The following is a 275,286-nucleotide window of genomic DNA, read 5'->3' on the forward strand; positions in this document are numbered from 1 at the left end:
GCTCAACCTTTTGATTGATTTGCTCCCGGTTCTTTGCTGAGCCACTATCATTTCTACACATTCTCCCTGGCATGCTTTTTTGCTATCGACTTATTTATTTATTCATTAAATCCCTGATGGTGTTTCATTTATCATTTAGTAGTCTGTAACTCTTGCACCACACAATCTCTCCGGTTAATATTTGCAGTTTTTGCAGTTTTTCCAGCACATCTGATTCCCCATAGACATATGCATATTATTTCGTTCCAAACTTTTCTTCAGAAATGGGACTGATTGCTAATAAGGGCATTCAGGAAGTCGAAAGAGGATACGAGCGCTAATATTGGAGCAGGTGGTGGGGGTCTTGTTGACATGGCAACAGGAGGGAGAGTTGACATGGCGATCAGTGGGTTGGGGGGGGTATCAGCAGTAGAGAAGCAGAGAGACAGACAGAGAGCAAGAGGAGGAGAGAGAGAGAGAGGAGCGGCAAGGTGGACATGCGGTATGTGGGACACACAGTGAGTTGCACTAATCGTTTAGTGTCTCAGAGTCTCTGAGGAGAGTTCTGCCTCAGTATGTGAATTAACCTCCCTGTCTCCTTTATTACACCATAAACTCTCTCTCCTTTCCTCTCTCTCTTCCTTGCTCTCTCTTTCTGTCTTTCGCTCTCACTTTTGCTGTCTTTCCTATACCCCTCCCTGCCTGTTACTCTCCCTGTGCTCCTCCGCCTCCCTCTGCACTTCCGGTTCATCCTTTCTCGATCTTTCTCTCCACTGTGTGACTCCCTCGTTTCCTTTCCTACGTCTCATGTGCTGTTAACACGACTCCCTCCCTCTCTACCACGATGCCCATCCCACTGCCTCTCCCCTCTCTTCCGTTCTCTTCATATCTCCATCCCTCTCGTGTGTTTAAGGTCCTTCCCCTGCACAACTCATCATCCATCCCCTCCTTCCCTTCTTTCCACCTTCCTACTCTCTGCTCCGTCCAGGCATCATGTCCACCCCCGTCTCCCCATCCCCTTCCCTCTCCCCGCTGACGCTGGCCTCTCCAAACTCGGCCCCCTCTCCCGGCAGCTCCCCTTTGCCCTCGCCCCTCTCACCTCCGCCCAGGGTGCCTGTGTTCCAGAGGAAGGGGGCGCTCAAACACAAGAGGATCGTTGAAGTGAAGGACCATCAGTTCACGGCCCGTTTCTTCAAACAGCCCACCTTCTGCAGCCACTGCACTGACTTCATCTGGTACCACACATGCAGACACACCAACACACACACACACACACACACTCATATACACGTAGTCAAAGATGCACATATATGCAGAAACCACTCCAGCAGTTCACAAGCCGCCTCCTCAGGCGTCCCACTACTTCAGCCCTGCTGCGACTTTCTCTGCTCTTTTTCTGTCTCACCAGCTCTGGCTTGCCTGCTAGAATATCAGCCTACACTCCGCAGCTACCACACTGACCTCAGCTGATAGCACAACCTCACCTCCACACAGCAGCCCACACCATAGAGGAGTTACTTTACTAACTTCACACGCTCACACACACAAGCACACGCATACACGTAGATATTCACATAAATCCATATGCATGAACACGAGCACACAGCAGCAAACACAGACAACAATGCAGTGAGCTTTGTCTGTGTTTCAAAGCCGTAGCAGAGTGAGTACTGTGTGTGTGTGTTTATGTGTGGGTGTGTGTTTGCATGTTTGTGTGTGCAGACATATGGTGGGGTGTATGTTGGATACAGGGTGGGGAATGTGCCAGCAGCCTCTGGGTAGCTTTCAGGACATTTCTCCAACTGGCTGCTGTCTTGGCTATGGTGCAGCACTTAGTTCAGGGTGAAAACTCTTTTTCTCCATGCAGGACGTTAGAGTAGCAGCTCGCAGCTCCCAGGGGGATTGTGAGATTAATTACAGAATGTGAAAAGATGGTTTGAATATACAAATACATATTATCATGTTTATTAATTCTGGCTGTAAAAAATGTGGCCCTCTTATTAAGGTCATGTGTATTTGTTTCTTCTGCAGCTCCATCAATAATTAATCAAGTGATATAGTCTGAAAATGATGACAATAAACTTCATTGTTTGGTGTCACCGTTCAAGCTAGTGTGTTTCCCCTGAAGAAGTTGGGCATCGGCATTCCACTTTCTTTCGAGGTCACAGGTCAAAAACATTGATGTTCACTGGATAAGACGGATCAATGCAGTGCTGGAAAAAGATTAAAGGACAGAGCCAGTTGCAAAGACAAAGCCCAGGGGTCTTTTTCCCCTCAAGAATATTTTCATGCAGTTTCGAGGATATTAAATTATTTACAGTCAAGAATATTTCCAGGTAATTTCTGTTTTTATAAGTTTAAGCGGTTGGTTCTATTTGGAAAGTTATTGTTCCACCTTTAAGTGCTAGAGGAGTGCATCTGTGCATCATTAAAATGTAACAACTCCCCGTTCTATACTGAATTCCCTATGATATCTGGCTTGCTTGTTTCCTTCCGCAGCCAGCAAGCAGCGCTGTAGTTCCTCCAAATTCATACCTGGTTCTATAATGCTCTCTGCTGGCGGATGAGCAGAACTGGCCTCAGTCCGGCTGCTAAGTGCTCTCAACACCGCAGACAGAGGCAGCCTCTGAATACAGATTGAGGATCAGATTACCCTCTGCAACCCCATCTTTGATTATTACCCAGCCAGATGGTGAACTGATTGTAGATCAGAGATTATGGTCAGTTTCCTATGAACCCCTGGGCCTCTCCAGTGTGATTGTGGAGGAGCTCTCGGCGGCGTCTTGTTCATCTGCCTTTCTAACCTCCTAATCAAAACCTGATTCATAGCAGGCAAGCCGCTGAGTGGACTCTTTAGTCAATCAATGGCTTTAATTATTCAATTAAAGCTCTAAGGAGACACTGGAAACAAGCCTACACTGCAGTTCTGGAAAAGGGAGGATTGCATGTGTGTGTGTGTGTGTGCATGCCTCAGCATGTGTATATGTGTGTGTGACAACAGCAACAACAATTGACACTGCTCTGCTTGACCTGGTCAGCAGTGTGGCTTGGAGATAATAGACATGCAAAGCTCCGACATAATTGCTTTGTTTACATTATTACAGAGAAATATGTCATGCTGCAAATCGGTAGCACAGCCGATGGTGTGTTTTTGATGACTCAAATTGTGCCTCCATGTCTCTTGGTCTTTATGCAGCAAGGAATAATGCAAACAGCAGTAATCCTGCTTTGGCAGCATTATCTGTTTTCTCTTGGCTGGGAAAACAGTAGTCTCAGATGGAAAATACTTCACCTTAAAGTGTACTGTAGAGGAATTTTTGTTTCTTAATCCTTGTGCTGTTTCTCCCTCAGGGGCATCGGGAAGCAGGGATTCCAATGTCAAGGTAGAGATAAACCTGATCTTAATGTCTTGATGCTCAGACTTTAATCCTCTCAGTGTGACCCATTCATTTCTGATGACATCTTTCTCTGCCTTTTCTGAAGTGTGCAGTTTTGTGGTCCACAAACGATGTCACGAGTTTGTGACCTTCACTTGTCCCGGCTCGGTGGCGGCTCCCAGACCAGATGTGAGTGAAAGTGCCAGTGCATCCCTCACCATCCATTTCACACACGTTTCACCGTGCTTTCCCTCTCACTTTCCATGTTTTCCTTTCTTGGTACAGATTTTTCCTTTCATCATCATATTTAAGCATCCCTCCATTTCTAGTCACACGTGTGACTCATCCCCCAATCCATACATCCCTCTCTCCAGGCAGCCCTGTCCTATTTGTGACGTCTGAGCTCATGTCAAGCCGTCCTACAAAGCCTTAGAGAGGCAGGGAGTTGGAGATAGGGAGAGGGAGAGATACAGGTGAAGGGTGGGTGGAGGGGTGGGGGGTGCTGGTGGGTTGGTGTCGGGGGGGGGGCTGATAAGCAGGAGAATTGGAGGTGGAGAGAGTAACAGACTGCTCTGTCTTCCTCTCTGTGGCATTTGGGGGATTTCAGGGAGATTTGTCTTTTTGTCACAGTTTTTTTTTCCTGCCAACTAAATAAACTGCACCAGAAATTAGGCCAAGGGGAACATGTGTATGCATGTGTGCATGTGTGTGTGTGTGTGTGTGTGTGTGAGAGAGAGAGAGAGAGAGAAAGAATGATTGAGAGAGAGAGATTCACAGAGGCAGAGAAAGAAAGAGAGAGGCTGGTGGCGTTTGCAAAGAGAGACTCAGAGAAATGAGGGAGAGAAGACGAAGACAGTTGGGGGGGTGAGGGGGGGTTGAAACTGATGAGCTGAAGAGCAGATAAAAATGATTCATTCCTCTCTGCACAACACACACACACACACACACACAAACACACAAACATGCGCACACACACAGCCTCGCCTGAATGCAGTCTCATTTATATGTGCTCTCCCAGTGTATAAATCTAATTGGTTTGTCCACGAATATCCCAGTCAACATTTCTCCAATAATCATACTGTGCATGTATGTGTGGAAATGTGTGTGTGTGTGTGTCCGCAATTGAGAGACGGAGAGAGACAGACAGAGAGAGAGAGTGTGTGTGAATGTGTGTCTGTCCTCACGTGGCATCAGCCCCCTCCTGTAATCAGTGTCTGTAATCTGTGCAAGTCGTCCAGCTCCATGCAGGTTTCTGTTGTTTTTCAGGACCTGAAGAGTCAACACTCGTTTAAGCTGCATACCTACTCCAGTCCAACCTTTTGCGACCACTGTGGCTCGCTACTCTATGGGCTCATACACCAGGGCATGAAATGCAGCTGTGAGTCACTAGGAAGTGTGTGTGTGTGTGTGTGTGTGTGTGTGTGTGTGTGTGCATGTTCGAGCTTTTCTCAGGTTTATCATGAGGGGGTGGCTCCTTGATTGTATTGTATATCTATATTTTGTATATTGATTTTTTTCTGTCATAAATGCCTGTTTAACTGCGTCTTAACCATCGTAACAAATCATTTAGTCTCTGTTTAAATGTTTGCCTAAAAATAAGTGAACTAAATCTGGATTGAGAGAATCCTGCCTGTTTCCAGTGGTAAACTGCCTTGTTTCAACACATGAATACTTGTTCCGAGATTCATGAAAAGTCCTGAAACAGGTGAAACTGCGCACAATATTTGAGATTAAATGATTCGTTACGATGGAGATTATTTGACAGTGTTGGGCATTTATTTGCATGATATTCCAGATTTGCATTATAATGTACAGTAGCAATGCATACTCTATGCACATGCATGCTCATGCACTGCCATGTGTATGTGTACTGGTGTGTTGTGAGGTTGCGACATGAATGTCCATCGGCGGTGTGAGACCAGCGTTCCCAGCCTCTGTGGCCAGGATCATACAGAGAAGAGAGGGAGGATCCACCTGACCGTCAGAGGAGAGAAAGAGGATATCTTTGTCACAGGTCAGAGAGTGGGAGACTATAGGGAGTCTAGTTTGAAAACAAAAGTGATGAGAGTTTGCTCTCTCTCGCTCCCTTTCTCTCACTTTTTTTCTGTTTCTTTCTCTCCAGTGCGGGAGGCTCGTAACCTGATGCCTATGGATCCTAATGGCCTGTCAGACCCTTATGTCAAACTGAAATTGATTCCAGACCCCAAGAGCCACAGCAAACAGAAGACCAAGACCATCCGCTCCACACTCAATCCTGTCTGGAATGAGAGTTTCACCTTGTGAGTCCATGTGTACTTTCATTCAGTCCCTAAACCTCCTCAGCTCTGCCAATCCCATTGGTTGGTTCATAATTACAAATGCATGCTGTGTAGCCGAGCTTTGCTCAAACCCACAGAGCTTTATTGTAAATTCTAGTATAAATCCCAAGTTTTCCAAAGGTACTAAATATGTCCTGCTGAATGACAGAAATGTGCATAAAATCATTCAGAAGACATCTAGATATTAGGGTTTGAATAATGTATTTCATTCAGTATACGCATGATGTGTCATTGTTATACAAAATGAAAATAAATGTGTTTTTTTTTCTTTCTCTCTTTCTTTTTTTAAAATTTGGAGCTACTTATGGGGAAATTCAAGGAAATTCACGTTTAAGGATGCCCTTCAAATGTGATTTACAGGGTGCAACATGACCTTGAAAGACCAAGAACAGAAGACAGAAGTTTGCTAGTCGACTAATATGTATAGCTTATCGTAATGCATATCAACAAATTTTCACACTCATCTCAATGTTTGTGTTTCGTCTGATAATCGCTAGAGCCAAGATGTCTGAAAGTTGCCCTGGAAATCTGGAAAACTTCTCTAAAAGTAGCTCATGAGGACAACGAATAGGAAAACAACAATTTCCCCATTTTTCATTAGTGTGGTCTTGTGTGTGTGTGTGGTGGTTTTGTTGTTTAGACAGCCAGCTACCTCTCCCAAATGACTGCTAAAAAAAGATTAAGTTGCAAGCTCAGTGGACTAAAGCAGCTTGTCGTCTCTCCAGCTCAGTGCGCGGCCACCAGTGGGACAGGCGTCTGTCTGTGGAGGTGTGGGACTGGGACCGCACATCTAGGAATGACTTCATGGGAGCGTTGTCATTCGGAGTGAGTGAGATCTTCAGACGCTCTGTCAGCGGCTGGTTCAAACTGCTGGCCCAAGATGAAGGAGAGTACTACAACATCCCTGTACCCGACCCAGACCTGCAGGTAGGAGCCACACCGGAGAACTGGCCTGCTAAAATATGTGCAATGATGCCTGAAGTGCCTGTATGGTACCGCTGGATAAAAAAAAAAATAGCAGAAGAAGGGAGTATTTCTACAAAGATTCATTGTTGGAGTGGGAGAGCCTTTTCATTTTTTATTATGCTAATGACCATTTATCTTTAGACCTCACCACAACCTTTATCACCTCATGATTTCCTACATCTACAGTAATAAACAACAGATGACGACACTCATACTGGGTCAAGATCTTGAACTGTCCCCTTGCTCACAATTTTAGTGGAAAGGGAAAAAAAAAACATTGAAGATTTATGCCTGGTACTGTAGCTAAATAATTAGATAATAAATTATACCGTGGCCCTTCCCTTGTCAGTTGCACTATTTCTCCACCAGGGTGCAGAAGCGGTCTGCCAGACTGTAATATAAAAAGCCGGGGTGGAAGGTGTATTGGTTTGTTTGGCATACATGTGTGGCGGCCGTGTGTGTCTCTTATGTGTGTATGTGTGTGTGTGCTGGACTGAATCCAACCATTACTTCCTTAATCCTCCTACCACTTTTCTCCAGGAGCCGCAGCCAGATGCCCCTTCGCCCTCTCTGCCGATGGTAGCACCTGGCTCGGTGTCTGAGCCATTCCCGATGCCCATCTCCCCCACACCCGCTCCCTCTTGTCCACCTGTCCACACCCCAGGCCCTGGCAAGGTCAAGGTGTCCATTCACGACTTCAATTTCCTCATGGTGCTGGGCAAAGGCAGCTTTGGCAAGGTACACACAGCAGACAGACCTCAACAAAATGTCACAGTTTCCACACACAATCAACCCCACAGATGCAGCAAGTGAGTGTTGCAAGTGATGTCTAAACAGATGAACACAACAGAAATTGTTTCAGGCTTTAAATCATTTCTACTATCGGCGGACTTGACCTTCAAGTGGCATTTCTCTTAGCGGCTGCTGTGAGGATACAACAATCAGAATTTCTTTCAGAGCTCTCCACCTTCACTAACATGGTCATTGTCTCTACTTCCACTCCCACATGACTCATCTGACACTTTGCTCCTTGGTCTTGTTAGTGGCTTTGAGCCCAGGACGGCTGGTACCCTACATGCCACACAGACAGACAGTCCTCCTGGAGCTGCTCATTTCAAGGGAGCCTCTGCTCTCCATTTTCTCTTTAATTCCCCAGTAGACGTGCCATAATGAAGAGAGTGGAGTTTTGAGTCCTTCCTCCTCCTCTGAAATCCCTCCGTACTGTTTCATAACCGTCAGAGGAGAGTCTACGGAGGACAGGAGAAATAGACTCTGCTTACGTAAGAAGAGAGAGACGACCCAAGAACGGAGAGAGAGACCCCGGGGCTGCTGGTGGAGGGAGAGCGAGAGAGAGACAGAAGGGAGAGGGAGGAGAGAGGGATTAGTGTACTGCAGCTAGTGATAAAATGACCAAAAGGAAATGGAAAAGGGGAAAGAGGAAAAAGGGCATGTGACTGTGATCTTGAGTTTTGTAAACGGTGAATGGTGATGACTCTCATTTATATCTGAAAGAGACAGAGAGAAGGTGAAAGAGAGAGAGAGAGAGAGAGAGCAATCACACAGAAGACAGCAGGATTTCACACCATGAGTGACAGTTCATCAATGGCACCTGCTGACAACATACACACACACACACACACACATGCACCTCTTTCTTCGTGAGCAACTCTCTGTAGTCAGATTGATTTTTGAAAGATGAAACCATCCATTATTCCTTACTGTACGCCAGCATTTAAAAGTCAAATGAGATCCTTTGTTCCCACTGGCCGGTGACCGTTACGGCATCACGCTGTAGGCAGTGGGCTAGATTATTTTAAACATTGTTGTTGTCAGCACTTTCCAGCACACTTGACCATACAGCTTTCTCTTGCAACACTGAAACCTGGGCCATGTGGTTCTCATTGTAGAAAATTATGGCATCATTAGCTTCCACAGCAAGCCGGTAGCAATTTTGCAGGAGTGTGATGTTACCGCTGCTGAGAAATAGCTGCTGAATGTGCTTTTAAAGGGCCATACCCAGTTTTTGGGACATGTTTTAGCCCATTTACTCAAATTAGAGGTGTCATGCTATACCGGTATTGATGATAAATAATTTCTGGGGTTTTTCTTGTTCTCATTTTGTCTCCCTCCCTAGACACACATCTGACACAGACTCTCTCTCCACCTCCAGACTGAACAAAACACACAATAAACAAATTTAAGGCTGATTTTTTTATTTATTTCATATTCATATTTTCTATAGATATTGCGATAATATTGTTATTGTGAATTCTTTTGGCCACAGTAATCTTGTAGTGAAAATCTGGTATTGTGACAGCCCTGGTTCAAATCGTGTATGCCGATTCGAAAACTGTGTCTACAAATTTGCTGGTGCATTCGGGTGCTGGTGGGAAGCTCCACCGTCTGCCAAGCAACACTCCATTCATGCGCTATTTGATCAGAAAATCAAACCCAGATGACAAACAGTAAGCAAACAGGGGCATCATGAAAAGGATGATGTGGATTTTGTGTTTTCTTACTTTAAAAAATCCAGTCTGGCCAACTACCAGGTAGGGACACTCGTTTGTCAATTTATTGATAGCTCATGAATACACCATTCCTCCCTCTCCGCTCTCAGAAAGCCATTCAACAGAATTTATGTCTCCAACAAAAAAACAGTCCTTGAAGAAAAGAGTGATTTAAGAACTAAATTCTTACATCCACAACTTCTAAAGTCAGGCAGAAATATTATCCAGAGCAGCAGAGGATTTTAAGGATGGTTTATTACCTGAACCTTTGAATTTTAAAAATTAGGGTGATCAGGTAAACGTCCCGACATCTCAAAAAGTATGGAATGCTTTGAAAGTTGGTATATGGTAATGTACACTGCGCTAAAACATGCAAAACACCAGTGGAGGGCTTTAATGTCTGATATAAACTTCTGATGAAAACATCTCCATCAGCCATTTCACTTTAAAATTAACATGTATCACAGCAGGCAAGTGTCTAGTGGCTTAAATGAAATGCCTTTTAATTACTTCAAAGTTTTATTCATTTTAATGTGTTACTCGGTCATGTCTTTGAAAAAGGTCCTCATTAGCAATTGTGCACAGCCATCTGTCCAAATAATGAGTTTTTCTCTCTCTTAATCTTTCTCTCTTCATGCCAGACAGTTGGTCTAGAGCTGTATGAGTAAATAAACATTTTATTAGCTAGTTTAAAGAAACAGCTCAGTTAATTACCGGGAGTGATGTCTCTCTCCTTGTTAATGCTCTCTCTCTCTTTCTCCTATCTCTCTGTTTCTCTCTTTCCCTTTCTGTTGGGACAGGTCCTGCTGGCAGAGGAGCGGGGAAGCGAGCGCCTGTTTGCAGTGAAGGTGCTGAAGAAAGATGTGCTCTTCCAGGACGAGGACACCGAGAGCGCCATGGTGGAGAGGCGGGTTCTAGGTCTCGCCGCTCGCCCTCACTTCCTCACATCACTCTACTGCGCCTTCCAGACTGAGGTGTGTGTGCGTGTGGGTGGGTGTGTCAGGAGATATGGGCTCCCAAATGAACCACATCAGTTTCATTAAATTGTCCATAAACCCACCTGACATTTTGACTACATGGTTCTCCCAGGAGTTGTATAGGTGTAGGCTCACCAAGGATTTCGATTAATAAACGAAATAATTAGCTTTGCTTTCCTTAACAAGGTTCTTGGCCCTGGAGGAGAAATTTGGATAGTTTGGGTAGTGTGTGTGTCCTATAAGTGTGTGTGTGTGCGTTGTTTCTACAGGACCGTCTGTATTATGTGATGGAATATGTCAATGGAGGAGACCTGATGTTTCATATCCAGATAGTTGGCAAATTCAAAGAGCCTCACGCGGCGTACGTATTCAGCAAGCCCTTTTATTTTACCTTTTATCTCAGTCACACTCATACTCTTCATCGACTCATTTCCTCATTTTCCTCCCTTTCTCCTCTTCTCTCCCTCCATCTATTTACTGTGTTCATTCCACTAGGTGACTTAAAAAAAAAAAAATCATCATCAACTCAAGTACCAGCCCTCTTCCTTTTCCTTCCTCTGTCTCATCTCACTTCCCTCATCTCTTCATCTGTAATTTCCCTCCCCCTGGCTGTTCATCTAATCAATAATCTTTGATCAATCATCTAAAACTAATTCTTTCTTTGTTCCTCATTTCCAGCTCTCTGTCTTCATCTTGCCGCCTTTCATCTGTTTGGTTACTCTCCCTTTCATCACCCTCTCAAGCACCATTCCTTTTTGCCTCTTTTCTTGTCATCATCCCCCTTTGAATTAGCCGAAAACCCCGGCCAATTTTCTCAAAGATAAAGCAACCAGTAGTGACTGCCCCTCTCCATCTCTTCCCCCGCCCCCTCTTCCTCTCCCTCCCTTCCTCTCCCTCCCTCCACGTCTCTCTCCAGGTTTTATGCAGCAGAGATTGCAGTCGGCCTCTTCTTCCTCCACAACAAAGGCATCATCTACAGGTAAAGAAACGGCCTTTAATGTTGGCTCGGTCTGACACTGTCGCTGCACACACACACACAATATATTCTTGGCTACCACTTTACAATAAAAGTACCTAAGTGTTAATGGGTGGTTTATAATTATGTTATTACTTAGGTTGTAAACACACACTCATCTATAAACAATTACAAACCAGTTATAACACAGTTTTCACTCACTGTTTGGCAAGATAAGGATGCTGCTGCACTGCATCTAAATCAGATTTTGCTTCTTGGCCAGTGTACTTTGTTTTGTCCCTTTATCAGTCAGACATCTACACTGATGTATGAAAACTGTGTCATAACTATTGCTAATTGTTTATCAATGATTTGTGTTTACAATCTAATCAATAAACTCTTATTGTGAAGTGGTACCTGTATTTGTCATGTCTTCTGGAGCTATAATGGCTGTTGTGAAAGATGTTATCTATCAAAATGATTCATAGCTTTGTGATCTCTCTCTCTCTCTCTCTCTCCCTTTGACTGTGTCAGGGATCTGAAGCTGGATAATGTGCTGCTTGACAGCGAAGGCCACATCAAGATAGCAGACTTTGGGATGTGCAGAGAGGGCATGTTTGAGGGCGACACCACGCGCACCTTCTGTGGCACCCCTGACTACATTGCCCCTGAGGTACGCTGGCTCCCGCCCCCACGCCATGATCCTCCTGGCTGTCTCACCTAAACATCCCTCACCGCTCCTTACATTATTCGTTTTCTCCTCGTTTCACCTCCATCTTACGCTGTTCATTTGGTTGACCTGTTTTTCAGTACTGTGTGACAGTGAGCCGTTTCACTGCAGTTCCTCTCGTCTCATTTCTCCTCTGTGACCTTGTCAGCATATTTGAATAATTAACTTCACATGATTCAATTAGCAGTGGTGTGTGCGCCTGCCTGTGTATATGCGGACGTTGCATAGCAAGCATCATCGTCCTGCAGAGACCTTGCATCCCCAGTTTTACCTTTTTGTCCCCTATGATCGAAGATATAGGAGTAAACCATGGATTAGACTCTGCTGGTCTGTCACACACGATTTCTGAGCTTCTGCTGCCCAGTTTTGGATAAAACTTGCATTTTGAATAGAAACCCAACTGGGCCACTACAGTGCCACCACCAGGCACGACCCTAAGCTTCATGCTCAACATCTTGGACACTGCTGGCTTATATTTGATGAACCTTTGGGGACTGATGTGTTTTTACATTTGTGTTTTTACACCAACAGTCCAACACTTCACAAAAAGCCCCAGTTACACCTGGGGCCAGATTGTCCTTTACACTGAGCGTCTTATTCATATGAAGAGGATAATTTGTTAGCCTGTGAGAGAGCCAAACCTGTGAACAGATATAACAAAATATGAAAAAGATGCCATGAAAGTCAATAGAAAAATCGGCCAGTTCATCCAGTTCCCTGAAAGCAGTCTGAAGATGGTTTTGCACAAGGCCCTTATGATATGCAAATGTTCACTATTGTACGCCATGTCATGTCTACTGTACGAGTCGTTTGAAATGTGTGTGTGTGTTTGTGTGCGTGTGCATATGTGTGATGAGTTGGCAAACAGATTCATTCAGTGAAGGATTTATCCATGTGTGCTTGAACTTGTTTGGTTTGTATGAGGACTTGTATCAGACAGACACAGAGAGAGAGAGAGAGAGAGAGAGGGAGAGAGAGGATTTGAGTGTTGTGTGTATCACAGTCTGATACAGATATTGTAAACCTTGCTATGGAACCCCTGGGTATTGACTCTCTTATGTAAATATCCATTGATTCCCCTGCATCTGCCATTTTGGAAGAGATACAATATTTTTCCCCCAGGGGCAGGGAATTGTTCCCTTGCGCTTTCCTCTGTACAGACGCAGTAAACACATACACACACACACTGAAATAGACAATCATGTGCTCATTATCTCTGAGCTCATTCACACATTTACCCTGCCTAATGCTATACATTCCCCTCGCCGCTCTCTCCTCTTTCAACTCCTGCTGTCTGTCTGATCGCTGCATATCATCGCTGCGGAGAAGCAGTCGACTGGTGGCTCCACGCTCTCTCTCTCTCTCTCTCACTCTCTGCCTTTGTCCTCCTTCCTTCCCTATCTCTGCTCTGCCCCTTTCTTCCTCTCTCTTTTCTTTCTCTCTGTCCTTCTCAGATTGTGGCATATCAGCCGTATAGTAAAGCGGTGGACTGGTGGTCTTATGGAGTGCTGCTGTATGAAATGCTGGCAGGACAGGTAACATGCAGCGCACTTGTAATCACACACCAGTGTGAGCGGACAGGTCAGCCTCTGCTCCCCTGTCCTTAGAAATCACAAAAGACTTTCAGAAGAAGTTAATTTTTTAATATGTTCAATTTCGGTTTGCCTGAAAATCTTTATGCTGGCTTGTTCCTCTCTCTCTCTCTCTCTCTCTCTCTCTCTCTCTCTCTCTCTCTCTCTCTCTCTCTCTCTCTCTCTCTCATTCTTTCACTCTCTCACTCTCTCTCTCTGCTTGTCTATCCTCCAGCCACCATTTGACGGTATGGATGAGGAGGAATTGTTCCAGTCCATCATGGAGCAGTGTGTTACCTACCCGAAAAGTCTCTCTCGTGAGGCTGTTGCAATCTGCAAGGGGGTAAGTCATCATTCCTTTTCTTATTTCTCATATTCTAAAGCACGTGAAAAGAAAAGAAAAGAAAAGAAAAGAAACACCTTACCAAGAAAACTGCTGGTTGAATGTACAAAAACATAAATCATACAGCTTGACTGCTGTGATCAATATTTTTTCTTCTCCTCTGCTTTACTCTTTTCTTCCTTTCTCTGTTTTCTGTCCAGCTCCTGACGAAGAACCCGGTCAAGCGTTTGGGTGGAAGCGAGGAGGCGGAGAGGGAGATCAGGGAGCATCCTTTCTTCCGCTGGATCGACTGGGACCGTCTGGAGAGACTGGAGATCCAGCCTCCTTTCAAACCCAGAACTGTCAGTAAAACGGATGGATCAGAGACCTTTTTTTTCTTTTCCTTCTTTCCTTCCTTCTTTCTTTCTTTCTTTCTCTTTCTTTCTTTCTTTCTTTCTCACCTTTTACACATTTCAGCTCTGTCCTCTCCTCTCCTCTTTCAGCTCTGTCTCTGTCTCTTCCTCTCTGCATTCCTGTCTCTCTCTCTCTCTCCCGGGACCCTTTTGGGTTATTGGAGCTGTCAGTTTCTCCCATCTTGCTGCGTTCCCTCTCATTCTCACACCTTTTCCCTCGTTTCCACGTGTGCTCGCTCTCTCAGTCATTCCGTCTCTAAATTGTTGGCCATTTCAGTGTTTCATTCACTTAGTCCTCTGTTTAATTCCATTTCCCTCCCTCTGTCCTTCATTTCTGTGCCAGCTGCCTCTCTTTGCTCCCTTTCCCTCTTTCTGTCCTCTCTTTCTCTATCTGGGTTGATTCCTGGAGAGGGGATTTGAGAGCTCTCCAACAGACAGACCGGTCATAACAGACAGGACCTCATGACCTCAAGGTCCTGCCTTCTCCTCCCATATGCAAATGTGTGTCATCATTAGCCTGTCACACGGCGGTCTGCGGCCACGCCGGCCAATAGTGAGGTGTGCCTGGAGTGGACTGAATATGCTCAGGGGTTAGAGGCCAGGCCCATTAGCCAAATGAGATTCAGATCAGCCAACAGAGCAGCTGTCACACGCCGTTAAGGAGCAGGGAAGAGACGTGACTGGTGTTATACTTACAGTAGGTATAGCAGGGAGCTGTAAGAAGATGGGAGGATGAGTGCTGTGATGCTTTTTCTTTCTCTAGGAGAAACACAGGGGCGGTTTTTATCTCTATACAATCAGTGTTACCCACACATTACTGAAGGTAGAAAATAAATCCATCTTAACAAGCTATTTCATCTCATTTTCAAAGTTTTTTTTTTTTTTGCTTAAAAAAGTGAGAATTCCCGTGCAATAAGATAACCCCACTTATCTCTAATACACTCTCACTTATTTCAGGAATTTTTAAGGGAAGAAGTACAAATATTTTGAAAGAAGGCACAATAAGCCTATTTATCCCACTAGTGACACAAAAATGACCCTTGATTCAAGAAAATTGTGGAAACAATTTGACTTGCATTGGAACCAAGACTGATTATCTCATCCCACTAATAGGTTTTTCACTTGTTGAAGAAAAAATCTGAAAATTTGGGATGCTGTATTTTACTGCACAACTATTTTCTCCATTATTTTTCCAAATTCAAGTCAGTATTTTGTCACACAGCAGTGGTAGGCAGTGCCGCTAATAATTCATCTTGTGTAGAGGTTTGCAACTAGTAAAACAAATTTACGATTATTCAAGTGCTCCAGTGTCCTCCTTCTGCTCAGTATAAGGACAGTTTTCATATTTATACAGTCACTGTTACCCACGCAAATGCAAATATATATCTGAACATGCTCACTGTGTGTGTGTGTGTGTGTGTGTGTGTGTGTGTGTGTGTGTGTGTGTGTGTGTGTGCGTTCTCTTTGTCTTTGTCAGGGTGGGAGAAAAGGCGAGAACTTTGACAAGTTCTTCACAGCGGCTCCTTCAGCGATCACTCCCTCCGACCCGGACGTTCTAGCGGCCATCGACCAGGACGACTTCCAGGGCTTCTCCTACATCAACCCAGACTTCGCCCCCTCGCCCCTCACCGCTGTTTGAAGATGGCTGCACCCCACCCCAAACCCCGCCAAACATACCCAGAATCCCCCTGTCATCCCCCTCCTCTAGTAGTTTTATAACAGAGAATTTTAACATTTGAGAACTTACATAACAGTGAGTATTAAAGAAAGCTCTCATAACCAAATGCTGACGTTTACATGAAAAAACCAAGACACCTTTATATCCATACATTCACTTTAATGTAATGTAACTTGATAATCATGGGATTCAGCCATTTAAAACAATACAAACGATATGTAGTCATGATAGATTGCCATCGTAGACCTTTTTATAAGACCTCTCTAAACTTGATTTAATGATATGTGATATTGCCAGACTATTAAAATGAGCGCCCTGCAGACTCAACCGACTAAAAAGTGGAGTAAGCACATGATTTACCAGTGAGTTGGTGACAGCCATATTGAGAGCCATGAAGACTCAGCCATCAAATTACATGTTTTTGTTAGTTAAGTGTGAACAGTCCTCACTTTAATCAACATTTGGCATTTTTGCATGGTGTACCTTTAAAACAAGAATACTCCCATATGAACCTGATAAAATTAATATACTCTTAAAATCTCCATGCATGCAATATTTGTGTAGAGGAAATTGCTTGCACAGACTAGTTTTATCACATTATCCCATACAGATACACCTAGAGCTGTGTGTGTAAATTTCCAAGCCACTTATTTACAACCTTTCTCATCACTTTAGATAGTATTACCTTGTGTTGTGGGATGCCATGTATTACCAAGCAATTACAGCACCGCTGTTTTCTCCGCCAGTTTTCCCAAATTCAGATCAATATTTTCTCACACAGCAAGTGGTAGGCAGAATAAATCCATCACTTATGTATTCATCCTGCCGTTCTCAGCCATGACTAGCAATGTTTCTTAACAGGCATGATCCAGTTAAAAGTTTAACAGTTTGTTTATATACAGTACAGTAATGTAGCATCAAAGGCAATATGATTTATCTTTCTAATGTCTATCTGATTCTGTTTTTGTGTGTGAGGCCGTTTGTGGCTGTATGACATTTTGACCGTGACGCAGACTGATCGGCCAGCCTGTTTGTTTCAGACTGGCATCAAGTGGAAGCGCTCAGTCAGGTTCGTCTGGCCTGGCTTGACCTCTCGTCGGTTTAATGTCACACCCGTAACCTCAGACCACCCGCGGCGACACTGAAACCACCAGGAACAATGTGACAGCCAACATGCAGCACTAACCTCCAGCTAGAGTTGTTCACATAGTATTGCTGCAAAGTGCCATCACAATTTGGGATGCATTATTTTTTTATGCACATATTGTTATTATATTTTGTCCTAATATAATCCTCATGCAGGTTTAGTGTTGCCCATAATGCAATAAAATTACATTTATGTGCACATCCCCAAATTTTCCGTCTTAGAATATATTCTGTTTTAATTTTGTTTTATTTGTTTATTTTTGTCAACTGTACATCCGGCCTTTTTGCAGGTATAATAATTACTTGTCAGCCATATACAGGAATATTTTGCCGTATAATGACGTTGATGCAACATTGATTAGCTGTAATTAGTTGTGTGACCCACTGGGCCTGTTCAATACATGGAAAGATAATAACAATGCTGTCATTAAATACTATCTGAGCAGGGCACACATACAGTTAAATAATCCCGATCACCACTCTCATCTCACACACCAGTTGGACACACACAGCAATCTGTTTGATTTACTGTATTGGATCCTCATAAAATTAAGACATACTTTTTACATTCTGCCCTAGTGCAATCATAATGATATCCATTTCTCATTCAGAGGAGATTAATTATACAGTTTTTTTTTTTTTTTTTTTTTTTAAATACTATTAGGCCGCCTGCTGAGGAGCTCAGCCTGTGGTGGGATGTGTGTCGGCCTCATAAACTGGGGTCAACTGTAAAAGGTCAACGTAATCAATAGCTTTGCCTCAGATCGGTCTGAGCTGAGGTTAAATGTCAAAAACACATCATAGATAGCTAGATGATAGAGACAGAGAGAGATGGGGGATATGATATGCATCTATTATTACTGTACTGTATAGTTGTAGTCATAAATATTTACTAAGAGCAAACATAGAAGTAACTTATGCATTCATGTACTTGTTAGTTGAGTTACCTCCTGTTTTTATGTGTTGGAAATAGAAAATTCAAATAAACTGATTCAAAAATTATGAAAAAAACGACATTGCAAGTGTTTCTTTCTGTGTTTTTTTCTGGTACCAGATATGCAGCAGTGCCCCGCTCTTTGTCTTCTCAATGCCCCCCTTTTTCTGTGGCGCTCACTCCCTCTCCTTCAATTACACAAACATACACACACACACACACTCACACACGTGCACACACACTCAAGATGCTGACCCCTCTATTTACCGTGGTAGTTGTTGAACCAGCAAAACCACCTCCCAGGCATCTCACTTTCACTCCCTTGCGCTCTCCTCCTCTCTTCTGGAGCAGTCGTCCTCCCACCCTCCCTGCACCCCCACCCACCTCCCCACCCTGCAGCACCATGATGGGACTAATATTCCCGTAGAGATCTGAGTTATAACAAGTTGACCTTCACATTAAAATCTCATCAACTTCCCATCTCCCTCTGTAGCTCCCTCTTCTCACTCCCTCGTTCCCTCTGTCTCTGCCCTTCATCTTCCTCCCTGATCTCTCTCTCTCTCTCTCTCTCTCTCTCTTTGTCTTTATTCGTCTCCATTTTCAGTGTCAGTGCTGCACTGTAAATGGTTTACTACATTGTTTCATGTCATTCTCTATAAATCACATTGTCAACATTCATTATTGAGGCTGTTATCTCTTTGAAATTCCCCTCACTGTTGTTTATTGTCTTGGCCTTGCCTCTACATCAATATTATAACGTATTTTATGTTTATAGTTTCTACTCTCCATTACTGCTGTTAAGACAGTGTAGGATGAGAGAGGGGTGTACAGGAGGATCAACCCACCTTGACTCAGTTTACCTTTGTGTAGCCACTTTATAACTTGGGAAATTTGATATAAATTAGGTTTTTCAATCCAGTATATCCCCATTTTGGAGGAAAAAAATGTATGTGATGTTTATTGTTCACTATCTTAAACAACACAATTAATTACATCCTGTAAAATACTAATTATAAAGTTAGTTTCACTGTCATTCCAATAATAATAACAGATTTGGAATGATTTTAAAAATAGTAGAATGCTGCATGAAATTGTGGCATTTTAAAGACAATAAAACATAGAAACCATACTATTCTGAAAATTCTGTGTCGTTTGATGGCTTGTATGGTGTGTAAACCTCGTGTTTACCGCTGACTGCAGCTTGGAGTTTGCCTCGTTTTTACTTCACCACTACACAGCTGGTCTAAACTCCTTACTCTACCCTTCAGTGCAACCTTGGCTATGTCTGTCTCCGTGTAACTGTACCTCCAACACTCACTGGTTGGAGTGGAGTTTGTTGGTGCAGTCCATCATTCACTGTCAGTGTGACACGACATTATCCCTCTTTTTCACTGCTGCCTTCTCTTTTGCTCTCTCTTCTCTTACTTACTCTATCTTGCCTCAATCTCTCTCTCTCTCTCTCTCTCTCTCTCTCTCTCTCATGCCCTGAGGTCAGAGTGTGCAGAAGACTATTGATATCGTTACTAAAAATATAGGTTTCCTCCACCAGCCATCTAAAAATAGACAAAGGGACATGGACCACAGGAGGGAAAGGAGGTGGGGGCAAGAGGAAGTGGAGGGGAGCGATGGATAGAGAAAGAGAGAGAAAGAGAGAGAGGTAAAGAGTGAAGGTTACAGTAGGCTGCACCATTTGACTGGTACACAGCTGCACTCATCTGTACTGGGGAGTTAAATGAAAATGAGAGGCTGCCATTTGATCAGCCATATTTGACTTACTCATTTCTTTTTCCATCTGAGTGGATAAACTACACCCAGTTCAGGGCAGAAAGTCAGCTATAATCAACTCTGCTCAGTTTCCATCCATTTCCATTACATAAATGCTCATGTTACTGTACATCTGTGTGATATTTGCATTAGGTTTGCAGTCTGCATCCTGTCTCCACTGAAACCAACCCCAATGCCCCAACTCTCTCTCTCTCTCTCTCTCTCTCTCTCTCTCTCTCTCTCTCTCTCTCTCTCTCTCTCACACACACACACACACACACACTTCTCCCTCCAGCTCCTACTATCCCCACTGTAGCCAAAGTAGCTTGCTTGAACCGATCCACCGCAGTGCCTAGGACAGATTGAGTGAAAGAGAGAGTGAGGGATTTAGAGGATGGGTAAGGGGGCTTAAGGGGAAACACACACACAGCTGAGAGAGAGAGAGAGAGAGAGAGAGAGAGAGAGAGAGAGAGAGAGACCGCAAAATCCACCAAGCCTCCCTGGTGTGAGGTTTCTCTGACGGTGTGCGCACGACTTGGAGTTTCTCCCGTGGCAGGGTGAGTATTTTGGCTTTTAAAATAATTAGAATTACGCCACTTAGCCTACAACATTTTCAGCATGCCTCATCAACCTTGCCTGCTCCTTTCTAATGTGCAGTGACGGGTGTGCAGGACCAGCGTTCACAGTCAACATATTCTGATGTCGTGCCAGCGTAAAGACAACCGCTCATCTTTATTTAAGAGCGCACAAAAATCACAGATCATGATGCTGCCGTGCGGCCAGCTCGTTCACCAGCTCTCGCCAGCCACACATATGGGCATTTGTGTTTTTCCATGTCTGTCAGAGTCTCACACATGTTCCCTGGTCTGTTTATCATCTCCCAACTCCGCGTGTGAGTGCGTGTGACAGTTGGGGGGTTTCTAAACAAGCCTTTACGCATATCACTGCCTGATTCAGAGCTCTGCTCCGGTACAGTTTTTATTGACACATCGTGCATAATAGATACTGGGTAAATGTTTAACTGCCGCGGAAATGGTGCGAGTTTTGTCAGTGTGGGCTACGCAGCCCAAATGCCTTTAAAAATTATGAGCAAACCCACCCATTGAGTCATGATATCTACGTCTAGTTGTTATGAAGGCATTTATTTTCTACTGAGTGATTTCATCGTCCTCTCAGGCAGCCTCTCCTCTCGTGATGCTGGGTAGTCAAGGTTGGTAGCCAGTGGTTAGTTTAGCACAGGTGTAGGCGCATTCATGCCGTGCGCGTCCATGTTGGTACTCCTTGCATTTTTGGGCCAAGGTCTTTCCCTATGTTAACCTATATCTGTCTCATACACACTCGCTGTTCCCATCTTATAGACTGGCCCAAGGTGAACTGTACTACACTCTCTCCAAACCTATTTTTCATCCTCCTCTCTGCCACTTTGCTTAAATGTTTTCAGCAGCACATCTGCCTATCCATACCCCCCATCATTTCCCATGCATCCATCACTCTCCCTTTCTCTTGCTTGTCTCTCTTTCCTGAGAGGCTTAGAGGTGATGTGAGTCTGTAGATTGTGACAGATTAGAGAGAATTAAACCTTTTGTCCCCCTGTGGCTCCTATCTCCCCATTTCAATTGGCTCATTACTTTCTGGGTGAGGGAGCGGAGGCGCCAGTCTCAGAGCACTAAAATGGGATTGTTATCACAAATCTAACATGGAACCAGAATCACTTCCTCAATCTCAAGCCCAACTCTCCAATACCCATTTCTCCAAAGGCAGCACCAGCTCTTTGGAGGATTTGTGTGGGATGGGATGATGGTGAATTGTTTAACCTAAAAATTTTCCCAATCTAATCCCAACCCCCTATGTCCCAATGTTGTAAAGCAGAGGGATGCATTTAATTTCTGCCAAAGTGGGGGACGTTGCATTCTCCTTAGCATAGCTATTGTTGGACTGGCAGTCTTACATGAGAAATAGTGATGAGGGTGCTGTCCATGGTGCTGAACTAGTCTGAAAGAGTCTGTCAGGCATGTCCACTCATTCCTGCAGTGCTGCATCTGCGATTGATTCATTCTCACTCCTGACTACTTTGGCTCTTCCTTCAACTTACGAAAAGTGTGACTGGTAGCAAGCACCTTTGCCTTTCCATTCCACCACCCCCTAGTCCAACTCCTGGCCTTGGTTATCTTGCATCCCCTTGCTGTGTGCCTCCAGTTATATTTCATTTCTGTGAGCTGTCTTCGACTTAACCGCTTTCTTCACTTTCTGATGACTCCTTTTGGCCCTCTTTTATTTCCCTTGGCTCCAACTCCTTCACCAGTGGGATGTGCGCCTCCCCACTGCGCCTCCCTGCCCAACTGCTGGCCTCCATTTGCCTCCCCCACTGTCTTTCCCTTGGATTCCCCCAGCCCAATGTGTCAGCAGCACAGCAGTGGCTAGTACAGGGCCTGCTATATGAGTCACAACCACTGATGAAAGAGAAAATTTCTAGATGGCAAAAAAGAAAGACAGGGTAGCTGGGAACTGAATTGAAACTCTCGTCAAATATAAAAATCCTTCAATCTTGCTCTTGTGTCTGAAATTATGGCAGCATATACTGTATAGTGAGATGTGAAAACCTTGGAACTGTTTTTTGGAGTTATATGGTCTTCACATATTTTTACTCTGTTCTGTCCTCAGCTGTACTTCTCCCAGCCTGCGTTTCATTGTAGTTTTTCTTACTTTTTTTTTCTACTGCATGTGTCTTTCTCACTCCTGGCTCTCCATTTTCCATCTGCTTATTTCAGTCTTACACGTCTATAGCCTCTTGTCATTTTTGTCAGTTCCCTTAAGTCTTTTACCACTAGTGAGCATCACTCTTCCCCATCCTTCTCATTCCTCGCTCACAAGAGAAGCTCCATTCATCGCTGCTGCTTCATTGATTTTGAAATATCTTCTTCCATAGCAGCCACATCTGCCACAGTGTTTAGCCAGGGAGGATAAGGGCGAGCTCATCTCAAGGAGTCATGATGTCCCATTGTCACACCATTAACAGACAGTTGTCAAGAAATACTATACTTTATGTCTGTGCTTTTAAAAGACTGGTTTGGTATAGAAAATAGAACCAATAGAAGACTAACGTCAAACAATTTTATGTTGTAAAAGCCACCCAAAATCCAGAAAGATAGGCTAAATGAATCACTGTAGGTGAGCATGAGGTGTTCACTATACAGTCAGTAATCACTCTATTACACATTTCCCTATTTACACAAACAGCTCACTCCACCAGTGAGTTGCATGACTGTGACTTTATACGTAAAGCATGCAGACAGAATAAGGATTCTCATTCTGTTTGACTAAGCGTTAAAAAGGGCAAGATGCGTGAGAAGTGACTTCAAATGTTTGGCCGCCTGTGATTTTTTTTTTTTTTTTTTTGCATATCACAATGTCTAGTTTACTGAGAATGATGACATAAACAAAAAAATTGGTCAGCAGTCCTATGGGCAAAAATACATCATCAGTGACAGAGGTTATGTGAGAATGGCAAGATTCACTTAAACGAACACAAAGGCTACAATTAAGTAATAGCTAAATGAAAAGGTGATGTACAGAGGGCAATATCAGAACAAACCTCTTGTCAAACCTTTAAGCAGATGGGCAACAGAAGAAAATCTCTTCAATCTTGTTTAAATTGCTGGCACATATTAGGCCTTTTGGTACCTCAGCACTGCTTGAAGTGTACCAAAACAATGTTGATGACAGGGTGCACCACTTCATGGCCACAGTTTAACCTTGAAATGATACTTTGAGCAGAATAATGTGCCACATCATGTAGTATGCAACATTTCAAGATGAATCAAGGCACATGACAATGCTGTTACTCCAAAGGTCTGCATAGTCCTTAGATCTCAAGCCAGTAGCGATCTTTGGCATAAGGTGGAAGGGGATATTCACAATGTGAATGTGCCGCTGAAAAATCTGCAGGAAATGTGTGATGCTATTGAGTCATCATGGACTTGTGGAATGTTTCCAGTATATTCCTGAATCCCTGCCCTACAGAATTCACACTGTTCTGCTGGCAAAAGAAGTCTTCAAATTAGTGAGGTGTGCTTAATTAAGTGGCCACTGAGTGTATAAGCATGAATCTCGCTAAATCAGTATTTAAAACAGCATGTGGAAAAACTAGTGTCCATTCATGGATAAAAACTGTAAATCACCACTGTGTGCTTCCTAGCCAGCAGCACATTTGTGGAGAAGAAACCATTGGTCCAAGAAGAGGTCAATATAAAGTCCATCATACTAAGGTACAAATACAAACTCTCAAAATTATTAAAGAAAAAAGGCTAACTCAAAATGGAGAATATGAGATGAAACAAGTCCTGCTGGTGTTAAAATATTATTAAGAGCACAACAGAATGATTAACAGTTCCACCCAAACTCCGCATTTAGATCTCTACTCTCACTACTGGTCATGTTGATAACACTGAATAGTGGTCCTGGTAGCAACTGAATGATCACTCACACGTGCGCGCACACACACACACACACACACACACACACACACACACATTCAGATAGTGTGCTCAGAGGAAATACAGGATTTGCAGTGCAGCCCTTGCCAGTCAACCAGCACTAAGGCACAGAAAGACCATGCCTGACTCACAACGAATCTATCTATCTATCTATCTATCTATCTATCTATTTCTAAATGTCTATCAACATGATTTTTGTGCACTTAACTGATGATTTGATGATTTACAGAACCATGTTGCGTTAACTCCCTGCTGACCTTTAACAGGATTGGTTGCCAGTGGATGTGTCACTAACTCATCTATAGCCAGAACAGGGCAAGACAGTAAGATAGCCAGCTGCTGTGTGCATAGGTCTCCATGTTCCCCCCTCCCTTATAACTTTTTTCCACAACCCTTTCAATGCTCCTCCTTTCCTCAGTGTTCCTTCTCTTGCACCCGTTCCTCCCTCTCTCTGGCCTCCAGATGAGTTCGTGCAGCAGTCGTGCCTTGACCATCCTGTCCACGGTGTTCGGCGCCTGTGGGCTACTGCTGGTGGGGGTGGCCGTGTCCACTGACTACTGGCTGATCATGGTGGAGGGCATTATCCTGCAGCAGAACCAGAGCATGGAGGTCAAGATGGCGCTACACTCAGGCCTCTGGAGGGTCTGCTTCGTGGCTGGTAGGAAGATCTGCAATGTAGGCATGTACTAAGCAGTATACCAGAATAATGGTGTGTGCATGTGCACACACAAACACATTGGAATATTCATGAGAGCAAATGAATTTAGACTGTGGCATGTGCGAACAATGCTAAGAGAGATGCTGACATAAGTAAACATCTTCACCTAGACACACACAAATACAGAGGGAAGGAGAGAGAGAGCAAGAAGGGAAGAGCAGGGTGGAACAGAGCGTGTAGCCTCTAGGATCATTGCTGTCACAAAATATGAATGTTACCTGTGTACAGGACAGCAGAGACCCACACACTATTTTTTTTTCTTTTACACATCACTGACTTTGATCCTAAAAGCAATGTTCAACATCTTCCATTTTCTGTCTTCCCTCTCAGGATCAGAAAACGGCAGGTGTGTAGCATCGGAGTATTTCACTGAGCCTGATATTGAGATCACCACTGAAAACACAGCAAACATTCTCAGTGAGTATAACACAGCCCACTGAAATAACACATGGTCATATTGGGTTATGAATAACTGGCGAGTCCCCCTGCTGATTGATTGTAGGTACTGAAACATGAAGGCATGATTAGATGCTCATATGTTCACTGAACATATGAGCATTACATAGCTATGCCTTTGGGCTTATGTGTTCCTTGCCTGAGGAACTCATCATGCACAACATACACTTTACCAGTTGTTTACTAAAATAGATCTAAGTCTATGTGAAGGATTTTATTCCTAAACACTACGTACCCATTTTCAAGGAGGGGGAATGCTGCGTGTAATTCCCCCATCAGTATTTCAAAGATTATATTATCCTCAAAAGAAAAAAAAACGGACTCTTAATTTTAATAGCATTGTGCCATACTTTCATGGCAGAAATAAATTTATCAGACTGGCCATATTTTTTTCAAGTGGTGGATAACTCATTTTCTAATAAAACTCATTATATAAAATGCAAGATTATGGGCGCATCAGAGTTTTCCCTGTGAGGCTATTCAAGCAGCAGTGAATATTCAATGTGCTAGGGACCCAGCCGTGCAGCCATCGCAAATGCTACAAAATGAGATGTACAGACAGTGTTATGCTGGCAGCATAATACTGTGCTGAAAGTCAGTGTGTTTTTCCTGTAATCTAACCAATGTACAAATACTTTGCACGATGTTGTTGTTGTTTATTAGTAACATTTTGGAGTATAATATCCTGTCTCCATGGTAATAAAACAGAAAGTAAACAATTCACCAAGTAAATCCAGTTGAGATCTTGCCACACTTTGAGACAAACACACCATTGCAGGAGGGGAATACAGTTCCTCATCTCCCCGTTTGGTGCAGTGGTAGTAATTTCAAGGCTATAATTCATAATTGGGCACATATTGCATATTTCATTGTCTAATAGGCCTGCACTTTGAAAGTATTTTTAAGGAACAGGCCAAAATTCTTGGACCTTTTTTTTTAACAGTTTAGAGAACTATGCTATCAGGTTTGTCCAACTCTGTACCCTCTTCCTCTGTAGAGATGGTGCGTACAGCCACACCCTTCCCGATGGTGTCACTGCTCTTTGTCTTCACGGCCTTCGTCATCAGTAACATCGGACACATCCAGCCCCAGCGCACCATCCTCGCCTTTGTCTCGGGCATCTTCTTCATCCTCTCAGGTGGGAGCCATTACTCATGTCCTGCTGTCATTGTTCCTTCATTCTGTGATTGATTACCGCCGCCTGCTGTGTCCTGTGTCACACCAAGAGACACTCCATCAGTGCTCTATTTTTAGTGCATGATGCAAGTGCGTAGAGTGTCACCAGAAAAGATGACTTGATTGGTTATAAAGACTCCTGCAGGGAGATCTTTGCACTTAGCAGTGATTTGGAGTAAAACCATCTCCATATTTAGAATCAGCCTCTCCTCAGATTGACATGGGTAAAAACTGAGCTGGGGAGTATAATTAGGATTTATGACAAACCTCAACTTGTGCGTGCAGTAGTTTCCGTGCCTCATAAAGGAGCTCTTCAGCAGCATTTTCTGCATCAGTGTAGTTGACCTCCTTGAACAGCAGGTGGCTCTAATGGACTCATTTATTGCACTCAGCGAGGGCTAAGGACTGTTTACGGCAAATTAGAGCTCATGTTCACTGAAGTCTGTTTCACTTTACATGTTTGTGAAGGAAGTGGCAGCAGTACAATGCCCAGAGAGGCATCAAACAGAGTCTGCTGTGACAACACCAACACCCTAGCAGGGGTTTTGCTGATAAAGGGCTTCAAAATAATGGTGGTTATGTAATGGGGAGTTATGTAATGTTTATAGCCTGTGCTAGAAGTGTCGCAGTGTTTCACTTTATGAGGTATTTTGATAATAGGGTGATAAATGGGGCAAGTGTATCGAATTGCTGTTCAGCGGTTAAATATTCTGCTGCACTAAGCCTCCCTCTCTCTGAAACCTCCCTCCCACCCTCTCCATCCTTCTCCTTCCTCCTCACCTCTCCCTCCGTTCATCCTCCTGCCTCCCTCTGCTCTTGTTCATGCAGCATCTCTATTGTCTTCACTGTTTCTGTTTCTCCCTCTTCTCAGTCACTCTCTCCCCCTCCCCATTCCTACTCCCACCTTCATTCAGAGTATTTTCTTTCACTATTCTGAGTCATTGTGGCTGCAGTACTGTGTGTTGACTATTGAGTGATCTGAGCCTCCTCCGCTACCATCACTGACATGGTGGGTTGGTAAATATTGTAGTCAGGGTCAGGGACGGAGTTAAAGACAGAGATGAGTTGATGGAAAAAAACACTCAGTCACTCAATTTTACAGCATGCAGCCACAGATGTTCCAGCTCAGCTATAGGCTGCTCTCTTTCTCACCTTGTCTGTTTTGACTTTGTGACTTTGTGACTTGCACACCCACGCTGACACACACATACAAAGGCGTAGAAACATACACAGGCATCTGGGACACACATGTAAAAGCACAAACACGCTCTGCTTCTTTGCTAATAGAACAGACACTTTAGTATATGGAACACTTGGTGAATTGAATTTTTTTTCAATGGAGCATTCCCTTTATAATGGAACACTCCCTTTGTTGAGGAAATACTCATTTTGATTGATGGGACATTCTATTTGGCTTGCTTTATTGATGGAACTCTGTCTTTATTGGATGAATGGAACTCTCCCTTTATTGATTGAATATGCTGCCTTTGTTGTTTGTATACATTTAATTCATGGAATGCTCTTTATGTTGAAGAGACGCTTCCTTTGCTGATCGACTACTGCCTGGTGTTAAGGTCAAGTTCATTACCTCCACCAGCAGAGTTCGATGAGGTTGATATTTTCACACCATTCCATTTTTGTTTGTTTGTTTGTTTGCTAAACAGGATATCTGTAAAAGTAAAATATCTGTAAAAGATTTGCATGAAACTTTGTGGAAAGGTTGGTCATGTGGCAAGAAGAACTGATTAGCTTTTCACACCGATCGGCTGAACGGGTGTGTGGCAGCGGGTGCGATTAACTTCTGGTGCACATCCAACATGTTGAACTGGCATATCTTGAACATTGCATAGTGTCGGCAGAGGTATGCACTCCACTGAGTGCTTTCTAGTTAAGATAAAGATGTACTCTCACCGCATGACTGACAGCAGCATGGTTTCCACATTTTCAGTGCTTCTAAATCTTACATCGACAACAGCTTCTCCGACCCGACGTTTATATGTAAAGGGGATAACAGTTTCACAGCTTGGAGTGTGTTTTAATTTTACAGTGCATGAAGCTAGAAATACACTGATTTAAGTGCACCTTGGTTTCATATTCATACAGAGTGCAGCTTTCTTTGAATACTGATTCCACGTCGACCATATGTTGTGTCTCATGCATTTCTTATTTTCTCAGCCAGGATAGCAGGCATGTGGGCATTTGCTGGAAAGAGATGGGTTTTAATGTTGTATGTGTGGCATCTCTCTGAGGAGGTCGTCCTCTGTTTTGAAAGCCAAGTCTTGTTTTCCATAGGGGCGTCCTACTGAGTACTTACTGCAGACCTTCAACGCAACAGATTTTTCACAGCATGCTGCATTTTGCTCGCACAAAATGACCTTAAAAACGGTGCAAGACACTTTAACAACACTCCTCCTTTTCACTGTCTATACCCCTTGCTCAAGATATCTTACTTTTTCAATCTGTGCCTGTAAGCCCCCACCACCACCACTCACCCAGCCACACACACACACACACACACACACACGGCCCTCTGATCTTTCTCCAGTCTCCCTTCATCATTGTTATGGAGGCTGAGTGTCCAGCGTGGTCACTCAGTGTCTCATCTCCTCTGGAGTCAATGTCAACCCCTCTCTCTCTCTCCCTCTCGCTCTCTCTCATCCTCCGCCTCATTGGTGCAGTTGTTAGGATTGTTGTAATGATCTCCGTGCTCACTCTTGTCTCAGTTACTCTTTATATCTGACTCTTTCTTTCTCTGTCTGCCTGTCTCTGTGTCTTTCTCTCTCTCTCTCTCTCTTTCCCTCTCTGTCTCGCTAATGTCACTGCTAATGTGTTATGTGCAGGCCTTAGTCTGGTGGTGGGCCTGGTGCTCTACATCTCCAGTATTAATGATGAGGTGATGAACCGGCCCAGGGAGCCCGAGCAGTTCTTCCACTACCACTATGGCTGGTCCTTCGCCTTCGCTGCCTCTTCCTTCTTACTCAAAGAGGTCAGTCTGGGGTGTTTTATACGGGTATGTATGTGGTAGAGAGGGAGACAGAGAGGGTAAGAGAAAGAGGGGGGCCTTGGGGAGCAGTATATTTTATTCCCAAAGAGCAGAGAGAGCGAGAGCTTTTGTGCCTGCGGAGTGATGTGTATATGCATGGATGTTTTTGTGCACATGCTACACATAGAAAATGCATTTCCATTTCTGTAGAGTGAGTGGTTTTGCCCTGGAGAATCTACCGCATGCGGAATGCAGATACAAGTAATACCAATCTAAACTAAACCACTAAACCACATTTTATTTATAAAACAATAATTAAACACAACTTCACAATTTCTAAATCTATAAAACTGATCATATTTCAGCAGAGTAACAATGTACTGTATTTATGCAAATTGCAAATTATAGAACAACCCTCTACAGCTATGTAGTTCCCTTGTAACACAGTACAGAATAGACTCTATATAATATCTTAATAAAACAGTCTAGATACTCTATATTCATACAAATGACCTGACTTTACACTCTTGGAATTAATGTAGCAACATCAGGTAGAAAACAAACCACCAAATGAATAAATAAGTATTCTTGGGATGAAGCGAGGTGCTAATTGATAGGTTCAGTTGCTGCAGCACTGCAGGGCTTGTTTATGTGTGAATGTGTGCGCCAGTGTGCGCATCCTCGCATGTGTGTAGTGATGTAGCTCCATGTGAATTTCTTCACCCATGTTCCCACCTCCCCTCCCCCTCCTCCTTCTGCCTTTCTCCCATCATCAGCAGTGCTGCTGTAATGTGGTGCAGTGGACAGTTCAGTGTGCGCTAACCTCCTCCTCCTCCTCCTCCCCCTCTCCTCCTCCTCCTCTATCCTCTCCTGCCCTCTACTCTTCACTCCACTTTCCAGCCTCCTCTTGTCTTTATATGTCATTTAGCCATTTTAAAACAAGCTTAAAGAAAGGAGATCCTCCCAGCCGACCCCCATCTCATATAATTCCCAGCAATGCATGGCACGTGTAGATTCTGTCCAACTTCACACCTCTTCCCTATCTTTCACCTCTAATCTTGTTTCCCCATTTCTTCACTTCTCTCTGATGTCTCTCTGCTCTCGCTCTCTCTCTCTTTCTCTCTCTGCTTCAGGGGGCTGGGGTAATGTCAGTCTATCTGTTCATGAAGCGTTACGCAGAGGAGGAGATGTACCGCCCCCACCCTGCCCTCTACCGCCCCCGCCTGTCAGAGAGCAGCGACTACAGTGGTCAGTTTCTCCACCCAGAGTCCTCCTGGCCTCCCCCAAATAGAGGCCGCAGCGCCTCCGAAGCCTCCAGCGACATCTCCATCCAGCTCAACCAGACGCCCCCGGCACCTCCCAAAAGCAACCTCCAGGCGGGCGGCCAGGCCGGGAGCATGGGAGGCCCACCCTCCGGCTCCTCTTCTGGAGCGAGCTACCAAATGCCCCCACAGTCGGCTGCCTACCCCTCCACACACACCCTGCCCAGGTCACACTCCTCACACCCCCCAGCACAGCCCCTTCCCATGGCCATGCCCCCCTCCCCTGTGCCCCCACCACACTATCATACACACATGCACATGAGCGCCTCCCCCTGTTAGGAAGAGGGAGCAGCGGGGAGGGAGGGAGAGACATTGACTCCCCATAGTCATGTATACATTTAGGTGAGGCTATGAGAATATCAGTGGCTAAATTGGGGGGCAAATGGGAGGGGGAGTGGGGAGGTCAAAAAGAAAAATGTAGCTTTTAACAGAGGAAGGAGGAGGTCTGGAAATTGCGAGAGGTAACATTTTGCAGGAACAGTGATGGAGAGAAAGGAGAGAAAGAGGAAGAGAGGAACAAAATGTGAAATTCAGTTTGACACAGTGGAAGGAGAGAAAAAGTATTTCCTAGAAACTTTCGAGGTTAGGTTGAGTGACAGAGGAGATACAAGGGAGAGCAAGCAAGACAGGGAGAGTGAGGGGCTGCGGTACAACACAAAGATACTGCAGTGCTGCAGGAAATTTGTATGCACTTGGAAATGTACAATGCAAAATGCTGATCACAAAGACTGAGGATGCACATAGTTTTATACATAGATAATACATGAAAATACATGGATTATAAACCTTATTACCAATGGTAATGTGGTAAAATATTATATTACTGTCTTCTCTGAATTTCTTGCATCATCATCCTAATTTCATAAACAATGTCATATTATTATTGATAGGAATAACAAATTATGAATTAACAATAGAGTAATTAAAAAAATAAGAATATTGTATGTGAATGTTGTTATCCTTTATAAAAAAAATAGCAGAAAGAAATGGATGATGGTATGAAATATCATGAGGAGAAATCAATTTTATGTCTTACATATTTGTTTAACATATGAATTTCTATCTTGTTGTACATAAAAATATGCATTTGAGGTCTTCTATAATACTGTTGTAAATTATGAATGAAGCTTTGGCTCCATGTGACCAAGTCAGATCAAGGAAACATCTGACTCACTCTGCTTTGGATTAAGACACTGCAAAAGGGAAAATACAACCAACACCACATTCTCTGGATGCAGTGGAAGCTGTAGCCTGTTTTGAATGCAGAACTGCCCAACATGCAGATGGGAGTCTGATGCCCTCTACTGGCCATTGTCCCGTACTGACCCTGGACCTCAGCCTTGGGCCTAGTGCAATACCTTTCCATGTATCCTTCCTTCCTTCCTTCCTTCCTTACTCACCTGCATTCTGCCTCAGTTGTTGGTGCAAAACAAATGAGATGACATTAGTGATGTTAAGGTGATTTTAAGGAAGGAACAGGAACATGGAGGAATGTTATTTTGAAGTATACAAAACAGGATGAAGGTGAATGCTTTAAATACTAGTTAATTGTATTTTTAAAGCATCTTAGCTGTTTTTTTTTTATCTCTAGTAAGCTCATGTGATTATTACATTTGCACTTACTGCTTAAAAGACAATACTAGTTCTTTTGACATGTGGGTCCTTAGTCAGTCTTGACACAGTACGTATTTTTGTCATGAAAGTTGAAGAAAATGCCATGCTATCCTCTAAGGTGTTGCTGTGATTTAGTGTAGCAGGTGAGGCTCCTCCTCCCAAGCTGTGTTATGAGCTGATGTAGGAACTTTTGAGTGATGCCATGTTTATGTGTGCTCTTGGGGTATATGCATATTTACAGATAAGCCTGAAACTTAAATGTTGTGATGAACTTGCTGAAAATTGTTTTGACGGGCTGCAGTATGGGCCAGCGTAAGACCTTCGGAGTCACATTTGGCATGGTTTAATCGCATTTTCTCCAACGCTTGTGTGTTTTGGTGGTGTATAAGGTATATTTTCAGATACTCTGGAAGTTTCTTGCTGTAATCAATTGGCAGAAAGGTCGTCCAAAATGTATCAGCGACGCAGTACAGTAAAAGGAAGTATTAACTATTTTCAAGACAAGAATGACAAAGGACCTGCATGTCAAAAAACATAGTAATATAGTTTTGTTTGTTTTCTAAAGGCACATCTTGCTTGGAGATATGCCAACATGATAGATTTGCACTGAGGGTAAAAGCACAGTGTTATTATGTCATGGCTGGTTTTCATGAACACTGTGATGCCGGGAAGAGGGAGAAACACTGATGACCTGCAGAGGATGAGGGGGTGGAAATGACAACGATTTACATGTGAGGGCATAAAATGAGACCTTGGAGACATTGTTTTTAGCCTTTATGCAGGGAAGGGTTTTGCATGTGGATTTTCAACACTGCCCTGATTTTTACTCATACAGTTACACACATTCACACCGAGGAGCTGCTTGTGCAACCGCAGCGCTCTATTGTTGACTGCTACTGTTACAGTTAGAGGTTAAGTGCCTTGCTGAATGGCATCTTGGCAGAAACTGTTGAAGGAGGCTGAAGTATTTCCATTACTAGATTTTCTTGGCCAGTAAAGAGCTGCAAATGTTTCAGCCAGAAGACCTCATCTCTAATATCAAGACTACTGCAAGCCTCATTTTGACTGATTGGGATTCCTTCTGTTTTCTTTTTTCCCTCCACCCACCATTTCTCATTTTTAATAGCTTGACCCATTTGATTATTCAGGAGACTGCGATCAGAGCTGTTGCCTCTTCTTGTGGCAGTTCTACCTTTTTCATCTCTGTACATCTTTGTTTTTCCCTCTGTACCCCCAGCCTACTTTTTTTGTCTCTCTGTGATTACATAAAACGGTGTACCTGAGCTTATTTCTGCATACAACCAAGTCTTCTCACACATGACCATCTTTGTAAAAAAAAAAAAAAGAAAGAAAAATCATGTGTGAAAAAACAAAAGCACATATGCTTCTCAGTGCTTCAATGGAATTTATGCCGTATAATCTTGAGTTACATAATTCAGTACCAGTTGTGATAAGATCACTGTTCTTGGGAGTGTCAACATCTGTCATTCACTTTCCTCTGCTATATGATAATAAAACTTTTAAAATGGGTTAATTTCACCCTGCGTCCCCCATGGTTCGCTGTCTTGCTTCTCCATGTTGGCATCTGCGTATAAATTTTGTGGCTATAAGTTTCACAGTTGGTCAGTTCATTTAAAACTCATTCAATTCAACAAGCAGATTTGGATTAACATTCCCTTTACTAATGATTGCCAGTCAATAATCAATAATTTCATTTGAACTGTAGTTATAATGCATTCTTTGAAGTGACTAAAATTAAGGTAAACTGACAACAGTGCTGGTGTCTGTGACATGTCCGATGGGCACTGAACTTAATATGACAAACACGCTGTACTTGTCTGCTGCAAAACACCAGACTTAGAGCTTTCAATTGCACACACACTGCAGTGCAGTGAACCACTGGGTTTTAACTAGGCTCCCTCCTCAGTCACGGCAAGCCACCACAGCCCAAGGGCAACAATTGATCAGTATGTGTGTACATGCATGTGCCTATCTGTGTTTGTCTGTGTAAGGGTTAATAATAATCATAAACAACCTAAAACTGAAACACAGCATGAAAAACATGAACAGTAAGACCTTTTTTAAAAAAAAAAATAAAGCAATGAGAGTGGAGCCATGATCTTTTTGTCCAAAATGTAGGCTGTGTAAGATAAAGAAGTTTCAGTCTTGTGATCAAGGTCAAAATGAGAGTTGAATGAAGGGGAAATGAACACACACAGTTAGTGTAAGTCATTCTGAGCGGCCTACTTCTTTAACTGTGCAAACCTAAGCATTTCTGATTGACATCTAAAATGTCTATTTTGTGCACAAGATTGGCAAAATTCAGTAAAGCAAACAAATGACTGAATGAATAAATAAAATTAATTGAGATACTAAATACAAAGTGAAATTAAACTTATTTGTTGCACTAATCAAAAACTACCAACCCCATCTGAAAACTAACCTAATTTGGAATTAAATACAGGATAAAAGGTAAAATGAAGGTAAAATAACAACTGCAAATGAAATGCGAGGGGGGTGCATGGAGGAGAGAGAGAGAGAGAGGGAGTGAGGGAGAGAGAGAGAGAGAGAGAGAGAGAGAGAGAGAGAGAGAGAGAGAGATGTCAAATTATGGACCCAAACATCCACAGGTCAATAAAATTAGAAAGCATGTGCGCTCTGCTGTCTGTGTGCGGCTCCCCTGATAAATGAAGCATGGCCGCTGCTGTAGACAATTGAGATTAGATTGTGACTTGTGGTTGTACGGCCACTTTTCTGTAATAATGTGCATTTCAGTGTGTTGTGCAGACCTGTGTGTGTGTGTAATTGCTTCTCTCTCTCTCTCTCTCTCTCTCTCTCTCTCTCTCTCTCTCTCTCTCTCTCTCTCTCTCTCTATCGAGTTTGTATGTGTGTCTGCACGCGCTTAAGTGTGCACGTGTGTGTATCTGCCTGTGTGTGTGTGTGTGTGTGTGTGTGTGTGTGTGTGTGTGTGTGTGTGTGTGTGTGTGTGTGTGTGCGTGTGCATGCGTGCGTGGGTGTGTTTGTGTGTGCGTGTGTATCTGTGCGCGCGCGTGTGTGTAGCAGCATGGGCTGAGTGGATCTCTCTTTTCACCATCACCATTACTGCATGAAAGACCTGTCACTCTGTATTAGCTCTCTTCAGCTCTCCCGCTCCCTTTTCTCTCCCTCTGTGTGTGTGTGTGTGTGTGTGAGAGAGAGAGAGATCGAGAGAGAGAGAGAGAGAGAGAGAGAGAGAGAGAGAGAGAGAGAGAGGAAGAGATAGAGAGAGAAGGGGGTGAATGGGGCAGCAAAGCCATTTTAAAGCTATTGAAGGTCATTGTCCACTCACTTTTGTGCAACCTAACTGTGTGTGCATGCGACCAGTAACTCAGCCACTGGCTATGTATTTTTATAGATTACAGAATGTCATAATTAGATCTAATGACAGGCATAAATAATAAGATCCCTCAACTTTGAATTTATTTGACGGAATAATCAAAAATAAGATATCTATACCCAGTTATTCAACTCTGCAAAACTGTGCGCGGCATCTGTCTTCTATTGACCTGTGGATATTTGGCTCTATGATTTAATTGATTTAATACACTCTCTCCCTTTCTCCGCACCCCCCACCCCCACCCCTCTGCGGGGCTGCGCTCTTACCGCTCCACACAAACCCTGCATTTCCCAGAACAGCCAGCGTGGCCCTCATCACCACAGAGGGAAATGAGCCGCTCTCCAGTGAAAAAAAATATATATATCTACATCAATACCACACATAACCTGGTCATGGCTAATAGGCTACTTACAGACCGCACACTCGTATGCGCATGGCACATGCTCCAATAAGCACAACCAGACAAATTCCCTCAATGAGAGAAAGGGAGCGAGGGAGGGGTGGGGGGTTAAACCTCTGCAGGGGAGCCGTGTTAAAGCGCAACATACACAGTTCAGCCTATTTTGATTGTGATATTATCCATCAGTCCCATCGCTGAGGAGTTTGGTGGGATGCGACAAGTTGCTTGCGTCGGGCTCAGTAGTGTGGGAGAAAAGGATCGAGGAGCAGACAGAGCAAACGAGCGCTCGCCCAACCGGATGGGAGGGGGAGACGCATTCTCACCGAGTACACACACAAGCATCGGCCACATCCACTGTAGACAAATCCGTGTTCAGTGACGTGTTTTGTATTAGCCCTTTTTTCATATCTGTTAAGCCTTTTCATCACGGGGCTGAACTACATTTAACGAAGATTTACAAAATTCCAGCCTGATGCACGTTTCTTATTTTTGCCATTTCTAATCACTCCCGCCTATTTCTTGTTTCTTTTTTTTTTCTCTCGATAGACCCGTTATTTAGCCTATCTACCGTCCACCCCCTCTCTCTTTTCCTCCTCATCTTTTCTTCTTGGGAGTGCGACGCGCTACGAATCTGAAATAATAAGCCTGCAGGTAAGAGCTCTTTACAAGATTTGTCTAATGCCTTGTGTTACACTGTGTCACAGTTGTTTTGGACACTGGATAGTGGATTACGATTTCTTCAGTGTAATTTACTCGCCACATTGATTTGTTTCACGTTGTCCGCAACTTAGCCCACTGACACTGACTGTGTTGACTACGGAATTTTGGAAGAAGAAGAAGAAATAAATAAATAAATGATGCTCGTACACTTCTTAGCTCGTTAATTAAACGTTGAATGTCAATTTTCCCACCTATTTGTGCGGGCCTATAATTAGCGACGGTAATGTCCATTATGCAAATGAAATCCCTTATAATAGCTCGTTTGAGCCCCTGCCTGCATCAGCACCGCAGGTGTGGGACTAAAATATCTATCGTAGTTGGTGAGATAGCCAGCTAGTTATCAGAGAACCGGGAGTTATTTCATCATGTGTCTTAATGTGTGTTTTTTTTGTCCCAGTCCACTGAGTTTCTCGCATGCCCTGAGCCGGTCGCTTGATGCTAGGCGTCCATTTTCCGCCGTGTAGCCTATGCAGGCAGGGTGATGTGTGTAGCCTACTCTATTAATGAATGCACTGCAGTCCGCATCGCTATATTTCAGCTTTGCACGCTCTCAGCCCTGTCGAAATCCCATGTAGCATTGAGTTCGCATGTGTCTAGTCACCAGTGTGCAGAGCATCAGCTGCCTTCTCGTGGCATGCCTTACAGTGCAGGGCCAGCATCTTAGCTTCATGTTGGACTTGGACCACATCATGTTACCTGATTGTTTTTGTGAGAGACCCATTTGCTCTCAGCCCCTCTGTCTCCTCTTCCCTGGCCAACCTGTGCTCTGTGTTCTCACAGATCTAGAGGCAACATCACCAAACATCTGGCACCCTTTCAATCATTCATTTTTCACCACAGCTTGGATCACATCTGGGCTAAGAGATGGAATACAGTGCTGGAAAGGAATTGCTATATGAGTGTGCACTGCACCATCCACGACTTATTGTATGATTATTAGATGTGACATAACCTAATATGTCAGTCCTCGCCATAAGTGATCACTTGCTGGTCTGGTGGACAGTAGCACATGCCTCTCCCGGCTGAGCTGAGCTCTTGATTTAGGGGCTGTGTCTCTTGGGTTAGAGCATTAGCTTTTTTTTCTACAAAGCCAACACAAGCAGCCATCAGTGCCCTGTTTTGGTCCTCAGGTTTTAAGACAGATCAGACTTGATACTGCCTTGATGTGGGCAATATCATGCAGACAAAGCTGAGTCTTTTGACTAAAGAGCACTGAAAATAACTACTCACTTATTAGAAAAGCGCTTTTGTCACAGCTTATGCAGTGGGTGTTGATAGCTACATAAATAGTCATTTTGTGTATATCTGAAAGCAATTATGTGTAATTATTGGTAATTAAAAATTATGGATGGAATCTTAGTTGCACAAGGCAGGGACTCTATAATAATTAAGCAGATGCATCTAGCTACATGTGCAGTTCATAGAAATCAATGATGTGTCTCCATAGTTTAGTGTAAGATTATGACCAATGACAGGATGAATTTCTACAGTGACAATACAAATTATAAGCTACATGCTTCCACATGACCTTAAATGGCACTATAGATGACTGTGTTCAGCAATACATTTCCCAGATGAGGAAGAGAAAGTGTAATTGTTCCTGACATAGGTTAATAAGAGACCCTGCTGCCATCATATCTCTATCACCCATCAGTGATCAGTGAATCCCTTGCCGAGGTGTGGTGGGCCTCACCGTCTGTTTGGCACGCCCCCTCAGTCCTTCTGCCTCCCATGTGGTAACATGTCTGTGTGTGCTGTGTGTGTGTGTGTGTGGCCTTGATTGTTTTCTCTGTGGATTTTGGATTACTTTCAAAATGCCTCAGCCAACTCTAAGATCTGCTGTTTACACTGTAAGGTGATTCATTGCAGTCAATACTGGTGTGTGTAGCCCACACAGACTCTAGTTGTTGTCTAGCTGTGGCCAAACCATAATCAGCTAATGCACGAATGACCCAGAACAATCGCAAGGAATATCTGTGACTTTTGAACATTTCCGCTTGTTTTACATTTTGATTCCATTCCTTTTGTCTTGTTATTTCACTCTAATTTCAGTGTTGGTTGGGTGGTCAGGTACGTCACTCTCTCACTCACTCTCTTCCTCTCTCTCTTTCTCTTTCTTGCTCCCTGTGAGGAGAATCAGTTCTGCAATGATCATCACATCTGTCATGTAGCAATTGTTCAGTGGATCAATGCCTTTGTTGCATTGTTGTCTCTTGTGATGGTCCAAAGCCTCGCAATCTTCCTTTCTCTCTGAAGACGGGCTCAGGAGGAAACCCAGCACTGCGTGAGAGCCACAGCGAATTCCTTGCATGTTAAAAATAAGAGCTGGAATTATCACAGGGTCCCATCACAAATTTAAAGGACCAAACAGTTGTGACCAAAATACCACCGTTCATTTGCATAGCTGTTAATCTCCGTCCTCTGAATACATCTCTGCCGCCCCGTTGCCCCTCAAAAACTGCCTGTACATTTTCTCTACATGATAGTTAAAATGATTCTGATCCTGGTGCCTAAATATCAAATGCAGCCAATAAATATAGGAATTAAAAAATGCTGATTGTGCTGATTCAGTGTAGAGCATTATTTATCTCAAAACTTTTATCCAAAGCTTTCTAGTTGACTCCTATCTTGATTGCCTTGACCCGTGCATCAATTAACCTGCAGCTTTGGTGTTTTGAGTGCTTTGCGTCAGTCAGCTGAGCCTTTGTTGGGGGCAGGGTTAAGTGCCTGGGTTTAAACCATATTGTGTTCATGATATATGCCAACCTGTCTGTGTAGAGGCGTGGAGCGTAAACACACAACAGACACAGCATCAGCAACAGTCTGAGAGGCAAGCATGTTCACTGGGCTGGAGGCGCACAACAAGAGGCCTGTGAACAAAGGCCACTGATCACAAAAGGGAGTGTATATGCTCTCTCTCTCTCTCTCTCTCTCTCTCTCTCTCTCTCTCTCTCTCTCTCTCTCTCTCTCTCTCTCTCTCCCTCTCTCTGTGTGTGTCTAGGTGTGGGTGTGTTTTTGTGTGTAGGCCTCGGCCGTGTATATTAAAACAGTAAAGTTACCAGACAGAACTTCAGCAGTGTGTTTTATCCTTTTTCCTTGGATCTCTGTGAACAAGTCCATCAGCACAGCTCCATCCTGAGCTCTGCGGCTCAAATTGGAGTAAGTTGCATCTGGTCCAGCAAACTGCCTCTTACAACATACACCAAATGAGCTGGGCGTATTGGTTTAAAAAAGTTAACCTATGAGTGAACGATGACGAGAATCATGGCGATGAGATAGACCAATACTATGTGTTTCTCCAGAATTAAGACTGAACTTCTACAATAACTGCATTTTCTTAGATTTGCAAGGTTAAACTCTGGACTGGGCGGAAGCAAAAGTGCATTCAAGGTAAAGTAGGCTTTCATCAGTCATACATCAGGATAAATTCCTGACATTGGGCATATTTCTGCATTAAAAACATTAATTCTATAAAAAAAAAATATATAGTTTATTTTTCCCTTAATCTTACATTAGCACTACGGTCAGAGACTACCTTTCTCTGTGAGCTTGTGTGTGCATGTGCACGCATTCACATGTGCATGCTTGCATGTGTGCGTGTGTTTGAGCATATGTTCATGGTTCATAGGCGTCAGGTCATCCAGAGACACTTTATTTTGGGAGCCTCTTAGACCAAGGTGTTACTGTCACTAGCTCCCCGGGCCGTTCTGCTCAGACTGGCATGGGCTCGGTCACATGGACTCTGGGGATCTTGGTGGACTGTTTGTGTTGGGTAAACGTGGATTGGCGCTTCGCTGTGAAGTGTCTTGATGACCTATTTTATGATTTTATTCTGTCATCATTTTGACAACTGTGGGGATTTGCGTTTGCATATGCACTTGCACGCCAGGGGTTTGTTTTGCATGTCGATGTCTTTGTGTGCACCTGTGTGTGTATTTGTTTGTGCTTGCATGCTTGCATGGGAGTTTGTGAGAGAGAGAGTGTAAGCATTTGTGCATATGAGTGTGTGTGTGTATGTGTGTGTGTGTATGTGTGTGGCAGCTGTGTAAACTCAGCATTGTGCTCAGGTGTGTAGCTTTATCTCTCATAATTAAGACGAGAAATTACCTCAGCTATGTAATGTTTCTGCACTGAACATTCAGGTATGTCGTCTATTGTTGGTTGCTGACATGAAATACCCCGAATTGAAAATAGTGCTTTTATTTTTAGAACTGTCATCATAAGCAGGCCCACTGATCAAGCAATAAGTAGTAGCGCATGTCATTTTCACTCACTACAATCCTGACGTTTGTTTATTTGGAGGCCAGACATGTTCCCTCTCACGGACATGCAAGAAAAACATCAGTGTATGCAAAAATCTGTTGTTGCTCTCGGATGGATTCATGTATGGTGTATTTATGCTGAAAATACTCCCATATGCCCACACAGGGCTATTGCTTTTCACGTGTGTGGAAAAAGTTATTAAAGATGTCATCATTTATTCAGCAAGCAGTTTGGTAGTTGATTTATGCAATGAATAGCTAATGGAGCAGCTGCTACGAAATCCAAATCTCCTGTGTGATTTATGGCTGCATCATTGGAGCAGCAAATCATTGGCTGCGTTTATGTTGCATATGAGCTAAGGTATTCTGTAGTGACGGAAATGAGTCATGCTGCTAGGTCTGGATGCATCTGAAGCCATCTGACATGTGAGGGCCTGGTCCCACAACAGGCGCTGTAGCTTACACAGCCAGTTCATCCTACAGAAGCTAATTGGCCTCTGGCTAGCCCAGAGTCCTCCTGAGCGTCGCAAACATAAAAGCGTCACTATAAGGATAAGTTACCTTCGGGACGCTCAGCATTACGGGCTTTTCTCTGACAGGCAAACTTCTAATTACATTGTTCAAATCCATCTGCATTTCAAATCAGAAATGACCTCAAAATCTCTCACCCAGTCATGCCAAAACTGTTGCCATTAATCAAATTCATTTAGTTAAGTTCTCGCAGTTTCTTTTTTTTTCTTCTCACCCTCTTGTTCTTTCACGCTCTCCTGCTCACATTCCCCTCTTTCTTAATTATTGGAGGAAAATAGAAATTATAGATAATTAAATGACAATTATGATCCCACACACAGGGGAGTTTGAGCTGAGGGGAATAACTCAGTAGGTTATTGTTAAGGTCATTCATTAAATACTGGAGTCAAAGAGCCAGCATACACACACACACATGCACACACACATACACACGCATGCACACTCGTTAGATATGGAGTTTTTTGGCTGTGGAAATAGCATAATCCTTTCCAGAGATGTAACTTCCTCTAGGGAAGGCAGTATGTTGATAGGGTGGGAAGGTCATACTATACACACATAGACACACACACACACACAGACACACATACACGCATGCACAGGCGCATTCACATGCTTGCTTGCACAAATGTACCCATAACGTATACATAAACCACATTGCGGTGTTGTCATTTGACAGTTTACATAATAAAGAGCCTGAATGCAGAGATATGAGGCTAACTGTCTAACTGAGGAGAGCTGAGGGGAACATTACTGGGATTCAATAAGATTGGACTAGACCCATCCTCAGATGCATTGGAGAGGAAATCTGCACACACATAGAAACATGGACACACACAAAAACACACTCACTCTCTCTCTTTCTCTCTCTCTCTTTTTCTCTCTCTCTCTCTCCCTCTCTTCATCCTCCATCTCTCCCTCTAAGGCAGCTCTGTTTTGGGTCTCACAATGCAAACAGGATGTAACCTATTTTGATCACGGTGCCATATTGCATCATCAAATATTAACAGACCTAGACCGCATTGCATTATGTCTGCTAAATTATGTTTGTAAAATGATGTGTTTTACTTTACCAATCCTCTCTCTGTGTCATCTATTGAGTGAGAAACACTGGCACAGAGGTTACTTCTCAATCTCTCCTCTGATGGTGTGTCATCCCTATTCATGTGTATTTGCGATCGTCTCTGTGTGTGTGTGTGTGTGTGTGTGTGTGTGTGTGTTTGTGTCTCTGGGAGCATCTGTGTCGCAGTGGTCACACACATATCTATTGATAGAGCATTAGCGCACTGGTCTGTCGCTCTGTGTCTTTCAGAGTCAACATTGACGGCAGTGACTTGAAATATTCCCCCTTTTTCTGTCCCTTTTCCTATCTCTGTTAGCTGCTCTCTCTCTCTCCCTCTCTCTCTCTCTCTCTCTCTCTCTCTCTCTCCCTCTCTCTCCCTCTATCTCTCTCGCCTGCCCCTCTCTCTTTCCCCCCTCGCTCTATGCTGATCCAGACTTTGGAATTCAATGTTGCTATGGTAACAATGCCGGGTTGGTCCTCGCTGCCTCCCCCTCTTGCTCCTCTTATTCAGACTAGATGCAGTGCAACTCGCTCTGGAGTCATTCTGTTTTTAGTCTTTAATTCTGTCACTACTATAATTACTCTACTCTGTTTTAGCGCTGTAGTCGTGTGTTGCTGCAAGGTTAAAATGCAGCACCTGCAACATACAGTGTTCGACGGAGATTAAACTTTTAATTACACTGTTTGATCTCTTCGGGATGAGCCATTTTGAATATATGGCTTTGATATTTTACCGTGTTCACACATACCGTCTGCAAATGTGTGGTCTGACCTACTGATTTCTAAACCAAAGCATTGCCGTTCAAAAATACATGCACGGAAATTGAGTGAAGTACTAATTGTCCCCGTCTTTCTTTTACTCTGTTGTAGCGACCATGTCCTCTCGGGTGCAGGCTCTCTGCTAACACAGGACGGAGAGAGAGGCCGCCGTCCAAACCACAACCTCCACCACCACAGCTTTCCAGTGAGAGACAGAGAGAGTGAGAGAGAAAGAGACAGAGGCAAAAAAAAAAAGTGAGGACGAGTGCAAGAAGGAGAGGGGGGAGAGAGTGAAAACAGTCGATGGATGCTGTCCGGATTGAGGGGACAGCACATTCTTCACTAACGAGGAAAAGAAAGATTTCAAAATTGAGTCGAAGGATAGAAACTCGCCGTCAGGTAAGTCTGAACTGAAGCATGAGCATCACACCTTGCGCTGGCTGTGCTGTGGAAACGGGGAGAGCTCTGCTGCTGCATCTTCTGTCAGTGTCAGCGGTGTCAGTGTGAAGGGGAAACCTCGTGTTGAAAGCGGGAGGGAACATGAAGTTTACTGTGGCATCTGTATTCTGCTGAAGAAACTTTGTAGTAACGCAAACGCAAATGGGTAGATGTGATGAGCTGCGACTGAGTGTGTGTGTGTGTGTGCCTCTTTGTGTGCATGTTGGTGCATCTGTGTTAAAAGTTACTTTTCAGCTATGGATGGGTGATATGTCTATAATAACTATTTTGTGATAGGACACTAGATCTCATCTTGGATTTTTGATATTGCAATAAGCTTTCCTGGTTTTAAAGGCTGTATTACGGTACATGGATGTATTTTTCAAAACGTATTAGACTGTTGTAGCTGTGTTATTCCACATTCCACATTATTTTCTCATTACTAATGTTTATCAAAAATCTCTTTTGTGTAAATACCTTAAGAAAGCACAATATCGATGTTTGATTTTGTTCATATCGCCCAGCCCTCCATGTGGCTGCCCATTATCCTCCTAATAAGGATATAACAGGTGCAAGGTGATCTTATGTTAAATTTGTTATTAAAGACTACCTTTCCTGTGTGTGTGCGTGTGTATGTGCGTAAGTGTGGTCAGGGTGTATTTGTGCATTCAGCTCCAGCCCTACTGTTTCTGAGGGGGAGAAAGGTGTCAGGGTCATGAATATGGAGTAGAATGAGATTGGGAGGGTGTGTGATCTGTTGTGTTCCACATCAGTTCAGTCTTGTTAAGCGAAGTCAGCAGAGTCATGCAACTCTCCTCCAAGGACACATCGTAGATCCTCGTATGCACCTCCTCCATCACCTGCCCTCTCCTCCTCCTCCTCAGTCTCATCTTTCTCTCTGTCCCTATTCATCTGTACTTTCATCCCTTCTTGCCCCTCATCATCTTTCCCACATTTGGCTTGTCGCTTTTTCAATATTGCACTTATCTGTGCCCATGAATTCACCTCTTCGCCTCTATCTCTCGCTTGTTCTCCCCAAACTCCACAATGAACGCTTGTTTCCCTTCCCTTTTCTCTTTCTCTATACTTTCCTTTGTCTCTGCTTCCTCTCTCCTTTGCACTTTTTGTCCTCACCTTTTTTGCTCTCCTTCCCCTGTTACTTCTCCCTCCTTCCCCTGCTCCTACTCCTCTTCCACCTATCTTTATTTCTTCAGGCATGGTGTGTGAGAAGGGGATCCAGATCCTCCTCACCACCGTGGGGGCATTCGCTGCCTTCGGCCTGATGACGGTGGCGATAGGGACGGACTACTGGCTGTACTCCCGTGCCCTCATCTGCAACAGCACAGCCAACGTCTCCCAAGACGACCCCCATAACAAGGACAAGAAGGACCCTGGGGCGCTCACCCACTCTGGCCTCTGGAGGATATGCTGTTTGGAAGGTAGGGAAGCAATCTTGGGAGACATTTTGGGTCTATGGGTGGGGATTTAGAGGCACTGGGACGCATGCAGGAGCACAGTTGCATTGGTTTAGGGGGCTGTAACTTAAATGAACTGGGAATGTTGATATAGGCCAGTATGGTTACGGTTTTCTTTCTAACTGTAGCTCCAGTTTAGCTCCAGCAAATCTAGTCAGACTAGATTATGCTTGGGATTTGAGGTTGAGCGAGAGGAATGAACCGGAGTGAACCGGAGCTTCTTTGTGCCTGAATGACCCCAACAGTTAGAAGTGTTTTTTTCTGTAGTCATGTTTGTCATGTGTGAAGTAGGAGAGAATGGATGGTAGTTGTTTCCATTTCGCCCTGTGGAATAATTCAGATGGAGCTGCGAGGGTTTTGGGTTAGTGTGACTTGAAGTGTTGCTCAGAGTGGGGTGAGGGGAAGTCGGAAACAGCTGGGCCCTTTGTCTGCTGCTGTGTGCAGAGCAGATGGATTTAGTGATGTACTGTCCACAGCTCATCAGAAACCAGAGGTGGGCACTGTCATCATTTTCTGCACACTGTGATACAGAGATTACAGAGTTTTCACTTTGTTGTCACTGCCGCTCCTTGGCTGGCTGCCTTCTCCATACTAATAAGACCGTACCAGTGATTTTGCATGTTAAGTCTAGTGTATTCAAAGTGTATATTCATCATGTTTCCGGTGATTTTTTCCCAAAGCAAGCAGTGGTATTTAAGAACTCTGATATTATTTTTCGTAGCTTTTATCCAGCCACAAGTTTCAGTATTCCATTGCCGTAAAAAAAAGTCGTTCACATTAGTTCTCCTAAAAGCAGCAGCATTGTTGTGTTTTGATGACTTAAAATTGGGCGGAGTGAAACGGTCTCTCTACTGAAACATAATCGCCAGGGATGTATTTACTTTACACAGCCAATTATCAATTCTGTGGTTGATGAATGGTTGTGATAGAGTTAACCACAGAAGCAAAAGATTACAAGGTGGGTGTTTTGATTATATGTTGTGATTTGCAAAATGGTTTGTTGCAGTGTACGATGTGGGTAAATTGTAGTAAATGGGTCAAACATTCAGAATCACTGGCGTTGTCCTTTATGATGGATGCAACATAATTTTCACATATCACTTGGATTGAAAACATTTGGACTCTCTGTATCTCAAAGCTTTTAAGAATATTTCCTCAATCAACATTCTTTTTTTTAAATTAAATTGTGCTGAGTGGATCGTAATAATAACTCTACTATAATAGCTAGAACCCCACTACTGAAGTTAAGTAGCATTTGCCAAACAGCCTTTCACTTGACATTTGGTCATGATGTAGCTTCTTTTATAAAGATGCAGCAATGCTTGTAATAATAACAATCATTATTAACATCAATGCATCCACATTCCATTCATATTTGTTCAGTGGTTTTACGGTGACAAGCAAACGGTTTTGCATAATTGCAATATAATTACATGATACTCATGCATAACCCTCAGTCAAAATAATCCATTAATCACTGTCTTCGATTCAGACTGCAGTAATTTGATTCAAGTGCTGAAACAAAGGCCTGTGTTCACCCCGCCATCCCTCGACTTCGAATTCTACGTGGCAGAGGCCACGGAAACTGACAGTAGTCATCTCTCAATCTTCAGTTTGTCACTGCGACACAAGCCACTAATTCATTATACATTACACTGCCTGGCTGACACTCAACACTAAGGGCTGGAATCAGCTGAACAGGGAAGCAGCTTTGGCCAAGTGGGTGGTGTGAGCTAGCTATCTCTGCCTCTGGTCACATACAAACTGAGGTAGAGTTTTTCCTGTCGAGGTCGTGTGGTCAGAAAAACCTCCTGGCTCTCCTTATGAAGAATCCACAGCCAATCCTTGGCTTGGTCATTGTACAAAGCTAATTTGTCCTCATCTCTAAGCTTCCTAATAACAAAGCAGCCAATTAGAGATAAGCCCTAGCCCTTGCAGCACTGCTGCAGTACCCACCGCCCCCACCCCATCCACAGCCTCACATCCCCATCTTTCAGTTTCTCGACTCACTACCCCCTCGGTTTTACTCCTCCCAACATTATATTTCATCTTTCACTCTTTTCTCTCCTTCTCGTCCTCCATGTAGGGCCCTCCCTCTCACTCCGTCTTTGTGGTGCAGCAAAGCCGACAGTGTCTTGGCATGGCTTAGAGGTCAAGTATCCTTGATGTCTGTGGAGTATTCAGCCAAGACAGATGCTCAGTAGTCGTGCAGTGATGCAGTGAGGTGTAGGTGGAGTGGAAATGCAGGACATGTTAGCTCTAAAAGATTTATGCCTGCGGGTGGGTGGCACATATTGCTGTGGATAGAGTTTTCTCCTCCTCTATCTGTTCTGCAGGCAAAAGGTGGGGTCACAGTGAATTACCTGTCAGATGGCTATTTGGTTGCTTTTTGTTCATACTTAAAACAAATTTGTGGGCTTGGCACCGAGCAAAGCAGCTAATGGGACCAATTAGCAGAGTTCTACGTTTTGCAATGGGCTTCCTGATAGAACTGCAGTGGATTAGATGCAGCTTGGCATAATGTCTGTTAAGTCATCCAGAGAATAAATGATCAGTCCTCCAGCGAGCTTGTGCTCTTGGAAGTTGGAGGAAATCTTCCTAAAGCACAGGTTCCAGTGGAGTCATGTTTTAGGTCTCAATAAAATGTCTTCAGGAAATATGAGCATCCTGGGTTCTCTCACCTGAAACATGCACACAGTCTGAATTTAAGATGATCACGGTGGCCTCAGTGTTGCTCGGCTGATGAACCCTCCCCTTTGTACCTCCATCTCTTTCTTTACAGACCAACCTGTGGAAATATAAGAGCTGTGAGAAAGAGACCAGCTCACCCCACATCTGTCCGTCTCTCCCTCCGTCTGTGTGTCATCATTCCATCACTCCATCTTTCTCACAATCCATCCATCAGCACCAGTGGTGTGCTGTCATCATCGTGCGTGCGTCCCTCCGTTCCTCTGTCTGTCTGCAATAGAGATGCAAGACCCCGACGGGTAGTTATTTGTCTGCCTGTGTGCTGTGTGTCCACAAACTTACTTATTTACGTGTGTGTGTGTGCGTGTGTGTCTTCTCATGCATGTAACTAACTTGTGTTTCCCAGTAGTGCTGTAAATAACCTTTGTTAGCCTTTCCATTGTCATTGCCAGTAGCTGAAATTGATTTCAGGTCATTATTATAGCAGTTAAGGAGCAACATACACATATAACGTTAATGTAAAAAATGAATCATACACACTTTGGACTCAAAGAAAGATTTTTTTCTAACACGGATATGGCTGTGTTCCAGTGTCAGTCAGTTTGTCCCTGGGAGGATATTTGCAGTTTTTTTCTTCTTAAGGTTTCAAATATGACTGTTTGTCTTTTGTTTCTGTCTGTTTCTTCTCTTCTCCATCTCAGGGGTGAAGAGAGGAGTGTGTTCGCAGATCAACCACTTCCCAGAGGATGCAGACTTTGACCATGATGGGGCAGAGTATGTCCTACGTAAGTCAGTGCCAGCATTATCAAGCGTGTCTGGTGGGAGCGAGGGAAGCGCACACAGGGACGAAGAGAACAGAAGAGAATGGACTTGTGGAGCTGCTGTCCATTATTTTTTAGGCCTGATGTCTTTATTGCTCATTCCTCAAAAGATTGTCTGTGCGTGAATTAAACATGTGACTATGTGAATAGAAAGTCAGGGGAGATGGGTTGCCCTAGTTCACACTCAGTGCCCTGCAGTGATATCTTTCTGTCCTATGATATGGTACATGTGTGCCTGTGCATACATAAAGAAAAGCTGGTGTTCTGTTTACAATGTTGCTGAGGCATTTTGCTGGCATTTAGGTGGCATTTTCCCTCCCGTGGCCTAGTTGTCCTAGATGAGAGAGGAGTGAGTTGTGTGTGTGTGTATGTATGTGTGTGTGTGTGTGCGTGCATGTGCGTGCATGTGTGTGTATCTGTGTCTGTGTCTGTGCGTGCATGGTTGGCAGGCCTCCTGAAAGTATTGAAGGCCACACGGGAAGGGTTTGATTCAATCATGCGCCTGGCACTGAGTAATTAATTTCCTCACCAAGTGTTTGGTGTTTATTTTAATACCCCATCATCCTTTTCTTTGCGTCCATTATTTTGCTCTGTCCTCGTTGCACTGTCCAAACCTTGGTTAAGTAGCATTCTAAATAACTGTTAATGTTTATTTTAATCTGCTTGGAGTGCTGCACCAAATGGGATGGGTTTACTATACTATACTATACTATACTATACTATACTATGAGTGCCTGTGGCATTCGTAGTATTGTTCTGTGCAGTATACCCCACCCACTTGGTACTCCAAGTTGGCTAAAACAAATACCAACAATTATTCACTGATAAATTTTCACCCACTTCGACTCATTTTCTTGCATACTCCTTCTTTTCCCTAATGCTTGTTGTTTAACATTACTGTCTCCTCTGTGTGTGTGTAGGGGTAGTCAGGGCTTCCAACATCTTCCCTATCCTCAGTGCCATCCTGCTGCTGATGGGAGGAATGTGCATTGCTGCTAGTCGTTTCTATAAGAGCAAGAGGAACATCATCCTGGGGGCAGGAATTCTCTTTGTGGCTGCAGGTAACCAGCGAAATCCGCTATGTCTGTGTGTGCGTGTGTGTGTGTGTGTGTGTGTTTACAAGTAGTGGTCTGGACAGCATTAAGTGTTATAGCCTTGTAGCGTGAGTGGACAGTTTTTACTCATTGTTTGTCAGTCTTTGTGTTTACACTAAGCTCTCAGTGTTGGGTGGGCTGGTCCAATTTGTAAGCCTTTTATCACCTTGTTATCTCATGAAGAGTTCTCCTTATTAGGAACCTGTTATGTAACAGGTTACATGAATTTAGACAATCTAACAAGAAAATGTCAGATGACTAGTGCAGCACTGCTTTGATGGTTCCAGGGTAATCAGTCTTGTCTTAACATAATGAAAAGTTGGTTAATGTACAGCTAGCGAATGGTCAGTTAGGTAACTTCTGGAGGGATGACGAGCCGCTATGACAAGCAAGTTACATTAGCATATAGTATGACTAAAAAAAAAAAAAAAAATCAAAATTTCAGGCTGTGAAGGGAAAACTGGACTCTACCAACATAACTCAGTACCCTTCTGATTAATTTAAATAAAAACAGAAAATTTCAGGTCTCCCGTATTTACATTTAATAAACTTTCATTCCAAACAAACCTTTAAGCTGCCATTAAAATAACTGTAAGGTTTCTTGGCTTGCCACACAGTCTCAGGATATCCTACACAGCAAAGAAACCACTTGATGATTCCTTAAAAAATTTCACAAATTGAGAAACTTGCCTGGTATGTGTCCTATGCTTCCTTCTCTAATGAGACAATCCGAGGCACAATATTTCTTAAAATTGTTACCTAACTAAAAAGTTGCCTTACAAATGAGACAGACCCTAACTCCTTTACCTTCATCCCTTTGCCTGTTTTCTTTATTGAGTGTCCTATAAATTGTCATGTAAATCTCACCAATGTGTAATTTGCGTAGACAACTGTATATACTGTATGTCTGTGTTCTCTCAGGTCTGAGTAACATCATTGGTGTGATTGTGTACATCTCGGCTGCACTGGGGGACATCTCTCCTAAGAAGGACGAGGATAAGAAGTGGCAGTACTCCTACGGCTGGTCCTTTTACTTTGGAGGCCTGTCCTTCATCATGGCCGAGATGGTGGGGGTTCTGGCTGTCAACATCTACATCGAGAAGAACAAGGAGCTGCGCTGCCGCTCACGCACCGACATTTTCAAGAGCACCACGCACGCCATGCTCCGCCTGCCCAGCTACCGCTTCCGCCGCCGGTCCCGCTCCTCATCCCGCTCCACCGACCCCTCCCGCTCCCGAGACCCCTCGCCTGTAGGGGGTGGTGGGGGCAAGAACTTCGGCCTGCCCCCCTCAGCGCTCCTCTCCCAGGGCCCCATCTCAGTGTCCACGCTGCCTAACCCACACTCTCGCTCCCACACAGCCCTGGCTGGAGGCGACATCTCCCTCTACACTCTGTCCCGCGACCCCAAACTGGGGGGTTTGCCGCCCATGTACGGAACGGTGGACCGGGCCACACTCTACCAACTCCACAACTGCTTCCCCAAAGATGGGGGCGGAGGGGGAGGGGGAGTGATGATGAGCGGTACACTGCCCTCGCTCAAGTCCCACAACCCTTCAAATTCTTCCAACTCCAACGCGCCGATGCCCAACTCGGTGGGCTCTGGCCCTCCGCCCTTCTCCTCCTCCACAGTAGACAGGGAGCGAGGGATGGGGACTCTGGACAGGCTGAAGGGAGATAGAGAGAGCAACTCTAATACCCTCAATAGGAAGACAACGCCTGTGTAGAGAGAGGGGATGAGAGAGGGAGATGAGGAGGAAGGGAGAGAGAGGGGATGGGTAGCAGCACGAGAGGGAGAACAGGGTGGAGAGAGGAGCACCGAGGTTTATGGTGCATCAGGGTCAGGACAGGATAGAAAGACAGACAGACAGTCGAAATGCTATATCTCTCCCTTCATGTTCACTGTTATAAATAGTCTACTCAATCTCACTGAGAACAAAAAGAAGATGAGTAATAACAGAGTGATAATAACAACAACAATGAACTTTCACAATAAAACTATTTTGATATTTTAATGCGCTAGAAATGATTTATTTTGTTAATGATCAAACGCAATTAACCTTGGGCTATTATGAAAATGTTCCACGTATTTTTTGTGCAATATTACTGCTAATTTAACCAGATAATCATTAATGTAAATTGTTGTTGTGATTATTCTTAGCGTTATTACAAGCTAGCTCTGTTTGCAACACTATAGTTTGGAATGAAAATTTAATTTTCATGATTTTTCACTCTGATTTTAGATCTTGACGACTTTTACTGTGAATCTCTTCCATGCAGAGCCGCTGGAACTGCCAGTGAGCTGTGTAACTGTGTCAAAGTGTCAAGCATGAGTGTGCACAAAATGTGGGAGAATGAGAGGCTGTATATTATTATATTTTTGTCTCCCTAATGAATAATTTAACATTTGATTTTTTAACCGTTTATAACATGAAGTCAGATGTGAATACTGTACATTGTCTTCCAATATTGGTACAGAATGAAATGCAACAATAATGTGAGTGGCTGAGACAACTGACCAACTTCATTGTTACTATGAGTCTGAATTTTCTATGGGCCTCTGTTAGTCTTATTTCCATTCTAATCAGTGTTAACAGTAGTCCTAGTAGCTGTAGTTGTGTTGAAGATGTTTGTTCTTGGGCATTAACAGAAACCTCTGTCTGGAGGATGCAGAGAAAAGAGACATAGAAATACATTTGTACAGAATCAGGTAAAGATTGCTGCCTGAGCAGAAAAACAAACAAACAAACAAAAAAAAAAACTTTCTCATCTTTTCTATGGAGAGTCCCAAAGTGAGTTCTTCAGACATGCAACTCATCATTTTCACAGGCATTGGCAAAAAAAAAAAAAAAAAAAAAAAAAAAAAAAATACACAATATATATAAGTGGGGTAAGAGGGTTTGAAAAAAAAAAAAGGATACATGTACATTGTAATTTACACATACCTATATTTGTAAAGCCTATAGATACTTAATTCGGGACCACTGTTCAAACTGGGTATGCATTTTGGGCAAGGAGGGTTTGGCTGAAGTCTTTTTTTTTTTCTTCTGTTTGGTACAGACTGCCCCTCTCCGACTCCTGTGGGATGGTTCCTCAACCCATCCCGCCTGTCCCCACTCGGGCCCACCTCTGCCTATATTTGGTCACATGATTAGCGTTCCCCCTACTTTGTCATACGATCAATAACAGAATCACCACAGAGATGACTCCTAACCTCCCCAAAGATTCTTCTCACTGTGCTTCCCCTGTGGCCGCTGACTCTTTGAATTTGAACTTTAACCTGTTAAGCTTATGTTGATGAGAATGTACACACAAGTAGACACTCCGCCCCTCTCCTGCACTGATCCAAGTGACTGCAGATCCGGGTCAAACCATGGACACCCTACGACGTTATATGATGAAGAAACAAAACAACCAGACGCTTCCAGATTCTATACATTTTCATTTATTTGATTTCATTTGAGAAAAAGAATAATGTGATAAAACTGCGCACAGATAGCATTTATGTGGGCAATATGAATAGTATGTAGTTGAGAATAGATATATCTAGACAAATGATTATGGTTTATCTAAATGTGTGATAAACTCAAACACTGTATTGCACGAAGTTTATAAAAAAAAAAAAACAATAACAGACATATTCACAGACTGCTGTCTTTTGTTTCTTTTTTGCTGAAAAGCCGCCTGGGTCTCTTTTGAGGTACACAAACACTGGGCATATATATTTTTTTAAGGGATGTGATAGCGCTGCTTGTGATGTCAATATCAGTGTGTCTTGCCAACTACTCACATACACATGGTTCTCCATCAGTGAGAAAACATTGCTCTAGTGGTCACTCAAGGTCTATTGCATCATCTCTGGCATGCCTTGATCGTGGCGCCTGATCTTCACTATCTGACCTGCTTCCAATAATACTTGCAAATATATGGGTGGTGCCAGATGGGTGGTGTTTGCCAAACAGGGACCAAATCACACGGGAAGTATTTGAAAGTCAATGTAGTATACTTTTCTGTTACTGATAACTCATCCAACACCATTAGCATTCTCCTGATGCGCCCATCTGGTACCTCCTGCAGGTTTCTGCAACAAAAACTTTCAGATATTGTTTGACCGCGGTCTGGTCTTTGTTCCCTCAGCCCATTAGGCAGAACTGCCTCCTGACCTCAGGCAGGGGGCAAGAGAGGCCGCAGATGGATGGTCACTGGCAGGATAGTGTGAAAGGAGGAGTCATTTCAGGCCATGTGCCCACCAAGCTGGGTAAATTTTGAAAAGGCTTTTTTGGTGTTCCAGCCACACTACACCACACTTTGCTTTTCAGAGGTATTTTCCCAGAGCCTGCCATCCACTCTGAAACACCCAAAATGCTTTAGCCTGTGCAGTCCCATGACTTTTGCATACTACACTATGGCCTTGATCACATGATAGTCCTGCATCAGTGTTTTCAAAAATTTCTGTTTTCCCCCTCTACACTACAACACCTGACTAGTGTTTTCAAATTCAAACACTTGGGAGACAGTTTACGAAAAACCTCATTCTTGCAGGTCGATGGAAGGCCATAACATTTAAAAAAAAAAATATATGGGTTTTTAGTTGAACAAGCCTTGGTATGGACATGGCATCAGAGTGAGCCCAGTAAGAGGGGGCCATTCAGAGAAAAGAGGTGACACTGCAGATGCATTGGGGGTCGGGTAACCAGAGTCACATCTTGCAGAGCCCCTGTTAGTAAGAGATCAAGTCTTAGAATGACATTCCCTGCCATTATCATCACTACTAATCTCAACATAGTGTCAGGGATACAGCAGTGAGAGGCACGAAGATCCCGCTGAGGAGCTGCCAAGCAAACTCCTACTGTACTGCACATGCATCGCTCTGTATCTTACCTTGGAATAATACACATCACGATATATAGTGTGACAACTTTTGTCCAGTGGCAGCCCATTCAAATTTTGAAAATATATAAATAACAATGGGAGTTGAATGCAGTTTGTCCTTTGTGCGGCTCCATTTATTGTGGACAGTCTTCACGTCTTCTATGAAGAGCTGGCCAGACTGCAGACAAATGCAACTAGTGCTCATATACCACTTGTCACGCAGGCTCCTAAGAACTATGAAACAGCTATATATACAACCAGGATAGGGTGTCATGTGGATTAGGTTTCGAGCCACTGTGAGCCAAAGAACACGTATGTTAGTGTGTATGTGTGTGGGTGTGTGTGTCACTGTGCTGAGACAGCCTGCTGGGCTGGGATTGAGACTAGGTTTTGAGGCGCCATTTACATGATCAATGGATTGGCTGTGGGACCAGTGGTTGGGTTGGTGGGTGGGGGTGAGGCCCTGGTGTGTTTGGGTTGTGAGGGAGTCAGTGGGTAACTGGCTTCCCTAGAGACAGCAGGGAAAGTGACGCAGTGAGGTGAGGGTAGGGAAGAAGAGAGGACACGAGGTATGAGGCTGGGGGGTACATAGTTGAAATTCAAGGATAAGGTTTCCCAACCTCTGCAGTGAAATGCATTGCGATGAGCTATGTCCTAATTATAGAAGAGGGGGTTGTGGGGGAGGGGGAGGGTTGGTAGAGAGGTTAGGAGCAACAGCATGTAGGGGTGAAAAAAGGTGAATGTCAAGTTTGAGTGCGGACAGGGTGTCAGGCCAGCAACAACAGAGAGGCAACAATTTTATGTCAAATCACTTTATTAATAAGCTGGTGCCACATAATTCTATATATAAATGAAGAAAGCATATATTTTAAATAGCATTTGCTGATAGATAAGGTGAGAATCCTATGATGTAAACAAAAGGTATTTACTGTATGCATACTGTAAATATACTGCATAGTGGAAACAGTACTACAAAACAGTGAACAGGTAAGTAAAATATAAACACATTTATATACAGAGTTGTGCTTATAAAGTGAATCTTTACATTACACTGTGACATACAAATTAGTCTTCTCATATTCTTCTCACAGTTTATGTCACTCAAACACACATTCCTCTCATATACTGGTAGCAGCATTCACCCAACAGTTTGAAAACACATTTAGATCATATTTAGTGAAATAAATATTCATTAGAATAGTGAAGGATTTTTTTTTCTATCAAGTATCAAGTGTGAAAAATCTCAGTTCATAGTACTTGATGATAGCATATTAACGATATGTATCTACCCTGCTCATATGGCAAGGCAGGTGTTGCAAATATGACAACAGTCTCTCCTTATAAAATAGCACCTCCGTTCTGATAGTTGTTAAAAATGTAGTCCTTTTGTTGCCAAGTACCTACATTCCTATGGTGCTTTAGGCTTTCTAAAGAAACTATGAAATTCATTTTAAAATCGAAAGTTAGCTGAGCATTCAAAACATTTTATTCACTACCCTGTGACAGTACAGACATCAGATTTATGTATGGCTGCACAGCATATGTTGGTTACTGAGCATATTTTTAGCTCTGGGTTAAGTAAACACAATGTAGAGCTACCAGTCAAACAGTCAGTCAACCAGTCAGTCAGTCAGTAGTAGATCTGTCAATCACTCCATTTAGTTTTCCACTAACAAACAGTAAAAAAGTTTTGCTAACTCAAATCCTAGAGGGCTGCGTTGTCCCTTATGTGCTGTTAACTGCTTTTCAAAAGTTTAATTAAGACCTAGTATGGGCTCTGTGATCAATTAAATGCCAAGAGCAAGCGCAAAACTCTGCTGATCAATGCAGCCCTCAGGAAATGGACTTCACACTTGTTCTCACACACAACATCAAGGCATATTTCAGCATTTAAGTGCTAGGTGGCGCTATCCCTGTGTGGCAGGCATCTCTGCCAGATACTGAATGGAAGTGAGAGGATGAGGAAGAGAATACCTCCAATGATTAGAATGGCTCCCGCTGAGCCCACACAGGCCACAGACCAAGACAGCTCATGGTGTAAAGGTATGGAGTGGTCACTGGACAGCAAGGCCAGCACTGACTGGTGGAAGACCAGGATGGAGAGGAGGACCAGTATACCTGGGAGGAGATGAGGCATTTAGTGCATTTGAGGTCAGTGTTGTCAACTTTGCTTTCAACCTCTGATAACCTTAGAAATGAGCAAAGCCAGTTCAGGCAAGGACACACTTCAGGTGCTGTAAGCTGATAGGCCTTCTGACTGACACACTTTTTCAGAGTTATCCAATCACCATCTCACTTCCCAAATTCAAAAACAACCTCTACACATTGTTTCTCTAGCTGATTCACCTCTGCTTTTCTGTGCTGATGCTATTATTTCTTTAACACACCTCCTCCCCTGCTCCACCTGCACAGATCTGTTTTTATGTTCTCCTGGGGGATTGCACATATCTCTATGGAATCTACGTGTATGCAGCAGTGATTTATGATATTAAATGTGTGCAGCAGGACTGAATAGTTAATCAAAATATTATCTAAATTGCAATATGGCCACATGCAATATGACAAAATCCCGTTATAAATGAGGCTCAGTGGTACCACAGAGATGCCCTGGGCTACAAATTATTCTCTGCGGACGTAACAAAACATGTTTGTTTGGTACAGACGTAAGAAAAAAAATCACATACATTTTTTTTTCTTTGAAAATGAAAATTATGATGCAAATATTTATCAGTAGCAGGAAGGTGAAATATGCAAAAGCACAGTCTTGCTGGTAAATATATAGGTTGTAGTATTATAGTACTAACAGGACTGAAATGGCATACGAGAATTTCTCCCCATTCTATTTCGATGCTGTGAAAATGTGCAGATATAGACTGGCTGCAGCCCAAGTTGACCACAATAAGCAGTGACATCCTTCCTTTCTCTCTCTCTCTCTCTCTCTCTCTCTCTCTCTGTCTCTCTCTCTCTGTGTCTCTCTCTCTCTCTTTCTCTCTCTCTTTCTCTCTCTCTCTCTCTCTCTCTCTCTCTCTCTCTCTCTCTCCCTCCCTCTCTCTCTCTCTCCCTCTCTCTCTCTCTCTCTGTCCCTCCGTTCTGTACACTGTTGTTGGCAACGTTCGGCACACCCTTAGGCCACCCCTAAGGTGTGGCACGATATGGTAGCAGCAGTGCTTTTACCTAATTGAGTCCACGATTCATCTTGTAATTTTTAGCATTATAATGGGGTTCAAGGATCAAGTGAAAACTATGAGAAATCCCTTTGGAAATTATATCTAAAAAAGAGAAAATCCATCAAGGGAGCATTCAAGACTAATGTTCCTTTTACACTGTACAAGATGGTTTGGTGACCTATATCTAATAATTCATGATGCTGACCAAATAATAACATCTTAGTCATCGTTCTCTGCTCCACTTTCAGTTAATATAAGTGTTTCTGAAGTTTTGGTGCCAAATTATATTAGATTATATTATCAAAGGGACTTTGCCTTAAACAAGGGCATAGGTCAATTTTGAAATTGTTACAAAAAAGTATTGTGAAAATGTATGTGTTTTTAAATTTATTTTTATGATAACATGATAATACGAATATGATATAATGATTATTATGCTTTAATCTAACCACTTTGAATTTATTTGTTAGATTTGTTCAGGTTTAATATGTAAATACTCAGAATCAGAATCAACTTTACTGGCTAAGTGTGCTTATGCATCCATGGTTTACAGTAGTTTCTAGTACGTACATGGTGTATATCACTCAAAAATTAAAAAGATAGAAAACAACAACAAATAAAGAAAATAAATAAAAGTGATAATAAATTAATAAATAGAGGTGAGTATGTATACACAACACGTATGCCACAGGTATACAGAGTGTTGTTATGGCTTAATAATTTATGACCATTTTACAGCAGTTGTGTATGGACAGTTGATGAACTAATTATCTTTGTATTGCACGGCTGAGATATTTAACATGGCTATCTTTAATAGGGAATAGAGTGCAAACATACAAGTGTACATTATATTGTACATCTCGGGTATGCAAGTGATAGATAGCGTGTGTGTGTGTGTGGCAGGGGGTATCTGGTATCTGTAATAATAGGACATAAGGAAGAGGGGGCTTGTGGATCAAAAACATGAGAAAAAGTGAGAAAATTTCTGATTTAAAGAGCCGATGCCCCTGATTCCACTTTGTACTGCTGCTGTCTCACCTGACAGGATGAAGCAGAAAGAGGCTGGCTTTAGGAAGAAGGGCACTCCTTTGCTGAGCGACATGGTAATACAGATGGAGCCCATCACCATCATGGTCAAACTCATCAGGGCCAAGATAGCTGCCGCTAGGTTCAGATCTGAGGAAGGGAGGGAAGGGAAATGAAAAACAGAGGAGAGGGGAACGTGTAGACAGAATGAATCTTGTTTACGGCAGAGAAGAGCCAGAGAGGAAGTGAATGATGAGAAAAGTGATATTCAGTGCTTGAATGAACATCACTACAGCTAGCTGCAGCAGTGTAACTATTTGTTAGTGTGTATCCACGTGTCTATATGAAAGAGGAGTGGGAGTGAAAAGAGACAGATGAGAAGGTTGCGGAGGTATGATAGCTCACTCTTATTGGTCGTCTTCCTGAATATGACTGCATTCTCCCCAGAGGTGAAGAATTTGAAGTAAGTGCAGTTGGATTCTGTGAGTAAAGGGAAAAGATCAGAGAGGGAGATCAGACATGCACACGCTCTCTCTCTCACACACCCACCCACACACACACACACACACACACACACACACACGCATATACACACACATTCCTATGGATGGTTGCTGGTCCTCTGTGACGTGCCTCCTATGCATCCATGCGCTCTGTCCTCCCAGGCATCATTCCTATTTATATCCAAGTGTCGGGCGGTTGCTGGAATACCCAGAGAGACACACACTGCTCCACACACACTCCCCAGCACCGCACATATGGTGCCGCCAGAGAGAGTGAGAGACAGCAAAACACACAGTGGGTGAATAGAAGAGGGGAAGAAGGAGAGGTAGACGGAGAGAAAGGGGCAGATGGAGGGGGAGGAGAGAAATGGAGAGGCATGGCTACAGAAGGAGAAAGAGTAGAGGGGAAGTGGAAATGTGTGGCGGGTGAAAAAACGAGGAAACAGGCAGAGGGAAGGATGCAAGTAAGAAATAGAGGGTCAGAGGAAGAGATTGCAGGGGAAGGGAAGAGTGGAGGAGGGCAGATGGAGGGGTGGTGAGAGAAGGGGAAGACAGAGAGAGCCACAGATGGAGAAGAAGGTGAAAGGAGCAGGAGATGTCAAGAGTAAGAGGGGGAGGAACATAGAGGGGTTGGTTAATACTGCATCAGACACACTCTCTCCCTCAGTCCCTGTCTCTCCTTCTTCCTTCCTCGTTGCCCCCTCTCTATATTTAGACAAAAACTGTGAAGTGGTCAGATTCCGCTTGGCTTGACAAGCACAGAGTGATTACTTTCACCCTCGACGTGGTCAAAGATGACCACATGCTCAAAGACATGCACGTGGACATAAATATGCATGCATACACACACTGACATGCATGCTTTTACACACATGCAAACATGCTTTTTGTTGCAAGACACAAGTCATTTATCAGTCTGATCTAATGCTATCATGGAGATCTGCTTTCTCTGCCCCTGCTGAGGCTATAATCATTGAGCCATCATGTTCCTCTCCGGCAGGCAGTGGAGATGGATAGCTGGTCTTGAGATGACAGGCAGGGCATCAGTGAGCCGTTCTGTGCTAGGGACGGGAGCCAGGGGCATATAAACAGGAATGTGAAACAGAGACGCCGCGATGGCAAAACAGTTGTTTTCCTCCAAACATGACAAACCCACAGCCATCTGTGATAGGCAGTGTGGGCCAACAGTGTTTGGACGTGCAAGGAAGACTGTCAGAAAGCATCCTGGCTCTACTCAGGCGCCAGCAGACCATCGCTGAGCTATAGATATTCATCAAATAGCTAGATACACTCACTCAGAGAGGCAGCTGTAGACACAGAACACGGAGACAGGGAAGATGAATTAGCCCTTGCAAACTGAATAGAAAAAAGAAAGCGATCTTGTGAAACATCACTCAGGTTTTGTATGTGAGAAGTATATATTCATATGCTGCATATATATCTGTATGAGGAAAGAGTTATTTCTGCTGTCGTACAGTTTCTTCAGTTCTGGCTGTGTCTCAGCAGATTCCCCGAGATAGGCAGTGATTACAGGAGCAGTCCCTCCTAAGCCCGACTTGCCTATCTCTATCTGTGTTCTTCCAATACCTGCCTCAGTCCATCTCTGGACGAGCTTTTCAGACAGAAATAGGTCATTGTGCAGATAATCGACGCACACTGGAGAACCTAACAGCGGTCGAGTGGAATAAATGGCTCATGAGTGAATCTAGAAAGTGCTGTCACAACATTAAATGTGGATGCTCATCAGCACAATAAACCTGTGTTCTGCCCCTCTGTCACATGTATACTGTGTGTACAATCGGGAGTGTTTTGGCATTCAGTTAAGGGAAGGGACCTTGGAATTTACAATATTTCATCACTCTGCCACCGTCCTGCGTTACAACATTATATATTATGCTACCTGTATCTACATACTGATTCTGGCTGTTATGATAGAAGAAGATCGTCTCAGTGTGGCTCTACTATAAGCCTGTCACATTGTTTCATTCCATTGGATCACTCTCAGAGCATCGTATTTCTTTAATGACTCAATTTGCACATTATCTGTAGGATGACCTAGATACATATGTATGCAGGCAGCCTCACATACACAATTATCTTCTCCGTGCCTTTGCAAGGTTACAGTGGCTATACATATAAATACAGGGCAAAAAAAAAATCTCAAAATATTTATAAATTACAAAATTACAAAATATTGCTCATTAATCTGTTGACTGTATCATAGGATACTGTTCTTTTAATCAAAACAAACTGGGGTGCCATAGCTTTCCCCATTGCTAAAGAAGAATTTTAAAAACCTACAGATGTATGCATATTCCCAGTGGGCATACATCATATTAGTTATGCCTGCTCCCTCTGTTTTCAGATCAGTGGTGATGGCAAAGAAGAATCATGAAGACGATGTGGACACTATTTCTCGTCAATGACATCAACAACTTGCAGCCTATTCAAAAACCTCTCCTGACCCTTTTCCCTATTAATTCCCTTTCATTAGTAATGGTTAAGCAGATAAAATAGCATGGAGGCAGCCTAAAGGTACGCTTGCATGGCCAGGCAATTCAGTTGCAGGAAAGCAGACATGAACAGACAGGGAAACAAATACAGACATATTCCCTCCAGAAACCTCACCTGCTCACCTCCTGGATTTAGACAGCTAGAAAAACAGACAGACAGATGAACACAAAATCACAAACATGCATGTCAGCCTGGGGTCTCACCTCCAGGTAGTTCAGCAGGGCCACAGCTTGTTCTCTCTGGGTCTATGTCAGCTACCCACAGGGTGCGGATGCAGCCCTTCCACAGGCCATAATGGGCTGTCTGGCAGGTCTGGTTGCTGCTGAAGTTCTTTGGTTGGGCCAGCTCCACCCAAAACTCTGTCCCCACACCTAGCACCGTCAGGGTCACACCAACGATAGACACGAAGAAGGCCAGCTTGATCTTCCCCTCCTGGCTGTCGCTCATTTTGTGAGTCCGTCTCTGACCCCGCCCACCTTTCATTCCTGAAAACCCCCCCAACCCCCCACCTGGGCCTGACCCTGCCACCCCGATGCGACCTTCCTCATCCTGTTGTACAAAGAAGTTGGACCACATGCTCATCTCAACTGGCCAGCGGAAAGATCAGGGCACCAAGGCCAAAAATGTGAGAAACAGATTATACATGAAAAGATGGAAGAAAAGAAAAGATGGGCTGAGAAAAAAGAAAGTCAGACAATAAAGAGAGGTTAATGGAGGATATTGCAAGTTATAAAAACAGTGAGAGGTATGTCTGGAAGGATAGCGGACAGAGCAAAGAGCGGATCAAGGGGAGGAAGGGTTTGAGGAAATTTTACAGAAAAAAATATGGATAGAGCTGCACTGAAACTGTGGGCAGATGAAGTAAGGTAATGATAAAATGGGGAGAGATGGAGGGAGAGACCAGGAGGATCGGTGTCTGATTTTCGTCCAATACTCTGAAAAAGAGAAATGAGAGAAAGATGAAAGAGCAGCCAACATATGTTTCACAAGAGTGAAATCCTTTCATCACCATTATAATTTTTAATTTCCAACAGCTTTATCAGCATCTATTCCCTGGTAAAAGCCATATGACATGCTCTAAGCCAACAATGGATAAGCCATATGGCGTTTCCCTGAAAGGCAGATTCCGGCTCAGATGAGGAAACAATAGGGCTGGATGATGTCCTGCTGCGAGGCATTCGAGCTGGATGGTGCCGGGGTCAAGGTGAGTGAAAACACCACCGTGCCAGACTGGACCTCCCATATTCTATTTTCCCAGAGGAGCTGACAACAGAGCTCTTCCCCAAGCAGGTATCTCTGGCTTAGACACAGATCCCCTTTGATCTGAGGGGATAATGGGTTGCCACAAATACCTCCCCTCCTGCATTACATGTACCGGCAAACACTGTGAATCTTTTGCCTCGTGTGCCTTTTTGAATGTGCATGTGAGTTTGTGTGCCCCATGTACGTTTCTGAGTGTGTGTGTGTGTGTGTGTGTGTTACTGGCACATGGACTCTAGGTGGGACCTGGCCCATAGAGTTGTTTCTGTTATTCCAAACACAGAGTGAGAGGTCTTTGGAGCAGCTTAAACAGTGTGAGTGACGGGGCACAACGGTGCGGCCACCCTGCGCGGTGTGTATGAGAGGTGATAATTCAAGCCTGAACCCTCTGACAGAGTGGGGGCTGCAGTAATTAACTCTGCAGTGCAGTCCAACAGGTCACATAGTGGAGGCACCAAGCCTGGCCAGGACTGAGACAGCAGGCCGCATACTCACTTAATTCAGAGGTCAGTGCTAACAAAATCATATGCTGGGATTTGAGGTTTTGAATAGGCAATGCACAGCTTGAACCCATTAACCCATTAATGTATGCCTGTGGCAACAGAATATTGAGTTCTCTATCAAATCTAATCTATGCAATGTAACGAACAATGCTGACAGCAAACCACCATACACTCAAACAAACAAAACACAACACAACAAAAAACATGGTTTCAGGCAGCAGACACATTAAAAGCATTTAATTCCCCGACATGAAGGGAATCACAGACCTGGAAAACCAAAAGAAAATAGCACAGACAGCAAATGCAAATACCTAATGGACCATAGCTGTAACACTGCACCCATTCACTATAATACTCATCCAACATTGAACGTAATAAAGACTATCCAGACAGCAGCTGGTGACAGCCAAATTAGTAGTCATAGAATTACAAACCTCTATCACAGTACATCCATATCAACCACAGGCTGATCAGATGGATCAGAGCATGCCAGGCTCAGCATGAGCAATAACTCAGACAACTGACCTCTTATTTAATAAAGGTTTATCAGATCTGTGCAAACATGTGTTTTTGTGCAAATCCCATACTGTTTGATAATGCAGCAATAGCCTTGGTACACTGGCTTTAGGTGAACAGTGGGATAAGCTTGTACACATTCACAGTTGGCACATTTTATGAGGCAAACATCTGCGGCTGTGAAAATAAGGAATTTTCTCTGGTTTCAGAAAGAGCAGCCACCGCCACCTGTGTGACATGTGGGCATAAGAAAGCAAGAACTAGCTAATGCACTTGAGTGAAAAGAAGAATAAGTCTGACCTGTTTGGTGTATGCTGTTCAGTTCGGAGGAAGAGGCGCTTGAAACTTAATAGAGGGGGCGAGTGGTGGTGGGAGACTTGGTGCGAGAGAGAGGGAAAGGGGCTGGGACGGAGGTACGTAAGAGTTATGGAAAGAGGGTGCAAGAGGGGAGGGGGTTGTTGCCTGATGGGATAGTACTGTTGATAATTAAATGTGTGTCCACTGGCATTTGCCCCTCACACAGTGCCTGTAGCTTGTGTTAAACCTCAACACATCCCAATAGAGACTTTGCAGCACATTTAAAAAATCTTAAATCATAGCCAAAGGTGCTGCAGGGTGGTCCCCTTGCATGACGACAGCCCCTGCCAGCGTGATTAAAAACATGCTTGGATCTGTCAGCATTGGCATGTGTGTTTGCATATGTGTGTGTATGTGAGAGAGAGAGAGAGAGAGAGAGAGAGAGAGAGAGAGAGAGAGACAGTGTTTGTGTGCCTATTTTAGACAGCCACCTGTTAATGACATTAAGTGAGGGTGAAGGAGGAGTCTGTGTTTACATGAGAGTGTCCAGGACAGCATTTTACAGCAACACATAATACGCTGTTGATATGAAAGTGAGAATTTGACACAGAGACAGAGAAAGACAAACAGGGATGGAAAGCTAGAAAAAAAGAGAGAAAGACTGGGGGAAAAACCCAGAGAGTGTTCCTGACAGGGGCAGTTTGAGTAAGGGGACACAGTGTGCCGACATCAGAGGTAAACTCTGTTCTGGGCTGCGCTGGCTAAAAGTGAGGCAGTTTGTTTTGAGAGAAAATGAAAGTGCGCAACCGTATCCTATTCCTCATGGAGCGAGGTCCAGGGGGGATTTCGGGGAGAACTCTACTACAAGTCACTCTTCCACAGGCAGGCAGAAAACACTCAGCCTGGTGTCTTGGAAAGCTTTTTTGCTGGCCCAGCCCTGCTTGGTTGTTCCACAGTTTAGGTTACATACGTGGCACAGTGAGAGAGAGGCCAACCCCAGTGGCCAGCCACATGCAGGGAAGGAGGTGGGGAGAGGAGAGAGAGAGAGAGAGAGAGAGAGAGAGAGAGAGAAAGTGGTAAAAATGACAGAAAAAGTGCGAGCTTGGGAAAGGACTGTGATGCAAACTGAGAGTGAGCAGGGGACGGCGAGACAGAGAGGGAGTGAAATGAGAGCAACGGGACTCAGCAAATGAGGTTGAAGGCTGCTAACAAAACAGGCTGTAGGCTGTAACAAAAACACCTACAAGGTCCAAAATAGTCAAGCCCTGTTCCTATTTCTTTGCGCTTGCACTACAGCCACAGTGTTGCATCTGATCCAGTTGGCAGATAGGTTCTCTGGATTCATTTGGAGGGCAGCTCTCTCCCTTGGTTGTGCTCATGTGCATGCGTGTACTCATTCTTTTACCCTTAAAATGACTTTCCTTCTAACTGTATGTCCCTAGCCCTTTCTCACATGAGACTGATAGAAAGTCTACACAGGCAATCTCAGGTCATCAATAATCTATAGTATACTGATGTGAACAACCTTGGGCTCTTCTACGCACATCACTCAAAATCCCACTGTCAGCAGCACACTGATTTATGCTTACACACTGTAATTCTCACATGTACACTTTCTCATATACTCATGCATGCACGCCCGCCCCATACACACTTACACATCACAGCTGCACCCATCTCTCATTTTAATGTTTATAGTCTTATCCTAATAAATATCTGATATCATCAAACACAAGCACGCACACCCACACACACACACAAACACAGTCATATACATGCCCATGCATCCATGTAAATACACACACATTACTGCATCCATCCTTGAGTTCAGTGTCTCCCAGTGCTGCAGTGTTCTATCTTTCTGAATGAAGATCAATGGGGAGGCGCTGCCCAGAATGACAATGACCAAGAGTTTTACATTCACCACTAGAGGGAGATAATGCATTTACAACCTACACTGCAGCACTGAGGCCTGGGAAGGGCTGCTAATATCACTTTCATTAGGTCTCACATGGGGAACTCTGGCAGTCTGAATTTGCTAATCTCTGTGCCAGTGTGTCTCACAGGTAAAGACATTAGTTAATCTTTCCCCCTGTTGATTTGGCTCCTATAGTGGGAGGGAAGCCGAGTCTTCATCTGTGCCCACAGGGAACAGGGTAGACAGTGTTGCATCAGTGGCACTGCCACTGGGTATTGTGCAGTGGGGTGCAGCGATGCAGACAGAGATGTGCTGTATAGAGCTGACACAGGACATTATTTCATGTCAGAGAATGATCGCCTTTCCTCTTAACTGTTTTATAGGAATTCCCTGCCGGGTAAGTCCCAGGTGGGCACGGCCCTCATGGCACTTTCTGCTATTGACTTCGTACTTTCCCTGTCTGACTGCAAGGAAAAGGGAAGGTCCACTCCAAACAAGCACCATTTCCCTTAAATTTGCTTAATTTTTTTTTTTATTTTTGGATGGACTTACATACTACATACAATAGATGCTGCTACATTCCATAAGAAATACAAAAGATATCGTTTCTAAATAACTCAGCGGTGTAAATTTGCCTGCCAAGAAGTGAGAACTTAAGGGAAAGTGACATGAAAAAAAAAGATGCCATATTAATGTGGACGTACTGATATACTTTTGTGATTGTGAAATGGCTCCATCATTAGATCACAAATAACTTACAAGGCTCTTTATATCATGCGACCAATAACTCCATCCTTATAGTTTGCTGTGAATGCCAACAACCACTGGCTTTAGAAAACGGGTGCAGTCTGGACAAGAGAAGCAAAAATAAATACATATCATGTAAATTCAGTTTTTAATCAACTTTTGAAAACAAATTGGACAAATGAAAGATTGTTTCAGCTAATATAAACTAGATGTGGTTTTAGCTTTTAATTCGTTTAAGAAATCACATTTTTTCAGAGGAAAAAAAGAAATTAAATGACACAGTGACATTGAAAAAGCGAATTTCATAAAGGAGTAACATTTCAAAAGTATTATCATTGACACAGTCATTTTCTCTTCAGCTCTGTTGTAAGCAAACCAAAGTATCAAATGAAAGCATAGTTGTCAAGCCCGGACAGCAAGACCTGGTGGTCCTCAGAGAAACAAGGGCAGAAGATGAAGGAGATGAGAGGAACGCAGGTTTAGTGGGAAGTACATGTAGGCAAACAGTTTTTAGCATGGACACTCCAACTCTCTTTCTTAGAATTAGTGAACTTTCTCATCCTATTGCTAAATTCAATAACAGCATGGGAGACTAACAGTAATAAAAATACAAAAATTATTTGAATGCACATGACCTTCACATTAGATTGCGACTGCATGATGGGAATTCTTTTATTTAACCTTTATGGTGTCCAAATGAGCCTATCTCAGTGCCAGGTTGTCAGGTTTTAGGGATAAACCATCAATCATAATTATAATCATAATCAATTTAAAGTCTGGCCGGGAGTGAAAGAGAATAGTGAAAAGTTGTGACGTTTTGGTTCCCCTCTGTAGTATACTGCTCTTCAGCAGTCAGCAGTACAACATGAGTCGTTGGTATTAGTCATGTGTTTATTTGGTCTTGTGAAAAGAGGTGAGATGTTGTACAGAAAAACAACTGGGTCCAACACATTTTTATATTACATCCCAAATTTGTTGGGAAATACGGAAAAATTAAAAGTGTAAATGCAATGCTATCAGGTAAAGACAGTGACATGTATGAACATCAAAGACTGGTAGAGGGGTAAGCCTAATTTGTTTTCTTTACTAACTGACTCAGACACCAAAAAAATAACATTAAGGCTTTTTGGTAAGGAACAGATAAATCCCTATTAAATATCAATCTGTTTGCCTCCTAAGATTCACACCTGCAAACTTCAAAAGGACTCACCTACTCTTCTATAATTTATTTCCTCTGAAATTATTCAGGACTAAACTGCTGAGAGAAAATTATCTCACCTGCTAAAAGTGGTACACAGAAGATGGACGTGAAGATTTTAACACCAAAAAAAAAAAAAAAAGTAAAAATATTTCAACCAAACACAAATTGGCATAACTGAAAATGTACTTTTTGTAGTTCATCCTGTGATTCTGCTGCCTGAATACAAGGGTGATATTACAGCTCAAATCAGTGAAGCTACACACAGTATTAGAACAACAACTGCTGACATTCAAATTAAGTCCAATATGAAAACAGTTTCTCTAACAATCATCCTGAGGGGGGCAGTAGTCTGACAAAAATGAAGGGACTTGAGAAAATGATCAAGTTCACACATGGAAAAAGCAATCTTAACTCACAAAACGAGGCTGTCTCCTCTCCTCTTCCTACTGAAGATGGCAAAACCGAAGTGGACGATACAGCTATATCTACATTAGATGGTCAAATGAAATGCCCTCATCTTCCTCTCCATCTCCCCCACATCTCCCTATGACAAATGAACGCTCCTGTTTTTTCCATCATTCTTCAAGAACAGAATAGTCCAGTTAGTTCCCTACCGCAAGTCCTTCCTAATGTACTTAAAACAGGCTACCTCCGTTTAAATACAAACCATTTAAGTGTGGCACCCCCCTCCCACCCACAATGACATCCCTTTCTCACAAAGTATAAAAATCGTTGACCCCCACCCCACCCCGCCCGTTACTACACACACTTCTGAAAAATCTTCAACCCACACCCCACCCACACCACCCAAACCAGCCCTCTTTGTTTTTGACAGAATACAAACCCTCGCCATCTTTCTCCCTCTCTCAATCTGTTTTAACTGCTAGTCATTTCATATAGATCTCAAATCATAAACGGATACAACCAAAGCCACTCTCCGAATTGTAAATACTCCCAGATCTATATGAAATGCTTGCGCTGCCATGTGACCAAGGACGTTGGTTTGGAAATGGGCAGTGCATGTCTCCCTCCCACCCTCCCTCCCCCCCATTCTCCTCTTCTCTTCAGGTCTCTTCTACCAGAAGTCCCGGCGGTGATATGCATCTGGATCGCAGTATTTGGTCACCACCACTCTGTTGGCAAACTTCCTTCCTGTCAGCCCCTGCATGGCCTTCTGGGAGTCGAACACCGACATGAACTCCACAAAGATCTACAGAAGGGCAAAAGACAGAAGAAACGCATTAAAAGGATGATGACTGAATGTTTATCCTACCTCAAAGCAATACCTCGAAGCAACATGTGGCTATTTAAACTTTCAAATATATCTAATTTTTACCTTGCCAGTCCCTGGCACCTCCAGGCCATCCACAGGTCGAGGTATTTCAATACTCTTGACCTGGCCATACTTGCTGCACTCGTCCCTGACATCCTCCACAATCTCCTCATATTCTTCATCATCCAGCAGCTCCTCAGGGGCCACCATGTTCATCAAACACAGCACCTCAGTGGGCAGGCCACCCATCTGGGTAACTGAGCTGTTCATTAGACCTGGCACCTGCAGCGTCACAGGTGTCTGGTTTATACTTGTCTGAAACAATAGGGAGAAAAATCAGAACAATGTTAATGAGGTGTTTTACACAAAAGTTTGCTGTGACTAAGTAGCAGCATACTATTTCACATGCAATGTTATTCAATACAGAACCAGAAATGGCCAAATTGTGGTCATCATATTCCATGTACATGGTCTAAGGAATACATTTTTAATTTAACCATCATGCGACATTTTGGAAGCAATTAATTAACTTCTAATTACTGCAGCCTAGATGATAATGTAGCGAAGGATTGAGGGAATGATTAATGACGCTGTAACTTGAAAGCCTAAAGGGGCATTCAAATCCAAAGTTCCTGTGCTGTGGTTGATCTGCTGAAAAGCACAATGTTGTATATCCTCCAGCACATTAGGTTGGGCTAATTGAAAATCAATGGAGAACTTGATTCTGCCTATAGTTTCCCTGCAACTACCTTCTGAGTATATCTCAAGACAGTAACTGAATAATACAAGTTAGATGTGGGAATCTTTGGGAATCTCCTGATTCGATTAGATTACAGTTTATATCCTATCAACTCCACAACATTAACACCAACTGTGCTTGTGTGACAGTATCCACCCTCCCACAACACTGTCTGTCCTCTGTCCAGCCCCTGGATATTTACCAGAGTGGCGTTCTTGGATCCCACGCTGGCCCTCTGCACCAGGAGCTTCTTGTCTCCCAGCTGCATGCCGTTCAACCCTGCGATAGCCTGCAATGACAATTTCCATCTAGGTTAAGAGACTCCACATTACAAGATGCTGAATAGTTTCTGTCAAGTTATAGATGCTTCTGGGACTCATGAAACTGTATCGCCATCCACAAACTATGTCACTGGTGATTATTTCTTCCTAGTCTGTGTAAAAGCCAAGAAACCCTTCATTTTTGTTGCTATGGTTACCTGGTCATTAAGGTTAACATCCACATATTCACAGAAAGCATATCCTTTGGAGAGTCCTGTGGCGCTGTCTTTGACCAGGTTAAAGGCTTTCAGAGGGCCAAATGACGTCAGCAGCTCCTTCACCTGAGAGACACGAGACAACAAGGACACATAAAGAGGATTTAGTTTACATGTTTTCAAAATGTCCCAGTTGACTGCAGACACACCAACGGTGTAAGAAGAAGAGTGCTCATTAATGTGCTGTTTTGCCACTGATGATAAAGCTATGGCAATATTGCAATGGATATTTGGGTGATTCCACTTGCGTAGTTTTGTGTATCATGAGGTCAGATGGTTTTGTTTAAGGCCCATCTTAACCTTATCTCACCTGTTCAACGTACTAATTTTCAACTCTCATACCTGTGTTATGGTATCACTGCCCTAAGTACTTACCCATCATGTTATAATCATAAAAAGTTGGTGGAGAATAGGTTTTTACTTTCTTAACTGGTCCATCTTTTAAAAAAGCAATGCTACAATGTTTACAAGCATTTTAAATGTAAAACATTCCACTGCCATTTTCTCTTAAATCTCAGTCCAGCCACAAAATCTAGAGACTTGTTTTTCAACACAGTGAATCAATATGTAAATAAAACCGATGTGGGCAGGCTGCCCTTCCACATGCCTGTCACGTTAGCTGTGACTCAGTTTTGAGGCAAAGCTGCAGCACTGACCTGGTCATCGTTCAGGTAGTTGGGTAATCCACCAATGAAGAGCTTGTGTGCCGAATCAGGCACCACTGTGGACACCACACCTACATGCAGAACAGTGGAAACATGGTGAGACACATTATTAGAGAAGCACAGAGGACAGATAGCAAACCTCTGTAAGGCATAAATCCCTCACCAGACATCAACAGCTTGGTTTCATCTTGATAGGGTCGACAAACAGATCCTAAATCAGATACAAGCAGGGCTGTCCAATATGTTCCAAATCAAATATCATATTTTTGACTAAATACCTTGATACTGATAGTGTTGTACGAATGACATATGGCAATTTTTGATAAACATTCATTAATAAAGTGGTTATGACCACCAAACAGGTAAAGACAAATAAAAGAACAGCTAGAGCAGTCTAACAAGGTCATCCCTTTACTGTAAATGCAGCCTTTTAAGCCAGGAAGTAAACACTTATCCCATATCAAAATATTAAATAACCACAATACCAAATGATATCTAGTCTTATATCACAATATTGATAAAATATTAATATGATGCCAAGTCCTAGATACAAGTACAAGCAGTAGTTTGCCAGGAGGTCTGTACCAGGCACGTATACACTGGGATTTTCACTCATGCCGGGGAGAGGCTGGTAGTCGTGGGGCCGTCGGATCTTGAGACTCTGTCCCTGGAAGATGATGCCATCAAAAGCCATGGCCTGGGTTGTTTCATCCACTGAGCGGAACTACAAAGAGACAAAATCGGAGCTAGTTGAATTTCAAAGAGTTCCTTCAAACAGAGATCACGTGTACATCTACGGACACAAAATAGCATGGTAATGAGGGCATTATCTGACCTCAAGGAAGGCAAAGTTCTTATCCTGGTTGATCTGCACTGCAAGGACAGGGTTCCCAGGGGCCTGAGTAAGACCACCCAAACGCATCTGGGCATTGAAGAAGTCCATCATGGATTCCTACACAGAGGGGTAAACATAAAGATATTAAGTTGTTATAATTATTGTGGAAATTCTTAACTTATACAAGGCAGAAAGTTAGGTACCATTTACTTCAAAAGATTGACCCTCGAACTTGGAAGGGAAGTTTTATCCTGCTCCTTACCTCTGTGATACCAAAGGGGATGTTGCCCACATAGAGTCGGCGGGCCTGCCTGGTCATCTGGCTGCCCACTACGGGCACAGGGGTGGGGGTAACAGCCAGGCCATCTGGGGTCATGGTTGGCAGGAGGGCCGTGGCTGGGATCTGGCCTGCAGCTGGAGGCAAAAACCAAAGACAGGATCCATTCAATGGTCTACTTTTTTTTGTTTTTTTGTCAACCACAGCTTGATGTTGACAGTTTAGATATTGTGCAGTAAGACATGGTTGGGCATAGTAATGTAAAACAACATGATAGTTCGATAACATAAAAACGGCCATTTTTTCAGTTGGGAGGCCGGGAAAAATAAAAAATAAAGAAAAAATTGAAGAAGAAAGAGGAGGACAATTAAAAATGGGTTACCTTGCATGGCTTTGTACTGCATGGGAGTGATGTGTTCGAACCCAGGGGGAGGGACATCCCAGTACTTCTTCACCTTGTTCTTTTTCTTTTCACGGTGAGGGGAACGGCTGTTGTAAGGAACAAAAAATGAAATAAAAGTATTTAAGTTGCAGCAGAAAATAAGTGAAATAAATATAAATACAAATATATCCCTCAAGACATTTAACCCAGAGCAGGACCATATTTTACTGTTCAACAGTGACTTTACTGTTGAACAGTAAAATATGGTCCCACAAAACACAATGCTGCATTGTGTCTTCAAAGGATAGAAAAAGTAACATGTCAGAGAAAATACATCCATCAAAAAGCACTGTAAACTAATTTTAAACATGATAGACTGAAGTGAAAGATAAAAACCATTCAAAATAGGCATCGACACACCAAGACAACACAGTGAGAGGCGGATCTCTCCAGTTGATTGGCAACCAATCAAGAATTGGACAGTTTTCATTCTAAATTAGCTGATTGTAAGAGCCAATCTTCTGACATCAAGGCTGACAGATTAAACATGGAAAAAGCAAACTGATGTCAGGTTTATATCTTGTGAGATTCTAGGTTTTTGGTATAGAGTATTTTGACACAAGGCCTGAGGCTGCATGCTAGTTAGCTAGTTCCCTGTTTTCACAATGACCATTCCACTGGCAAATGCAGTTCAGGCTCAGGAAGGAATGCAAGAGTAAGAAACCTTTTTCTTGGACAAAGAGCACACTGAATATGCAGAGACACTGAAGTCTGCAATATGGCTGCAGCAGAATTATGGTGGGTGTAAAAATCCACAGTAAGAGATACCAGGTACAGTTTAATTAATTAACACCTATTTAATGACACTGCATGTATTTTTTTTTTTTACTCAAAGATGGCTTTAAAATTGTTTATAAGACAACTGGGCTTGACTCCAGGCCAGCAGCCCAACTATTATAGCCACAGGCCCCCAGGACTGTAACAGTCAGCTACTGATGTGCATGCACTCAAAGGAACAGCTGTGATGTGTCATCACACAATAAGGACTATAGCAACAAACCAATTTGGGGATAGCTTCAATAGCATCCAAGCACTTTTCAGGGAACCTCAATAATAAAAAAGGTAACTTGGCTCACCACCTTGACTAATGTGATGTAATGCTTTTACTTTATATTATGCCAAAACTTTTTTGAAATGTTACTGTTGGTGTCTGATTAAAACTTGATATGGCTTTAGCATGCTAACTTAAACAGATGTCTCAAAATGCTCACTTTCTTTTTGGATGTCATCACTTATAAGGTGTATTACAATAAGTGCTGGACCCTGAACACCACACTGCCCAGGCCACTTCACTGAACATTTAGCAGTAATACGGTGGTGCGTCGTTTCTAGGAAATAATTTCAGATTATGTGTCATGTTGGTTTAGGACTTTCTAATCTGCCAGCCCAACCAGGCTAGTTACAAGGCTAATCTACTGGCCGAGGGATCAAGAAACAAGCCACTGGGCTATATTAAGCTCTGCTATGTGTATAATTCAGCCTTATACATCTATGTCAGTGTTTTAAATAATCAAGAATGAGGGATTGATTGCAGCAGCTGTTATTTTGTGTGAACAAAATCCTGTTTCATAAGCTTTAAAGGCATGTCTATGCAACTGAAAAGTGTTTGTATTAACCCCAATAAACACAAATTGGACTATAAAGACTGATTTATGGTTCAGTGTCAAAGTGCCATCACAGCTATGCTGTAGCCTGCAGAGGCTGCCACAGTAGCTTTCATGCACCTCTTTAAAGGTGTTAATAGATGACATAAGATGACGCAAGACCGCAAGGACTGCGGGTGGTCGACCTTGGGTGCTTTGAATTTCTTCCCAAATTTTTCATTAGATCTCCATCAATAGTGAAGACTGCATGAAGCCGGTTGGAAGACAGAAAGCAAAGGATGTGCATAAATATGTTCATTTTAGAAACATTTCATCCGCAAATAAAAAATGATTGCCAAATACCACTAAATTTATGGCAATAAATATCTCAAAACATCAATTTTGGCACCACTGAATGTGCCAAGTTAGTTTAATTTTTTTAAACTAACTTCAGTCCAGAGCTCTGCCAAAACTAGTGCTTTTTGCATCATTTTCCATCATTCCATACATTTTGCTTGTCTTCACGGTCATCACAGGTGACAGATTAAGATGCCAGGCGTGAACTGAGGTTGTCATGAAGACATGGGTTTTACCATGTCTTTGTATGTGTGTGCACGCTCTGGAGCAGATGCTGAATTGTCTATTAAATTGTCAAACAGCAGCTGAACCAGAAAACTGCTTCATCACCTTACTAGGTGAAAAAATGGTTGGACACATTCCATTTACAGAAGCATTTTTTGAATGAGAGCTATGTGAACAGACTTGATTCTATAACATAGACTATTTCACACCTGTACGCCAAGTTGTGGCCTCACACAATTACCAACCTGCGTCTCTGTCTGCGCTCCTTACTGTCCCCACGGCGGTCCCTGCTGCGTCTGTCCCTGTCTCTGCTCCTCCTCTTCCTCTCTCTGCTACGGCTGCGAGAGGGTGAGCGTCGGTGGTGGCGATTCTCCTTGTCCCGTTCCGCTGCAGGGATGTGAAGAGTTATTGACAGACTGATGAAGAGAAACAGACACAGCTAGCCAGAAGGATGACAAACACCACCTCAGACAGACGTATTTAATAAATACAAGTGCAAAGTGTCAGAGAGACTTCACTGTGAAACAAAGACTGGCAGGGAAATCTCTCTCAGCTGTGTGTTACAAAGGCACCAGAAAACAATTAACATGAAATTCATGTGTCCATCACTTCTAAAAAAAAAAGGTATTGCTAAGCTTGTATATAGAGGACCTGGCCAAGCAATAAGAGCTTTTCTACAACCACACCACACCTTACAAAGCACACAGAGTTCATAGTGGTACCAGTCAGTGAAATGAGGCCACACATTTGAACAGAAATACAACAAAACAGAAATAGTTATCAAGTGTCATGACTGGGATGGCCAGATAAATAGAAAAACATGGTATACCATCAGTTTCATACGATGACTAATGTGTCTACCTATGTGCACTATGGTGGGAATATGTGCAGACATATTTTAACTTTCTGTTACAGCTTCATGTGGGAGGAGGGCAGAGCAAAACGTAGCCAGCCTGCAAGCAAGGTGTCAGAATGAAATCAAACGCATGGACAAAAGGCATTTTACAAAGCAAATGTTAACTTGGTGCATCAGCTACAGTGAATGGATGTTACCTTTCCAATTAGCCGTGCGACTGCATTTATAAATACCGCTATCCCCGGTAGCTACCAATGTGTAAGCTATTAATACCTTTCGGCTAATACACAACCCAGTACTGGCTTTAGTCAGTAAGCCGGTATTAGCTGACGAGTAACAATACAACCAGATGATAACTGAAAGGGTCCATGGATGCACCGCTAGGCTAATAACTTGCAGTGGTCCAGCAAATAGACCTATCCATTCAATGGGCACTAGCAGCTAGCTGGCTAATACAGTGTCGACAGTGTCACAGCCAGTCCGCAAAACCTCCCCAACTTGACTGTATGCACTTTGTTGTGTTTACCTTGTTTGTTCTCAGACAGCTGTCTCTCAAATTCGTCGAAGTCCGACATCTCTGTGACTTGCAGACTAGCGCGCTTGGTGCGACTGTGCTGTTGAGGTGGCTAGCTAGCTAGCAAGCTAGCGACAAAGTGGGCAACACTTTTCAAACTAAGTGTTTCTGGTAACGTAGTTTTAACAATTAGCTGGCTGGTTACTGACACAAAATCAACAAATACTCGCGACCAAAACGCGCACTTAGCAGTGACCTTGATAGAGCCCCGACGTGGTGTTTTATTTATAATGCAACATACAACAACACTGATAAAGAAAACGTGTCCGCGTGAGCTAGCCTGCTAATGTTGGCTAACTAGCTTGTAGCACAGTCCGGAAGAATGGGCCTGCTCGAGACAGCCGTGTGGAAGCCCGTGCGCTGGCTAGCTAGCGGAGTAAGCCAAATGAATGGGACTTGTTTCCGAGTCAAATCCAAATCCAGAGGGTCACTGGGCGGTAATATGCAGCCGTACGCCTTTATATGCCAAATATAAAGGGTTTCCGATGGTGGAAGGCGAGTTAAAAAACCAGTGGCTGGAAATTCGGTATGCCCGCTTTTTGCTCCGTCTCCCAGGTACCCCGTGACACCGGAAGTTGATGATTCGCTAATGTCCGGCGGAGTGGAGAGCGTCTCGTCGCCTCTGACTAAAGATCAATTATTTTGTCGTTGCAAGTTTGATAATTTTATCAAATGAATCCCTAACTGTAATGTCTAATGTTTAGCACAAAGCATATGCACTGTTGCGCACTATCCCCTATTGTTAATGGGGTGTCTATGTTGGACAAACTGCACTAATGTTAAGAAATCATCTGAGGCATACAGTCATGGCTCATAATGTCACCTGTTCCATTCTTTCAGATAATGCACCACTTCTCCCAGATATTTATTTATTTATTTATTTAGTAAATAAATACTTTAATATTCACATGTTAATTTCCTTTGTTTGCATTGGACCAACATAAATAAGTAGAGGGAAAAAAGGCCAAATCTGTTGTCATTCCAAACAGAACTCCAAAAATGGCCGGACAAAATTATTGGTATCCTCAACTTAATATGTGGTAGCAGACCATTTGGAAAATATAACTGAACTCAATCGCTTCCTGTAAACATGAATGAGTTTATCACTCCTCTCTTGTGGAAATTGGACCGCTCTTCTTCTTCCACCGGCTCCAGGTCTCTCGCATTTGAGTGGTGTCTTCTCCCGACAGCTGTTTGAGATTTCTCCATAGGAGTTTCATACTATTTACATGTGGACTCATTGCTCACTCCCCAGAGCTTTGTCTTAAACCATCTCTGGGTGCTTTTTGAAGCATGCTTTGGGTCATTGTTGATGTTCTCCTCTCTGAAGGCCTTGCATTGTTTTTCTTTACCAACAAGCTCTGTTTTGGTCTCATCTGTCCACAGGACATTCTACAGGTTTTTTTTCTCCATTCTGTCTTTTTATGTCTCTGTATCAGCAGAGGAGTCCTCCTGGATCTCCTACCACAGCATCCCGTTTCATTCAGATGATGACAGACAGTGTGAGCTGACACTGTTGAACCGTGTCTGTCTGCAGGTCAGCTTGAATTTGTTTGGAAATTGATCGAGGTTCTTTATCCACCATTTGAACAATCCTTCGTTGCAATCTTGAATCAGTTTCTGTCTTCCGTCCACATCCAGGGAAGTTAGCTACAGTACCACAGGCTGTAAACTTCTTGATGATGTTGCACTCAGTGGACACAGGAGCATGAATATCTCAGGAAATGGACTCGTAACCCTGAGATTGTCCATGCTTGTCCACAATTTGGGCTCTCAAATTCTCAGACAATTCTTTGGTCTTCTTTCTTTTCTCCAAGCTCATTGTGGTACACACAGACTCACAGCACAGGTTGAGTCACTTTTTTCCATCTAAACTGGCTGCAAGTGTGATTTCTACATTGCCAGCACCTGTTACCTTCCACAGGTGAGTTTAAATACTAATGAAAGCAGGGTCACTATTGAATGTACCTTTGTAAATTGTTTTCACAGTACTTCTTTTTGATTTCTTTTACAGACTAATTTCTCAAAAAAAAAAAAAAAAAAAAAAAAAACAGACAAAGATTTCATACTAACAAAGACTGATAATTACTTATGTTTAGCAATCCCAATTTTTTCGGCTGATGACGCTTATACAATTTATTTGATTATTTATACTCTTTACATTTTTAGGGTTTAAAACATACAGTACAGGCCAAAAGTTTGGACACACCTTCTCATTCAATGCGTTTTCTTTATTTTCATGACTATTTACATTGTAGATTCTCACTGAAGGAATCAAAACTATGAATGAACACATGTGGAGTTATGTACTTAACAAAAAAAGGTGAATTAACTGAAAACATGTTTTATATTCAGTTTCTTCAAAATAGCCACCCTTTGCTCTGATTACTGCTTTGCACACTCTTGGCATTCTCTCGATGAGCTTCAACAGGTAGTCACCTGAAATGGTTTTCCAACAGTCTTGAAGGAGTTCCCAGAGGTGTTTAGCACTTGTTGGCCCCTTTGCCTTCACTCTGCGGTCCAGCTCACCCCAAACCATCTGGATTGGGTTCAGGTCCGGTGACTGTGGAGGCCAGGTCATCTGCCGCAGCACTCCATCACTCTCCTTCTTGGTCAAATAGCCCTTACACAGCCTGGAGGTGTGTTTGGGGTCATTGTCCTGTTGAAAAATAAATGATGGTCCAACTAAACACAAACCGGATGGGATGGCATGTCGCTGCAGGATGCTGTGGTAGCCATGCTGGTTCAGTGTGCCTTCAATTTTGAATAAATCCCCAACAGTGACACCAGCAAAACACCCCCACACCATCACACCTCCTCCTCCATGCTTCACAGTGGGAACCAGGCATGTGGAATCCATCCGTTCACCTTTTCTGCGTCTCACAAAGACACGGCGGTTGGAACCAAAGATCTCAAATTTGGACTCATCAGACCAAAGCACAGATTTCCACTGGTCTAATGTCCATTCCTTGTGTTTCTTGGCCCAAACAAATCTCTTCTGCTTGTTGCTTCTCCTTAGCAGTGGTTTCCTAGCAGCTATTTGACCATGAAGGCCTGATTGGCGCAGTCTCCTCTTAACAGTTGTTCTAGAGATGGGTCTGCTGCTAGAACTCTGTGTGGCATTTATCTGGTCTCTGATCTGAGCTGCTGTTAACTTGCGATTTCTGAGGCTGGTGACGCGGATGAACTTGTCCTCAGAAGCAGAGGTGACTCTTGGTCTTCCTTTCCTGGGTCGGTCCTCATGTGTGCCAGTTTCGTTGTAGCGCTTGATGGTTTTTTCGACTCCACTTGGGGACACATTTAAAGTTTTTGCAATTTTCCGGCCTGACTGACCTTCATTTCTTAAAATAATGATGGCCACTCGTTTTTCTTTAGTTAGCTGATTGGTTCTTGCCATAATATGAATTTTAACAGTTGTCCAATAGGGCTGTCGGCTGTGCAGTAACCTGACTTCTGCACAACACAACTGATGGTCCCAACCCCATTGATAAAGCAAGAAGTTCCACTAATTAACCCTGATAAGGCACACCTGTGAAGTGAAGACCATTTCAGGTGACTACCTCTTGAAGCTCATCGAGAGAATGCCAAGAGTGTGCAAAGCAGTAATCAGAGCAAAGGGTGGCTATTTTGAAGAAACTAGAATATAAAACATGTTTTCAGTTATTTCACCTTTTTTTGTTAAGTACACGTGTTCATTCATAGTTTTGATTCCTTCAGTGAGAATCTACAATGTAAACAGTCATGAAAATAAAGAAAACACATTGAATGAGAAGGTGTGTCCAAACTTTTGGCCTGTACTGTATTTGACTACAACTGGAAATTTAAAATTCAGAAATCACAAACTGGCAAAAACTGTTACTTAGACATTTCAGATTTACTCCAATTAGTTAGCAGACTCTGAAGGGTTTTTGTTTGTTTCTTTTCCCCATGATGTTATTTTTTTAATTTTTTTATATTCTTTTTATACTTTATTATATTTGCAGAATCTTTTCTAATGAAAAATCTATGTAACATGTATACTTCAACTTGACTTGAATTTAATAAAATAAACTAGATAAAAAGAAATTATTTTCTAAATGCGATCTGATGTTGTGTTTTAAACGTGTCATCGTCCTTGGTCATAAACAAACGGCCATTCACCACGGCCTGGCCACAGTCTTCTCATGCACAGTGAAAGTATTCAGTATGAATGAATGATGACGTTGGATGGAGAATAGAATAAGACCTTTATAACCTATTTTGTAGGGAATCAAATGCTTTAATGGCATTTCTGTCTTAACAGTACAATTGGTGTATGATGGAGATACAACGTTCTCACTCAAGTAGTTTGTCTTTTTTAATGAAAAATAAAAGCTGAGAGGAATAGATTGGTTTTTTTTTTTGTTGTTTGTTTTTTAAACACTGCTTTGCGGTATGATCCAAGTAGTGCTTCACCAGTGTCACAAAAGTTGGACTGCACCTCACATTGGTTGCATATTAGTTGACGTAAAATGAATGATCTGTCACCCGTATCAAACATGGTGAAAATGACGTGAGTTCCACAGATCTGTGTACCTCTCCCTGTTTATTTTTATGGACATAAGTTAATGAGATATGTACGAAATTAAAAGCAAGAGTTACCTTGTTCCACTCTAACCTAATCAGTTTTAATAAAGGGATCTTAACCAATTCACTGTACCAGTATACAGTAAGCACTACACATCATCATACACTGTAATCAACACTCCTGCTGCTTTGAAAATGATGAATTTCAACAAGACCTCTATAAACTACAGACCACCAACAAGCTTATTTCACATGCATTTGTAGTGGGGTATTGAGAAGCGATAGATCCTCCATGTGCACAAGCCATTGTCATCAGTTGCATTTGATAAAATTGTATAGCTCATTGGAAATTTGTTTTGTGTGTGACTAATCAATATTTTTCACACAGAAGCGAAAGTAACACAATGTTACAAAACAGACAGTATAATTACATTTAGAATAGTGTAAATGTCCTGTACTGTATTTTACAAATACGTTGTCACAAAGCTTTACACGTGCCTCAAAACCAGAACATAGTCGGTGCACTGAAATTACAAAAAGTTTTGGTACAACACTCAGGGGTACAACAAATTAGGTGCAGTAGCATTGTAAAAATAAAAAAAGGGCCCAATGTAATTCCAAAACACAGAGCAACAGGGTGCTCGATTATTCTGAGGCAGAGATCTTTAATATCACCATTTCTGCAGCTGTCTTTAACCTCCAACCATCAGAAGTACATTACTGTGAAAAAATGACTTGTGGATGCATCTGAACAACATAATCAGGGTCTACTCTTCACTATGTTCAGTTCATGGCTGCATGTGTTTCCTTGTCTTTAAGAGAATCCTGCCCTCCTTTAAACCTTGAAGGACGAGAGGGAGAGAGAGAGAGAGAGAATGCAAAACGACTCCCAGATTCAGAGTGTGAAAGTGACCGTTCACTGTCACTTCTCTCACATGAGGCAATCACAAAAATGTTAAGGTATTACTGAAATGCAACCACACCATCGACTTCCTTATTACTGACAACAAACAAATTCAACATTTTAATAGTATTTTATATGTGTGATGTATCACAATATGATTATCACACAAGCGAACAAAAACAATGCAAGCAACAAAGCAAAAATGGTTGAGAATGTAATGAAAGTGCCAGAAATAAAGTACATCAAAATAACAGTACAAACATAAAGGAATGATATAATTTTTCTGCAACTTAAGATTTTTTTTTTTTTAAATATGGCATTGCTCTATAAAATCTGTGGAGTGCAGTATAATTTTAACATATATAGATTGTGATTGAAAAACTACCATATTTGTAGCTTTGTGTCAAAATTGCACAGAAATAATGTTTTACAAACTGCTACGTTTATAAATCATTTAGGGTACCAGGAATTGAACTGACCCAGAAAATCAATTATTGACCTCTGGGCCACAAGCTTCTCCAGATGTTCAAGAAAGAAAAGGAAAGAAAACAAAGGGGCTCTGTTGGTTACACTAATTTACAAATACTGAGGAACAATCTCCTCTCCGTGATCTTAATAAAGAATCATATACCTGTCCAGAGATCTCCATCTTAAGATTGTGAGTCACACAGATATGCCACTTTGCCCCTTAAGGAGGAAAAAAACAATCTTTTTTTTTTTTTTGTCCCTTTCCAGCTACAGCAGGCACCCCCACATCCAGGATATTAAGGGAGTGGTGATGAGGATTTCTGGCAGTAATTAAAGTCATACTGATAATAAAAGTGAGGTGTGAAAAGTGTCTTTATCTAAAAAGTGAGGATCTGAGCCACAGTTTACATGGCCACATCCAGGGCACTGAGATAGCAAAAGGTTTCCACATGCCCCTGGACATCAGTGAGGTGAGCTAGCCTGCTGCAGCAAAACTCAAGTGCCTCTCCCACCCCTTTGTCTTCTGCAGAGAGTCCCCGCTCCCCCGTCTCCCCCCTCAGTGTCTGAACCTGTACGAGATGGGCAGGAGCAGGTTATTCTTCTTTAGGGCCTGCACCCTGCTGAGTGTCTCCTCATCCAGGGCAATGTAGCAGCGCCGGGCATAATCCAGCAGCTTCTCCTTAGACGGGTCAAACTCGCCCACCTCTGCCACCTTCTCTGGGGCCACCAGTAGCAGCTCAGCAATGGGTGTGGTGGAGGCCACTGTGTTGCGGTCCACACCATGTATCTGGAAGGCTTTGGACATGTTCTTCAGACGCTGGTAGGTAAGCAGGATCTTCTTGTAGCGAAACAGCACTCCAGCAGCATCTTTCACTGAAAGGCAACAATGAGAGTGACAGACAGTCGTCTTCGGTCAAAAATGAGACGGAAACGGAATTCGGAGTAAACTGCAAGTTAAAAATCATTGCAGTCAATAATAAAATCATGCCAGCTAAGTTTTGTTCGAGGATGTGTGTCCTTCCCTCACCTCTCTGCCGTTCTCTGGGGACTTGGAAGACCCGCCTTCTCTTCAGTGGGTGTCTGTTGCTGTTAATAGTCTCTGGCATTACATCCTCCCCTGATATCATTTCGTCCTCATCGAGGTAGCTGTCTTGCTCCAGATACTCCTCAGAATCTCCCAGAAGTGAAAGTGAATCTAAGGAGACAAGACATAAATATCTTGTGATCAAAGCTACAAGTAACAATCTTTAATTTTCCCATGCCTTTTCTCCCAAGTATCAAACATTATTCGCTTTAGGTCAAAACAAGTGATGCAAAGCTTCAAGCCATGTGAGTAGTATTACCTGGCCCTACGTTACCATGTCCACCCATTTCACTTATAGTTGACCTGGTATTGCTGTTGTTGCTGCCGCTGCTGCCACTGGCTGTGGAGCTGGTAGTGCTGTGGCCTGGCAGGAGGGCCTGGGATGGCGCAGAGTTGAACAAAGCATTCATAGAGGCAAGCTGATTAGCTATTGGGCTGGAGACATGATTTTTGGAAGGCACCATCGTTGGAGGACCAGGCCTTCGCTGGATAAACTGCCGTGAGGGGAAATGCTGTGAGTCTGACTTCTGCTGCTCTGTAAGAAGGAAGGGGACACAATTAGTGAGAACAATGAAATACAAAGCCTAAAACAATAAAGGAAAGCAGATCTTAACTACAAACCAGTAATAAGTACACACTTAAAGAACACAAGTATTTGTTTTTACCAGTAGGACGATCTTCCTCTCTTCTTGCCCTCCAGTTGAATCGTCTGGACTCATAGCCTGTAAGGAGAGAGATGCCAAAACTATATGATTTGCTTTCCCATCCTGACTTCTTGTTGTATTGGTTATCACCTCACATTAATTGCCTTCCCTCACCATTACTGTACTGGCTCTGGCTCTGTCCCTGTCCTTGGCTCTTTGTGGAAAAGATGAAGCGGTCCAGCTGGCAGCGGAGGAAGTCCCTCTCCTCCTCCAGATCCTCAATCCGTTTCTGAAGCCACGAGTTTTTCTCGAGAGAAATCTGCAGCTGGGTCCGCAAGTTGGTGATCAGCATGTATGAGTTGCTGGCTGGGGATGGGCCAGCAGAGGGGGGGGACTCTGAGCGGGACAGGTACATTAAAAAGTTAGGATGCTCTTTATCACCAATGTGCATGGGAAGGATGCAATAATAATGCCAATGAAAGTGCATCATAAAGTTGTTCACCATCAAAATTCTGATCATTCTGGTTGAAAAATCCTTGCTGCTCAAAGTTGTTCTCCTCGTAGGGGATTGCAATTTCATAGGTGTCCTCATTTTTTGGAGCTGAGGAGGAGGAGAAAATTACACACAATGATGACCTGTAATGTCTCACGCAAAGGCAGTGCCATCATATTTATTTGGGGACTTTTTAACATCTCACTTTGCAAGTGAAGTGAGCTTGCGTGGCTCTTGGATGTGGAAGCAGCATCACTTCTGTTTCCGTCCTCCATCTCGTACCCAAGACAAAGTGTGTGAGAAAAAAAAAAATCATGTGGATTAATTTATGGTTTACAAAATAAATGTCAGTCATATTGAGAAGCTGGCGCAAGATTGGACAATTAACGCGTATCCACAGGACAGTATACGACTTAGTGGCACAAATGTAGTGTTTCTGCCTCTGTATGGTTAAAAAAATATATATAGCTACAGCTTTCACCGGTGAGCTTCCATAACGTGGGCAATAACATTCAAGTGCAGTTCAAGTGCAGGCAACCGCAAACCAAAGCTACTTTTATTATGTGACTACCACAAAAGAGAAGGACTGCAACACACGATGTCATGCACGAACAGAAACAGAAAACAGAAACAGCTGGACTGAATCACCAATCAAACATTTGTTAGTAGCTGCCTGGTAATCATGTGTTCACAGTGGCGGAGGCTTGCTATCCGGCGCTACCTCGGACTCATGTTAGCTCTGGCGTAACGTTAGCAAGAATTTAGCTGCGATTATAAAATTACAATCCAAACCTTGCTCTACATTTCACTGTTTACTTCCGACATTCAGAAACAGACTCCCCATGCCAGAATCATGCAGAGTACAAATGCTGGTACATACCACTCTACTGTTGTAATAACTTAATCGCGCACATGTAATAAAACGTTATTACTCTGTCATAGCTCCATTTCACGCATCCATCTGCTAGCTAACAAGCTAACAATAACAATTATCGCCCTTTTATTTTTTTCCAAGATTCTTTCACGTCATTTCCGGGTGTAATAAAATTGATAAGGTAGCTGGTGACAGAAAATGAGCATGTTGCAGAAGAGGGTTTGTGAAGTAATGGTTATAAGGAAAACATTCAAATCAGTGGCTGTTGTTACTATAATAAAAGTATACTTTTCAATCCGAGGCAATTTTCTCCTACATATTACATGATATAATAGCTGACAACTATAATTAAAAAAAAAAAAATGTTTACAGTGTAATAACAGTCTGTAGGTAGATGTTGCACTGTAGTTCCTGCTATTTCCACCTCCAGCTTTGACATACCGATTGTCTTCTGTGTTGAGTGAAAACAGCAGGACAGGTAAGGCAGGTAGGGAGGTGTCAGGTGTCATTGTTGACTCGAGGCTTGGCGGAGTCGATCCGGAAAGATTCAAATGGCACTATTTTTCTGTTAACCTATATTTTAACATAGGCTACTTCAAATATTCAGCAAAAGTGGGGGAAAACAGAGCGGTGAGTGTTTTCGGGTATATTCCTCATACATTTTCTTGGCTGTAAGTGTGATTTTGCGGCAGTGTGTTTTGTCTGAGCTGAAAAGTGCCCTCATGTTGCGTATGAGTGGCACCTGTTTTGACTGTAAATTTAAGACGTCGTTATAAAACAACTCTGCAAATACAACATAAGTTAGTACTAGTAATAGCCTAAGTTTTACAATGGCCACAAGTACTTTCCTTCATGCAATACATTTTACTTTTGAAAGTTTGAAAAGGTGTCACATATGACCCTTTTTGTCACTTTATTAAGAATATGTAAGGGGGGAAAAAACTTTTAAGCCCTCTCCATTATTTTCCTATGCAGCCATGGCTCCCAAGTATGAAGGCTTGTCCCACTGTAAGCTGGCCCTGGTGTTTGCTGTGCTGATGGATCTGCTGGGTGTGACATCCCTGCTGCTGGGGGTCTTTGCTCCACTGGAGATCAGGGGGCAGGATTTTGGAGACCTGCTGGTGTACTCAGGAGCCCTGCTGGTGCTGCTGTCCCTGGGAGGCTGGGTCATGTGGTACAGTGGAAACATCGAGGGTCTGACTTCTAGAAAGGAGTTGGGAGGAACTGTAGGTGGAGCTGTGGACCGCCTTGCCCGCTCCCTGAGCCGCAGGATACGGATCCCCAGGAGTCACAGCAGCCCATCATAGGGACTCAAGACCAAAGAAGCAAGATAAGGCTGCCTTTACAGGAGTGGCTGTCATTTACCACTGGAGCACGCAAAACTGCCTGGGGCAAAGGAGTGTCAGCCCTGACATTCACTCTCTTCATAACAGCACCACTATTGTGGAGCTGCTTGTTCACATGAGAACACTGTCAGTGCCATTCAACGTGTTTTCACAGTCAGACACAAGATATTTTGTATTTGACTTGGGACACAAATGTTGTTCAAATTTGGCAGTATAACAAGCACATTATGTATAACATATGAGGATTAAAGAGGTTTATCTGCGTTATAATATTGTGTTGGGAGATTTTAAGATTTATTCAGTTAACTGCTGTTAATGTGTGTTTGTAGTGCTGTCACACCAGGCTGGTGCAGTGCCGCTCAATTAAATTCACTACACTGACCATTCAATCAATTTTTAATGAAAATAATCATATTTACACATGGTCGAGTCATTACTGAGTTTGTCTTAAATTGATTGTCTGTGCAAGAAATTTGGGATGCTGAAGTGATAACTTGTTCATAAATACTGCATAGGTCACTTCAAAACTGTTATATAATCTCTCTCCCTTATTATACATGATACAGTAACAAACTTAAAACAACATAAAACAAATTAAGACGCCCAAAGTATTTCATGTAGTCAAAAGAATGGAAAAAACAAAGAAGCTGAATAAATAATTTCTAAGGAAAAACATTGCAATGAAGGAAGAGAGTTCATAAACATCCAAAATGTGCAACACACACACAATGAAAATATTGCATAGAAATGGCAGTAACGTGCAATGACACCACATCCAATGTGGGAGGGTTGGATTTGAGTTGCACAAACCACACATATATAATCAAATGGACCAGTCAAATATGTAAATGCAACATGAGATAAGAGTCTGTCGTAATGCTGAGAGAAAGCCACTACCTGTTCCAGTTCACAGTTACCGACAGCATGCTTATACAGCACCTTCAAGTCCAGTCATACTATTAAGGTAAACATTTGATCAAAAAGTATATGAGAGGAAACCTGAAGCCAAACTGATGGAATGGAGGTATGAATGAGCCCTTGTGTATCTGATCTTAGGAGAGCAGCAGAAACAAGAGTCTCGCAAAAAAGGTATGAGTTGTGTGACTGAATCTAAAAAGTGCTGTTAGTGTGATATGTATGACAATAATCTTAACAATAAGGAAGGGCAAAGGACAAACAAAATAACAGCTAGATTACTGACCAATTCTACAGCAATGCTGTAAGATCAAGAGCTGTCAGATTAAGGCACATAGTAAGACAGCATCATCCACTGGGGTATTTTACTCAAAGGATGGATTTTCACAATGAATAAGATAAAGGGGTATGAACCAGAGATTAGACTACATATTTCTACAGCTGTTGGAGTTTCCTTTCATACTTGCTACAATGAACACTGGGGTGATGTAATTATCAGAGAATCAGAGAACCATTTCCAGTGTTAATCCGTGTATGCTGATGTCCGCTCCACCTTTATCACAATTCAAACCGAGATCCATAGGCTGAATCACGTCAGAGGGCGGGGCTGGGCACCAAGAGGGTGGGACTCTGCCAGATGATCATATGACTGCGTTCAGACCGCTGAGGTGTTGATTGTGGTAACTCTCCTGATACGTCAGTTGCGTCATCCCCTGAAAGAGTATATGGATCAAGTTGGCATGTGATAAACTCAGCACCAACAAAAAAGACTAACCAGTCAGCGCATCTTGCCCCAGTTTGTAGTGGAAACCACAATAACGCCACACAGATGCCTCTGATCAAAAGGCTTTAAAAACTTGACATCCCATCAGGATTTGTTCGGTCTTTGAACTCACCGATTCGGAAGTTGATGTAGCCCTCACCTCCACTGAGGATGAGCTGAGAGGTAGTAACAGTGCTGCTGCCAGACGAAGTGTTCAAACAGTCTGTGGGCCAGAGAGCATGACAGTCACTACAATACAAACACAGCCTTCAAGTGCAGCCTACAGGATCTCTCTGAGCTAATAAGCTGTTTTAAAGTGTGTTCATGTTATGTCTGTCAGATTCTTACCAGGTGCAGCAATGATGAATCTGACAGATTGCCTGTGTCCATGGTAACACAGCTGGGCTGATGCAATTGAGCAGTATGGGATGGAAACCGCCTCCGATGCTGTGGAGGGTCAATTATATTGTGATGACTCACACAGTGCATTTCTGACAGTACAGATCTGAGGCCCTCTCAGGTCATGCTAACTGGTATGCAATACTCACTTATAGACAAAGGGATGGAGAAGATGGCACCGCTTCCTGTGCCCACCCACAGACGCCCAGAGATGATTGTGAGAGAGGAGATCTGAAGAGTCGAAAGTGTGAGGAAGGCTGGGCCTAAAGAGAGAGAGAGCGATGCTTAGTCTAGGAATGAGTAGAAACTCAGTCACAAAACAAACCAAAATGTATTTACATTTGAAAGAACAGGGTATGAATAGGGTCACTGCTAAATCGAACGCTCTGACAGCCCACTGGCCATCCTTTTATTTCCCTAACTCTGATAATGATTTCTCTCTCTCCCTCATTTTATTGGGGGGAGGAGGGTGAACACAGTCAATCTACCTTCCTGAACCTTTTGTCAATTTGATTACTTTAATGAAGGTCTGCGGCCAAATGCATTAAAAGTGCTGTAATTTTGTTGATGCTCTAGTTCTGTATCAGCCAGAAGGAAATTGATGGCGAATTCAATAATGGCTCAAAGTGCAATTGTGTAAGTGCTGCCCAAAAGGCAAAGGGGAACACAGAAAGAATGAGGCACAAAAAAATAGAATTAAGAAAAAAAAAAAAAAATTCTTTATGTATACAGCAAGTACAAGTAGCCAACAAAGGATTAGTTAAATCAGATTGCCCAGCTTGTCACAAACATTTGAGAGAAGCAGCAGTGTTATGGGCCTGAAATATGTGCATAATCTGAGAAAAGGAAACTTACTATACTATGCTGAAGCAGTATGTTACTGCTAAAAATACTGTCAATTCCAGAGATGCTAAAAAGGCACAGAGTATGTGTACAACTATAAAGTATGGTGTTTTTACTTTAAATTTCTTCCTAACAAAAAATAATAATAATAATAAAAAAAATCTCATTCTTTGTACCTACCTAATGTTTTAGTGACCAGAGTGGTAAAATCAACTTCCTGTAGTGGTCGTCCTGTGGCCCAGTCAAATAACCTGAGGACTGGGTCAAGCCTGCAGGACGTCCAAACACCACTTCCACCAGCACACAGGAAACGCACCTGCTGCTCACTGCGCTCCGATACTGAGAATGTTTGCTGCAAGGTGAGAGGATGAGTAATGATGGTGAAATCCCAAACAGTCTGACAGCAGGACACAACACATGTAGACAGCACGTTCTGGATTCTTACCTCAACTTTCTGGCTTTCTTGGTTGACCACGTGGACCCGGTTCCAGTATCCCACCCACAAGCGGCCACTTTTTGCAAGGCAACAGCGAATGGGCTGCAAAGGCGTTGATCCAAGGGCCACTACTTTGTGTGATTGTAGATCCCAGCCACCTGTGAGTCATAGCACTCATTAATCATCATCACTCAGGATAAATTTTGGATATTCAAATGTGTCAGAATGTGGAGACAGAGTGACTAAGGCCACAGTAAAATGTTAAAATAAAGACAGGAAACAGCCATTACCTGAGTTGTGTGAGAAAAATGCTAATGTCCCGTCTGCTAAGCCAGCTATAACTTGACTCTGGGAATACCTATGAGATTCAATGAACAGTTTCTCATTTTCAAACCTGCACATTTTCTGAGAAAAGTCTGGTAATAAGTCCATGTTAGATAATATTAAACATAATTTATCCTGCTACTTTATGTACACCCACAGATCAAACAGAGAAAGAGCAGAACTCACGTGAGTGAATAAATACCCTCTGTTAGGGAAACAGACTGCAGACAGCGCCTCCTGCCTGCGGAGGCTGAGTGTACCAGCACACTAAGAAAGTGAAGGCGCAACATAGAAAAGAAGAGTGAGAAAAAAAGACAATGAGAGATAGTTTTGCAAGCAAGTCTATTAGTCCAAGTGTCATGTAATAAAGTGAGTTGCTTATTCAGCAGAAGGTACCTTCCTTCCTGAGTTCCAATCCACACTGTTCCTGACGTGTCACCTGATATAACAAGACCAAAAACAATGTATCACAGGAAGGTCTTCGCAAGCAGTTTTAACTTGCCTGCACGGCCAGTAAACTCTGACTTCTAGATGGTATTTGGGCATAATAAATGCAGAGAATATATCATGCAAGTTTCCAGCAGGCAGCTGCTGCTTGTGGCATTGATGTTTGTAGCACTGACCCATGGGAGGCACGGCACAGATGCAGAGAGCAGGAGAGGTGGGGGGGAGGCTGAACTGATCCAGTACTGTATTGGACCGTGCTGGATCAATCACTGTGATGTCACTGCTGGAGGCAGGGCCAGAAACTACCCACACAGAGCACTGGCAGAGAAAGAGGGATATGGAGATTGGAAAGATGATTGGCATGACCCAACTTGTCTCAGGGCGGTGTTAGTTGTGGCTGGATGGCACTGTAGATGGTGGTTAGAGTGTGACTGCAAATATCATTCAGGCAGGATAATGACAGACTTACCGTGGCCTCTCCTGAGATCTCAGGTGTGACTGCAACAGCACAGTGCAGCTGCAGACAAAACACAAGTTAGGAACCACATCTGATTATAATAATAATAGGATCTAAGGTAAAGGCCAGTAGGTTCCTCATATGCAAAAACATTGGTTGCCTTACTAAAATCACCCAAATGGTCCTGTGGTAAGAACTACCTTAGCTGTGGAGTCTCGCTGATCCAGCAGTCTGAGCTGCATTAGGACAGGCACATCTTTGGGCTCAGGGGCAAGTTCCTGGGATTCCTGCAATGACAACATTCATCCAGCAGGATATTGTTAGGATTGCAGCAAGGCTAAAAGAGTCTAACAAACCCTCCACCGGTCTGCATAGGAGACAAATATGGTTGTACGGGCAAGCTGAGCAAATAAATGAGCTAATGACAATCCCATCATATCTGGGAGCCCATGTTGTGGGTAATGGGCTAAATACTAAGTGTGTAGCAGAGGGGGAGATGTTCACACCAGAGTTAATTCTTCCCAGAACAACTAAATTATGCATAATACCATGCTTGCCTTTCTTTACAGTGAACATGTGATATTATATAAAGAGGGTAGATCAGCTGTACTAGAGTGCAACTTAATTCTGCAACACTTTAATGTCGCGATCTTGTTCACTTTTTTCTGCTTGGGCTGATTGCCTACACACAATTCTGGGCGCTGAAGCTTTGCAGCAAGTTAAATGTGTAGTGAATATGTTCTATAAAGTACTTGCAGGCTTGGCAGTGAAAAACAAAAGTTGCTCTCCAAACTGCATAGGAAAGCCTAGAGTAAATTGCGTTTTTGCAGAGGTGTGTTAAGGTTTAACCACTTGTATGTACAGTATTACAATAGTTTCTCTACCACACTTTTACTAAGAGTGAACCTATGACTGATGAGTCACTGTTATACTACCGATTAAACACTGTTTGCTGTAGAATTTCTTCTTATTTCTTTTTCTCATGATCTAGGGAGCACATTCTCAGTAGAAGTCATGCTGCATAGTACAGGCTTGGAATAACCTCCCAGATGATATTAGACAAAACAAAATTCTACATTTTAATCTAAAATTTTATTTTGTAAAGCACCTTTAATTGCCTCTCTATGAAATGTGCTACAAACAAAGCTGCCTTGCCTATAGAAATACTATAAGGATACTATAGGTGGCTGTGGCACTGTGACTGTTTGTGACTTGTCATTTTCATCATTAGGGTGCATCTTGGTAGAAATAGGCTACATTTAATTTTATACACCTTACCATGGTGGGCTGCCATAGTAAAGAAACACTGACAAAACTACCGTTATAAAGACTTCCCCCTGCTAAAAGTGAGATCTAACAGTCAACCAGCTGAAAGTGAAACCTAACTGCAAGCCCCAGATCATATGACCTAAAGGGTGATCAGACTGACCAAAGCTTCTGTGTGTAGCACCCCACTGCTATCAATAGTGGGGCTAAAAATGTATGTGAATGTGGCTGGTAATGTTCAAGCCTATGTCCTTGTGAATTTCATTCAGTCTTAATAGAGGAATAGAAGGAAGGCAAATTGTTTTCCCTTGCCCCCGCTTGGCCTCCCACCTGTGTGCCGACTGATGTGTTTCTATACCTGTGTGTGTGACAGTGGCATGCTCCAGCCGTGCATCTGTCGTTTTCCCAGTGTTCTCCAAATGTGAGAGCGAATTTCTCTGTAGAGCTCCCTCCTCCTGACGCGTGGTGAAAGAGCAGCAGGAGAAGCAGAACTAAAGAAGAAGATCCATATTAATTCATTTGATTACACATTCATAACCTTGCAATCAAGTTGCAAATAATGCTGTGCAACAAAGAAGTGTATGCAGGTGTGACAGAGACAGAAACACTAGCTTACTCAGCCTGAGTCTGACCGACAGCCCGTAGTTGTGGAGACCCCAGAGGAGAGCGACTGAGTGCTGGGGATGTTGGCAGGGCAAATGCTGCAGCAGGCGGCGGGATCAAGGGCTCCTTTGATATGCCAAACAAGCGGTTGAACCTTTAACACAGAGACAGTTAATACTCAACAAGTGACTAAAGAATATTACTATATATTGCCTGTTATTGGCCCCTTAATGTTACTGACCTCAATAAATGTCTGAGGATGCATAAGAAACTGGTGCTAAGCACAATCTAAGTAATAATGATTGTACTAAGCACAATCATTATTTTATTACCCTCTCTCTGATTCTTTTGATTGTTGTAAAAATAGATTCAACCCTCTAAGACATGTGTGGCTAAATTTTTTTGCAACTGAAAAGATGCATTTTCACATTAGAAGTTTTTTTTTTTTTCTTTACCAAAATATAGCATATTGTGTCGTGGACATTTAAGACAGGAAAATATCTGAGATCATTGGAAGGTTTATGGCAGTTTAATCATGTGCTTGGACTTCAGACCATGTATTGGACATTGTAGCCAAACAGTAACAGTGCCCTGCGGACCTTGTTGTGTGCAGAAAGAATCAGAAAAATGTGCCTGGTTGAGAAGTAACATTCTCTGCACCTCTGTCAAAACTTAAGCTAAATTTGAAACTTACTTTCTCCAAACACTTGACCTTCTCTCCTCCGTCATCCGCTCTTCTTTTGTTGCACTGCAAATGAAGAGAGAAAAAGATTTCAGGCTTTACATGAGGCTTTACTTTCTCATGTCATTGGTTTGAGCATAATCTTGAACTAGAGAGATATAGAGGGGAATCAATATCAACTGTTTTGATTCAGTAGCAATGTTACCGAAGAGCCTGACTACGTCTAAATGCCTCCTGCAGCTCAAAAAGACGCTCCTTGTATTGGTTCTTCTCCATGACCACACGAGCCATTTCAGAACGAGAGAAGCGGCGCAAGGATGTGGGTAGAGAGGCCTGAGAGGAAAGATTTGGGTTACCGAATGGAGTAAACACATATCAGTTACAATCATTAACACTAAGCAGTCATTCAATTCAATCACATGGTTTTGCCACTGCAACATGGCTGTAGCACTACATTGTGGTGATAAAAACAGATCATAATTAAAAATAAAAAATCTTTTCTTACATCAGGATCTTGAGATTGAAATACTTCCAGCTCTTTCCGAAGTCTATGGAAACAGTGAAGACACACAATTTGTGTTACTATATTTTATAAACAAAGACATTTGTTTTAACAGAAAATGACAACACTGTTCTGCACCTCTTAGTTTCCTCCTCCATCTCCTTCATCCTGCTTTCTAATCGGGAGACTGTTTCTTGGAGAGTAGTCACTTCCATTTGAAGAGCTGAACGGTCATTGGTCAGCTCCTCCACCCGAGATATCAGAGCTTTACGGGCTGCATCCACTAACTCGCTGAAGGAGGGTCAGAACGAAAGAGCAAAAATGTAAGGCTGTGAAACAAGATACCAACTTATAAGCTGCTATCTACTCAAGGGTGAAATCAGAAGCATGGAAAAACCCACATATCCTAAAATAGTAACAATGAACTAGTCACAGCAAGGTCAGAATAACTAATTACAAGACTCACTGGGTGTGTTTCAGTTCCTCGTACTTTGAAACAATCTCCTCAAACTGGTCGCCACTTCCTAGATAAAAAAAAAGACAGATAGATAGCTGTCTCTATCAAAAATGTTTCTCAACCTTATTAACTTGTAGTCCATAAACAGATGTGTAAGCCGTAAAGGTTTCCCTCTTAAATACCTTTTTTTTCCAGCACAAAATTACTGGCAGTTAATACTGTTCTGTAAGAGGAAGGGCATTTACCAAAATAACAATAAACAATAAGCAGGACTCCCTGTGCACAGCCACTGACGTGCCGTCACTTGCATCCTCAGGTTCGCTCAGGGCTGAGCATACCAGCGGACTCAACAAGCTTAACATTTGTACACTCCTGATAAACTACAGTCATTTCAGTGGGTGGTCATTTATTTAGATGTTTCTAACAATAAAATCATCTAGCCCCTGGCAGATGACTACTGGTATAAAACAGGAAGCAAGAGGTTTATGAAAGAAGAGGGCATTAAATGTGGTGACTTTATATTTATTACCTCTGACACTGGCTCCACGGTCTACACTCTCCACATAATCTCGACTCAGCTCTGACAGTTCAGAAAACACAGAGTCAGTGTTGCGTAATTCCCACTCCATGCTATCATCTTCCTCCAACACTTCCTCCTCCTCGTCTCTCTCTTGCTTTTCTCCTTCCTGCCCTTCTTCTTTCTTCTGTTCCTCCTCCTTGTCTGTCACTTCCCTCATCTCCTCCTCCAAGCTGGTTGTGGATTCGTCTCTTGACGCCTCATCACTTTTCACTGTAATTGGGCTGCTGACGATGACAGGAAACAAAAAGTATGACAGGTGAGCAAATTTGGGAATGGGTGGCGTACTTGGATGTCAGTAAATGCTTGGGCAACAAATGAGTTTTATTCACAAAATTTTCATTCAAATCTCCGACACGCATGGATGGTTTCCTTCATGTGTATAAATCATTACCTAGTGTGCAGATTGCCATGGAAGCGTGTCAGTTCTGGGGTGGAGCTGATGATGTCATCGATAAAAGATGAATCTGTAGCAGATTTTGGTGCAATGTCAATCACCTTTCCTTCTTTGGCTGCTGGATCTTCCACAGGGGAGTGCGAGTCTGGTCTTGGAGCAGTCTGCCAAAAACAGAGAGTGAGAGAACAGCAACGCCTCTGCCAGAATCTTGAATTGAATATGTTTAAAATACAGATATGAAGACAGTGAATCAATTTACCTTATCATGGACATTGGAATCCAAAAGGCCTTGGTTGGCTGATAATTCAGAGCTCTTGAGACGCACATGATTCCTAAAGATCATATTGTGACATATTAAAGAAAAATCAGTCCTTATCCTGAATAAATAAGGATCTATAGGTGTATGTCGCTCCTGTCTTTCATTTTACATTCTTTTAACCTAAAAATTATTGTGGAAACTTGGGTTTCCACAATAATTTATAATAAAAGTATAGCTTCCTGGTTAACTAGTTTGCATGCAGCTGCCAGGCTTTTAAGCAGAACAAAATGAAAGGAGTAGATAATCCAAACTTGAATTCATTGTACTGGTTCCAAGAACATTTTGAAATAGACCTTGGGATCTTAATCATTATTTTTAAAGCTTTGCATGGATCGGCACCAGTTTATGCTGCAGATCTCAGTTCTTAGCTCATTTTGAGCTGTGCATACATTCTACAGACAAAGTTTTATCATGCATTCCTAAATCTGCATTAAAAACCAATGGTAACTGCATAACTGCCTTTGCAATCAAAGCTCCTACATTTTGGAATAAGACTAGACTAGCAGACTACATCACTTCTTTTTAAAAAAAAAAAAAAAAAAAAAAAAAAAAAAAAAAAAACTGTATTTAAAAACTTAAATTTGTTAGGTACTGATGTACATCTAAGCTCTATTCTCCATCACTGCATAAGCTCTTACTACACATACATGGTTATACACCATACTACCGAAAACATACACACATTTATTTACTATCTACCAGTTCACCTGATCTGCATGTCTTTGGATTGTGGAAGGAAACCGGATCACGCAGAGGAAACCCACACAAACACTGTGAGAACACAACGCCACACAAAGAGGACCAGGGCCGAGATTCAAACTCACAACTTTTTTTTCTATGAGGTGACAGCGCTAACCACCAAGTTACCATACTGTGTGTGTGTGTGTGTGTGCCAATGACAAATTTTTGCTAATTTCCTTGCACTTTTACAGCATTTTGTAACATAGATCTAAAAATTACTGTACATTATTTGTATTTCCATGGTTAGCATGAAATAGGCTCAACTGATTGAAAAGCTGAACTTTAATATACATTTGTAAAATAACTGCTTGTTTCGCTTTTACGTACAGCATGTACTAAGCAAATAATTTGCTAATATAAAACACACATTAGATAAGGTAGAAGAAAAGCTGAACAACCTTAATGGAGAATCTCTTTCAGAATCCTTTTTCTTGTCTAACAGTTCTCGATACATGTGAGTCAACTGTGGGAGAGAGTTACAAGGATATGTAAGAAAAAGAGTAATGAGAAATACAGCTAAATATTCCATTAAAGGCTGTGGAGAAATGACAGTGTATTGACACAGTGGCCAACAAGTATTTAGACCACAGTGGTGTCTGACCTTGTTGTGAGTGTGCCTCAGTGTGCTCAGTTCTCTACCCAGATTAGCCCTCTGCTCCTCCAAGGCCACCACTGCAAGACAGAAAACAAAGCTTGAGTTATTAGTAACACTCCCTAGTGGCAAAAAAGTACACAGTGTTCGCATCAAACGTAATAACACTGACAACTCGATAGACTGTAGCTCTGATTCAGCAAAGAGGAAGGCAAGATGACTGAGAGTGGAATAAGAGAAAAGTGAAAAGAAAGAGGATTTAACGAGAGAGATACTTAGGGTAATATACTATTAATTCCAGTTGCAGTTAAATACTCACACTGATCTGCTTGTTCTCTCGCTTTCTTCTCTAGCTCTCTCTCTCGCCGCTCTCTCTCCTTTTCCCTTCCCTTTGCGGCCCTCCTTTCCTGCTCAATTTGGTCATCCAATTCTAGATACCTCTGAAGAAAATGAGCATTTGTAACACCACTGAACACAGGCAACACCAATTTTCACAATATGAAAAACATTCAACTTGAATAATGCGATTCCAAACAACATAAACGCTCCACCACTTCCAACCTCTTGACTTTCTCTCCTCAGTGCTTTCTCTGCTTGGTATCTCTCCAGCAGCTCCTCGCGCTCCACTTTCTCCTTCTCCGCCTCCTCCTCCCTCTCTCTCAGCTGGGCTCTGCAGCTGGCCAGTCCCTCCAGGACCCACACCAGGATTGGGACCAGCGACTCCACGACATCTGCACCGTGGGTCTCAATAACTGTCTGGGTAGAGGGCAAAGCAGAGCGCCAGTTAGATCTGCCTGGTCTGAGTCGAGAGTCTAGCAAGGTCACACTGATAAACAGCATGCTAAAATATCTTTAATCCACTGAATTTGTATCCCTGGAAGTTCAACACATTTATGGAGAAGTACAGAAATGAGATATAGAGAGGACAGAAATAAAAGTTTCCTTTACCTGCAGTTCTGAATACAGTTTTCCTGCCTCCTCACTCACAGTGTTGGGGTCCAGCTCTTGCTCTCCTGCCCCACACAGGATACTCTCACCACACTCCATCACTAATTTGTTATTTCTTGTTTTGTTCTAAAGTAATACCAAAGCTAAATGATCTATGAGTTGTCTGCTGGCCAAAAAACTTCTTCCTGCTTATCTAAGAATACCTAACAAGCTAATATAACTAGTTTTTCCTGCTTTCAAATACAACTGCTTACATCTTTGCCCCACATTTTACAACACCATGTTCCATTTGTGCCTATAGTGTATAGGCTAGTCTCTCCATAGTGTGTAATCAGCGATCCATGTCTGTGGTGTATGTTTTAGCTGATGTCAGGGGGAGTTTTAGAGTCCATTCTGAAAGAGAAAGGAAAAAACATGGTTGATATTGGTCATCAATAAATTCTTCCTACACTTTAAATGATTTGGACTGCAAACTCAGTGCACTGTTTTTGCAATACTGAAATTTAGAGACTTTTATGATGCACTGTTGACGGTCATGGTTGGCTGGACAGTAGGTGGAACATAAATTTGCATGGTTTGCATTTCTGACATTTTAAACTCCAGTGAACACACTGAATAATGTAAGCAAAAACAAGCAAGCACAAACAATGAATCTTTATGGTAAATGAAAATGTTTCACTTCAAATGGGCTTTAAGTCTTTGTATACACCATAAAGCCATACACTGGAGATCAGTCATCTGCAATGCTCACCACAGACGGAGATAAATGCACACACACCTCCAGCGTTCAGGTCTGACATCTACATGTAGCACAATATTCAAGTTAATTCTTGCATTGTGCATGTGTGTGTTGCCTGTACTCAATCCCCACCAGAATGACACAGTTTTGTGGAAGTGTAATGACATAATTTGTGGTTTTTACAGTAGACATCTTCACTGTGTCTATGGATTTTGCGAATGCACTTCAAAAGCATTTGGTATATAACCTATGAACAGGTAATATGTGTGTATCTCTCCGGGATTATGCAATGTACACCATGGAGAAGTAAACTTGGGCCGCACGCACGCACAATACAAAATTAGCATACAGCACAACAAATAAACATATAGGATTGCAAACACGCGCGCACAGGCTTGTCGATTTAATGACAGCAACCTGATATAATTCGCTGTTTTTCAGCTTCTAATTAATTTTTACAGGCTTCGAGATCAATAAACCTTCGACAATGCAACACTTGAATGGCGTTTGAGATATAAATAAGTAACGTGACTGACAGTGGACACCTTTGGGAGATCTTTGGCAGCAAGTTGACAAAGTTGTAACTTGGCCAACGCGAGCCGAGTCTTTCGCGCTGTCCGAGTGTAATTTTACAAACTCACCTTGGCGACTCAGTCCCTCTGGAGCAGTTTCATTTTGCCGCAGAGTTACTCAAACTTCATTCCTTTTACTTTGGACCAGCTATCAATTACACATAAACGAGTCTAAAGGAGGGGGCGTTGTTTAATTCAGACATGGCTGGACGAGTACAAGGTCTGGCCAATCACAGCTCAGTGCCCGTCCACTGGAGCCAATAGGCGTGATCCTGGGGCGGGACTTGGGTAGTTCTGTTTTCAGAAGAAGAAAAAAAGTTTCCTGAAACTTGAATAATGACACGTGACTAAGAAGACTGAGGGCTGTCAGGTGATCTGACCCACGCAAATCCAATACCTGCCTACATACCTCACGTACATGCCGACTGGATTTCTTTTACTACGTCGCTTCAGGAGAAAAAAAAACTTGCTGAGGAACTCACATTTTACAAACACGCATAAACAGATGGGGCAGCCAAGTCTTATGTTTTATATAAAACTACAGGAGAGACAGAACTTTTGATGCAGAGCCGACTTCCTTCATAACATCATAACTGTGCTCTGAATTGTCAAAATGAACAGTGATTTCATAAAATGTGGTCGGGTCTGGAGTTGCATTGGCAAACCAAATGAAGGAGCAGAAATATGTTATTTCTTTATTTATTTTTTATATATACCAAAAAAAAAAAAAAAAAAAAAAAAAAAAGAACACAATTTCCATCACCTTGGTGAAGAACATCATGACTTGGTACAGTTTTGTCTTTCTTCCAGCAGATGGAGGCACCAACACTCTCTCTCACTCTCTCTCTCTCTCTCTCACACACACAAACACACACACACACACACACACACACACACACACAGGCGCTCTTACTGTACATATCACAGCCATTGTCAACACTTAAAATAACAATCATATAAGAAAGAAAGAAATTATGTGTATCTTGTAATTAACATCAGGGATGAAATATGGAATATGTGTATTGTCCCAGAATATACATATTAGTTTTGTGTTGAAATCCTATATGATGTAGAATGAAATATAAAGATGAAAGATGAAGATATATTAAAAAAGAGACTGAGAAGCAATAAAGTAATACTTTACAAGGCAAGAGCACAACAGGAGTGAAATCACCACTCAAACACGTCATAATTGCAGATATGTGACAGAAACAGAACACAGTTTAATGTGTCCTGCACAGATTTGTCAGTCGATTTCACTTTTATTATATGTCACATATTTTTAACCATTAATTACATCTTACACAGTAACTGTCTTGATGACCCTCACGCTCTCCTCCACAAGAACTTCCTTTCCATCTTCCCTCCCTCTTCGTGTCGTCTCTCTTCTCCTCTTCGTCAGGAGGTAAAATCCTGCCACACTGCCCACCACCCCAAGGCTGATGGCTAGAATCACCCACCCCAACCCCAGCAACTGTGAGGTTCTTCCCTCAGAGCGATTTGACTGGTCCCACAGTCCTACAGCCACCAAACTGAGGCCAACAAGAGTTCCCCAGATACCAAAGGCCATCATGCAGGACCCACAGGAGAGCTCAGCGCCCCCGGTCATCACGGTGATGCCCGCCACCGAGACGACCCCTCCTGGTAAGGTCACAATCTCAGTCTTGGGGTTGTAGGTCACAGCAGAAGTGGATGATGGCAAAGCAGAAGGATCCAGTGTTTCCATCTTACTTGTCATTTTTATTCCTTGTCAGATGGTTGATAGATCTCATACAGCGTGGCTTCTCTTTTCTTCTCAGTTTTTGACACGTCGGCCCTTTTCCCTGTGCTACAGTAAAACATTGAGTTCTTATTTAAGAAGCATAGCCTAATAATGAGATTTTCACAATGATGATTTAAAGGAGAAATAGCCCAAATGGCTCTGTAGGTCATGTGATTTTATATAAAAGCTGAATGATGTTTACATTTTATCCTTGATTAATGAGTACAAAGACAGATGTTATCTCTTTTACAGAAAGAGACTACATGATATCTGTAATTTCTTATTCATTCAACAACAAAACATATGATCTTTAGGCTCATTTTTCCAATTAGTGGGCCAGAACGCAATATAAAAAAGTAAGAAACTTAATTACACCTACCAATACAATGGATGGGAAAGAAATTTCCAAAATCAAAACATTATTCAAATAACTCTTAAAGTGGTAACTTAAAAGCGATTATAAAAATGCTGCATTTTATGACGTGAAAACCAAATAAAATCACTTACCTCAGTGTTGGTTTAGGGGTCAGTGGAGACTGGAGTTTGATGAAAATTCATAGAAGTGATTAATTCCAGATAAACGTCTATACAGCAGAGCAATGCAAGAGGTTTCAGTGAAAGCCTGAAAATGCCACAGACCCTGTCTATGGTGAGACAGTGAGCGTTGAAATGGAGAAAGGGACTCATTGCCTGTTACCGTTATCCAATGCGTCACAACCTGAGGCCTCACAACATGGTGGACGTGATTGTTCAGATTGTTGTCAACATTTGTTTGTTCCTCTCTTTCCTTGTGTTCACTAGGAAAGCCTCGTCTGTCATTAAGCGTCATTATGACCCATTAACTGGTATTTATCTAGGAACAACTCCCTTCCTCTTTTCCTCACTCTTTGGCTCTTAAGATTAGGGTCGTGTCCCACATTATTTGGGTTACATGTGGGTTTTGCCTTTTTCAAAACATTTCTTTTCACACTTAACCATTTTTTCATTTCAGTGCTAGATGATAGAGATTTTTTTTCAGTGGTTTTAACTCCAAAACTCTGGGACCAAGGATTAACCCTGTAATAATTCTGAACTGTGATTGTACAATCTATTGTTGAGAAAAAAAAAAAAACGGAAAAAAAAAAACCTATGTTTGTCTGTTTCATCCACTGTTGTGAAGAAAATTATGAATATCCACATATTTACTGAATCAGTCATTACTAAAATATAAGAAATGTAAAATGATGAGTTATTGTACAAACAAATTCCATGTTTAGGGGATCCTTTATCACACATTGAGGCACATTTGAATGGATGTGACCTACTTCAGATGTCAAGCACATGATGACACTGAGTGAGGCAGATTATATATGTCAGAGCTGAGGTTGAGCCATCAGCAACACTTGATACATTACTTAATAGGCTATGACTCTTTACCAGCCAACTGGCTAGTCGCCAAGTCACTGACACTGTTAGTTAATTTACACTGCTTTTGAGCTTTCACCTGTTACTCTGCTTATTTTAATTGTGATATATCCAGAGATATTCAAAGCATTTAGGTATTTAGAGTGTGACACTGCATGTTTCATTTTGGAAATGAAAACATAACTAGGTAGTCCTATGAATAAATTGTATAGATGCTTTGATACACATTGACTGGGAAATGTCAGCACAGATAGAGGCAGGCTGCCCTCCATAAGTCCACTTTCTCAACTAGGACGAAAACATTTCAGAACTAAGCACAAATCCACTTACTTCAGCTCTGGACTGGGGTTAAGGTCAGATGTCAGGGATTGTTTTGTGAAAGGGAGGGGATAATCCCACTGGGCATGGCTACCACAAGATAATAATGATGGTAATTGGCTAAGGGTTGACTATCAGGTGGGACAGGGCAGTGCACAAGTAATCCAATAGATGGACTCACTGAGAGTATTTATAGAGCCAAGAAAATGTCACAGTGAAAGAGAGATATTGACAATAACTGTAAAGTCTAATAGGCAGAAGAGGATATTAAGTAATGGTTGCTTTTTTCTATATGTCCAGGGTGATGCAAATACTGTGCAATGCAAGGCCGTGCAGTCCCTAGGGCAGGTTAGGCAAATGCTATAGGCACCATCATGCCAGAAGGTTCCAGGGAGTGAGTTTTGTTTGTTTGTTTGTTTGTTTGTTTGTTTTTTTGCCAATTCTATTAAAAAAATAAAAAATAAATAGACAAAAATGTGCATGAATGTTGCCTAGGGCGCCAAATTGGTCGAGTACGGTACAAGCTCTGCCATTCACCTCCATGCTGGGTTAGATAGTTTGAAACAATGTTTGAGATTAAACATCCAGTCTAAGAAGAGGAGACACAAAGCAAACAGACTAATGATGTAAATGCCTTAAGTGTCATGAAATGAGTCTGAAGTGATGCGCCGTTTAAAAAGATTTGACTATGGCCTCACAAGACCCTTCCTAATGTGGGATGGAGACCATGAATAGACCAGTGCCTCGAGGATAATGGGGATGGACTTAAAGGGAGCTTTAAAGAGAAGTCCCTCAGAAAAAAAAATAGACAAAGTCGCAAATTTGTCTGTGCCTGTGTTTGTGTTTGTGTGTGTGTGCCTATCAGTTTTTGTCAAACAAAGAGAGAGAGACTGAAGGAGAGATAAGACTTTTATATGTCAGACAAAACTTTGTAGAGGGAAAAAGAGAAAGAATGTCTTAATGATTGATCAGAAGAGTATGGAAAGAGGATGACCCCTTCCAACCCTTAGCTCAGCAAAACAAAGCCATGGTGACAGACAAGTCAATGAAAAGGAGTGCAGCATTGTCACTCAGATATAACAGGAAGGGAGCACAGACAGAGAGGAGGGCTGGCGGAGACAATGATGTGAGAGACCTCAAGGAGCACAGGAGTGTGGGGCATGGTGGTGGGCGTGTGTGCGGGGGTGTACGTGTGCGAGCTAAACTCCCTGGACAGATGGCAGTCTAGAATTAGTAGTCAGTGGTCACCTAAACCCATTGAAAGGCCATCACTAAAGAAGACAGACCTCCAGAGAGCCTGTAGCTTGAATTGTAAACCTACTTAGTGTTGTGTTGAGGCCAGTAATGTGTGTATTGTAGTACTGGAGACCAGTAATGTTTGTATTGTTATGTAACCTAACTCAGTCATTCCGGGTCAACATTCAAAATCTTGAGTTTCAAATTGAGTTTCTTCTCAGTTTTAGGAATAGGGGTCTCAACCCCAACCCCAACATGGCAAAATAACTACGTTTTCTGTTAATTAAGTCATTTCCAGTAACTTTATTTATAGGTTGTTGTTATGTGAGATTAGTTTGTAAAAAAAAATGTACATGTTCATGGAATAATACCAGATACCTGCATCCCAGGCACTGATGAATATCTAGATAAATAATTTAATATGGGAGTGGACTCAATATTCAAGACCTTTGGTAACTTCCAGCAGAGAGGACACATACAGCCAACAGGGAATATGGAGACCAGGGGGCTCACTTGGGTCAAAAGCTCAGCCACCTTAAATCCTGCTTTAACAGAATTAACCTAGTTATTCATGGTAGGAGCCTATTTCCCCCTAAGTTATCCCTCACTGTCCCACTGTTCAGACAGACTGTCCATTTTACATCTGTCTTCTGTTTACTCATCACTCAGGTCTCTTGGCTCCTGCTACATTTTTTGATCATACTGATTGTGTGGTTTTTAAGTAATAAGTAGTAGTAATAAGTAGTAATAGTAATAGTAAGATTTCAGAAGTATCTAATTTTAACATCTCTCATAATTACTTGCAGGATTTTTTGTGGCCTCTAAAATCAGCAGGCCAGGCGTGTGAGGAGAATTTGGACGGCAGAGGAAACCTGAGGAGCTGCTGCAAAGGAAAATCCCTTAAGACCTCAAGTGTCAAGTCATTGCCGAGGCATTTGACAGAGTTGGCACGTAACTCAGTGTGGAAACACTGAAATCCAGTACCATGGGAAATACCACAAGCAGCGCTCTATCAAAGGAGATCCTGGAGGACCTGAAGCTCAGCACCAAGTTCACTGAGACCGAGATTTGCCAGTGGTACGAGAACTTCCAGAAGCAGTGCCCAAATGGACGCATCAGTCCAGAGGAATTTGAGCAGATCTATAGCCGCTTCTTCCCAGACAGTGATGCCAAGAGCTACGCACAGCATGTGTTTCGCTCCTTTGACACCAATGACGATGGGACATTGGACTTCAAGGAGTACATCATTGCGCTGCACATGACCTCCACAGGGAAGACAACGAGGAAGCTGGAGTGGGCCTTCTCGCTGTTTGATGTGGACAAGAATGGATACATAACTAAGGCAGAAGTGACAGAGATCTGCCAGGTGAGAGAGATCTGTGATGAACTGTGATGTAGATGATACTGATTGAATAATGATGAAGACCAAAGTGGTGAGACTTTTGATGGCTCTTGTTAGGAGGATCAGAATGGCATATGGTAGCTTATGTCTGGGATGTCATAATCATCAAAATGATGGACTTAAATCATGGGTTGATCATTTCACAAGAAAATAACCTGCATATTTCTGCAATGCTATGACATATGCTATAGACCTTTTTCACAGCAGCCCTTTTGACATGAAAAAGCAGGGTAAATGCCGGCATTTCAAATGATATTAATTAAGGTTCTGTTCTGTTCCATTTAAGTATCCCAGAGCCTTTCCAATGGCCCAAGTTCTAAATGGCACAGAACCTTAATTAGTAACACCTATATTAGCAGTTATTTCATGTCAAAGAAGCAGCTGTGAAAAGGTTCTCTTCAAAATGTTTTGCTTCTCAACATAGAGAGGCATTTCCAGTGAACTGAGAGGGCCAAAAAAAAAAAAAAAAAAATCATTGTTTCCCTCTGGCATTTCTTTCTACATCATCAAAACTTGGTCAGGTATTTCAGAAGCATTGCCATTTTCTTGGAAAGTGGCCATCCTTCTCATTGTGTGCCACTCCCAGTTCTAATTGGCAGCCCAATTAGCCAGCCTGGTTGAGCCTCACAATCCTGATTATCTGTATGATTACAGGTTTAGCCCTCAGACAGTGTAGGCGATTCCACTCTTAAGCAATGCTACTCTGGTCCTCATACTGCTATGGTCATGGGGGGACTCCTCATGATCCCACTGTCTAATCCACTTCAGTAATTTGGGTCAATGCATTTTACATGCCAAATATAGTCATTGCCAGTCATTATTATCACATAATCAAAGTTTAGTCTGATGGGAAAAGTAAAGTTTTTTTTTCTGTTTTAAAATAAGTGATACAGAATTGTAAGAGATTTAGACAGATCAGCGAGTCACCCAGCTGCCATTGCAATGAGATTGAACTCCTGCCCCGCTGGACTGAGTCCATATGCACACGCTTTATAACCAAAAGAGCTCAATTCTGAGCCTCTGCCAAAAGTTAAAACCTACAACACAATGTGATCTTTCCTAGTCTTGTACACCCCGTGGAGAACTATATTGTAATATCATAGGCAAACAGATTTGCTCTGTGCACAGAAATATGTATCATTTTTACAGAATAATATTTCTAATGATCTAACCTGCTGGATCTCTGTTCAAGGTTGGAAACAGGGGCAGGGAAGGTAAAGCTGGTCCATAAGAAAAACTGGAATGAGGTCAAGTGCATCTTTGACTTGTAATGTTTGTCTGGCTCTACACCAAGGACATATTTGTATGCATCTACGTGACACTGGTCTATGTTCTGTTTTTTAAAGTTGAGCAGTGTTTACTGGCCATCTTCAACCTCCCAGACAGAACATGACATTGAGAGGGCAAGATGGAGCAAGAGTGGGGACAGAAAAAAAAAAAACATAGCATCTTAGTGTTTGGCCTGTGGTCTGAGCCTTGGCGCTAATCCATGTTAATCTAGGTGTCTTAAATGTGGGAGATGAGTGCTTCCTCTCGAACTGGGACACACTTAAAGACCTGACCCTAAAGTGCACAGTTAGTCATTTACAATCTGCTTGATTCTTAAGTGGCCCCGTGCAAAATAACTCCTTGAAAAATGACACAAAAACCTAGAGTGTTATCGCTGCAGACTGGAGGATTTAATTTCAAGAATCAGATTTTCATGTATACTTTTTGATTACCAGGCCCACCATGTAGGCACATTGTATGTAATAGCACACCGGAAGTGCAGGCTACATTGTGAGATGTGAGATTCCCTTTCACTTGATCAGGTTTTATTCGTCCAGTTTACACAGTAAGGCCTCATGACAACTTGCCAACAGAGCTCTCATTAGGAAAAGATACTTACTCCTCAACTCTCTCTAGTGGTCAACAAGGTTAACTTTAACTACTGCTTAGTAAACCTCAAAGTGACCCAGAGGACACTAATTAAATTACAAAGGTTGTTAGCCTCTTCCCTATCTAAAGAATCTTGTTTTACAGGCTAGTTCTGTCTGTTTGTATACATCTGAAGCATGTACTGCACTGACGTTTTATTCTTTATTTGTGTAAGAGAGATGTTGCAGCGTTACACATCTTAAACCTAACCCTCTCTCTTAGGCTATATTTAAGCTGATCCCCAAGGAGGAGCAGAACAGGCTACCAGAGGATGAGAATACACCCGAGAAGAGAGCCAACAAGCTGTGGTCTTTCTTTGAAAAGAAAGACAATGGTAAGGGAAAATCACACATAATCTCAACACACATGCACACTCATGCATACAGACATCGTGCCCCCGCAGTGCATGACAGGTCATGTTACCATGTGCTTATGCAGAGGAGAGATGAAAAGAAGGGGTAAGCCCTTACTACCTTGTCCCCGGTAGCTGATCCTGCCACATCCTGCAAGGCAGCTTCCACAGATTACACTTTACATGTGGTCTAGTGAGGCCTCTGCTGTTTGGCTTAACCACATACAAACAGTAAATCCAACCGCGGGCCATGTCCTTTGTTACAGCACGGCTTGTGTCATGCAAGGTTTATTATGTATATACCACCATACATTATGAAACCTTGAGTGACTGAACTGTGTTGCGTGATAATGTCTTTAATGCCCACACACACACACACACACACACACACACACACACAGACACAGACACAAACACACCAGTACACATAAACAAGATCAGACTAAGAGACACAGACTCAGTCATTCTTTAACATCATTGCTCTCCTAGTACTTGCAAAATATGTGTGTGTGTGTGTTACATACATACGTACATACATACATATATAGATAGAGTAGATAGAGTAGATAGAGTATATGATCCCACCATAACAAGTCTTGCTCTTTCTCTCCTTTCCTTTTAGAGCGATTGGCTGAAGGAGAGTTCATTCAAGGGGTAATTGAAAATGAAAATGCTATGCGTCTTATCCACTATGGACCTATCAATACCAAACAATGAAGTCATACCCTTTGATCCCCTCGTCTCTTTTCTACCTTTAGATTCTTCCCATGCTCTCTACTTTTCTTGTCTCTCTCTCCCTCTCAGCCTCATATGTTTTCTCCTCCCTCTGTGTAAATACTCTTTTTGTTGCAGTGACTTTGTTATAACTGTACCTTTTAAGTAAGTTTTCTTTATGTTACATAATCTTACTAATGTTTGTTAATACATTCATGTTAAATCGAGGCATATGTATTAAACATTTGTACAGCCAGGAAGCAGATAGTAACAAGATTGTATTGGTCACTAGGAAAGTGCATTTTCTGAAGAAAATGTGTGTGATTGTGTGCATGAAATTATTGCTTGTTAACAATTAAAAGTATAAATGCTAGAAGGAGTTAGGCAACAAGTTGTGTTAACCATCTGTGTAATCACAGACTTAGCACTCACACAGCTGGTCGGATGGTGGGGAATGTAAAAATGTAAAATCTATATAATCTCTGAATATGTTATTTTTTAACTGTGCTTCTGTTGGAGAGCTTTTCACAACCTAAATGTGATGCTGACACTGGAGAGAAGATATAAGTATTATTCCCCATTGGCAGCTGGTTGTAGCTTCAGATTTTTGACAGTTCTGAGATTAACTTGTTGGTTTTAGCTAAAGTAATGTACCCTACGGGCTGTACAATAAATTAAAGGTTTTCTCATCCTAAATCTGTGCTTTGCAAATCATTTCATTATATGCAGACCTGAATAAATTCCTCTTTGACCTAGAAACATACTGTAGGCTATAATTCTGTAGGATAAGAAAAATCCAATTGATAAAATGTCACATCAGGTCTTATGTTTTCGATTGTATTTATCCCAGACGGAAAATCCAGGATTATTTTCTATGATGGCCAAAATTTATAACCTTTGATGGCATTTGATGGAATTAGGCCACCAACAGGTGATTTGTAATCTTTTTTATAATTTTATTTTATTTATGTTTGCCTATATGTTTGTGAAAAAGAGAGAGAATTTTTTTAAAAATTTATTATCCAAATCAGAATGACTCCTGGTACATGTGCTGCTTTTATTGTGGAGAATGCTTGTGTCCTCATGAGCATGTGCACATGTGGTTTGTGTTTGTGCGTGCCTGCATTTCTTTCCAACTCATTCTGTGACCCCCCACAACCCCCCCATCCCCTCTCCATCCCTTCATATGGCTTCCGCCTCTCCTCATTCTATTTCTCCTTCTTTCCATCCAACTTGGGATTACTGTCATAATCTTCTGTTAAACATCGGAGTGCAGACTTTTTAAAATCTCTGTAATCTTTCTATCTCTATGTGCCTCTATCTTATGGGTCTGTCTGTGCATCTGCACAGAGATTCTATGTGTTCTCTAACGTGATATATGTTGCATCAAAATGCTGCATCTGCCAAGAGTGTGGCAAAAGAACTCGGATATTGAAGCATCTGTGCTCAAACTTATGAATTGCCTTCTCAGAAACAAAGATTGATGCAGAATCAATACAGAAACTGTCTGCTCCTCTCTGCTTATCTGACAGGACAGAAGGGAGGTGGTCTGAAATTGAAAATGAAAATGGCTTGAATGTCTCTCTCAGATAAATGAAGATATATTGTACATTCACCCTTAGGGCCAAGCAGTTCTTTTGGGAATTAGCTGAAAAACAGAACCCAATAAGTCCAAGCAGTGAAATGACTGTCCAGTACATTACAACCTCAGCTGAAGATATAATGAAATAATATGAGCATTATACATATTACATAAAGAGACATAAATATACCTTACCATTAGGCACTAAGAAACAGTTGAGAAACATGCAAGTCCTGCATGGCAGTGTTTCCTATACAGTACATACATTCTAAACTATACATTTTGATATGTTTTGATTTCACTGGCCCTCTAGCCTCTATGGTATGACCCAAGTTCACGGAAAGTCAAGAACAAGAGGGCCTAAAATGTTTTGGCCTCAATCTTCTTGTATTGGTCCTCATTCGGCACCAAGACAATATCCTTCTCAGTTTTTCAGCACTTAGATGGGTGCATTTGATCCACTAACAGGGTGAATCAACGCGGTCCATGGCCTCCTCCATCTCATCCATCTCTCTCTCACAGTCCTCACACCCCTCCGGCCCACAGCCCCCTACTAGAACCAGCGTTGGTACATCCCCATTTCCCACTCCAACCACACTTCGATCCGCGGCCCATGCTACATCAATCATGCCGTCTGGACACTGCAGCAAGCCGCTGACAGAGTAAAGCCCACCCCCTGGGACAACCTCATCATAGGAAGGAGCGTGAGTGGCGGCTCGAGCCTCCTCCAAACGGAGCCTCTGTTTACGACGGAGCTCGATGATGGTCTTTGTGTAGGAGTTGAGGGTGACCACTGCAGCCCCCATGCAGCAGCTGAAGGACACCCAGGCAAGACTAAGAGGAGAGGAGATTTAGAGAAGTTAAGTACAGTAAGGGAGACGTATCCACGTGGTATGTAAAATATTTTATGCAGATGTTTGGATAGTATAGCCATGCAGTTAAAAGATTGTCTTTTATCTCCGGTAACCTACGCAAATGACCAGCCATAGTCCCAAGTCTGAGGCCTCCAGTCTTTGGGCCCCACAATAACTGTCATCTGGAAAACAGTGGTGTACATCATATGGGCTACCATCCCAAGAAGACCTACATGTGAGACAGTAAAAGCGCAAAATAGACATGAATAGTGATAAAACAGTTTAAGCCTAGAAAAAGGGGAATGGTCGAGGAAATAAAGGAGAACTATTTTAACAAGGGAGATATTAAAGATGATAAGAGGTGATTATAAAGTTAGTGAAACTGTATTATAGTGCAAAACTGAAGGATGCACTAGCTCTCACCTGATAGCACAGTACAGATAGCTGCATAGGCATTGATTTTTAGTGCATGCATCTCCTTATGGGCGCACAACACTTCCAGCCACATCAATAAGAAACCCATCCCCAGCAGACCAATGTATGTAAACTCTGAAATGACTGATAGCCAGAGCACACCTGCGACACAAGAAAACCCACATACATGCCCACACACACACACACACACACACACACACACACACACACATATAAACAGTGTATAGATTACGTGCACAGAAGTATTCATCTAATTACAATTTATGTCATAGGCACATGAGAGAAATGTTCAGACTGAGGCAGCAGACTCAGTCTTAAGTGCAGCACAACTCACCTTGTGTTTCTCCAGGGGTTAACTCTATAAAGCTGCGACACTTTTCACCTGCCAACAAAATTCAGAGATGTCAACATAATAAAATGGGAAAGCCTTAATCTTCCATAAGACATAAATGTGACTTGTGTGCCTGAAATGGAAAAAAAAAAAAAAAAAAAAATTGAAAAAATTGAAAAAATCACATCCCTGACAGCTGAAACAATTTTTGTTAGCGAATGCAAGACCTACTTGAGTGAGTTTGGGATTGTGTGTGCGTGATTGTGTGTGCATGCATGCACCCAGGTAGACATAGGTTGTAGTCTCACCATCGCTGTGTTTCTCACAGCTTTCCCAGAAGCCGGTGTGGAAGTATCTGAAAGCATATTTGTCTTCCCCCGTCTCCCAGATGTAGTGAACAGCGTTGGCCAGCTGCCTTTGTCTGATCCTGGCCAGCTCCTCCCTCCTGGCTGGAGACAGGGTGCGGTTGAAGGGGTTCTGAGTGGGACTCTCTGTAGAGAAACACAGGAAGATGGCATTGAGGAAAGCATTCATTTTTTTGCATCTACTTATTCCTTTTCAGGGTCACAGAGGGGGCTGGAGTACAGTCTAGCATGCACCGGGCACAGGGCAGGAAAACACCCTGGACAGACTGCCAGTGCATCACACGGCTTTACAGATAGACAGTCACAGTCACATTTACGGGATGTGAGAGGAAACTGAAGCACCCAGAGGACACTCATGCAAACAGGGGTAGAACACACAGAAAGGTCCGGGGCTGAGATTCAGAAAAGCAGAAACATAAATGCATGCATGTGAAGGAATGCAGACACACACACACAAATGTTTATTTGATTCTTGAACATTTTTCCATTGCCGAAAACTCTGTGTTCTAAGGAGTGATTTAATGGAGCATTAAATCATCTGCACATGCCTACAGCCTACACTATGCATGTAGGAGTGTGTGGTTTTGGGGAATTCTACGGGGAGGTCCAATAGGAAAAGTGAAAACTGCAGAGTGAGTGCTTCAGAGACATAAAAACATGCAAGACAGGTGTATGCATCAGAAGAGAAAGGCCACGCCTCAGAGTCACCTGTAGCCACGTCACGCTGTCATTCCACATGGTAAATAGGCTCTGCGGCATAAGGGATAGTTCTACCCACTACTGTGTTTTGATAATGGTAGGTTTCCTTTGTGCAGAAGTACAGATGTACATGCAATGATCAAAGTTTATTTCTTTATGGTGTAACAGAGCTGTTAATCTCAGAGTGGATTAAGCACATCTGTTGAGGAAGTACAGACCCAGTGCTAACCTCTTCACCAAAGACCATAAACCTCTGGACCCATCCTCACACCCCACAGATTAATACTACACCATAATTAAGTTCACTGCAGGCCTAAGGTATGGACAAAAAGAGATTAAAAAATCAAAACCAAGGCCAATAGGTTTCTGACAGGTCAGAAACATTCATCCAACTAGATTAGTTCTAGGTATTGGCTTTAAAGCAGGAACACCGTGGAAAGGTCATAAAGTGCAACACTTTGTGTAATAAGTCAAGTTAAATAGTCAAGGCCAAGTCATTGGTAAAGTCAAAGTCAGGCACCTGCTTTTTGGTCCTCTGACAAATTTTGGAAGGAATATGAGAAGAGGAAATTGGCTCTTGACTTAGGTCAAAGTTTAGAGAGTTCTAGGGTTGGTAATTAATTATCTGCGATTACTGGCCAGGTGAACACACACACACACACACACACACACACACACAGACACACAGACACACACACACACAATCTCAGGAGACTGTCTAACACCATATGCCAGACATGAACAGTTCTACAGAGCAGATCAATAGATACATACAAACACTGTACATACATGTTAAGGGAACCAGATTTTTGGAGCAAAGCATTTATGGCTCAGTTGGAATTTTTACCTCAATATAATCGAAAAATCACTAACACTGTCCCGAAAACATTAGTATGTCTGTTCGTATAGTTTTTACTGGAGCGATTCATTGATTTAAATCTGACTGGCAATTTGAGATCATTACAGAGCATGAACCCCTACAGAGGTAATAGCTACCAAGTAAATAATGTATCCTGTTTTTCAGTCCCTCTTCCGTCAGTTCTACTACCATCCAAATAAATGTATGTCATTCATAAATTATAAGTGCTTTCTTAATACAGTTCAAGTACACTGGAATCTGACCGAAATTTTACACCTCCTCAGTAATTTGTTGGAATAATAAAGTTATATGTGTATGCAGTCCCAATTGTTCCTTCAAGCCACCAACATGCAATGCACTAAATAATAGTATATTACAAATGCTGTATTGCAATAAGTCTGTGTGAACAGAGGCCATTCTGGAGAAGGAAAAATTCCCCTGGTCCTGAAGTAAAAATGACTGATCACCAGACCTCCTGTAATAACACTGCTGCTGTCCAGAGAGGGGGACAAAACACCAAATCCAGGAAGAACCCCTGAGAAAGCTTGAGTCCTTTAGCTCATGGATTGAACAAGGTGCTGAAAACTTGGTCCCTGATGACCCAATAGCTTCACACGGCTCTCATGGCAGCACAAAAGGAGCTTAATATGGACCAAGAAAACAAGACAGCACCGGCTGCACTGTCGACATCAGGCAGGACGGGCCCATGCAGCAAATAAATCCTCACCTGGCCGTCAACGTGACAAGAGAAACCACAAAACCAGTCACATTTTTCATCAACTATCCTGTTTTTGTGATCACATACTCATGGCTGATTCATCCTCATGTTGTTGATTTTTTTTTTTTTTTTTCGTATTCCTGCTTAATTCAGTAGTCATAGTAGAGAGAGACAAGAAAGGCAGGGGAGAGAGATAGGTCACATGCAGCAAAGGGCTCGACTCAGAATCAAACCCAGGCCCCTGCGGTGAGGACTGAGCCTTAATATGTGGTGTGCACTCGATTAGGTGAGCCACTGAAGGGCCCCCCATCCCCTTGTTCTTATGGCTGACAGGAGTGGAATGGTTGTGCTGAGCTGTTATTTGCATACCTGTGGTCTGTTAGCCAGAAAAAGGTTTTGACATTCTCTGATTTCTCTCATCTACAGGGAACTCTCAGTCACAAAAGGAGGGCTGGATCTACATTTTGCACCATTCTTGTTTAACTATAATGCACTATAATGCACAAAAATACATGCAGGTTGGACGTTTATGAGATGCAACGAATCCATGTGTCCTGTGCTAATGGTCATATTCTGCTCAAAGGGGCTTAAAATCATGTCTAAAGGTTATTTATGCAGTCACTGAACATCTTCACTGTGTCTGCATTATTTGCAATTATGATTTAATTACACACAACTTGTCACAAGCAAGAGTGAGCTGCTCTCGTAAATGGAGAGGTGTCCCTGATTACATGGATACTGATACATGTAGAGAAATTGTAGAATATTAGGAAACCCAGCACAGTGGATACAAAACATGTCGTTTGGTGTGGCGAAGTGAAGGACAGTGCATGACGTGGACATACCTGTGGTGTAAGGCTCGCTGTTGTTCTGACCACAGTTCTTCATTTTGACAGGCGAGAGGCAGAGAGGCTTGACCACCTTGTGGGTGCCCTCACACCAGTAGGACGTGCAGAGAGCCAGGATGGAGAGGGCCAGAGCCAGAGTGGTCAGGGTCAGGGAGAGCATGGAGCGAGAGCGACGGGACATACCCTCCAGCATGGCCACACAGGGTAGGGAGGAGGCAGGAGGGGGAACGGGGGACAGAAGGAGAGGTATTGCACGTGGAGATAAGACAAATAAGACAGTGAGTACACCAAAGTCACAGATGGTACGGAGAGGGCAGGACAGATGTTTTGGGATGGTATCAGGAAGGGGTGAGCTGCCAGGTTACAGAATAAATAGAAGCTGAAGATAAATGTGATGTAACAGTAGCGAAGATGACAAAACCAGGGGACAAAGTGACGCTGTAAAGTCAGCGAGATTAAAACAGAGGAGGATAAAGGGAACGAGAGGGGAAAGAGCAAGATAAGATCCTTTGAAGTTGATACATGCCGGAAAGGACAGATGGAACAAAGAAATGAACAAAAGGGGATTTAGATGGACGGTGAATCACACTAGGAAAAAACAATAGGATGTAAAGACTTATGCTGTCCAGGCATCTTTGCTATGTTATCCTGTTATGGATCCCTGGGGTAACTGATTTGGCCATATATGCCCTGACGTCAACCCCTCTGACCTTAACACTAGCAGATTACCAGAATGAATTACATTAATGAGACTGGTGAGAAAAACATTTGGTCACTTAAAAATGCCATGAGAGCTCATCCCAAATAGTACATCTAAAGTGGACAGACAGAACATCCTCAGTACCAGCTGACTGATGAGCAAGATAGAAAAACAAGAAGCCAAGGTGTCCATATGGCAACATCAAGCTTCACTGCGTTTTTTTCTGGTCACTACGTGTCATTATACTGGCTGAAGTCACGTAACTCCTCAAGCTGTGCTCAGAACGAGGACTTAAGGGAAAATGTGTAATGCATACTGCCCTGCCCCCCTGGTTAATATCGACACTCTGACCTGCCCCTGCCCCTCATTACACACTCCTCTGCCAGACACAACGTAGAGGACAAGACGGAGGGGTCAAAACAAGAGATTACTTTTTTTTTGGATGGAATTATTGACAGGATGCCAATCTAAATGAAATTTTGCCTGTAATCCATTTTAGAGCTGCTGTAATCTGTTTGTGTTAGGTGCATTTTCGTGTGAAACCCATCCTGACCCTTCCAGCTGCCTCTCGCTCTCTCGTGGCGTCTCCTTGTCAGCCCACAGACTCTGCAATGCAACATAAGTTTAATCAGTTTAATTAAACACTCAAGCAAGAAAACCCTTGGTCTGTCAATCCCATTAATGTTTGTTTGTTTTTAGGTGAATAACTTGCACCGAAATACACCAATATGACAACGCTGTTCACAATCACGTCCAAATCTGAGAGAAGTTCTGTATTAAATCTTTGTGGCAATTAAGACATTATAACAATTGACTTGTAAAAACTGTTAACTTGAACTCAAACATTTTAATTTCCAACATTACAATGACCAATGGCAGGAGCATTCTTGATATTAGCAATGTTGTTTGGTTTCTCCAAACCATAAATGTTGTTAATCTCTTGACATTAATACTATCATTTCTGTCGACTCAAATTTAAAATCAAGTTTGTGTTTCTCCCTTGCAGAGAACCTGAGTTAAACCTGGGTTTTGCCAGGAACAGGAACTATATGATGTCCAAAGTTACAGCAAGCTGAACCGTGAACAAGTTTGATTCAAGATGATTGAATAAAAATTGTTCAATTTTAAAGATACTATATAAAGTTCAGTTTTGGTCTAACTGTGGATACAGGTTTGTTTTTTTGTTTTTTTTTGCATTACAGATCAGCCAACTTGAACTTCCTGTCTTTTATATTGACAGTTCAGGCTCAGCTCACTTGGATTTATTGTCACTGGCATCACATCACAAAGCTTTATTGAAGACATTATATATAAAAACAATAATAGTCATGATATTGTAACAGAAATAAGGAATACACTAACCATTAACATTTATTCTTTTCACTGACAGAGCACCTACCCATCACTTCTCTTGTGCCTTGCAGCCTGACTGGTCAACAAAACAGTATTTGAATTTGTCACTCTGCCTACTGCACTAAACATCTAAATATTCCTGATACATCTTTACCTTGTAAAGAGCCTTTCATTTAAAAAGATCACCAAGAAAAGACATTCAATCTTCAACAGACACAACTTTCCTGTCTTCTCCTGCCTCCTGGCCAGTAATTTTCCTCTGCATTTGTGGCTGGTATTCCACCTTCAGGATGAGCATCCGTGACCCTTACCTCTCCGGCTGTACTCCCTTTATCCTGCGGGCTGATAGTCCGATGGAAATGCGAGACTATGATTGAGGGTCTGCCTCCACGCGGCTCTACTCCCTGTTCTGTCTTTCTTGGGAATTTATGTCACAAACCCATCCTGAATCATGTAATCCCTCTAAGTCCATCTGTTACAGCGGTTCCCCCTCCCTCTCTCCTTTCATCTGCAGCTCATTCTCACCCTCACTAACGTTCACCCCCCGGTCTAACTCATCCATCTTATCCATTTATTTATTACTTAATATCATTTTTCTATGGGGGAAACAAAATGGGAAGTGCTGTCCAAAAACAAAACAAAGATTTTCCACTTTCCATAGTCAATAATTTATTTACAATGTGTATGTACATAAAAAAATGACAAAGATGCAAAATCAGCAATATACATATATGTTTGCATGAGAGTTTAAGAGAGGGGCAGCAGGAAGAGTTTAAGAGAGCTGTTAACCCCAGGCTTGGGATTTACAATAATGTAGAACCAGCTTGCCATCACTGCCAAAACACTGTAAAGAAAAGAAAAAGAAAAGACAAAGAGAGAGATGAGTTTTGTGAGTAATACTGTGTTGGTATTAACACAGTAAAAATCACTTGTCTGTGTAACACATTCAAGTGTGAACTGTCCTGATTAGTTTAATCTACGGCCCACTCTGTGCTCTGGACTTTGCTGTTTCTTGTAAAGAAGAAAATCAATAGCCTTGGATTTTGGTGTGTTTTACATGGCGCTACACAGGTATTGCTCCCTCTGCTGGTCAATTCTCCACATGAACCCATAATATCATTCTTAAATGTACCTTAAAGCAAAGAAATCTCTTGGATCAATAAATTGAAGACCCTAATGGTACACGTGCATTCATATTTTCTTTATGCTTCAATAACCAATAAGTTGCTTTATATTTGTTCTAATCTCTAAATGAAAAAGAAGCCGCACAAGTAACGGCTTTACATTCACGTTTACCCCCCACAATGGAAAGATATTTGTTTTTTACATGCAAAGAGAACAGAGGAAATACTGTCTGGTTTAATCTAAACCAAAATGAAGGAAATGTGTTCTGTATTTGGGAGTACTTACTTCAAAGAGGACGCCTACTTCTTGATCAGGTGAGGGGGCAAAAGACTGGTTCACATATATAAACTGAAAGAAAGAGAGGAAGGAAGACATCAGTGCAATGATGCAGAGATTTTACAGAGCTAAAGTATATTTTATAAGCATCTTTCCCAGCCAAGATTTGGGACATGGGTAAGGAAGTACATAAACTTATCCCTCACCAGTTGCTCACTCGCATCAAGCTTCAAGAAGCGAGCGATGAACTGAGCGAGGGACTGCACGGTCCTCCCTCTCTCCACGGCCCATTTCTTGGTCTTCATGATCGGAGTGTCTCCCACCGCCTTCAGCAGCACATCAACTGTGGACACACAAAGTAAGACAACAGCTAGACACCAAACTTCAACCTGAAAGAAAGCTGCTCAGCGGAGGTTCTTGAGGGCAAAAACAATCAAATGAAGTATTATTCAACTGTTTATTCAACTGTTTAACAATAATTTTATACCTGTAGGACTTTACAACACTTTCAACAGAGCAATATCCCCTTGTATATATGGTGTATATCAGTGTACTTCTTACATAAGCTCAGTTTCTTAATTCTGTATTTATTGTTGCAATAATTTGTAGGGTTAAAGCACATATTAAGACATAATGCAGATACTTTCCCCCAAAAATTTCTAAGGCACATGTATTTCTTATAACCCATTTCCCCTCAGGAATCAATCAAAAATTTCAGATTCCAGGAAAAATGGGTCTCTGACAACATGTTAAGTATTAAAAATAAAGACACATTCAAGACCAGTAAATTATGAGTAAGCTGATGTCAAGGAAGCCCCACACATGACAGGCTAATGACAAGCTAGCCTGCCTCTGGTATCGTATAGTTTATAATTATAAGCAGAATGTGTAGTGAAATTGCTCATGCCCTGTTCTAAAAGAAATATTAAAACTGCGTTGGGTTCAAAATAACTTGTGAGGGCAGGCTGACGAAAACTTTGCCTTCATAAATTTTAGCGTGCTAGTTTTGACAGATAATAGCCAAACGTTAGCCACTCCACAACCAAGTACCCGCCTACCTGAGAGCTCATTGGCTGCCCGTCAAATTTCTCCAATTCAATTGGCCGAATTTAACGTCAACACATTACCACGTCACGTACGCGGAACTGTAGTTACGAGGCATTAGCAATAGCCCTCGTAAACAGATGGAATATCCTGTCAATAGTTGTCAGTTATCGTGATATATTTCCACTTCTTACTTTTCTTCTTCTCTTCGTTTGTCGTCGAGTCATCTTGTGGCGGTTGCGATGCCGTAGATTCGTCTTTTTGTGTTTCTGTTGGGGACTCTGCATTGTCAGACATTTTCAGGTGACCACCTAGCAAGTGTTAATAGAAGTCCCGCCCCTCTTCCCCCCGCGCTACCAAATCGATTCGTTGCAAATAGTGAATACCATTGGCTCAAATAAACATCAATCTTCAAGATGCGTCATCTGATTGGTCAATGGCCACGATGAAGGCGGTATCTAAGCGGAGGGACGTTTTGCTTGTGGTGGTGGTGAGGTGAGTTCACAACACTCTAGGTTAAACTGCTCAGGTAACCGTAACTCTTTAACTTATTGATGTTTGAAAACAGTTAACATTACCGATTGTTCATTGTGCGTCCATTTTATTTTATATCATTGCCGACGTTTTTGCGTTGTTGAATAACTGAATGCATGTAGTAAGTAACCCTTTCTCTTTCATGAGAGCGAATATGCTAAGTTTTCAATTTTATAGGGGGCGTCACATGGCCAAGGATTTTTACACTTTCACCTAAAAGCTGAACTCTCACCTACTCCTCAAACCGGACCATTCAGGCAAGAACAGTAAGTCTGCTTTTTGATCTCTGTTTTAAATGGAAAAGTGACTGTAGTTAATGTGTATTTACGCTGTGTGCATTTTTGGACTCGTGGATAATCAATGAAGGAAATATTGAGCACCTGCTATGCAAAGAAAGACAGGCTCTCTCAGCCTTAAATTTAGACAAAACAACACATGGGTAACATGGTCAGAGTTGACAGGCGCAGATTTGAGTCCACTTGGCTCTGCGTTTGTGTGCACATGAGTCATTGTGTGTAGAGAAACATGAAATGTCATTTATCTGAGTAATTTCTTTTGTATGTTTCTTTTTTTTTTTTCTCAGTGGCAGGCATCGGCAGGCTCTCCACTAAAGGCGCAGTGCTCCTGCTGTGTGACATGCAGGAGAAGTTCAGACCCAACATCTTCCAGTTCACCAACATCGTCAGCAACGCGGCCAGATTGCTCCAGGTTGGACACACATGAACAAACAAACAAGTATCTCGCAATCAGACCGAGTGTTTCATACCAGTTACCAATCTTACACGGCCACACCATGAACTGGAAAACACAGATATTGTTATGTTGGGCAGAAAGTCTAATTTAAGATAAAATTTCACCTGCTCTCTCTTTGTCCTTGCAGGCCAGTCGTGCCCTGGGCATCCCCCCCATTTTGACAGAGCAGTACCCTAAAGGCTTGGGTCCCACAGTGCCAGAGCTGGGAGCAGGGGACCTGAAAGCCCACACTAAGACCAGGTTCAGCATGCTGACAGATGGGGTGTTGAACGAGCTGCAGGCCCTGGGGAACCCCAAGCAGGCTATCCTGTGTGGGATAGAGGCGCAGGCCTGCATCGCGGTGAGACCACTGGGCTGTTTGATGCACTTAGGCTGTGAAATGACTTGACACTCTCTTTTGCAACACAGGTTTTGAGAGGTTTAAATAATACAATAGTTATATCTGAGAATTTAATCTCCTTAATGTATGGATCCATTTGTTTTGTTGGGTAAATAGCTTTAAAATTCACTATAGTCAGTATTCAACAGGTAATCCAACTGTATTCTGACAATCCACTTGAATTATTGACAAATGCACTAAAAGAAAGTTTAGGTACTGATAAGACCATCCACACACTTGTGCTCCTATGTAAATGCTGCAGAAACAGTTTACTTTTCATATCAGTGACAGCTCTTCCCCTATTGTGTTTAAATATTAAAGCATTATTCTTTTTTGTTTTTTCACTGGTCAAATTTTTTAAGGGTTGCGTAGGGAGCCTCTGGTTGGCTTTTTGAATATGAGGGAGTTTGTGCGTTTGGTTTATTTTTTACGTGTCTGTAAAAATGAGATGGAGGTGATGACATGACAGTCAAACACCACATTATTATCGAATGTCATACAGTACTTTTTAAGTCTTCCAGTTTCTGTTCATGAATGATTTTTGGTGTTAAAATATCCTCTGCGCCGTTTCTCTTTTCCTCAGTGCACAACCTTTGACCTGATCGAAAAGGGAATAGAGGTCCACATTGTGGCCGACGCCGTCTCATCTAGAAGGTAGCCCACAATTCCTATAATATTCTCTCTGTTGTATAGCATTGTTATAGCTTGTTTTAAATACATAATAACTGTGTCTCTGATAGACTGTAGATGCATTCGGTGCTCCACTGTATAGACCTTTGTGCTTGCCTCTGCAGCCAGACCGACCGGCTGTTTGCTTTGTCCCGGCTGAAGCAGAGTGGAGCTTTCCTCACCACCACAGAGGCTGTTCTGCTGCAGCTCGTCCAAGACGCCAAACACCCCAACTTTAAGGAGGTGCTTAGTAGAACTACTCTCTCGTGCAAACAGTTGCCTTTGTGTGTACATTAACTAAATAACAATATATGTATATATTTTTTCTTTCTTCTTTCTTTCTGCAGATCCAGAAGCTTTTGGCCCACCCGTCCCCTGACACTGGCCTCCTTGCCTTCTTCAGCTCCCTGTAGGGGGCTCATCACTCATCATTGTGTTCCATAAATACCGCACAGAATTTCACCACTTCCAACACAAATCTGTTAATTGCAATAAACTAATGCTGCTATTTTAACTTTGTACTGCTGTGTTTTGTGTGTGAACTGCTCAATTATGTCTTGTGTGATGGCCTCAGCGGGCACAAAACTTTGATGTCAGTGAGAGGAATGTGCATATAAATAGCTTTTGATGTAAACTATGAATTCTTTCTTCATATCGGTATGCTGGTAGGCACAGAAAGCTGTTTCATGCTTTCAGCTCCCGCAGCACCAGATGAGTGCTGTGAGTTGAGTAAACTTTTACTTCAAGCTGAGTTAGGCTGTAGAGGTGTGCCCAGCCCACAGAGGCGGGTGCAGAGCTTGTGATGTCACCAGGGGGAGGAGCGGGTGACGTTACTCTGGGACAGAAAGGGAGGGGAAGGAGAGGGAGGGAGAGAAAAAGGAAGCAGTCTGCGATAAGTTTTTTTTTTTGTTTGTTTATTTCTACAAAATTTGATAAAGCAAAACTATGGTAAGAGGCCTGGTGGGGATTAACAGAATGAGGAGAGAGGTCTGAAGGGGAGGAAGGACACCCAGTTTGACAACAATCGTGCACAACTGATGACAACATCAAATATTAACAGTGTTTGAGGCCTTGGGCCTTGAGTAACCACATATAAAGAGGTAAGCAAGTAACTTTCCGTCCTCAGAAACTTTGATGTTATGGTGGAATTGGCACATTTGTGTATACAGTCACATTCATGCTACTTTTCCTGTGAATGGAATGTTTCAAGTGCAGCACAAAGTGTCCTGTGTCTTAGCTTGCTGGCTTGTAAAAGACGCTGGCTCCTGCAGGAGCAGAACGGTTGACAGTATTACATTACAGGCAGAGGGGAATCCTACTATGGCATTTCTGCACAGCTTCTCTGCAATGTCCACAGTAAATGGACCTAATGATGTTGTGCTGCCTCCTTTGATCTTTTAGACACTCTGACAGAAAGAGAGACAATGTCATCCGATCTTGACTCCAGTCTGACCAGCATTGACTGGCTACCCCAGCTGGGAATCAGCAGCCTGCGGTCAGGGAAAGAGAGAGGAGGAGGGGACAAGAGGAAAGACAGAGGGAGGGAAAGAGGAGACTTCATACCCTCCGCTCCAGCCCCCTCTCCTTCTAACTCCAAAGGGAAGCCCCCTCATAGTTATGCAACTCTGATTGCCATGGCGATAGCGTCTGCACCTGAGAGGAAGTTGAGTTTGAATGACATCTACACCTGGATAAGTGACACCTTTCCTTATTACAGCCGAGCCGGCCGTGGATGGAAGGTACCATACAATGCAGACTCACGTATAAGCGTACCACAATAGTATTACCTATTTAAAGTATCAACATATTAAAAGTGATTGGTGTGAGAACTATTTTTCATTCTTTTTGCATCACCAAGTATTGGGTTTGCAAATTAACTTAATTGTCGCTGCGGTTTGAGTTATATATTACCCATCTTTGCCTGTCCCTTACAGAACTCCATTCGGCATAACCTGTCCCTCAATAAATGCTTTAGGAAAGTTCCTCGACCCCAGAGTGACCCTGGCAAGGTGATATCATTTTTTTTCCCACAGTCATACAATATGATATGCAATATCATGAACTTTTGTGTGTATCATATGGGTTAAAGGATGACTGGTTAAAAGACTGCAAAGCTAATGACTGTGTGTGTCTAGGGTTCCTACTGGACAATGGATGGACCTTCAGAGGTTAATCAAGTGAGGCCACCTAAACGGCCCTATCCAGAGGAGGAGGAGCAGCAGAATGTATGTCTTTTAGTCTCGATCATTCACTCGCTCATTCACTCATCCATTCACTCACTCAGTCACTAATCTGTTCTGCGACAGGTTCCTCAAGTACCAGTGACACAAGCAGGCCGAGGCACCTCACCCCTACAGCTACAGCCAGCCCCCCAGACAGACCACCAGCTTCTTAAAGCAGAGCCTGTCCAGCAGTCGCCCCAGCATGCCTCCTTCTCTGCTCCCCCATGCAAGGTAGCATCACCTCCCTCAGTGTTCATCACAGCCAGAAAGTCTGCTAGTGTGTTTTCAACTAAAGAGCATCCCAGTGTAATATCCTCTCTTTTCTTGCTTTTTACAGCAACGGTCACCCTACATGCCCTGCCCTGTCTCTAGTCTCTCTGTCCCTCATCCATCAGTCTCTCCTACAGCTGTTCCCCCATCTGCTGACCCCCTGTCCTCCATCAATTGTCTCCCTCCTCCCCATCCAACAGGCACCACTCTTTCCCTTCCCGCTGCCTCTGCTCCATCTCTCTCTATTGCGAATATGTCTTCTCCAGCTGCCCCCTCTCTTTCTGTTGCCACCCTGTCTGTTCCTACTAATTCATTGCCGGTATCTGTTCCCACTTGCTCTGTTACGCTTAACTCAATGCCCATGCCTGTTTCCACTTTACCGGGCCCCATTCACTCTGTGCCTTCTATATCTGTTGCCCCTCCCTCTGATCCCCCCTCATCTGTTGCTCCTCTTGCTGTCTCCTCACACTCCTCCACCGACCCCCCACTTCGTTTCACCTTCGATGAGCTGAACTTACCAGATTTGTATGCATCCTTCAAGTCTCTCTGCAAGACTATGCGGGAGAGAGGGGGCTCGCAATGTAAGTACCCTCTTTATAAGTGTGTAGGTGTGTTTTGTGTACATACACTCTATCATGCGCATTTTCTGCTGGTATGTGAATACTCTCTGCTTTCCAGCCGATGTGCCTCCCCAGGCTGTGTTGACCAATGAGACTACCCCACTTCACACTCCGACTGTGCTCCCAATGTCTCCTCAACCTGTACCTGTCCCAGCTGCACCTCTTGCTGAGACAGAGCGCCTTTCGCAATACAGTGGGTCTCATGTTGCATAACGTTATGAAACCTGCATCATTTGAAATGTATGAAAAAAAGCCGCACTGCCAAGATGAATGTTTTTCATTTCACGCTCCTCCCTCCCTCTGTAGCGGTGCCAGCTGACTGGTTCAGTAACACAGATTCTCTGAAAGAGAGCTTCCGCATTGCCAGTAACCTAAACTGGGCTAACATAGACCTCTCAAGTCACCCAGGTCTGTGCTGTTTACTTCAGTCACTGTTTGACATATGTGCCTGTTAAAATAAAAAATGTGCCAGAAATAGTAAACTTAGCAGTGGCCACTGGAATAATGTTGATGTGATCAGCTATTTTAGTGTAGACTGCACATAGCCAACTTTTTGTGCCTCTATATGTGCCAATTTTATGTTATTTCAGCAAATTACATATTGCAATTTTGCATTAATTTTTGTATTCAAGTGATCTTCCATCTCTCCTTTGAAGATTTTTGAAGAACTATGCTTACTAAACTGATTTTGTTTTGGTTATGTCCCTTTATAATGGCCATAGATCATTTTGGAGCCTTACTTTAAACAGTTTTGTTATTTTGTGTTCCCAGACCTCCTGGAGAGCATGCGCCAGGCCGAGCTTTGTGACTGGGCACTGGACCCGGCGCTCTTCACTTCACTCTGTGACTCTCTGAACCGCTTCTTCACTCAGAGAGGCATGATTGGCTCCTCTTCTGGGAATAACTCTCCACTGGCCCTTGGTGTACATCCCTCCCCCCATGTCCCACCGTTCTCCTCCAATCCACCTCCTACCCTGGCCAGCCTCACCCAACCTTCACCCCTTCCCTACCCTCCTGTGCTTGTCCCTTCCAATGGCACACAGCCTCCCCGGAGGGCTGTGCACCCCCAGGGACACGGTCCCCAGAGGCCTCAGCTGACACAGCCTGCTAACACAACTGGTACGACCCTGAGATCATTTTCAAAGAAAGTTGTTCCCTTCCTAAATTTTACTGCAAGTAAACGCAGTCCAGTAAATGCATGGCTGTTCTTGTGGTTGGCTGGAAAGTTCCTCAAAGTTGATTCCAAAATGGTGCATGGAGATTGTTATAAAGGAGAAGTGATTTGATTGTATTTTAGCATTGTGACTCACTTCCTCAAACCTATGTGTAAGTCTCCCTTTGCATGCCTCTCTTCCTGTCTCAGCCGGGATTCCACCTCAGCCCATGGCGCCCAGGCCACGTCCTCCACTCAAGAGTCTCCACAGCAATAGTGAGGAGATCCAGGATGATTTTGACTGGGACTCCCTGATCGTTTGACCCTCACCATCTGTGTGGAAAATGCCCAACAGAACGTTTCACAGAGAAATGTGACTCAATTCACAAGGCTGACAGCCGGACTCACTAAACTCTATGCAGCAGCTGCCTCACTGTTGTGCATTTTGAAGCTTCTCTGAGGGAGGAGTGTGATGTCAAGTATATAACACAGATGACTGAATGCTGTATTTTGAGGTTGACTGTTCCTTTTTTTTTTTTTACTTTCATTTAAGAATTGTTGTAGTATCTTTTGTCTTTACTTATCTTCTGCAGCCAAATCTATAATTCTGTCAAATTATAGATTTATATTGTCATGTTCACCAAAGAAAATAAACTGTAAATTTATTCTCATCACATTACTGTGTAACTCAGAGGTACAATGAGTATCTGTTCTCAAGGATTCTAGTGTGAATAAGAAATTGTAGATTAAATGAATGACATAGAGCTAAAAAATGCTGATATAGGATTTAGCAAACATAAGCATACCAGGCAAGCATTGAACAAGCCAAACACAGAACCTTTGTGTTTTTTTTATTTCATAAATTTCTTGATTTTTTTTTCCATTTTACTTTTCAAATGTGAATGTTCACAGTTAACACCACACAAAATTTAACCTTACCCGATAAAAGAGATATTTTCTTTTTGTTGATATAAAATAACAATAAATTCATCAAACTAAATTAAAAGAACAGCATGGAGCATGTCATCAAGTCCCTGTTTTTTTTTTCTTTTCACTGAAATAATTGTCTCTTTTAAAGAAGCATCTGTAGCTCTCCCTCCCTGCAGGAAAGAGGGATGAAATGCAAGGACAGTGGTGCTCTGGGAGACCTGTACACCAGGGCTCCCATACAAAAGTGTGAGGGTCAAAAACAAAACAAAAAACAAACAAAAAAAAAACTAATGCTTCTGATTAATACAAAAAGTAGAGTGAAGTAAGATTGGCAGAGAAATGTGTGACCCTTATAATACCTCATTTGAAATCCCATCATTACATAGCATTGATACAAGTGACGATCTTTAAAAACAAACAAAAACAAAAAAGGATTTAATATCTTTCTTTCCGAGTCACTGAAATGAGACACAGGAAAATGGACAGATATTGATACATATACACAAAAACAGGCATTTGCGCTATTGCATACTTGCACACACACAAAGAGCATTCATATTCTCATTCATCACCCACTGATGCACACACATTCAATACACATTCCATCTTTTCCCCGTCAGACCAAAGATGTCGGTGCTCTCTCTAGTTTCTACAATAATCAGGAAGAGAAAAAAAAGAAAAAAGGGTTTGATTTAAATGGCATCATTGTGTTTGATTTTCCTTGTTTATTTGTTCCCCAAAAGTGGAAAAAATAAATTACATTTAACATTAAATTAAATTAAAAGTGAAATAGTTGAACAATTTGACCATATTGTGACTGAAATGTTAATACAAGTTTATTTCAGTCCATATCTCAGTCAGGAGTTTATTATAAAATCATCCTTCATGCACTCGTTTCATTTCAGTGTTTGTCTTCATTCTAGAGGGACACAAGAGGAAGAGGCAGGTACAAGAGTTCAGTTTGTTCAGTTTGTTAGTGGCTATGTCCCCTCTCCCTCCAGTTCTCTCTCAGTGCAGTAATATTAGAATATAGTAGAGTCACACTACTGACGAAGCCTCCTGCTCAAACGGACTCACCTTCATCTCAGACAGGACTGGAAAAACCATAACATGAAGAACAATACAGAACAGAATAGAATTAAAACAAAATAAATAGATCTCTATTTCCCACCCACAACACCCCAATCTGAAATGAAAGGAATTAAATGTGGAAAATTCTTCTGAAATGAAAACTTAAAATGTAATGCTTTCTGTGGAAAGAACATAAATTTTGAATTTTGTTTTTTTTTTTTCTTTAAATATAGAGATGTACACATACTTCTTTTTGGACACATAAGTTGTGTTAAAGGAGGATGAATGGAGGGGGCAAGACAGGAGAGGGAAGTAGTGGTGAGACTTCCTCAAAGAAGAAAAGGATTGGTGCTTGCTCCTGTTGTTCCTCCGCTTCCCACTGATCCACCTGCTCCCATCACTCCTCCTGTTCCAGAGGGCCCCCCCAAAATCAGCTGAGGAGGCGCTCCCCCTGTGGGCCCCATTAGAAGAGCCGAGCCTGGGGGAGCCATAGGTGAAAGCCCGCTGTAGGGCATGCCCATTGGACTGGTCTGCATCATGCCCAGGCTCATTCCTGGAGCTCCCATGCCCACACCCATCGGACCCATTCCCATTCCTGGTTGCACCATGCCCAGCATGGGATTGGGAGGCACAGGACTGGTGCGGAGGCCACTCAGGCCCAGAGATGAGGGCTGAGGTGAGATAGAGGTCATGGGTGCAGCCACACCAAAAGGGTTGGAAGAAGCAGGTGTTGGAGAAACCCCCCTGCTGGAAATGGTGCTGCCTGGAGTCACTGCCATTCCAGGGGCAGGAGATGAGCCTGGGGGCCAGATGTGGAAGTTAGGCAAAATGGCAAAAATAGCATATCGCAACAACTTCCTTATTTTTGATGGTCAACTATTTGATTTTTCACATACAAATAGCATGATAAAACATCTTCTACTGCCAGGTATAATTTTGATGATTAGCTGTATTTAAAACTAAATATAATGGATATTGTTGAGAATGGTTTTGCAGACTATACTTTGTGAACTTTGTGTGAATTCATATGGGTCTGTTTTAAAATAGGCATACACTGGTACCACTTTTCAGTACCAAGACTGATACCAAGTATCATTAAGTATCAATACACAGCACTGATCCAATCCATTACTTCAATTCAACTTGTAGTCTTGGCTTAGTTTGTCATTACTGGACAAAATAACTGATTTTAAAGCCTTCTTTTCTCCACCATTTGAGAAATAATGGTTTCCATGCTACAAAAATGGGACAAAACAAAGACTCTTTACTTTTATTTCTGACATATTATGCATGGCCTTTAGTATAAAATTTAATTTTTTGGTAAAACCTCCATTGTGAATAATCCATTTTAGTCCAGTATGCACATCCATGTTTCCAAACGCTGAATACTTCCCAGTTTTCATCTACAATGTACAACAGCTGTGAAGAAACTGTAGGCCTGTGGCATTTTTAAAAGGAACAGAGAGGTTCCAAAAAAAAAAATCCATTTTCGGCTCATGCAAATTCTACTGAAAGACTCACCCTGTGTTTAGAAATACTATCCTGAGTTTATTTCACAACTCTTTTGCATGTTGCACATTGCTAACGCATCATGGCAGGTAGACAAAGCTGTAACTAACCTGTGTTTTGAAGGAAGGGGTTGTGTGCTGAAGAGGAGGAGATGGAAGGAGGAGGAGGCTGTTTGGGCTTGGGTTTAGACGACACCAGGGAATCAAGATCCACAAGCGCTGCATTGGGACCCAGAAAGGATTCAGGAGTCTTTCGAACAGGAAGTGAAGAACCAAGAGACGAAAGGTCAAAGGGCACCGGAGAGCCTGTACTGTCACCGCCAGTTGCTGAGGACCCTCGTCGCTCTTGATCTACTAAGAGAGGGAAATTTTAAGTGAGAAAAGAGTGAATACAAAACTTACTTATTAACCACAATATAAACAGAATTATCACACATTTGGTGGGAGGATGAAATGTAGGACAAGACAACTGTTCTTAGTGTTCATGCTGTGAAAAACCTGCAGCTTTATGTTTTGTCTGTGAGAATCCCTGTAAAAACTGCATTTGTACCTTAGTGTTTGAGAGAGTCCATGTAGCTTTAAGTGTGAATGTACCTGTGCCATTAGTGTGTTTGGCGGTGCCACTCCAGATGTCAGAGGTGATAGGGTCAGAGGCAGGGATAGCCCCCTCCCCTGCCCAAGGATCTACTGGCCCCCCCGAAGAGGAAGTGCTGGGGGGCACTGGGGGGCCCCAGGGGTCGGCACTGGGGGGGGTCACAGCTACAGGGGAGGGGAGGAGACGCAGGGGAGGGGAGGGTTAACACAACAACACAACACCTTACAGGTACCATCCACAATACAGAGGGAGCAGGAAGCTGGGCTGGGTTCCAACAGTGGCATTCTCTCCTTGACCTCTCCAATGCCACTGACTTAGCAGGTGCAGACAGGTGAAAGCAGACTTTCAGTGGTTGTCAACCATTTTACTTTCATCTCCTCAATGTCTGCAGGTCAGTGGGGGTAAAGGAGAGATAATGAGCAGAGGCTACTTCATACAGTAAAGAAGCACACAAGGGCAAGAGAAGAGAGAGCTCTGGTTGAGACACAGCCTCAGTCAGTCCTGAGTAGAAACAAGAGGATATAAAATCCTTGGTTTAGACACAGAGGGAGAATGGATTAAGCATGCTTGCTTTCCTTATGACAAACTGAAAGCAACAGAGTGGATGAGCAGATATGACAGCATGATGACAGGACATAAAATACAATGGGGCCATTTTGTAGAAAGGATAGCAACATTATGGAACAGTGAACAGGAGTAAACGCTGCGAGGCCCTCACATCCTTTCTCTTCACCCATAGAGCAGGATGTGGTTGTCTTCTGATACTCTGCTCAGTCACTTGGTGGTTCATTCCCAGAAAAATGACAGGGAATACCTGACCACTATTGGAGTCACTCACCTGAAGATCCCCAGGGGTCGACATTGTTAACTCTATTGGAAGTGTCTCCCCAGGGGTCTGGAGGAGGGGCTATCGTGGGTGGGGCCGCCCCGCCCCAGGGGTCCGCGCTTGGAGGAGATGTGGGTGATGCTGCCCCCCATGGGTCTGTAGGGGCTGCGCCCCATGGGCCTGAGGCAGAGGGGGCAGAGACTGTAGGTGGAGGAGAGGGGCCTGCAGACCCCACCGAAGCAGCAGAGGCAGGGGCCCCCCAGGGGTCCACAGCACTCAGCTCCATGAGAGCACTCTGGACAGGACAGGATTATAAAATTATAACACACAGCCACATTCAGGAACAAATCTGAACACACACGCCACCGCACACACTCATTAGTCAATGACATTTAAAGAGGAAATGAAGAAACAGACTGCAACACAGGCAGGAACAGAGACAGTCACACACACCATCAAACAAGCAGAAACATACACTCATCAATCAGCAAAAAGTTAGAGAAAAAAAATGAACAGATTCTCTTGTGTGTTGTAACTGAGGCTGATAAATCTAACATAACACTACTTATCTGAATTCACTCCTTCCTTTAAACTGGACGCGCACACACACACACACAGGTGAGAGACACAGCTAGAGCAGGTAACGCCAGGAGAGCGAGAGAGGAAAAGGAGAGTGCTCTGTCTTAAGAGTGTGTCCACTGTGGCATACAGACACATTCCACACACACACACCTCCTCTGGTTTAGTCTTCTCCCTCTTGCTCTCCTCAATGGCCATCTGCAGTCTCAGGTCATCACCTCTGCGCAGTCTCTCCTCCTGCCAATCACACACACAAACACACAGCTGTGATGTCTGCCTCAGACACACAACGTCAAAGACCTCATCAGAGGCACCAACTTAGGATCCCAAAATTTAAGTCTGAATGGGTATCTGTGGAAACTGATTTTCAGCCAGCATCTACAGACAAAACTCCATGTACATTATATGCTCATGACGCTCTAATTGATCATGCCTAAAAAAAAAAAGTCCAACTTGGTTCAAGTTACTTATCCAAAGTAAGCTGAAGAAGAGCTTTTCCTCCCTCACCTTTATTTCCCATAGGACCCATATCAGGCCTAACCAACAAAGCTGTTTTGTTTTTTTTTCACCCAAATGAATTAACAAACTATAGACTACATATATCTAAAAGGACATTAAACAAAGTTGAGACACTGTTCAGGTACCATATGCTATTTCCATTCCATTCTCAATGTGTGGCCTAGCTGCACTGTTCTACGTTACATCAACTCCTATATTAGTTGATACATTAAACATGTTAAGCTGTAAAAGTTGGTGCTTGGCTTGAACCACCACTTGCACACAACAAGCACACAACTTTTCCACTTTCTTTCGTTCTTCCACAACCTTCAACTAAACTCTCCATTCCACAATGACAAGTGCCCTGAACAGTGCAAGAAAGTCACAACGACAGATGAGTGCAGGTAAGAAAATCAGAGTGTTTCAAGCCAAGTTTGAGGCATGCTGTCAGAGAGGGTTATACACAGGAAGGAGGAAATCACATACAAACTATTTAGTGTTAAATTCAGTCAATTATGATACGATCTTTTCCATGCATAATTGAACAATTAATGATTAATCTCAGTAATTTGGATGCTTGCTTTGATGTCGCTTTTAATACATTAGAACAAGAATTTGACAAACACATTTCATGCTCTATAAATACTTTATAAGAGGACGAGGCAATGTGCAACAAACTAAATTACCTTAGGGGAACATTACATTGTTATTACTGTCAAATACAAAGCGTTTTTTGAGGAGAGGGAAACATGAGACATAGGAGCATAAACTCATTGTTTTGATTGGGTGATACTTGATGTGCGTTTGAGAGGACTCTATTTGACAGAGAGACAGATAGTTGATGACTGGTTAGCCAGTCGGTCGGCCACGCCCTATGCCCCCTGACCTTTTGGTGCATCTCCTTGCTGAGTGTGAGTGCATAGCGGAGCTCTGCGTCCTCCAGAGGGGCCATGCTAGTCTGGGGGAGGTCAGGGGTCAAATGATGAGAGCTGAGTGGGTAATGTAGTGAATAATATTTGACATAACCCTCTGTGTACACAGGTGCTGCAATGGATACAAAACTAGAAACAACTTAGCTTTAAGTACGATACTGTAGTTTCTTATCACTAAGCTTCAATCCTTAGCTAAGTGAGCAATACCTTGGCTCTGCCTGCCTCCAATAGGTTGCTTTGTATTACCTGCTCTGCCTCTTCTTTACTCATGGCCAGTGCAAGCTGGAGCTGCAAGTCCTCCTCTCCAGAGCTCTGTGGCCAGGCCTGCTCAGGGTCTGCCCCTCCAGAGTGGGAGCCCAATGACAGGCTGCCCCCCAGGCCTGGAGCTGAGGGAGCTGAGGAGGCTGGGAGAAAAACAAATACACAAAATTGAATTCTAAAAATGCACATATTACCATATGGCCATATGATTTCACCTGGGGGGAAATATGTACTCTTAGCTCATAGAACAGTCTTTCTTTGACTATCATCTACAAACAGCCCATTATGTTGTAGTGAGTCCACCCACACTTCACAGCTAGTTCAGAGGTAAACACTGGTTAATGTAATTATCTCACCACTGGAGGTCTGTGCCATCTTCTCTTTGGTTTTGAGGGCGTGAATCCTCTCCTCTCTTAGTCTCTCCTCATCTTTAAGGAGTGTTACCAGCTGTTTCGCTTTCTCTCGCACATTGACCCCCTGGAAAAATACATATATAAGCAGCATGTACAGTACAGGCCAAAAGTTTGGACACACCTTCTCATTCAATGCGTTTTCTTTATTTTCATGACTATTTACATTGTTGATTCTAACTGAAGGAATCAAAACTATGAATGAACACATGTGGAGTTATGTACTTAACAAAAAAAGGTGAAATAACTGAAAACATGTTTTATATTCTAGTTTCTTCAAAATAGCCACCCTTTGCTCTGATTACTGCTTTGCACACTCTTGGCATTCGCTCGATGAGCTTCAAGAGGTAGTCACCTGAAATGGTTTTCACTTCACAGGTGTGCCTTATCAGGGTTAATTAGTGGAATTTCTTGCTTTATCAATGAGGTTGGGACCATCAGTTGTGTTGTGCAGAAGTCAGGTTACTACACAGCCGACAGCCCTATTGGACAACTGTTAAAATTCATATTATGGCAAGAACCAATCAGCTAACTAAAGAAAAACGAGTGGCCATCATTACTTTAAGAAATGAAGGTCAGTCAGACTGGAAAATTGCAAAAACTTTAAATGTGTCCCCAAGTGGATTCGCAAAAACCATCAAGTGCTAGATATAGATATAGATATAGATATATATAGATATAGATATATATATATGTGTGTGTGTGTGTGTGTGTGTGTGTGTGTGTATATATATATATATATATATATATATATATATATATACACATATATACACACACACACACACACACACACACACACACACAAGCAGTGGACCATGTACTGTACAGTTTTCTATTAAGCACATGCAGCACTATTGTGTTATGTGCTTTACATTTGGTAGTTTAATAGCTTGCAATCTTACCATAATTTCAGTTATAACCAGCCCATAAAAATGCTGTGGCTTTCTTTTCACAGTACGTGTGTTTGCACAAGAGGTCAGAAAGTAAAATGTCCTTGAATGAGCCATGAGTGCCATGTTTGACAATGCGCACCTGCATTCCACAAAGGTGTTCCTGACTAAATCATTGCTTAAGCTTTGGTTTGTATATGGTTTTGTGAGGAAAGGGAGTGTTTGTGTACCTGGTCCTTGCCATCTCTGTCTATATACTGGAAATCCTTGAGGGTCTGTACTGCGTATATGTTCTCTCGGCACTGTTGGGCAACGCGTTCTGAACCTGTCTTGATCAGGTACTCCATGAGAGTCATAGCCTGGTGCAGACACAAATCACAACCAGTGACCATGAGCACAGAAGGTCTGTATGCAGGGGTAATACAAGTGAAGGTCCTTCCAAAATTAACAAACTGGTATTAATCTCTTCACCACCACCCACAACCATTCACACACATGTACACACATCCATACAGGGACACACACCTTGTACACGTGTCTCCAGTTCTTGCCGTGGTCATTGAGGCGTTTCCACACCATGCTCATAATTTCAGAGAAGGCCACAACATTGTAGGTCAGATCTGCTATCTCTGACATCAGAGAGCTGCTGGGACCCCATGGGTCATTGGACGTTGCCTCTCTGACCTGGACAACAACACAGCAGCAAGGCACAACCTTGAGCTATCCTCAATTCAAATAATCCTTTATAAAAATAACTCTGCCATTAGCTTGAGTAAATTTGTCAGTCTACCCTGTTCTGCATTCTGGGGATAAGTAATATAAAGTACCAATCAGAACACAAGCTGGAAAGAGGCACAATCATAATGAATGGATAATGTGATTACATTCACTGAGATAAAAAGAGGAGAAAAAACAAGGAGGCTTCAGGGAATTATCAGTGTATGCAGCCACAGGGTGTCAGATCTGCAAGCTAGACTTAAAACATGGTTGCAAGAGGGAAGTGGGTGTACAAATGAGGGGAGGAGAGGACAGGCCAGACAGGCAGATGAGTACAACCTTGATTTCAGCCTCTGAATAGTTGTGGACGATGTTCTTTACTTGTCGCCGTAGCGATGAGGTCGACATGGCAACCGTCTGGCCGTCGAGTTCTGCTGCAACCTAAACAGCAGATGGGACGAGGCCAGGGTTGTAAAATACAGTTAATACAATACAAAACAAACAGCCACAGGGCAAAGAACACTGTTAATACCTGCAGAGAAACATTAATGGAAGTACAGCCGACAAACTATCGTTCAAAGGCTGTGACAGGCTCTGATTTGAAACTAGACAATCTAAGGAACCTATTGGTGTCGAGAATGTCATGCTAGATTATTGGCAAGGAGATTAAATATTGCTCCAAATTTAGGCTAAACTTTGGCGAGGGAAAAACTGGCATGGCCATTTTCAAAGGGGTCCCGTGACCTCTGACCTCAAGATATTTGAATGAAAATGGGTTCTATTGGTAACCACAGGTGTCCCCTTTGCAAATGTGCCCACCTTATGCTAACCACATGCAGTTTGGGGAAAAACCATGCAGTTTTCTCCATGCAGTACAAATGTAATATTTTCACCTATTCTTAAATGGTGTATTTGTGCATACTGAGGCCTAAATTCAGCAATTTCCAGAACAGAATGCTCGCCATCCAATTGCCGAAAAAATGCAATTCTTACAGAAATCTTCAAATGTCAAAAGTTTTTGAGAGCAATTCACAGCATGAGTTTTTCTATGGTGTTCCTCTAAGACCTGATGTCTCTTGGTCATATTCTGGGGGATTTTTGACAATAGCTATGTTTACATGAGCAAAATTTCTCCAATCCGATCTAAACCTTGGTAGATCGGAAATTCCAAATCCACTGTTTACATGTACACTAAATAAAATGATCCGATCATGACGTGCGTATACATACACCAAGCGTTTAATCAGAATAAATCATTTGGGCATGCGCGGAGTTGTCTAATTTTCTGGAAATAGTAGTAGAAGAAGAAGCTGTACTTCCGCCTGTGTTGTAAACAAACGCCGCGTTGTCTGCACGTACCTCAGCTCGTTCACTCTTTGTGCCTCTCACATTTTATTTTCCTCCCCTCTGGCACAGTGTCTGTTTATGTAGTGTTTTTTTTTTTTTTTTAAATATGGACCTTTTGGACCGTTTGTTGCTTGCCGAAAAACGACCGGCTGCCGCAAAGGCGGAAACACATCACGCTGACGTAACACACATACGCAGTGGAGATAGTTTTACCCCAACCAGGAAGACAGGATCCGAATGGATGTGTACATGGACGCCGTTCGGAATAATGATCGGCATAAACCACCTCTCTCTTTCGGAATGAAATTTGTTTCCGAATGGACCGTATCGGATCACAATCTTCCGATTGACGTGTTTACATGAAGCATTTTTAACCTGATTTGGCCTTTGTTCCGATTATTTGTGTCCATGTAAACATAGCTAATGTTTATCAGTTCTCGAATGATAAAAAAAATGGCTAAATTTTGCCTAAAACGTGTTTAACAAAGGTATCAACCCAAAAATTGCTGCATAAACTTATGACACGTAGTTAAGCATAGTAATTGCGATCCTATACTTCATTCATAATGTTCTAACCCTTATAGGCTGAGATAACTTTTGTTATGATTTGACACTATACAAATAAAACTGAATTGAAATTTAACTGAATACACTCTGAATAAATAAATAAATAAATAAATGGGTGTCTAAAACACCATGTTTATTACAGATTTATGACTACAATAACTTAACACATTGCTGAACTGCATCTCAAATTAATCTTCAGGTACCAGTGAATACCACTTCTACTTGGCATCTACTGTTTACATTTTATCCTTCTCAGAAGATAATATCACAAAAAGATGAGGGTATGGAGGGAAAAGAGCGAAAAAGCAACCAGACTGAGTGAGGAAAGTGAGACCTTGAGAAAAAAAAAATCAGAGTGTGAAAAGACGGGGTCAACTCCAACTCCATAGTCATGTGATTTCTATTCTAAACAATAGGAGAGAGACAGTGTCATGCACACCTGTTACACAATAATGATGCAGGGTAAGAGTCTCTCTTCTTGGTATCTTTGGGTTTCTCTATCCCCAGCACCACTCGCTCACGAAGTGCTCTGTCTCAACTTGTCCGTTTCTCCCCGCGGCGGCATTGGGTCCCAAAACCACAGGCTTAAGAAGATAAAAACTGCTGAGCAAGACAGAGATGGGAACTGAGAAACTGAGAAAACATGCATAGCCACTGATAGATTACCCATACACAAATGCATAAGAGTAAGTTAAAATTTAAAGGGGCTAACTTCACTCGGACCATGAGGACAGACAAAGAAGAAACTGAGCAACAAGAATCACATGAACTTAGGCTGATACACTCATGGTTGATACTCTGAAACATCATGTTGACCAGATTTTCTGACTTTAGTTGTCAGTGTCAAGACCCTGACACCCTTAAAATAAAAGCCATTAATGACTTTCTCTTAACGCTGATCAAAGTTTAGCAACAGGCTAATTTAGGAAGCAGGCCTAATTTAAGAACCGGGGGGGAAATTATTTTGCTCCTCAATTATGAGGAGCAAGGTAAGAGGACTCCTTGTCCCAAATATCTATTGAGGAGGATCGAAAATAACATCCTAAGCTGTGGCAGCAGGTTTCATATCAGTGTTGTCAGGGAATCAAAATTTTCATGAATGGAACACATGCCAATCAGGTTCACGTGTTACATTTCAAACCTCTCAATTACAAGACAGTCAATGTTTAGCTATGTCACAGAAGTAACAAAAAGAGACATTTCTATTAAAGTAATTACAAACAGAAGACATAGGCAACAGTGGGGGTCCCAAAACAGCACTAGGGACCACTCCACATAGATAACGTCACTGATGACGACATAAAACTGTGCAAGCCAACAGAGAACTACAGAGACTAATGATATAGCATTTCGCTTGTGGACTCAGTGGCCTCTTGTTTAGCATATAACACACAGGTTAGAGTGGTTAAGCTACAATAAAACTTTGGGCTGGGTGATATAGCCAAAAACGTTACCATGAAAAATTGCATTATTTCAGTTGATAATAATAATTATTTTGATATACATAAAGTAATTATTATCTCACATTTAAAGACTACTTTTTGCTTCTGTGTGAAAACTGAACAAACCAGAGTCCTAACAGTTAGTATTACACTAATCTCTTCTAGCCACCAAAACAACCCAATGTGCAGTTCCTCTGCGGTGTGTGTGTGTGTGTGTGTGTGTGTGTGTCTCCTCACTCATGACCGGGCATGCAACCAGGCCTTTCTCTATTCTCACCACATGATTTGTGTTCTAAATTGATTTAATATTATTTACCATTATTTACCACACACACACACACACACACACACACACCCCTAATCAAACCTTCTAGCAATTGGGCTAGTAGACCATGATGGCTTCCACTGCTGTCAACTAGAACAACAAGATGAGGCTACAAAGGCCACGTTATCAGTGAAACTGGAAGTGAAACCTGTTGTCCAACAAACTATAGCTGCTGCTGTGACATGGTGATGGCAGGGGCATATTTGGCATAAAAAGCATAGACCCATTCTGTCTTCCTGTACATCCTGGTATATATCTGTGTAAGAAGTAAAAGGTAAGACTAACATCAGACCAAGTTGCATAACCAAGCAATAATCACTCCAAAAGCCAGTTCAAAAATTCCTGCAGCATGGTATCAAAGTTCAGACATGCCATCTCATCATTTGGTGATAAGGGACTGCTTAATCCCCATGTCTTTTGTGCCTCAGAGGACTCCTTGTCCCAAATATCTATCCTATTAACCACAATCCTGGGACTTTCAAAAGACTTCATTGACCATGTTAAACCACAGCTGATCTTAAACATCTGAGGAAAAAAACTTAGGGCATACCATTTACTGCTTAGCTTTCCCCTTGATCAAGCACTACAACTACTGACATAAAGTTACCTTGTTTATCAGAAGTTGGTGAAGTGAAAAAGTTAAATCAGGAATTTGCGTGGTTAAAATTGCCTCACCAATTACTGTAACACCGCTTTTAATAGCTGCACTGCCCGGTATGCAAAGTTATTTACCTACAAGTGGAAATCCTTCAGCTGGTGTCAAAGTTAACCTGCTATCTGATCATACTTGATAAGAGGGACAAACGCAGCACTGAACGATCAGCACGCAGCTAAGGTCATGCGTACGACTAGGGGTTAGTTTAATGAATCATTTCAGCTGAGCACAAAGAATACACAAACAGTAATTTATCGGGTGTGTATGCTCGATTAGGCAAGTAGATGAACAGCATAGGTAAGAAAGGATATCTTATTGCCCCATGTCACTGTAAGGTAGTTACACAATCCCGTGCATAAGGACCTCCACCCTGTTAACATTAATATCAGCACACAGAAAAAAAAAAAAAAGCTTTCCCTGTCACAACTGCAAAGTTAGCCATCGCTAGCAAACTGGTCAACTGACTCTGTTAGCTGTTTGCAACTGAAGAAAAAACACACACATCATAAACTGAGAATCTCTGCACACACACACACACAGTTAATCGGTGACTGTACTACAATATTAACCAACCCAGCGAACAATGAGAGCACTAACTTTTGACAGAAAAGTCTTGTGTGAGGAGCCCGGAGCTCGGCTACCGTTGTGTTAGCTGTCATCTGGACACGCTAGCTTGCGTTAGCTCCCCTGTCCTCACCTAGTCGTGATCTAACGTGCAGCATTTTACCTCCAGGGTTTGGGAAAGCTCTGCACAAAGTATAAATAAGAGTGTACTGTTTGATTTCGTGTAAGTATGAGCGGACAAAGTCGTGTCAAACTAGTGCTGAGGTTACTGCCACGACACTGAATCATGCCATAGACGGACCTACCTAGGTTACCTTCCAGTTTGAACGATACAATCAATCACTTGCTGCTCTGTTGGTGCTGCTACCACTGGAGAGATTAGCTAGCAGGCTAACTGTTAGCCAGTTAGCTAGCTTCTGCTATTTCGCAAGTGGCAACACAAGACGAGGGCTAGACTGTACACGCTGCCACGGGGACACATGCTACTTCGGGACAATGCTGAATTCCCACTTTCATAGTACGAGCCACAATGTCTTCAAAGTGTTGGCAGCCTAACATAATAAATGTCTGAATTAAGTGTGTACTGACCCTGTTGTAGCTTGAGTGTACGAGGAGATGGCCGAATTTCCGCTTCCGCTCTCGACTACAGGAAAGACCGCACCCCCTTTCACGCTCCCTTGTGTGGAAGAGGTAACTTTTCCCCCCATCTGTGGTTTATTATTATTACTGGAATTTGCGTATGTGTTGAATATGGTGTAGGTTTACATGGACACACTGTGTTTTCGCGATATTGAACCGGACTCTTGCATTAACATAGTTTGGTGTCATTCCTGTTATTTTTATTTTTTGGACTTCTATAACAGGACAGCAATAATAAGAATGACAGACAATGACATGTAATGAAACAGTGTGATCTTAGTTCAGTTTATTTATTTAATTTTATAACAGTCTGTAGACAACACATTTTATGTGTCTGTGAGTATTGCATCAGTGGTATCATAATAGTACAGGCCAAACAGGGACATATTGGGTGCAATAGCTGTAGTAAATAATTGTCCTCTTTAATATAGAGTTGTTTGGTATGCAGCCCATTACCCTCCTCATTATGTAGGCTGCAGAGCTGCTGATTTCATTCAAGTTTTTGCCATTCATGCCAGCTTACAAATAGGATTTTGTCAGTGTGAATGGTAGACACATTCTTCAGATGTATTTATGTATTTATTTGTTTATCCAAACTGACTCTGAAGTGACTACTCATCAGCATAAGGCTTCTTGTTGAGGGTTTGGTGTGGACTCATAACAAGACTCATAATCTTTTACCCTAAAACATTTTCAAACTGTAATATTCAATGCTATATTAAATGCTGTTGCTTCCAAAGTAAGTTAAGTTGCCGCTAAGAAACAATGGATTTGTCTATTAAACTGAAACCAACACAACCTTCATAACTTCAGTAATCCTAACCCACAACCCGGATTCATAAAGTTAAACTTCATCTGTGAGTCATGTAATGCGCTGCATATGACTGTCTGTGTGCTGCTCTAGCAGAAATCCTCCACAGAGAGGCAACCTCGAACCAGCTCTCGCACCAAGTGAAAACAGAGCAGCCTCACTCAGAGTCACTTGTCTCTGGAACCATAAATAATACACGGTAAGCTCCGTAGATCAGGGCGACATAGTAACAGCTGGCATGCATGTGTGTTACAAGTCCCTGCTTTATCCTGCATCTATTTATCCTTTTATCTTTGTCCTCTCCCCAGGGAGGAGGAGAGGCATTGTAGCATTACCCAGGCAAACTCTTTTACCGTTATACAGTCTATTACATCACTTAGCTTTGGAAACATTATTCTCATGAAGATAAACAAAAAGTGCAGAAGACTAAGCCAGAGCAGAATCTATTTTTACAGGTGTTCAACAGTTCTGTCACCAACAAACAAAAATATTTACCCCCACTGCCTGCGTCCACTCTGTTCAAAGAGTGGATTGAAACACCTTGACTCTGTTGTGAGACCGAGGACAGAACTAACACTAACCTCAGATGTGGCCTTTGCAGAGGGAACACAAGTTTAAAATCATTTTAAAACACTCGCAAACAAGTTCAAATCAAGAAAAAGTCAAAATCAGACAAGTTCACATTTGGAAATCAAGGATTGTAGTCCATAAGTACACAAGGGCAATGTGAAATCAAATGTCTAAATCTGAAGACAAGTTAATGTCCATCGTTAGAGCAGTTTATATGATCGTTTTGCAGAATTCAGTGAGTGATATGAAATCACACAAGGACAAATATATGCTTTCACAAAAGGCAATAAGGCGCCGCCGTAAACCAGTCTAGTTGATGAGAACACAAGCTTGAGACACTGTCCTGATCTAACACTCAAATGAGACTCAAGCAATGCTGTTAAATCTCATTCCTCGCTTGTATTCCAATTTCACTGGATCATCTGGAAACTAAGCCAAAACTCACCACCAAACACTCCGTCTGCTTTCTCTTATCTGGAACTGTGTTTCTTTGGATTAGTCATGTAAAATGATCGGCCACCTTGCGCCTTGTTGGAGAAACTGAGAATGACATGTTTGTGGAAGGAAGCCAGTTATGCCATTGCTTTACACTGTACATCACACAAGTTATAGTTTGTAGAAGACTTATCAGGCTCATCCCACACAATGGTCGTTTGGAGCTTCAGATATATACAGTATATATGAAGCTGACATTAATTAACTTAGATCAGAGATTTGAATGTCCGACAAGTGTTACATAACATTCAAGCTGTTGGAGTTGTGAAATATTTCTGAATCTTTTGAAACCTCCAGAAGTTCCTCAATATAGCATCACAGGACTCCCAGCGAGGGGCTTGGGACACGTGATCTGAAAAAATATCCCTTAGCTGATGACAGCTCAGTTAATGTGACTCTTGGGGTTTGAAACAGTATGAAAGTCTGAATGGAAAATTTTATTTATAATTTTTTTTAAAGAAGAAAAGAAAAAGAAAAAGCCATCATTATTCTTTCAATGATACAATGTCTGTTGGTCCACAAAAGGTTAGTGGCCAATAAACATCACACAATCACAAGAATAGTGTGTGATTATTTATTTAAAAACTTTAGAAGTAGTCATCAACTCGCTGGGTGTGACTTTTTTTTTTTTTTTAATACTTTTCAGCTGTTTCATATCTGAATGACAAAATACAGATGAGAAGAGTCTTTCGTAAAAGTAATAATGTCCCCATAAAAAAATGTGGAAGTGTTATTGGATAGCAGAGAAATACATTCTGTAACTTCCCTGTAATTTCCCCTTTAGAAATCTTGGCCTCATGTTTGCTGGTGTGTGTGCATGTACTATGTGTGTATGTGCGTGAGAGAGTGTGTATGCATCGGTACATGGATTTGTGTTTGTGTGTGCACTGTAAGTGTGTGTGCCTGTGTGCATGAGTGGATGTGTGCATGCATCTGTGTGCCTCTGTAGTCTATATGTGTGCTTGTATGTGTGTGGGCTTTTCCTTTGTGTGTGTGTGTTGTTTCATGGTTGTGAATGAAAGTAGCGCTCTCTTGGCATCAACTCAGTAAAAGTGACGGTAGCTGTGTGTTGGTGCTACAATGGAAGCACAGGTTGCCACAGCAGGGGCCGAGGGGCACTACGAGGGCCTGCACAAACATGGAAGTACATAGTGGTCACGACCCGCCGCAACACTGGCAGCAGCAGTAACCTGAGTGTTGCTGGTCGTTGTGATAGCAGCCTGTGTTTGTGTTACATAACGCACAGCTAGAAAGCCAGTGGCAATAATAGGTCTGTAGTATGTGGTACCAAGGGAAATCTATATGAGTAGACAGAAAGAGGAGGAGAGGAAAGCTACGGGAGACAGAGAAGAGGCCTGAGCTGCAGCTGGCGTTAAGTAGGAAACAGAGTTGGCATGTAGACAGCCCACCACCAGAATGAAGCTGTTTTGTAAGGCAAGGTTTCAGCTGTTGGCTATGTCACTCTGTGTTGACAGGCTAAAATGTGCTCTAAGTTGGAAAGAAATATGTAGAGTATCACTTGATGGAAGTGCATTGGGATTTGGAGATGAGAGCAGATTTTTAGAAGTCGTTAAAAGTAGTTGTTTGACAATGGTGATAAAAAAACAACTGACAAAACCTAAAAGACCCACTGTGGAGGAAGAGAAAAAACAGGAGGGTAAAAAGGCTTTGATAAATTGAATGCTCTGCTACTTTGCCTCCAGCAGCGATAGATAGGAGGGAAATGTGATAAAAGAAAAAAGGACAGTGATCTTAGAAAGTAGAAGTGTTGACAAGTGGCATGCTTCACTGTACCCTCTTATCTTAATAAGAAGCAGGGATAATGAACACAGCTTGTTGGCTTATTAAAATCGTTCCAGCATTCCTGTTGATTAGATGAGGAATCCCACACTGTGGAGGGATTCACAGACAAAAGCTGAAAGAGGGGGCAAGTGTGAGATGGAGAGGAATGGAAAGGGAGTGCGGAGAAGAGGCTGGGGAGAAGTGTGTGTGTGTGTGTGTGTGTGTGTGTGTGTGTGTGCATTTGGAGAGATTAGAGAGCACATAAAATGAGTGACAGCTGTGGAGAGTGGAGACGGGAAAGAGGTGGGAAAGGACAGGTTAATGTGGTCAGCCCGATTGACAGATTGGGCTCATTGGGACATTAACATTGCCGTAGTGGGAGAGAGGGGCAACACGGGAGTGGGAGGGAGAGGTTTGAAATACCTTACAGCTGGTTCACGCGTAGTTGCCGGCAAAACAAGCGACAGAGAGAGAGAGATACTTGGCACATGAGTAGGAAAACAGGAGGTGAGAGTGAGAGAGTGCAGTGTGGGTCTCCTGGGGAGAAGCTCATAGTCACTGTCAGGGTCTCTAAGGAAGGTAAACATTATCAGTCTCCGATATAAAGCTGCTGCACCACTGCATGGGAACGCAGAGCAAAGGCAAAAGCTGCAGATTTTATTTCAATTTAGCAGTCAGTCTAGCCAAGGGAATATTATCAGTGTCGAACAGTGGTGAGCTACAGTGATAACAGGTTGCCTGGAGTTTCTCAAAATTTTTCTTTTGATGCTGACAAGCCAAGACAAAGTGAATAAAGACTGACCGATTTAGCAGAGAAGCCTCTAAAATGACAGTAAGTAAACAACTTTATTCTTGTCAGCTATGTATGGAAATCCATAATGCATGGAATAACAGTTGAATGACCTTCTGATATCTTCTTTGACATTCATGTTTTTTGATCATTTGGTATTGCAAATAATTCATAAAATAAAATAAAATAAAATAAAAAAATGTTGCAAAACCATAATATCTTTATTCTCCTGTTGACAGCACACGGTTGGCATATTATATGACAACCACCAACTTTTTGCAAGTTGATGACATTTTAACAAAGACATGATAACAATGTCTTCATGTCTTTTCATGCACAATTCTGCTGAGGCTGCAAAGCATTGATAGAGCATATGGAGAAGATTTTCAGCTTGAAGTATTTGCCACTTTTACTTATCATCAAATTTGTTAATAGGGTTAGTTCCTGCAGAGCTCTTAATAAAATCATAGTGACCACAGCTACAACAAGGTCCAAACACTAATTGAGGATCAATTAATAATCACCTCGGGTTACAAGGACAAAGCAAATGTCCTGATACGGCTGCTGCTGCAGCAAATGTTTTAAATACATTCACTGGTCTCCGACTTATGCCACAGAGCCACTAAAGCACTGAATTATATTGTTAACTGGAGAAATGGCAGCTGCAAGCAATTCTCAGAATGTAAGAAATTGCGTTCATTTAGTGTCGGTATGAGCAAAATGAAGAGCAGCCTAAGAGCTTAATAACTTAATATCCATAACACATGTCGACATCTCTAGTGAATAAAACCCAACAGAATATCAGTTTCAAATATGTAATATTCTGGCTGCTTTGAGATCTGGTCTCTGCAGTGGCATATAAGAGTATGCATAGAGTGCACTGCTCTATTTTCCTGTGTTGCCATCCAGCTGTACGCATATCCCCCAATAAATGTAATGCAATGTTTCTATTTAGTTGGAGTTGTAGCTTCTGCAAATACATCATATCTTTCTGATTTTACTTAACCCTGCAGTTGACAACAGACATTGTTTCAGGGATGCACAAAATGTTTCTTTAACCTGTATTTGTTTGTTTCTTGTCTAATAATCTTAAATGCTCGACAACATATAATACGTTTGAGTACATTTATGAAGACTGGATGCATTGTATAAAACTCCGCACCACATCCAGAACAGTTTCCATCAGCAAATTCTGACTGACTGAAACCTGTAGTCTAACTCTTGTTTGCAGATCAGATCCAATGCTTTGTCAAGAGGCAAGGCATTGCTAATTTAAATAATCCAACGACTGTCTGATAACTTATCACCACCATGTATTTACTGACAGATTGCTGCAACCATAATGTGGTCTTTTATGTTAAATCAAACCAGATAAATTGTTTGATGTCAATAAACTACCCATTGCAGATGTTACATTTTACTGCAGTGACCTAACAAGTTAAACTGACTCAAAAGTAAAATGCAGTGTTTAATACGCTCTCTTACATAAGTGTACATGAAAGGTCAAAGGTAAAAATACACTATATCCTGTTATGATTGCTTTTGTGTTAAGCTGTGCGTCGTTCATGCCCTCTCTAATTTGCCGGGGTATGTGGTAGGGGATCTAGTTCAAAGACAGTCATCATGGATACGGGTTCATGAAACAGAGAATGCAACAGCATATATGACGGTGGAAACTGACTGACAGCACCAAGTGTTCTGATCACCCAGATAACACATCATGCTATATCGTCATGTTCCGTCACACCATGGAGATGAACAGTCATGACAGATTAATAGAAAGAGTTAGTTCAGTCGGACTAGTGGTCATAATAATGTGTTCATGTTTCCATACCTTCTGCACAGTGCATGCTGGGATAATCTCCAGTCCCATTAACCCTGAACAGGAACAAGCAAGCAAAGACAAGGAATGACTGATGAAGGAATCTATAATGATCTTCCATCTTGCAGGAAATTTCCTTGCACCTAATGAGAATTGTAATTTAACATATTACACTTTATTGCACTTATCATTTGATTCAGAGTTAAGAAATCCCCATTATGCAACGCCCCAAGTCTCAATAACACGTCAGCATGTGGAGCCACTGATTCTGACTTCATTCTGTGGAGCCATCCATCATCAGCATCAACACATGCCAGTCAAATATGAGCTGACCTCTCTTCTCTTTGGTCGCCAAACTGACCATCATATGTTTGTGTATGTGCCCGACCCACAGACTGTAGCAGCTCAGGAACTTGATGAGTTATGTTTCCTGTCGGCTCAGTCCATGTCCAGCCTGAAGACATCTGAACACTTCCAGGTGGTCAAGCTGCTGGGAGAGGGCTCCTATGGCAAGGTCATGCTGGCTGTGCACAAGAAGAGAGGTTGGTGCATGAGCAAAGGTTAAAGGTCATGATTATTTGGACTGGTTTAATATCAATTCACTCTGCTTATAGATGACCATAAGACTGTATGAAATTCCCACTGCATTTTCCAAAGCTATCATTTTTAATTAAGTGTTTTGTTCAGGCATTTGAACTCCCACTGCCACCCCAAACTGACTGGGATGGAAACAGCATCTGTTTGCTGCAGTGCATTTATAAGTCTTGGGTTTCTCTCATTAAGAAACTACACATGTTCTGTTGGTCAGTGATGCAGTCATGGCACAGAGGAACTGTCTTCTGATGCACTTCACTTAACCTCTCGCACTAGTGTTGCTGTTATGAAGTGCTTTGCCACATTCTCTGGTATAGTGTTTCTTCAATTGGTGTGAAGCCTGTACCTTAGGCACAACTTATGTAACAGAGCCGCCCCAAGGGGAAGTTATATTTGTTAGCAGTGTCAATAACAGATAGCGTTCACGTTCCATCAGTGATGACAATTTTTTCTCTAAATCTGTTTAAATCTTTTTGCCCATAATACATGCATGTTGTCTCTCTTGTTGTTTCCGTCAGGCACTCCAATGGCTCTGAAGTTCTTCCCACGTCAGTCTACCACTCTGATCTCTTTCTTGCGTGAATACAACCTCTCGCTTTCTTTCTGCACCCATCCCTCTCTGACACGGGCTCTTGGCATCTTCTTTTGCACACCGACCTACTATGTCTTTGCCCAGCAGGCGGGTCTGTATGGTGACCTCTACAGTGCAATAGTGTCAGAGGTCAGTTTGGCTCCTGTTTGACATTAAAAACACAGATCTTTAGAGTACTCACACAACATAGTGGTGCGCTGTTAAAGCCTTGCTTATTAATGTGTCTGGCCTCAAGTACCATTGCTTGTAAAATGCAGTGTAGAGAGATTTATAATGCAGTTTTATCAAAATAGTATCTTGACCCTATTTATTTGGAGTAGAGCATTACCTCAAGTCAAACACTGAACTGTAACTCTCCGTGAGAAATGTTTAGTATGTCTGCACCAGCCCTTTGTCTCAGCAAATTTACTGGAAAATGTGATGCCTCTAATTACTGGCCTTGTGCTGTTGTGCTCTCATTTCTGTCAACGAGATCTTGAAACTTGCATGATAAAAGCTTCCAGCCCGCCCTCACATGTGTTTGTGTCACTGCCAGTAACCTTACAACGGCTGATAAGAAGGGCACCCTGTTCTCACTGTCTGAGGGTAGAGTACGTGATGTACAGCAGGGAAAAGAGCCAGCAACCACATCAACTCAATACATAGAACTGAACAGAATAGAATAGATGGATAGATGCAGATACTCACATACTGATTGTCTTAGCACTAGTGATATAGACTGCTATGTTTCTTCTCTAGCTGTTTTGTAGCAGTGCTGGCAATAGATGATTTTTGGTGATTGCTCCATGTCCACCTCTATCACTCTTAGCTTTGGTTCTAGTTCATTCTGTGGCACTGCAAGTTTGTAAAAATCTTTAGACACTCAGTTCTATTTAAAGAACTAATTTTAAACCTATGCCTATGCTTGTTTGTGCTTGTTGAGGCAAATTGAGGTAGATTATTTCCTGTTTAACAAAGCTGTGATGATAATGTTCTTACTGTGGTGGTGCCAGGCCAAGTGAATGTAAAGGAAATACAGTTGTCCCTCGCTATAACGCGGTTCACCTTTCGCGGCCTCGCAGTTTCTCCGATTTTTTTAGTGCAATTTTGCATGTTTTTTTTTTTTTTTTACTTGACTTATTTTTCTACGAAGGTTTGAACTTTGAGAGTGTTTAAACAAGAGAGAAAAGTGAGAAAATTTTAATGCCTGTCTGAGAAAAGTGTATAAAGTGTGTAGTGAGGGGTTTTACAGCCTTAAAGCATCTATAATAATTGTAAAAAATAAAGCTGACTACTTTGCGGATTTCGCCTATTGCGGGTTATTTTTAGAACGTAACTCCCGCGATTAACGAGGGACCACTGTACTGCAGATTGTGTACCACCTCTCACTCTTGTGTTTCAGTCATACATGTTTGTGATACACAGTATATGTTGCTGATGGAGAGGCAGCACTGACATTATCTGTTTCTCCATTCCAGGAAGGGATGGAGGAGGAGGGTGTCCAGAGGGTGATGTCCCAGCTGAGCGGTGCCGTTTCACACCTCCACTCGCTGGGCTTCGTCCACCGTGACATCAAACCTGAGAACATCTTTCTTTGTGACCGGTCATGTCGCTGGGTCAAACTGGGCGACTTTGGCCTTGCGCGCCCCATTGGCACCAAAGCCCGTGCTGTCTGGTATGACTCGCCTTTCTGCACTCCTGAGGTGGAGCCAGCCAAGAAGATCGAGAAGGAGAGGGAAAAGAGATACAACAATGGGGATGAGGAGCCAGTGGAGGATATGTGGATATCCCTGGAGTCCACCATTGACAGCTGGGCCCTTGGGGTGCTCATCTACTGCCTACTGACTGGCTGCTTCCCCTGGGCAGAGACTACCCACGATGACTGTGACTACCGCAGATACAAGGCGTGGTTTGACTGTGAGGCAAAAAAAGACGAGATCAAGGTTGGCGAGTGGAGGAGTGAAGAGGAAACGGATAATATCACAATCAAGGAGGAGAACCAGAGGGCCAACCCTCCTCCCTCACAGTTTCAGGGCATCAGCCCACTGGCGATGACTCTTCTCAAGGAGCTGCTCCACCCTGAGCCCAAACACCGTGGAGGCCCTGAGGAGATCCTCTGCTACCTGGGAGGGCCATGGCTGATGGAGACCGAGAGAGAGGAGAAAAGGAAAGCAGAGGAGGCAGAGAAAGAGGCCAGGAAAGTCAGGGAGGGAGGAGGGGTAGAAGAGGAGCTGGTGAGGGAGGGGAGGAGGGAGAGATGAGTATCTTTTCAAAACAGTGTTTCCATGAATGTAATGAGTTTGACATTATGAAAAATATTGCTGCAATTTATTATTGAGTATATATAGTACTGAAACTAATCTGTATATACCATATGGTGCTGTATTTTGCTCCCCTTGTAAATAGCTGCACTATAATTAGTACTTCCATTGCTGTATAAATGCAGTGTATATGTGTCTAATGTGTATGTACCTATGTATATATATATATACAGTATATGTGTGTCAGCCTGTCTTGAAGAAATGAGTGTAGATAATGCAAATATACAGCTTGATGTTTGAACCCACAATCTGTACTGTACTGTTTGTAAAGTCTGTTATGGCACTGATAAATGAATAAAATAAACCCATTTATATTTACCTTCCTCCCAAGAGTTGCTTTGAAATGCAGACACAGAGTGTCCAGTTACATAAAATGCAGTTATGACAAATGGCATTTCAGATTGACGTCTTTACATGAGATGGCTTGTTCCATCATTCCTCATAGTGCAAATCAATAAATCTTCGAGGCAGGATAGGGATGGACCAGTGAAAGCATTAAAGCACCGTACTGCAGCCCCCCACAAACCACCATATTGATATTGATGGGCCTGCTTTTAAAGCTTACATGAAAAGGCTTTCAATTAGAATACCACCTATGCATTTTTTTCCTTTTGCTGATTTGGATCATTTAAATAGCCTTTACTCATGTATTTAACTCAATAATGGTATGTATGCAACATATAAAAAGGTATGGTCCATTTACTACATGGTCCATTTTCTTTCATTTAAGGAATATTGCAAAGGTACAGCAGTTCCTATCCCAACAAGATGCCAGAAAACTAGTTCATGCATTTTTCTCCACCAGACTGGACTACTGCAATGCTCTCTTCACTGGTCTTCCAAAACAGACCAATGATAAACTCCAGTTAATTCACAGCTCTGTTGCCAGACTTTTAACTGCACCTAAAAAGAGAGAGCATATCAGCCCAGTTTTAGCTAACCTGCATTGGCTGCATGTGTCTCTGGGATTGATTTTGAAGTTCTTTACTTGTTTATTGACTCTCAATGGGTTAGGACTAGCCTACATCACTAATTCTTTGTCATTTTATGATCCTTCATGACCTCTTAGATCTTCTGCGTCTGGTCTTTTAGATACAAACTATCACGTAAATAAGAAAATCAGCAGCTCAGCCTTTATAAATTAAGCACCAAAATTATGGAATTCCCTGCCAAAGGCTATCAGATGTGCAGGCTTTGTGAACATTTTTAAACACCAATTGAAAACGTATTTATTGAACATCACTTTTAACTAACTGTCACTTTTCTTTTGTCTTATTCTTTTATTTTGTTCCTTTACATATTTTACTATTTTTATGTCTCCTTGTCTTACATTCTTATGTCTTCCTTTGTTTCTATATATGTTACAGTTTTTAAATCTTAATTTGTTTTATCCCCATCTTCTATGTGTTCTACTTTTTGTTTTTCAGTTGTTTTATTGTGCAGCAGTTGCATTTGTTTTTAATTGCCTGTTTTATACTCTTGTTTTTTTCACCTTATTGTAAAGCACTTTGAGCTACACCCCCTCTATGAAAGGTGCTATACACATAAAAATTATTATGATTAGGATTAGGATTGTGATTATGATTGTGATTATGATTGTGATTACTTTTTACATGGAAATACCTGGAGGAAATTTTTTGCAGCCATATTATCAACCACATTTTTACTTAGCCCTAGCAAAATAAAAGCTTGCACTAGTGGACAAGTGATGATACTTTTTGTCAAGGCGCAGCAACAGGTGCTGTAGAATGGAAGAGGCTCATCTAAAATTGGACTGAACAATACCACCTGATAGCAGCTCCAGCACTTCAGGATCTTCTTCCAAACTCTGTTGCCAGCCCCGGTGTGCTATCTGCAGAAGAAGCAGAAGCACGGCACACATTTGCTCTTTCTGTATCCGCTCTTTTAAAGCTAAAATGACCTTTGCTTTGTTTGACTTCACGGTTGGTGCACATGTTGACAGCAAAACAACCCCATGTGAAATCTTCACACACGACAGGTTGACCCCCATGCTATTAGTGGGGACAACTGTCCTATATCTGTCACACAGAACAATGCACAATTTGAAAAATCACTTTTGCACGAGTCATTTCAGACACAAACTATGCTCCCAAAAGAATGCAGTGCTATTGCTAATGGCCATGAGTGTAGACTGCACACATTATTCACCACTACTAAACTATCCTATCATATTAACAAGTGTGTGCCAATGTAGAGGCAGAGAACTTGGCATCACACTGCTTGTAAAATGGAATACAGTAAGATCTAAAACCCCAGCCAAGCTGCACACCAGATAAAGCTTTGCTCCATTTTAATCAGCAGATACAAGCAAAGGTTACACTCCTGCACATCTGCACAATAACTCTTCATTTATGCAAAGTTTCAGTGCATTGACATTCCTCAGGCATCAGTGCACCGAAACGTTGTATAAATAAATTGTTATGCAGACGGTGTGCATGGGTGCAACGTTTATTTGCACATTTGAGCCATTCTCCCAGCACCGGACATTCAGTTGTGCATAAACTTTTGCTTCATAATCAACAAATACAAAAGACAAAAACAAAAACATCATTAAAAAAAAGCACTTTTTCAGTGTTAACTTTTCCACTGAGTATGCACAGTACCACACTGGAGCAGAGCCCTGTTGGTAGCAAGCCGCTAATGGGACATGTGCATGTGTGTATGTCAGTGGGGGCTGTGCTAGCCCCCGCTAAGGGCCACTCCAGATGGATTTATAAATAGACCCCGGGCCCATCTATTTACACACCATGCACATCATCACCTCCTGTGGACTATCTGTACTCCACAGCCCTCCAAAACCTAAAAGTCAGGCTCCCTTGGCGCCCATAGGCCTGCTGCAGCACAATCTGATGGAACACTCTGACCCAGCTCGCTCATTAACCCCCTCATCTCTTTCTATCCCTGTGCTTCCTGCCTCTTCCTCCTCTCTCCCGATTCTCCTCCCACGTCACTTGGGCTTTATTTTTCCTTTCATCTCTCCCGCCTCCTCAGTCACGTCTGCTTTGTGCACCTCTCACCCCTCACGTCTCCCTCCCTCTCTCTCTCTCCCTCTGTAGACTTCACTCTTCTCAGGTCAATGCTTACGCGAGTCAAGAACAGCTGACCCTCTCTTGTGGTGTGTGTCCGTGTGGCCGTACCCCCATGGTATGTGCGTTAAAACACTTCAACTTAACACCTCTTACCCCTTTTGGAGAGGGTCGTGCTTGATATCTCCTTTACTTGTGGCTGTTTGGGAAGTGCTTTTTTTCCGGGAAACCAAGGGACAAGGCTCATGTGACAGTTGGGTGGGGAGTTAATGAAGGACCACAGTCTGACAAATGGAAACACATGTTGTGGTGCAGAGAGACAATGGATTGCCAACACAAAGATGCTGATCGAGGTGCAAATCTGTTGGAGGTTTATGAGGACAGATAGCAGGGATGATGAAAACGGGAGAAATAAGGACAGCTAGACCGCAAGAAAGGTAGACCGCTGTCCATATTGAAACACAAATGCGTTGTCAGGGAAACGCCAATCATTTCACAAACTAAATAATTGCTATGATCGCAGATGACAGCTCAGTGACTGTTTGTGAGGACAAACAACACACTCCCTATAGAAACCAAAGGCCATAGACTGACTTAGATTTGCCATGCCATCAAGATGAACATCAAGACAAGTTGTTTTGCAGAGAGCAAATCCGAGAAGATTGCGAAGGTTACTGGCAGACCACCGAGGATTTTCTGAGGTTAAGGGTATTTCATTTCAAATTCAGATTTAATGATACCCCTACGGAATAAACAAACACAAAGCGGGTCTGTCTCTGATGCATTGTTCACGAGGCATCTTCAGATTTTAAATCTTGATGACATCTCCGCTTCACGACTCTTATTTATGGATTTAGAAGACTTCATGTTCATTAACCACTTGAACTTTTTCCCTTAAATTTCCCCAGTAAATAGCAATCAGTAAAACATTTCCCTTATCTTCCATTGTGGGGAAAAACATTTCACATATTTATGTCACAAACATATTATGTAGTGTATCTGGTTGCAACACTTCATGGAAGCTACGCCACACCTATACTGAGTGAAATATTCAAACTCTTGTTTTATGGCTGCACCGATACAACATATAGAAAATATCTTGATGTTTTGTGCATCATTTCAAACACAGTTCCTGTAATTGAGCAGGACATATTTGATATCTTTGGAAACCTTGGGATCCCCTACCAGAATTTAAAATACAGTCCTTAAAGTTTGAACAAAGCTTGGGTGTGCATGTATTTGGGGTGGAAGAGTTGAAGTGTTTAATATTTATTGGTTTATCTATTTCTTGGACCATAGGCTGTTGGAGAACTGTACACAAATTTCCTATTTGAGTGATCTCTCTCTTTAAATGCAGACTGACACCTGCCAGAAAGTTGACTAATATGGAGACAGTCAGCTGATGTTATATGTAATGGATATAAAGACACACTGTATATTTGGTAAAGGAGATAGACAGATGACACAGTTTCTGATGCTGAAAAAGTAGATAGGCCTACTGATACGAGAGACAGATTTATGACCACAGTGAAGCAAATAAAGAGTTCAAACAGCCAAATGCTTGAAATGTATCCCCCACAGAGCTAAGTAAACCTCTTGGGTCATCATGCGTGGCCTGATACTTCGCCCCCGCTCGCTCTCTCACTCCCCTGGCTGCAATCACCCGTGTTAAGGTTTGGCTACTTCAATTGCTTTAACAGGATTAAAAGTCATCACACAGATTCACTGGTAGAGCCTCAAATTATCTCTTTTACACAGTGAGCAGCACTGGTCTGCTGAATGTCATTTGATCTAATTTAAAATACACTATATTACCAAAAGTATTCGCTCACCTGCCTTTACTCATACTATGAACTGAAGTGCCATCCCATTCCTAACCCATAGAGTTCAATATGATGTCGGTCCACCTTTTGCAGCTATTACAGCTTCAACTCTTCTGGGAAGACTGTCCACAAGGTTGAGGAGAGTGTTTATAGGAATTTTTGACCATTCTTCCAAAAGCGCATTGGTGAGGTCACACACTGATGTTGGTCGAGAAGGCCTGGCTCTCAGTCTCCGCTCTAATTCATCCCAAAGGTGTTCTATCGGGTTCAGGTCAGGACTCTGTGCAGGCCAGTCAAGTTCATCCACACCAGACTCTGTCATCCATGTCTTTATGGACCTTGCTTTGTGCACTGGTGCAGAGTCATGTTGGAAGAGGAAGGGGCCCGCTCCAAACTGTTCCCACAAGGTTGGGAGCATGGAATTGTCCAAAATGTTTTGGTATCCTGAAGCATTCAAAGTTCCTTTCACTGGAACTAAGGGGCCAAGCCCAGCTCCTGAAAAACAACCCCACACCATAATTCCTCCTCCACCAAATTTCACAGTCGGCACAATGCAGTCTGAAATGTACCGTTCTCCTGGCAACCTCCAAACCCAGACTCGTCCATCAGATTGCCAGATGGAAAAGCGTGATTCATCACTCCAGAGAATGCGTCTCCACTGCTCTAGAGGCCAGTGGCGGCGTGCTTTACACCATTGCATCCGACGCTTTGCATTGCACTTGGTGATGTGTGGCTTGGCTGCAGCTGCTCGGCCATGGAAACCCATTCCATGAAGCTCTCTGCGTACTGTACTTGGGCTAATCTGAAGGTCACATGAAGTTTGTAGCTCTGTAGCAATTGACTGTGCAGAAAGTCGGCGACCTCTTTGCACTATGCGCTTCAGCATCCGCTGACCCCTCTCCGTCACTTTACATGGCCTACCACTTCGTGGCTGAGTTGCTGTTGTTCCCAAACGCTTCCATTTTGTTATAATAGAGCTGACAGTTGACTGTGGAATATTTAGAAGCGAGAAAATTTCACGACTGGATTTGTTGCACAGGTGGCATCCTATGACAGTTCCACGCTGGAATTCACTGAGCTCCTGAGAGCGGCCCATTCTTTCACAAATGTCTTGTTTCACAGTCTGCATGCCTGAGTGCTTGATTTTATACACCTGTGGCCAGGCCAAGTGATTAGGACACCTGATTCTGATCATTTGAATGGGTGAGCGAATACTTTTGGTAATATAGTGTATGTGTGTTAATTACCGAGTGAGTGTGTACTGAGTGAGAGAGACATGCTCTAATGGAGGAGCACAGCTGCAGCTATGGGTAAGTGTGTTCTGTGCATGACAAAGCATGCAAAAATCTTTTGGTCGTTTGAAATACAGGAACACAGAGAGTAAAGCTGAAGAGGAGGCTGTAGTCAGAATGTGTGTCAGAGCTGGGCTGCCATGCAGACAGGCAGCAGAGCAATGCCTTCCTACCAATAAACAACCTGAGAGATTATCATGTGTTTACTATCTGGTATGTTTCTGTTATCCAGTCTCTCTTGCTTTCTGGCTTGCTCACCACCTGACTCTCTAACTCCTCTCTTCTCTCGCTTTGCCTTATTCATCTCTGCCCTCCACTGCTCCTCTTTCTTTACCTCCTTCCCCTCGTGCCAAAGCAGAGTGAACAGAAAGGCAGGTTGATGTATTCCTGGGATTGATCCCCCTCTCTTGGTTCCTCCCCTCCTCTCTTTTGCTTACTCTACCTCCATCTGTCAAGCTGTCATCGGACTCGCCCAGTCGACCTTGTTAGGGCAGCCCCGCAGGCACTCACCCCAGAGTCCATGTAGCCCCGATATGTCAAGGGGATGATGAGTGTCTCCCTCTTGAACTGACTAGGCCTAACATAGTGTGAGAGCCAGTGAGAGTTTTGTTGTGTGTGACTTCAGAGGTATGTGTGGCAAAATTTATATTAGTCAAGTCCATGGAAGCCTGTGCAGAATCGAGTTTCCTTCCCCATGCAGCCACAATGAGCAGCCTGTATGAAAACCAACTTTTCAAAAAGACAGATTGTAGAAGTGATTCTGTTCCAGATTACAATGCATAACTGTGTATACATGCAACCTTGTAGACTGCACAAAAATATCCTGTTGGTAAAATTTCCTATTGTTTCTTGTTTATTCATCCTTTTCTTTGCAAAAGTCTTATATCCAGACTAAACTGAAGTCAGTTTATATAGGATATAAGACACTGTCAGGTATGCCACGGTACACTCACTAATTAAACTTGACATTTTGTATACAGTTTTGTCAGACATTAACCACACAGTTTTATATGAAACTGCATGCATTTTATATGTTTTCCAGTCATTTTGAAGACCAAGACAAAATAATTTAAACACTTCATTATTTGCCTTCAGTCAAATAATTTATTACAGGACTCCAACACTTAGCTTGTGGATCACATGTAGTTTTAAAAATGTCACACTGTATGCAGTGTGTTCATATTTACACAATATTTATTCCTAACCTGATGACCTGGATGGGATTGCCTGTTGAAGCCAGAGAGTATACTTCCCATGTGCACTGCTCCACCTGCTGGTGTCTGTGCTGTATTGCAAATTTGAGGATCCTGATGCCATTAGGCATTTGTGGTTAGCACATCCACTGCACATCTGCTTTTCTTCATTAATGTGAAAACAGATTCAAGTGTAGCCCAGGAGAAAGTAATTTGGTTGCGGTTTACAAAAAGATATGCTCTCCTCTCTTTGCATTTTTCTGAGAGAGGAGTGACAGCTAGAAGAGTAGTAAATCTGGTCAGACAACAGCTGCATCTCTGATGTTACATACAGAAATTATTGTCATCTTTTGCCAGGTGTTGTTTACACAGATAAGTATTTGCAGGACCAAATCCTTTATGAGTTGTTGGGCTTAGTGATTATTCATGAAAAACTCCCCGGCTTTGATTATATGATGATAACACAGCTGCTTTATCTTGCGGTGATGAGACACTGAGACACTACAACTATATATCTGTCTAGTAAAATGGTCTCTCAAGAATTTGTGTTCTGCATGACTGTAAACAAGGCGTGTGGGAACCCAAGAGAAACACTCTTCACATGAAAGAAAACGGCTTGTAGCTGCACCCTAAATTTTTACCAGATTGGGGAAGGAAAAAAGTGAAGAGCAAGAAAATTATGATAGGAAGGAGGATAGGGGGAGGGGGAGGAGGAGGAGGGGGAGGGAGAAGGAGAAGGAGAGGAAAGGAGGGGAAAGAAGAGAAGACAAAAGATTCATAAAACTAAGAAGTTTCGGACGACAGCAAAAGTTGTGAGTATGGGATAATTACACTTCTTTTACACTCTAATAATTGTGGGCATTTACTGGTGAGCATGCTGTTGATAGAGGACAAGCCACATACAACAGACAGATGAGTATCTTTTACAGATGAGAACTCGAGATGTAAGAGTGAGTGCATGGCTAATTATATTAATTTCAGAATTCCTTTTGTATGTAAGGTATGTGATCACATGCAATGGGCAGTGAGTAAAAGCAGAAAAAAAAAAATCTCACAGACAACTCAATACAGACATGCACCAAGCCAAACAAGGACAATATAGACTTTTAAATGCCGTAATTGCAAATGCATGACTTGTGGTACTATGATGTGGACATGTCACAACTACTGATAAAACTGTCATGCTCTCAACGGCCAGTGACAGTTGTACAGTTGGAGAGCAGGAATATGTTCTATGAAAAGAAAGGCTGGAAAAGAATGTGCGACTGTAAGAAAGGAGGGGTGGCGGGGCGCTCAAATAGGGCACAAAAAACACATTCTTTTGAGAGAACTCATGTCTTGGACTCCAAAGTTACATTGACACATCACGAGAGGAATGATGCAGGGAGGGAGGGAGGGAGGGAAGAGGAGAAGGGAGAAAAAGAGAAAGAGAAAGGGGGAGAGAGACAGAGCAAATAGAAGAAACTGAATTCTCAGACAAGAGGGAAGTTTTTATACAGTCTGTTCAATATAATTATATGTATTCTTTTACTTCATTTGCTCCGTTGCTATTTGTGTGAGAGAAATATTACAGCACAGAACAGGAAACTATTCCACTACAATTATGACAACTTGTGTGTTGTACAAAACACAGCACTACCTTGCACATCTATTCTACTAGCAGGCCAACACTTTACAGTGGGAAGGGGAAAACATTACAGTGGCCTGGAATGTTGGGAACATTCATATGCAAGGAACGAGGGGATTAAAGGAAACATAAATAGGATAAAAACCTGGAGTGAGGATATTGAACAGTTCCACTCTGTGAAATCACCCCAACTCTTTTCCTCTACGGTTTCCTCCAGCTCGTAAAACTTACCTCTTACAAGTTGGAGGAATGGGCAGCCTTCCAATGGTCCTGCTCCTCTGCAGTTTCCACGGTAACTCTGCCAAACAGAACACACAAATCATCCTGTTTAATTATGGTTGAGTCGCCGTGTGTTTGTTTTTATGCTGTGAAACACTCCCCTCATGTGGTTTCTGTTCCACAGCGCTCACAGCTGTAACCCAAGCACAGCCGGCTGGTAATAGTGTTTCTCCTCATAAGTCACACTTTAGATCAAAACATGTTATACTGCATGGCATCTGTCAGTCTGTGAGTCACTGCAGTGGGTCGCAGCAAAGATGTTTTCCTGCGTTGATCGTGTTTTGCTTCTTTGTCTCTAGAGAGTCCCGAGGCACCTGTCACCAGCTTGCCACCCAGTGAGTGACCGCAGAGATAAGGGACGTCTGAACTGCCTGTCAAGAGTCTCCATGTGCTTTTTTAAAATACTGAACGTTTTGGAAATTATTATGTGCTGCATCTTGTCATTGTGTGTGACACTATTCAAGCATGCTCTGTATTCCCTGTCTCTGCAGACTGCAGGGAGGAGATGTACCCCTGCACTAGGATGTACTCGGTTCACCAGCCCATGAAGAGATGTATTGGCGGCCTCTGCTTCTACAGGTGACCTGCAGTCTTAAAACACTTCCACTCCTTTTGACATGTATAATTCAACCATTTACACTCACATCCAGAGTGAGTGTCATGATGTTTATGAGCGAGCAAGTGAGTTTCAGAGTCTTACTCAGCTACATTTTAGGGGGATACTGGACTTAATGTTGGAAAAACACTGAGCGTTGCAGGGATTTAACCTTTAATATTTTGCTTAGGAAACTTTCTGCTTGATCACTCTGTCACACTGAGTCACTCTACTTGTTGTGCACTCCAGTTAGGCCTCTTTTTATGTTCATATTTTTTATTCTCTTCTTGTCCCAGCCTTCCTCGTGTCTATGTGATCAACAAAGAGATCTGTATGAGGACAGTGTGCCAGCAGGATGAGTATCTGAAAGGTAAAACACTCTGCATTAATAACACTGTAAGGACCATGCACACACACACACACACACACACACACACACACACACGTCGACCTAGTACGTGAACATACATTTACACAGAGAAATATTTCTCTTGCTCTTGTATCCGTTACAGCGGAACTGTGCAGAGAGCTGTCTGGATGGCCGAAGCGCCTTCAGCGGTCAACGAATAAGAAACGCTGCCGCAATCGCCGTAGCAACCCCAAAACCTGGGCAAACAAGGCCTGATGGGCCCAAGATGGCGGTGTGGCTGCCTATATGGATGGAGTCCCTTTGAGACACGATCCAGGGGTGCCGTCATGCAAACAGCCCATAACACCATAAATCCACCGGTCAGCACCTGGTGGTCTCTCTTCTGTCTTTATCTCCCTCACACACTCCACACTTCATACACACATACACACACACACACACACATATGTTGACACATATCTTTATTCTTGTATACTGTAAGTCTTTTCTCCTCTTTAATTATCTGTGAATATTGACGGTGCGCTCATGTCATCTGTGTGTTGTTGGACACAGATCATGTCTTCTATGGTTTACGATCCATTAAGTGTACTGTAGTAATAGGCCTATAGCAGCACTGATGAATCATTTCATTGTAAAGAGAAAAACCCCACTCTGTTGTGGTCTATAAGGCACTCATTGACAATACAATATTATGTGTATTATATCCAATAAAATCTAATTAATTGTTCATGTGTTGATTGGTTATTTGATTTATTTTCATCATTGTCATCATTGTGCAATAAAAAATAAAGAAACAAACATATCAAAGTTAGGGTCATTAGGTGATATCTTTGTATTTTTCATTGCATTTCCATATACATTTCCATACACATGTACAATTAATAACAAGTAACATCTGGGAAAAATGCATATTATCTGAACAGTAAACAAACACTGACCAACATTGTTAGGGCGTACATACACTCACACAGTTTCAGTGTGATCCAATCAACAAACATCCATCATCACACTGGTCACGACACATCTTTCACAATACATGTGCATGTGTGATATCACTGTAATCCGGTTAATTTCTCCTCACATTAAGAAAATAACAACAAAACACTGCACCTAACAAAGACGAGCTTGGTCTCACACTGCATGGAGTGAGACTAACATTAAATCTCAACATAGATTTCAAGTTCACAGTTAAAATCTGTTTGTGCAGCACATGTTGTGTGTTAAGTCTAGGACCTGTTCACCTTCTCATAATGCATTAGGGAGATGAATTTGTCCCCAGAATGGCGGGACGGTGCAGAACACAGGGCCATTCATTGAGCAGGAGAGAGGTCATGACCTGAATGACTCACCCAGACACAGCTACAACAGCTCTGTTGAGTAGAGATGACATAACATGGACTAAACCTTCTGTTTCCCCTACAGGCAAAGATAAAAGCATACTCACTTTATTCCCCTCATTCATTTCCCATCACTCTCTAACATCCAACATTTGCACATGTCTGTCTCCTTGTGCTGATTTACAATATCCTCCAGTTGAAACAACGCGCTCCGTGCCCAGAACACACATCTGCAGTGAAATATATGTTCAACAGCTGCAGCTCCAGTTAAAAACTCCTCACTCAATGCCACAGTGAGGTTGCAGAGCTACAAAAGCCCACTAGAGGGTACCAGACAGCCAAATACTATGTAGGATGGCTACAGCCTGACACGTTTCTTCCATAGGGAATCATGAAATGGTAAGCCTCACTACGTGTAATATTAAAATAATCCTTGCATTAAAATGCAGACTTCACCCATTTCCAACTCGATAGACGGACCAGCCTGTCAGTCAGTGCATATAATTAGGCCCCAGCTGGGGATTTGGAGAAAGCTACACACAAGTAACGACGTCAGTGACAATAATTACAAACTACTGACAATATCTATATATATATATATGTATATATACATTTACAATAAATATTCTCTGTACATAAAATTCATTCATTATTATATTTCATTATATTTTACCATCAGACTATTTCTATGGATATCTCTCCCTTGATAATATCTTTGATAAATACTCTGTGATAGTAGTTAAGAAATTAGATATGACAAATGAAAGGGCGAAGGGCAAAAACAAAATGGAAATAGGAGTATGGGGCATTGGGAAATAGAGAGAGGGAGGTAAACAAAAAAAGACTGAAAAATGTGTAGAGGAGAGTGATAGGGAGTCTGCTGAGGTGGAGGAGATGACCTAAAATCCTAAATCCTACTGGCTGGGACAGTGGGGTCTGCTTCTAGCTCAAAGATAAGCTTTATGGAACTGAACTGAAATGAGCTCTTACAGGGGTTTCCCCTGCTTGGCAGGGAGAGATACAAGACCCCATGATGGGAAAAAATAATAAGTTCTGCATTAATTTACAGAAAAGTAACCAGGAGAGAAAAAGACAGAGATTCTCCCTTCACTTTGGGGAAACAGAGTCAAAGTCTCCCCAGAGGTCAGAGCTGGCTGTGGTGTTGGGGTTTGATGGAGCTGCTAAGTTGGAGTTACTGGAGTCCAGGTCTAGCAAACAACCTGACAATAAAAAAGGAAAAAAAGAAGACAGAAAATTAAAAAGGAACAGAATTCAAGTATGAACTGGCAATAGCATAATTATGATGGATTAGTTTCAAGTGATTCCTAATCATTCTAGCAATTCAGGAACTGAGGAAAACATTTTGTAAATTCCACCAGTAGATAGATAGATCTGCAGTGTTATAATTACCCACCGGTGTTGCTTCCTCCTGTAGGTGCTTGTGTATTATGATTGGTTGATCTAGATGAAGGGGGTGGGGCGAGCTTGCCTCCAGGAGGAGGTGGGAGGAGTCCAAGTCCACCTGAACTCTGCGGACGAGACTTATCCTTCTTTTTTGATTGCTGAAATATGTATAGAGAGGAGAAAAAAAAAAGAATTGGATAAGAGTCTGTGTATGTGTACATTCACAGAGATGCATGTCCAGTACAAATACTTAGACACCGCATCAAATCAAATAATTAGATTGATTAAAAAAATGGAGTAACATTGAATGATTTGTCAAATTTACCCCAATATTGAGAGTTATGGTTTGCCCCTCTTTGAAGCCCAGGTCGAGTTTAGGAGTGGTGTCTGGAGTCTGCGACTGTTTGATGATTTCATTGTCCTGTTTCACCCACCTGGGAAAGATGAGGGTGGTGAATATTAATTGAATTTTAACAAACTAGAGTCAGTTCATTAACTACTGAATTGGTTATTTTTCATGACATAATATGTAGCATCTACATACTTGAAGTGGTCCTGCAGTGCAACATTGAAGTCAAAGGAGTCGCCCCTGTCTCCGAACCCAATACCTATGAATGCACTGCGCCCTAAAACAAACAAGGACACAAGCTTAGAAAGCAGTTTGCATACATACTAAATCCCAATTTACAGATTACACAAAAAAATCCATATGTATTTGTCTAGGTATGTCATAAAAAAGTATGGTTCTTAATAGTATCAATGAACCGGAGAATCCTCAACTTATTATCCTCTCTGTAACGAGCACATATATGTAAGATAACACTGGTTCATGCCAGTTTCCTCACCACCGTCGTCCTGGATTCGGAGCACAAAGTAGCGGCTCGAGTCGCTGACAGTTTCCACAGCGATGCCAGGGTACTCCTCCACCGGTGCCTGGGCGAACAGCTCCCCTGTAGAGCAGAACAACAACATCAGCTGACCGGTATAATTTATCAAAGGGATTGTCTGAGTCACAGTTTATACTATGATGAGAGACAAGACATGCACATCCTGAGGCAGAAATTGGGCATCCGGTTGAGGAAGTGGGCCAGAATTAAATGTTCTTCAGTTTGAGACCAAATTAGGCAAGGTAAGTCCAGCTTCCGATAATCAAAGCACATCAAAACAAGGGCAATATTGGCAATCATTTCAGGGAAAACAACCACGTGGTCAAACCCCTGCAGTGCATGGATAGTGACTGAAAGAAGACTATCGGTATACTCTCTTTAAAATCAACTTATAAGAATGTGACCTTGGAGTAGAAAGAAGGAGAGAGGGATGGTGAAGAGGGGACTACAGAGAGATGGTTTATAACAGCAGCAGCGCCAGTAAACAAGACCCCTGTCCTGTCTGTGCTTCCCTTACCAGAGATCTTGTCTTCCAGTTTCACGTAGGCCACCTTGCCCCGGGCTGTCACACGCATGCGTCCTGTCCAGTCAGGAGCATCCAGCTTCCAGTCAGCCGCCCTGCAAGACACGCACAGCCAGTTAGAGACAAAGGAGTGTGATGGAGGTCAGCAATTTAAAGATACTAATGATGGGACCAAGTGAAAAATCAAGGAAGAAAGACAAGACACAGGGATTTGTATGCATGTGTGTGTGTGTGTGTGTGTGCGCATGTCTGTCCGCCTGTTTATACATTGCTGTTATGATTTGTCCTACAGTCAGGCGCTACTAATGCTGTAGCTTTAAAGCTGGTCATTTCATATGTGAGAGAAGCGTGACTCAGGCATCAGAAGGGCATTTCAGTCTGACCCAGGGCTGAAATATTACATCATCACTCTTACTCAGTATATCACAAAGCAGACTTGGCACCGTGTGGTTACTGGTTAACCAATCACATGTCTCATGAGACCTGGGCCTATGCCACTGTTTGGACTACTGTCCATATGGATACAGCTGCGGCCGGTCAGGCCAAAGCACCAGCCAATGAAAAAGAGCCAAAAAAATCCAATGTCAACCATTTCCACTGTGTCACTCAACTGATCATGTGTCAGCAAATGCAATCTCCTCCAGTTGCATAAAACCCATGTAACTTAATTATAATGCCTTTGCAGAAGCTATAATCTTAAAATAGGTTGACGGTTAGTGAGGCCCATGTTCAGTCAAGCCCCATGACAGTAAGCAAGCATCCACCCTGCTGAAGTGTCCTTGAGCAAGACACTGAATCCCTTACTATGCAAAGCCAGAATTTCCTTACCCACTAATAATTAACTATTCCATTATTATTCGCAGAACAATAATTTATTTGGTCATTTGCCCCTTTTGAGTCATTCTGACGTCTACGCTATGCAGGCATTCCTTCTCCTTTAACACTGACATTTATTTACAAATAGAGCTGGTGCTGACGGGTGGCCTATGCAGCGAGTCCCGCATAGGCCCGTTACATATTAACCTTCCTTCACCGGACAGGTAAAGCCCAGGTAAGACAAATGACCAATAAGGAATTGCAATCTATTATCCGTGACCTTACAGGCGCGGCCACGCACCACAAACACGATCAGCGCACGGACGGCCGCTACATGCAGCCCTGCGTGACAGTGCGTTACGGGCACGAGCTCGGTGCTGTAGGTCGAGGTGAGGTGTTGCGGTTCCTCGCGCACCCGCATCACTGGATGCTGGGACAAAACGGTGAAGTGATGCTGCCGGGCTGGGACTCACCTGACGCCCCGGTTGGATGCTCGCGGGGGGATTCGGTAAACGTTGACATCAGGTTTGACACAGAGGACCGACTCGTACTCACCCTCGGTCGCCATCTTGATTTCAAGTCACTCGTTGTCGGTCGGTGACGGTGAGTGGCGTCCGTGTGGCGTTCACGGCTGCGTGACCGTAATAGACGGTGTATCTGCGCGCAACTCGTCCACCATCCCCGGTCTTCCTCCATGTAATTGCAGTTTATGCATTCAGCTGTCTCCCTGCGGGTCAGGGAGCAGGTACTGTGTGGGTGTGCACATCCAAATTAGTTAACCTTCCTATTATCTTTGGGGTCAGTTTGTCCATATTTGCTTCGTATTTAATGATGTTTCTTAATTCAACATGATGATGCTGGCGGGTGATGTTTTATTTAAAGGGCTATTTAGATAGTCAACAAGACGCACAAACGTGGATAACAGTTTTTATTATAACTGACTGGAGGTTTAATTCGCTGGGGTCAAAGTGACCCCAACTCATAAAAAAATGTTAGTTACGTTAAAGGAGGGTTAAATAATTTTTCAATAAATACGAAGTTATGGTTAAATACAGCCGTATTTTTGAGAGAGGCTATGCAAGCGACAAAACGAAAGTGCCCCAGTACAAATATTAGTCATAATCTATAATATTTCCACGGCAGTTCAAAGATTATTATCATGATACCACAGGAGATTACCACAGGAAACCAGGTTAGCAATTGTCTCCTTGCTGAATAGTCAGAGCAGCAGGCAAAGCTACTACAGTTAAAGAGGCTCCAGATAACACAAGAACATGTAACATGATATAATATTTTATTTCACATGAACATCATAATATTGTTAAACAACTCAACAGCAACAAGATGCAATGACAAATGGCACCACAAGTAAGGTAAACATTTCTTTTTCTTTTCTTTTCCTCTCTTTTCTTTTCAAGTCTCAGTTCAGTTCAGTAGTTGTAGTGATGGACTAACATCAACATGTTACTTTTCACTGTATTGGCAGCACCAGAGGAGGACATAGGAGACTGCTTCACAATCCAAGAAGCTTGAATGCATCTCTTAAATCTTCTGTCTCACAGGCCTGTGAAAGGAAGAAAGAAAGACAGGAAGGAAGAAAAGAAAGAAAGAAAAAAATGATGGAAAATATCATATCCTATCATTATTGGGTCAGATTTGGTCTGCTTAGCTGAAGGAAAAGATGGAAACATGTACTTAATGACATTTCCGGCTATTGAGTGAGCTCTTGGGTTTATTTATCCACTGCTTTTACCTGGAGGATGCGGTTGAGTTTCCTGGCCAGGCGAACATAGTTTTGGTGCAGCCCATCCCAAGCCTTGAAGCTGCTCATTCTATGTGCCACAAATGTCTGCCAGCAATAGAAGTAATCTGAGGAGAAAAGGATGATGAGGAGATGTTATCAGTAATCCTGTGAGCAAAAAAAACATCCAAAACATATTTAGAGAAGCATTGCATTAAGAGTATAGCACTCTTCCTCATTGCTTGATGCAGTTTTGTACAGCCTTTTTTGCAGATTAAAAGGTGAGTAACTTGACTTGACATCCCTGACTGTAGCATCACACTCAGGTAAGCTTTCCATCTCCCTCTCTCTCTCTCAAACACACACAAACGCACAGATCTCCTCTACCTTTGTAGCTCATGACAGTGATTTGCACGCCGGCTTTTTTCAGCATCCTCAGGCCCTCCCTCTCACGGCTGTCCTCCAGGTCGCAGAAATAGAGGCGAGAGACAAAGATCCTGAGGCGGAGGTTGGGCGTCCGGTTGAGGAACTGGGACAGTCTGAAGGAGCAGTCGGCGCAGGGAGACCAGGAGCAGAACCAGGTGATGGAGTAACTGAGCTTCTTCTCAGTGCTGCCTCCACACCCCCACAGTCCAGGGCAAAGCGCTCCCAGGTAGCGCAGGAACAGCAGCTACAAGAGGAGAGGCAGAGGAGAGAAGGGAGTTTAAATCAAAGCAAGATGATCATCCCATGTTTTCAAATGTTATGTTTTGCCTCTGCTCGGAAACAGGTTGTCACCTGTTCTGGTCTCCCTCCATCCCTGCACGCCTTACTCACCTCTACATGGCAGCCAGCACGATTGCGGAGATGTCCAAAGTCAAAGGACATGGAGTCTGGCCCCACTCGTCTCTTCACTACAAAGCACAGGTATGTCTCATGCCGACCTTTAGCCCAGCGTATGTTCTTATAATGGTAAATGAACTTTTTCTTGGCCAAAAGCATGCTAAGGGAAAGGGAAAAAAACTTGTTTAATTTGCTCATATTTTAGGCACTGACATGTAGTGCATGTGCTACTTAAAATAACTGAACACAATACAGCTAATATAAAGTCTATTAGAAGGGTTTTGTTTCACAACACTATGGGTTCGTAAAGAAAAACTTCCTTTCAGTGCTGCATAAATGATGATGTCATTTTCAAAAGTGTTACTATTTGTGATGCCAGGTCATAGATTTGCTAACAATCTCAGTGGCATTCTGAAAGTAGCTCTAATTTTAGTATGCCAGTTATCTTTTCTCTTCAAAGGGTCAAAGTGTAAGAGAAACTCTTAAGATGCTGCTGCAATCAAAGCAAAGCAAAGCAAAATTGATCAATTCAGCATGTCTGAGCTTTATGCCATTCTAATGCCTTGCAAGTTAATTAAAATTAAGCAAGTTCATTTAAGCAACTTGCACTATAAACTCATGTAAAACCTGTGGTTAAACAAAAGTGAGTGATGGACGGTCAGGAGACTGCCAACTCATTCACCTCTTTTCTCTCACTCTCAGTTTCATAGCTTTCACACTGAAACTAGGACACTTTTCATCATTACATTATTACTGAAACCTATTGATAGTATTCAGAACTGGCCTAGTATCATGACTATTGCAATATAATTGCACTGAACAGTATCTAATAGTGGTCTCACATCACTTCTAAAATCACCATAATACTTTGCCATTAAGCTGTATGCATGAAAAATTTGCATGCTATGGTGCTAAATAGAAAGATGCACATAGATAGAATGTATCCATTTTGCTCACCTGTCTAGCTTTGTAATCATTTCGAAAGATGGGTTTTGCTCATAGTCAATCAGCGGACGTGGGTGATAAATGGAGGTAAATGAGAGACAGAGAGAGAAAGTGTGTGTAAGTTCGCGCGCGCGTGTGTGCATTCGTGTGTGCACGTGTGGTTGGGGGGTAGTGGGAGGGAACAAAGACCATATACATATAAACATAAACAGCCTATATACAACAGAGGCGGTCTCTGGTTGGATGGAGAGATTTTTAAAAAATATTTTGGGGGTGGAGGTGATAAAAATGAAACGGCTGTATTAAAGTTAGTTTGAATGATCATTCTGCAAAACAGTTAAAACTCTAAATGAATCATTCATTTGCAAAGTGCTTTTGACTTTCAGTTAGGCATGGTTTTTATGTGTGCTGGAAAATAAACTTAATTGCACATAATGATTGAAATGAAACCACTCTGTGGTATAATAGAAGGCAATAAAGAACTTTTATTGGGGAGACATTACACAATGCAGATTTTACAAAATAATCTGAACGACCACACATGAACCCAGGAGTGTTTGACGTGATTTGTAACCTTTGGAGTTTTTCACACACGTCAATAAACTCAGCCAACTGGCTGGAACTTTCCAAACACTTGAGGCTCACCCAGTCACAGGCCCCTCCACTTTGGTTTTCCCAGACTGTTAAATAAAAACTTCCAGATACCTTCTCACCTTTATCCAAGTCGGGATAACCACCCAATCCCTCCTAGTACTCAGCCTTTCCACCTAGCAAGTCTTCCCCCTCAGGGCCTCAAATCTGGGGGAACCATGGGCGTTCCCAGGGCTCGGAGGCCCTGACACCTACCTAGGCCTCCGATTTGGGTTTTCCCAAACTGTGTCAAGCTGCGAGCAGAACTGTAATCAACCTCCCTCACCCGACGTCTGCTAGACTGGCCAACCAGCTGACCGACCACAGCGTGTGGATAAATCTCACTCACCAGCCTTTGAACAGTCAGATGCTGTCATGTATCTTTGCCAAATCAGGATGTGTTTTATTTTGCTCTTGTCTTTTCTTTGCTCCGGCTGTTTTAACTCTGGCCCTGTCCACTCAGCCAATGGCACTGCATGCAGGCATCCTGCTTTCCCATGACTCCCCTCACCCTCTCATGCACTCTGTGGTTTGGGGAATTCACCGTTTCCCAGGGTGGCTGTTTTTGGAGCTCATCTGTGTGTGTGTGTGTGTGTGTGTGTGTGTGTGTGTGTGTGTGTGTGCGTGTGCGTGTGCGTGCGTGCGTGCGTGTGTGTGTGTGTGCGTGTGTGTCTTAACCATCTGTGTGAGCGTGTCATTAACACACTCTATATGTTACACATCATCTGGAACGAATTTATCTAATTGATCCTGATTGTGTGGTGCCGCAAAATTTAAAATGATCCGTGTGTATGTGTGTCTGCATGAGAGAATAACTGAGTGTCAACTGTGAGCAGCCTCACATCATATTGCACTACTCTGACAGCGCACTACAGTCTCTGCACGTCTGAGCATGTGTGCATGTGTCTTTTTGACTTCAAGAGGATGACTGAATGCCAAACTATATGTAACCACTTCCCACCCAGCTCTGGCTTTGACCACAGTTGACCAAGGTCATCTCATAGTCATACATGAACGCTTGTGCACTACCACTCCTCTCAAGCACAGTGTGTGTGGTGGAATACTACAGCATAAGGAGACATGGCTGAGCATTTAACCCATAGTCAGGGGCTGAAACCGGCTGCAGGAAATGCCAAGTCATACTTTCCGAAACCCACCCGCCCACACCCTTCACACACAGACACGCGCACGCAGCTACCCGCGCACACATAGCCATACCGTGCAGACGCACATGACCACAGTCACAAACAGGCTTTCTTTCCAGTGGCGTGAACTCACATCTGTTTCCTGACAACAATAATAGCTACAGATCAGTCAGTTAGAGGCCCAGCTAACAGGTGTCTGCTCTTGGTCAGTCATCCAGCAAGAAGAAAGAAAGAAATCTGACAATGACCAGGAAGTGTCAGAAAGAAAAAGTTTTCACAACATGAAAGTCACCTGCGCACCCACAAACACATTGCATGCACTGTTACTGCTTTTTAATCAATGATAGTACAAACTGTTTTTCCACTCCACAGTTGGAGTGCATGATCAATACAGTTGCACTAAAATAGAACTTCCTTTTCACTCTCAATAGGTGAGATATGTCTTCATACCACATACCTTCACAAACATCCTGTGGGGTTGAGGTGCACATTAATATGACACTGACATTGTCTGAGGTTAGCAGCACTATGGTGCACTCGAAATACGAGAGCGAGAGCTGCTAACCATATTCAGGTTACCCTCTGACAGGAGACACTGAGTTTCCCCATTTAGTCACATAAACTGCCACTCACCTGCAAACCACACAACAGCTTAAGTCAGACTACATCTGCATAATGATGTGCTGTGCTGAAATGTACTTTTCAAGTCACTGCTATGAACAGTGTGTTGAGGCAGATTTAAGTCAGTTCTTTAAAAACATATCATAACAAGTTATGTAGTTAATTACTAATAATACAGTTGTCCCTCGCTATAACGCGGTTCACCTTTCGCGCCCTCGCAGTTTCGCGGATTTTTTCTAGTGCAATTTTGCATGCTTTTTTTTTTTTTTTTTTTTTTTTTTACAGCGCATTGTGTTTTGCGTCCTGATTGGCTAAGGGACTGTAGACCATTGTCAATCAATCTCCTCCGTGCAGTGTCTCCTGTACAGTACAGAATGTGTTCATTCTATAATACTGGACTTTTTTTTCTACGAAGGTTTGAACTTTGAGAGTGTTTAAACAAGAGAGAAAAGTGAGAAAATGTTAATGCTTGTCTGAGAAAAGTGTATAAAGTGTGTAGTGAGGGGTTTTACAGCCTTAAAACATCTATAATAATTGTAAAAAAATAAAGCTGACTACTTCGCGGATTTCGCCTATTGCGGGTTATTTTTTAGAACGTAACTCTCGCGATAAACAAGGGACCACTGTACTATTAAAGACCTTGATAAATGCAGAATTTATATTTGCATATTTGCATCTGATCTCCCCGCCAACTTATCATACAAAATAAGGAGAACGGGGATGAGATAATGAGTAAGTGCAAGACAGGAGATGGAGTGGATTTTCGCAGACTCACAGGTTCTCATACTGTAAGTGAAGGTGAGAAGCAGTAAAACTGCAGGAAGATAAAAGCAGATGAATTCTGCAGATTCACACAAACCACATATACTTCCTATACTGTAACTGTACTGTATATTCTCCTACACATTTGTATGGTTGGGCACACACATTCTCATACTCACACCCACACACACACACACACACACACACACACACACACACACACAAACAGCTGCACACCCATGCATCACTTGCTGTGTTAAAATTCAAGAGAAAAGATGCACACAAACATTACTTTTAGAAACACACATTTACATAAAATATTTTAATTCATTAGAAACAACAGTGATCTTGACGGAACAGCATGACCGAGGCATCTTGATGTAATTCTTAAATTATTAACGATAAATTTGCTGTCGCTTTATCAAAACTGTAAGATGTTTTTGCTTCAGTAGACAGCATGATAAAAAATACTTAACATTCATACAGCAAATAAATACCTTAATAAATAACACAAAGTTTCAAATAAATTATCAACATAAACAATATCGTAACATGCTGCTGCTATGACATTATGATCTTCAGTGGAGATACAATTTATTCTTCAGTTATCTCTCCTTTACCTTTAATCACTCCTGGGTTTGCTTCTGCTTTTCCTCATTCACTCAGAGAGTCCACTGGCTCTCCGTTACACGTCTTTGTAAAACACTTTGGTGAGGGGGAAGCCAAGAAAGCCTCTCTCTGGAGTCTCAAGCTTCTCCTCTTCCTCCTCTCTTTCAGTCCCCTCACCCAGCTGCTGGTAGCCCAGCTTCCTGAAGAAGGCCTCCCCCACCTTGGAGGGATAGGGCACGTGGGCATAGACTCTGTGTGCCCCAGCCTCCCTCTCTTTCTGTTCAAGACTTTGGACCAGCAGCCGGCCCAGGCCCTCCCTGCGGTACCAGCAGCCAACCACCACCCTGCAGATCTTCCTGATGCCAGCTCGCTTCTCCATCTCCCGGCACACGCAGCCCACGATCTCCCCATCGCAGTCTGCTACCCAAACCTGGCCCGCTGCCTGTTCCCTCTCAGGGTCAATCTTCTCTGGTGGCATCTCCTTCTCCTTCTCCTTGGGCCTGATTCTGCGCCTTTGCTGAATAACAGAAATAAGAAAAAATAAAAAATAATCAGAATTTCTTTTCAGAGATTTGAAAATTAGGTGGAATGAAAGCTCACCAAAGAACTGACTAACTTGAACAAACCAGTGGGCTAACCTTCTTTATCACCGGTGTCTTGCCACTGATCCTGGTGTATGGATTTGGTAGTGTCTCTTCCTGAGTGCCCCTATAGCTGCTGCCCACATAGTCCCAGTAGGGGCGGCTAGTACCCAGCACCCCGGTGCTCCGCGGCATGGTGATTTTCAGGAAGACAATTAGCAGGAAGACAGGAATAGCAAGAGCCAGGATGAAGGAGTGAACGATGCAGCGGAGGATTGAGGAGAGAATGGCGAGGATGAAGAGGCTAAGTGGGCGAGTGAGGACATGAAGGATGAGACGGTTTTCAGTACCCTCACAGCCCTCCTAAAAAGAGAGAGATTGGTTGGAAAAAACTATTCTTGCAACTTCAGCCGCCAACATGGTTTATTGACTGAATAGGTAACACTGCAAATGAGGAAATAACAGCACAACCTCTAATAAAAGCCACCTGCCAAAATGCACTGGTTTTACTGATAAATCTGGAATAGTGGAGTTACCGCAACAACACCAGCAGTTCTACCAAAGCGTACATCTTCTGTGTGTTGTACAAACCTTGATCAGGGCTTTCACAATCTCTATATCGTCTTCCCTCATCCTCCTCATCACCACCTGATCCAGCTCCAGCTTCACCATGTCTTGGCCGTATGTTCATACAGCAGGCTTGCTGCAACACCTTTTCTACACACAGTCAGATACTAACGCAGGCATCCACACAGTGGGCACTGATATCCTAGAAAAAAGGCATTACATAACGTTATACTGAGAGAAGATTAAGTTAGATTTAGTTAGTTAATTTTAAGGTAAAACTGACAGTTATGCAGACAAAATCATGCAGATAATGGACACTGATGCAATCTAGCAAGGCATGATGGTGCAGTTTAATGTGATGACACAAACGAAAAATGTTCTCTTTACAATATAATAACCTCTGGGGAAAACAGTGCGCTTTGATAATAATGCGAGTGCTTTGCAGTATTGGTTTGATCTACAGTGAGCCAACAGAAACAGAGTATGACACCCACGCTGTTGCAACAACAAAGGGAGACAGGGGATTATAAAGCGGATTTGCAGCATGCATCACCAGTACATATAAAGCAATGCAAACCATCATCCGAGCTTTCAACTGCATGTTTGATCATGGTGTATCAGTGATCATCAAAGGTACAATCGAAAGCGAAGGACCTTGTTCAAATCCTTATATGGTTATTAAGCGCTACAGTGAAAACTGAGCGCCCCGACGTCGAAATAAACATCCTGCTCCAGTTCAAACCTTGGCTCCGCTTACCTTCTGCAGCACCGTGCTCAAATAATAATGTTGGACAGTGACAATTTCTCGCAGTTTCTTATGTTGTCCGGGCTGCCTCTGCACGTTTGACTGAATTAGTAAAGTCTGTAAGTGGGATTCTGAACACAAACTTACTCCCTTTGTCCTCGCTCATGCACGCCGGACGTTTCGAGCTACGCCATTTTCGTACGTAAAATCCGCACTGCGCAAAGGGTACGTGAATGCAACTGGGACGTAAGCAAGCGTTTCCTCTGGTGACCCCCTTAGAAAAAAAAAAAAATAAATAAAGCCAGACCCCACAGAGTAAAGAAAGCAGGGAAAGAAAGGAACCAATTCAAGGTATCAACAGCTTTATTAATAATTACTATTTACTAATATCATTTCTGGTGAAAGTTGAGCCATATACAACATTTATTCACAAAAAAATTACTTTAACAAACTGCCAATGACAGTATCATTTTAACTAATATATTATTAAGGAATTTAAGTAAGGTCCATAAACAGCCTATTTGAATGTTTAACATTTCTAGTGTAGTTTGTGGCACCATGGCATTACAACACAGTCGCCAATCTGCATGTCCTCTCTCTGCTCCAAGGAAACCTCAAACAGATGAAAGTGCTAATACACTCCTCTCCCCGACACCCACCCACCCACTCACACTCACACACACACACACACGCGCGCACACACACACACACACACCTTCTCACGCACGCTCTCAGTTCAATCAATTTGAGAAGTGCATTTCTTGAGAGTTAGGTATAGGTCCATTTCTTAGTGTGTCCTCGGTCGATGTCGTCTGTCCTTCAGTGTTGACTGTAAAGCTGTGTTCCTTCTCAGATGTCTCCTTATCCTCTGCTGTAACACCCCCGTCTTTCACCTCACTCATCTCTGACATCTCCCCGTCCCCTTGTCTGTCCATTCCTCCTTCTCTTAGGCTACTAGTGCTGACCTCAATAATGACAATTCCCTCTCCTCCCTCCAATTGAAAGATGCCCTCCATGGCTCCCCCACCTTCACTGACAGCTCCACTTGTAGCATTGCAACCTGCCCCTTCTTTTGTTTCTCCCTCACCCTCAATCAGGGCTATCATCTGCATACCCTCCCCGGTTTCCTGCTCAATCTTGGTCTCACCCCCCAGTTCAAACACCACCTCCTGCCCATCAAGAGGCACCAAATCCTGAGCAGGTGTGCAGGAGAGTTCCAGGCTGTTGTCCCTGCCTTGGCTGTAGTCACCGGGCATGCCTCTTTCCTGCGCCTCGGTGTGAAACTGAAGGACAAACGACTCTCCCTGCTCACCCTCCTCTCCAGTCTGTCTCTCTCCTTGCTTTTCTCCTCCCCACTCCTGCAGAAGTGATACCACCCCTTCTCCCTTATCCTCCCCCTTTGCTCCCTCACTCTGTCCATTTGCCTTAAACTGCAGCACAAACGACTTTCCCTCTCCACTCATTCCCCCATCCGCTGCCTCCTCTGATGCATCTCCCTCAAACTGCAACACGTACGACTCGCCACCTTCCTCAATATTCATTCCTGCCTTCCTCCCTCCTTCATTATCAAAACATAACACAAACCGTTTCCCTGTCATGGTCTCCCCTGTACTCACTTCCTCCAAGGTGGTTTGGGGTTTGTCCTCCAGAGCTGAAGAGACAGAAGTGGGAACTGATGCTGGAGTGACTGTAGTAGTTTGTGTAACTGTGGTAACAGCTGATGGGGGTCCTGAGGTATTTGTTGTGGGGGTTAAAGTGGTGGAGGATGAAAGCGTTGGCACAGTAGTGCAGGATGATGACAGTGGACAGGGGGTCGCTGTGGTTATAGATGATGGTGATAGTGATTCTGTGGTTGTCTTAGCAGCAGGTGATGTGACACTTGTCACATTACAGTTTGTCACTGTCACAGCTCCAGTCTGGCTGACAGGAGCTGCTGTAGATTTCTGAAGGGCAGCTTTGGGTTTGCGTCCCCGTCTGCCCCTTGCTGTCCGTGTGCTTTTGCCCAGTATGGGTTTGGTCAGCAGGGAGTTGGCTGAGAGAATTTGTGTTGGCATGGCAACAGGAGTGTTTGCATTGTTTTGGTTGTTGGTGATAATGATCCTAGTCTGCTGTTGTTGCTGGGTTACAGCTGGGAAGTGGGGGATCTGGGCTTGGGCAGGGTTCAGAACAGGCTGGAGTCCTGGGATAGTCTGAAGCAACGGGACAGTCTGAGCCTCTTGGGCTGGTGGGGGGTTGCTTGCTGTTGGGACAAGAATCAAACTCGGCTGGCTGCCATTAGTGGAGGGGCACTGCAGAAGAAGGAAGTTCTGGGGCTGAGGGGGAGGTGGTGGTGGAGGAGGAGGTGGAGGAGCAGGTGTAGGAGCCGACAGTGGGATGAGCTGCAAGCCATTGGCCGTCTGGATCATGAAGTAGTTCTGGGATGTGTTGGGAGGGATATCCAATGCTGGCTGGGACACAATCAGGCTGCCATTGTTTCCTGAAGCCTCCAGGGTGATAGGGTTGAGCAGGGTTGTAGTGGTCGTTACTCCGCCAACGCTGGCTTTCACAGCCACGCCGTCCTTAACCCCGCTACCAGGACCCAGCAGAGTAGCCCCACTGCCATGGGTTCGGATGTGTCTCTGCAGGTAGGAGTGCATGACGAACTCTTTAAAGCAGTAGGGGCACTTGAAGTCCTTGCGTGAGGAGTGTGTTCGAAGGTGCAGTTGGAGGTTGGAGGAGTGTGTAAAGCTTTTATTGCAGTGGGTACACTGGAAGGGTCTCTCACCAGAATGGGTGCGTTCATGCTGTTCAGAGAGAGAGAGAGAGAGAGAGAGAGAAGAAAGTGTAAAACAGACAGAGGGAGTGAAATACAGAAGAGAAGCTGAGGCAAAATAACCCAGATCTATTCAATTCAATGAGGTCAGAATGTAATTGAGTTCACAGTGGTAAGTGTTAGTTTTCTCCAGGCTGCACTGACCTGTTTGAGGTTTGAGGTCTGGGAAAAAGACTTGGAGCAAACAGAGCATACATGAGGCCGTAGTCCGGAGTGCATCTGACTGTGCCTTCGCAGGCAGCTGGTGTTCTTGAAAGACTTGCCACACTCCTTGCACACATACGGCCTCTCACCTGTGTGCTGTCGCAAGTGGTACTGGTAGTGGGAACTCCATTTGAAAGTGAGTGGGCAGTGAGGGCACTGGAATGCCCGAACACCTGTGTGTACCTGTGTAAGATGTAAAAAAAATATATAGAATCAGCAGACAATTTGTGAAGATTACTTCCTTCAGAGAGAAATGGGTCAGTTGTACTTAAGAATTATTAGCTTCACGATGCCACACTGCTAAGGTTTGAGTCCCACTTTGGAAAAAAGTGCCCCTGCAACAGAAGAAAGAGCCTTACCCTCTGATGGATGGACAGCAGTGAGGACCTCTTGAAGCTCTTGCCGCACTCAGTACAACGGTATGGTCTTTCCCCAGTGTGGTCCCTCATGTGGTATTTCAACCCTGACGAGCCCTTGAAGGCTTTTCCACACTCTGAGCAGCGGTATGGCCTCTCTGCATGCCACAGTGTGCAAAATTTGAGAAGATAATAAATTATGTTTTAATGTGGCAATAAAAATAGGATTTTGGCTGAGCCTCACAATTGTGACAACCTGTCATACCACTTAGCAAAGAAAGGAGTGATCTATTTCTATTTGGGGAATAATTATTATCAACTCATGTACACTGACTACAGTTTGCTCCCTAGTAGTTTTAATTACTAAGAATGAAAAACAGGGAAACACAAGAAACATCACTAACGTGTTCATTAGTGAACACATGGCAACAAGTCTGACTTTTCATATGTGTGGATGGTGGCTAGTTATACATTAAATGAACTATCACAGTTGGTTGCCTGGCTGAAACAACCCATTGTATAATCATATTTTAAATACAATTTTCCACTACATTTCAAGGAGATGTTGTGTGTCTGGTCTGGTCTGCTTTGGAAACACCTTTACCTCCAGCAGGAGTGGTCTTGCTGGCCCCAGCCTTTTTCGGTGCCTTGGCTGGTTTGGCTGGCTGTTCCTCTTGTTCCTCACTGATGGCAATGATATCGACGTGAATCTCTCTCTGGCCCTCCTGCTGCTTGTCAGCCTGGCTAGGGGAGGACGGCAGGGGAAGAGACAGAGACAGGGAAGGGGGGCACACAATCTCAGCCTCTGCCTCAGCCAGGAGACGCTGCTCAGGGGTGTGAGAGTGCTGGTGGGTGAGCAGCGAGGAGAGAAGGGGGAAGGAGCGGTCGCATGCAGAGCAGCTGAACTGGGAACGAGACTGCGATGACAGAGAGTGCATCTGGACAAACAAAAACAAGGACACAAAGGGAAAATTTGTTTAAAAAATATTGCAGAGGCAACATAGATATTCCAGATATCTAATTTCTTGCCATGTTTCATCAAAATGCAACATCTTCGAATTACATCAAAATGCAAAATCTTGCTCTTGGTGGTGTTGTTTGTATTGCAGTGTTTTGGAGAAATCATAACAGTCCTTCTCACCAGTGAGACATGTCTGTTGAGGCCTCCGCTGGTCTTGAAGGTCTTATTGCAGTAGCCACACTGCAGCCCTGCCCCTGTGGTTCTGGCCTCTGGCTGAACAGTCTCCGAGCTCTGAGTCACCTCTGTGAAGCTGTGCAGCAGGTCAAACTGGGCATGGGTGGTGCCCACATTCTGAGGGCAAACCAAAGGAAATAATATATATCAAAAAAGTTTTATCTTGAGATTTAACTCCTGCAGTCCGTAGACTCTAGGATTATTTGGAATATTTAACATTAGACTGACTTGATCTACAGAAGGAAATAGTTTACTTTGTAAATTTAAATAAGAGGCTTTTGTTTTCTTGCATCTCGTTTTCCCTGTTAATCCCAACACTTACAGCATTATCTCCATCTGCTCCTTCTGTCAATCCAAGTAGTACTTCAGCTGTGTGTCCATTTTCAGCCACTGTGGTGGTCTCCACAACCTCCTCAAAGTCAGCCAGTAGATGACCCGCTCCAACCAGCCCCACCCCAACCTCCATCCCTGCCTCTGTCCCAGGCCCAGCCTCTCCACTAGTCCCATGTTCCTCTGGAGCCATGTGGATGGCCTGGTGCTCTTCCAGCTCAGTCCGTGTGCCAAAGGTCTGGTTGCAGCTGCCACAGCTGTACAGCAACACACTGGCTCCTGTGTGAGTGCTCAGGTGAACCTCTGTCCCAATGGCCCTAGATGCACACTCATCTTCCCCAGAAGGGGTGAGGGTGAGCTGAGGCAGAAGGCTCTGATTCTGGGTGGATGGTGTGGTGGACAGGAACACTTCCTCCACTCCTACTCCCACCCTGACTGTGCCCTCCTGGCTCACATATCCTACCATATCTGTCAACATGGACGATGTCACTTCCTCTGTCCCCACCACCACTTCCACTACTTGATTTTCCTTCCCCGGTTCCTCTCTTGTCTTTCCCTCCTTTGCTCCTGCACTGATGTTGGAATGGGAGTTCTTGTGCAGGGCCAGGTTTGATGAGTGTGTGAAGCTGCGTCCACACTCACTGCAGATGTAGGGCCTCTCTCCTGTATGTATCCTCATGTGCTGTCTCAGGTTGGTAGACTGGGTGAAAGACTTGTTACACACTGAGCAGGTGTAAGGTTTGAGACCAAGATGGACATTCTTGTGTCGCCGCAGACTGCTTGAGTTCTTGAAGGCCTTGGGACAGCTGTCGCAGGGGTACGGGCACTCTCCGGTGTGCTGGCGCAGGTGATACTGGTAGTGAGAACTCCACTTGAAGGTCAGGGGGCAGTAGGGGCACAGGAAGGTACGCAAACCCGTGTGGACACTCTGATGGACCTGGGATGGACAGACAGAGAAAGAGACAGAGATTGTGATAGTTCCTTTTATACAGCACTTTTTCCCCCAACAAAGGTCTTGTTTACAAAATGACTTAGTATGAAATCTCACCTGGAGCAGAGAGGAACGTTTGAAGGCTTTGCCACAGTCCTGACATTTGTAAGGCTTCTCCCCTGAGTGAGACCTGAACAAGGAAAAAAATCAAAAAGGTTTGCTGACACAATGGATTGTATATAATTATATCTTGCAATTATGGCAGGGTGATATATATCGATATTATATCAATATTGTGATATAAGACTACAGATCTTCTAGGATTTTGGATATCGTAATAAGCAGAGGCTTCATTGCAGTGAAGAGATGCACATTTCTGAACTTATTAGACTGTTTAGCTGCTCTATTTTTTGTTTTCTATCTGCTTGGTCATCATATCCACATTACTAATGATTATCAAAAATCTGGTGTAAATATTTTAGGAAAGCACCGACAGTCATCCCTACATCTTCACAATATCAATATTGAGTTATTAAGGCAAATATAATGTGATATTAATTTTGTCCATATCAAACAGGCTTACTTTGGAAATTAGGAAATACAGAATGTTTAAATTAGGAAAATTATGAAATTTAGAATGCTGTCATAATGGCAAGACTGAAACCAATCATCTGACTTAAATGGCTGCTTTGGTTTAAAATTGTCACATTGTTGATATGTGATCAAACAGACTATTAATTAAGAGGAATAATTGAGATTACAACATCCAAACAAATCCTCAGGGTTTGCATTTTTGTGCAGCCACAAATTCCAAGACCTGCAGGCACCATGAGTGTATTGATTTATCCATTGATCCACCACATGGCTGAGGGCATACACTTCAGTTGCCTTATGAACTATATATTATGCATTCAACTGAGCGCATTGCCACCCACCCCTCCCCTTGTGAACCCAGATCTGTACATCACAATAACAACTATGGTATAGTTTTATAATAGTGTTGGCAGGGGACACAGGAATAGTAAAGAGCTTATTTTGGATCACTCTGATACTAGGCTGCAGTGCCCTCTGCCCATCTCTGCATGGAGTACCGTTGGTGATAGAGCAGAGCAGAGGAGCCCTTGAAGGCCTTGGGACAGAGGTTACAGCGGTAGGGCCTCTCGTTGTTGTGGCTGCGCTGGTGGTGGGTCAGCCTGGACGACCAGCGGAAGCTCTTGCCACAGTCCAGACACTGGAAGGGATGGTCTGTCTGCTCGTGCTGCTGAGCAGGGCCTGACACCGACGACGTCACCATCTCCAGAACGACCTCCTCTCCGCCTTCCACTACCCCCTTTTCCTCTTCCACCAGCTCCCCCCTGTCCCCGTCATCCTCACCATCCTCCCCTGAGCCCAGAAGAGATGGGAAAGGAGAGAGGGAGGTGGTGGACTGAGGGGGCAAGAGTTCAGTTTGAACCACCAGCGTGGCTACTGAGTTAGCCATGACCAGAGGAGCCCGGAGAGGGGAAGCAGATGAGGGTATTCCTTGGACGCAGGTGAGGATCAATTTCGGTGCAGTATCATCGTTTCTCTCCCGCCTTCACCCATCGTCCCGTGTGACTTTGCGATAATTCTTCTGCTGCTCAGCCACTGGAAACACCGGCCGTCTTTCCAGGGGACTCAGAACAATCCTGAAATAAAGTGGTAAAGATAACAGTATTATAACTTGATAACTACTCTTAGTAAAGCCGTCCCCTTTAATTCCCCCCTCCCCTCTTTCTGCCTCCCTGTAGGCTCCCTCCCTCCCTCCTGTCCAGCCAGACTCCCCCTCCCTGCTGTCTTTCTCTTGGCCATCATTCTGTTTCTGTCCCCGCAGTGCGGTGCATACTAGTAACACACACACACACACACATACAGAATATAGCTAGGTTACATATTATGGTTTTTCACAAGTGTGTCCTTATTTGGCCCGTTTGCTTAAAAAACCGGCAGACAACATACACTGAAAATGACAGCTTGCACTATCAAAACAAAAACTGTTAACTGGCCTACAAATATAACCAAGCCCTCGTCAGTGCGGAATTGCTAAGTTACGTTAAAAAATGCTCGACAAAGATGTGCATAAATACAAGTCGGGTCCAAACTCACCGTGCAGCATTAACTCATCTTAATGCTATATTTGTTGATATTATGAAAAAGAATTGGGTTCCGCAGTGCTAATCCACACAACCTTAACAATAAAATCTAGCACAAACTAACTAGCAGTTCTCCACCCGATGCCGCCTTCTAAGAACAGCGACGCTGATTGGCTGTTTTAGACAATAAACGAGCGACTACCATTGGCTGAGAGCTTCAACACTCAAAATATTGGTGTTGAAATTATTTTCAAACCATTTCTACCCTCGGTTTTGTCAGAGGGCACTCACAAATAACCAGTCTACTGTCAAAGACAACGTGGAAATATAAACAATGTTAAATTTTGATCAGATGTTTATCTTGTGTAGCCTGGCCGTGGCGCACAGCTTTCTGGGTAATGTAGTATTTGAACGTGTCTGCGCCACTTTCCGCTCCGGTATAGACTGAGCGCAACCCTTGCCGGGCCACGAAAAGTTGTTGCAATCAAATTAAATAAATGAAGATATACTCGATCGTGTTGTGCACATTCTTTATTACTTAATTTCACCAAGGCACATATTTCACATTGAGGCCAATCAGTGTGTGGAAGAGGCATCTTGATGGTACAACAATAATTTAAACATAATGATAGAATAGTAAATAAGAATAACAGTATAAAAGTACAAAAAGATAGGAGACTTGCTCCTCTGCAGCACAAAATAAATAGTTCCACCAAAGTAACTTAAATAAATAGTCAATACTGTAACAATACTAGAATAGAATAATATTAAAATGACCAAAAATTATAGTGATAGAATTGGTAAGGTATTCTACTTTATATCGTAGAAAACCACATAATACACAATCGCATTGTATACAACAATTTACATTCTTGTACATTTATGTACACCTGTACAGAACTATAGTATCACAATACATAGTATTTTAAGGCTTGGGGTGTTTAAGTCAAGAAAAAAAAAAATCATTTTCTACCCCAAGGCACAGGTTCAGCATCAGCCATCTCATTCATCCCAAATGGCTAATCCTAACAAGTTTGTGCAAAGAATCTAATCAGGTCCATCAGTGCTCAGCAACAGGGCACATTCATAAAATTTTACCACAACATTAGATATGCCTCCTCATGCAGAACAGGAGAAACAGGCACTGTACAAACTCAGCCTGTGGCACAAAAGAAACTATTCATGCTCTTGTGTTTGGAAACCATCCTGACATGTACGGATAAATGCAATTTATTTCATAGGACGTTGTTTGAAATGTTACTAGGTGGCACATTTGACATAATTGGAAGATCCCATTACCAAAATCTATTGAAATTTATTCTGAAAGAGCATTGTAAAAGAGAGAGAGATAGAAAACCTTGGCTGACCCAAATGTATGCTACATCTACTGGAAGAATTATTGGCTGAAGAAAAACATAAAAACTAGATTGAATTAAGTTAGTTTAAAACTAAATCAGCACAACAGCTACAGAATCAGGAAGTGCTACTGTGTGTACTTTTTTTTCATTTGTTTTCTTGAGAATCAGTTGCAGAAAAGAGAAGAAAGAGTACAAAGATACAGAAAACTAAATTCACTTTGAGAAAGAAATAAAGGAGAGAGTGACACATTACAAACTTAAATAAATAACATTAAATAAATTATTAATAGTCAATAAATAAATAAATACATAAATAACATGATCATGAACAAGGCCTTTGAGAGATAGGTTTGGGGATCATGACATGTTCATCATAGTTAAATTGGCAATTTGCCGCAAGGTGAATCTTGACGACCGTAAATGGCTGCAGTATAGCGCATCCTCATTGGCTCTGATGGAAACACATTCCTCAACACACATATCCTTGGTTGAAGTTTGGGCTTCTTAGAGATGCTATTGACTACAGTGCACACTTTTGTGGTCCTGATTCCCCCTTGGCTGAGGTGGGACTCCATGCATCCTTACTGGCGCTGCAGCCAGTATATACTGCAGGTTATGGATCATCGTTGTACTGCAGAAATTTTGGGCTTGAGGCAAATGAATGCTCGATACGCCCAGTCACAGAAGAGTTTGAATTGCTGCAGAAGCTCATGGGAGGACTGAAGGACATCAAACTGATAGGGGAGGTGAGGTGGGAGTGAGGGGGGCGCTGGAGTCAACCTTGGTGCTTCAACTCTCTGCATCTGTGGATGAGAAGACAGGCAGATAGCGACAGAGAGATTAGATCCTCAATAAAGCCATCACAGATAAAATTGGGCAATAATCATTCTCTTAGATAACAGAGAATCAGGCAAGGTAAGTTGGCCCATTACCTGACGGTGTAGAAGGGAGATGAGCGATTTCATTTCTCTGATCATCTCTCCCAGTTTGGGCAGTGCGGGGTGGTGGTGCTTTTTCGACACCTTGTTCAGCCACTCAAAGTGGTGCTCGAACAGCTTCAGGTCAGCATGCAGCTGTGAGAGTGTGGGTTTCAGCTGGAAAGGAAACAGACATACTTAGAGAGGTAGAATGGGTGGGGCAAGAATGTGCATGGGATTTTGTCAAAACTGTGAGGATAGAAACAGATCCCCCTCCACCCCCTCCACACACAAACAGAGTATCAGACGGTTACCTCAAGGTTGTTGAGGTCATTGGCTGCTCTGTTGCCCATTGCTGGCAGAGACCCGAACCTGTGGGGCTCTATGTCTGAGTCAAACGCGTGCTCTCTCTGAAAGAGAAAACAAGACACAGAGCCACTCGTCAGCGATGTGCATCCTCACAATTTTACACATCCTGAAAAGTCACAGCAACATGAGGGAAACATTAGTGCAGCACCTAGATTGTGTTACTGTTTTCTGCCCTTAGAGATGGTAGCTTTCACTGAGAGGAGTGTGATGGGTCAGTGTGAGTTCACCCACATTCAGCCTCCCCAAATGTCAACAATAAGAGTAAATGACCTGAACCCACAGGATGTTTTCTACAGGGAGAGAGGAGAACAACATAGGCAGTGACTAAGAGAGCTTCGAGTGGGACAGACAACACAGGGCTGTAGGGAAACTCCAGGGTCGCAGCTATAAAAAGATGGAATGACGCAGTGCCACTGCCCAGCTGTAGTTTTGCTGTAAACTTTGTGTCCAGACAGCAGATGTGTTGCTTCCCATGGCCACCAGAGGGGGATAAACAACCTGATTGCTTTTTTTAAATTTCTACTGTTCACAGGCTGCTGTACTCAGCCAGAGTACATTTAGTATTGATGATGTGCCACTGGTTCAGTAATGAATGTGAGTAAATAGCAGTTACTGATGTGACATGCGTCATTTCCAATCAGTAGAGGAACACAACAACATTATGGTGATGAGTGCGGAGAAAGGTTTTGTGTAAACAGGCTGTTTACACGGCATAATGCTTCCTCAGTCTGTTATGCAGTCTTTTCCCTTTTGTGCTCCTTGCTTCCACTTGTTTGTGTTGATGTTTTTAGTGTTGAATGTGCTGCATTGTCTCTCATGTCTCTCCATCAGTGTTTCATAAGAGCTCACTTATGTTTGAGGTCCAATGTTTTGTCTCCATTGCTTTTATCCTTCTCTCTCTCTCTGTCTCTCTCTCTCTCTCTCTTGCTCCCTCCCTCTCTCTCTCTCTCTCTCTCTCTCTCTCTCTCTCTCTCTCTCTCACCCCCCCTCGCTCTCGTACCAGGTGCGCAGGCACAGGCAACACCACGTGCACATATGCATGCACACACATACACTTGTGGCTTCTCATCCACTTCTCTCTCTGATCTCTTTATCTCCTGCGGTTTTTCCTCCGTCTCTCAGCCTTTAATTCTCCTTCTTCTCCTCCTTTTCTTGCTCTCTCCATCGTAGATCATGACCTCACCCAACAGAGCTTAACATCCAACCCCTTTCTTCCTGAATGCAAATACTGGAATGTGATAAATCTTTTTGATTTTTATCAGGTCACTTTGCTGTGGCGACCAAAAACCAAACACTAAACACCGCACCTACACAACCACAACTATTTACAGAACCCTCAATGCACACACATGCGCGCACCCATACAAGTGCATTATACACACAATTGCATGCACACATATGCACATATTTATGTGCATACAGAATGCATACAAACACACACATGTACCCACAAACATATGTTGACCTATGTGTACACACACAGTTAAACACACTTTTTTCTTTCTCAAGCACACATCAGACATATTGTTTTCTTTTGGGGACTTTCCATGGATTTCCATTTCTATTTTTCTTTCCTACCCTTGACCCTTGTTCAATAGTGCTCCACCTAAGAAGAAATAAATGTTTCATGATACAGAGGAACTAACACATTTTTTTTTCAAAGGGCTATATCAAAATTGCTGTTGAAAATGCTTCTTTTTTTTCTCTGTCTGGCCCCCATATTAGACCACCTCTGCACTGATGGGTTCTGATACAAAGGTACTGAGGGCCTGTAACATTGTCTTACACTAGTACTCACACACACACACACACACACACACACACACTGGGCAAGACTAGAGAGAGTATGAGGCTATTTTTGATTTCATCCCCTGAACAAAAGAGTTTAAGATTTGCATAATGCAAAAATAGAACCTGGATCAGTCATGTGTAACCAAAGATCCAGAGATATGATCCCGCTTTCTTTTCACCTGTTAAAACATAGTGTGATATACGATCACCAGCTGGGGCCAAACCTTGGCCAAAGGTGTCAAATCTGATTTCCCTACCCCCTTGACTGTCAACAACATAAGATTTCTGTTAGGAAATAGAAGTATGTGCAAGTGATTGACATTTCATATTAAAAAAAAAATCCCTCCAAACATCCTCAGTCTAGCCACTGAGGGTAAACATGTTTGTATATCAACAGGCATATAATATACTTTGCTGTCATTCCGCAGGCATGCTTGGCAGCTCTTACTTGGATAGAGGCACGGCCTTGGTGTGTAGCTCTGAAATCATCTTGACAGAGGATACTTAACCGCCTCCTTCAAGAAGTCTTTAGCTAGACCAACACTGTAAATAGGTGGATACTTCTACTGATACCAGTTTAATTACATAAAAACTAAATAGATTAGAATAACCGAGATATTTTGGGTGAACTTTCACTAAGTATTTGTTGGGCCACCAATCAGGTGACCAGACCAGGAGGTTGCTGAGTCAGACCGCCCTCCTTTCTGTGTCCAATGCGGATTAAATGTGAGATCACTCCGTCAAATCTCCCCTGAGACCTCAGCATGCAGATGGACTCTAGCCATTCTGTCATCAATGAAAGCAGCTTAACTCAGACTGACGTTCTGAGCAAACCTCGTTTAACCAAGTGTGTTTCACAACAGTGCTTGACGCAAAAGGTAGTGTGTGTGTTTGTGGGGTCAGCTTGCCTCAACAGAGAGGTAACATTAATACCCAGATTCAATTAAAACAAGGCCAATCAAAGTGGATCTGGTGCAAGGACCAGCATCTTCCTCCGCCCTCACACTTCCAATTCAATTAGCATCGGACAAGGGCCTCATTAGCCCATCCCTCAGTCAGTGGCTAAGACTGGTAATCACCATGACATCGGCTTCACTTACCAGCAGATCTTGGGTGAGCTTCAGTAGATTTTTTGTCTGATTAGACAATCTATCCAGGTCGTGGAGCCGCCGCTGAGGGACTGGAGAGGCAGACGTAAACACTGGCAGCTGAGCCAATAGCAGCGAGAAAAGGAGGGATGAGGAGGAGTCGACCAGCACTGCAGGGGTAGGATAAAACGGAAGCAATTAGTGGAAAGACGCTGTCATCCTGCCATAATGATAATGACCCCGGGCCACGGCTGTCAACTCTCGGGGAAGATGTTGCACCATAATATAAACAATAGTTCCAGACTTGGCAGAGGAATCCTGTGCAGCTTCAGTGTCAGAGTCATGTTTTCACAAGCTGGAAGCAAATCATTAAATCATTAAGAGGTGCACTATGACACAGAATATCACCATTCCTTTACCATAAGCAACGCAATGAATGCTGCTGATTGTCACACCTGCAATTGGATAGGTACTTGAGTTGGTGGTATAAATTATATAGACCAAGCCAAGTCAACTCTGTAACAGTAAGCTCATTCATTCTTTTCCTTTCAAGTTCAAATACAAGGTAGACTAAGTATTAAAAGGGAACCACAAGTGGTGTTGAAATGATGAATGCTTGATAATTACAGGTGAACCACAAGAATCAGAGCCAAGAAACACTGCAGGAAGCATCTGAGTTTTCAGTCCTTGGCTTAACTTTAAGCAACAGTAAAAGTATCACCACTGAATAAAGCAGTTACCTATATCTACTATAGTTTGCAATACTAGTGGTTCCCAAAGGTTTAAACTATAACCCACATGTAAATGACATATTCAGCCTATATAGTTAATAAAATATCAAATGCTGTCAGCAGTACCAGAAACGCACATAGTTACAGACCTATAACACCCAAATATTAGACTAGCATATAAAATGAAATAAAAGAAAATTGAAAAAAGACATCATAATTAAGAAATCAAACACTTAGCAAACAAAACAAACTCATACAAACACTTACATCTCATATTGGTTCGGGTCCAAGAGATAGAGCAGCAAACAAACGCAGATAAATAAATAAATACAGAAAAATTAATAAATAAATTGAACTCCGGAAATTGTCACGTGCTCCAGTTTCTTCTTCGCACTCCTCAGTCAGAGTGAAGAGGCAAGTTATCAGGACTAGAGGACAGAATGAATGAATGAGAAAGGAGAGGGATGACTGAGAGAGAGAGGGAGAGAGAGAGAGAGGAAAAAGAAGGCAAATCAATATCTTCAAACTTTCTGTTGTAGTAAAGTTTGAGATCAGTCCCTGTAGTCTTTGTGAAGTGCTAAAGACAGACAGACACTCAGACAGTTTGGGTAGAGAGAGGTACAGAAGTGCAGAGAGAGGGATGCGAGTGTGGTAAGTCCAATTTTTGCGCGCAGTGAAGTGTTTAGGCTTGTTTAAAACTTCCTTTATAAAGACGTCGGGCCTATGACACATCGGCGCAGTGACTCACTTCATTCATAAAAACACACACACACACACACAGACACACGCTCTCTCTCCCTCTCCCTCTCTCTCTCTCTCCCTCTCTCTCTCTCTCTCTCTTTCCTCCTCCCCTCCCTGCTGCCTGTCTCTCTTTGCGAAACTTAAAAAAAATGTTCCGTTGTTTTTTCATTTTTTTCCCCCTCTATCACTTTCTCCCGTTCTGTCCTGTCCCTATCTCCTGTGGGCTACTTCCTCCGTCGCATCCCGCTACCTGCGCCAATCTGTCCATCTACCTCTTTTTATCTATCCATCTCCAAATCTCTTCCCCCCTCTCTCTCTATCACTGCAGACGTTTTAAAAAGCCCATTGTTTCATTTCTATCAGCATATCTCCATAACCATGTATCTTTTATAGCCTTAGTTTACCCTGTCCTGTCTTTCAGGTGCTCAGTGGTTTATTGTATTTACAGGTGAAATGTCACAAAAGCGAATTATTCAATTTATGACCGGGCTCTGTTGGGCTACACATGCCACATTCCCTGTATAATAGTTAATACCCAGGGCAAACACCTCTCTCGTTCTCTCTCTATCCTTCTTTTTCTCACCCCTTGCTCTTTTTTTTTTTTTTTTTTTTTTTTTTTTTCAGACAGAGCCCCTCCTGAGACAGCGGCCTGTTATTTCCACTGCCCCCCCACCCCCTTCTTCTTCTTCTTTTTTTTTTTTTCGCTCCCTCTCTCCCTCTCCAGGGTGAAGGAAAGAGTGAGGAGTGAGAGACGGATAGGAGCAGGGGAGAGGTGTTGTCCAGACCAGAAGGGGCCTCTAAGTGTTGCATAGAAACAGTGACTGGACCGGTCCATACATACACACACACACACACAAACACACACAGACACACACACACACACACACACCACAGTACATTAACACAGACATACATACACCCCAGGAGGGGAGCAGTGATGGGGTTAAAACAGACAGACACACACAAACACACCTACATGCATGTGCATATGTACACAGACACTCACGCACCGTGAAAAAAAAAAAAAAAGTCTCTCTAATAACCTGATATGTTCAGATGAACTCAGATTAACTTTCTTTGACACATGCAGACATATAATACTTAATCTGCTTTGCACATACCGACACAGTTTCTCACATTATCTGTATCTGTGTCGCTCTTTCTTTGTCTCTCCCTCTCTCTCTCTCCCTCTCTCTCTCTCTCTCTCTCCCACACACACACACAAATACACACAAACAGAGCAGGGCAGCCTGGAAACACTCAGTCAGGTGCAGTAAAGCGTGGCCTACTGTTGCAAAGGGCAGAGTTTCCAGTCATCAAGGCATAGAGGGACAGCAAAATGCAACATACACGTACTGTAAACCCCTGGGACGTGACACACACGCACGCACGCATACACATACACACACACACATAGAGAGAGAGAGAGTGAAGGAGGGGAAGAAAGCCTTTTTGAGTCTGGGTGTGAGATTAGGGGACCCTCATTCACAGACATACACTCATGGTGTGGTTAGAAAATAATTAAGCCTTGTATGTGCGCGGCCGCACATACAGACACACACACACACACACACACACACACACACACAGTGAGTTGCCGGTCCAGTAGTGGGCCTACACACACAAACAAACACCCTTCAAATGATGAGGGCCTGGTGGCAGAGAGTGGGTGGTGGAGTTGTTGTGGCGAAAAGGGTAATGCTGTCCTTTCTTGGGTCAACAGTGGAGAAGAAAGGAAGGGAAAGGAGGAAAACCGGAGAGAGGGAGAGGAAATGGATGAGTGTGGTTGGACGGAGGGAGATATTGACACACTCGCTCTTTTTAATTTCCCACATCAAAGGACTGTTTGAAGACACAGCTGGGGAGAGAAGAAAAGAAAGAGTGAAGTTAGTCACTCTCCCTCATTCCCTCTCTCTCGGCTGCCTACCATGATGGGGGTCTCCTGGGTGGCTCAGTCTGTTAGACCATCCGCCAGCACCGATCACTCACTCTATGACACCGAGTGTGTGCGCGCTAGTGTGTCTTTGTGTGCGTACGTGTGCATACACTCGTGCACATAATAAAAAGGGATATGTCTCTTTGTTTAGACTTTTGTTTTTGTGTGTGTGTGTGAGAGAGAACTCACATTGGCGCATGCTTGTTGGAAAAGGGGGAATCCAGGGTTTGTGTAAATGGGTGTGCATACAGTACATGTGTGTAATTATGGGTATGTGGTGGTATAAGTGCGGTGTCTGTATAACGTGTATGAGCATCAGTGTTTGTGTATGTGTGTGTCTGTGTGAGAGTGTGTGTGTGTGTGTGTGTGTGTGGCCTTCATATGCTACCCATTACATCACCAATCTGTGTAAACCACCATAGGAGGAGAAACAGAGTGAGACACTCAGACTACGACCTCAAAGACATCAGAGAGGAGGAAGGGGAACCTGTGACAGGGCCTGCCAGGCCTCTCTGCCAGACAAACTTTACTCACACAAGCTTCACTCAATTTGGCCGTGCTTTACACTGGGTTTCCTGTGCGCCATCGCATGTATTCACACATGGCTACGCAGACTTCAAATCACTCGAATGCCTCACACTCCTTGCTCACCTTTTGCCACGGAATTAATACACACGGTTGTACGATTCATGCGACCACATGCCCCACTCACTTTCCTTAAAGGGATGGTAAATTAAAATATATAATTTTTACTTAAAATGTTTTTATTATCATCGTTGGGCGTAGAAAAAAATGTGAAACTGTGTGAATAAGAAGTCTATGTAGAGAGAGGCTTTGATTTCTCCTCAGTCAAACGATCGGTTTTCCTGGGAATTCAAAAGTGTATTTCACAGATAAGAGTTCAGATTTTATTCCTCCTGCCTCGGTTGTTCGACTCCTCAGTTGCACCTGTTATCCTTTGTTAGTTTCAAGAAATGATAGCGAGTAACTCTTAGCTTGTTAGCAGAGCACCTTTTTTATGGGCAGTTCCTGCATATAAATCCAGTATTTTACCAAGGATTATTTCACCTATCCATCGTTACATTAGAAGAGGCAAAGGAAAGCAAAGCACAAGCAATGGCATCAGTAATGGACTTTACCACATGATCTGTACAGCTAAGTTTTTATCAAGTGCGCTCTTCAGCAATGTTGGATAATTGGTCAGTCTTACTAGAGTCAAAAGGGGAACTGAAGCCCACTCACCCTTGGTAGACTGTATTACTGTAGGAAATGCAGCTCCTAAATATCCATTTTATTACAGTTATTGACCTTTAAGAACTTACAGATCTTGGTGGATGATGAAAAAACTACTCAGCAATAACACCAAATAAGAAAATCCCCGTTGTTAACCCCCGTAAAGTCCAGCATTTGTAACTGAGTCAAGAGGTGAATATATTATATGTAACTGACAAGGAAGAGCTTGAGCAGTAATTGATTTTTTCCTTGTACGGGGCTTTCTTTGTTCATTATTTACCTGTACACTTTACTGTAACAGTGTGATTAGATTGTACAGTAAGGACAAATACCAAACCAGTCCTCTCTAATATAGCTGGTTTTCCCCTTAATGTTTATTGCCACTGGTTAATTTCCATGTCCAGGTGGACCATAAAAGTAGCCTTGGGGATTTTAGGGTTAAGTCTCTTGTTCTGCTTGCCTCACTGTGTCGTATGTAAACAAAGAAAATGTTGGACATGACGCAGCATTGCTCCGATGGTAAATGGGATTATGGGAGAGCGATTAGTAATAAATTCATCTTTTTTATTTTGTAACCCCCACATTTCCTCCTGGGAATTCTTGCAGGACCTGAGCAAACAAACCCAGAGATTACGCTCAAAGGAAAACCAAGGGGCCGACCTATTACTGTTAATATTTGCTCTCCTATAACAGGATACTTTCAAGTTTCCTCGTGGCCTCCCCCCTCCGCCCCCCCAACCCCCCCCCCCTACTCCGTCATCCTGTCCCCTGGCCATTCATTCTTCCCAGCCCTCTTCATGACTCCTGTGGGGCATCATATCTGGGCAATCGTCATGGTAACCTTACGCTAACTTACTACCCACCACTATTATCACCCCCCTCCACTTGACCCCCGTATGCAGCAACCTACGTCAGAGAGCAAGTGAGTGTGTTAATAGTTTAGGGGGGGAAAGAGAGAAATAGTGACACACAGGAGGGGGGCTGTGGTCATTGGGCAATAAAATGACGTCTCTCACTCTATTTCACTGTCACTGATTACTGTTAATGTGTTGTTGGCCTCTGTCAGATTTATCACAACAGACCAAGACCCCCCTTTTTTCTCACTGGCAAGTCTTGAATTGGGAGACCTCCCCATGGATGTGATTTACAAATTATGCGTGTCAATTGCTCTCTTCCTTTTCCCTTTGCGGGGTCTACTTGAAACAGATAAGGCTGTTGTGCATCTGTTGCTTTGCCTTTTTATTAGATCATTAAAGGAGGACATTAACCAGCATCATTATTACAGGTTTCCTCTATTGGCTCAGCTCACAGAGCTGTGCAAAGGGCAGGATGCAGGGATGAAAGGGAGAGCATGAGGCAAACTTCTCTCCTGGCAGAAACCGGGAGAGCAAAATGTTTAAATCAGCTCTCTATTAAACACACATTTACGAGTCTCATTTTGTTTGGAAACCAAACTCTATGGTATGTGACCAAACACAGTGTGCATGTGTGTGTCTGCGTGCATGTGTGTGCATGTGTAACAGTGAGATTCAGCCGAAACCCACTCCTGCTCTGACTTTACATTGCTCACCTGCTCACGTTCCCTCTCTCTCTCTCTCTCCCTCTCACACTCCCTCTCTCTCTCTCTCTCTCTCTCTCTCTCTCTCCCTCACTCCTTCCAAGTTGCCTTGCGTCTGCAAGTGAGGAAATCTCTGAATGAACTAGTTGAAGCAATAGGTCACAGACAGAGTGTGAGAAGGAGAAGAGGAAGGGGAGGAGAAGGGGGGGGTTACAGCGGGAAGCAGGCAACCCACGCAAAAGGAACTTTTTACTGTGCAAACACTCTTTCCATCTACCCTGCTCGCTCCCTCCATCTCAGACTGGTGTTAACACACTGGAGAGCCCAGGCCTGTCTCAGAGCTCCCGCTCTCTCCTCTGTCTCCCCTCCGGCTGCCTCCTGTTCCTCTCACCGCCATTCTCAGTCGCCCTAAACATTCTTTCCTCCCCTGTCATTGTGTGTCCTGTCTGCATCCCTCTCTCTCCCCATCTCTTCCTCCTTTCAAAGTGACTCTTTCCTCATCTCCTCATCTTACTTTCTCTTTCATACTCCTCTTTCCTTCCAGTTGTGAACCCTTCCTCTCTATTTCCTTTATGTTTTCTCTCCATCACTCTTTCTCTCATTGCTGCTAGACTGGCAAGCAGGAGGATCAATGAAATGTAGACAACCAAATGTAAACTGTGAACACCCAAAACAACACACACATAATCAATAACAGGCTGGAGAGCTTGGAGGGCATATAAACTGTCAATCGCCTTTATCGACTGACTGCAACATCAGTGTCCCGGTGACCCCATACAGGACTTTACAACAAGAGAAAGACAGGAGAGGAGAGAGAAAGTGAAGCTCCTATTTTTAGTGCATTCCTTCGCGTGCAGAGAAGTTGCCCAGGAGACATTACTTGTGCATTCTCTGTCTCTTTGTCAGACTGCTTACACCATTTCTGTGGTGTGTGTGTGTGTCTGTGTGCATCTGTGAGTGTGTGTGATGTATACTGTATCAGAGCTGACCACCACTTGCAGGCGCCCCGTGCTTCTGCGTCAGCCACACACTGAGTCTGTTGTCGTGTTATTCTACGGAAGCTGAGAGCTGCTGACAAACACTCAGGGGGGAAATGGGGAGGTGTGTTTGTGTGTGTGTGTGTGTGTGTGTGTGTGTGTGTGTGTAAGGGAGGGAGGGGGCTTCGACAGAGGAGGGGAAGGAATGAGGGGGGAGCAGGAAGACAAAAGGAGAAAGAATTGTGTGACGTCGCAGTTTGCCCTACGAAGTAACTTTGTTAACGTGACATGACCCCAGTCACATGGGGGGTGGGAAGATGCCCTTTTGTGGACAAATGGACACACACACACACACACACATACACATAGATATGCTTACGTCCGCTACAGTGCCATTACAGTTCGCCTCAGCATTTAAAACAATTTATAACCCGCTACCTCCTTTAACTTGACGTGGCCTGGCTGTTTCATTGAATGCTGACGCACTTCAGGCCCCTTCATCACTGGCCGTTCATTACATTAACACTCATTACACACTGACTATCATAAATCAACCTCCCACAACAATGATAATAGATAACACAACTTATAACTGAGCATGTGGCAGCTGTATTGATTCTAAGATGGTTCCACCATAATTATCCATTTCCTGTGCGTCAGTCATGTAGAGTGTGTACGTTTCATCATAACTCAGGGCAAACATAGGAAAGGAAATTTCATATCCGTGTGTTATCAGTGTTTATGTTTTGAAGTAGTATGGGGTTGGGCCGGGGAGCTGAACACAGCAGCCTGGCTGGCTGACTGCATTTGAAATGTTGGGAAATCCAAACGACTTCTCTCCACTCAGTCGGCTGTGCTTTGACCGCTCAGGGGAGGGAGGCGGACTTCAAGTTCACTGAAATGTCAGCTTTGGTTTGAAGTGACTTTGACTTAAAAGGGTGCAAAAATGGCATAGAAGATACCACGTCTTTTTTTTTTTTTTTTTTTTTTTTTTGGATAGAATTTCTGCCTCATTGCTTCCTTGTGTTCCTTGCTTCCTTGACAGTAAAAAAAAAAAAAAAAAAAAAAAAAAAAACATTTACTGTCAGTGTTTATGTAAACTGTGAACTATCTGTCCCCCATGCTTCTACCTTATCTCCGGAATAGTGCGAGCAAGATATGGAAGTAATGTGTTTGCGTGCATTTTTCTTAACCGCCATTTTTGCTATCTCCCACTGACAGGTAGTGTGACAGCCATCTTTTAGTTGTGCAGCTGGATGACCTGTCACAACCTCAACTTCTCTCCAGTTTTATTGTCTTGGTGTTAACCTTAGTTTGTGGTTGCAAATCACCAGAGCTGTTTTTAGTGTGCAGTTAGTGAACCACCTTTATCATTTGAGGCTGGTGACTAAGAGGTATGACATGAAAGTTATTCTAATCTCTCTATTCGAGTTCCCAATGTTGATGTGCACTTTGACCCCCGACTGTTCCCAATTAGCCATAAACTGCTCTGCTGGGAGAGCCTCAAATGCTTTAGTTGTCTCCTTTTATCAATAACAGTCTGTGAGTCAGGGACTTAGAAATGAAAGCTATCCAGAATTTTCTATTTTTGGCCCAGAGTTCACAAACATTACCATTACGCCCCCACCGCCACTGTCTTTTTATGTCTCTCCCTCCCTTTTTTCCCTGTCTCCTCATCCTCTTTCTCTTCATCCATCACTCTGTCTATCCCCATCAGAAGGTCACTGCTGGTGTATGAATGGTGTTCAGTGGCCTCAGAGTCTGCCTTGTATTACCGACGCCTCCGCATCTGGCTGGACCCCCGGCAGTGCCAGGAAGAATGCCAGGAATGCAAAGAATGGTCCAGTGAGCGATAAGAAGGAAATTCCCCGCAACAGTGTGGATCGAGAGCCCAGAGACAACACTGACAGTCACTGGGGAGAAAAGAAAAGGATGACGACAAAGAGTGGGATTGGGAGGGATGGAACAGGATGCCTGGATGGATATAGGTCTTAGTTAGACACAAAAACAATAAACAGAGTGACTAGAAAGATGAGAGGGACGATGGAGACAGGATGATCATTTAGATTAAAGGAGAAAAGAAACGCCATGTGAACGGAAGGGGTGGGACAACTGGATTGAGATAGGTGAGGAGGACACCGTGATTAACACTATGGAGAAAAGAGCTCATGGCCGGTGATAGAGACGTGGAGGGGATGGAGTGCGCAAAATGAGACAAAGTGAGGCTATGGAATAGAATGACCAAACAAAAATAGAGATGGTAATGGCACAAATCACACAATCACCCCAAAAGGTGAGAGGTACAACACAGGGATGGGACAGGAAGAGAGAGTCGAGACGTAGGGAAGGGGGGAAAAATGAATTCAGTGCCTGATTGGGTGAGTCCCATAGTGACCAAGAACAGGAATAGGCACACCTCACAGGATGATTTCTGGTCAGTGAGTCCCCTGGATTTGACTGGCAGCACCCCTTTATGACTCACTGGGTCCAGCTTCTCTTCCGTCCCCGTCACTGTGCCATCTGCAGAGGATTGGGTTTCAAACCCCACGTCAATCAAAGCACATTTTAATACCAATTTACTATGGTCAGTGCGGTGGGTGCAACATTGCCAGACACAGTGCCAGATCTCCCCCCCCCCTCGCCGCCTTTAGTATCCTTACTAAATCTGACTTTAAATCAGTGTCTACTTACAAGTCCAGTCTACATCCTTTCTGTCTGGCTACTGGAGCTGATTTGGGATCAGTGGTAGGTAATTGTTTTGAGCTGCTAAACTGCACCAGGACGGATTGGATTACCTACCACCAGGGTAGTTTCCCCCCCGCCACTCCTGTTTCTCCTGGATTACATCAGAGCTTAGGCTCCTTCATCAGTGAGCAAGCACATAACTCCCAGTCACAGGGGCGGTCAGGATCATGTCTAATGTGTTAGAAGAGAAAGACGGATGGTGGGAGATATGGAGGAGGGCAGGAACCTTAAACTGGCGCCCCAAATATGGTTTCTGCCATGTGGAATTGAGGAGATAGGAGGGGTAGCGGATGATTGATCTGGTTTCAGTGCGTGCATGTGTGTGCATGTGTGTTTGGGGTGAGTGTTTGTGCTTGCCTGATGCTTACAACTGGCCTAAACCCAGCGTTTCCTGTATGCTGAACATAAATAATAAAGAAGCTACAAGGAGATGAATGATCACCCATATAAAACTTACCCAGTGTGTCTTATCATGTATGAGGATGATTCATTCTTTGAGTATCATGATCACACCGTAGGCCTGAGCCAAATTGTAATCATAAAGTAAAGATGGATGAACAACATTCTGGCCACAATCTGGTTGCTTCTCTGTTAAGCCATATACTAATTACCCTTCAAAGTCAAATGAATTCTTGCATGACAAAGCAAGTTCTTTGAGTCACTGCACTAGGTCAGAATAACATTGTGAAACTCAACGGAGATGCAATGTGTGCAAAACAAGCTGATGAGTGGCGGACACAAAGCTTTATTTGTACTTTATGCTGTGGTTTTACACAGAGAGTTTGGAGTAGAATCTGATGCAGTGAATGTGGACAGTTCTGTCTCTCTCTCCTCTACTTTTGGGTCAAAACCTCACATAATGACTTAGTGTGGTTCCCTGGCTTTTTGACCCATCCGAAACAGCTGACGCAAGGCAGATAGGTGGGTGTGTGAGTTTTCAGACTCTGAGTTGAGGCTGTATAAGGCACAGGGAGATAAGAAGGAGGTTACTCTGTTTTTTTTTTTTTTTTTTTTCTTTGCGAGTCCATTAAAAAGCACCCCTGGGAAGGTTGGAATACTGACATAGCTGAGGTGGAGCCCGGGGCAGCCAGGCGGGAGGGAGGGTGTTTTTGTGTGTTTATGTGTGTGTTTTCCTTCACTACTGGGCCTTTATATATGACCGCAGGGCTGTCTCTCAGGCCCTCAGCTGAGTTTGATGGTGCAGCTCAGTGTCAGGGGTGCAGGGACAGGCCCCGGGGACAACCTTCAGAACCCCCCTCTTACCCTCTGGGGAGAGATGCTATTGAGGTGCGGTCCCCCACCACCCTTCACCTCCACTGTGCCGAATCAGTGGAAGGCAGAAACCCAGAGAGTATCCCTGACACTAATATGGAAAAAAGCCTGTTTGGAGCGAATATAAGGGCAAATATTATTCTTCCTGAGCGTAACCACGGCGAGCACCTCTGACCTGGCAATGAAAGTGCTGAAACAAAAAGCCCAAAGACTTTTTCTGCTCCATCAAAGGAGAGCTACATAAAATAAACATGGCCATCAGATTACCGCGCTGAACACGGGGCCGCGTTAGCCCGCGCTGGCCGCCCTGCCGCCCAACCCCATAGCTCTATGGGAGTTAAGTGTGGGGTCCGCTCAGTCAACACCATGACGCAAAATGGAACAAGCCTCTGACAGAAGCCCCAGGCTGATGGAATAAGGCCCCTACCCACAGGCCCACAGGCCCCCCGGCCCGAGAGAAACACTCTGAGAGAACGACAGAGAGAGAGAGAGAGAGACAGGAAAACAGGAGGAAAGGAGAGGAAAGGAGGGAAAAGGTGGATGCCGACATTTTGAAAAAGAGGAAAAGACTGCTGGGCCAAAATTGGTGGCATTAGCCCCCTCCCATGTAGACACACATACAAACACACTGCTACTCCTGAGAGGCTACAGCAGGCCAGGACAGACAGCCGCCAGTGGAGGTAAGGCCAGAGCAGGGCAGGGCAGTGTAGGGCAGAGCAAGGCAGGGTGTAGTGGTTGGTGGTGGTGGTTGTAGCTGCCAGTGAGACTGTGAGGCTTAGCTGGCTAGCCCACTAACAGTGGACAGCCTCAGCCCAGTGGATCTGACCTCACAGGGCTTCTTTATATCCCTGCATGTGCCTGTGTGCATTTGTGTGTGGGGGCATGCATGTGTGCGCAAAAACAGAAAAAAAAAAGTTTGTGTTTTTATGTGTGCATTTCACGTTTGGGTGACGTAACCAGGAGAAAACAGATCTGTCCCTTGAGGGGCACCAAGGCTTTTCTCCTGGCCTTTTGGTCACCTCACTGAGACTCTGCTGTCCATTCCATCCACCAGTCTCCCCATTCCTCAGCCCATCTCCAACCTCACCCACAGTCCCTCGTCTGTCTGTGTTTGACCGATTTCCCCTTTGACTGATTTCCCGCCCAGCGCCCCTGACCCTCTCTCCGCCCGTCTCAAACCTCACACAGATTCCTACACCCCCAGTCTGTCTTTCTGTCTGCCTGTGAACTAATAGAGATTCCCCTTCTCCCTTGTTTCCTTCCTGGCCTTAAGTAAAGACTTAGCCTGGAGCTTTATGCACACTATTCCACCCTTTCACTTTGTTTCAGTCTGCCTCTCTGCCTCCCTGGTAACTTTGTCTCTGAAGCCACATTCTTAAATATTTCCAGTCTGGGACCCAAATGAGAAATTTTAGTCTTCCCCGGAGCCAAACTCATAAAAAGCATATTGCTACTCTTGTCATGTGGGGACCAGGAGAAAAATAAAACAATTTGGGTCTCGACCCTTATTATAAGAAACCATGCTCCACAATATTTGGTAATGATGACTACTTTGAACTTAAACCATCACCCATGTCCTGTGTGATTTCTTGATAGAACGCGTCTCAGAGCCTCCATCACTGGCTCTAGTCATCTTGTTCTGACCTTTCCCCTGACGCACCTCTTGAAAAACCTCCTTATACTGGAGCCTTCAGGATGACGCAGGGCTCAGGTAAAGTGTTACCAGATACCAGAAGCAGACACAGGGCCGGGCCAAACTGTAGCCATTAGTGTAAGTGTGAGAGCCATTGGTTCTTTCTGGTTCCTGAAAATGACTCCTGTGTGCGTAACAATGAATACAATCAGTGTGGTCCACTGGGCCTCACACCAACAGCATTGCATTACCGTGCCTGCCTCCCTACTGTTCACTCTTTTTTCTTTTTCTTTTCATCCCTCTTTCTTTTCTCCTCTGACTCAGCTGTTTTGTAGGAAACTCCGTTCCTTTGAAGAAGGGAAGAATCTTTCATTACTCGACAACAGGGAGAGCGAAGGAAGGAGGGAGATGATAGGGAGAGAATAACTGGCCCATTGTCTTCAGCCCCCATCCCGCCCCCTCCCTCCATCCACCAATGATAATTGTCTTGAGCTAATTACAGAGAGCCGCTCCAACAGGTGTGGGACTCTGCACCTGGGTAAAGGAGCCTCCCTACTGTGCGTGCGTCTGTGTGTGTGTGTGTACACATGAGAGGGAGGATTATGTGTGTTGTCGGTGTATGACTGAGCAATTCTGGGAGAAAGTGTGTATGACATTTTGTCTGTGTCACTGTTTGAGGTTACAGACAACTGTGTGTGTCACATGCTTACTAAACCTTACATGTCACTTAATCCTATTCAGACATGGGTCACTGTACTGTATCCTAAACTATGAGACACAATATCACACAATCAGCATGGGCCTGTACCAGTCTACAGCCCATCTGTGTTTAATTAAAGGCTACAGGCTACATCTGTATTGTATTACTGGAAAGTTGAAATTAGCACACAAGCACAGTCTCACTCTCACTCATACGCCGCATTGAATTTCAAATGAGAGTGATTACAGTAACTTAATTGATAAACTTAACCACAGGGGGCCCCTTCAGATGATTCATAATCTATAACCGGCCTTTGTCAATAGCATGTCTTTTCATGTGAGCCTAGTAAGAAAGTGGGGAGACAGAACCGGAGGCAGCGCTGATGATGTGCATAAGGGTCTCTCACGGGACTTATGCTTTTGTGCTTTTTACCGTAAAGGAATTCATCTGAGAGGCTGACCGGAAGAAAGGAAGAGATTTGGCAGGAAGCCAGAGCCTCAAAGGAGGAGTTTGATAACTTGGGACTCTGATGAAATTCTACGTCAGAGTGTTTCGCTCTCAAAACAATGTAGTTGTGAGAAAGTGGTTAACTGTTTTCTTAAGACATCTGGCTGGCTAGACAATGAACTTGACTGGATATTACCCAAGCAGTGACAGTAACATGTTCAAGGTCATGCACACAAACAGCTGTTACTCACTCCACTTGATGACATCAGCTGTCTGCTGCCTATCCACGAAAACCACTCACTAATTTATGTTTAATTACCTAGCCTACTGGGCAATCTTTATAGGGCCAGGGGATATGCCACATTAATGAAACAGGAAAACCTACTGATCAGGCCACTTGAGTGTGTCACATCAACCAAAGGGAAATGTAAATCTACCCTGCACTTAAGTCACCAGCCTTGACCTTTTAAACAGCTCACCTTGGTAAAGGTGGCCTTTACCAAGTGGTAGTGTGGTCGTCACAATCTCGTTTGCTTGCTTGAATCATTATTTGTTGTAAAATGCTACCATTATTACAGGAAATGAGAACGTGCCTTTGGATCAGATGATAATATAGTTGTATGATCTCCCCCTTAGTCAAACAAGCCTACCTGCACACTCATCATTTAACGTCAAAGGGGAATGAGTCCTGCGTCGCCACCTTGTGGAATGTTCCTTTGGTCTGGAGGCTGAGGCGGGTGCCAAGCCCTAGGGGCCCTACTGTGGGTAACAAGCTTGTCAAAGATCTTACGGAAACTTTAGGGCTTTTAGGCTAGAATTCAATGTTTTATTAAAATAACAAGTAATCTAAAAACATACACAGAAGCCAAGTAAAGCAGTCAAGTAAAGCCCACATGGCCCAACAGACATGAGCTTTTACTTCCTGCTTTAAAATACATTTTATGAAGACATATATATATATATATATATATATATATATATATATATATGTATGTATATGCCACATTAATATATATATATTTATATATATATATATATATCTCAATGGCGATACATTACAAACTTCATGTCACTTTCATGATTTTATTAACAAAGAAAAAAAAGGGGAGGGGGTATTTAGGAAATGGATGGCCTTTAAAACATGTAGCAAACATGTCCAGTCTGCGGTTTCATAGGTGTGGAGTTTGATGTATCAGAAATATCCTGTTAACTTCTACGTGACATCCATAATGAGACACATTTCTGGCTTTTTCAAAGCCTAGTCCTCTGATTGGCTGGGAGCTCATCCTGGTCGAGTCCCCACAAGAACGTGCGGAGGCGTGTCATTTCCTTCTGGAGGTCAGGGCTTGGGATTGGCTGGGAGAGGTCCAGCCGTGGAGTCTCATTAGGCAAGATAAGAGGAGGATGGTCCAGGAAGCTCTCAAAGATGTCTGCAAGATCAAGAAATTAAGAATAGAGGTTAATGGTTTGACAGATCATTTCATTACTACCACTATTATAATTATTATTATTATTATTCATGGTTTTATGGAGTGCTAAACCACTAGTATCCAGCTGTGTCTCAAAACTGAGACTGAGAGGGAGAAGGATCATAGTAATTTTTTTTCTCTTCAACCTCCATTCAGCTCTGTGCCTGGAGGAGGAGCCCAGGAGGCAGGTGGGGCCCTCGCTGGTCCCAGTTTATAGTGGGTGAGAAGGTGGTGCAACTGGGCCGGGCTTAACAAGGCATGTTCCTCCAGTAGACTGGACCAGGATGACTGGAAAATGAGAGGAAAAGAGTGAGATAAAAATGGCCGTTAATATTCTAGAAAAGGGCTGAATATGCACACAGCACACGTAACGATCTTACCTGGATTAGTCGGGTCTTGGGCACACACAGGAAGTTGACGGTGACTGACAGTTTCTTCAGGAACTCAGAGGCAATGTCTCCTAATCCTGCTCCCTGCAGCCAATCCAGAACCAGGTCCAGGTTTGTACGGATCTGGACTGCTCTGGACCACGAGAATAGCCCATCTTAAAAAGAGGAAAAAGATGGAGGTGTCAGTTTCTGGAAATTATGGTTTACATGGGAGTAAGAGCTAAGATCAGTCACCTTTGCCCTCTTATAACACCCAAAACATTGCCTCTAAGACATCATTCTGGGAAGGCTGCCCCCTCACCTCTCTCCAGCAGAGTATTGAGCAGGGAGGTGTTGGTGAAGAAGAAGAGGTAGCCAAAGGTTTGGGAGGTGAGGGGCGGGGACAGGCATGCCTCCCGTGACAGCATCAAGGAGCAGCGATACACATCTACCAGCCCTGCTACTGTGGGGGGCAAGGAGGACACATCATCCACTTCTCCTTCCTCTCCACCTCTTTCTTCTCCCTCTGCATCCCGTGATCCGTCTTTTTCCTTCTCTTTTTCCTCATTGGAGAATGGGTTGGTGTCCAGGAGGGCTGGCAGGAGCGAGTACAGGGTCTTTGTGGGCACATAGGAACACAAAAGCTCAAGTTAAGGCGTTTTTGCTGACCGTGCATTGCATGGACAGTAGATGAATGGATAGATTGAGATTTTTTGTTACCTTGGTGAGGTGATACACACACTGCTGGAAGGTGTGCATGATGACATCATCCAGCTGTGCCAGGGCCTCTGAGCAGGTGTCCATATCGGCTGTCAAAACTGGATCCCCAGGGGCTTCAAGAAACGATCATTAAGATAAATTAAAGAGCATGTGCCAAATTCAGTGTCCAGTGCCCTGTAATATTCCTGCATTTGGCATAGCCTTCAAAGGTTATTGTCCCCACACAGCCACAAGAAATGTCATGAAATGTCAAGAAATGTGTAAATGTCAAGCCGCAGTCCTTCTGGTTTAACTCAGCAGCTTTTTCTTTACTTGAATCAATGATTGGCATTGTTTTCAAATCACCCTCACCTTCAAACTCCCACTCCTTTTCCATGGCCTCAACTTTGACCTGAAAGAAGTTAAGGAGCTCCGTGGCATTTGACATCCAGAACATCAGGGGTCGGAGGTCAGATGAAAGCTTCTGGACATTGGGTGTGCTGATCTCACTGTCTTGCTCTGTGGAACTGGACGCGACATTTTATATACAACACCTGGGTCACTTTCACAGGGCGCTACACTGAGAATCTGTTACTCAACTTGCAATTTTTCAGCACCACAGTATTAGAATGTTTTCAGCATACCACAAAAATGTGCCTCAGACATAACAGCACCGGCACAAATAATGTAATATGAATCGCCCAGCAGTAGAGGAAGTGATCTCTAAACAGAGGAAACATGACATAGGACAAAAATGTTCTTACTTTTGCGTGGGATGCTTATCCCCAAATTCCTTAATGTTATCCTGTGAAGAGAATTGGAGACAGAAGAGAGGAGAAGCATCTCGGCTTAGTGTGGGGGTGGAGGAGGGGGAACGCAGTCTAGCCCTGGAGCCAGGACAATTACAGCACATTTTCCAGGAGCAGGGAAGTGACATCAGCTCATCCTCGTTCCTGTCTAAAACCTACCAGGCCACAATGAAGGGCATATGTCTGTCTGCCTGTTTTTCTGTGTGAGCGACTGTGCCGCTGTCTTCGTCTGTCTACCTGATGAATTCCTGCCAAGCTCGCCTGAATGCTGTCATCTCATTATCACCGAGTACACCAGGTGCTATTAATGGTGCCACTAATCTCTCATTTATTAACCTATGGGATGGGATCCAAAATTGTTGGTGCATCTGTTGATACGTCCTCCTATTAGTGTGGTTACCGCTAATGTGGATCTCATTTCAGGCTCAACACCAGACTATTTTATTACATGTTTGATTTGTTGCCATTATCACATACCCAGACGATTCCTTTGATTAGATTGGCTGCCTTGAGTAATATCTGCGGTGTGAGAGCAGGATCAAGGTGCTTGGAGGCATGATCGATCATGACTGACAGGAGGTAGGCAGGAGCTAAAGGTCCTCCTCCAGAGTCTGGTGATGAATTCTTGGAGATAACCTCCTGAAGAAAAAGTGAGGAACAAAGACAATATTGGTTTTCTGTGTCACACGTCTGTGATACTTGATAACTGGGCATTTATTACAAGGTAGAGTTTCTCTGCTGTCCTTTCTCACCTGTAACAGGGCATCCGCATGTCGGGGATGAAACTTCAGAAGTGCCTCGGTCGATCCCAGGTACTGTCTTAATGCTTCCTGTCTGTCCACCAGCCCCGACGGGCAGCAGGTGGAGGGGGCATCGGCCTGCCATGGCAGGGCCAGTGCCAGTGGCGGAGCTGGGGTCACACGGGGGTCACGGTACAGGAAGAGGAAGTGGCTCCCCAGTCCAATCACATCCCCAGGCTTCAGAACTGTCTCCCTGTAGACGGTCACCCCGTTGTGTGTGACTGCCCCTCCTCTGAAGGGTCGCATCAGAGCTGGGGACAGGAGCAGATAATTAATGATGAACTTAACAAATGGGATTAAGATAGATGGATAGATAGAAAGATAGATAATCCAATCTTAATAAGTCATTTAGTTATGTGTTCAGCGTTGAAATTTTGTTTTTCTTATAACAGTAGAAAGTGCCATGATGTGGCATGAGATAACCACACTTGTTTGCAAACAGTTTCACTTGTTTCATGTTTTTTTTTCTTGGAAAAGAGAAAAAATGCTGAGACCAGGCAGAACAGGGTAGATCAGCCCACGAGTATCAAGAAAGTTCAACTTGATTTAAAAAAATTCTGGAAACAGTTTGATAATCATTGGAAACAAGTGTGATTATCTTATCCTACTGGGAGTTTTTTTCACTTGCTTTAGGAAAACAAGGCTTTAATACTGAGATGACTTCTTATAGTGGATTTTCTCCGTGGGACATGAGTTGGAGTGGTGTGTACCTTGTCCAGACGGTGTCTCGGGAACAACCGAGTCTCTTCTGATCAACAGGTGTCTGGCCAAGAGATCAGGGGCAGAGAGGAACGTGTCCACCTTCAGCGGCCTCTTCCCCTTCCTTTCTCTTTCTCTGTCCTTCTCTCTCTCCCTCATTGTGGGCTTTCTCCCAAACACATGCGTATGCCCCGTCATAATGTACAAAACAAAATCCTAAACAAAACACACATAGTGAAGAATGAAGAGAGTGAGAGGCTGGGAGGTCTCTTATCTCCTAAGTGCTATGGTTATAATAATCTTCATCTTGGAGATGCTAAGTTGAGCTGCAATAGATAAGGTATGAAGTGTGTCACAGTTTGCTACAATGGGGACCTGTGTGAGGTCATTGTGTGGGATGGAGTGATGTACACAGAGGGGTTTTGTGCTGTCTCTGGATAAATTGTGGAGGTATTGTGCTGCTCTGAGGCTGTTTTGTACTGGATGTTGAATGGGAGAGGCTTGTAGAGGGATGGAAACACTGATGGTATGTGGCGATTAGAGACATGCAGGTATGATGTCATGTTCAGGGTGTGTACACGTGTGTGCCTCTGCACACATCTGCATGCCTTCATAAGAATGTTTGTTAGTTTGGAAATGTAGGTGCACATTTATGCGTACTCACTGTGCTACACAGTACACCGAGGTGCATATGTGTCAATGTCTATTCATGCGCGTCTGTGTTTATGTATGTATGTGTGTGTGTGTGTGTGTGTGTGTGTGTGTGTGTGTATGTGTGTGTGTGTGTGATATCATCTGTTGGTGCAAGCCTTGCCTTGCTCTGATCATAACCCTGCAGCAACAGGAAGTAGGGCCGGTCTGTGGGTGGAAGGATCAAGCTCTGTGACATCACTTCCAGGTCACAGCTGGAGTAGTCCTTCTCGTCTTCCTTTGGCTGGTTTGTCCATCCCACCTTACCTTCAGTCTTTGACGCTCTGATCTACAATAACGGGTTACGACATTATAGTTAGGACACCAGATGCATATTGATTTGTTTTTACTTGTCTCTTGCTCTAACATCGCTCTCTCCTCCTCACCTCTCCTGGCTGTGGCGTGATCATGCTCACAATGTTCTTCCGGTCCTGCAACCCTCCACTGTTGTTTGGGACTTTGCCAGAGCCACGAGGGTCATTAGTGACATGGTTGCCTTGGCGACGCCGCAGGCTGAGGTTCATGTCGCTGATGCTCCTCCTGAGCTCTGTGTTCCTCCCACGGTGACCTCGCTCGCCCTCCTCTGCTCCGCCCCCTGACGACATTCTGCTCCGCCTCCAGCGAACACCTGTTGCCCGGACAACCAGAGGACAAATCAGTCGGACCATCCATAAAGCCCTGTGTGAGGGGACAGATTTGGGTCTTATGTGTACCTTGATAGTGTTCTCCCTCCCTCTCTCGCTCCTTTTCTCGCTCCCGCTCCTCTCTCTCATAGTCTTCCTTTCTCTGGATTTCAAAGCGGCGCTCAAATCCCTCCTTAGGCCGCCACATGTCCACTAACAACAAGGGACATTCCCATGGGGCCACGCTTCTCCGACATTCCGTCTCCCATTGGATGGCTCCATCTGGCTGCTGGATGGGCTTTCCAATGACATCACACAACAGGAAGTCCTCAGGGCTGTGTTTCTGGAGAACTGGAAGGTAATGGAGGAAGGGAGGGGGATAATTATTTTTCCATAACACTACTGTTTTTGTTTATATTAAGTCATTCCCAATTGCTTACACTTTTTGAACAAACTATCCCCAGTGATGGATCACAGCAAGAGGTCCAAATGAGAGAAAGTTTCCTTCTCTCTTACCTGCGTCATCTGTCTCCTCCCTCTCTCTCTCAGTGTAGCGGGTGATGACCTGAGCGATGAGCTGTTTGGCTGTGGAGTGGACGCTGGCCAGGAGGGAGCGATAGTTGGCCCCACTGGAGAGAGCATCCCCGTAGATCTTGATCAATCCTGGGGCTGAGGAGGAGGCTGGAGGCAGGTAGTGGTGGGACGAAGGTGCAGCAGAATGAGCCCAAACCTCTCTCTCCTTCTCCCCCACCGCCCGGTCCCGGTCACTGTTAGAGCGCCCTCGCAGGAAGAGATGGGAAAGGCGCTTGGTGCGAGACTGGGGCCCTGCAGGCCGCGGCCTGAGGAAGGCTGGGGAAGGAGATGGGGATGGGGCAGGGGAAGCCAGGGAGGGGGTGGAGGCAGATAGGGAAGAGGAAGGGGCAGAGGGGGCCTCGTGGAGGGAGGCTGCGTCAGAGCTGGTGGTCGACCTGGGAACAACAGAGGAGGGGAAGACAGATGGAGGAGAGAGGAAGGAGAAAGGAAGGGACCAGTCAGCTGTGAATTATGACTGACTAAACACGGACAATCAACATGGACGAAAATAACACAGAGGAAGGTTGAAGGGTTCAAAGGATTGTAGAGAAGACTTAAGGAAGATGTCATCATGCTTATCTGACCGACAATTTTTATCAGGCACCGGATGAAATCTAACTGAGAGGCAGTTGGCATGAAAGTCCCATAACTTGATACAAAACCTGAAAAGAATATGACAAACAAAACAGAGGCAACATTGGGTATCAAAAAAATAAATTCAACAGTTTTTCAAACTGACTTGACAGAGGCGGCGCTGGGCCAGCGACCTCCTAGCTTGGCAAAGTGTTTCCTGGGGGAATTGATCCACAGACCCACAGGGAAATGGAGTTTTCTGAAGCGAGGACTGCCAGAACCCTCCATCTGGCAGAGAGATGGACAGAAAGATATAAAGGAAAAATATGATTTTTCAACTTCCTTATCCAAAGTATGTCAAGATAACTGCCAGATTTCCCATAATCCATCCCTACATTGTACTGAGGAATATGTGTCAGCAGTGTCAGGACAGAACAATGCAACAATAGGATGATCTCATTTTCAGAAAATACCAACAGGATACCTCCAGTAGGTTGTCAACATGGTGAATGCACACAGAGAAATCAACCCCGAATCTCAAGCAGTACATCTCCTGCAAACTATAGTGTGTGTTTCCCCTATTCTCAAACAGGAAGCATCTTTTGTGGGACTCAGGTCCAGCTGTCGTGGTGAAAGGGAAATACCCACTCTAAAGGTCACTGCCTGTCCGTGCCTCAGAGTGACTGCTACATAAATTACCATCAAAATTTAGGATTAAATAAAATACAACATGTTTGCAAATCAAATGTCAAACCCTGACATGTGTGTCCATAATTTAATCCTTTCTCTCTTTGTCATTATCCTACAGCTTACAAGAAAAACAGGCACATTTATTAATAGGTTTTCTGTCCCAGATTGTGCACGGTAACACTTTATATAAAATATCACAATCAAATCAAAAATCTAATCAAATAAAAAAATCAAAGTTCTCCAACAAAGACATGCAGATGGGTTTATGCATAGATTCTGAAAACTCTTACCCACAATCACCTCTGATCCCTCAATATGTTTGATGATTGTCCTTCGCCAGGGATGTTGTTCTCAACCTAAATGCAAATGCACAACTCAAAGCGACCTAAAAACCTCGTACGTCTCTTTCTCCGCGTGGCAAAAATCCCATTTTCCAAAGGGTCTCAGTCTGTCACATAGCTAGACGGCCATGCTATTTCTCGCCCTCCGTTAGTTCTCTCTTTTTCAGCTGGAATTCTCTTTTCCGTTCTTTTTCTCGCTCGGTGGACAAGAGCTGCTCCCTGTCGCTCTCTGGCTCTGGGTCTTTCTGGGTCTATAGATAGAGAAACAGGCCCATTGTTCTAAGTGACAGAATTTCCTTCCTTTGCAGTGGACAACACCTATATCCTGAGTGAGAGAGTGAGGGAGCAAGTGAGTGTGTGAGAGAGAGAGAGAGAGAGAGAGGGAGAGATTGGTAGAAAGCAGGAGAAAGGGTGAATTTGCACACACATGTGGGTCTTTGAGGCCTTGCTGGTATTCTGTATACGCTGTACATAAGTACTACGAAGAGATAAAGAATTGAAAAGGCAAGAAGGAGGGGTTACACCTACCTAAGCACACAGCCGATCCCCTTCTTACCAACTGAGCACGACCTCCACATAGACATACAGTAGATACAGGGCATTCTGGGATGGGGACGACCACTTTTTATAACTATGAGTAATTATCTATCTATCTATCTGTGTCTGTCTGTCTGTCTAAAATGGATGAATCAGAGGTGGAAGGCAATGAAACTTGTTTACGGAGGCAAAATACTTGGAAGATAACTATTCTTTGAGGAACAAGGCCATAGAAATGCAATACAGCAAGTTTTGCTGGAAAGAGGATGAAGGAAACAGACAGGAAGTTAGAAGGACAGAGAGAGAGAGGGAGAGAGAGAGACACCTGTGACTTTCGACCTTGTCCACAACAGGAAGACCGTGGTCGCAAAAGAAAAGGCTTTCCTTAAGAGGGAGAAAGGAGAGATGACACAAGAGGAGAAACCGTTTAAAATTAGCATCTCCATAACCGAGACACATAAGCCTCAGCATCGTCTGCATGCGTAAATTGGATTCATACTTTAGTCAGAGCATCCATTGTGCATGATTTATTACTGTGAACTGCAGTGTACGTGCACATAATGTAGTGAACAAGACACATACGTCTTCATGTCTCATTTCAGCAGGATAAACTGGTTGCCAAACATCTAATGCAGCTCCACGGAGAGAGGATTTTGCTTCTTGTTTGCTTTTGACAGGCGGATGAAAACCAAATCCATCTATTCCAGTCCATCTTGGCTATACGGGGAGATTTGGGTCAGTGGAGCAAAAGATGTAAACGTCTTCTACTGAAACTTTTCTGTTTTGCCTTTATTGCAATAGACCTGACATCACCCTCCGTTCAGTGTGGCCGACACTTCAGTTTAAATCACAACACAGAGGGTGTGTATCGCCTCCGAATCTCTTATGCTGAATAGGAAATGCACACGTGCACTTGGTGAGGTAATGGTCCATCCTGTTTTTTTAGGGTATGTGGTCGTATTGTGACGGCTTAGCTGCTGCAACAACAAAAACAAGCATGGAAATGACAACATGTACAGAAATAAAACAGCGGTCAGTGTTTAGTCACTATTGTTGTTTTCTTGATTAAACTCTAACCTCACCTGAGCTTTATGACTTTACCTAATTTATTTTGGGTGTGTGTACTTTTATATAAATATACTCAATTTACCCTACAGGTTTTTGTAATTCTGTTATTTAACTTCTTTCTCTTTCTTCACTGTACTTTTGTCTGATTCTAAGTTATTGACATCTACTTTATTTTTGTGTATGCTTGTATTTTCTGTATTCTGACTCTAATCAAGTGCTGTATAAATAAAAGTTTTTACCTCAGGGATTTTATGAGAACATATAAGATAAGAAAATAAATAGTGTGTAAAATGTGAGTGTGGGTCTGGATAATTTCAGTGCGATGGCATGCCCAGCTTCGCATCCCAGCATCCTGTGCGCGCAGACCAGGAAGGACATCATCCACGAAGAGGACACATCGAAACAACTCAAGGTTGGCCACTGTCGACTTAAAAACGGCTATAATTAAAAACACTTAGGCGGTGTGGTTTCTTAACGTGCTCTGGGTTTTTACTGGGACAATGCGGGTGGATTAAAAGACCATTCCTTACTGTTTTTTACGATCAAATCCCGCTAAAGTTAAATTAGCATGCTAACAGCTAATGTCATCGAGCGAGCAGCCTGCCAAGCTAAGCTATGCAAACTATGCTAGCTACTTGTGAAGCCACGTTAGCTCGTTACACTGGGATGTGGGTCAGTACATTTATTTCTATCAGATATGTGTTAGAGTTGAATAACAGGTTGAATAACCAACAGGCATGTGTAATAAGAGAGCCCATAAAACCATTTTGATATAGCATTAACGTTAAGCTCCATCTAACTTAACGTAAGCGAGTTATTGCTAGCAGGCTGACGCGAAGAGTTTGTGTTTTGTTCGTTTGATTTGTTATAAAATCCCGTTTCTTTCCGACAACAGTGGATTGATTTGGCTTTTCTCTGTGTGTCAGTGTTGGTCAGACTTGTGAAGATGGCTGAGGCTGTTGAGGAAAAGATCAAGAACTACAGGACTGCTCCGTTTGACGCCCGGTTCCCCAACACCAACCAGACCCGCAACTGTTTCCAGAACTACCTGGGTGAGCGCCTGCATGTGCTGTGGACACACTCTCATAATGCAGTATCCCCTCATTTCATCACATTACACTCACACTGATGCTGCAGTTGTAAATACATTGCACCAACTCTCCTGTTACCCACAAACTTACCTTTTTTTTTTTTTTTTATCACTTGGGGTCAGTTTAACCCAGTAATTAAAACCCCCACAACATTATTTTAATAAGAACTGTTACCCAAGTTTGTATCAGGCACTTACAATTTCTTGTTGACCCCCTAAATACCCTTTTAAATAAAACTTGGCTCCCCTGTACGTCACAGTTCTTGTGGGAATTATGTTCTTCTCTTCAAAATGTCACATTAAACATCCGTGGTTCTTGCACTGCGACAGGTGTGGTTATGTTTGGTGAGGGCCGTAAAACAGAGGGAACAAAAACAACTATGACAACACAGCTAGTGTAGCCTGGTGTCAAATAGACCCCAAAGAAACACCGATGCATACAAAATCTATATAGGACCCAGTTATCCCCGCTAAATTAAGTATTAAATATAAACATTAAATATTAACCATGCATGTACGGGATGTCAAACATTGAATGGCGTGAGCACGACCCCAAAGATAATATGAGTGATAGGTTTGTCGTGGGAGCGGTAAATAAAGACGTGCATAAAGTTCAAGTCAGGTGTTGGGCCAATGAGACACTGCAGTAGAGGTAACAGAGGTCTGCACACTGTAGCAGTTTATTCAGACATCCGCCAAGTGACGTTTCACGCCTCCTCTTACACGCCAGCCTTAGGAACAACTTCCGTACAGTGGTGTGGTACGTGGGTCGACTTTGAAACTTGACACTATGTTGGCCGGCCCATAGATATTCACTATGGACTTCATATCTATTTAGGGTGCAGGGTTGGCATCCAAGACTCAGTTTGTGTAGCATGCTGGCTCTGTCAGTGGTTGTCACTTTAATGCTTTGTACTGTTTGTTCTGAGACTTTACTGGCTTTTTCTCATGGCATTTTTATTTTCTGTGGCAGACTTCCACAGGTGCAACAAGGCCTTGTCAGATAAAGGCCAGGATGTGACTCCCTGTGGGTGGTACCAGAGGGTGTACAAGACCCTCTGCCCTATGAGCTGGGTACGTACTGCCTCAGAGCTCATCAGTCTGCTCCAAGCTTGATGCACTGATTTTTTTTTTTTTTTTTCTTTACTCCTGATCTCTTTCATTTCATATGGCAGTTATTTGTAGTCTGATGATGGACATGAAACAGATGTTGTGCTGTGTCAGGACGATTTGTCTCATGTCTCCTGCAGGTCTCCAAGTGGGACGATCAAATAGAGGCTGGCAGTTTCCCTGGGAAGATCTGAAAAGGCCAACTGGCTGACACTGTGGACCCAGACAGCCCTCTTCAGGATACTGTTACTTGCACATGTACCTCTGTAGTGTGCCTATAAGGACATTTTTACACCAGATAACCATGCCTACATTGATGTTTCTATGTGTTAACACTTAACTGTAAACACGCACAAGTTTTTACCAAGCATAACAGGTCTGAAGTTTGTATCCCGACTCCATTCTCAACTTCTGTTTGACAGTTTAATAACTTTGATAAAAGTTCAATAAAAGTTATGGCATCCATTTTTTTTTTTCAATGAATAAATTTAAATGAACAACTTTCATGTTTATTGTATTGAATTGACATAGGGGCTATTCACAAAGGCAGACTTAATGAAGTTAGATCTGAAATTCAGACAATTATGATGAAGCAACATACTGCATTAGTTCTGTTTTTATCCATGGCAGCATTAATATTGACTACAGTTTGTAGTTGTACAGTGTTGAGTGATTAGTGTTTGCTTTGTGGAGGAATTCTATCACACTTCACTTGATAGGCTTGATAAAACAACAGCCGTCCATTATCTTGGTTTTTGAAGCTGTGTGCTATAAATCAAAAACCGTTATCCCAGACCACAGTAAAGGTATTTTCAACAGTTTATACACAAAACCAAGTGAGGCTTTTTGAGAAGTACCCCTCAGATATATCATTGTTTTGTTGAGCCGCCAAGTTAAATGTGACAATAGGAAACGTTTCAGAGGAAGGCAGTGAAAAATCAACTGGTTGACAAGCATGCTGTAGTTCCACCTTTATGACACGAGCTGGCGCCATTGGACCAGGAACCGCACAAACACAACTAGCTGTTCTTATCCGATGTGCTTGGATGAAGATCAACTAAAGTGTCAGGACCAGGCTTTGTTGGAGACACATTTGGATTAATCCATGTATTTGTTTCAAATTAATTTAATAAACTTTGAGTTGATTCAAATATGAAAATGGGCGTGCAGAAGTTGTCCATTCCCACTTTTCTTTTTTCAAGGGCAAAGTGACAGAAAAGTCACATTTGACAGTGTAAAAGCTATTGTGGCCTTTACAAGTGGCTTGAAAATTTCAAAAACTTCCTGAATCAGGATCTAGTTGGGAACAATTTGGCATACCGTGCCTTTTTGCTTCCATAGCTATAATTAATAAAGTAGCCGATATTTCTCTCTTGCTTTCAACTACGGGTACTGTATTTGGATATATTCAGTTTGTGCAGGCCCTATCTTTTGCAAGACCTCATGCACATGTAATGCAATTGTGTACTTCTTCAGAATTTACCAGTAAGAGCAGTAAGCTATTTTTGTCCCTGAGGAAGTAAACGTTGTCTGCACTGCATGCAGCTGTCAAAAGTCAATGAGCTGCATTTGTTTATGCCTTGGTCTTGCATTGATAGTTTCACCAAAACAGGGTGATGACTGGTCTTCCATTGTGTCAGTCTGTCGTGTGGTGACAGGCCAGCGTGGGTGTGCCCCTGTTTCTCTATGTTTTCATAGACTAAATAAATTCCTCTGCACACTTTGCCAGTGAGTGAGCTTTATGTTTACTGTTAAACACGTCCTGCAATGCTCCTGGCCACACCGGTGAGCTTAACTTGCAGAAACATGAAGAACAATCTGCCCGAGGTGTAGCGCTTCCACTGTCGCCGATGACCACACGGTGGCGCTGTTGCATTTGTTTTAGCTCAACTGCCGCCACAGGCTTAACGGCGAAGTAAATTCACAGAATAAGCACCAGCGCGTCCAGTTTGAAAGTTTTGATGCAATGTGTGGAATTTAACTTTCACAAACTGATAGGGGGAAAAAGTATTAGATAGAGTAGAAGTAGGAATAGAGAATGAAAACAGTTTACAAGATGGAATTCAAGATAACTCCTGAAACTGACCACGCGTGTTTTTGTGTAGTGTTTTTATGAGGAACATAAATTATCTTACCGGACCACATAGAGGAATCACTACTGAAAAGCTGCAGGATGTGGTTCATTTACATCTCTCGCTCTCTCTCGGTGTGTGCGTGTGTGTGTGAGTGTCTAAATGTGTGCGTGCGTGTGTGAGCTCACGTAGCGCTCCTCACGCCCTTTCTAAGTTCAGCTTAAATGGGCTTTTTTTGGTGTAAAATACAAACGCACTTACCGATGCAACTTAATAGTCTCTCTCTCTCTCTCTCTCTCTCTCTCTCTCTCTCTCTCTCTCTCTCTCTCCATGTTTTGATTTTTGCAGATGGCTCGTAATTACATTTTCATTTACATTTTCCGTGGCGGAGGGGATGCTCTAAGACTGGTTTCCTTGGCAACTGCGTCAAGACACAAATGGGATGCTGTGAAATGAGGGTGTAGTTTGTATGAGAAAGTCTGAGGAGAGGAGCAGCTCACGTCTCTGATCAGTTACTTCCGTTTCCGACAGCCTCAAAATTTCATATTTATGTAATATTACGCACATTACGCAGAGAAGAAAAGTCCCTTGAAACCACCAGGGAGCTGACGTTTTCCATGAAATCAGTGGCTGCGAAAATATAGTCAGTATACTCTCATTTGATAATTAAATACTCAGTTACAGTTATAATGTATTATGTAAATTTAGTAAACACACACGCTACACACATCCACACATAAACAGGAACTCTAAGATGGTATTCATATTATCAATCATGTAGACTAGAATAGTTGCATCATGACTAATATTCCAAAGACTGGTAATAAATAAAATAAAATAAACAATTACAGGAAGCTGCCGAGTTTACTGTGTATTCAGTGAGTCAAGGTTTTGGGAGAGCTGATCTGTATTCTCAGAGCTCTGGGTATCTCCTATACACACTTGCTAATCCTTTCCTGTTCACATCATAGTGACTCTTTTCCTGTTACAGAATAGGATGTTGCCTAATTTGTGATACAGGGTGGTAGGATAGTTTTATGTCAGTGTGCCATGTAAGGAAAGTTCAAACTGAGGCCAATCCTTATACTTTCTCTGCCATTCAAGAGGTTTGCCACTTTGGTTTTTATGTTTTCACACTGGAATTTAAAGATGTTCCTTTCAGTGAAACTTGATTTATAAAAATACATACATGCTATCCATTTCTGATGTCATCATTACTTTGAGATGTGTCTGTGTGTGAATGTGCTCTAATGCTGCCTTGCCTTGCCCAGTCTCTGCTCTGTAAAGCACCTTGAGCTGCACATACTGTATAAAGATGCCTCATAAATAAAGTGTATTATCGTTGTTTTTGCTTAATGATTAAATGTTGAATTAATCTAGAGAGCAATTCCTTGTGTTTTGGGAGGAGCTTGGGGTCAAACTGTGTTCTAAGAAAAAAAGGAGAGCGAGAGAAAGAGAGAGAAAATAAACAAGATTACATCAATGAATACCAAGAAAGTTAATCATCAAGGCTGAGGTCAGGGTCAGATTTTTAACAAGACTGTTAAAATCAGCAGTGAGGTGATGCTATGCAACACAGACACAGACCATACATGCGGGAGTCAATTGTTATTTTTGCATAATACAATATAGTGCATTCTCCAGACGAATATGTAATTATGTCTAATTGCATCTAGAAACATTAATCCTTTTCGCAAGTCTTTAAATAGGGCTAACCTTAACAAAAGCATTAAGTCCTACAGAAACTTGCATCAGTGTTGGGATGGATTAGGTTGATTCAGGTCATCAAAAACAAGACAAATACCAGGACATGTTCGGTCAGAGTCCTTGACAAGAAGGCGGCAAACTCTTGACTTGACAATGAGTCTGAGGTGAAGTGCCCACAGCGCCAGTTGAGGCTGGCATGCGGACCAAACAGCGTGGAGGAAAAGTACAAACAAAAAGAAGCGCCCACTCCGCTCAACAGGTGGATTTAGAAATGGTCGGGGGCCTTGCATTTTTGTGGAAATTTTGCCAAATTCTAGACGGGGATTTAGGTGGGCTATGAAGATTAGACATAGCTGATGAAGAATTAAGAGGGCTCCCCCATTTGTTTGCCACCCACTGAGCCGGTCTCATGATTTCTGCATGACCAGGCTTTGCATCAGAGCTCCGTGCACATAGCCTTTTGTTCTCGTGCCCCCGGTGGGTAGCGCGGCGGGCCAGCAGCGCCGCACAGAGACTCCTTTCAGCGGGGCCGTTTGTTCTCCTGCCCCGCTCAGTACAGTACGCACCCGCGATCACGTCCCCCCTCTTCAGCTGAGCGGAAATAGCTCTGCGCTTCTGCCACAGACATTACGACTGGCACAATCTCATCCCCACTGACTCGCTTCAGTGGAAAACCTCGCATGCGCCTTCCCGCACAGCAGCGCATCCGTGCACACTATGAGTAAGAGGCGTGGGGTGTTGTCAAAGCAAGGCAACGTGCTGCCGGACTGGTACCGTAGTGTATATAAACCGGCAGAGAGAAGAGGCTGCTCAGCACTGGTCAAAGCAGAAAGACCCGAGCAAGATTGGTTAATTGAACACACAGAGTGGCACGACTGCACAAATCCTGAATAACGGTAAACAAACATTTATTGTATTTACAATACAGATGTAGGCTAATTCACTGTCAAAATTTTACTTGTAGATTTGAGCCGCAGAATTCCATTTTTTGTTACATATTCACGTATTAAAAATGTGTAATAAGTTATTTTAAGACAAAATACAGCCTTATCCTGTACTGCAGTGTCAGTGGGACACCATCACCTGTAGCGCACTGGCACCATGTCTGATCTCTCGGCCGTGGTGTCTGTAGACATTCCTATTCAGATATTAGTTTATACATTGATAACAAAAGGTGGAGTTACAGTAACAAAGTCTGTGGAGTTTTGAGGCATTTGATTTCTTCGCTTGATTTCCTGAGAACAGAAGAAGAGGGAGGAACAGGGAGGGGTTTACTATCGTTTTGAGCACTGCAAAACTCCTGTTAAATTCAGTCATGTGCAGAGCAGAGTGCTGTGCAGTATATTAGTCTATTGCATGTGTTCATAGGCCTTACTGGTAAAATACAGGTATTACCTTTAAACTTCATTATAATTGGTCCATCATTTTGATGTCCAAGATGTTCAGTTTCAACCAAAATGTTGGGATTTGCCAAATTATGTATAATGAATTATTGTCGTCTTATGTTTGTTCATTATCAGGTCTGTCTGCTGACTGTTTGCACAGAGTTTTGTGAACATTGTAAACAAGAGCTATCTTCTGTGCTCTGCGAGGTCGGTGAGGTACTCTAGTGAACATCATCTGCTAACACAGGAGCAAAGATGGAGAAGCTGGAGGATGGCAAGGTAATGATAAGCATTACTTTTACTTTATTACTTAAAATAATGCATGGGTGTTTGGATTTGTCATCATTCTAATAACGTACTGTCAGCTTTGAGTGCTGTGCATCTGAAGCAGCTGTACAGTACCTGCACATTATTGTATCAACCCTCTTCATATTATTGCATAGCTATTTGTCCCTAAGGTTGTCTCACTTAATTGCCACTGTTTCCTGAGGAAGAGTGGCAGCCTGTTTTTTTTTTTTTTTTTTTTTTTTTTCTGCCATTGTTTGTTTCTGCTGGGGCTGTTTTTTTGTCTCAGCAGCTCCTAATGAATAAGAGAGTTTTTTTACGAGTCACAGGCTGGCAATTCTGTACTTTTCCTCTCTGGCATGGAGAGGAGCTGTGGATGAGTGTAGAGCATATAAAGACATGAGTAAGAGAGGAAAAAAACACAGTGGGAGAAGGGACTTGTAGATGGCATGTTTGAACTTGTGTGTTTTATCTTCATAGTTTTATTTGCATGTTGGATAGCAAGCAAAAATGAGGGAGGACTGCTATGGAAGAAAAGAGAATCCAGAGTGGGATAAACCAGTTTTAACACCACTGATACCAAGAAGTGTAGGGTATGTTACATGGAATGTGCTGGACTTAGTTCTCAATATGTGTTTCATGCAATGTATTTTTTAAAAGTAACATGCAAAACCTCTGATCATTCCTCCACTATTCCTCTAAGCCGTTATATAGTTAAGCCGCAATAAGTCACTTTGTGGTTTATCTTTTGAAACCAGTTGCATGTTCTGTTAGTTACCACATTTTCATGGCTGTTAGGCAATTAGGCTTTCCTGGCAGCTGTTTTTGTAAAACCAGTGTTTGCCTATTAGCATACACCGGGAAAGGATCTCTGCACAAAATTAGCATTGTTGTGTAAGGAACTGTCCAAACAAATTCTTTCTGAGGAGGTATACATAATTTCAGAGGCTAATGCACGACTGCAGCTGAAGAGAAAACAGAGTGATCAGTGCAATGCAGAAGAAGTTGTAGAAGCAAAAAAAAAAAGAAAATGGTAACTATTAAACAGGAGGAAGAGGTAGAGATGCTGGATAATGGGGAAAAGAGAAAAGCCAGCGGATGCAAATGTCAGAGTGGGGTGTTGAAGAAAAGAGCAGGGTCAGTGTGGAGGGTACAGGCGCAGTATTGGGATGATATGTAACAGGGTTATATAATAGGAACTAATAATATCATTCCCATATTTTCCCATAAAACATGTCTGAAGTAAAGAAAGCCATTTAGATTGTGAGATGAGAGACATGAACATAATTTTACATCTACATAGAAAGATAAATAGACTGATGGATGGATGTAGTGTATTGATCTCAAACTGGGAAATTCTTGTGTCACAGCAGCAGATTATCCAGGCATCACACAGGGAAAGTAATATGCAAAATATGCCTATCAACACAAGTAGAGAGAAATATCTCTAGAAAAATAATCACAACAAATAAAATAGCTCAACACAATGAATATAAGGAGGGAAAAAAACTTATAAAACCTATAAACCTCTGCATACACTATAAGTAAAATGTAAATCTTGCCTAAATCTTGCTCAACATGAACATGTCTGTGCAGATCCTTCCGCATCAGATGGTCTTTATCTCTCTCTCTCTCTCTCTCTCTCTCTCTCTCTCTCTCTCTCTCTCTCTCTCTCTCTCTCACTCTCTCTCATGCTCACACATGCACGTATGTGCACAGACACAATTACACACCCACACACACAAATACAGTCTCTCTTGTTCAGTCCCCTCTAACAGCTGTCAGGACTTGTTGAATTATGCTATACCTCAGAGGAACTTGCAATCCTCTGTGTCCCATTGTTTTAGTCCTTACTGTGTTGCAAGGCCATGGTGTCCTTCTGAGTAACATACTGTGTGTCTGATTACAAGCACAGTTATCTGACAGCACTACAACATCCTCTGTTATCAGTGCAGCATCATTACTTACCCCATTTCAGTGCTTTCTCATGGGTGGTTCATTCAAACATAATGTGGACTGACTGTGACAGATGTGCCTGGTCTTTCTCTCAGGACCAAGACGGTTCAGGGTAATGAGGTCTGCACCTGATACGGGCAGCTCCCAGTATTCAGTTTTAATTGCACATTTTTGTGGTTTTTGTTGCCACTCCGGTACCTGGTGTACTGTACACTGAAAAAAGTCTGATTTGGCAGAGCATATGGGAACAAACAGAGTTCAGCTCAGGACAGGGAGACACGGATTGCCCTATCTTTTCAGAAACTAGTGTTCACACACAGAGGATATTTGTCTCTTTACATGCTGATCCTGGTGTTCTTAGCACAGTCGGTATAAGTTTTATGAATGACGATGTTCATGATGCTTGAAAAATTTGTTCTGTTATCTACGTAGATAGTGATATGACTGATGATTTAGGCAGAGTGTATTACATGGTGACGATACAGCTGGAAGAAGATCTTAGAGCTCATATCTGCAAGTGTTTGTTACTAGAAATGTTTGTAATCATTGAAAATGTGAAGTTTAACATGAGGAGAAGTGAGAATATTGGGAAATTCTTGTGTTACAGCAGCAGGTTATCCATGCATTACAAAGAGAAAGTAATACACATCACATACCCACTGGCACTAGAAGAGAGAGATATATCTCTATAAAAATAATAATAATAATAATAATAATAATAATAATAATAAACACAACAAACAAAATAGCTCAATGCAAAGAATGTAAGAAAAAACCTTTGCATAGCCTGTAAGTGTTATAAAATATAAAATATAAATATAGTAAAATATGCCCGTAGAATATCTATAACCTTATAAACCTCTGCAGACATTTTAAGTAGAATAAATATGTCTGAAGAATAGAATATTTAGAGAGAATATTTATGTATATAAAATCAAAAAAGTAAAAGTAGGAAAAAATAACAGCATATAAGTATAGTACATTTTGTTAGTGAGAAGTCAGCATTTGCTTTACTGGTTGCTGTTTTAAACAGGTAATCTGTAATCTGCAATGCTAACACCTTCAATGTTTATTCTGTGAAGGCTTTCTTTGACCAGAATGTTACTTCGGAGGTTTAGTTAGTTTAATCTGATGCAGATGGAGATATTAACAAAGCTACATAATGTGCTCATGTGATAGGTAATTTTTCTAACACAAAAATCTGAAGACATGCCCATAAGACCTCTGAGCAACCAGTGTCATAATCTCAACATGTAGTGATCCATTCTCACTTGGCACTCCCTAACTCAGAAATCTTATGACTTTTGGGGGCTGATTTAAGCCTGCATATCTATAAATCTGCTCTTAATCTTGCTCAGTATGAACATGTCTCTGCAGATCTAGTTGTTCCCTTTGCATTAAGTGCTCTCTCTCTCTCTCTCTCTCTCTCTCTCTCTCTCTCTCATGCATGCTCATACATGCACGTATGTGCACAGACACAATTACACCCACACACACAAATACAGTTTCTGTCGTTCAGTCCCCTCTAACAGCTGTCAGGACTTGCTGAATAATGCTATACCTCAGAGGAACCTGTGATCCTCTGCGTCCTGTTGTTTTCTTAGCTGATGGCCTGGCAGTGTGGTTAGCAAGGCCAATCCCTAAGAAGAACAAAATTTGTTTCAGTGTTACTTGAGGGTGATAAGAAAAACTAGCAACATTTCTGTGGTATTACTAGCCTGTTGTATTCCCAGTTGTCTTTGACTTTACATACATGCAGCATTTCCCAGAACAGACCAAAATGCTCTCAAAATTCTAGTTTTCATGATTGTAACACCAATACACTCATTTTGTTTTAGTCCTTACTGTGTTGCACGGCCATGGTGTCCTTCTGAGTAACATGCTGTGTGTCTGATTACAAGCACAGTTATAAGCTGTTATCTGTTATCAGTGCAGCATCATTACTTACCCCATTTCAGTGCTTTCTCATGTGTGGTTCAGTCAAACATAATGTGGACTGACTGTGACAGATGTGCCTGGTCTTTCTCTCAGGACCAAGATGGTTCAGGGTAATGAGGTTTGCACCTGATATGGGCAGCTCCAAATATTCAATTTTAATGCACATTTTTGTGGTTTTTGTTACCACTCCAGTACCTGGTGTACTGTACACTGAAAAAAGTCTGATTTGGCAGAGCATGGGAACGAACAGAGTTCAGCTCAGGACAGGGAGACACGGACTCAGAAACTAGTGTTCATACACAGAGGATATTTGTCTCTTTACATGCTGATCCTGGTGTTCTTAGCACAGTCAGTCTAAGTTTTATGAATGACGATGTTCATGATGCTTGAAAAATTTGTTCTGTTATCTATGTAGATAGTGATATGACTGATGATTTAGGCAGAGTGTATTACATGGTGACGATACAGCTGGAAGAAGATCTTAGAGCTCATATCTGCAAGTGTTTGTTACTAGAAATGTTTTGTTTTCGACTTCCCCTCATTTACCAGTTGTGCTATAGAATGTATTCATTTGTTGGAAGAGATTGTAAATGTGTAATTGGTGATGGGAAGATTGACTAAAATTAATAGTTAACACAGATTTCCTGTCATAAGTCTATTAGGGTATTACAACTTGATTATCAGACTCTAGATGCTTTGTTAAAACCTTCTGGGAAGGTGATGCAGAAGTGTGCAAAAGACATGTGGTTCTGAAGTCAAAGTGAAACTTTTGCAGGGGTTTTCCATTTTTGTCCTTGTGCCACCAATAAAGCCTTGTTCAATTTAAACGAGTTACTTTGTTCAGTCCTGCTTGGTTGGATACATTTTATCGTAAATGTCACTCCCCACAAATTCCTGCCGTGCAAGGAATTAATGTTAGGTGTATTAGCTAGTTATTAGGAGCTAAGTCTTCTGTAATTCCAAAACCTGCAAGAAGAAAACATTATAATAGGATATAGTCTTGATTCTCACAGTCTGTCTACTTAGCTACTTTGCTGAGAAAACTCAGAATTGCAAAACATTGTGCCTTTGCAGTGTCGTAACACTTTGCTGTGGCGGCAGTGCAGTGAGCCTGCATTGCTAACACAGTAAGCTGACAAAAGGGAGGGAGAGCAGATGTAGAAAGGCTTATTGTGTGTAATTAACAATGTCACTATAAACAACAAGATCTTTGTAGACTCAGGAACAGGCCATGTCAACTGTTCAGACTGAGGAAGTGATTGTATATGACAGCGGGTCTCAATCAGGGGCTCGGGGCCCCCTCAGGGGGTCACAAGATAATTTGGAGGGGGAGGTTGCAAATGATTAAGACTTAGGGGAAAGAAAAAAACATTTGTAATAACACAAAATTATCACAATTTGTTTTTCTGTTTTCTTGTGAAATACTGAGTAGTTTTAAAATGCAAGGCCTGCTCTGACAACTAAGGAAACGGAAGAGCCTGAGCAGGTGGTCGTCCTTCATGTGGACTGTTCCCCGCTCTGCATGTGCAGCCTGTGACCGGGGTCACGGGCAGGCACTGGCTCGTTTTAAAGGGTCACAAGCCAAAAGGATTGTGAGTCACTGCTATATGAGTTGTTGTTTGTTTTTTTTTTTTGTTTTTTTAACACTTTTTTTTTCAAACCGGCATCCCTCTCTCTCTTTCTCTCTCTCTCCCAACAGCCAAAGAAGAAGATAACCTGTTACCTCCTCTACTGTATTTCTACAGCCGTCATTGGTTCACTTCAGTTTGGCTACAACACCGGGGTCATCAATGCACCCGAGCAGGTTTGTGTGCTTTTTTTATGTATGTGCATGGAGGTGTGTGTGTATGTGTGTGTGTGTATGTGTGTGTGTGGACTTCTGGCACTATTACATGAAACAAGCTCAAAAACAGTTATGATCAATACCACACTGATCAATACACACGAATGGGTTATACAAACTATAGTTTTGCCATGTTTGCAAAGCACCAACCATACAGTTAAATTAATATCTGTAATGAATGATTGGTGGTCCATGTTTTATGACAGCAGAGACAGAATACAACCATTATTAATGGAAGCAATACCACATCATCCCTTATTTTCTGATGTTATGTTAATAAAAGTCAGAATTGATTCTCTTTAGTAGTACAGTTGGCACTTTTTGGGTGTTGATGTCTAGTGAGTGTAGCTGTGGTTTTGCATGTCTGTCTGTATTTTTGATCTAGGTTAGTGGTATTGAGCTAGACAAACGTTACCACGTAATGTGTCTGAGTCTCTCATTTGTGGGCACATGATGACATTCAGGCAATACAAGAAACTCTGCTGCCCCCATGTGGATGTGTCAAAAACTAAAATACAATCATGTGCTCCATGTCACATCTGGTTTTCTGAATAATTTTGCTGTGAAACCACATAAGACAAATGTCTCCTTAAAAGGCACCACTACTAATCCCACCGCTTCCTCTGTGGGTCACAGAAACTGCGTAGGTTCTTCCACAATGTGTCTTTGGACCGGTATGGAGAGCCTTTCAGCCCAGGAGCCAACACCATGGTGTGGAGTGTGGCTGTGGCCATCTTCAGCGTGGGAGGCATGATAGGATCCTTCTCTGTGGGAGCCTTGGTAAACAAATTTGGCAGGTGAGCCCATTAGAAGACCATAATGTGCTGTAGTAAATTATGATAACGGCAGAAAGCTGACAAAAGCTGACAGCTTCATTGTTCTTTGCTTTTATTAAACCTGACTAACTGCTTTTTTTTGGCACTCCTTCTCCATTTACCCATTTCTTCCCTTCCTCCTTGTCTCTGTGTGTCTCACCAGACGTAAGTCCATGCTGTTGTCTAATGTCCTGGCCCTGCTGGGTGCTGGTCTGATGGGACTGTCCACCGTGAGTCGTTCTTTTGAGATGGTCATCATTGGCCGGTTGATTATCGGCTGTTTCTGTGGTCTGTGCACGGGTCTGACACCCATGTACGTAGGAGAGATCTCTCCCACTGCTCTCCGAGGCGCCTTTGGCACCCTGCACCAGCTGGGCGTAGTTATTGGCATCCTGGTGGCACAGGTATATTGGATTTGACAAAGTCATGATCTTTTTTTTTGCTTGATTCAAAACATCCGATTAAATTTAATACTGCTTATATTAACAGTATTCTCAACAACATAATTGGGCCTTTGCTCAAAGACAACGGAAATAAATTTGTTCATTCGGCTAGAAGTTTGTGCACATCTAAGTCTATTGCTGATCACTTATTCCTTGCTGTCTGCATGTTTTAGATCTTTGGTCTCGAGTTTCTTCTGGGCTCAGATACCTTGTGGCCTCTGCTGCTGGCTTTGACTGCCTTCCCTGCCATAGTGCAGAGCATCATGCTGCCCTTCTGTCCCGAGAGCCCTCGTTACCTCCTCATCGTCCTCAATCAGGAGGAAGAGGCGCAAAAAGGTCCGACCCCTGTCTACTTGCTGTGCTGCTGCCAGATGGCAACATCGGGTTTTAATGTTGCATGAGTGATGCATACTTAATGATCTCTAGATTAAAACATGTACTGTAGATGAGGTTTGATTGTAATTTATTGATATTTTACCATGTAACCTGATGTTTCAAGCCCCTTTTAGTTCTTCAAATTTACATTAACAGTGCAACGGAAAATATTCACTTCCTCTCCTTCTCCCTCTAGCTCTGGTGCGTCTACGTGGCTGTGAAGATGTGAGCGATGACATCCAAGAGATGAAGGAGGAAGGGATGAGGATGGCCATGGAAAAGAAAGTGACCATCCCTGAACTCTTCCGCTACCCAGCGTACCGTCAGCCCATCATCATCGCCATCGTCCTTCAGCTCTCCCAGCAGCTGTCTGGCATCAACGCCGTGAGTAGACATCATATCCCATGAGAGGACAATTTCAAACTGACCTCAAATATAATCCCAGGTGGAATATTCACAAGAGACACAGAAATTAAATATAGGTTACCTTTTTCTCACAGGCACATGACAGAAGATGCTGTAAGGGTGGTGTTAGAGCCCAGTTAGTGGTGCTTTGCTATTCAGAGCCTGAAAAACAAATGTTAGATTGACTGGAATGAATTGAATCTACTAAGGTCAATAGAACAAGATAAGCCACAGTGGTATTTACTGTCTATTGTGTTAATAAGGTCACTTCACCAGACTGACTAACCGTGTTAGTGGAAGCTGTGTCTGGTCTGGCAATCACTGTAAATCTAGCGTGGCCCCGGGGCTACAGGCTGGGAATGAAGCATCGATTGAACTCTGACAGACACATTCACACTCTTCATCCCTATCACTTGCTAATGGAACAACACCAGCATAAGATTTGTGCATGATATAACCCATATGTCTCTTGAAAATATACAGTGTGTGCCAAATTATTTCTAAAGCTGGAATGCAGTGCCTACTCATAGTGTGAAGAATCGTGTTATTTTGAGACCCTGTTGATTTTATTCAGTTAATAGTAGTGAAAATGCTACATTAGTAACCAACTCATTTTCTTCTTCCTTTCGCAGGTCTTTTACTACTCCACAGGCATATTTGCCACTGCTGGTGTAACCCAGCCGATCTATGCTACCATCGGAGCTGGAGTGGTCAACACCGTTTTCACTGTGGTCTCTGTAAGTGTCTCAACATGATTTTTGTTTTCAGTACATCAAATTACAATGCACATTTCATGTTTCTTGAATATTTCATTAACTACATCCTTGTTTGGACACCAGCTCTTCCTAGTTGAACGGGCGGGACGAAGGACCTTGCATCTGATTGGATTGGCTGGAATGGCTGTCTGCGCCCTGCTCATGACGATCTCCCTCTCGTTGGTGGTGAGTTGACGTTGCTGTCTTCATATCCTGTGGCTCATTTCTTGCTAAATTAAAATACCTGTTTTGGGCGCCCCCAATAGCTCACCTGATTGAGTCCTTACCAGCCCTTACCTGGGCTCAGATTCGACCCCAGGCCATTTGCTGCATATCATCCCCCCTCTCTCCTCTGCCTTTCCTGTTTTTCTCGACTGTGACTATCAAATAAAGTATAAGTGCCCCCCAAAAAATCCTAAAAAATGTCTTTTTCTCTGTCTGTTTAATTTTTCTTGGTTCGAGCAGAAGGTCAACAAGTCCTTGAGCTACATGGCCATAGTGGCAGTATTTGGCTTTGTTGCGAGTTTCGAGATGGGTCCAGGTCCCATCCCCTGGTTCATCGTGGCTGAGCTCTTCTCTCAGGGCCCCCGGCCTGCTGCCATTGCTGTCTCTGGTTTCAGCAACTGGACCGCCAACTTCCTGGTTGGCCTAGGTTTCCCTAAACTGGAGGTATGGATTAATTTATGGCACATAAAGTTTTAAATGTACAGGTACAGGTTAAGAGTTTAACTTAATGTGTGTTTGAAAATGTTGACTACCAAGAGCACAGATAAAGTACTTGAATTTTTAAAATTACTTTTAACTTTGTAGCATTGATTACCCAAAGTACAAAAAAGGAGATATTTTTGCACTTAGGCTTTGTGCAGTCTATCATCCAGGTAGATCTGGCAAGGTTTCCAGTCTTCCTTGTCTCCCAGCAACTGAATACAGTGGGTCTGGATTTGTCTCATGGAGCTCAAGCACAGATAGGGGACAGATGGCACAGTTTACAATGTTCTTCAGCAAATAGTCCCTAATGAAACTCTTAAAGCTCTGGTTTGAGCTCCACAGATGAACAGCCGTCCAACCTCATTGCGTTGTGGTGTCAGGAGACAGGGAAGATCCCAGCAAACTGTAGACATCACATCTCTTTGTATTTACATTGAACTGTCTGTTTAAGGACAAGTATCTGACTTTCCTGCCTGTTCCAGCACTAAAATCTGTTCTACATCCTGATATCTCTCTCAACACCTCTCAGGAACTGTGTGGTCCTTACGTGTTCATCATCTTCATGATTCTCCTCATCATCTTCTTCATCTTCACCTTCCTGCGTGTGCCTGAGACCAAAGGAAGGACCTTCGATGACATCGCCCAGGCATTTGCTGCCAGCGCGAGCAGCCCGTCCCACTCCTCGGTTCCTGAGGGGGTGCCAGTGCCAGAGAGCAAAGGAGCCCCGCCCACCTCCCCCACAGAAAAGGTCCCTATGGTGGATCTTCCCCCAGAGAAGTCAGGACCACTAAGTCCTTAGAGACGGGAGGGAAAACTTAGGACACCAGACAGAAAACAGGGTTCAAGCACATAAATACTGCAAGTTAAATATTCATCAGTTAACTGTTCGTTTACAGACGATACTTCAACAACAGGGTTTGTATTAGACAGTGTTGCAGGCAGAGACAATGAAAGAGTATATGCTAGACAAAGTCCGCCCATATGAGGATTGAAGTGTTAATACAGAAACTTTTTTTTTTTTTTTTTTTTTTTTTAGATTTTTTTAATCTCCTCTTGTTTATTGTTAATACTCCTTATAATGTTTAACGACTGTTTTTAGCCATTATAGATGCCAAAATGATTTATATAATTCAGTGTAAGGCTGCTTTAAACATGAGCTTAAATGAGTGACTACTACTTAATCTTTGTGGACATTCCAAGTGCCAGCCCCCAGCGTATTGCCATATAAGAGGATCATTATCTGTTCAGTGTTAAGCCCCAGGTCCTGATGTGCCCCTGGTGATAAAGAGTGTAGGATTTAGGGGTCGTATGTATTGAGGTCAAGCTAATATAGCCGGTTTTGGAGCCCACTAGTTTGACCCAAAAAGGTTTTCGCTTGCGATTCTGTCTTTGTGCATGGTTCGTCTTTGTCCAAGGCGTGGGGAACCTAGACAGACTAAACGTGGAGGACATAGCAGGCCTTTTCCTCTTCAGGCATGCCAAAACGTTGCACTGACTACAGACTTTAACTAAATACATCAAGGCATGTACACTCAGTGGCCACTTTATTAGCTCCACCTGTACAATCTAATGCCGTTCACTGCAACAGCTCTGCCATAAATTTTACCTTTTAAGAAAGTTTATAATGTTCAGTTTTTGCTGACATTGTCAAGAATGAGTAAATTTAATTATAGGTTTATTATCGAGCTTGTAGCTTGCAGAGGTGTTTGAGAGGTGTTTCTAACTTTCTTGTCCACTTTATTTCTATACATGAGTGGGACAGAATATTAGAAACACCTCTCAGTAAAATGCAGTCCAGTATAACAGCACCACTAACTATGAGCTCAATTGCGCACATAGAATTGAATGAACACCTCTATTATTGTGACAAAAAGAAAACCGGAGCATTATAGGCATCATAAATGTAAATTTATGGCACAACAGTTGGATTGGTTTGGATTAGATTGTACAGGTGGACCTAATAAAGTGGCCAATGAGAGTAGAGGATACTGGGTTAAAGAATGAAGGTTAATGTCGATTCTGCCTGCCCTCTCTGCCGTCCTGAGAGTAGGTGTGTGTCCTTGTGTGTTTTTAGTGTTACGTTTAATTAATGTAAAGAAGACATAACATGGGGACAGTTCTGTATATTTGTATAGTGTGGATCAAATTACTTATTTGTCTGGGAACGGATTGTAGACTAGCACTGCCAAGCCTTAACAAGGTTTCCCTTCAGGCTCACTTCTCTTTAAACCAAAACCTAACCTCTTGTGTCTTATTGCTGTCAAATCAATGCCAGGCCAGTATAAGAGAAGACTTTCTATTGTTGTAGTGCAGTGCTTTTACCATGTTGGACATGAAAGAGTGTGAACTCAGGTGGCATTGTGTTATGTACTCTAGGGCTCAGGATTTGAGCTGTTGTGGCATAGAAGATGCATTTATCCATCACTGTACTTGAAACTCCTTTGACATCATCAACTGCTTCACTACTGTATCACAGGTCATAAAATTAAATACCTTACAATCTTAAAGAGAAAAAAGTCAAATCTTAAGTCAGTCTGTCATGGTGTCAGTTAATCAGTATTTGATCATTTAAGGATGAGTAGAAATACATGGATTCAAAGTTATTTTTTCTGCTAAAATTTTTTAGGTAATTCAGTAACATATTTTGGTTTAAATGGGATGTTTCACCATTAACATTAGGGGGAGGTTGTGTATAATAGAAACACTAAATGAACTGTATTTATTGCATGGTTGATACAACTGTCTTATCATGTGTCATTTCATGAAATCAAATGTGTTTACTGTGGAATCTAGTAATCGTCATGATTGTTTACTCTAACATGGCATACATGGTGGCTAAAGATGTCTTGTCTATGTTTGCACAGTGTGTGCAGTTAATATTCAGCCGGTATCTGTTTGCATCTTTATCTGGACGTACACACACTGATAGCTGAGCACTTTTCAACATTTGCGCTTCATCTAGCATTTGCACTTTCGCAGTCGGATTACTTTTTAACGATTTTTAATACTGTGTGTGGCTCTCTGGTGTAAATATACTGCATCTCTGACGATGTGTAGGGTTCTGATGGTGTTATTTGTTATGCATAATTTGTGTTACATTCAGAAATTCCTTTCACTTCCTGGAAATACTGTTACTATGAATGTTACTGTGTTGCTTTGCCATTCTTCACCATAGATCTTTTTCACAGCAGCCGTTTAGACATGAAATAGCAGGTAAACACAGGTTTTACTAATGACATTAATGAAGTTTCTGTTCCCTTTAGGTGAACCAGAGCCATTCCAGTGAGCCAGCATGAACAACCCCAGGGCTCCAGCTCGGTTACACCTAAATGGAACTGAACCTAAATCAATGTTATCACTACTGAGTTTATCCTACTAGTTCATATCAAAATGGCTGCTGTGAAAAAACGTCTATGTTGTCTATGTATAAATGTTTCACAGCATTTTTTTAATGTGTATATTTTGCAGTTTTGTTGACTTTTTCTTTTTTCTTTTTTTTTTTTGGAGAAAAATGAATTTAGAAATGGAGAGGGAGCACTGTGTATGAGAGTTGACTTATAATGTATTGCTATTATCGTAGCCTCTTTCTCTCCTGTTGTAATAATATGAGTCACACTTGCTTTGAGTAACTAAAATGAAATAAAATTGTCCATATTTTAAGGGAATGTGTGACTTGAATTCTGAACATAAGCACAACATTATTATTATTTTTAATTAATAATGTGATTAGTAAAGGCAAGTTTGTTGTTATGAATGTTTTATGTAACTGCGGTTGGTGTTCTCTTCCTGCTGTGTGTAAGCATGAGAGGTGTGTCTGGTATTTTGTTTGGTACCCACTTCTGCACTGTGGCAACTACATTTCCTTTTCTGCATTACAGCAAAACCTCAAAAACTCTGAGCAGTTACTTTATGCTGTGCAGCTAACCAACACTCTGAAACACTGAAATAAAGCCATGAGTTACCACACTGAAAACCAGAGAGTTCAGTTTTTCTGTGGCTGTGGTTTACGTTTCAGTTATAATCTCAGTTGTGTCGACATTCTCAGGGTTGTGCACAAGAAGAGGAGTGCGATGTTATTTTAAGACTCCGTTGATTTTTTTTTTTTCCTTAGATCAAATATCCTCAAAAACCAGTCCAGAGCACATGTCAAGATATAAGAGCGTGGCCTATTTACTGTAAAGAGAAATTCCTCCAAAATGGACTTTAATTTTACTCTGCAAAGCAGGCATTACCCTAAAAATTGCATTTGCATTGCATTTTTGATTCTGTTCTATGAGTTTTTCATGATGGGTTCTCTCAAAAAAAAAACCCAAAGCCTACAATGTCAGTGAATTGCATTGCCTTAGGTAGTGGAAAGATTTTTTTTTTTTAAGTAGGAGCCTGTGCAATGCAGTTGCCTTAAGTATTTTTATCTATTTAGACAGTTGGGAAGTAGAGTGGCAGACATTAGAGAAATGGGATTCAGTTCTGGGCAAGCAGGAGTGCACACGTAGCTCCAGAGGAAGGACACTTAACCATTTGACATTTTTAAGTAATTCCTTCATATCTTAAAAAATATGCCTTTTTTAAAATGTAGTCGGCTTTCTTTTATGAGTGGGTCAGGGTTCTGAAGAAAAATCTTGAACAAAATGTATCAAAATGTATCAACTATGTAATGTATAAAAATGTGAGAATGAACCTAAATATGGATTTATATGGAATTCCTTTACCTTCTGTAATTCACCCCCTCAGAGTTGCAGTGCCCAGGGAAAAGGGTCCCCGGCTGGCTGGGAATGGGGGCATCTAACTGTGTCAAGCCAGTGGGCAGCATCTCCCTGGAAGAGTCGACCGAACTCTTATTCATTGCAGTGAACTGGGGCATGAAAGCCAATCAACAAGCTGTAGTACAGTGGTCTGACCAGCGAGAGGCATACATGGACTAGGGCGATGAGGCGATGGCCAGAGTTGCGTGTGTGTCTGTGTGTATAAGTATGTGTGTGTGCGTGTCAAGATACTGTCTGGATGAGCAATCCTGTGAGTGTGTCTGGGAGACAGAGTGTGTGTGGAGGGATGTGGGGTGTGGGGGGTGTGTGTGTGTGTGTGTGTGTGTGTGTGTGTGTATGTGGGAAGGAGGGGGGGTGTTATGGAAAGGCGCAGAAAGCTACATTGAGGATGGAGAGCATCCAAAAATGTGTCCAAATTATGTTTATCTTCCAAAAAAAGGTATAACTGAGAGACCAAGAGAGAGAGAAAAAAAGGAAAACAACTTGGGCGCTCTCACATGCCACAGCTTGAAAAAATGCAAGTTTGTTCAAAATTCGGATATGTGAGGGATGCCACAACTCAATACTCGCACAGCGCCGAGCTGAGACTGTCAGTCTGCCAGGCAGCCTTGCAATAACTTGTGGGTGAGGTATTGAAGGAGAGCTGGAAAGGACATTGTCTGGCATGTCTAGACAGTTGTTGTAGAGACTAGCCAAACTCGTTTATTAATTTTTCCAGCTTTTTCTCTTTCTCTCTCTCTCTTTCTCTCTCTCCTCTCTCTCAGTGTCTCTGTGACAACAAGGGGCTGTTTACTTGCTCACTTGGCATAGTACTTATTGTATGTGCTGCTGTCTGGGTTTTGCTCTGTAAATATTTTTTCTCCTTCCCTCATCCATCCATCTCTCTCTCCCAGATAAAGAGAGCAAACAGACTCCGCCTCCTACCCCCCCCCCCCCCTTGCTCTATCACACACACTCATTCCATCTCCCTCTCTTTCCCTCTCTCTTTCATGCTCTCTCCCTCCCTCTCTCTCTGTTAGTGTCATTCTGTAGTGGAGATGTGGAGTGTGTTTCTGTCTCTCTGTCTGTTTCTCCAGCCTAATTCAGCTGAGGAAGGTAAGAACTAACTCATACTAACTATGTTAAATTGTGTGTGTGTGTGTGTGTGTGTGTGTGTGTGTGTGTGGTTTGTTTGTTGGTAATGGAGAGTTTACCCACCACACATCCTGTGTGCTTTGTGTTCCCAACTGAAGGATGGATACCTACATTGCGTGCCTCTGTGATTTGTCTCTAAGTGCGTGCAGCGGCTGTGCTGGGAATTCCTGGCATCTTGACAAGGTGTGAAACTCAGACGTGAAAAGGCCAAAGGTCCCCGCTAAAGTTGGATGCATCCAGACTTTTGGGGCTCCTCCTCCAGCTCGGGACCCCCTGAATAATTACCACCTTTTCCGTTTATCACACAGCCCTTTGAGAGTGTTATTTCTGCATGTATTTGAGTGGCACTGTGCAGTATGTGAGTATGTCTGTTTGTTTGTGTGTGTGTGTGTGTGTGTGTGTGTGTGTGTGTGTGTGCGTGCGTGCATGTGTGTGTGTGTGTGTGTGTGTGTGTGTGTGTGTATGCTCACATCTGTGTGTCACTGTGGCAGCACATCAGATAGGACTTTGTTGGCATGGAAGCGCCAGGTGCACCACGGGGCCTGTCAAGCTCTCACAACAAAGAATATGAAAATAGGGCAGGGGCCAAATGAATAATAAGTTGCATAACCTCTTTCTCTTTGCCCATGTACCCAGTGACCCCCCTCCCCCCCCCCCCCCCCCCCCCCCCCCCCCCCCCCCCCCACGCGCCACTCATGATCTCATGGATGTGACAGCCACAGACCCCCCCCACCCTGTACTGTTATCAGTCCCCTTTCTCAGTCTCCTCACTAGATGTGCCTCCTCGTCTCTCGCCCTCTTGACTCTCCAAGTTTTATCTATATAAATGGAAATACTATATGTCTTAAAAAGAGTGAGAGTGAGAGAGACATAGAAAGAGCGTGTGAGAGAGACGGAATGAGAGAGAGAGAGAGAGAGAGAGAGAGAGAGAGAATGACAGACTGTGACTGGAGGATAGGTAGTTAAACGAAACTACATGCATGAAGTGATCTGTCAGATTGGAGTGGGTTGATTTGAGAAACCTGAGTAATCATTTGATGACTCAAGCTGTCATTATGTGCTTGTGTGTGTGTGTGTGTGTGTGCATGCATGAACGCACATCTGTGTATGAGCACGCGTGCATGTGTGTGCATCCTTGTACATGCATGAATACTGTTTTTGTGTGCGTGTGTGTCTGCCTATACATGGATCCTGCGCTCCTACATCCTCTTCCCATCACTTGAGAGGGCCTTAGCCATCAATTACTTTCAAAAGGGACATGGCTGCACGGCTGCACTGGAAAGTGCTGTAAATGTGCAAGCGTTCACTCCTTGTGGCTTCATAAATGTTCACTGGTTTGCTGTTAGCTGGGTTTGTGTGTCAGTAATAGTCCGTAACAGAGGGAACTTATATGCTGGCTTGATGCCACAGATTTGAGCTGCGTCCGTAACAGATGGCCTGAACTAAGATGAGAGACACAGAGAGAGCGAGAGAGAGAGACAGACAGACAGTCAGCAAGAGAGTTAGAGCGAGACAAGAGGAAGCACGGCGTTACTGGCCTACTGACTCTGTGTGATTGAAAGAGAGCTGTCCGTAATACAGTATTAACCTAATAGCATGGAGGTAGATGTAAAAACCACATGCAGTGAGGCATATAGTTGGGACTTGGATGCAGGATTTGGCGGCTGCTGTGGCTTTGATCTTAGAGAATGACACGTCTGTCTGGACTGACTGTCTGTGTGTGTCTGTGAACTGACAGATCTACTGTTTACTGTCTACTCCTTTGTGAACCTAATTCGTTTGTGTTATTATTATCAACTCCCATAATATCCTTGGAGTAGGTGTGTGTATTCATATAGACTAAGTATGTTTATCCTTCATGTTTGGAGAACTGCAACTATGAGAGTGACAGCTGGCCATGTCTACACACACAGAGAGAAAAGCTAGAGAGCATGTGAGTGACAGAGCTTTTGATTTAACACTTTCACATGCTGCCTGTGTAAGTGTTGATGTGCACGCCCACATGCATTGTAGATGTGAGGTGTTGGTGTGAGTGAAGCTACATGGCTGGCCTCTGATTCATTAGATCTGTATTGGGGATTGCATATTCCTGTTGGATTAGCACAGCAGACTGCTGTGAATGCCTGCACAGGAGGCACACCTGATGCCCCCTCCAGCGCTTTCTGTGATGGCTGCGTGGAGCTGCAGTGATGCTCAGTGAGACATGTAAATGTGCTGTATATCCTTAAGTTAACCCAGTATCATGTATGAAACCTATGTCATAACCCACAAGGTCATCTCCTGTAAGATTTTTGGTGATCTTTTCGCATATGGTGGAAAGAAAATAGTCTTTCGTTGGCATTTCAAGTAGAGCAGAAAATGCTAATTTGACTCTTTTAACAATATTAATTACAATATCAATACCTTCTTTCTGTATAAAAATTCAAACAATTCATGAAGTTACATTTGTGTTTCTATGACTAAGCCAACATTGGCTGCCACCCTCTGGAAAGGCGGTATAGACTTTCAGCCATGTTGATGCTCTCACTCTAAAGTCATGTTCACCATCTTTCCTGCTTTCAGTGGTTCTGGCATTAATTGGCTATTAATAAGGCAGATTACCAGCTTTATCCTGGGTGTGATAAGCCGTCTTTTCAGGACCTGATAAACTGGAGAAAGTGTGATAAAAGATATGACACGCTTCAGCAATTAAAAGGCGCCTGTCTCTTTCACTCTGGCATCTCCACCTCGACCGCTGACACTGGGACCCCTAGGTGTGGCCAGGCTTCGATTCCAGCAGCTCAGCCACGTTTTTGCATCTCATTATTACAAGCAAAAGGACTTTCTGTGGTCGCGTGCTTGAGCTGGGAATGTGGTGGTGGCAGGAGGCCACTTTTCCACAAATGAGTCACACATCTGCCATTTTGTGATATGAGAGGGTGAGCCTTTACGGGTGACTGGGAGCCAAGTCTCTCTGCCCAGACTCAGTGCAATAGCAGATAAAGCTGTAGATACGTCTGGAGAGGCAATGAATCAGAGCCAAAATAAAACTGAAAAGTGTGTGTGTGGTATGGACTATTTTGAGAATAATGGGATAAGAACGTCTGAACTTTTGCATTAAAAGTGTACGAGGCAATTCAAATGCTGGCAAGCTCAAATAAAGCTTACTGTTGAATTGTGGAATTATCAAGAAATCCTATAATGGGGTACCAGTAAACTGTGCTACTTTGACCTACATTTTTCCAGCAGAGATGCAGAGTTTTGTATTTCATTCTTCTTGTGTGCAGAGGCGACTTCCTCCCAGAAGTCATACTGAACACCAAAATTTAATTTGGGCAAACTAGTTGAATCTACAGTTTCATTTAGAGGCGATGGGACACCCTTCACTTTTGTTGCCCCACTCTGTGATTTAGGCTGACAAGACAGGAGTATTTTACCACAAAAATTTTGCCTACTGCAGCTCTAATTATGTTTCAGTGAATTCCGTCATGATTGGTACTTGCTGCTCACACGTAGGCTCTCCTTAACCCAAAATTAAAGCATAGCCAGATTGTGTCTAATCTGGTTTAGAGCTGAATGTGCGTTGTTTGCCAAGAGCCCTCCCCTCCAGGTACAGTAATAAGAGGTTTGAGAAAAGAGGGAGGAAATACTGAAGAATAGGTTTATATCAAATGGGTTAGTTATCAGAGTCCAAACCCCAGAATGGGTAACCACATCACAAACCCTTTTGTAAACGTCTTTTCACCAAGGAGGGCTTATGTTTTTTTTCCCAGATAAGTAATGTCCTCATACCTTGCGTTGTCACTGCATGTTCTGTCATTTCATCATTGCAGGCTTTGCTCTGTCATCTATCATGCATTAAGTATTGTTTGTTGAAGCAGTACTTTCATTCAGCACAACCACGGGAGAAGTTTCGATAACTCCCTTTGACATGTGCATGCTTATTTCTGGAATCACGTTAATCCCCCCCTCCTTCCTCATTCTTCCACCCGCATCTTGCCCTCCTTCATCTCTCTCTGCCTGCGTATCTCTCTATCCCTGTGGTTGTTTGTAATGATGGTTTGGGGAAGGCCAAGTCCTTGGCTGACTGTCTGTGGGTGGGAGCATCTGGAGCATATTAAAAAAGGGTGGAGATGGGCGGATGAGTGGACACAAGACAAAACACAACCTGACTGTTGCTTAAAGTGCTCGCACGCTTGCACTGTGGGAATTTTTGTGAATCTGTGTGCATGAGTCTGCATGTGTTACCCTACACCTGTAATGTGTTTGGTGTGTAAGGCATGGGTGGCTGAGCTCCAATGTGTGAGTCTCTGAATTCTTTGCAGGTACATTTAGTTTGTTTTCGAAGAAGGTGTTAAGGTGGCATTCACACAGACGCGCATCTCTAGCCTACATCAATATTAAAACAGATTTTTTTTTTTTTTGCTCTTGAGCATCAAGGGGCTCTATTGCCTGGAAAGCGTGCCAAAGTAGCTTACATCTGGCGTCAAAAGAGGTGTGACGTGAAAGACAGCGCTACACTTAGAACTGGAGAGTGTCAGCACATGCATGACCACACAGAGGGGAAAGTGTTGGGTGGAGAGAGCAGAGAGGGTCACTCAGCTGAAGTGAGCACTCCAGTGGCACAGGGGACCGTCACAAACTAATGCAGGTCACCTGGGCGCTGCTGAGAAGAGCTTTCACACCAACACAACAGAGAGAGAAGGAGAAGGAAAAGAGTAAAAGAAACATATGCACATGCACAATCTGTCTCCACCCCCATCTCTCTTTCCTGTTACATAACCCTGCCCTTTCCTCTTTGTTTTACTCCTATCTCTCTCTTTATGTCTTTTTTTCTCTTTCTGGTGTCACAGCCCTTCCCAAACAAACAGTGGATCCAGCAGTGGCTGGCATCAATAATGGAGCAGTGTGTATCTCCTTATTTAAGGTACGGAGATGCCTACCCTGCTGTCACTTTGTAGATGAATAATACACACAAGGAGAGAGAGGGGGAAGGATGAGGGGGACAGGGGACCGATGGAGGTAGAAGAGAAGAAAGGTATTGACTCTTAGTGGCGGAGAAAGGAAAAGAATGGGAGTGGGGAAGGCGGATAAGATGGGCGAGCACCATGCATTAACACAGCACTCAGGTCCAGATTGCAGATTCAGCACTTCTCAGATCTGTCGGGGACAAACTTTGAGTGTCCTGCCTCTCAGATGGACCAATAACAGTGATGCTGCAGCGCCCTGCATTCGTAGAGGGGCTGCCAGGGAGTTAAGTGAAAGGGCTTTTACTGCCACACGCAAGGGGACTTTGGTTCAACTATGTCACACACACACGCACACACACACAGAGAAGACACACCTAAGTATTTTACTTAAAAGTTTTCTGCAACAACTCACTGATTTAGATCCTATTGCAGTGAATCAGACCCAGTCATGACACCTCAGATGAAATTAATGCTTCAAAGGTGTGTGTGTGTTACGTGGCACTCAGATCTCTCATTCTGGTATGTTCTAATGAATTATTCAACGTGTTAATGTCACGCAATGAGACATGCATGAAGTTCCTTGAACATTCCTCATATACGTCTCATGTACACGTTTGTCCCGCACAGAGCAGAGGCAATGTGAGGACCTTTGGTCCCCAGGCTTCACAACATGAAGCTAAATTGTGCAGACATAAATATTAATGTCAGAAAGGTTTTCTGCATATCATTTATGCATGACTATGCCCCAAAGCAGAGGGTTAATTGAATTTAAAATAACACATTTGCAGTATTTAGATGTGTTTCTTTCTGATATAAATAGGATGGTGCTCAATGAGGTCAGAATATGTGATATTTGAGTGTGTGTGCTTTCCATATTGCATATATAAATGGCCTAACAAAATGATCATTTGTTATTAGAGAATAAGTGAGAGCCACGAGGAAATATAATCAGATGATTGTTAATAAGTGACAAAGAGCTTTGAAAGCTATTCAGTAGCTTGGGGCAGGACTGCAGCAGACGTTGTGATAGAAAGTGTACAGCATGTAACCCACTTCATTCAATTCATAAAACATGGCAGGAAAGGTGAGTCACTAATGAAAATCGTCATTCTTCTGGAGGGCTTCAGTTGTTCTGTCCGGGTGGATTTAGTCTCTTCTCTGTAGCTGATTTTCATCCTGATCGGCTCTGTGATTGTAGCCTAGCTGCCAAGCTGTCCAGACATACGCCACAATAGGCTTTTCTCAAACTATTCATTCTGATGCCTGTGGCTGGATATAATCCTTAGCCGTTATAGTCCATTGGTATTCTTTTCTTGAGACTAATACAGTTCATGCCTCTGAAAATGCTGGATGACTTCCAGAGAACGTGGGCGATTTTAAAAGAATAAGAGAGAGATAGAAATAAAGGTACCATGGGGGGCATTTATGATAATAATGAAAAAAAAAACAGAAGGGAAATGAAGGATTGGTGGACAGATTTGCAGGGTCTCCATCTGTGAGCATAATCCTGAAGAAATCTGTTTACAGCACAGTCAGAGGACAGAGGAGTGGGGGCATGAGTGGATAGCTGATTTGATGTCATGAACTACAGATTATATCAGTCATTATATCATATCACTATACCAGTTTCTTGTTTGTTTGTTTTATCTACGTGAAGAGAGGTAGTGGGAGGCAAGTCTGTAAGCATGTGTGTTTGAGAGACAGAGCAACAGAGAGAGAGAGAGAGAGAGAGAGAGAGAGAGAGAGAGAGAGAGAGAGAGAGAGAAATGGAGCCATTTCTACTGGTCACTGTTTTTGTGAGCTGGGGCTCAACCTTTTCAAAAAACCCATTCTGTTCCTGCGCTGATTATTACATTTTCTCTCACTCTGTTTGTCAGGATGAGGGACATGATCATTTTCTCTTTTCAACCATTGTCTGTCATTAAATGGAAATGAAAACATGAAATTTGCATGGCAAAAATGAAAAAAAAAATATATATATATAGAGACAGTTAGCTCCTGAATCACTGTGATATGTCCTCTAGCACTTCATCATGGCGTGTGTGCATGTGTGTGTGTGTATATATATAAGTGTGTCTTTATTTGTGTGTTTCCGCATTTCTGTGTGTGTGTTTGCATGCAAACTCCGGCAGCTGATTACCATTGTGCCTGATGAAACCAGACAGTGTCTGCTTTTCTACATTATCTTTGCCTGTGCCAGCGTCAAAATCTGAAGTCTGATGTGTGTGTGTGTGTGTGTGTGTGTGTGTGTGTGTGTGTGTGTGTGTGTGCGTGTGTGTGTGTGATCTCTGTATGCACTTGAGACATGGCAAACCTTAGCTTGTGTTCAATCACTGGCGTCTCAACAGCACTCAGAGCAGACTGTGCCAGACTGAAGGAATGACAGCCGCCGCTGTATCAGAATACTAATGGAGAATTCAAGAGCTTCAGTTTTGTGTGGGAAGCTGCCATGTGTCAGTACACAACACTGAGTATTAGAGGCACTTCTTTTTGTCTGTGATTTTTTTTTTTGCCAGCATACTCTCTTAAAGCACTCAAAGCCCACACTTCAAAATATGATTTGTCACAAATTAAAAGGATAATACACCCCAAAACCCAATTAATGTATGCCATTCTCATGCTCTTTTGAATGCTCGCTCTAGAATAGTGCAAGTGAACAAGTGTCTCTTGAAACTTGAAACAAAAGAGAAGACAAGGCAACACCAAGTCTACTGTCTCCAACAAATGATGCAGACACCTCCTGAGCCAAAAAGTATCAAGGTGCATCATGCATCATTTTACGCATTTCATAAAAGCATGACATTTCCCAAAGCAAGCAGTCGTATTTGAGAGCTCTGATATCATCTTTCCTATCTTTAATTCAGCCACTGGTTTCCATTCATCCACTACGATATGAAAATCAACTTTCAGAGACTTCAAGTTTTCTTCAAGCAAGTGTTACATCACCGTCTTCCACATTAGTTTTCCTAGCAGCAGCTCTGTTGTGTTTTGATAACTTGAAGTTGGGAACTGAATGAAACCATCTCGCTGCCAGGAAAAATAGTCCCTGGGGAAATGTTTGCTTCGCACGTTAATTATCAGCTCTGTGGTTTATGAATGGTGATGACTTTGTTAGCCACAGAGGCAGCGTATTACAAAGTGGGTGTTTCAACCAAAAATTCTAATTTGAAAATTGGGGGATTTTGATTATTTGTTGTGAAATTATTAGTATGCTAACATGATTTACAAAGTGGTTTGTTGTAATGTAAAATGTGGGTAAATTGTTGTAAAGGGCCAAACATTCAAAATCACAGGTATAATCCTTTAACTCTCTGGTTTCAAGTTTTGAGTGCATTAAGTACACAAATATCTGAATTCAGTTCTTTGTTTGTTTATTTTTTACATCAAAAAACTGTCACGCACTGCAACAAATACATATTCGTTGAAAATGCAGAGGGTAACACAATAAACTTAAAGGAAAACTTATTTCCACTGTGATTTTTTTCTTTCCATCACTCAATGAAACGGTTCTGCTTCCTCTTCTCTCAGTGATGCTGCTGGACACAACAGAGTCTACCTCAGAGCTGGGCTGGACCACCTATCCAGACACAGGGGTGAGTAGTGTTTATGTGTGTGTGTGTGTGTGTGTGTGTGTGTGTGTGTGTGTGTGTGTGTGTGTGTGTGTGTGTGTGAGATAGTTGAACAAAAGTCATTCCAGACGATCTATGCCAACTATCAGCAGGTTTTATTCCTAGGATGGCTCATTCTGATCCAAATCAGCCCAGTAATCCCCGTCTATGTAGCAGCTTTTACAGAAAGAGAACATGAATAATGCTGGATGATTATTCGGTAATTTCAAAAATTGTGTCGTCTTTTAACAATAGCTTATACAATAATCGTTTTCCTTTTTGGGATTGTGGATGAACCACAGTGGGTCAGTGGGGCCAATCAGCCTCCTACTGGCAGCTACGGGCCGTGTTTATGTGTGACAGGGAGAAGCTCACCTAGTCTTTTATGTGCAAATTTTCTTTATAAAGTCGGCAAGAATCGTCCACAACTACATAGCATTCGTTTCCTCTTCGTCGCCCTCCTACTACGTCATATGGTCGTTGATCTGATTGGTTGAAGTTAGCCTGTGATAGACTGTGACACACACATGGTTCACCCAATCCCCTGCCAAGTGTTTTTTTTTTTTTTGGAAAGTGTCTACCTCTTTCCAAACACTTTCCTGTGATGACTTCTCCCAGGTTTCTGTATAACAAACCATCTGGCGTGTCAGGTTTAAGCAGAGCAGCATGCAGCGACATCGCAACACTTTTCCCTCTATAAATCTGATAAATTCACATCAAGACACCAATCATCTTCATCTCATAACTTCCTGGGTGTAACTCCCACTTGGCTGAAAACTACTGGACTACACACAGAAAGTAATTATATAGCTACAGCATGTTGGCGATGTTCAGTGCTGGTAGTGTGGATAAGTTACTGCTTTAATAAATTGCAATGACTGAATAACTGTGTGTGTGTGTGTGTGTGTGTGTGTGTGTGCATGCGTGCACGATCGCGTGACTGAACTTGGGTCAAATCCTGGGTCAGTTAAAATCATTCATCTGTGAATGATTGTGGCTCAGCACTAATATGCCTACATCATTACATACATTACATATAGCATACACATAATTTCCAGTGTCATCGTCCTTGATAATTCAGTCACATTACATTACAGACACCGCAGGCACCACAAAGCCCATATAGTTGTCACTTCCGTGCCGATTGAGCTAACCAAATGATTCTTGGCTATGTGGGCTATGTTTATGTACGTCTGATGTGTGACGTTGACAGTACATAGGACAGCACCGGCTGTCTTGGCCAGGATCCCACCAGAAGAGAGATTTTAGTGTCATTTGGGCCAGTTTTCAAAAGGTAAAATAAAACATAAAAAAGTATTACACTTTACATGAAATGAAAACAATGGACAATCAGCTCTGCTTATTCAAATGCCAGTTGGGAGCATCCTGGCAAATAAAACAGCTTTAACAGGCATTTCAGACATGCCTACACGGACCTGATGAAAATATTGTTGTGGCAACATCTGGCATCCGGTTTATAGAGCACGTGCATATTCACATCTACCTTTTATCTCACTTTACCGTAAACTACAGTCATTGACTCACTTTGTGGAGTTATTATTACAGTAGTCTGGCCTCCAGTGTTGAAGCATCACTATACATGTTATTCGATTAATAAGGACCACAGCTGATGTGTATTAGAAACTGGTGAACCATGATGTTGAGTGCTCTGATGTCATTCATTTGCATGAGAGTGTCTGTGTGTGTGTGTGTGTGTGTGTGCGTCTGTGTGTGTGCGCGTGTGCGAGCGTGTGAGGAGGTCATGCATTTGCATGAGTTTTTTCTCTTCTCTATGGTTCCTAGATGAGAAGTGCTTCTGAGATGGAGATATGGTTATTTGACCCGGGGCATCAAGCGGAGAGAAGTAGAAAGACAGACCGAGAGAGAGGGGAGGAGGGATGGGGGGATGAGAGAGCATGTGTGTGTATGTGTTACTGTGTGTGTGTGTGTGTGTGTGTTCTTCTTTAACCCTTTCGTCACTTTTCTCTTCATATTCCGTCTTTTCTTTCGCTTGAGGGTTTGTGGATATTCTTTTTTTGTCCTTTACTCTGCTCTCCCCCTGCTTTCTCTCGCTCTCCCACTCTCTTTCCATTCCTTTGACGCGCTGAGTCTCTCTGCCTCTTTGTCTCTGCTTCTATCCCTCTTTTAATCTTTCTCTTTCTCCCTGTGCCCTTCACTTTCCCAGTGCCACTGGGTCCCTGCCTCATTTTCTTCCTTTTATCCCCCAACTCCTTCTCCTCTCCACGTTTCCCTGCAGTGTCTGAGCAGCAGAGACGCCTCACTCCTTGCCACATAGTCCTTGCTTTTCTCAACCGGTTTTATTTCAAATCACACCTTTGTGTGTGTGTTTGTGTGTCTGCACTTGCATATGCGTGTACGTGTGTGTGTTTCTGTGTTTTTCTATGCGTTTGTGTGTGTCCTTGCCTGTGTCCAAGGCCCTGCCCCTCCCTGGCCTCTGTCACTGGAGAGATTGCGTGGTTCTCTGGCATTTCGGTTCAAATTAAATCCCGAAGATGAGTCGTCCCTCTCTCTCTCTCTCTCTCTCTCTCTCTCTCTCTCTCTCTCTCTCTCTCTCTCTCTCTCCCTCTCTCTCTCTCTTTCCCACCCCGTCATCCACCCCTCCTCCCCTATCTGCCTGTTTTTTCTTCATTCATGAGGGAAAACAAGAGAGAAAAATAGGGGGAGGAAAGCTTGGGGGGGGGGGGGGGGGGGGGGGCAGAAAACAAATGAGAGCTCCCTTTTTTCCACATGCTGCACGCAATGTCACACATGGAGACCTGTGCTCACTCTTTAGTCATTCTGCGTACCTGAAAGGCCCTGCATCACCACACACTCAGGCTTTTACTGCAGCCACCACATTCTACGTCACACGCACACACACACACACACACACACACACACACACACACACACACACGCACACACATATACAGATTGGTAGCCACATAGACACTAACATTATGTTTCTCTGTCTCCTGCTACTATTTTCCTACTTTTCTCTCCCTACTCTCCATCTGCCCACCCCGCCCCCACCATAGCCCTTTGCTCTCTCTTGCCCCTCCATCTGATTCCCTTGCTCTGTGGTTTGAGAGAGACGGAGTGAATCAGGGCCCGGGAGAGAGAAACTGTCTTTTCACTCCATTAGGCTGACACCGCCTGAGACGCTTTCTATCTGCTCACTGATCTTATCATTATTCCAATTGGGCAAAACATGAATGCACTCTCTCGTGTGTGATTTGACAAAGATTTTTGTTCCGTATTGGCCCTCAGAACAACACATAGGGACGTGAGATGCATGCACGTACACAAACACGCCGCGCGCACACTCAACACACACATTAGGCACGCATATTATATACACACGCACAAATACACACCGTCCAAATGCACCCTGATAGGGTGTCAGGACCTTTTGTCCTCTTACCATTGTTGCAGAGAGCATAATGATGATGAGGCCTAATACATAATTCCTCTGTATTACAACAGAAAAGGCTTTGCTTGTCACTCAGGGCTACACAGGCTTAAAGCAAAGCCTTTTCATCCTCAGAGGCACCATACTGTATAATTGGTGAAACTAAACCCCACACCCACATTTACATTTTGACTCATCTGACAGACTCTCATTCAGAGCCATGCCTTGGTGCTGCTGGGTTTTCTCTGTGTAGGTAGCATTTGCATCTCATGCCTCAAACCATTTGCTTATGTTCGGTATTGAGCTACCCAAAAATATAACAAAAGTTGCATTACTAATGCTTTGTCGTGAATAAGACCAACAGCAGCGCACTTTATATCCGTGTAAAATTGAAGCACTTTGGAGAATAATAATCCTTGTGCTTGTTATAGTATTGTGTGGTAAACATATTTACAGTTATGTGCAAAATGCCAAGATTATCTGTTTAATTTGCTGTCTGAATATTGGCCTAGTGAACTGAAATGCACTCATTGATGTGTTCTCTGCAAAAGGTTATGCTCAAATTCAAGTGATCAAGGTGGATGATTAACTACTGATGATATAACTATTGATTAGCTAATTACATTTGTTTTGACATAGCAGAAAGTCTATTGTGCACTACTGGGACATGGCGATGGCCTAGATGACTGAGGACAATGCAGAGAGGCAGCACCTGATTTTTTTTTTTTTTTTTTTTTAAACTTATGGGTCCTACATTCATGCCCTGACAGACGTAAATGTCTCCAATTGTTTTGTCTCGTTGCTGACATGTTTTGTGTTTACTTCTAAACTTTCAGATGTGTAATTTGCTGCAGGCATGTCAAGACTGCACAAATACCAACATGTTTGATGCAAAACCAATGTTAGCCTCCATGGTGATCCTATTTTTCCAAAATAGTGCAACGTACAAAAGGTGTCTTCTGAGGAAAAAGAGAATTATTATTCTATAAAGGCTGTAAAATAGTCGGTGGAGCTTTTGTTTGGGAAAAAAGGTGATACCTCCAAGGTCACCATGGCATTTCTCTCTCTCTCTCTCTCTTTTTTTTTTTTTTTTTTTGGTTTATCTGTTGCCTGTTCTCCAATCATGCATTTCTCATAGTGGATAAAGATGCCAAACAGTGGTCTGGTAATGTTAACAAAGAGCAGGACCTACTTGTCAACAACACGGGCAATATTCTTAGTGTTTACTTTGAAACATGTAAACCATCCTTTGCGGCATGAGAGAAGACTCGAAACCGAACAAACCATAAACATACGCAGATCTTAACTATGTACACACTGGATTTCTAAGACCGCCTGTGCAAGATCATGTTTCCATTGTACAAAGTTGAGTTCACGCCAGCTCATAATATTGTTTCTTTCTCTCTCTTTTTCTCTCTCTCTCTCTCTCAGTGGGATGAGGTCAGTGTTTTGGATGACCGTGGGAGGCTCATACGAACCTTTGAGGTCTGTAACGTCAACCAAAACCCCCGTCTCCAAGACAACTGGTTGGCCACACCCTTCCTGTACCGCCACTCAGCACCACGGGTGTTTGTGACGTTGCGTTTCTCTGTGCGTGACTGTGCCAGCCTGCGCTCGCCGTCACCCACCTGCCGAGAGACACTCACCCTGTACTACAAACAGGCCGACTCGCAGAGGGAACTGGAGAGGACCTGGGTTGCAGAGGTGAGGTGAAAGCACAGTGGCAGGGAGATGATTTACTCGTAATTGCCATGTAATTACCATATTCTTTTATTTTCATGGTGAATATATTTTGCTGTAGGTGTCATGAAGGCAAGTTATATCCATCATCATTTTCTTTTGATGAGATAACATAAGATGAGCTGAGCTGCTCTCCGGATTTGACACTGCACTGTGGCCCTTTAATGGCACTGAAAATCCTGTTAAACACTTCAAATAGGATGTCTGGTTTCCAGCTTTGGATCCCTGCCCAGTTTGAATCCAATTTGTTACAGTGCAATAGCAAAGGTAGATCCTCTCCACCCATTGGAGTACCTATCACATCAGACAGGTAAGACGAAAGCTAAAAACTGCTCAGTGCACAATAATTCAAAATCCCCAAGACAGTATGCAAAATTGTCTGGTCAGATCGCCAGGTAGAATGCAAATTTGTCTGGAAAGCAAATTTACCGTATTACAACTTAAATTACAGTTTTAGCTTCTGGTGAATCTGAATCTGACTTCTTAAAGCATCGCCAGAATGAATTTTCTTTCTGACGTTTCAACATCTGGTAAAGTGGATAGATACATTTTGAAATGTTCAAACTGGCATTTTGAATTGTTCAGTATGATTAAGATTCTCTGGCCAGAGAACATCAAATCACCTATTTAATTCAAAGGGAAGAAATGCCCCTGTTTTTCCAGCTATTTTGGGATCACTGAACACTGCTGTGGGCACAGGAATTTCAAAACTGAATAATTAAGCAAAGTAAAATGTAAATTTCATTGTTGTCACACTAATGTTACATCAAAACAGCAAAGCCTCTCATCATACACTGACAAGGAGGAATTGTATAATTACCATGATTACTGTTAAGCTAGCCAAGAACAGCTGTCAAGACTGACAGCCTCCCCAGGCCACTCTGGTGTGAAGCACATGCTCATGGAGATGATGGTTTACAAAATGGGAAAAAAAAATGTGTTGCTGTGGTCTCCTAACATCTCACTTCAGTTCCACTAATTGCACCTTTATGGCATAAAATAAATGCCATTTCACACTCATGGTCGGAAGTTAGCCTTAGCCTCAAGCAGCTTGGGTATCTGGTGAGAGCAGCTACCATGTTGGTTTTTCCTGTCTTTTTTTTTTTTTTTTTTTTTTTCTGTGAGGGTTGAACTAGAAGAGCTGATGTTGCGTCATCTCTCATGTGCAGTTGCAGTGCACAGAGGGAGGGATGCAGCGTTTGTATAGATGAATACATCTCTCTTTTAGGAAAGTGAGATTGCTTTTTAAAAATGCAAATCAAAACCTGATGAGGAATGAGACGAGAGAGTCTCAGAAGGGCAGGAAGCAGCTTCAGAAAGTCTCAGCATGAACTTGAACACAGAATCCCAGTAGGACTGTGTAGATCTTACTCAACATTTGCCTTCTTTACCAAACTGCTACATGCCACATATTTGTCTTGGACAGCGCTGCATTTACTGAGAACTACAGAACAACAATGAGCTATTTTCATTCTCTGCCCCCACACCACTCCGAATTTCTCCCATTGATTTATGCTTACCGTTGTTTCCAATCCAAATATACATTATTATCTTAATGGCCATAATTTTCCGCTTGTTTACCTATCCTTTTCCTTTTTGTCAACCACACTTTCTCTCCATGCAATTTAGTTTTCTCTTGACTACTCATTATCTTTCCCTCTTCTCTGTCTCATCTCGTGTCCACTCTTTCTTTTCTTCACTCCAGCCGTCCAGTGGAGAGAAGGAGACCAGGGAGGGCTGGGTGAAGATCGACACCATAGCAGCAGACAAGAGTTTCTCCAAGGTGGAGCCCAGCTCACCTCATCAGTATCAACCCAACCGATACCGCCGCATCAACCTCAAGACACGCAGCTTCGCCCCACTCACACGCAATGGGTAACAAACACTACACTCTTCATTTAAAGGAAAAATCCAGCCTAAAACACAAAAGCACTGATTAACAGGGTTTGGTGATTTGCATTGCATTTCTGATGCTATTAGTTTGATGCAGGATTTTGTTTTTGCAGCCAATGAGCCAAAAATGAATCCAGGTTCTAAGACACTGAAAGATAGCAACTTAGAACGGTGTTTAACAAGAAAAAACACTGAGGTTTTAAGTTTCACTCCCTAAAAATAAAAGAGTGAGTGCTTCTTTGTAGACTCACTGACTTGCAGCAACCTTAAACAAACTTACTGTACAAGGAGGAAAGAAATCCAGCATAGAAAAGAGTGATCACACTTCTTTCTTCCATTAAGCTCCAGTGTCACTGCAGCTGCTCTTTATGTCCATCATGTCAGGTGAGCCTAGTTACAGATAAGCACAGTTATACCCAAAACCAATTTTATGGCCCTAAAAACACAACCAAAAGGCCCATTTCCACTGCCGGAACTTCGGGGTAATTTTACGGGGCTGTGGCCGTTGTCGCGTGTCTCCACCGCCGGAGCTACCCCGAAGGAGAGAGTTCAGGAACCTTTACAGGGGCTAAAAAAAAAAAGGCCCTGCCTCGGGGTAGGGACTCTGAGCGGCTCCGAAAAACTCCTGGGTGGGGCTCAGGGTTTACTTGGTGCTGATTGAATTTAGTCACGGCACGATGTGGTGTCAACAGAAAGCAACAAAATAGGCGGACGCTAGCGTTAGCTTTAAATAACATTAGCTAACGTTGGCGTCCCTAGCAACACGGCCAACACTAACAAGCTAATGCTAACGTGCTAGCTAATGCTAACAATAGTCCAGCAGCTACACGCAATATTTTGATGGAATCGTGCACTTCACGAGTCACGACAGGCGCGTAGCCAGTATTGGGCCTGGGCGGCACTGGCCCGCCCAGACAGGCTTAATGTTGAACATGTGCTGTACTCGTTTTTGTAAGCTTAATGTAAGCATAATGTATTTTTCATTTAAGCAAATATGTTCTGGTAAAAAAAAAAAAAAAAAAAAAAAAAAAAAAGGCCCACCCACATTTGTTCAGGCCCACCCCAAAAAAATATTCTGCCTACGCTACTGCTTCACGATACAAGCATGAAATTTGGCACACTGTTAGAGCATGCCCTAAGGATCATTTTTGGCTATAGGGCCATCACAGATTTGTCCTGTGGTAACCGTGGCAACTATTTTTCAAAATGGCTGTCACCTGCTGTGATTTTACCTGTAACTCAGGTTATAGACCACCTGGATCTTGATCCTGGTGGCTAATCCTACATTTTCAAGGATGAGGAATACAATGGTACTATTTACAACATGCTAGCAACTACCTAACTACATATTTCCAGCATTCAGTTAATTAAATAATAGTAAAAACCATCAAAATATGTATTTCGGTATAGAGTATACTGTACATGTTTTCTAAGATGTTGACAGATATGCCATGAAATGCATGTGTGTTATGGCAATGGCCAAAGTGGAACTATACAGCAGTACAGAGACAGGATACCATTTAGCCTAAAGGCATTTTTAATAAAGCCAAAGAGGAAAGAAAGTGTGACAACACAAAATTACGTATGATGACACAGTCCACAGTAGCAAAGGGCAGTGCACTGAAGTGCTGCCTCAGCACATTTGCATCTTCCACAGCACCCCTTTTTGCAACCACAGCAGAGGAGGTCGCGACATGCCAGGCTTACTTCTGGCAGTGTGGTCCAGTGAATTTCCCATAAACCTGTCAGAATCAGAATCAACTTTGTTGTCACATGACACATTTTACAGGTGTAAAAAAGTGGGTGAAATTATTCATTCATTCATTCATTCACTCATTCTGTGTCCTTCCTCTTCCACTCCCAGTCACCTGGAGAGGGGAGTTCAGGGACTGCAACCATGCCCTCTTTGTATGTAGTGCTGCTTGTGTTGGGGGGGGGAGTCCATCAATCGTTCTACCTTTTTGGGTGAACAGCTGCTTCCGTGATTCCTTGCTGCTAGTGCGGTCATTCAGCAATACCACAAATCACTCAAGAGGCTCCATCCAGTCATCTACGGCGTCTGGTGTGGTAGCCAAGGCACAGAAGGCACGAGTCACATCACTGAAGTTTCTCCATGTATCCCATGTCGTCTTCTTACCCCTGCCTCCAAATGATGCTGCCACACAGTGTCAAAACCAGTAAAGGCAAACAGCATGATGATTGCTGATTACTTGTTTCTCAGTGGCAAGGGATGTAACACAAGTTGCCAGGAAGGAGAACAGCTCAGCTTTGTTCTCATCAATGTGTAGATACTCCGGCCAATTTCCAGGAATGGCACTGGATCGCTCAATGTGTCAACGAATTCCCTTCCGTCTCTTGCTACATGTTTCAGCCTTCAGCGTTTCTAGTTAACCAGACAATACCCCACAAAATTTCCCATCAAGAGAAAAAACCTCCCTCTAATTGGCTGGCCTCCAGTCCAAGAAAAATCCAAGTCTCAACATGAAAATATCATTCCTGAAGAATGACTGTTCCTTGTTCTCAAGGCTCTACATTGCATCACAGACGTGATGATGTCATGGCATATCTGTCAACATCTTAGAAAACATGTACAGTATACTCTACCGAAATACATATTTTGATGGTTTTTACTATTATTTAATTAACTGAATGCCGGAAATATGTAGTTAGGTAGTTGCTAGCATGTTGTAAATAGTACCATTGTATTCCTCATCCTTGAAAATGTAGGATTAGCCACCAGGATCAAGATCTAAGGTGGTCTATAACCTGAGTTACAGGTAAAATCACAGCAGGTGGCAGCTATTTTGAAAAATGGTTGCCACGGTTACCACAGGACAAAGCTGCAATGGCCCTATAGCCAAAAATGATCCTTAGGGCATGCTCTAACAGTGTGCCAAATTTCATGCTTGTATCGTGAAGTGCACGATTTTTCGCATAGCCGCCAGACTACAACAGGCTTTTTAGCCAGCATTTTAGGGATGCTAACGTTAGCTTTAGCGGACGTTAGCTAACGCTAACAACACGCTTTTTTTAACAACACGCATTTTGATGCTCCGGTCATGGTCGTGCAACTGCCCGGTAACTTTACAGGAACCGAGCTCCTACTCGGCCGAGCGAGAGGACGTTCCTGTAGTAGCTCCTGCCCCCCAAATACTACCAGGAACCTTTTGGTGGAAACGGCCTAAACACAATGAAAAACACATTTTTGAATGGAGGGAGACTTAAACAGTGTTAGTGTGTTTTATGCTGAAAATTTCCTTCAGCGTCCTCATTTCCCAAGAGAACGACTACTATCCACCTTGACCCTTGACCCTTGTTTCAGATTCGTCCTGGCCATTGTGGACAGCGGTGCCTGTGTTTCCCTAATGGGTGTGTCTATCTTCTACCGCCGCTGCCCAGCCACTAGCCGCTACTTGGCATCCTACCCTGCTACTCCTTCAGGGGCAGAAACTACTGCCTTGGTGCCTGTGAGTGGGACGTGCGTCCCAAACAGCAAAGCCCAGGGAGGCACTGCCCCGCGCATGCACTGCAATGCTGAGGGGGAGTGGATGGTGCCTGTGGGAGGCTGTGTCTGTGACGAAGGCTATGAGCCAAACCTCAACGGATCTGCTTGCCTAGGTAAGTCTTACAAAGATAGCGAATAAACGCCTTGCTGGTTCCAGCCTCATGTTTACATACACAAAGTCAGAATAACTTTGTTGGGAGGACCTCATTTGAACTAAAATGTCAAAAGAAACTGACAGGGACCTAATTGGTAGAGTTTCAAGGCATGCCCCTCGCTTGCTGTCAGTTTTCTTCTTAGGGTTTCCTGAGTCAGTAACCGTCTGGATCAATATGGGAAGGAGCTGCCGTCACTCTGATATACAAGTGAATTTGACATCAGGGCCGGAGGGAGACGGGGGTGGACACACCGGGTCACCAAGGGATAGATGCACAAGGAGAAACAGTGTTTGTGAAGCACATGTAATGTTTGTAGTTGCTGGTGTGTGTATGTTTGCAACTCTGCACATATTTTCATCAACAGTGAACAATGAGAGACCTCAGAGCAGTGATGCATTAACATGTTTATGTCTTAGAGGAAGTGGAGAATATACCTTAGGGAACGTAGGAAGCTTGTCGGACCGGAGCTGTTACATCAACGATTTACTGTTAACCTGGTATTAACAGAGAGGGGGGGAGGAGAGGAGAGAAGAGAAGAGGAGAGGAGATATCCCTGTAATGCACAGCTGAGAACCCGGCAGATAGTGCTAAGGTCAGCAGTTGCAATGCTGGTCAAAAGCATTCACACTTCTCAAAGTGGAGAAAAAAGAAAAACACTTTCCAAAAGATGTCCAGAAGGACAGGAAGGGATATAGGGAGAGAGAGCCGGAGGAGGGAAACGAGGGAGAGAGGAGTAGCGGGAGGGATGTGACACATTTAGGTCATGGCGATGTAATGGCCACTCGTCTGTGAACAAGTGACAGAAACCGCAGGGGGAGAGGGTGGGGGTGGAGGGAGAAAGAGGGAGAGATGGAGGGAGAGTGAAAGATAAGCGGATACAAGTTAATGAGTCAAAGAAATGAGCAAGCAAATATTTTGAGGGAAGTAAAGACGGCACAAGGGGGAATGAGACGCTGCATGGTTGTATGTGTTTCTCTGTTTGTTGTAGACTTAGCATGTCTCACAGTTGCCATGGCAGACTTAAACAAATAAGTAGCACAGCCAACATCACAACGCAAAGTCAGAAGCAGTCAGTCAGTAAAACACACTACAGACTCTGCGTTTAAACTGTTAAAACTGTGGATCGCGGTGGATATGAAAGAGCACTGAAAGCGCCGAGTGGAACACTTGGGTGCGGTACAACGACTACGAAAAGAGGCCATGTGGCTCATCAGAGTAGAGTGGAGAGGCTGCATACAATTCTGCATGATGGTCCCAGGCTTTATTTCCACTGTGCTCTGAATCACAGCGTCAAGGGGATCATGAGCAACTCCTCCTGCCAGACAGGCATAGAATAAATAGTCAGAGGATATAATAAAAAAAATATGCTGTATGTAAATATATGTGGCATATGTGTACAAGTGCATCAGTGTATAAGTTACACAGTGCAGATGTGTGAGCATGCGTGTGTGGGTCGGTGCATGTGTGTAAGTGTGTGCCAGAGTCTTCCTGATGTGCTTATGTTCAGTGCATTCATTTCTGCTCTTTTATGTGGACAAATACAGCTTGTGCCAGCCCACATCTGAACACTGTAAAGGATTAACAATAGATGTTAACAGTCTAGTCTACCATAAACTTTAAGGGCCATAACTGCTAACCTCCCAGGTTTTGGGGCCCTCCCAGGCCGGCTAACTCCAGCACAATTAATCCTCCATTCCTGCCAAGTCAGCTGTGAAATGTGTTCATGCTCTTTTGCTTTACATCTGTGCTCTGTCCGCCACTTGTGTTTATCTGAATTTGATTGATATTTACTGACAAATGACCCCCCGAAACTCCTCGACTCTTGTACAAAGGCTTCTACAAAGCACTGCTGCCCACGCTGCTCTGGCTTTTTGTTCCAGCTTTCATTTGAGTATGTTGCTGATCAGTTCACTGACTAATGATGTGGATTGGCATCATTACATTGTTGTCCTCTGTGGCTCCCCGGGAATACCGAGAACAGAGACGGACAGTTAACAGGCTCTGCAGTCGTCAATCAGAAGGATTATTAACATAAGCCGGGGCATTTATTCTCACAACAACGTGAGAAATGACTTTGAAAAGTGTAAGAACTTGTACAATTTCTCCTGCTTTTAATTAGGCGTGAAGGGCATTTAATAATGGCAAAAAGTGAGCAAATGATACACTGTACTGTACTGAACTTGTGCATGTGTAGGAAGCTATAATTACACACATACGAGCCTGTAAAATGTCCATTGTTCCACTGCTAGCACTTTGGAAACCCTCCGAGAGAATAGCACTTGCTAACTGATTAACTGACATTTACCTCCACTTACTGGAAGTGACATCATAACCTGCAGACGTTTTAGTGAGCACATTATTCAACGCAATCTGTTAGACACGTATAATGACACGACGTCCATTAAGGGTCTTGGAACCAGAAAAAGGAATTGCAATGTAATTACCCAGCATTGTGTTCACTGTTCACTAATACTGTTTCACTGAATCGCTGTATATGCTGTTTTGCTAAACGGCAACATGGTGGCAATGTTGGATATCCATAACTTAATATAAAGCTGCATGCAGTTATTTATTGTCCTCTCATGCAGAGCATAATTTTCCGGCCTAAATAAGGGATTTCAAGTCTCATTCTCTTTCAATCAAACGTGAATAGTGGTGTAAATGATTGCCTTTAAGTACATCGAGCACTAATATTCATTATTTTTGCTCCCTAGAGTGCTTATTTACGTGTTAAAGTGGATTACGGAGGGTTTTGAAACTGAGGTTTAAAATAAATAAATAAATTATTAAATCATTAGTCATACTTAGCATCCCTCCATTTGTTCCTGAAACGTCACTCACACACTGCAGGAAAATAAAAAAAAAAAAAATGAACGAGAACACAACCAATGAAAAATAAAAACGATTGAACTTCTCCAAGAATGGCATCGGCAGTTACTAAAATAAATACTGTAAAATATGTACAAGACTATGAACAAATAAGTATTGCTATAAAAATAAATACAGCTAAACAGTGGTGGAACAGAAGTACAGAGGTGCACAACATTTGCACCGCAATCGTTAGCATTTTTTTTCTTTTTCAAAATATACTAAAATATTTAATAGCTTGGTCATATTTAAGTTCCACTTACAAATAGCTCGCCCATCTTAAGACAATTACTGACAAATGGGATATATATATAAATATAGTGTTCACTTTTGCAGACTTTTGGGCAGAATCCAAAGCTCCAAAATGGTAACCACACTTTAGAGGACGACTGTGCTGCGAGCGCAAAGTGAGACACTAACAAAAACAGCTGCCAGTCTGTAGACAGAAATATAAAGAGCACACATGGGGCTTCTTTGACTGCCATGACATGAAAGGCTTGATTAAAAAAAAAAAAAGAAAAAGAAAAAAGAAACACCAAATTGGCAATATTTTGAAGGACAGAAGTAGAAGACGATGAACTGAGGAGCCGAAGGTTGTTGTTTTTCCCTGCGACACAACACAGGGATGTTTTCCTCCTTTGACATTTGCATCTCAGAAGGGAGACGGGGATGGATGGGTGGGTGGGTTGGGGGGGAACGGAGAGCAGCGGCAGAAGTACGTCGGAGCATGAGACATAATTACACCTGTTCAGCCAAACATGAAACAGTCCTTTAGTGTGGGCTCCCCCAGCAGGTCCTCACTGGCTGTAAATCACTCTCCGACAAGCCTTTTCCTTCTGTTAAATTCCTGTGGAATATTAAGTCACTGTGGAGGATTTGGGCCAAGGATTAGTGCACACTGCTCAAATTACAAGCCCGCTCTCAGGGGGCGGGGGGGCTTTGAGGTAAATTGGACCCATGTTGATATTTGCTGTGGTTTGTGAGAAACAGTGAAATATTCAACGTGTCAGGCTGTCCTGATTCGTCACCATGGAAGCATTGTCTTAGTAAGGACATGTGCACCCCATCCGGCGACATGAGCACCAGGGCAGGGGGCAGGTAGAAGCATGAGCTATAAGATTTCAGTGTAAAATGATTTCTGACTACACTGCAATGAAAAAAAATCTCCATCTTAACAAGTCATTTAGCTTATACTCAGTGTTAATGTTTTGTTTATCTTACAACAAGAGAAAAAAAAATATGCCAGCGGGATGAGATAATCCCACTTGTTTCCAATGCTAATCAACTTGTTTCCAGTTGTTTCTTGGATCAAGTGTCATTTTCTTGATTATGTTGGACTGGTCTGCCTTATTCTGCCTTGTTTCAATATATTTATGCCCTGAACGATTCCTGAAACTGCAGTGGAAACAATTGGGATTATATCTCCCCACGCACAAAAACAAGATTAAGTCTGAATGTGAGTTTAACTGATTTAACTGACTTATTTTTCAGTCTTTTTACCACTCCCAAGAAGACTTTATCTTTTAACCTTCCTGTTATCTTTGGAGCCAATTTGACCCCATTCACTGTTTAATGTCTCTAAATACACCATTAACATTGTTTTGTTTTGTTTTTTGCTTCATATTTAGTGACTGAAACCAGGAAATTAACATGATGGTTGGTTTTCACTGTCCTGGACACATTTTGTATTCATCAAAGGGTTTAGGGTCAAAGGGCTGTTCAGGTAGTCAGCAAGACACGTAAAGTACCCGACACCTAAACTTGGTTCGCAAATTTTATTATAATCATTCTCTGGAGGTTTAAATTGCTGGAGTCAAATTGGCTCCAACTAATAAAAGAAACCCAGAGTCAGTCCTGACAAAATTGATTTTTCTGTCTCGAGCAGCCCCCCTTTCCAAATCAACCCGCCGCAGGTACGCTTGTTAATTTTCCTCACAAACGTCACTCACACAACCAGTTACCCAAGTTTGGGTTCAAATAATTTACCAATCTGTTAGTCATAAAGGTCAAGCTTTGAGCAGGATACAATTGAGCGAAGTGATCGATGATAAATAGACTCATTGATCGCTGCCAGACCTCACTGTAGACGAGCTCGCCAGTCAGTGGTTGAATTGAAATAGGACACAAAGTATGTCACATCAGCCATATATGGAAATGGATTTATTGAATGATGGTATATATACATTTTTTCATGAGGTTAATGTTGCCATGACGTTCACTATGTCTGCCCTTAATTCCAATTTAGTCCAAATATCACAATAATGAGAACAGCGTTGCTTGTGGCACTAATTAAGCTGTAATGGTGCACTCACATAAGAAAATATTTGGGATTCCTCCATGCCAGGGAATTATTTTCTTTTGGCTGTCTAAATAAAGCCGAAGCGCTGCTGTATTTCATGTGCTGGGAAAAGTTACTTGTTTGGGAGGGACAGCCCAACAGAGCATGACTTGCTCTTACATAAGGCCGAGCTATAGGAGGTTAAAGGGAAACAGACCAATATAGACCATATGATTCAGATGCATTATTTCCTGGATGTTCTGAATGGCAGAATGTCACAAGCACACGGGAAACAGAGAGAGAGAGAGGGAAGACCGACGGAAAGATGGAGAGGCGGTGGAACGAAAAGCAAGCAACTTATGTGTGCCCACCTCTCCTGTTGTGTGGCCACATCTGCAACTGAGCCTGTGTGTATGTGTGTGTTTGTGTGTCAGAGAGAGAGAGAGAGAGAGAGAGAGAGAGAGAGAGAGAGAGAGAGAGATTATAATGCTAGGAGCCAAAAGAGCGAATGAGCGCATGAGAGAGGGAGAGGCAGAGAAGAAGAGAGAAAGAGAGAAATTGGGTCAGTGATCTAAATACCAAAGTATTACGTTGACGGCAAATTACACACTCCATTGCCATCTTTCTCTCTATTTCTGTTTATCTCCTGAAATTCTTTTTTTTCTCCCCCCCATTGTTCTTTTTTTGTTTTGTTTTGTTTTTGTCTCCATGTTTTAATTTTCTCTCTCTGGATACTTGTTATCTTTGCCAACCAAATCCCCATCCCCTCTGTCAGGCTCTCTTCCTCGTTCTCTTCCCGGTCTGTAGTTTTCTATTTTTCCATATCTGATGCCATCCCTGATCCCTCTTCATCTCCTCCTCCTTAAATTGCCAGGCAGCGATTATAAATATAAAAGAATATGAAGAGTTTGTTCGCAAAAACAGATGACATTCCTGAAAAAAATAAATAAATAAAAAATGAACCGACTGTTGTATGTGATGCTTAACATGACATAGTTTCTGAATGTAAAATCCAACATTTTAACACAAAAGCCCATGCATTAACTTGATTTTTAAATCGATGTTATCTAGAAAACACATTAATACAATTTGAGGCATCTATTTTTACAAACACACTCTCTGTTTGATCTTGTTTAATTTGCCTGGTTACATAAAGGATGAACAAACATGCAAATCTCCTCTTTGATGTTGTTACAACACAATATAATATCCACTGCTGCTTGCTGGTGCATTTCTAATACCATCATAATTTCTGCCTTTCTAATCATTATAATTGTCTACCCTTCTTATAATTTCTACCATAATTCCTCCCCTCTATGTTTTGCTTTTTTTCTCCCCCTTACTGTGGTAATGTAAAGGCGTTGGTTCTCCCTCTCATTATGGCCATGAATTGCATTAAGTCTCTCTGTGTGTTAACAGAGAGGGATGGACGGAGGGGGGGCGTGCAGGGCAGAGGGCACACGTTCTGATAGGCTGCGGCGATCAGTCGGGTGGAGGTGGGTGGAGGGCGGCGTTGTTACCGGAGCTCGTAACAGCGATGGGAGGCTTTGTAGCAAAGTCGTGTTTCATGTCACAGCTGTGAGAGAACACGTCTGATAATGTGAGCTCAGGCCATTAAAGATGGATGAAACTATTTCCTCCTCCTCTTCTTCACCATCCTACAGTTGTCTCTTTCTTGCTCTTGTTTCCCTTCCCATTCCAGTTCCTCAGTTTCTTCAGTTTATCCCCGTTTCCTCTCTGTATATTCCATTGCCAACACCGTCGTCTGGCTCTCATATTTTCATTAATGTGCCGCACATCCTCTATGGCTTTTTCTCCCCACATCGCTATCCAACCTCTTTCTGTCGCAATCTCCTTCCATTTTCATTTCTTTTCCTCTTGTACTTTGTTCTCCCTCCTTAATCTCACTCTGTCTCCCTCTCTCTCTTTCCCCTTCTCTCTCTTTCTCTCTCTCTCCCCCTCACTTTCCTCCATTACACCTGTTTGAAGGCAAATGCAGTTCTCTCAGAGATGAGTGAGAACACAGAAACCCTTTTATCTGTTTATACTTTCCACGTCTTTCACTCGATCTTCCCTCTATCTTTCCTTCTTTCACATTGCTCTTTATGTCTCCATGCCAATGCACCCCTCCCCCAACACATACACACACACGCACACATACACACACACACACACACACACACACACACACGCACACACACATCCACACGCACTGTCAAATTTTAGACATGCTGCATGTTCTTGACAAGGTTATGTAAATAAGGTCAGAGGACATGTTAGGTGTTCACCCCCGCTGACCATAGAGAACATGTTGCCATGTGATTGCACCACACACACACAAACACACACACACACACACACACACCTCTCTCCCTCCAGCTGCCTCTCTAACAGCACTTCGGCACTATTACAGCCTTTAAAAAAAAACACAAACGATGATACTTCTTTGACATGCTGCTGTGTCAGGTGTTATCAGGTGTGTCAGTCACACACTCCGTGTTTTCCCAGGGGGGTTCGAGGCGGTCACACCACACAGCAGGCAAATTCTGCATTTAACATACAGACATAGGCGTCTCTGTCTGAGGGATGCAACCTTTAGTTGACACCGCTCACAGCGTTCACACCCACTGAGTGAAAATGGCAACAGGAACAACCCATATGCAGTTTAATATTCTCACAGGCCCACTGAGGATGTACAGTATGTTCAAGGGGCTCTGGCAGCATGTCAGCATTAACTGTTGGCACATTTTACAGAATTTTGCACTTTCCCAAAGGAAAATGTATCTGTTCAGGGCAGCAGCAACTGGTATTCCTTGTGTCTGCACATGTGTGTATGTGTGTGCTTGAGAAAGCAAGACAGAGAGAGAGAGAGAGAGATTGATTTTCCCCCCTTCTTATCTCTATTGATCAGCCAGTGTATGCGTTGTTCTCTCTGTATTCACCATCTCCTACTGTAACCCCATTCTAGCGTAACCAAATAATTTTCGCAACAACTTGTAAACTTTTCTGTTTATTAAATTCAATAGCATGAATAGTTACAAGGTATATTGCCATATTATATCATATTGTGCTTTGACAACACATATGGAAAGTCATATCGATAATTCCCATGCCGATAATGCCCATTGAACCTAAAACTTGAGAGAGACAGTATATTCAGTATATATATTGATTTTTTTGCTTAGTGGGTGATTGCATGCAGCATCACATACATTGTAACTACATACATTGTAAGTATTAGGGTTTTTTTTTTTTTTCGTTCTGTTTAGTTTGTGTAATCTGTTTTTTTTTACACCTGTATAATGCTGTGATTCAGGATATGAATATGTACTGATTTCTGGTAATACATATTATGTCTGCTTTGGCAATACAAATGCCTATTTGTAATGCCAGTAAAGCGCTTTTTGAATCTGAATTTGAAAGCGAGAATCCCATTCAAATGTATTCATCTTTGTGCTGATAAATAGACACGCCGGCTTTGATTTTACTTTCAGGATAATATGAGCCTTATTGAGTTTCCTTGCCCACTTGCAGCGGATAGTGATGACTTTATTGTCTGTGTCTGCCAGCTTTTGTTGAATTCAACGCCGTATTAGGCAGGAAGCAGTGGTCTATAAATGTGATATGGTGCTGTGGCGAAGAGGAAAGTGTTTCGGGAAAATAGAACTCGGATGTAGAAGGACAAGCTCAGAAACACAAATACAAAAGTCAGCCTCACAGATTTTTAGCCAGGCAGTGTGCGTGACTGGTTGTTAACCTGCTCCCTCCTAATGCAGTGTCGGGCCACATCCACTGTAAACACAAGCAAATTACTGCGCTGGACAATGCCAACAGCTGACAGCAGTGTTTTGAGTGAAAGGAAGCCACAAGCCGAGTATAGCTTTTGGTGTTGAAATGCTGACATTAATGGGCCAGAATAATAAACAGAATGGAATAATGTAAGTCGACAGGCAAGCATGAGGAGATCTGCAAAAAAAGATGATGTTGCTGCAACAGCTTCAGACAGTAATCTGACTACTGAGAGGCGACAGCAGAATACAGATCATAAGGGATTTTGTGGTCATACAACAGCTTTGATCCAGGCCGAAATATTAGACACAGTTTATTAAGTTCATCTCATAAGGTTTTCCTCTGGTAGTTAGTTATGCAGAGTTTAGATTGTTGTTGGTTCAAATGAGGTGATTTAAATTAAATTTAAGAAAACATATGGCAGATATTTTTGTTCATCAACATAATCTTAATCCTTTGTTTTAATATTAGGCACAATATAGTTTTCAGTAGAATGTGTTGCCAAATGATGGCATTTTCAGATCTGGCTGTGCTCCACCTCACTGGCATTTTACAGAGTTATCTCTAAGCCAGTGGTGTCCAGACCCTCACTGTCTGCAGGTTTTCATTCCAACCAAAGATATAATCTGCTGATTTCACAGATTAGTTTTCTCCTGTCTGGTTGAAGCTGTGCTAATCGGTGAAATCAGCCGCTGTATAGTAGTTTGGCTGGAGTGAAAACATGCAGAGATACACGACTGGATTGGACAAGCGTGGCTTCCAGAGAACACTGTTCACATTGTATTTGTTTGATTATAAATTTGACTCTCTCCTGCTGTGTCTCTGCCTGTCTGTCTGCAGCCTGTCCGGTGGGCTACTTCAAGTCCACGTCGGGCTCCGGTCCCTGCTCAGTCTGCCCGCCCAACAGCAGAACCAGCCTGGAGGGATCAAGTGTGTGTGAATGTCGCAGCGGCTTCTACCGGGCAGCCAATGATGCCAACTCCTCCTCCTGCACGAGTGAGCTTTGCATCTGCTGTCCCTGTTTCCAGGAAGTGTTCAAGTGATTTGGCAGTTCCATCTGCTCAGTTCCTTAGACTGTGAGAGAAAAAAAAAAAAAACACTTTACAGAGGGGATGCAGAACTTCACCCGTAGCCTTATGTGCAGAATGAAATGCATCAATCCTCATTCACGATAAATGCATGTTTTTCTATAGTACAACCAAATAAAATCAAAATATGCTCTTTTTTTTTTATCAAAATGCATCTACAGTTCAGAAATTTTATGTAAAATTACAATAACATAAAAATCTTGTTAGCAGTAAATATTTATAATAATAATAATAATAACATGAATATTTATGATACATTAATATAAACCAGTGGTTCCCCAAAGGTCCTTGAAGGAATTCCAGAGGGTCCCTTGAAAAATACTTTAATTTCTGTTAATTTCCCTTTAAATAATTTAATTTCCCTGCAGCAGTAGTTTAATTTCAGTATTTCCCTCCCTAGAGGGCCACAGAAGGACAGTACGAATAAAGATGATTATTTTGTTGAAATGTTTCCGCCTTTCAATATCTACCTTGTTGTCCTACAAAACACAGGTCCACGGTTTGTAGTTCAGAACCAAAAATCCTCCCTGACAGGGTTGTATGGGTCAAAATGTAAAATTTTATGAAATGGGGTCAGTGGTCATGTGGATCTACATGGGGGCTAGCCCTTGATATATATATGTGTGTGTCTGTGTGTCTGTGTGTGTGTGTGTGTGTGTGTGTGTGTGTGAGAGAGAGAGAGAGAGAGAGGGAGAGAGAGAGAGAACCCATCTTTTCTTTTAGGTATAAATTATTATAAATATAGTAACAGTAAATAATAAATGTTGCGCCTTTACTCACTGACTCTAAATGATTTCAGTGTCAAAACTTTTGCATATAAAGTTCTTTTAATTTCTTTTACATGGTTTCTCTCATATCTTAAACTTTTTAGCAGATGCTTCCATTTAGAGATAAGTGTACACTGCATAAATTATATATGTATAACCCCTCCTCCCTCCCTCACTCACTCTCTCTCTCTCACTCTCTCTCTTTGTCTGTCACCCTTGTTGTATCCAGGTCCTCCATCTGCCCCTGTCTCTCTGTCCTGGGAGTACGAGAGCGGCGACGGCGGGGTGTCTTTGAGGTGGCGCCCCCCAGTGGACATGGGCGGCCGCAGCGAGGTGTGGTACGGGGTGGTGTGCCGTATCTGCCCGTCAGCTACCTTCTCCAACCCGGCGTTGTGCTCCTGGTGCGGAGAAGCTGTCACTTACAGCCCCTCCCAGACAAGCCTACGACAAACCAAGGTCACCCTCAACAACCTGCTGACCAGAGTCACCTACCTCATACAGGTACTGGATTATAAATCCCAGCAGGGCTTGGGAGCACACACCTCCCCCACCAGCTCTCATACACAGCAGCACAAATCTCACCATTTTATTAGTCCAAAACTATCTGGAGCAATGGATCCAAAATGACATTTAATTTCTAACTTTCATTTTTTTTTTACTTTTACTTCTGGTGAATTTTTTCATTAAATTAGTGAAGGCATTTGGGACCATGGATGGTAAATCACTTCCTCGAGCCAGAGTGGGGGCGGGTTTTCTGTTCTGTCTATTATTCCATAAGCTCCACATCAGCAAATACACAGAAACATTTATTATTTAGTTTGGCACAGACTGGATAAATCATAGCTTATTTCTTATTTATACCGGGTGGTTATTTCCCATTTGTTTGTCCTATTTCCCAAGTGTTGGTAGACTGTTCAAATAGAGAATGAATGTTGCAGGTGTAAGGCCTTATTTCTGAAACACTGAGTTATGTCAGAAAGGGAGAAAAAGTGTGTGTGGCTTGTTCTTTTGACTGACAGGTGCAAGCAATCAATGAAGTATCAGCGTTGAGTCCTTTCCCACCTCGATACACAAGCATCAACTTCACTACAAGCCAGTCAGGTGAGCATGAGGAAGTGATGTTCCTTCAGTGTGTGTGTGTGTGTGTGTGTGTCTGAGGTTGCTCTCTTTCTCTCTCCCCCTCTTTCTCTCTGCTCCATCTTTTCTGCTCCTGCTCTCTGGACAGGAGGTTGCTCGAGGTCACAATATCCTGTCAGTGCCCATTAAAATCATTGCAGAAGAAGGAAGGGACAAATGAGAGAGGAAGAGAAAAGACAGAAAGAGAGATGATAAGAAGCCAGTAGAGGAGTGAGCAGAATGAGGTATTGCTGAGACAGAGTAGGCTATTGTACTGCTTTCCAAGAAACTGAACCAGATTGTTTAGAGCACTCCATTAACTTTAATTGAAAAAAAAAATGTTGTTGCTTGTGTGCAGTCTGCAAGAGATACCTGGAGTATCTGTAAAAGCAGTGGAAAGCTGGAAAGTTTCCTTGAACCAGGCAACACAGCCACTGTAACTAAACCCTGCACAGTGCTCCATAAAAAAAAAAAAAAAAAAAAAAAAAAATCTTTACTGTATGTCACTACTGTTATTTCCTTTAGTAGTTTGGTAATGCTGCCCCCATGTGGTCAATAATGCACCAACACATCTCAACAATTTCACAACTTGAGTCTTTACGGTTCCTTGTAGAATAATACATGCCGACTTGGTTCACATTTGAGAACTACTATTTTCTGGTTCCAACTTCGAACCAACTTTTCTATTCGGGAATCAATCTATATTTGGTAGAAATGCAAAGAATGATTCAAACTTTGGTGCGCAAACCAGAGCTAAACCGGTTCTTTGCTGGTGGAAAAGGCATAACTGTGTAGCAGGTGGTACCAGTATCAATGTGAAACATACAGGCTAAGTCTACATTATATGAACACTGAGTTAAACAGTGAGCTATCGAACCTTCACTCAGCTCATAAACCAGTCCTGTGTTTCCACACCCCTGTTTCCCACAGTTCCCAGTCCAGTTCCCATGATGCACCAGCTCAGCCGTGCCCCAGACTCCATCACTCTCTCATGGCCTCAGCCTGACAGGCCCAATGGAGACATCCTGGAGTACCAGCTCAGATACTATGACAAGGTATACTCAGTTGGAGGACACACACTTGCATGACACACACACAACCATTCCCAGGCAAACACCGATGACAAACACGGTGATCAGAATGTCTTCGTTCTCGTGTGTCCCTCAGGGTTCAGATGAGGACAGCGCGGTGACTGTGTACAGTGAGACCAACACCGTGACAGTCAACTCACTGATTCCCGGCTCCATCTACGCCTTCCAGATCAGAGCGCGTAACGAGCGAGGCTACGGCCCCTACAGCCACACCATCTACTTCACCACACTCGCTCTGGGTACACTATGACTCATCCAATACCGATCTCACAAGCACAACTGACACCCAATACTGAAACACATCATTTTACTTATTTATATGGAAATGGTCAAAGTGACTTCATGAAGGGTGGCAGTGGTTAGTGCTGACACAGCAGGACAGTCCTGAATTTCAATCTCATCCCTGGTCCTTTCAGTGTATATTTTGGTTTGCGTGAGTTTCCTCCCACAGTGTACAAAGACATGCACATCAGGTGAACTGAGGACTCTGTGTGTTTGAGTGTGTGTGGCAGGGTGTTTCCCTACTTTCCTCCCTAAGCCTCCACCCTCTTGCAAACCCAGAACAATAAGTGGGTATGGAAAAAGGACGGATGGCTGACTTTTAATGGCACACAACAAAACAGTTGGAATTTCTTTTGGGTTTGCCGGCTTGTTGACACACACAACAGAGATCAAATGTGCAGACAAGGCGAAATATAAATAATAGATCAGTATAAGCACCTAAAGAGTACAAGTAAGTCTTAAATAGTTTTTGTAATTATTCTAGCAACATGGCACATAAAGCCAGGCAGTGCATGACTTTACATAGCTTGCACAATAAGCCATGGGCTTCAGCCTACACCTTTTTGGTCTAGTTCATATGAAATGAAATTATATGGAATGAATGTATTGAAATTGTAAAATGTTGACCAAATAAACTACTACTACTAGCTGATGCTGATTTTAATTTCCAGTATATTTGATGATTTTCTCACCCTGTCTCTTCCACAGAGGAGCATTCACAGCATATCCAGAATCGGCTGCCTCTGCTGGTTGGCTCGGTGATGGGCGGGGCAGCCTTCCTTCTGGTCGTAGCGGCTATTGTAGTTGTTGTTGTGTTCCGCAGGTGAGTGTCAGTCTGTGCACACAATCGGACATTTGAACTGTTTTTCTTTACCTTGTGCTGATATACCCACTGTGTTTGCTTTTACATGGCAGCAAGAGGAGGGAGAGTCCCTACAGTGACAGGCTGCAGAGGTACATCAGCAACCGAGGTGAGGATGGGTATATTTTACATTCTTCATTCTAAACACTGACACAACCACACAAAATGATTTTATGGGACAAAAAGAGATACTGAAGAATAAATTTCAGGTTCTCTATTGATATAAGGTGTTTATCTATGAGAATGAACGGGGTAGGCATAAGCCTTTTGCAAAAATAGAATAATTTATTTATCACTTAACATCATTTCAGTAATATTGTCCAGGACATATCAGTGTTTGTTTCAAGGTGTTGCTGGCATGAGATTGCATAAGGTCTTTCTGCTGTATCATAAATGAGAATGGGAATAGTGATTCCAGCCAAATGTTGTATTTTTCAGGTGGAGTAAAGTATTATGTGGACCCATCCACTTATGAGGACCCCAGTGAGGCGGTCAAGGAGTTTGCCCGCGAGATAGACCCCACACACCTAAAAATTGAGGAGGTGATCGGCGCAGGTAAGATTATTTCTTAGCAATAAAAAAACAGTGTGTTTTAAACTTTGTTATGAAGTTATGTCACAAATTATCAACATAGTGTAATCTTTTATGTCACATCTGACCTGTTCCCCCCTCTCCACCACAGCTCAGTTTGGGGAGGTTTCTCGGGGTCGATACCGTCCACTGGGGCGCAGGGAGGTGCTGGTAGCAGTGAAGACCCTGCGCTGGGGGGTGACTGACAGAGAGAGGGGCATGTTCCTGAGTGAGGCGGGGGTCCTGGGCCAGTTTGACCACCCCAACGTGCTGAAACTAGAGGGTGTGGTGACTCGCAGCCCTCCAGAGAGGATCATCACTGAGTTCATGGAGAACGGACCCCTGGATGCCTTCCTCAGGGTGAGACTACAAACACCTACAGCTCCAATCTTTGGTCTTTTGTTAGTTTCTGATTCACCACTGCAGCGCCCATGTTTCAACTGTCCCTAACCCTCCCTCCATCCTGCTTTTTCTGTTCTCCTTTTTTCTGCTTTCTCTTTCTCAGGAGAATGAAGACCAGTTCAGTGTCCTCCAGCTGGTGGGGATGGTAAGGGGAGTTGGCGCTGGGATGCGTTACCTCTCTGAGAGAAACTTTGTCCACCGGGATTTGGCAGCCAGGAACGTGCTGGTCAACTCCAACCTGGTGTGTAAAGTGTCCGACTTTGGCCTGTCACGACTCATGAGGGGCCTGGACCACAACATACCTACGTACACTGCCTCACTGGTACGTCACTGGAGTCCCTGCAGTTTTACCTGCGTTAAAAACTTGCTGTGTAATTCTGCTTCACCTTCTGTCTCTGTCTTCAGGGCAGTAAGATTCCTGTGCGGTGGACAGCACCAGAGGCCTTTCAGCATCGCAAGTTCAGCTCGGCTAGTGATGTCTGGAGCTTTGGCATACTTATGTGGGAAGTGATGTCGTACGGAGAGCGTCCATACTGGGACATGAGCAATCAGGAAGTGAGTGTGGAGTGGAGGAGATTGCAATGCCTCAGTTGGAGCAGTGACATTCAGTAGATACTTCTAAATGGTGACAAATTCACAGAAAAACAAACTGAGCAAAGGATTTTCTTTTAGTCACTCTGTTGTCTGTGACTTTTTATACAGGGTGATTGCACAGGGTTCCACATGCCATTTGAACAATACAGATATTTCTCTCTCTCTCTCCAGGTGATGAAAGCAGTAGCAGACCAGTACCGACTCCCAGCCCCTCTCAACTGCCCCCCAGCCCTCCACTCTCTGATGCTGCAGTGCTGGCAGGCTGATCGAGGAGACCGCCCAGGTTTTGACTCACTCTTGTCCTCGTTGGATCGGCTTATCAGGCACCCTGCTTCCCTCAAGGCAGAGCAGGCTCGGTGAGACTACAGCTCAGTGGCACAAAAATATCAGTGTTATGTTTGATGTATAATTTATAATCTATCATATTAACAGATTGTAATACTCTTGTTTTTTTAAACTTAATTTACAGAAGCTGCTCCCAGCCACTACTGAGCCCCACACCCACTGACTTGTCGTCAGTGGCAACAGTCAGTGATTGGCTAACGGCACTGAGGATGGACAGATATAAGGATGAGTTTGAACGGGCACACCTGGACACGTTAGACAGAGTCAGCAGGCTCACCATGGAGTGAGTATATACACTTTCCAGCCATTTTTCAGCAGCAGTTCACCCAAAATTAAAAAAAAAGATTGTTTTTCTCATTTGCCCCTCACTACTACAACATCCAGATAGTTTCTGTGTGACTTGGCAAAGTTTCCATTTTGGTGTGATCTTCCCTGTCTCCCTTCTTCTCAGTACAGTGTTACTTTGTTCAAATATTCATATTTGTAAATTTTGAATGGTTGAGCTCCACCAGTCAAATTTTATTAGAGTGAAGGGAGACAGGCTGGAAGCCACACCAAATATCACAGAAACTCACTGGGAGTTAAGAGTAAAAAATTTATTCTTTTGGTGTTTTGGATGAACCGTTCCTTTTAAAATATTGGTGAGGATACACACAGGAGTGAATTGCTGTGCTGAACACGGCCCACCCTTCTGTCTTTCAGCGACCTCCAGAATCTGGGGGTGAACCTCGTGGGCCACCAGAGGAAGATTGTCAGCGCAGCGCAGCAACTCAGGACCCACCTGACGCAAGGGCAGGTGGAGGTGTGAAATCCAACACACTGTGCCATGGATTTCTACGGTCTTCACGTTTCTCTGGTTGTTGTGTCTGGTTCAACAACATTCATTCTAACTGAGCACATTTTAATGCCAAAACAAACAGAAAATAAGCCTTTGTTCATTCATAGCATTGAGTGCCACTGTTTCTAAAGATAAATCTGACACGAAACCGGGAAGGGTGAAAAATCTAAGATCAAAGTTTTGCTACCAATTACCTGAAGGAAATAAAAGAAGAGATGCACTATGAGAGCTGCAGTCCAAGTCAAAGTGAGATCCGAAAGACGACTTACAGTAAAAGTGTCCTCGATGTGTTTTACAAGATTTCACTTTGTTGCTGTTTGCCTTCTTTCACCCATCTCTAATCCTACCTCTCACCGTCTCCTCTGTCCTACACTCACACTTAAAGTTTGTCTCACCACTGTCCCTCCCGCACCGTTTCCAGTTTCTCCACCCTCATCGAATAGACTGAAATCATGACTTAAAAAAGAAAAAAAACAAGGAGATCTCTCCTCACAAAGAATTGTGTGAAGACAATCAAAGCCTTTTTCTAATATTGTCGAGTTATTTGTAAAGTTATGACACTTCCTGTCTCCTTAAAAAGCCAAATGTTGAAAAAAAAAAACAAAAACAAAGTAGCCTGTGGTTTGCCTTATAGGGTTTGACCATTAGACGTCAGAATATTTTTTTTCAGTCCCCTGGCAATATGGTATCATCCACCAGTCCAAAATCAAATCTATAAGCCCATGAGGTATTACACTCTAAATAAGCAATGGCATGGAGTCAGTGGAAACCTAGGGCACCGTTAGCTCTTGAAAAACTCAAAATTGTTAGGCGGTGTTTTTTTTCCCCCCTCTTTGACAGAGGAATTGTTTCTAGGCATATCCAGGGTGTGAGAGCAGCCCTGTGTGAACGTCTCACTGTCACTTTAGGGCGTCTCAGCGACAGTAGAGCTCGCCATATGGAGTTCACCACAACTACAGACACAAGCCTCCATCCATGACGGGAACCGAACAGCACCCCTCTGTATGTGTATATTTCACAGTTTACCTCTATTCGTCTGATTGCTAGAGTAAAAGTCACTGAGTCATTAAAGGATTGTGAATGTGCGACATGGGTTAACTGGACAATATCTGATCTGATTTCCACTTGAAGGAAGGAGTTGTAATGCTTTGTAAGTATCTCGTGTGTCTGCAAAATGTGTGTATATGAGGCTGTAAATGAGGCTGTGTTTATGTGTTCATCAGGTATACGCTCTACATGAAGCTGTGTGTGTGTGTGTGTGTGAGTGTGAGTACGCGTGTGTGTGTCTGTGTGAGAGAGAGAGACCTTTGAGAGCCAGTGTGTCAGGCTACACACATTACTTGTGTTTATTTGTATGACTGTTCACCACTATTCAATAATTGTGCAAATTTGTAAAATAAATACTATGACTTTATTTAAATCACTGTATTTGCCTCTTATTTTACGTTTTTCCATATTAATCAGTCCAATTTCATTTTAGTTACATGTTCTAAAGGAGTATGCCACTCAATTAAAGAATTTGTATTCACTGATTAAACAATTATTTAAGCAGATGAAATCCTTATATTCATCGATGGCTTTGAAATAAATATGAACAGAAAGAGTTCATTTGCAAAAACAGATAAAACACCATTCCTGGAAAAAATGAACTGTTTAATGTAATGCTTCACATAGCATACTCTCTGAATCCAAATAGCAAAAAATAAGTCAAAGAGACAACAAGAAAGAAGATAGCATAAAGGATAACAAATTTATCCAACAGATAAACACCTTTAACACGTCAATGTTTCAGACTGATTCAGAAAATGAATCATTAGTCTCCAAAAATCATGCTTCTTCATCATAATCAGTTGCCTTATTCATCTTTGCCATCTTATTTTGGAGTTGTATTGGTGCTCCTCCATACACAGGGAACATGAAAAATCAGATGTTTTTAGCTTTACAGATGGCAGTAAGTATTCACTGATACTAAAATATTGACAAAAGAACAACCTTGCTGCACTGAGATCACCTTCAAATGTGAAAAAGTGAACTTCATGGTCATCAGGTTCCACAGATCAGCAGGTTTGAGTGGAATCAGGGTTGGGGATCTGCTGGGATCAGCAGCAGTGAGAGAACAGACACTGGTGTCCCACATCTCCTGCTGCTGCTGCTATCACAGTAGATCTGGGCTGATAGGAGGGCCGCTTACACAACCTCAACACAATTCTGTCAGTCTGACCTGACTGGCGCTGCTTTGTACTGTACATCAGACTGCAGTGCACTGACTCGTCTGTGCAATAATGCCTTGAAGGCAGCAGAATAAAAGACATGCCAGAATTTATTTATTTTATTTTTTCTACTACAGCAGAATATTTGTTGTGGTGTGCCCGCTTCATTACTCAAATTCACACAATGTTGTGACAGAAATGCCCAGATGCCTTTCCAGAAACAATAGGCACACAAACCACAAAATCATGTTTTTACAGTGTTATTGTGTCTTCATAAAGACATTAACATGATGGAAACCACTGGTCTTTATCACAGTACTTAAAGAAGGTGTTTGTCCTCTGGTAAACAGCTATTACCTCCACAGCGCTCAGTGACTCCCACATCTGCAGCCATTAGTGAGGCTTCCTATAGAGTCTTCCTAAACCCTGTTTATCCTGCGGCTAACCAGCTGCTTACTCATGATCTATATATGGGACAGCAAAATACCTGCACACTACTACCAAGATAGCATAAAATGTTATAGAAGTTGACTGATTCAGCAGTTTACAAATGCTGCACTTGTGTTGCAATTCATTTTCAGCTGGCTGCTTTTTGTCTACCTTTGTCTTTCCCCCTGGAAATGGCCTTTTCACCAGATAAAGTATAGCCTTGGCTCTGTTTTTATCATTTGTAGGAAAGTAACATGTCCTCATCGGACATGATGCGGCCAGCCTCCAAATGATCATTATGGTCTTTGTAATGTGGCAATTACCG

The 275,286-nt window shown here is 42.9% G+C and overlaps 26 protein-coding genes across 44 annotated transcripts; 12 read left to right on the top strand and 14 right to left on the bottom strand.

Moving 5' to 3' along the window:
- Positions 1-972: 972 nt before the first annotated feature.
- Positions 973-16,374, top strand: prkcg (protein kinase C, gamma). 5 transcript variants are annotated; one of them, XM_030072314.1, is made up of 16 exons: positions 973-1,214; positions 3,331-3,362; positions 3,463-3,545; positions 4,623-4,734; positions 5,242-5,370; positions 5,479-5,635; positions 6,400-6,725; positions 7,305-7,378; positions 9,948-10,121; positions 10,394-10,485; positions 11,041-11,103; positions 11,614-11,752; positions 13,264-13,344; positions 13,616-13,723; positions 13,924-14,064; positions 15,593-16,374. In XM_030072314.1, exons 1-16 carry the CDS (start codon positions 973-975, stop codon positions 15,752-15,754), a joined length of 2,115 nt encoding a protein of 704 aa, XP_029928174.1. In that variant the 3' UTR covers positions 15,755-16,374. The 5 variants fall into 5 exon arrangements, with proteins under 5 accessions (XP_029928174.1, XP_029928178.1, XP_029928176.1 ...); XM_030072318.1 differs by having other exon boundaries at positions 6,400-6,704; XM_030072316.1 differs by having other exon boundaries at positions 6,400-6,661; positions 7,244-7,378.
- A 3,584-nt stretch (positions 16,375-19,958) lies between these two features.
- On the top strand, positions 19,959-31,064 carry cacng7b (calcium channel, voltage-dependent, gamma subunit 7b). The gene is made up of 6 exons (XM_030072319.1): positions 19,959-20,194; positions 24,549-24,788; positions 25,179-25,265; positions 26,302-26,442; positions 29,321-29,466; positions 30,597-31,064. Exons 2-6 carry the CDS (start codon positions 24,593-24,595, stop codon positions 31,062-31,064), a joined length of 1,038 nt encoding a protein of 345 aa, XP_029928179.1. The 5' UTR covers positions 19,959-20,194; positions 24,549-24,592.
- A 5,413-nt stretch (positions 31,065-36,477) lies between these two features.
- Positions 36,478-53,656, top strand: cacng8b (calcium channel, voltage-dependent, gamma subunit 8b). The gene is made up of 6 exons (XM_030073266.1): positions 36,478-36,826; positions 43,619-43,906; positions 45,160-45,384; positions 48,810-48,893; positions 49,850-49,990; positions 50,945-53,656. The coding sequence occupies exons 3-6, from the start codon at positions 45,162-45,164 to the stop codon at positions 51,745-51,747; spliced, it is 1,251 nt and encodes a 416-aa protein (XP_029929126.1). The 5' UTR covers positions 36,478-36,826; positions 43,619-43,906; positions 45,160-45,161; the 3' UTR covers positions 51,748-53,656.
- A 3,133-nt stretch (positions 53,657-56,789) lies between these two features.
- Positions 56,790-62,678, bottom strand: cacng6b (calcium channel, voltage-dependent, gamma subunit 6b). Its single transcript, XM_030072675.1, has 4 exons — positions 62,306-62,678; positions 59,491-59,565; positions 59,098-59,235; positions 56,790-57,010 (listed from the first exon to the last, which is right to left on the bottom strand). The coding sequence occupies exons 1-4, from the start codon at positions 62,676-62,678 to the stop codon at positions 56,790-56,792; spliced, it is 807 nt and encodes a 268-aa protein (XP_029928535.1).
- Positions 62,679-67,474: 4,796 nt separating this feature from the next.
- Positions 67,475-77,504, bottom strand: u2af2a (U2 small nuclear RNA auxiliary factor 2a). Of its 4 annotated transcripts, none has more exons than XM_030072025.1 (12): positions 76,858-77,504; positions 75,721-75,862; positions 73,251-73,360; positions 72,854-73,005; positions 72,592-72,708; positions 72,342-72,480; positions 71,920-71,967; positions 71,748-71,827; positions 71,035-71,157; positions 70,759-70,845; positions 69,881-70,132; positions 67,475-69,754 (listed from the first exon to the last, which is right to left on the bottom strand). In XM_030072025.1, exons 1-12 carry the CDS (start codon positions 76,904-76,906, stop codon positions 69,620-69,622), a joined length of 1,434 nt encoding a protein of 477 aa, XP_029927885.1. In that variant the 5' UTR covers positions 76,907-77,504; the 3' UTR covers positions 67,475-69,619. The 4 variants fall into 4 exon arrangements, with proteins under 4 accessions (XP_029927885.1, XP_029927887.1, XP_029927888.1 ...); XM_030072027.1 differs by having other exon boundaries at positions 73,251-73,357; positions 76,858-77,503; XM_030072028.1 differs by lacking the exon at positions 71,920-71,967 and having other exon boundaries at positions 76,858-77,502.
- Positions 77,505-81,172: 3,668 nt separating this feature from the next.
- ccdc106a (coiled-coil domain containing 106a) lies at positions 81,173-86,032 on the bottom strand. Its single transcript, XM_030072371.1, has 8 exons — positions 85,924-86,032; positions 85,249-85,318; positions 85,053-85,151; positions 84,725-84,946; positions 84,572-84,628; positions 84,166-84,441; positions 83,850-84,017; positions 81,173-83,695 (listed from the first exon to the last, which is right to left on the bottom strand). Exons 2-8 carry the CDS (start codon positions 85,316-85,318, stop codon positions 83,379-83,381), a joined length of 1,209 nt encoding a protein of 402 aa, XP_029928231.1. The 5' UTR covers positions 85,924-86,032; the 3' UTR covers positions 81,173-83,378.
- Positions 86,033-86,363: 331 nt separating this feature from the next.
- Positions 86,364-87,602, top strand: LOC115373799 (transmembrane protein 238-like). The gene is made up of 2 exons (XM_030072372.1): positions 86,364-86,547; positions 86,893-87,602. Exon 2 carries the CDS (start codon positions 86,895-86,897, stop codon positions 87,222-87,224), a length of 330 nt encoding a protein of 109 aa, XP_029928232.1. The 5' UTR covers positions 86,364-86,547; positions 86,893-86,894; the 3' UTR covers positions 87,225-87,602.
- Positions 87,603-87,641: 39 nt separating this feature from the next.
- Positions 87,642-100,431, bottom strand: LOC115373797 (C-Jun-amino-terminal kinase-interacting protein 4). 2 transcript variants are annotated; one of them, XM_030072370.1, is made up of 28 exons: positions 100,312-100,431; positions 98,932-99,324; positions 98,545-98,739; positions 98,303-98,423; positions 97,993-98,063; positions 97,790-97,854; positions 96,591-96,663; positions 96,329-96,492; positions 95,887-96,158; positions 95,367-95,424; positions 95,039-95,191; positions 94,904-94,946; positions 94,604-94,731; positions 94,411-94,464; positions 93,730-93,870; positions 93,472-93,604; positions 92,048-92,134; positions 91,860-91,907; positions 91,567-91,708; positions 91,340-91,382; positions 91,130-91,210; positions 90,910-90,977; positions 90,629-90,777; positions 90,364-90,535; positions 89,490-89,603; positions 89,290-89,388; positions 89,075-89,164; positions 87,642-88,891 (listed from the first exon to the last, which is right to left on the bottom strand). In XM_030072370.1, the coding sequence occupies exons 2-28, from the start codon at positions 99,028-99,030 to the stop codon at positions 88,773-88,775; spliced, it is 2,982 nt and encodes a 993-aa protein (XP_029928230.1). In that variant the 5' UTR covers positions 99,031-99,324; positions 100,312-100,431; the 3' UTR covers positions 87,642-88,772. The 2 variants fall into 2 exon arrangements, with proteins under 2 accessions (XP_029928230.1, XP_029928229.1); XM_030072369.1 differs by having other exon boundaries at positions 95,887-96,161.
- Positions 100,432-101,529: 1,098 nt separating this feature from the next.
- Positions 101,530-102,716, bottom strand: LOC115373944 (transmembrane protein 100). Its single transcript, XM_030072593.1, has 2 exons — positions 102,512-102,716; positions 101,530-102,070 (listed from the first exon to the last, which is right to left on the bottom strand). The coding sequence occupies exon 2, from the start codon at positions 101,978-101,980 to the stop codon at positions 101,543-101,545; it is 438 nt and encodes a 145-aa protein (XP_029928453.1). The 5' UTR covers positions 101,981-102,070; positions 102,512-102,716; the 3' UTR covers positions 101,530-101,542.
- Positions 102,717-105,576: 2,860 nt separating this feature from the next.
- rcvrn2 (recoverin 2) lies at positions 105,577-109,982 on the top strand. Its single transcript, XM_030073459.1, has 4 exons — positions 105,577-105,631; positions 105,769-106,328; positions 108,504-108,615; positions 109,256-109,982. Exons 2-4 carry the CDS (start codon positions 105,948-105,950, stop codon positions 109,348-109,350), a joined length of 588 nt encoding a protein of 195 aa, XP_029929319.1. The 5' UTR covers positions 105,577-105,631; positions 105,769-105,947; the 3' UTR covers positions 109,351-109,982.
- Positions 109,983-110,924: 942 nt separating this feature from the next.
- On the bottom strand, positions 110,925-116,868 carry LOC115374500 (germ cell-specific gene 1-like protein). The gene is made up of 6 exons (XM_030073458.1): positions 116,036-116,868; positions 112,858-113,040; positions 112,553-112,600; positions 112,207-112,359; positions 111,901-112,012; positions 110,925-111,763 (listed from the first exon to the last, which is right to left on the bottom strand). The coding sequence occupies exons 1-6, from the start codon at positions 116,229-116,231 to the stop codon at positions 111,391-111,393; spliced, it is 1,065 nt and encodes a 354-aa protein (XP_029929318.1). The 5' UTR covers positions 116,232-116,868; the 3' UTR covers positions 110,925-111,390.
- Positions 116,869-118,743: 1,875 nt separating this feature from the next.
- On the bottom strand, positions 118,744-120,885 carry atg12 (ATG12 autophagy related 12 homolog (S. cerevisiae)). Its single transcript, XM_030073489.1, has 4 exons — positions 120,731-120,885; positions 119,699-119,835; positions 119,502-119,564; positions 118,744-118,935 (listed from the first exon to the last, which is right to left on the bottom strand). The coding sequence occupies exons 1-4, from the start codon at positions 120,831-120,833 to the stop codon at positions 118,876-118,878; spliced, it is 363 nt and encodes a 120-aa protein (XP_029929349.1). The 5' UTR covers positions 120,834-120,885; the 3' UTR covers positions 118,744-118,875.
- On the top strand, positions 120,876-123,373 carry isoc2 (isochorismatase domain containing 2). Of its 2 annotated transcripts, none has more exons than XM_030073486.1 (7): positions 120,876-121,065; positions 121,248-121,336; positions 121,654-121,778; positions 121,951-122,163; positions 122,786-122,856; positions 122,997-123,114; positions 123,219-123,373. In XM_030073486.1, coding segments are annotated over exons 2-7 (594 nt in total). In that variant the 5' UTR covers positions 120,876-121,065; positions 121,248-121,335; the 3' UTR covers positions 123,285-123,373. The 2 variants fall into 2 exon arrangements, with proteins under 2 accessions (XP_029929346.1, XP_029929347.1); XM_030073487.1 differs by having other exon boundaries at positions 120,876-121,031.
- Positions 123,374-123,746: 373 nt separating this feature from the next.
- foxj2 (forkhead box J2) lies at positions 123,747-128,156 on the top strand. The gene is made up of 10 exons (XM_030071733.1): positions 123,747-123,971; positions 124,273-124,610; positions 124,806-124,880; positions 125,007-125,096; positions 125,178-125,324; positions 125,431-125,944; positions 126,042-126,176; positions 126,290-126,391; positions 126,755-127,102; positions 127,347-128,156. The coding sequence occupies exons 2-10, from the start codon at positions 124,296-124,298 to the stop codon at positions 127,457-127,459; spliced, it is 1,839 nt and encodes a 612-aa protein (XP_029927593.1). The 5' UTR covers positions 123,747-123,971; positions 124,273-124,295; the 3' UTR covers positions 127,460-128,156.
- Positions 128,157-128,171: 15 nt separating this feature from the next.
- Positions 128,172-141,936, bottom strand: epn1a (epsin 1a). 6 transcript variants are annotated; one of them, XM_030071730.1, is made up of 13 exons: positions 141,845-141,936; positions 138,710-138,870; positions 136,696-136,797; positions 136,165-136,323; positions 135,870-135,998; positions 134,693-134,813; positions 134,322-134,479; positions 134,030-134,101; positions 132,799-132,882; positions 132,079-132,361; positions 131,240-131,404; positions 130,757-130,996; positions 128,172-129,936 (listed from the first exon to the last, which is right to left on the bottom strand). In XM_030071730.1, exons 3-13 carry the CDS (start codon positions 136,762-136,764, stop codon positions 129,467-129,469), a joined length of 1,950 nt encoding a protein of 649 aa, XP_029927590.1. In that variant the 5' UTR covers positions 136,765-136,797; positions 138,710-138,870; positions 141,845-141,936; the 3' UTR covers positions 128,172-129,466. The 6 variants fall into 6 exon arrangements, with proteins under 6 accessions (XP_029927590.1, XP_029927586.1, XP_029927588.1 ...); XM_030071726.1 differs by having other exon boundaries at positions 130,757-130,999; XM_030071728.1 differs by having other exon boundaries at positions 130,757-130,999; positions 138,710-138,873; positions 141,845-141,887.
- Positions 130,591-151,591, top strand: sbk3 (SH3 domain binding kinase family, member 3). Its single transcript, XM_030071734.1, has 5 exons — positions 130,591-130,603; positions 145,960-146,385; positions 148,560-148,707; positions 149,278-149,480; positions 150,809-151,591. The coding sequence occupies exons 2-5, from the start codon at positions 146,380-146,382 to the stop codon at positions 151,589-151,591; spliced, it is 1,140 nt and encodes a 379-aa protein (XP_029927594.1). The 5' UTR covers positions 130,591-130,603; positions 145,960-146,379.
- A 6,172-nt stretch (positions 151,592-157,763) lies between these two features.
- mfap5 (microfibril associated protein 5) lies at positions 157,764-162,604 on the top strand. Of its 2 annotated transcripts, none has more exons than XM_030072558.1 (7): positions 157,764-157,831; positions 160,851-160,925; positions 161,037-161,069; positions 161,212-161,247; positions 161,404-161,491; positions 161,804-161,877; positions 162,020-162,604. In XM_030072558.1, exons 1-7 carry the CDS (start codon positions 157,828-157,830, stop codon positions 162,130-162,132), a joined length of 423 nt encoding a protein of 140 aa, XP_029928418.1. In that variant the 5' UTR covers positions 157,764-157,827; the 3' UTR covers positions 162,133-162,604. The 2 variants fall into 2 exon arrangements, with proteins under 2 accessions (XP_029928418.1, XP_029928419.1); XM_030072559.1 differs by lacking the exon at positions 157,764-157,831 and adding an exon at positions 159,741-159,818.
- An 80-nt stretch (positions 162,605-162,684) lies between these two features.
- Positions 162,685-167,418, bottom strand: LOC115374001 (adaptin ear-binding coat-associated protein 1-like). The gene is made up of 7 exons (XM_030072683.1): positions 167,318-167,418; positions 166,023-166,123; positions 165,464-165,568; positions 165,163-165,244; positions 164,944-165,052; positions 164,629-164,776; positions 162,685-164,434 (listed from the first exon to the last, which is right to left on the bottom strand). Exons 1-7 carry the CDS (start codon positions 167,410-167,412, stop codon positions 164,322-164,324), a joined length of 753 nt encoding a protein of 250 aa, XP_029928543.1. The 5' UTR covers positions 167,413-167,418; the 3' UTR covers positions 162,685-164,321.
- An 817-nt stretch (positions 167,419-168,235) lies between these two features.
- aicda (activation-induced cytidine deaminase) lies at positions 168,236-170,407 on the bottom strand. The gene is made up of 5 exons (XM_030072685.1): positions 170,365-170,407; positions 169,402-169,567; positions 168,973-169,255; positions 168,598-168,713; positions 168,236-168,408 (listed from the first exon to the last, which is right to left on the bottom strand). The coding sequence occupies exons 1-5, from the start codon at positions 170,382-170,384 to the stop codon at positions 168,358-168,360; spliced, it is 636 nt and encodes a 211-aa protein (XP_029928545.1). The 5' UTR covers positions 170,385-170,407; the 3' UTR covers positions 168,236-168,357.
- A 3,410-nt stretch (positions 170,408-173,817) lies between these two features.
- Positions 173,818-176,266, bottom strand: nat14 (N-acetyltransferase 14 (GCN5-related, putative)). Of its 2 annotated transcripts, none has more exons than XM_030073105.1 (4): positions 176,160-176,266; positions 175,292-175,469; positions 174,758-175,063; positions 173,818-174,636 (listed from the first exon to the last, which is right to left on the bottom strand). In XM_030073105.1, the coding sequence occupies exons 2-4, from the start codon at positions 175,370-175,372 to the stop codon at positions 174,196-174,198; spliced, it is 828 nt and encodes a 275-aa protein (XP_029928965.1). In that variant the 5' UTR covers positions 175,373-175,469; positions 176,160-176,266; the 3' UTR covers positions 173,818-174,195. The 2 variants fall into 2 exon arrangements, with proteins under 2 accessions (XP_029928965.1, XP_029928963.1); XM_030073103.1 differs by having other exon boundaries at positions 176,025-176,160.
- A 91-nt stretch (positions 176,267-176,357) lies between these two features.
- On the bottom strand, positions 176,358-184,096 carry znf628 (zinc finger protein 628). The gene is made up of 9 exons (XM_030072970.1): positions 183,965-184,096; positions 182,932-183,507; positions 181,958-182,030; positions 180,902-181,846; positions 180,526-180,696; positions 179,989-180,322; positions 179,388-179,542; positions 178,969-179,211; positions 176,358-178,795 (listed from the first exon to the last, which is right to left on the bottom strand). The coding sequence occupies exons 2-9, from the start codon at positions 183,318-183,320 to the stop codon at positions 176,753-176,755; spliced, it is 4,353 nt and encodes a 1,450-aa protein (XP_029928830.1). The 5' UTR covers positions 183,321-183,507; positions 183,965-184,096; the 3' UTR covers positions 176,358-176,752.
- Positions 184,097-184,467: 371 nt separating this feature from the next.
- On the bottom strand, positions 184,468-190,583 carry il11a (interleukin 11a). Its single transcript, XM_030073129.1, has 5 exons — positions 190,473-190,583; positions 189,487-189,644; positions 186,541-186,636; positions 186,242-186,403; positions 184,468-186,112 (listed from the first exon to the last, which is right to left on the bottom strand). The coding sequence occupies exons 1-5, from the start codon at positions 190,477-190,479 to the stop codon at positions 185,930-185,932; spliced, it is 606 nt and encodes a 201-aa protein (XP_029928989.1). The 5' UTR covers positions 190,480-190,583; the 3' UTR covers positions 184,468-185,929.
- A 13,919-nt stretch (positions 190,584-204,502) lies between these two features.
- On the bottom strand, positions 204,503-211,998 carry rasip1 (Ras interacting protein 1). Its single transcript, XM_030072987.1, has 16 exons — positions 211,731-211,998; positions 210,917-211,038; positions 210,121-210,572; positions 209,695-209,955; positions 209,368-209,609; positions 209,106-209,270; positions 208,303-208,507; positions 207,545-207,843; positions 207,270-207,431; positions 206,748-206,788; positions 206,356-206,510; positions 206,005-206,117; positions 205,607-205,901; positions 205,297-205,460; positions 205,063-205,204; positions 204,503-204,877 (listed from the first exon to the last, which is right to left on the bottom strand). Exons 2-16 carry the CDS (start codon positions 211,036-211,038, stop codon positions 204,699-204,701), a joined length of 2,997 nt encoding a protein of 998 aa, XP_029928847.1. The 5' UTR covers positions 211,731-211,998; the 3' UTR covers positions 204,503-204,698.
- A 1,700-nt stretch (positions 211,999-213,698) lies between these two features.
- On the top strand, positions 213,699-216,090 carry cox6b2 (cytochrome c oxidase subunit 6B2). Of its 2 annotated transcripts, none has more exons than XM_030073136.1 (4): positions 213,699-213,798; positions 214,313-214,438; positions 215,450-215,550; positions 215,727-216,090. In XM_030073136.1, the coding sequence occupies exons 1-4, from the start codon at positions 213,714-213,716 to the stop codon at positions 215,778-215,780; spliced, it is 366 nt and encodes a 121-aa protein (XP_029928996.1). In that variant the 5' UTR covers positions 213,699-213,713; the 3' UTR covers positions 215,781-216,090. The 2 variants fall into 2 exon arrangements, with proteins under 2 accessions (XP_029928996.1, XP_029928998.1); XM_030073138.1 differs by lacking the exon at positions 213,699-213,798 and adding an exon at positions 213,861-214,058.
- Positions 216,091-220,123: 4,033 nt separating this feature from the next.
- On the top strand, positions 220,124-232,103 carry slc2a3b (solute carrier family 2 member 3b). 2 transcript variants are annotated; one of them, XM_030073045.1, is made up of 11 exons: positions 220,124-220,261; positions 220,886-221,029; positions 226,629-226,733; positions 227,409-227,569; positions 227,751-227,991; positions 228,204-228,366; positions 228,602-228,789; positions 229,443-229,547; positions 229,650-229,751; positions 230,031-230,234; positions 230,803-232,103. In XM_030073045.1, the coding sequence occupies exons 2-11, from the start codon at positions 221,006-221,008 to the stop codon at positions 231,070-231,072; spliced, it is 1,563 nt and encodes a 520-aa protein (XP_029928905.1). In that variant the 5' UTR covers positions 220,124-220,261; positions 220,886-221,005; the 3' UTR covers positions 231,073-232,103. The 2 variants fall into 2 exon arrangements, with proteins under 2 accessions (XP_029928905.1, XP_029928903.1); XM_030073043.1 differs by lacking the exon at positions 220,124-220,261 and adding an exon at positions 220,678-220,753.
- A 3,913-nt stretch (positions 232,104-236,016) lies between these two features.
- ephb6 (eph receptor B6) lies at positions 236,017-273,742 on the top strand. Its single transcript, XM_030072983.1, has 19 exons — positions 236,017-236,131; positions 244,648-244,712; positions 249,571-249,843; positions 251,585-251,754; positions 255,095-255,390; positions 265,208-265,363; positions 266,452-266,723; positions 267,242-267,323; positions 268,269-268,393; positions 268,506-268,668; positions 269,420-269,534; positions 269,627-269,682; positions 270,012-270,128; positions 270,256-270,503; positions 270,649-270,867; positions 270,951-271,100; positions 271,311-271,495; positions 271,609-271,767; positions 272,187-273,742. The coding sequence occupies exons 1-19, from the start codon at positions 236,074-236,076 to the stop codon at positions 272,290-272,292; spliced, it is 3,015 nt and encodes a 1,004-aa protein (XP_029928843.1). The 5' UTR covers positions 236,017-236,073; the 3' UTR covers positions 272,293-273,742.
- The last annotated feature ends 1,544 nt before the right edge of the window (positions 273,743-275,286 follow it).

This window comes from Myripristis murdjan, chromosome 16 (assembly GCF_902150065.1).
Source record: "Myripristis murdjan chromosome 16, fMyrMur1.1, whole genome shotgun sequence".
NCBI lineage: Eukaryota > Metazoa > Chordata > Actinopteri > Holocentriformes > Holocentridae > Myripristis > Myripristis murdjan.

Bases quoted from the DNA above. Each gene is read 5' to 3' on its own strand.
- prkcg (XM_030072314.1), top strand. From the start codon at position 973: ATGTCCACCCCCGTCTCCCCATCCCCTTCCCTCTCCCCGCTGACGCTG. The intron at 11,753-13,263 runs GTACGCTGGCTC...TGTCCTTCTCAG, and splicing joins CTGACTACATTGCCCCTGAG to ATTGTGGCATATCAGCCGTA. The intron at 14,065-15,592 runs GTCAGTAAAACG...TGTCTTTGTCAG, and splicing joins CTCCTTTCAAACCCAGAACT to GGTGGGAGAAAAGGCGAGAA.
- cacng7b (XM_030072319.1), top strand. From the start codon at position 24,593: ATGAGTTCGTGCAGCAGTCGTGCCTTGACCATCCTGTCCACGGTGTTC. The intron at 26,443-29,320 runs GTGGGAGCCATT...TGTTATGTGCAG, and splicing joins CATCTTCTTCATCCTCTCAG to GCCTTAGTCTGGTGGTGGGC. The intron at 29,467-30,596 runs GTCAGTCTGGGG...TCTCTGCTTCAG, and splicing joins CTTCCTTCTTACTCAAAGAG to GGGGCTGGGGTAATGTCAGT.
- cacng8b (XM_030073266.1), top strand. From the start codon at position 45,162: ATGGTGTGTGAGAAGGGGATCCAGATCCTCCTCACCACCGTGGGGGCA. The intron at 45,385-48,809 runs GTAGGGAAGCAA...TCTCCATCTCAG, and splicing joins GAGGATATGCTGTTTGGAAG to GGGTGAAGAGAGGAGTGTGT. The intron at 49,991-50,944 runs GTAACCAGCGAA...GTGTTCTCTCAG, and splicing joins AATTCTCTTTGTGGCTGCAG to GTCTGAGTAACATCATTGGT.
- cacng6b (XM_030072675.1), bottom strand. From the start codon at position 62,678: ATGTGGTCCAACTTCTTTGTACAACAGGATGAGGAAGGTCGCATCGGG. The intron at 59,566-62,305 runs GTGAGACCCCAG...CTTTACTCACAG, and splicing joins CCCTGCTGAACTACCTGGAG to AATCCAACTGCACTTACTTC. The intron at 57,011-59,097 runs GTGAGACAGCAG...ATCTCCTCCCAG, and splicing joins TTTCTGCTTCATCCTGTCAG to GTATACTGGTCCTCCTCTCC.
- u2af2a (XM_030072025.1), bottom strand. From the start codon at position 76,906: ATGTCGGACTTCGACGAATTTGAGAGACAGCTGTCTGAGAACAAACAA. The intron at 75,863-76,857 runs GTAAACACAACA...ACATCCCTGCAG, and splicing joins GCTGTCTGAGAACAAACAAG to CGGAACGGGACAAGGAGAAT. The intron at 72,709-72,853 runs GTAAGGAGCAGG...CCCTCTGTGTAG, and splicing joins TCCCCTTTGGTATCACAGAG to GAATCCATGATGGACTTCTT.
- ccdc106a (XM_030072371.1), bottom strand. From the start codon at position 85,318: ATGGAGGACGGAAACAGAAGTGATGCTGCTTCCACATCCAAGAGCCAC. The intron at 85,152-85,248 runs GTGAGATGTTAA...CCTCCTCCTCAG, and splicing joins AAGCTCACTTCACTTGCAAA to CTCCAAAAAATGAGGACACC. The intron at 84,629-84,724 runs GTGAGGGAAGGC...CTCTCCTTACAG, and splicing joins CCAGAGCCAGTACAGTAATG to GCTATGAGTCCAGACGATTC.
- LOC115373799 (XM_030072372.1), top strand. From the start codon at position 86,895: ATGGCTCCCAAGTATGAAGGCTTGTCCCACTGTAAGCTGGCCCTGGTG.
- LOC115373797 (XM_030072369.1), bottom strand. From the start codon at position 99,030: ATGGAGTGTGGTGAGAGTATCCTGTGTGGGGCAGGAGAGCAAGAGCTG. The intron at 95,192-95,366 runs GTGAGTCTTGTA...ACCCTCCTTCAG, and splicing joins GAGGAACTGAAACACACCCA to CGAGTTAGTGGATGCAGCCC. The intron at 91,908-92,047 runs GTAGTTCTTACC...TTTTGTCTGCAG, and splicing joins AGCGAGACTCCACAGCTAAG to CTGCACTGTGCTGTTGCAGT.
- LOC115373944 (XM_030072593.1), bottom strand. From the start codon at position 101,980: ATGACAAGTAAGATGGAAACACTGGATCCTTCTGCTTTGCCATCATCC.
- rcvrn2 (XM_030073459.1), top strand. From the start codon at position 105,948: ATGGGAAATACCACAAGCAGCGCTCTATCAAAGGAGATCCTGGAGGAC. The intron at 106,329-108,503 runs GTGAGAGAGATC...CCTCTCTCTTAG, and splicing joins AAGTGACAGAGATCTGCCAG to GCTATATTTAAGCTGATCCC. The intron at 108,616-109,255 runs GTAAGGGAAAAT...CTTTCCTTTTAG, and splicing joins CTTTGAAAAGAAAGACAATG to AGCGATTGGCTGAAGGAGAG.
- LOC115374500 (XM_030073458.1), bottom strand. From the start codon at position 116,231: ATGCTGGAGGGTATGTCCCGTCGCTCTCGCTCCATGCTCTCCCTGACC. The intron at 112,013-112,206 runs GTGAGAGCTAGT...TCTCACATGTAG, and splicing joins TATCTGTACTGTGCTATCAG to GTCTTCTTGGGATGGTAGCC. The intron at 111,764-111,900 runs GTAGGTTACCGG...CTCTCCTCTTAG, and splicing joins GACTATGGCTGGTCATTTGC to TCTTGCCTGGGTGTCCTTCA.
- atg12 (XM_030073489.1), bottom strand. From the start codon at position 120,833: ATGTCTGACAATGCAGAGTCCCCAACAGAAACACAAAAAGACGAATCT. The intron at 119,836-120,730 runs GTAAGAAGTGGA...GTGTGTCCACAG, and splicing joins AAACGAAGAGAAGAAGAAAA to TTGATGTGCTGCTGAAGGCG. The intron at 119,565-119,698 runs GTGAGGGATAAG...TCTTTCTTTCAG, and splicing joins TTGATGCGAGTGAGCAACTG to TTTATATATGTGAACCAGTC.
- isoc2 (XM_030073486.1), top strand. The intron at 121,779-121,950 runs GTTGGACACACA...TTGTCCTTGCAG, and splicing joins ACGCGGCCAGATTGCTCCAG to GCCAGTCGTGCCCTGGGCAT. The intron at 123,115-123,218 runs GTGCTTAGTAGA...TTCTTTCTGCAG, and splicing joins AACACCCCAACTTTAAGGAG to ATCCAGAAGCTTTTGGCCCA.
- foxj2 (XM_030071733.1), top strand. From the start codon at position 124,296: ATGTCATCCGATCTTGACTCCAGTCTGACCAGCATTGACTGGCTACCC. The intron at 125,097-125,177 runs GTATGTCTTTTA...GTTCTGCGACAG, and splicing joins AGGAGGAGGAGCAGCAGAAT to GTTCCTCAAGTACCAGTGAC. The intron at 126,392-126,754 runs GTCTGTGCTGTT...TTGTGTTCCCAG, and splicing joins AGACCTCTCAAGTCACCCAG to ACCTCCTGGAGAGCATGCGC.
- epn1a (XM_030071726.1), bottom strand. From the start codon at position 136,764: ATGTCGACCTCATCGCTACGGCGACAAGTAAAGAACATCGTCCACAAC. The intron at 132,883-134,029 runs GTCAGGGGGCAT...TGTGATTGGCAG, and splicing joins GCAAGGAGATGCACCAAAAG to GAGGAGAGACTGCGCAGAGG. The intron at 131,405-132,078 runs GTGAGTGACTCC...CCTCCCCTGTAG, and splicing joins CGACCCCTGGGGATCTTCAG to CTGTGACCCCCCCCAGTGCC.
- sbk3 (XM_030071734.1), top strand. The intron at 148,708-149,277 runs GTTGGTGCATGA...TGTTTCCGTCAG, and splicing joins GGCTGTGCACAAGAAGAGAG to GCACTCCAATGGCTCTGAAG. The intron at 149,481-150,808 runs GTCAGTTTGGCT...TCTCCATTCCAG, and splicing joins ACAGTGCAATAGTGTCAGAG to GAAGGGATGGAGGAGGAGGG.
- mfap5 (XM_030072558.1), top strand. The intron at 160,926-161,036 runs GTAACTCTGCCA...TCTGTTCCACAG, and splicing joins GCTCCTCTGCAGTTTCCACG to CGCTCACAGCTGTAACCCAA. The intron at 161,248-161,403 runs GTGAGTGACCGC...CTGTCTCTGCAG, and splicing joins TGTCACCAGCTTGCCACCCA to ACTGCAGGGAGGAGATGTAC.
- LOC115374001 (XM_030072683.1), bottom strand. From the start codon at position 167,412: ATGGCGACCGAGGGTGAGTACGAGTCGGTCCTCTGTGTCAAACCTGAT. The intron at 165,569-166,022 runs GTAAGGGAAGCA...TCTGCTCTACAG, and splicing joins ACTGGAAGACAAGATCTCTG to GGGAGCTGTTCGCCCAGGCA. The intron at 165,245-165,463 runs GTGAGGAAACTG...TGTTTGTTTTAG, and splicing joins CCGAATCCAGGACGACGGTG to GGCGCAGTGCATTCATAGGT.
- aicda (XM_030072685.1), bottom strand. From the start codon at position 170,384: ATGATTACAAAGCTAGACAG. The intron at 169,568-170,364 runs GTGAGCAAAATG...CCTTTCCCTTAG, and splicing joins ATGATTACAAAGCTAGACAG to CATGCTTTTGGCCAAGAAAA. The intron at 169,256-169,401 runs GTGAGTAAGGCG...CTCCTCTTGTAG, and splicing joins GTGCTGGCTGCCATGTAGAG to CTGCTGTTCCTGCGCTACCT.
- nat14 (XM_030073105.1), bottom strand. From the start codon at position 175,372: ATGGTGAAGCTGGAGCTGGATCAGGTGGTGATGAGGAGGATGAGGGAA. The intron at 175,064-175,291 runs GTTTGTACAACA...CTCTCTTTTTAG, and splicing joins TTGTGAAAGCCCTGATCAAG to GAGGGCTGTGAGGGTACTGA. The intron at 174,637-174,757 runs GTTAGCCCACTG...TCTGTTATTCAG, and splicing joins AGACACCGGTGATAAAGAAG to CAAAGGCGCAGAATCAGGCC.
- znf628 (XM_030072970.1), bottom strand. From the start codon at position 183,320: ATGGCTAACTCAGTAGCCACGCTGGTGGTTCAAACTGAACTCTTGCCC. The intron at 181,847-181,957 runs GTGAGATTTCAT...TGTCCATCCCAG, and splicing joins AACGTTCCTCTCTGCTCCAG to GTCCATCAGAGTGTCCACAC. The intron at 179,212-179,387 runs GTAAGGCTCTTT...CATCTTACACAG, and splicing joins TGCTGTCCATCCATCAGAGG to GTACACACAGGTGTTCGGGC.
- il11a (XM_030073129.1), bottom strand. The intron at 186,637-189,486 runs GTAAGTGAAGCC...TTTCTCTTTCAG, and splicing joins AGCTCACCCAAGATCTGCTG to AGAGAGCACGCGTTTGACTC. The intron at 186,113-186,241 runs GTAATGGGCCAA...TCTCATCCACAG, and splicing joins TCTCCCTTCTACACCGTCAG to ATGCAGAGAGTTGAAGCACC.
- rasip1 (XM_030072987.1), bottom strand. From the start codon at position 211,038: ATGGAGGGTTCTGGCAGTCCTCGCTTCAGAAAACTCCATTTCCCTGTG. The intron at 207,844-208,302 runs GTACACACCACT...TCCTGTCCCCAG, and splicing joins CGAGACACCGTCTGGACAAG to CTCTGATGCGACCCTTCAGA. The intron at 205,461-205,606 runs GTGAGGGGGCAG...CCTCTTTTTAAG, and splicing joins CAATACTCTGCTGGAGAGAG to ATGGGCTATTCTCGTGGTCC.
- cox6b2 (XM_030073136.1), top strand. From the start codon at position 213,714: ATGCCCAGCTTCGCATCCCAGCATCCTGTGCGCGCAGACCAGGAAGGA. The intron at 214,439-215,449 runs GTGAGCGCCTGC...TTTCTGTGGCAG, and splicing joins CTGTTTCCAGAACTACCTGG to ACTTCCACAGGTGCAACAAG. The intron at 215,551-215,726 runs GTACGTACTGCC...TGTCTCCTGCAG, and splicing joins CCCTCTGCCCTATGAGCTGG to GTCTCCAAGTGGGACGATCA.
- slc2a3b (XM_030073045.1), top strand. From the start codon at position 221,006: ATGGAGAAGCTGGAGGATGGCAAG. The intron at 227,992-228,203 runs GTATATTGGATT...TGCATGTTTTAG, and splicing joins TTGGCATCCTGGTGGCACAG to ATCTTTGGTCTCGAGTTTCT. The intron at 228,367-228,601 runs GTCCGACCCCTG...TTCTCCCTCTAG, and splicing joins GGAGGAAGAGGCGCAAAAAG to CTCTGGTGCGTCTACGTGGC.
- ephb6 (XM_030072983.1), top strand. From the start codon at position 236,074: ATGTGGAGTGTGTTTCTGTCTCTCTGTCTGTTTCTCCAGCCTAATTCA. The intron at 267,324-268,268 runs GTGAGCATGAGG...TGTTTCCCACAG, and splicing joins CTTCACTACAAGCCAGTCAG to TTCCCAGTCCAGTTCCCATG. The intron at 271,496-271,608 runs GTGAGACTACAG...CTTAATTTACAG, and splicing joins CTCAAGGCAGAGCAGGCTCG to AAGCTGCTCCCAGCCACTAC.